Source organism: Castor canadensis, chromosome 10 (assembly GCF_047511655.1).
Source record: "Castor canadensis chromosome 10, mCasCan1.hap1v2, whole genome shotgun sequence".
Classification (NCBI taxonomy): Eukaryota; Metazoa; Chordata; class Mammalia; order Rodentia; family Castoridae; genus Castor; species Castor canadensis.
In genome coordinates, this window is record NC_133395.1 from 60,282,760 (window position 1) to 60,571,117 (window position 288,358).

Sequence of the window (288,358 nt, forward strand, 5' to 3'; positions counted from 1 at the left end):
AGATAGACGACAAATGACTTGAAGCAATTAGACTCTTCAAGGTTTATTTCTAGTTGTTAAAACAAACTATTAAATACATTTGAAAAATACTTAGTTTAGGAGCGGTGGCAAGGGACCTTGTTGCTTTAGTAAACACTTGTTGAATACTCGCAGCATTCAAGAATGTTTTCTTGGTGATCCAAAGAAAAGGGATTTACTTGCTGATGGAGTCAGGCCTGGAGAGCTCTAGGAAGAGGAGACAGCACACGCAGAAGACCAGAAATGAGGGTGAGAGCTACTTCTGGCTTGTCCGGAGGTTAGAGTGCAGGGAGTGAGAACAAGGCAGGTCTGAGTAACAAGAAGGAAAGCTAAAGACAATGTGGCAGAGACAGAACTTGAGAACCCCTGTGCGTGTATGTTTACCATGCTAAGGGTTTAAATTTGATCCCAAATGCAATGGAGATGATTGATGGGTTTTCAACTGGAGAATGTCATAATAAGGATTTGCGATTTAGAAGGAAGCAGTGCATAAAATATTTGAGAGGTGGTTGAATTGGTACACAGGAGATCTAAGCAAGAGCTGAGGAAGATAATGACAATGGACATGTTTGTGAACTAGTAAATATTAGAGTATATATAATATAAGTAAATGTAGATCTATACAAATTGATATATATTTGACCCAAACATAATATCATGTCATAGTGTATCCTAACCATATATCTAAGGAATTGGATTTGACAAATGGACTGTGCCTCATTCACTGAGTTAAGAAATATAGCAAGAAGAACAAATTGTTCTTCCAATGAGTATAGGGATTCCCACAGGTATATGCCTCTTTGGGGTGAATGTTCTCTGATATGGGATTTGAATGTTACTGTCCAAGACCATTCATCACTGCTAAAAATCAGCTGATGCTTTTGTGCATCAGTTTTGTGACTTTAGTAAGCGCTTTCCTGTGGCTGCTGTAACTAAATTGTTAAAAACTTGGTGGCTTAAAGCAACAAAACTTATTCTTTGATAGTTCTAGGGGCCACACGTCCAAAATTAGTTTCATTGAGCTGAGCCAAAGTGACTTCTCCAAAAGCAACATTGGAGAATCTGTTTCTTGCCTCTTTTAACTTCTGGTGGTTGCATCATTCTTTGGCTTGTAGCTGCTTCATGCCAGTCTCTGCCTCCATGGTCACAATATCTTTTCTACATGCAGGTGTGCGGGCATGTGTGTGGTGGGAGATGTGAGAGAGATTTTTCATCCTTTAGCTTTCAGGGACCCTTGTGATAACATTTAGAGGCCACCAGGGTAATCTCCCCAATATAACACTTTCAGTTAAACATGTCCGCAATACCCTTTTTTGTTTTTTTCCCAAATGAAAACCTGTAACTTCACAGGTTCCAGGAATTAGGATTCAATATCTTTGGGGCCACTAGTTAGCCCACCATACTAAGTTTGTATTTGACTCACAGAATGGAACCTACTTGCGGTGGCCTGACAAAGTCAGGCTCTGTGTGGGAGATGCCTTGTAGTATATTTTCTAAGCGCTGAATGGGTTTCTGTCCCCTTGGGCCGAGGGGGAACAACCTGATGCCTTTTCTCCTGTGTAAGCTCGTAGACTTCTCTGCATCATGCATTTCACTGGCAATGCACCATGTTTCCTTCTTTGTGAATTTCTGTAGGAAATATCTCCCTTGCAAAACAAATGCTAGAGCATAACAAGTAACTGAATGGAAATAGAACAGCAGCAAGTGACCAAGCACAGGATAAAAATGTACCAAAGGGCCTGGTCACAGAAGGTAGGAGACCTTAGATCAAATACATTTTAGAACCCAAAATAAAATTATGAGTCTGACCTTACTCAAGATGGTGTTGGTTGGTCTGCCTTGTCAAGAAGTCTAATAATAGCTCACATTTACTGAGCATCACTACCAGGCATTCTCCTAAGCATCTGCAAGCTTTTATTTATTTCATCATCATAAAAATCCTATGAAGGATTCACAAGGGAAACTGAGGCAAGGATAAACTAAGTCACTTCCCCAAGGTCACTCAGTGTGTAAGTGGTGGGTTTGTGAGAGAAACTAAAGAAATTTGGTCTCTAAACGATGCCTTTGGCTTCAGTGCCACCCTAAATGACTTAGTGTTTGCTCCAGTATATAGTTATTCTTGCTTTTCTACTGGTTCCACTTGCTCACAGTCAAGAGTCATCCTCTAACTTACAGGGACTACTGTGATTATATTTAGGATATACCAGAAAACTGGATAAACCAGGAAAATCTCCCCAAGATAAGGTGCCAACAACCCGGGAAACACCTCATGTGCAGTGGTGTACACTGTGTGCTCTTTGTATGGCTCACTGATACTCTTGTGGTATTACTTGTCACAGGCTGCTATGAGGGAGTGACCTGAGTTTTACTAAAGAGGAATCTGGGACTAATAAAGAAAAGGCTTTGCAAACAATTGAGCATCTTCCTGCAGTCAGTAATAGCCTTTCTGATGTGTTGAGTCAGCTCTTGGTTTGTGGTTTCAGGCTTGGTAAGCGGCATTTTGATGGAAGGCATGCCTCCGTAGGCCATATTTCATACCTGACTTTTTTTTAAATGTGTAAATCAAGTTTTATTGGTAATATTTTTTTGTTTTTGCTGGGACTGGGGTTTGAACTCAGGGCTTTGTGCTTGAAGAGCAAGTGCTTTACCTCTTGAGCCACACCTTCAGTCCTCATACCTGACTTTGAGCACATGAGTGAATGCTGATATATAGCTAGAAGTGAAGGGAAGATTTAATCCTTTCATTTGAATTTCATCTACATTAAGATAAAAGTCAAAATATATAAAAGCAAATTTCTTCTAAGGTCTTGTGGGTAGAGGGATTTAGAGAAAGCTAGCAAGAAAGAAAGATGTTAAAAATTGGGATGAGTAGGCAATTTAAGAAAGTAGAGTGATATTTCATTTTTCTGAAAGATATGATAGAGCAGCAGCCCCAACAAAATAGTCCATAAGGATACAGAAGCAATCGAATGGGCATAAATAAGCAGGGCACCCATATTTGTTCCATAGTTTAAGCTACAGGAAAATTTAAGAGGGAATTTGGCAAATTTCTCTCTCGTAAGAACCTCAAATGCTCCACTCATGAAAACCTTATTCATCATCAAAGCTACAGGAATTGTCTATCCTCACAGCAATATCAAACATAATTTTAAAGCCAATGGGAAGAATAATAACACTATTTTAACCAAAGAAAAAATAAGATCCTAGTGTGAATACACACTGTGTTCTGTCACACCAGGCTGAACAAAGACAATAGCAAGAACAGTCAGACTCCTGCCAGCCTTGAGGCTCTGCATGTGTGGAGGGGCCATCAGATGGTGGCTATGCATTCCAGAAGGGTCTGTCCCTAAGAGCTGTGGCATCTTGGAATCTAATGTACAGAGGTTAGGCCTGTAGAACAGTAGTTCGTGTGACTGATTTTATCATCCTCCAGATATCACTATGAGCGAAGTCTCTCCCTCCTCATGTAGAGACCAGAGAAGCAAAATTTCCCATACACATGGATGCACACACACATACTGTATGGTCCTCACCATAACACAATGTAGTCTTGGACTCTTTCCCACTCACCCAGCTTCTGTAATCGTAACAACACAAATGAGTGGGATTCAAGATCAAGGAAGTCTGTGTCTTTTAGAACTCTTATCTTAGCATTTCATGATCTATAAATGGATGATTGAGTTGTAACATTCCAGACCTAGCCAGTTATCCTAGACGGCCAAGTGTCTGCTAGTCTATTTTAATTGCATTTGTGTTCCTTCATCTTGTCCCAAATGTTAAGAATCCTAGGTTACTTGTTATATGTTAGAGGTTAAACTTTGACAGATAACTACACTGGGGTTAGCATCACCAAGTCCAAGTACTGAACGTACACATCATCCCTCAAAATTCCTCAACCCCTTTGTTATCCCTCCCTCTTGACTTCCCCCTCCCCTCAAAGAAAACCAAGATATGGACTGATCTTTCTTCCAATTACGGATTATCTCACATTTTCCAGAATGTGGACCCATAGAACTATGCACTATACATTCTTTTTCTAGGAGTAGAGGTCTGGCTTCTTTTGCTCAAATATTTTATCAAATAAGGTGTTGTCTTATTATGGCTCTCAATGACTTTCCCTAATGGGTAAAGACAGTGAGCATGTGCTTTTTGTCATTGATATGTTATCTTGGGAGAATTGTTTGTGCAAATCATTAATTTTGTAATTAGGTTCTTTACTTTTTTTCAATGCTGGCTCCACAAAGGGTTGTTTTCTTATTATTTTGTTTTGAAAACTTTTGTTTACTCAGGGTGCAAGTCCTTTTACAGATATGTGATTTTTAATATCCTAATCCAATATATGACTTATCTTTTCATTCTCTGAATGGTCTTGAAACAGCAGAAGTTTGAAATCTTGGCAAAGTTCAGTTTCTCAATAATTTCATTCATGTAATGTGCTTTTGGTGTTGTATCTAAAACATCTTTGCCTAAGCCGAAGCTAAAACCTTTTCTCTGTGTTTTCTTCTAATAGTTATATAATTTGCTATTTGGAGTCTCTGGGTCACTTTGGTGCCAGTTTTAGTATGTGGTACCAGAAATGGTTTGAATTTCTATTTCTCCTTTTTTTCGCTTTAACATCATGCCCAAAGGTAGTTATTAGGCTCAAGTCACAAGAAAGAAACAACGTAACTCTTCTGAACCTACCTCGCAAACATAGGAAGGAAGAGGTGGGTAATTCCTTCTAGCAAAAGTGGCAGATCTCTGGTTGTCAGAGAGATGGTGGTGCTGTAGAAATTTTAATGCTTTTTGTCTTCTAGGTTAGTTTATCTTTTGCTTATTCTAAGCCTTCTGATAATTCAAATTTTGTTCCAATATTTGGGCCTTAGAATTCTCAAATACTAGTAAAGGACATAAGGGTTAGGAGGACAGAGGGCTAGGATAGATCTTCAAAATTACTCTGTATTCTGGCTGACTTTAAATTTTAAATTGCTTTTTACAGAAGAGGAGCTAAGTCATTCTTAAAGCTATAATGTTACTATTATTCAAGACAATGCATTTCAAAATTCGTAGACCTGTGATAATTGTACTAGAAACAAGCAATGAGAAAATAATAACAAAACTTCACATATGTACCTGGCTTAGGGAGAGAAGTATGATCAAGTATATATTGAAAAATAGAAATATAGTCATATTACATGGAGTGTGTGTGTAAGATGGGGCACCAAGTTTCCAAAAGGTGGCAAAAATTTTGAATCAAAGATGTGTTTTTTTTTTAAATCAAAGTTTTGAAGTTTTCACATGGATAATTTCCTTGGGCCAATTATGGTAACTCAGAGTTCTCTTGTGGGAAACTCAAGTTTTCTCCCAAGGATTTTTTTCTCGTTTTGGAATTTTTGGGTTTTGGTGGTGCTGTAGTTTGAACTCAGGGTCTTGCACTTGCTAGGCAGGTACTCTCCCACTTCAGCCACACCTCCAGTCCTTTTTTGCTTTGATTATTTTTGAGAGAGGGTCTTGCATTTATGCCCAGGCTGGCTGGGACTCTGACTCCTATTTATGTTTCCCAAGAAGCTGGGATGACCAGGTATAACAACTCCGCTGAGATTGGATTTTACAAACTTTTTTGCCTGTGCTAGCCTTGAACTGTGATTCTCCAAATCTATGCTTCCCAAACAGGTAGTATTATAGGCATGAAGTACTATACCTCGTCCTGTATTGGAAATTTCAAATAGAATTTAATTTAAAATGAAAAGAGTAGGATACTTAAAAAATCATAAAATAATTTCTTAAATGATATTAAAAAATCACGTAGTGAATCAAGGCATATTTTGATGCTTACTTGGAATGAAATGATTAGTAAGTCTTCTGATTACACTTCCCTAGTTTGTGTTGGAGTCACTTAAATGCAGTTCAGCTGAAGGAGTAAAGGATCTTAACCTCTGTGACTAAATGACCCACACAGTTAACTGCTTCTTTATGTGAACCCCCATACATACAGTAGGTGAAGGTAGAGTCATTCTGGTAGAAGTTAAGACAGTGGGGTCCTTGCCTCTTCCTCCTTCAAAGAGGTTTCTGATACAAACCTGAAGAGCCTTCACTGTGAATAAAAATGCAAACCCATCAACCACCAGGGTACTTCTTGTTGCTTTGCTCCGGCCACCTAACATCACCACAGGCAAATTTCCTTTCTTTCACCTTTCTTTCCCACTTCTGCCCTATCTGAAATTTGTTCCACTATTTCCCTGATTAAACTGTTCAGGCTTCCCTCACCCCTTTCTTATGGCATTTTCCTTTTGTAGGAATGTAGTTTAAAGCACAGTTCTATGCAGACAACTTTCAAGTCTACAACCTTTCTGAAGTCAGCCAAGGAATTGATTTTTAACATCATCAAGATGTTTTTGACCTGATTCTTACCTTGGGGACTTAAAACTCAATCAAACTTCTTTGCCATTAATCCTTAAGACTTCTGAGGTTGATCTAAGCCTTTATAAGCAGGTTGCTGCTTATAACCTTGTCTTAAACTATGTTCCTACAAAAGAAAAAGAGTCCTGAGAAAAAGGAGATGCCTGACCGGAGCTTAATCAGGGGAAAATATGGAGCAGATTTCAGTAGAGAGAGGTGGTAAAGGATGGATGGGAGAAGTGAAATGCAGACTGAGATGATCCTGAATGCACAATTGAGACACTAAGAATTCATATAACCATACTGCCTGTCTTGACTCTTCCTGACACTTCTGTTCATCATAACAGTATTAATTGAATAGTTGTTTGACTAATGCTGGATGTGTACTCCTTGAAATTAGGATGTATGGTAAAGACTATAAAAGCCAGGTCTTTAAAGCCAAAGCCTGTAAAACAATATAATGACACTTTGGTGAAGGATGACTGGCATATACAACATTGGTCCCTTAAAGTTAAAACACAGGTGAAAAATTCCTATTGCTTAGGATATTGGAGCCATGCATAAGGCATTTCTCGTGTTTGTGGTGATGCTGATATAAACAAACCTACTGGGTTGCCAGTTGTAAGAAAGCCATATGCCATTTGTTGGAAAATGAGTTGAAGTGTAGATGATCATGTGAAGTGAAATAAGCCAATCCCACAAAGACAAGTATTGCATGTTTTCTCTCATTCGTGGAAGATAGGGGAGTGGAGGAACTAAGGTCATAAAAACAAAAGGGGGACTACCAGGGAGGTGGAATGAGAAGGGAAAGGGAGAGAAGGGATAGGAAAGAACAATAAGAGGAGTGAGTATAATCAAAGTACATTATATATGTATACAGAAGTATAATGAAACCCTATACTAATAAAAGAAAGAATAGTACATATAATTATACACTGTACATAATATTTGGTCATGATAATAAATGGCTATGTTACTATTTTGGGTATTATTAATACACTATACTTTCTATTGGTACCTTAAAATATACTCCTATTATTGACAAAAAGTTTACTGTTAAGTAGAGGCTGTGTTACACTGGCAGGAGATCCAAACATCTTGTTTATTGCTTCTCTTGTTTGCATCAAGAGACCATGTGTGCAATCAGCCTAGGTACCCAAAAACTGATGATTGCATGAAGACAATATGGCACACATATACAATGGAGTATTATTCATCAATAAAGAATGAAATTATGTCATTTGCAGGAAAATGGATATAACTGGAGATCATCATGTTAATCAAGATAAGATAAGCTCAAAAAGACAAATAATACATGGTTTTGCTCATGAGTGGAATCTAGACCTAATATAATAATAATATATTGCAAAGGAGGTACTTTTTTGGAGAGGGGATAACTAGTGGGAGGAGGGAGGGGGAAAGGAGAGAGTGATGGCAGGTGAATGTACTGCTATTGAAATGGTTATGTAGGTATGGAAATAGCATACTGAAACCCACTAAAACTGTTAAAATTGAGAGGAGAGGAGAAAGGGAGGTTATGAAAAAGTAATATATATAGGGTAAATTTGATCAAAGTACTGTATATGCATGAGTGTAAATATCACAATGAAACTCATTTGTACAATTAATTTTTAAAAGAAGGAAGGTGAGGAAATAAAGAGACCAGTCAAGTGACTGACCTACACACCATCTATTCTTGTGTAAGTACACCTCTCAGTAAGCACTCTCACATTCACATGATAAAAGCACCAAATGGCATGTTTCTCAGAATGTATCCCCGTTGTTTAGCAATGCATGGCTGTATTTTAAAAGACATTACCTCCTATGAATGAATTAGCCTGTAGATATTTACTAACTTGGATTAACATTAAAAACAAGCCCACAGTAGCAGCAACGATGTGTCAGATCTGGTTCAGATCACTAAAAGGTACCCCACTGGGTATATCATACCACTGTCTATACTGCTTCCAAATTCTGGCCAAACTTCATGTACTTTCCTGCCCCTTCCCAGGTCCTAATCCTAATAGCCAGGTGGTTACTCTTACTTCCATAACCTCTAGCATCTCAAGTCAGACGGTAGGATGGTCACGTGTGCTAGCAGGTCCATTGGTGTGCATTGCTGTACTTGGCAAGCTCTATACCTCTGTGCACACCCAATGGGCATCTCAGCTGCTATTAATGCAGCTCAGATCTGCTGTTCTAAGAAAACTTATATTTAATTCAAGAATCACTGGAAATTGGCATAGAAGAGGTTAGAAGAATTAGTGTGTAGGTGGCTAAAAACTATCTTTTAAGACTTCAAAATGACACAAGAAGCAGTCCAAACCAAGGGGGTGTTTGTGTGTGTGTGTGAATATACAATGTTAGGATTCAGGCCAATGGTAAGACATTAGCATATCCATAAAACACTTAAAACTTGAATTTCTGACAGCTTTATTATCTTGAGAATACATAGCCCTTTGGGGACTTTTCTTACTTGTGCATGTGCTGCCCCTGCCCCTTCTTTCTTTGTACACGTTCCCTGGGCTGACACTGCACATCTGTTCTTTATCCCGATTATGAATTTATGAATTGCACTCACACAGCTTCCTAATAGGGAGGACGGATAGCCTCAATATTATTGCTGGCCCTTGGGAAGCAGCTGGAAGTTTCTGAGCCTGTTTAACAGATGGCTAGAGCCAGCTTCCAGTTTAAATTCCAATAAGGGCACCAAGCACCACCTCTTGGGGAAGTGTTAAAACCAACTTCAGTATTTTATGTTTTCAAATTGGCAGCCATCAAAGCTTTATGACTTACCCCACGGGAACCAGCTAGAGCTGGCCTGCTCTGTATATGTGCTGTGCAGTTGGCCGCCTTTTGCAAATTATTACTGCTGCATAAGCAGTTGCCGGAAATTAGGAAAGAGATTGTTTGTGGAGGTAAGGAAAACACCAACCACATGTGCATGTATATGTGCTGATAACAGAGGAACAAGGAAAAAGGAAAACCACCATCCAGCTTCCCAGCATCCTGAAAATACTTGAAGATGCTTTCTTTTGTGTTCATGCTTCTCTGTAAAAATACAAATGACCTTGTAGCACAATACATTCAGTATAAAATCATTTATATATGTCCTTTCCTCAGGGACAAAAGTGATGGAGAGATGCATCCTTATTTTATAGTCAAGTTATAAAAATGGGGTTGGGGGTCTGGCTCAATTGGTAGAGCACCTGCTTAGCAAGCACAAGGCCCAGTACAGCCAAAAAAATAAAGTTTTAAGAATGATTTACATTTTAAGCTCACATTACCAACTATAAAACTTTTTACATACATTATTCTATTTGCTTCTCAGCACAATTATTTATGACAAGTGGAGCAGCATTCCTTATCGTTTTATAGATGAAGAGGCAACATTTGCAGATGTTAAGTGATTTAAATGTTAGTGAATAAAGAGCACAAACAAGATGCAAATGTGTGTTTTCTAACTCAGAGCCTTTATTTTCTCTACTTGGCTTGATTGGAAATTGTGTAGGGTGAAAAAAGGAGTCCAGAGTAAAGATAAGTGTGTAAGGAGCTCCTGGAGGCCAGGGCAGGGTGATGGGCAGGAGCCGGTGAGGCCAGAAGCACTTTTTCACCAAAGTGGGAAGACAGACCACAAATCACTGAAGTAACTTTTATGCTTAGCAATGATGAGCCGAATGTCTAAAGAAATACCTTGAAAAGCACATGAAAGTGCTCTACATGGGAGTGGGTGGGGTGGGGAGTGAGAGGGGGTATAGGTAGGAAAAGAAGGCCAGAAGTGAACAGAAAGCACTAATTCAGTGAAGCAAGTAGGACTCCCAATTCAGGAGGTTGGCAAGAAGCAAATGAGATCATTCAATTATTACTGTTTATTAACATATCTAAAAGTTCCTAATACATTTGCTATATTTATCAATTTAAAATATGCCTCCCCCAAACAGTCCCACCTTTGGTGAAAGGCTGGAAGTGGAAGTGAACAGTAACTGAAATTGGAGCTAACTGGGCACTGAACAAAGGTTTCAGTTCATTTCTTGCTTACATTGTGCTAGATCCATTATTCATATAATTTGTAACCCTGCAAATAAATGTTCCTAAAAGGAAGTGTTGGTTATCAAAGGAAATTAATACTTAGTCGATATTACTCATTGTGTTAGTCTGCTTTTCCATTGTCATGACAAAATATTGAAAGCAAACCAGAAGAAGGAAAGATTTATTTTGGCTCATAGTTTCAGAGGTTTCAGTCCATGGTCACTTGGCTGTGTTCCTTTGGGGCTAGTGCATCTGTCTTGAGCATGCCTCCAGTGACCTACTTCCTTCAACTGGGCCCCACCTCCCAGTCATGCCATCAGATTGTGAATCCATCAAGGAATTAATCTGTTGATTAAGTCAGAACCCTCATGATCCAATCACCTTTCAATGATTGTATCCATCAGTTGGGGACCAAGCTTTCAACACATGGGCTTGAAGGATGCTTCATATTCAAACCATAGCACTCATCTAAAAGCACATCGTGTGAGGAGACTGATTCAAACTAGGTTTTATCTGGTTCCATACTCAGTTCACTATTTCCCAGGTGTGACTGCATTCCACACCACTTTGTCTTTCTCAGATATCCTGAGATCCACTTACTCAGCTCTATTTTCTTTAGTATTTTGCTCAGCTCAGTGTAGAAGTCATGAATGATGGAAATAATGGGAGAGAAACATAGACTGTTCTATGTACAATCCCAACAGCCACTCCTGTAACCTGCAATGTTTTCCTCTATGGTGAAAGCCTAGTCAGAAAGAAGCAAAACTTTCTGTCACTTAAACAGGAGTGCTGGGGTTTCCCATTAGGCTCCATAAAAATTAGAGAATCAGGCATATATATATATATATATACATACATATATATATGTATGTATATATATATATATATACATACATATATATACATACATATATATATGTATGTATATATATATCCTGATATATGCACACACATATACATATACATCAATATGTATGTAAAGATTTAACTATTTAACTTTTCATTAAATCAAAATTAGTCTGGAAAAAAGTATTATTTTCTTAACATTATTAAACTTAATTGTGAAAATAAAAACACCTGTACAAAATCCAAAGATTGTTTTTTGGAGTATCAAGAAAATCTTCAAGAAACTCATAATTTAGATCCAGTATCAATACCCCACTGACTGATTTTCCTCACACCATTGACTTGAAGCATATCCAGTTTCTTTCATCTCTACTAAGGTAGATAATATTTTTTCACTGCTATAAAAATAACTGAAATTTTTGTTTGCAAAAGATCTTTGAGTTCTTTGGAGAAAATTTTTAAAAGTTGTAACTTGTTATTGGTATTTGTGGTTTATTACAAAAGAAATAAAGCAAAGTGTAATTGTTATGATTAAAAAGAAAAATCAGAAGATCAATCACTGTAGTATAGGGCATTGCTATCAAAGAATAACTATTTTCTCCTCCAAAAAATAAATGCTTTAAGTTTTCCTTCATAGTTTCAGTGTATATGTGTGTCTGGGCAGGGTGAGGCAAAGGGGAAAAGGCCAAAGGGAATGAGAAAGACATTTATAAAAAACTGAATGAGAGAGGAGATCAATTCAAGTGGTGAAATTGATTCATTATTTTATCATATGACAATTTTAACCCCTGTTTTCTGCTTTTTGTCTTAAGTGATTAATAAGGTAAATTTGGCAATTACAACAATATAAACTTATAGGTGTAATGACTGACCTGGAAGTAATATTGATGATCATTCACCCAACCACCCCATTTTATAGAGACAAAACCGAGACTCAGGACCTTATCAGCGCAACACAGATGCTGGGCGTGGGCCAAATGGCAGGAAAGGGAGTGAAGAGTGGGAACCAGAACACCAGACTCTATGACACTGCCCACTGTCTCCTCGGGAATTTGCTTCTATCTAGTGAGAAAAAAACCTGCATTGCTTTGAACCTCAGTCCTGACTGTTTTCTGGAAAGGAGGGCATAAGTCCTCATTCGTCAGACACAATCCACCGTGTTCTGCTCATTTGGCCTCTGAGGGGCAGAAATAGCCCTAGGCGAGAACTTGTGCTGGATTTCTCCCATTGCCTTTGAGAGAGGGTAAACTTGACCTGTGTAATGAACCATTTTCTATGTGACATAGAACCAAGCTGAATTAAGCCTCTCTACAGTGTGGTTCAACAATGTACCAGGGGAACCAGTGGTAGCCAGGCTCAGATTCTTGGCACTGTCAGCTTTTTGGCCATATATCACTGACAAGCAAGGTCTGGGGTATTTTTTTTTTATTTTGGCTGACATATACAAGGTGACCGTTCTCTCAACACAGTTCTGATATGAGTTGCTTAAAACTGCAGAATCTAATACAGAGTGACAGAGACTCCCAGGATAGTGATTTTCTAATTTGGTTTGTAGCTACTGCTTTGTTTGCAATATTGCAACACACCATAAAGATAAGAATACGCTGTTTACTCAAATTTTCATTAAAAGTCCTTCTCTTTAGAAAGAATACATACCAAATATAAAATACCTCCTCATCCTACCTCCTCTGTCTCTCTCTGAAAAAAAAAAATCTAAGAACTAACCTAACTTATTGTCTCTAAACTGGACATTGAAGATAAAACTAAAATTTTTGTGTCATAGATAAAGCATATGTAAAGCAGCAGGAAAGTATTGGAGCCCCAAATCCTGGTAAGAAGCAGGGCATTTGTTTATTTTCTTAAAAGTATCTCCACTCCTTTATAGTGATGGACACGTCAAAACAATCATTCTTGGGTTTCTCAATCCCTGAGATGGGTAGCAGAAGGGTGCTTAGGCTTTACATATTCAAAGCATTGGGAAGGTGCCTTGGGGTCTCCCTGGGACCATCTTGTCTGCAGGTGGCATGGTCTGTATAAGGCATGGGCTTCAGGAATTTCAGGCAAGGCTGGGACCTGGAGGTGGGCCATAGAACCATGGCTTCTTTGGGTTTGCCAGTAAATAAGAAGCTCTTACTTTTGAGGGACTCTCAGAGCTATTTCTTTCCCATGCCCAACTAATATCCCCTTCTTGTCTTGCTTCTTTTCAAAGACACATTAACTCTGTTCACTGCATAGGGCCACAATTCCTGAGGCAGGAATGTGAAATGAGTGGGGAGGGAAATTTACAGGCAGGAAAAGCACAATTTAATAGTGCAATAAATCGTCTTGCCATAGTGATACATGTTTGTAAGTTAGAATTTTCACTCTTAGAGAATTTTTGCAAGTTCCACAGAAGAAAATCTACTGCAAAACTGTTCTACATAACAAATACGTGTGTGTATATGTGTGTACATATACAAGAATATGTACAAGACATATAATGTATACATACAGATGTATTATATATATAACTATATGTGTGTTTCTATCTATCTATCTATCTATCTATCTATCTATCTATCTATAGCTACACATATGTATTTGTCAATTATAGGACCATGAAGGAAGGAAGGAAGGAAGGAAGGAAGGAAGGAAGGAAGGAAGGAAAAAAGGAGGGTAGGAAGGAAGGAAGGAAATTGTCAGAATTATTTTTTTCTTTTTCCTCTTTCAAAATCTTAATCTTTTAATTTTTTTCCTTATTTATTTTTTAATTGACAAAGATTATATTCATGTACTACATAGTTTGAAATATGCTTACAGTGTGGGATGACTAAACTAGACTGTTGACTTAATGCATTATCTCATACACCGTTTTGTTGTGAGAACACTTAAAACCTACTTTCTTAGCAATTTTCAAGTATACAATACCTTGTTAGTAACTATAGGAACCATATTATACAACAGATCTCTTGTACTTATTCTTCCCTCCAATTGAAACCCTGTACCTTTTGACAAACACATTCCTTCCCACCCACCCTCCTAACAACCATTCTACTCTCTGCTTTTGCGATTTCAATATTTTTAGATTCTACATATAAATAAGATCATATGGTATCTGTCTTTTTATAACTGGTTTGTTTCATGTCACATACTGTCCTTCACATTCCTCCATGTTATCACCTGTGTTTTGAATATAGTTATTCATTTGTAAAATGAAGGATTAATAATATTTGTGAACATCATTCATTATTTCTGCCACCTAAGATATGAAACTCTGGGGTTGGTCTGGAAGTCTTGGACAGTCTAAACATGGAGAACCTTTTATTAAAACCAGCCTTTCTCAGAGAAACCGAAGCAGGTGGTCTCAACCACCGGAGTCTGGTAATCAAAACATGACCAGTTTCCCCTTACAATGGGCAAGAAACACTTGGGTCTGAAAGGAGCTGTCAATGTCCTAAGCCAGTGTTTTAGAGGAAAGAGATCAAAAGAGTTAAGGGAACAATAGAAACAATGGCTAAGGAGCCCTTACAATCACAGCTGGAAAAAAAACCAAAAAACCCTTACTTTGTCTGGCCCAGTCTCCTGACTTTACAGATGAGTAAACTGGGTATCCAACAGACGAAGTGATGCGTTCTAAGCCCCATGGGTCATCAACACCGAGCAGTGGTTAGAACTCAGGTGAAAAGTACCTCTTTTGATCCAAGTTGTTTTCAATAGTTTCCATGGAGTTTCTCTGAAGCAGATTGGTGCCTGAGGAGCTTACTATTTATTCAAGAAATAGCACTCAGGACTCAAGTTTTCTGGAATTTCACCAGGCTGGGCAAGTAATAGCAAATAATAACAATCAATCATTAGATAAATTATCTAGGTAACTCCAAGGACCCAAAGTTAAAAGAGCAAGCAGGAGTGTGCTTAATTCATGCCATGCTCTCAAAACATGTCTAGTGTTTTCTGGAATCTGTTAACATTGTTTCATACATTTCTCTTGATTTGGAGAAAAGTTAAGGCTTTTCTGTAACGTTTGATCTGCTGTGACATCATTAAACCCATATGTTGAATTGCATTCCTGAATCCTCTAAGGACTACTTTAAGTAGATTCCCATTGTAAAATTCAGTACTACTTTTTTGCTTTTAAAAAACATACCTCCTGAACCTGACATTGACATTTAGGGCATAGAGTTGATTCTAAACGACCAGACTCTGGTAAAAGCTTTTCCCCCAAGCATGTGAACATAGCAATTCACTTGTTAGAGAATTCATGACAAAAAAGGCAAATAATTAGAGGTGATGAAATAGCAGAATTTCAACATGAATATATGCAGCCTATGATATGATATGTATTAAATTTCCCGATGATCATCTGTCAACTCTTTAATTTTACTGCTCAAAAAATTGTATTTTAGAAGTCGATAGAAGCCAGTGGCCTTTCCCCTTGGATAGCAGTTGCAGTTTTCTGCATCTTAAGAGATCGTTCTGGCTCTACAGAAACAAGAAAGAATTAATCCTGAATCCAATGGAACCAAAGTGGTACTAATGAATCTAGAGTTACTCAGTTATAATTTCCAAAACTTAGCAATCCTGAGAACTTATTTTGGATTCCCCATATTAACATACAGTTCTTGAGGTACTTTAGCCTATTCCACCAGCCAGATCACAGAAGGTGATTTTGAAGCAATAAAGGTTCTGGGAAGAATGAAATTGAGAAGAGTTTAAATGATCGCAATTTACATGTAAGATTATTGCTCATCAAAATTCAAGGTGCTTGAAGAAAGCTCCGTGTTTTCCCTACCAGCTGTGTAATGAACAAGTTGCTGCTTATTCTTTCTGGACTTTAGTTCCTTCACTTGTGAGATAGGACTAAAGAACTCCTTTCATGAGGTTGTTGGAGTCTGATGAACGAGGATGGGTGAGATATCTGGAATATACAGGAAATAAATCCATGCTGGCTCTGTGCTTGGATGAACCAATCCATCATGGGTGATATTTGGTAAGTCCTTCCTTTCTTAAGGACTCAGTTTCACTCTCTATAAACTAACTGGCTGAGAATACAACGGATTTCTCCACTGTCTGGTGGTGGTAACATTAATTTAGTAGTTGTGGCCAGCACTTTTTGTTTAAATGAATTGAAGCAAAAGAGAATAGAAAGTATCAGAGCATCCCTAGTATGCTTTGTGATACTTTTGTTTACATATTAATTGGGTGATACTAGACTGAAATGAAAAGTGATTTTTTTATTACTCATGCTCAGAATTTGGAAGTCACTGGGTTTTATAATGCCCCAGATTTCCTTTACTCTCTAGTGGTTCAATATTCTATTAAGAAGTAAAAGCAGTGTGCAGCTAGAAGACTTCAGGGCCTGGTCCTTCCTAGCTGAAATAATTTCCCTTGGCCCCAAATTTCTCTTGTGCAAAATGTGGATAAGAGTACTCCCCTTGAGGCTCATCACAAGGAATAGAGAAAATAATTTAAACTATGTATTATTATAAAATCTACATTTCATCATGATTGTGATTATTCTGTGATTCTGTAACTATGAGTCTCATTCTACATAGTCTCTACCACCTTTACTCTTTGCCTTCTTTTGCATCCATCATTTGCCTGAAGCTCCTTTTTCTCTTTTAAGAATTAGGCATCTTCTCACTCATGTCATCCCAAAAGTATATTTATATTTATTTTTACCTCTTACCACATTTTAAAATACAAGTCTGTTAATGTGGCTGACCTCTCCACTAGGCTACGACACAATGTCCTGTTCTACTACTTGATTTCCAAAACATTGCTGAGCATCTGTATGTGCTAGGCAGTCTAAAATTTTCACTGAGCTGAACAACATCTCTGCTTTTGTTTCTATTTCTTCCTCCACTTTTATGATTGCTCTCTCACACCCCTTTTCAATGTATTCACTCATTTTTCCTACTTCCTATCCTATTTGTAGCATACACATGGCATAAATAATGGCTAATTGAGCAGCAACAATTACCTCTTGGTCTTCTTTATTGCAGCGTCTCTCAGAGAGGCTATTATAAAAGTGGATTCAGAAAGGGAGAGCAGTAATTGTAGAAGAGACATAATGACCATACGAGAAAGTTGAAAATGTCAAGTTACTCACACATTGTGACATTTAACTGGGAGACCATACATGGATATACAAGAGGAAAGCTAAGGGAGAAGCTTGAGTCACAGAGGTAAGTAGCAGAAGGCCTTTTCTCACCAGCTCATCAGCCCCTAGAATGGGACAAAAGTCCTGAGATCACCATGGTACCCCAATTATGCTTCTCTCTGCACTACAGAAAGGGAGGCCCTGGTAGTGTGACCCTCAATCATTTCCCAACCATCCTGACCCAAAAACTTCTGATTCCTAGTTCAGCATATAAATTATTCACAAAGCAATTTCCAGGAGGCCATGATAGTGTGACATAGAAATCAATGATGCCTGGGTACAAGGACAGACACTTCTTCAGCTCTGAGTCCCATCAGATGGTTACATCATTCTTCCGGCTGTTGGATGTTTTCCCTGCTGTCATTGCCAAGTTGCTCGGTTGATTTATCAGGAAACACAGGTAACAGTCACCTTCTCACCACTGTTAGCAGATTTCTGGGAGAGAACTGGCTACCAAAACATCTGGTTTGTTTCCCTTGCATTTATCTGTTTATTCATGCATGGAGTTTTGTTCTGAGGATAACTCAAGCATGTAATACCTAGAGTTCTAATACATTGAAAATTGTTCCTGCTGAGATTTCGGCAAGTTATTTTCCGACTGGTGTTCAGTCAAGACTTTTCTGTCTTTCACAGAATATTTCAAGTGGCTTCCCCTGTGTCAGATACACTGTCTCAGAGCCACAGCTTCAAGGTAGGCACAGTATGTTTTTAAAAGCTCCAAGCCACCCAGTTTGCTATTTCGTTTATGTTATCAATAACAGTGATTTGTCTGCCAACTTTCATGAAAGTTGCAATAATAATAATAATGATCATGGTACCATGTAGCACCTTTCTTCATGAATGAACCTTCACTTGTCTTATGGATGGCATAAGCTGAGAGCAGATGTCCTGGTGTCATTCAATAGAAGTCACATCTGCCCAGGTACAAATCGTTTTCATGTGCATTAACTTCTCTAACATGACACACCCTGTGTATTGTATTAGTTCATCTTCTGCTGATAAGAAGACATTATTTTAATGTACTAGGTAAGTTATAAAGAAGTTTCTTTTGACTCATGGTCCTGATTCAGGGTTGAGGGTTCACATCTGTTGATGGCCTTTTTGATGGCAGAGTCCCCAGGTGGCACGGAGTATCCCATAACAGAGACAGCAAGTGTGCATGTGTGTGTGTTTCTTCTGGTCTGTCTCCGTCTTCTTATATAGTCACCAGGATTCAATCATGGGCTCCACCCTGATGATCCATCTAATCCTAATCAACTTCCAAAGGCTCCTCCTCTAAACTCCATATTCAGGTTGAGTTTTCACAGTTTTGACACTTGGCAGTGGGTATTAAACTCCAATGTGAATTTTCTTTTCTTTTTTTCCCCTTTATTGTTGTGTTGGGTGTGTGTGGGGATACACTGTGGCATTTATATTTGCAAAGGTTCTTATAATATATCAAATGTATCTTATTTGAATTCACCCTCTCCACTGCTCTCCTTCATTCCCCCTCCTCTGATTCCTGGAACGGTTTCAGCAGGTATTTTAGAGGAGACAAACCATATCCAAACCACAGCAGGAATGTGGTTTTCTCTCCACTGTCAGAAGAATGAACTTTGTCTTAAAGACAAGCAACAGGCCCAAGCAGTGGGTTTAGAAAGAGGAAGGGCCAATACTCAGACAATTTTTGTACTCTCTTGTGACTGACCTGTGTCATACGTCTGGTGGTTTCTCCAATACCCCAAATCTGCTACTTTCATGTTAAGAAAATTACAGTTTTGTTTTTCCTTCCATGTACCTGACTCCATGGGAGGAATCATGACTAGTCTCAGAGCAGACAGAAGTCTTGCCTGGTAATCATTCTCAGAGTGGATATTGGACTACACAGTTCAAGCCATGGAAACTTTATGGGAGGTCTTTTGGGTCTTTCTTAGAATGTTCTCTCTAATAAGAGAGAAGAAAATGATGAGAAACCCTTTTTTACTTACCACAATTCTTGGTTACTGCTTGAAATGGTCATGTGATATTTGGAGCTGCAGCTAGCCATTTTATAACGGTACGGACAGATGACATCTGATATACAGAGAGTGGATTTCTGGAAGGATGTAAACAGTTAGGTCTGTGATAGCATTAGTGCCTTTCCAAACCTACTGCATCTACTTCTGGACTTCTTGATAAGTAAATAAACATATGTTTATGTTTTAAGTCATCTTAATCAGCTTTTCTTATACAACACCTGATTATACCCTAATTGATACACAGGAATTCTTTACCTGGTCTATTCTTGAAACACTGATGAATTAAGGTATCTAGCATTCTTCAGGCTTATCCTGTCTCTCCCAACTCTGGCAGGTACTTGGAATTACCTTCAAGACCCAGAGTAGCTCTGATGCAATAAGAGCTGCCTTCAAAGAAAATGAAATCTACGTTAAGGGATATCTAACTCACCAGCAGCTTTTCCTGTTAGTTCTGTGTGGCCCTGCTCTTTTCTATGATTTCAGTTTGTCCACATTAGTGTTTTCTGGCCCTTAGATTTTCTACCTGTCCCAATTACTCACTTCAGCATTTTCCTCTTTACTTATCTGTGGTATGTGTTTATACCTCAGCCTTCTCCTTGCTTTGTTCTCTGACATTAGTGCCCATTTGGATATGGCATGAGACTTATGATAACTTAGCTATTAATTTGTGACCTATTGTCTTGCTTTGTATCCTCAAAAAAGAGAATTAACACTTATTAACTATATAGTATTTTCTAAGTTCTGATTTAAGAGTTCATTGCATTTACTCCTTAAAATAAACCTATGAAATGAGTACTTTCTCCATTTTCCTTTAGCAAAATCTCAGAATGTAGAACTACCCAAGATTGAACCTCCAGAAGTAAGTATCCAAGGAGACCAACCTGTTAAGTTGGAGCCTAAAGTCCATGTCTTCTAACTATATTAGGACACAGTACAAATCCTTAGTTTTTATTATGTCTTTCCTAATCTTTCTATGTCTAATTTTTCCCAGACTGCTTATTTCTATCAAACATCCTTCTGAATTAATGCAGTCATGACAGCAATACATTCTGACAAAAGTATCCTTAGGCAATTTCATCATTGTGCAAACATCTCAGAGTGTACTTACACAAACCTAGATGGTCTAGCCTACTATCACCCTAGTCTTTATCACCCTAGTCCAAAAACCTGTACAATATGTTACTGTAATGCATACAATTGTAGCACAACAGAAGTATTTATGTGTCTAAACAAAGAAAAGGTACAGTTAAAATATAGATAAAAATGGTTTACTAGTATAGGGTACTTACCATGAATGGAGCTTATCAGACCAAGAACTGCCCCAGGTGAGTCAGTGAGGTGGAGGTGATTGTAAAGGCCTAAAATAATACCATGCACTACTCTAGCCTTCATAAATAGCTGTACACTTAACTACACTGAATTTATAAAAATATTTTTCTTCAATAGTAAATTAACTTTATTATTTTAACTTTTTTACTTGCAAACTTTGTAATATTTTTAACTTTTAAATTCTTTTTAAAATAACACTTAGCTTCAAACACAAACACATCATACAATTATACAAAATAGTTTTCTTTATTTCATAGGATTTTTCTGTTTATAATTAAAAATGTTTTTTGGTGGTATTAGGATTTGAACTTAGGGCTAATGCTTGCTAGGCAGGCATAATTTAAGAATTTTTAAAAATTCTTTTGGTTTTGTAAATGATTTTTGTTAAAAACTAAAACGTGAACACATTAACCTAGACCCATGTAAGGTCAGGGTCATCAATATCATGGTCTTCTACCTCCACTGCTCATCCCTCTAAAGATCTAAAGAATAGAAACACATGTGGAACCATCATCTCCTAAGGTAGCAATGACTTCTGAAATAACTGTTCATTTTTTATAAGTAGAAAAAGCACACTCTAGAATAACAATAAGTAGTATAGTAAATACATGAACAAGTAGCATAGTTGTTCATTGCCATTATCAAATAGTAGGTACTACACATAATTATGTGTGCTATACTTTCATGTCACAAACATGAATACAGTGTTGCTATATGAGTTTCCCTGGTTGTGACATTGCTGGACGATAGGAACTTTTCAGCTCCACTATAATTCTGTTATTGACAAAAGCATTGCTATGCAGTGCATGATTGTACTAAGAAAGCATGGAAGTATGATGAATGACCATCATCTGATTGCCCTAAAATGTTGGGTCTTATATGTTGCACATTTAGATGAGTAGTCTGATTTTGTTAAATTAATATGGTGTGGTGAAGAGAAGTAGTGAGCCATTTGGCTAAATGACGTGGTGGGGAGTCACCACTTGATTTTTTTGCTATTAGCTGTCTATTAAGTAGGAATCTAGAGTTCCCTTAATATAAGTGTCAAATTTGTGTTTCTTGGCTATACATGTTCATTGGTGAAACACTTGGTCTAAAATTAGCATAATTGGGTGTATACATGTGTATGATGATATTCCTTACACTTTTATTTAAAGTAATCAAAGCTCATCATATCTAGGTGTTCAATAATTAAGGCTTAGCTAAACAAATTATGGTATACTTAGGAAGGAATATCTTATGGCTATTAGATTTTATTATAGGTAATATTTTATGACAGAAAAATATAATGTTAAGTTAAAAAGTAAGATTCTATGGGAGGTTGAGGTAGGAAGATTTTGTACTTAAGCCCAGCCTATGTTATAAAATAACAAGATCCCATCTCAAAACAATAACAACAAAAAATAAGATTCTAAATTACACACAGTATAGAGTTTCATTTTTGTAATAAATACATATGTTTGAAAGCAGAAGGGAGATTATTTGGTGAGGGAGGAGCCAGGGGAACAAGACAGAGTAATGGGGGATGAGTATGACCAAAGAACATGGTGTGCAAGTATGAAAATGTCATAATGAAACCCATTATTTTGTCTAATAATAAAAATAATTATGAAGTAGAAGGGGGATTATTAAGAAAGAAGAAAGGGAACAGTAGGAGGGAGAAGGGAGATGAAAGAAGGGGTGCTGAATATGATCTAAGTATATTATATATATGTATGAAATGTCATAATGAATACATTTATATATAAATATATGTCAAAATGAATGTATTTTGTTCAATGAATTTATAATATTTTTAAAGAATATATATTATATGCATAGAATAAAAGAAGTAGAAATATTATCAAGATATTGTCTGTGAAAAAATGGTGGGTTTTTTTCTTTCTTTACATTCTTTATTTTTTTAAATAGTTTTTTATAAATAGTTTTTATATAGTTTATAATGAATAGATTTTGCTAACCATAAGAGAAAATCACCATTAAAGAGAAAAGTGATTTATAAGTGGATTTGCATTAATGTTTTTAAATAGTGAGACATTTTTACTAATGCAGCTTAAAAATAATGTGATTTCTAAAAATCAAAAGCCTTTGCTTACAGCTTTTCATCAGTGTATCTACTGCCTATAGCAAATGTAATTATTTCTTTAAAAATTAAGAACTATCTACATTACAAAGAATGAAGGAACTCTCCTCCCATTGTCAAGCCACTAAGATCTTTGCGGGGCAGCACCCTAATTGCTGGCTTCTTTTGGGTCATTGCATGTCTGCAATGGAACTAGGACTCATTTTTCATGCCATATGGGATCCAAGAATGTTGGTATGCATCAAAAATCAGCAAGCAAATGAGTGAGTGGTAGTGTTTAGATGGTGGTGATCCAGGAAGGGAAAATGCAAGTCATAGACTGTGATTTGCTAGAAATTTGCTTGGCAAATGTGACCTGCTAGTTGGCCACATTTGACTGCATTGTTGAAGAAGCCTCATTTGTGAGGTAACATAGTCACCTGGGTTATTGAGAAGTGAAGTCCAAGAAGGTTTCAGCCAGGTCATGATCTGGAGGCAAAGAGCTAGAGGAGAGGATAGCAAACAAAAGGCTATCAGGCAGGAAAAGCTGGGAGACAGTCAAACACAAGTAGGCATTGGGCATTTGGATGGAGCTTAAAGAGAGAGGGGGAGAGTTAGGACGGGGTGATAGCAGTTCCCACATCATATGAAGACCAGGGGCAATTTTATTTTATGTACAATGTGTTCACACTGAAATAAAACCCGACATACACACACACACACACACACACACACACACACACACACACAGCTTCAGCATTCAAATTAACAGGGACTTCCAGACTCAAAGTTTCCAAAGAAACTGATCTGTGCCAAAAAGAAATTAAGAGTCCACAGAAATGACAGTTTTAATAAAAGGAGAGTATATAAATGTGAGACAATGACTCATCCTATGATGAGTGAGTAAGGCAGGGGTAAAAAGAGCAAGGTAAAAGTTCATGAACCTTTTACAGGCTGAAAATGTCATTTTGAATTGGTTTTCTAGGAAAAATCCAACTGATATGGCCTGGTAACCATGGTTACAATGATGATGATAATTCAGACAAATGTATTACTTCCTGACTTATCGGTAGAAACAAGGAATCTCTTGTTTACATTATACCAGATATATTTGACCAACAAATACCTTATATTTAAAAGTGGCCTAAGTGCTACTGAGGTCACAAATTAAATTTTATGTTCAGAATTTGGAGTTCTCTGATTTTCAAAAGTAGCTTTCAATATTACAAAAGTTCTCAGTTACATTGTCTATGACAAACGTAAGTACCATTTAGGAGAGGTACACATTTGTTATCCTTTGCCTGAAGAAAGTTCCTTAATCTAAAAACATTAAGTATATGCTTCTGCTCCTGATTTAAATCAAACAAGCCTCACAAGAAGGCTGGAAGTCTGAGATGCAAATATCTTTAAGATCTCCAAAGTTGCTAGCATTAGGCTGAGATTCATCCTACGAATAATTTCTAGGGACAGGATTAGGTTGGATCAATACAGGTCAGTTGTTTAGAGAACACAGGTTTGAAAAAAATGTATTTAATCTCCAGAGCCAATGCAATTCAAATCTTAAAGCAAAACACAAGCTTTTTGACAAAATCATATCGGTAAATGCACGCAAAAATGTAATGAATAAGAAAAGATGAACAGGTTGGGTATATGTCACCCTGTGGGACTTGGTTATGTGAGCAACTGACTCTTCCTTGGTGACCTCGTTTTATCTTGTGTCTTTTGAAATTCCATCATAATGTTTTTGACATCAGTGTCAATTACTGGCACAGATAAAATCTCTTCCAATCTTTTGAACTTATGACTACTTGATCAGAGCTTCAGAAGGAGGAATACAAAATATTATTGAAACTCCAATCAGTATTCAGTGGAGTTGTTCCTACTGAATATGTGTGGGACGTTAGAATTTGGTCAGTAGTTTAATACCTTGTAAGAATGACCTTCCTATCCTGTTGAAATATGTAAATCCCATTACATTTTGGCTGTTCATGTAGTAAACTGAATTCTTCTTCCATGATTTTTCAAAAGAACAGCTTAAAAAAGCCTTTAGCCAGTTAGGTTTTATGTTATCAAGAGGGATCATTGGATAGCCTCAAGCATTGTGAGTTTCCTTATTTCTTTGCTTAGGATTTTTACACCTTAGTTTTTCACTGAAAACTATTTTATGGTTTTAAACACTGTAACTAGAAGTCCAAAAGTTATCTTAGTGAATTGGCTCAAACATATATACCTTTCCTATCAGGAAATGCTCCTATACCTGTATCTCATTATGGGGTATGTTAGTGGGGAAAGAGTTCATGTAGGTTTTTTTATTTATTTTGTTTTTAGTATTTCATGTGTTTGAATTGTTTCCTAACTACCTTGTCTGAAGACAACACTGGGTTTGGGTGAGTAGTTACATTCTGTAAGTTCTACAAAGAATTTAAAGCAAGTTGGTGTCCACTGTAGTTATATTATCAAAGCCCTTATCAACTCAGGCTTTCTCTGAGAATGTCCTCACAATGTCTGTATAGGGTACAAGGTCTTTAAGATGTTCCAGACTTTCTGGGACAAAACCATTTGGACACTTGATCTTCTTATACACAGGCAAAGAACTGGTGTACTGCCAGCACTGATCCTGTGTTCTGGGGCTTATTTAATATCCAGAAATGTATCATTCTATGTTATGCACCAACATGAAACAAATTCAGGAATTTCAGATTTGGAAGGAATTTTTAAGGCCTTTTAAAAACTTTCTTATTTTGAAAATATTATAGCTTTATAAGAAATTGTAAAAGCAGTACAGAAAGGTCCAAGGTTATTTATGTAACTACCTGCCTTGCCCTGAAAATCTGAGCCTCTAAAACTGAAGAAATTGTTCTGAAGACTCACCTATTCACTATCTAAAGAATGCACACATCCAAATCAGAGAACCAAGTTACCAGCATGTAAAAATATGGTAAAGGTTAGAACAATGACCCAAGAAATAACATCCTTATCCAAGATGACTCCTAATAGAGAAACATGTAATGATGAAATGGGTACTTAAAAATGTGCAGGCTTCTTAATTCTGCAGTTAGGATGGATGAGGTATTTACACAGGCTTTTACATCAGAGCCTGTTACAAATTCTGGCTCTGTCACTTAGTTAATTAATCCTAAGAAGATAATTGACCTGTCTGTCTTTGTTTCCTCCTCTTCAGCAATAATAATAATAATAATAATAATGATAATACCTTCTTCATATGTTTGTCACAAAAGTTAAAATAGTGCATATATATAAGGAAAATACTTAGTAAGGTGTTTAAGCAAGTACTCAATATATTAACAGTAGTATCATTGTCATTTCACTTTTAAAATTAGAAGGCACCCACTTCTTATTTGTGGCAGTTCTGTTCTATAAGGTCACTATGAACCAACACTGAATTAGTAAATATTAACCCTTTGTCCCCAGGAGAAATACAGGGTTAGGGTCCTGCAAACCTCTAGCCATAACATTTTTGTCACCCTATCAGTTTATCACCTTATTTTATATGTGCTTCTGTTCAGAGACACCACATTCATTCATTAACCCTGAACTCATAGCTAACAGCACTATAACTCATGTCTGAACAAAGCTTGTCTAACACATGTATTTTCTCCATGAAGAAAAGTAGTCTTCTTGCTCTGAGGAACACTAGAGCACTCTGCAACACTATGCTTGGAAATAACTTAAAACAGCGGAATTGCTAAGAAAAAGCACGAAACTGAAAAATATGTACAACTAAGTAGACTACAATAAGCACACTTATTTACAGTAGGAGAGCTGAAACAACAGGGCAGAGGATGGTGTTATTGGATTCATCTGGGAGTTGTGCATAAAGTATTCTCTGCACATACGCATGTCCACAAATGACTGAGAGTGTTGTATTAATTTGGGGGTTAAAAATAAATTTCAGTAAGTAGTTGAGTTCACAAATACATAATTTGCAAATGATGATGAAGATTGACCATGATAGTTCTTATTGTTTATGTGAATAGATTCTAATACTGACCTCTGCAAATATAAGTGTACTGTCTCAGAGTATAAAGTTTTGAGACCAGTTTTTACGTATCTTGTAGAACCAAAGACAGATCCATGCTTCTGGTTCTACTCCTCTTTCCTACATATGTTCTGTTCTGGACCTCCATGCCTGTTTGAGATCCTTGAACATGGCAGTTCTCTCATCTGAATGCAGTTCCCTGTCTGTGATGGAGAGTGCAGATCAGCGTACCCTACCTGTTGTGAAGTCCCATAGATTGGGTATGACATTCAGCTCAGCCACTTACAGTGTGTATGATCTGGAGCAAGTTGTGGACCCTTTATGACTGCAATTTCCTCATGTATAAAATTTAGGTAATAAGATTATTTACTTCAGAGGATATTAATGAGCATATATACAAAACACTCCACACAGTGCCTGGCACATTGGATCATCTCGTGTTTCTCTGCCTGGCAGGGTTTTTCCTGAACCTAACATAAACCTCACTTCCTCTGTAAACACTTTTCCATTCCCCAGCCACAATTAACCATTTTCACCCTCTGCTCCCAAGTCATTTTTACTGACAGCAATTAGTACTTGATGAAATGCATTGCTGGCAGGCTCCTCCCTGCTCAGCTGTGAGCTTCCTGTTTCTCTGACACCTATCAAGGAGCCAGACACAGAGAAAGTACTCAGCCTTACTTTCTGAGTATATGAATTAATCAACACATGTAACTACTACTCATAAAAAGTACTAGCTTGAACAATCAGCAAGAAGTTTTGGGGTAAATATAAAATATCTGCTGCCTTTAAAATTCAAACATAGACATTTGTTAGCTTTTGTCCTAAGCTTAAACATATACAACAAATTATGTATTCTATACCCAACTCTGCAACAGATGGGCTTTGTAATCACCTGGGAAATTTGTTATTTTCATAGATTCCTAAAATTCACTTCAGTACTGCTGAACATGCATGATGTGTCACAGCTTCCCATGTGACCTTTGGCTATCACTGTCATGGTCACTGCCAAATTCTTCAGGTTAGTCTCCTATATCCCTGTGATGCATTAGGATGTACATGCCCCAGGAGGTCAAGGAACGCATATGTTTTGCTTAATATGGTACCTCCTTATCTAGAATAAGATATGATGCATGAAAAAAGCCTGATCACTAGTTTCTGGTAAATGAATAAATTGTGCTGACAAAAAGTTTAAAGTCCTCAAGATATACTCTAGCTCATATTATTGAAGTGGGAGTCCCAAAATTCACTGCTTCTCAAAACGTCAGTGAAGTTAATAATCAACTGTTTAAAAGAAGTCTCCCAGAGTCACTTTCTGGAGATTCGGATTTGTAGATCTAGGGGATAGGGCAGGAAATCTCCACTTTTAACAGGATCAGAGGTGGTTCAGTTAACTTCATCACTGTTATACTTTGAAAGATACACTATATCATCCAAGCAATGGCCAACAACTTAATCAAGGCTAAACACATCTGTGTTGTATAGCTTTGCTGTGAAATGCAAAAGGAGGTTATGTGTAATAGTTAATGTTCAGTTTAATAAAGCTATAAAACCTAGGATATTATGAACTCTTCAGTGTTGTTCTAATAAATACACAGCTACTTGTATGTCTTCAGATTATGTTTAGAATAAAGAGTGCCACTTAAATTCTCTCCTATTGTAGATCTTAATTATCTTCCTGATAGAGGAGGAACATGGCTGGGTAAATGTGAATCCTGCCTACCATCTCCTGTATGTGCACTGTTTAATGAGTGAAAACAAGAATGACAGTGAAACCAGGTCTTCTCATAAGGCTGTTGTGATAGTTGCAGTACTTTAACTTTCTTAAAAAGAACCCTGGTCTTTCTTATTTGGGAAACTTACGGTAGGCCCATCTATAAGACTTCTGGCTATGAAATACCTGTTCTGTTTTTATTATCGAAAGCTTTTCTCAATTCAGTTGGACAACTTGGTGTCTATTGTCATATCTTCCAATAATTTGGGAGGGGTAGTTTTCACATTTTCTGTTCACCATTTCTCACCAGAAATGGGGGCTCCATTGCTCTTTCATCCTTCAGAGAGAAGGTCTATAGTTTTCTATAGCCCATCCAGGCACAAACTCACTTCAGCTCTCAAACTCATCAGCTCAGGCTTTCATCAGTTCACAGGTGGGTCACCTGCAGAAGGCTATGCCCACTCTGCTAGGATAGATCAGTTCCTGGCTGGAATTCTGCTCAGTTTGGATGTTCATTGTCATGTCCCCTTGTCCACCCCCACTAGTCTCGAGGCTCATGCATCATAACTTTTGGGCAGAAGTATAGATTAAAAAGCTCCCTACACCCACCTACTGCTCTGCTGCTTTCTAGGCATTTGAAGCAGAAATGGTCGTAGGACACATGTGGGTGGTGTGCAGGACTTGGGAAGCTCCTGTACTGGCAGCAATGACTTGAGGAAAGCAGAAAAGATAGACTGAAGTTTCTGCCTTTGGGCTGTACTTAACACAGGACATTTCCTACACATTTGCAGTTATATGCAGTTTGAATGTGGGCACACTAAAAAAAATCTTCTAAGAGTTCTTGAGCTTGATGGATTAAAAAATGTGTGATTACATTGATAGCATTTACATGTGGTAGATAGGGTAAGCCATTCCATTTCACTTACTGATTAGTGGCATGATAAATTATTCCATTTAGAATGGTGCTATAAATAATAACAGTGTTATTTTATGGAAAGATGTTCTTTCCTCTCTTTGTGGTATCAGGATCAATATAGCATCTGAGAGTCAAATGACTTAGTGACACAGTAAAAAGGGCCTGGAGCTGACCTCAGAAGATGTAGATTCCTGCTCTGTCTTCATCATTAATCAATGGGATTAACATGACCAGAACTGACAATTTCAGTGACACATTTTTTTTAAGCAGCATGTATAAAAACAGCAACTTTGCCTACCATAGCACTGCTGAGGACCAAATGAGATGTATATAAAAGCTCACTTTAAAGCAAAAAGTCCTTAAGAAATGTAAGCTACAGAAATACTTTGGAACTAACAGGTATAGGCAAGGACTTTCTCTTTTTTTATTGTTTTATTATTCATATGTGCATACGGGGCTTGGGTCATTTCTCCCCCCTGCCCCCACCCCCTCCCTTACCAGCCATTCCACCCCTTCCCTCTCCCCCCAACCCCCTCAATACCCAGCAGAAACTATTTTGCCCTTATCTCTAATTTTGTTGAAGAGAGAGTATAGGCAATAATAGGAAGGAACAAGTGTTCCTGGTTGAGATAAGGATAGCTATACAGGGAGTTGACTCACATTAATTTCCTGTACGTGTGTGTTGCTTTCTAGGTTAATTCTTTTTGATCTAACTTTTCTCTAGATCCTGGTCCCCTTTTCCTATTGGCCTCCGTTGCTTTTAAGGTATCTGCTTTAGTTTCTCTGCGTTCAGGGCAACAAATGCTAGCTAATTTTTTAGGTGTCTTACCTATCCTCACCCCTCCCTTGTGTGCTCTCGTTTTTATCATGTGCTCAAAGTCCAATCCCCTTGTTGTGTTTGCCCTTGATCTAATGTCCACATATGAGGGAAAACATACGATTTTTGGTCTTTTGGGCCAGGCTAACCTCACTCAGAATGATGTTCTCCAATTCCATCCATTTACCAGCGAATGATAACATTTCATTCTTCTTCATGGCTGCATAAAATTCCATCGTGTATAGATACCACATTTTCTTAATCCATTCGTCAGTAGTGGGGCATCTTGGCTGTTTCCATATCTTAGCTATTGTGAATAGTGCCGCAATAAACATGGGTGTGCAAGTTGCCTCTGGAGTAACCTGTGTCACATTCTTTTGGGTATATCCCCAAGAGTGGTATTGCTGGATCGTATGGTAGATCTATGGAATTTTATGCAGCCATGAAGAAGAATGAAATCTTATCATTCACAAGTAAATGGATGGAACTGGAGAACATCATTCTGAGCGAGGTTAGCCTGGCCCAAAAGACCGAAAATCATATGTTCTCCTTCATATGCGGACATTAGATCAAGGGTAAACACAACAAGGGGATTGGACTTTAATCACATGATAAAGCAAGAGCACACAGGAAGGTATGAGGATGGGTTAGACACCCAAAAACTACATAGCATTTGTTGCCCTCAATGCAGAGAAACTAATGCAGATATTTTAAAGCGACAGAGGCCAATAGGAGAAAATGACCAGGAACTAGACAAAAGGTTAGTTCGAGAAGAATTAATTTAGAAGGTAACACACATGTACAGGAAAGCAATGCGAGTCAACTCTCTGTATAGCTGTCCTTATCTCAACTAGCAAAAACCCTTGGTCCTTCCTATTATTGCTTATACTCTCTTCAACAAAATTAGAGATAAGGGCAAAATAGTTTCTGCCTGGTAGCAAGGGGGCAGGGGGATAAGGGAGGGGATGGGGGGAAGGAGGAGAAATGACCCAAACATTGTATGCACATATGAATAAAAGAAAAGAAAAAGAAATGTAAGATACAATTATAGCAAATACTATTATTTCTATATTTTTTGTCACTCATCAGTTGAAGAAACTGAGTCCAGAAATAATTGGCAACAAAAGTAACCAGGCTGTTGTTAGCAAAGCCTGAATTAACTCCTGGTCCATATTTCTTCAATTGTATATTTTCTGGAAACATTTACACAAATTTTAAAGCCTACATGCCCATCAATAAGTATCTGTAATTTTGATTCAAGGTGAAATACCACATTTTCCATTACCAATGACAGATAATCTTAAAAAATATGTCTAGGAGACCAAAGGAAGAATTAATCACATTTTAAAAATATAAGAGTTTTGTTGACAAATGAAAACTACAGGCTCTTTCTCTTAGACATTTCCTATAAAAGGAAAACAAGAACTAATTAAGCTTTTCTTATACCCAGGCCAATGTGCTCTCCTCTAGCTCATTAGTGAGAACATGAAACTGAGGTGCCTGTTGTCAGTGAACTTGAATTGTAAACAGTTCCCTACACTGATATAAATGTTCCCTGAATGATAACAGTACTTTACTATGCTTAAGTAATTTGTGCAAACATTATGGTTTATGCTGAACACCTGTTATCCTTTTGGAATTTTGATACATGCTAGGCAGAAGGTTCCCAATTAAAAAAAGGAAAAACCTGGGCATTTCATCTCTAATGAGTGTCTCTGGTTGATAAAACATTTTACACTTGATATGTTAGTTCCTCAGTGGAAGAGAAGAACTTCTGGAAAAAAACTCTTGGAACTCCCACAGGACTGTCCTTTTGCTCATCATGCTTTGTGTCCTTTTGCTGTTATACACCATAGCTGAGAATACCACTAGATGCTGAGTCTGTGAGTTCTCCTTGCAAATCAGCAAACCTAGGGATGGTCTTGGAGACTCCTGATGTAGTTGGAAGTTCTTTCCTTTCCATCTGTTTGGCATTTTCCCTGCCTTTCAGTTTTATGTAGAGAAGTCATAAGTCCAACTTACCGCTAGCTTTTGTACATAATATTCTTTCTCCCTCTTGCTTTCCCAAATCTTTTATGATCTTGACTTTGTTCTTAGTGTTCTGCAATGGTGGAGTGTCCTGACAATGGGCCTTGGTGAATGTCCATTTTCATCTACTCTGCTGATCTCTAAGTAAGTCCTTTTAACTAGGAAGTTTTATCATTTATTCATTGTACATTTTCATAATTTAGTATATTATGATTTCATACCTTCTATTTGCTCTGTTTTCTATCTGGTTTCTTTTGTTTTGGATATTGGGCCTTTTAATCTACTCTTCCAGTATTCTTGCATTTTCTCTCTACTATTTTCTTTGTTTTTGTCTAGTTACATACAAGTTCCTTTGATTTCACCTTCAAACTCTTCTCTGGCATTTTTCACATCTTCTGTAATCTTTAATGTATAAAAGCTCATTTTTGTTCTTTGAATGCTCTTTTTTTATGCCATCTTATTTTTTATCTTTTTTTTCCTATGAGGATATTACTAATGGTTATTCTGAAATTATTTTCCCCAAGAAGAATCTCTTTCTGCAAATTGCATTATAACTACATGATTCCTTTGGTTCCTTTCATGTTAGAGACTCTGTTCAGGTGTCTGCTAATCTTGGCTATCTATATTTAGGACTTCAACAGTACAAATCTTTTTGAAAACTCTGAGCTAGTGGTTTCATTTTAGATTCTTTAATTGGTTTTGCTGTAGAGTTTCTGCCAGCCAGTCTCCTGGGAATGTCTCCTGGTGAGTTGCTTTAGACTTTTAGTCTGCTCAGAGTCCTTGGAGAAGGAGCTGAGTGGCAAGCGAGGTGTTGGTCTCCTATTCTGGATGTAGTATTCACTCAACCTCTGTGTGATCAGATATTTCCATCCTCAACTTTGTGGATGCTCCTCCTCCAACCCAAGCCTACTTGTTTTAACCTTCCCAAAAGTAATAGGTAGCATTGAGAAGATGGAGGATTTGGGGGTCCGATTGATTTTTAAAAATTTTTTATTCATTTATTAACATGTGCATACATTGTTTGGGCCATTTCTCCCCCCTGTCCCCCACCCTCTTCCTTTCCCCCCATCCCCACTCACTTCCAGGCAGAACCTGTTCTGCTCTTTTCTCCAATTTTGTTGAAGAGAAAAAATAAGCAATAATAAGAAAGACAAAGTGTTTCTGCTGTTGAGCTAGGGATAGGTATACAGAGAGATTCCTAGCATTGCTTCCATGCACAAGTGTGTTACGACCCAAATTGATTCATCTCTACCTGACCTTTTCACTTGTTCCTGATTCCCTTCCCATATTTATCTCTGTTGCTTTAAGGTTTCTGTTTTAGCTCAATGCACTGGGGACATGAAACACTTTCATTATTTTGGGTTTCCTACCCATCCCCATACCTCCCATATGTGCCCTCCCCTTAGCATGTGGCCCAAGTCCAACCACATTGCTGTATTTGCCCTAGATCTAAAGTCCACATATGAGGGAGAACATATGATTTTTGGTCTTCTGAGCCTGGCTGACCTCGCTCAGAATGATGTTCCCCAGTTCCATCCATTTACTTGAGAATAATAAGATTTCATTCTTCTTCATGGCTGAGTAAATCTCCATTGTGTATAGATACCACATTTTCTTAATCCATTCGTCAGTAGTGGGACATCTTGGCTATTTCCATAACATGGCTATTGTGAATAGCACTGCAATAAACATGGGTGTGCAGGTGCCTCTGGAGTAAACTGTGTCACATTCCTTTGGGTATATCCCCAGGAGTGGGATTGCTGGATCATATGGCAGATCTATATTTAGATTTTTAAGAAGCCTCCATATTTTTTTTCACAGTGGTTGCACAGGCTTGCATTCTCACCAGCAGTGTATGAGGGTTCCTTTTTCCCTACATCCTCTCCAATACCTGTTGTTGGTGGTGTTTCTGATGGTGGCTATTCTAACAGGGATGAGGTGGAATCTTAGTGTGGTTTAGATTTGCATTTCCTTTATGGCTAGAGATGGTGAGCATTTTTTCATGTGATTTTTGGCTATTTGAATTTCTTCTTTTGAGAAAGTTCTATTCAATTCAGTTGCCATTTTATTTATTGGCTCATTGATTTTGGGGTGGTTTAGTTTTTTTTTTCAGCTGCCTGTATATTCTGGTTTTCAGTCCTTTGTCTGATGTATAGCTGACAAATATTTTCTCCCACTCTGTGGGTGGTCTATTCAGTTTAGAGACCATATCTTTTCTTGTGCAGAAGTTTTTAGTTTTATGAAGTCCCATTTGTCCATTCATTCTCTTAGTTGCTGAGCTACTGGGGTTCTATTGAGGAAGTCCTTGCCTATACCTATTATTTCCAGAGTGTTTCCTGCCATTTCCTGTACTAACTTCAGAGTTTCAGGTCTGATATTAAGATACTTGATCCATTTTGAGTTGAACTAGTATAGGGTGATAAACATGGATCTAGTTTCAGTTTATTGTAGACGGATAACCACTTTTCCTAGCAACATTTGTTGAAGAGGCTGTCTTTTCTCCATCGTATGTTTTTTGGCAACTTTGTCAAAAATAGGGTGGGCATAGCCGTTGTGGATTCATATCCGAGTCCTCTATTCTGTTCCACTGGTCTTCATGTCTGTTTTGGTGCCAGTACCATGCTGTTTTTATTGCTATGGCTGTGTAATACAGTTTGAAGTTGGGTTTTGTGATACCTCCAACATAGCTCTTTTTGCTGAGTATTGCCTTGGCTATTTGTGGTCTCTTGTGTTTCCAAATGAACTTTAGGGTAGATTCATCCCAATGATGAATGTCATTGGGAATTTGATGGGAATTGCATTAAACATGTAGATTGCTTTTGGAAGTATAGCCTTTTTTACTATGTTGAGTCTACCAATCCATGAGCAATGGGAGATCTTTCCACCTTCTCTAGTATTCCTCAATCTCTTTCTTCAGGGGTTTGTAGTTCTCCTTGTAGAGGTCATTTACATCCTTTGTTAAGTTTACTCCTAAGTATTTGCTTTTTTTGAGGCTATTGTAAATGGAATTGTTTCCATATATTCTTTCTCAGTTTGCTGGTTATTGGTGTATAGAAAAGCTAATGATTTTTGAAAGTAAATTTTGTATCCTGCCACCTTGCTGTAGCTGTTTATGGTGTCTAGGAGTTTTTGGGTAAAGTTTTTTGGGTCTTTAAGATATAGGATCATGTCATCTGCAAATAGGGATATTTTGACAGTTTCTTTACCTATTTGTATTCCTTTTATTTCTTCTTCTTGCCTAATTGCTCTGGCTAGAAATTCCAGTACTATGTTGAATAGGAGTGGAGATAGTGGGCACCCTTGTCTTGTTCCTGATTTTAGGGGAAACGGTTTCACTTTTTTCACCATTAATTACGATGTTGGCTGTAGGTTTGTCATATATTGCCTTAACGATGTGGAGGTACTTTCCTTCTATTCCTTGTTTTCTTAGAGCTTCTATCATGAACTGGTATTGGATCTTCTTGAAGGCTTTTTCTGCATCTATTGAGATTATCAAGTGGTTTTTGTCTTTGCTTCTGTTAATATGCTGTATTACATTTATAGATTTGTGGATGTTGAACCACCCCTACATCCATGGGATGAATCTGACTTGGTTGTGGTGAATGATCTTTCTGATATGTTGTTGGATTCGGTTTGCCATTGTTTTATTGAGGGTTTCTGCGTTGATGTTCATTAAGGAAATTGGCCTGTAGTTCTCCTTTTTGGAGGTGTCTTTATTGGTTTGGGCATAAGTGTAATATGGGCTTCATAAAGTGAGTTAGGCAGTATTACTTCCCTTTCTATTTCATGGATCAGTTTAAGGAGGATTAGTATTAGTTCTTTAAAGGTCTGATAGAATTCAGCAGAGAATCCATCAGGTCCTGGACTTTTCTTTTTTTGGGAGACTTTTTATTGCTGCTTCAATTTCATTTTGTGTTATAGATCTATTCAGGTGATTAATGTCTTCTTGGTTCAATTTTGGGGTCATAATTATCTAGAAATCTGTCCATTTCTTCAAGGTTTTCAAATTTATTAGTAGTCTCTGATGATTCCTTGGATTTCTGTGGTGTTTGTTGTTATTTCCCCTTTTGCATTTCTGATTTTACTGATTTAGTTTTTGTCTCTGTTCATTTTAATCAGGTTTGCCAGGGGTCTGGCAATCTTATTTATTTTTTCAAAGAACCAGCTTTTCGTTTCATTGATTCTTTGTATTTTTTTTGTTTGTTTGTTTCTTTTTTTTATTTTTCTTTTATTATTCATATGTGCATACAAGGATTGGTTCATTTCTCCGCACTGCTCCCACCCCCTCCTTTACCACCCACTCCGCCCCCTCCCGCTCCCCCCCCTCAATACCCAGCAGAAACTATTTTGCCCTTATCTCTAATTTTGTTGTAGAGAGAGTATAAGCAATAATAGGAAGGAACAAGGGTTTTTGCTGGTTGAGATAAGGATAGCTATACAGGGCATTGACTCACATTGATTTCCTGTGCGTGGGTGTTACCTTCTAGGTTAATTCTTTTTGATCTAACCTTTTCTCTAGTACCTGTTCCCCTTTTCCTATTGGCCTCCGTTGCTTTAAGGTATCTGCTTTAGTTATTCTGCGTTAAGGGCAACAAATGCTAGCTAGTTTTTTAGGTGTCTTACCTATCCTCATCCCTCCCTTGTGTGCTCTCGCTTTTATCATGTGCTCATAGTCCAATCCCCTTGTTGTGTTTGCCCTTGATCTAATGTCCACATATGAGGGAGAACATACGATTTTTGGTCTTTTGGGCCAGACTAACCTCACTCAGAATGATGTTCTCCAGTTCCATCCATTTACCAGCGAATGATAACATTTCGTTCTTCTTCATGGCTGCATAGAATTCCATTGTGTATAGATACCACATTTTCTTAATCCATTCGTCAGTGCTGGGGCATCTTGGCTGTTTCCATAACTTGGCTATTGTGAATAGTGCTGCAATAAACATGGGTGTGCAGGTGCCTCTGGAGTAACAGTCTTTTGGGTATATCCCCAAGAGTGGTATTGCTGGATCAAATGGTAGATCGATGTCCAGCTTTTTAAGTAGCCTCCAGATTTTTTTCCAGAGTGGTTGTACTAGTCTACATTCCCACCAACAGTGTAAGAGGGTTCCTTTTTCCCCGCATCCTCGCCAACACCTGTTGTTGGTGGTGTTGCTGATGATGGCTATTCTAACAGGGGTGAGGTGGAATCTTAGAGTGGTTTTAATTTGCATTTCCTTTATTGCTAGAGATGGTGAGCATTTTTTCATGTGTTTTCTGGCCATTTGAATTTCTTCTTTTGAGAAAGTTCTGTTTAGTTCACATGCCCATTTCTTTATTGGTTCATTAGTTTTGGGAGAATTTAGTTTTTTAAGTTCCCTGTATATTCTGGTTATCAGTCCTTTGTCTGATGTATACTTGGCAAATATTTTCTCCCACTCTGTGGGTGTATAGAGACCATTTCTTTTGATGAACAGAAGCTTTTTAGTTTTATGAGGTCCCATTTATCTATGCTATCTCTTAGTTGCTGTGCTGCTGGGGTTTCATTGAGAAAGTTCTTACCTATACCTACTAACTCCAGAGTATTTCCTATTCTTTCTTGTATCAACTTAAGAGTTTGGGGTCTGATATTAAGACCCTTGATCCATTTTGAGTTAATCTTGGTATAGGGTGATATACATGGATCTAGTTTCAGTTTTTTGCAGACTGCTAACCAGTTTTCCCAGCAGTTTTTGTTGAAGAGGCTGCTATTTCTCCATCGTATTTTTTTAGTTCCTTTGTCAAAGATAAGTTGCTTATAGTTGTGTGGCTTCATATCTGGATCTTCTATTCTTTTCCACTGGTCTTCATGTCTGTTTTTGTGCCAGTACCATGCTGTTTTTATTGTTATTGCTTTGTAATATAGTTTGAAGTCAGGTATTGTGATACCTCCTGCATTGTTCTTTTGACTGAGTATTGCCTTGGCTATTCGTGGCCTCTTGTGTTTCCATATAAATTTCACAGTAGATTTTTCAATCTGTTTAATGAATGTCATTGGGATTTTGATGGGAATTGCATTAAACATGTAGATTACTTTGGGGAGTATTGACATTTTTACTATGTTGATTCTACCAATCCATGAGCATGGGAAATCTCTCCACTTTCTATAGTCTTCCTCAATCTCTCTCTTCAGAAGTGTATAGTTTTCCTTGTAGAGGTCTTTCACATCTTTTGTTAGGTTTACACCTAGGTATTTGATTTTGTTTGAGGCTATTGTAAATGGAATTGTTTTCATACATTCTTTTTCCGTTTGCTCATTGTTAGTGTATAGAAATGCTAATGATTTTTCTATGTTGATTTTATATCCTGCTACCTTGCTATAGCTATTGATGATGTCTAGAAGCTTCTGAGTAGAGTTTTTTGGGTCTTTAAGGTATAGGATCATGTCATCTGCAAATAGGGATATTTTGACAGTTCTTTACCTATTTGTATTCCTTTTATTCCTTCTTCTTGCCTAATTGCTCTGGCTAGGAATTCCAGTACTATGTTGAATAGGAGTGGAGATAGTGGGCATCCTTGTCTGGTTCCTGATTTTAGAGGGAATGGTTTTAATTTTTCTCCGTTAAGTATAATGCTGGCTGTAGGTTTGTCATATATAGCTTTTATAATGTTGAGGAACTTTCCTTCTATTCCTAGTTTTCTTAGAGCTTTTATCATGAAATGATGTTGGATCTTATCAAAAGCTTTTTCTGCATCTATTGAGATGATCAAGTGGTTTTTGTCTTTGCTTCTGTTAATGTGGTTTATTACGTTTATTGATTTTTGTATGTTGAACCACCCCTGCATCCCTGGGATGAAGCCTACCTGGTCGTGGTGAATAATCTTTTTGATGTGTTGCTGAATTCGGTTTGCCATTATTTTGTTGAGGATTTTTGCATCAATGTTCATTAAGGAGATTGGCCTATAGTTCTCCTTTTTGGAGGTGTCTTTGCCTGGTTTTGGGATAAGTGTAATACGGGCTTCATAAAATGTGTTTGGCAGTTTTCCTTCCCTTTCTATTTCATGGAACAGTTTAAGGAGGGTTGGTATCAGTTCTTCTTTAAAGGTCTGATAGAATTCATCAGAGAATCCATCAGGTCCTGGACTTTTCTTTTTGGGGAGACTCTTGATTGCTGCTTCAATTTCATTTTGTGTTATAAGTCTATTCAGGTCATTAATTTCCTCTTGGTTCAGTTTTGGATGATCACATGTATCTAGAAATCTGTCCATTTCTTTTAGATTTTCAAATTTATTTGAATATAGGTTCTCAAAGTAGTCTCTGATGATTTCCTGGACTTCCATGGTGTTTGTTGTTATCTCCCCTTTTGCATTCCTGATTCTACTAATTTGGGTTTTTTCTCTCCTCATTTTAGTCAGGTTTGCCAGGGGTCTATCAATCTTGTTTATTTTTTCAAAGAACCAACTTTTTGTTTCATTAATTCTTTGTATGGTTTTTTTGGTTTCTATTTCATTGATTTCAGCTCTTATTTTTATTATTTCTCTCCTTCTATTTGTTTTGGGATTTGCTTGTTCTTGTTTTTCTAGGAGTTTGAGATGTATCATTAAGTCATTGATTTGGGATCTTTCAATCTTTTTAATATATGCACTCATGGCTATAAACTTTCCTCTCAAGACTGCCTTAGCTGTGTCCCATAGGTTCCGGTAGGTTGTGTTTTCATTTTCATTGACTTCCAGGAACATTTTAATTTCCTCTTTTATTGCATCGATGATCCACTCTTCATTAAGTAATGAGTTATTTAGTTTCCAGCTGTTTGCATGTTTTTTGTCTTTACTTTTGTTGTTGAGTTCTACTTTTACTGCATTGTGGTCAGATAGTATGCACAGTATTATTTCTATTTTCTTATATTTGCTGAGGCTTGCTTTGTGCCCTAGGATATGATCTATTTTGGAGAAGGTTCCATGGGCTGCTGAGAAGAATGTATATTGTGTAGAGGTTGGATGAAATGTTCTGTAGACATCTACTAGGTCCACTTGATCTATAGCATATTTTAGATCTTGGATTTCTTTATTGAGTTTTTGTTTGGATCACCTGTCTATTGATGATAATGGAGTGTTAAAGTCTCCCACAACCACTGTGTTGGCGTTTATATATGCTTTTAGGTCTTTCATGGTATGTTTGATGAAATTGGGTGCGTTGACATTGGGTGCGTACAGATTGATGATTATTATTTCCTTTTGGTCTATTTCCCCTTTTATTAGTATGGAATGTCCTTCTTTATCTCGTTTGATCAATGTAGGCTTGAAGTCTACTTTGTCAGAGATAAGTATTGCTACTCCTGCTTGTTTTCGGGGGCCATTGGCTTGGTAAATCTTCTTCCAGCCTTTCATCCTAAGCATATGCTTATTTCTGTCAGTGAGATGAGTCTCCTGTAAGCAACAAATTGTTGGATCTTCTTTTTTAATCCATTTTTCAAATGGTGTCTTTTGATGGGTGAATTAAGTCCATTAACATTAAGTGTTAGTACTGATAGGTATGTGGTGATTCCTGCCATTTAGTTGTCTTAGTTATTTGAAGGTTTGATTGTGTGTACCTAACTTGATGTTACTCTCTACTGTCTTGCTTTTTCTTCCTGTGGTTTGGTGCTGCCTGCCTTTTCATGGTTAAGTTGGGTGTCACTTTCTGTGTGCAGGATCCCTTGCAGAATCTTTCGTAATGGTGGCTTTGTGGTCACATATTGTTTTAGTTTCCGCTTATCATGGAAGACTTTTATTGCTCCATGTATTTTGAATGATAGCTTTGCTGGGTAGAGTATCCTGGGGTTGAAGTTATTTTCATTCAGTGCCCGGAAGATCTCACCCCACGCTCTTCTTGCTTTTAATGTTTCTGTTGAGAAGTCTGCTGTGATTTCGATGGGTTTACCTTTGTATGTTACTTGTTTTTTCTCTCTTACAGCCTTCAATATTCTTTCCTTAGTTTCTGAACTTGTTCTTTTAATGATGATATGTCGTGGAGTAGTTCTATTTTGATCTGGTCTGTTTGGTGTCCTGGAGGCCTCTTGCATTTGTATGGGAATATCTTTCTCTAGATTTGGGAAATTTTCCGTTATTATTTTGTTAAATATATTTCGCATTCCTTTCGCTTGCACCTCTTCTCCTTCTTCGATGCCCATGACTCTGAAGTTTGGTCTTTTGATGGAGTCAGTGCGTTCTTGCATTTTCTTTTCACAGGTCTTGAGTTGTTTAATTAATAGTTCTTCAGTTTTTCCTTTAATTACCATTTCATCTTCAAGTTCTGAGATTCTGTCTTCTGTTTGTTCTATTCTGCTGGATTGGCCTTCCATTTTGTTTTGCAGTTCTGTTTCGTTCTTTTTTCTGAGGTTTTCCATATCCTGGCTGTTTTCTTCTTTATTGTTGTCTATTTTTGTCCTGAGTTCATTTATCCATTTATTCATTGTGTTCTCTCTTTCACTTTGGTGTTTATACAGTGCTTCTATGGTTTCCTTTATTTCTTCTTTTGCTTTTTCAAATTCTCTATTTTTATTGTCTTGGAATTTCTTGAGTGTCTCCTGTACATTTTGGTTGACCCTATCCAGTATCATCTCTATAAAATTCTCATTGAGTACTTGTAGTATGTCTTCTTTTAAATTATTCTTGTGGGCTTCATTGGGTCCTTTGGCATAGTTTATCTTCATTTTGTTGGAGTCTGGATCTGAGTTTCTGTTCTCTTCATTCCCCTCTGGTTCCTGTACTAATTTTTTGCTGTGGGGAAACTGGTTTCCCTGTTTTTTCTGTCTTCCCGTCATTGTCCTTGGTGTTGTTACTGTCCCTGTATTGTGTGTAATTAAGTATTTTCTAGCTTGTAATAATAACAATGGTAATATTGAGAATGGAAGAGTGAGCTGAGATGGAAAGCAAGAAGTTAAAGGAAAGGGGAAAACAAATATACAGACAAGAGGGAGAAAGCAGAACAAGGTATCAGACAAGAGAGTTTCAAAGGTATAAACAGGGAGTGTTAGTGTACTAATCGACAGTAAGCTGAACAGACAATAGAGAGACAGAGAGAGGATTGAAAATCAAAGATAAAAAAATAAAAAATAAGTATATGAAAGTAATATCTATATATAAAAATGAATTAAAATAAAATGGAAAATAGAAAATTAAAAAAAAAACCCAAAAAACTTCCAAGTTTATATGCAATGCAATTTCAGTCTTAATAATTTGGATGTCCGTCTCAATCTCCAGTCCTGGAGTTGGTGCCTCAGATGTTGTTCTGTAGTTGTCTCATCAAAGGGGATGCATAAAGTAGAACAAAACTACACACTCACACACACACACACACACACACACACACACACAAAAGCCCCACCAAGTGTCCCCAGTTCAAATGCAATACAGTTTCAGTAAGTTTTTCGGCTTGCAGGTGTAATTCGGTTGTTCTCTCATCAAAGGTAGGGAGAAAGAGAAAAAAAAGCATCTGGAGGCAGTTCTGAGAGTGGTATCTGCAACTGTGGCTTGCCTGCCTGCTGCTCTCAGCCTGTAGCCGGCAGCGTTATTTATGCAGATCTCTGGGGTGAGCTAGCACTCACCTGGTCCCACAGGCTTTGTTTGCTCAGAGTTCTCCTGTGCGGGAGCCTCTGCTACAGGCTTTCCCCTTTCCCAGCACTGGGAAAGGTGACACTGCTCTGCGTTGTCAGGCCTGCGTGTTTATTTACAGTTCATGTGGGAGGTGGGTCTTCCCCCCTCTCCTCTGAAGTTTTCCTCCCACTGCCACTTTCAGCAGCTTTCCTGCTCCTGCTTACTGGGTGGTGCTGCTGCTCCTGCCGGCCGCCATGTTTGTTTACAGTTCATGTGGGAAGTGGTTCTTCCCTCCTCTCACCAGCTTCCCCGCTCCTGGTTGCTGGGCACGCACCCCGCTCCCGCCAGAGGCTCTCCAGCCCGCCCGGCTTGTTTATTTACAGTCCCGGGAAGGATTCCCTTCCCCCAATCTTCAGCGCTCAGGGCGCCCCACCCTCTTTCCAGCGTGTCTTAACTGTTCTTATTGCTTATTACTCAGTTTCTCTTTTTTTCCCGGGTGGAGGTCAGTCTGTCCAGGGGGCTATGCTGCTCTGGCCCAGGCTTGTCTGTGGGGCTACCGCGGTACCGGAAAGCTCACCTGGTCCGCGTCTTCCCATGCTGTATGTGCGCCGGCCACTGGCGGCCCCGGGGGCCCTCCTCGTTTCTCCGTTTAACGTGAAGTGGAGATTCTCTGCACCGGCTGGAGATGTGGAGTGGTCAAAGTTATGCCTTTTCTCAGTGATTATGCCTGCAAAGTGTGTCTCCAGCGTCTCTCCAAGATTTCACTATAGGAGGGTCGCTTTCTGCTTCCTGCCTCTAGCCGCCATCTTGGAGTCTCTCTGTTTGTTTCTATTTCATTGATTTTTGACCTTATTTTTATTATTTCTCTCCTTTTGTTTGTTTTGGGATTTGCTTGTTCTTGTTTTTCTAGGATGTAGCATAAGGACATTGATTTTAGATCTTTCTGTCCTTTTAATATATGATTCATGGCAGTCCTCTTAGGACTGCCTTAGCTGTGTCTCATAGGTTCTGGTAGGTCGTTTTTTTCATTATCATCAACTTCCAGGAACCTTTTAATTTCCTCTTTTATTTCATCAATGACCCATTGTTCATTGAGCAATGGGTTGTTCAGCTTCCAACTATTTGCAAGTTTTTTACTATTGTTTTTGTTGTTGAATTCTAGTTTTAATGCACTGTGGTCAGATAGAATGCATGGGATTATTTCTATTTTCTTATATTTCCTGAGGCTTGCTCTGTGCTCTAAGATATGAACAATTTGGAGAAAGTTCTATGGGCTGCTGAGAAGAATGTATATTGTGCAGAAGTTGGATGAAATATTCTGTAGACATCAGCTAAGTCCATTTGATCTATGCTATGATATAGTTCCAGAATGTCTTTATTCATTTTTTGTTTGGATGACCTATCTATTGGTGATGGGGGAGGTATTAAAGTCTCCCACTACCACTGTGTTGGAGTCTATATATGTTTTTAGATCCTTCAGATTGTTTTTGATGAAATTGGGTGCATTGACATTGGGTTCATATAGGTTGATAATTGTTATTTCCTTTTGGTGTATTTCACCTTTTATTAGTATGGAGTGTCCTTCTTTATCTCCTTTGATCAATGTATGTTTGAAGTCTACTTTGTCCAAGATAAGTATTGCTACTCTTGCCTGTTTTGCGGGGCCATTGGCTTGGTAAATCTTCTTCCAGCCTTTTACATTAAGCCATGAGATGGGTCTCCTGTAAGCAACAGATTCTTCAATCTTCCTTTTTAATCCAGTTTGCCAAACATTGTCTTTAGATGGGAGAGTTAAGTCCATTAACATTCAGTGTTGGTATTGATACATATGTGGTGATTCCTGTCATTTAGTTGTTTTTGTTGTTTAAGGGTTTGATTGTGTGCAGCTGAATCAATATTAGTCTCTACTTTCTTACCTTTTCTTCTTCTGTGCTTTGGCCCTGCCTGTCCTTTCATGGTTTTGTTTGCTTTCATTTTCTGTGTGCAGGATTCCTTGAAGAATCTTTCATAGTAGTGACTTGGTGGTCCTATATTGTTTTAGTTTCTGCTTATCATGGAAGTCTTTTATTGCTCCATCTATTTTGAATGATAGTTTTGCTGGGTAGAGTATCCTAGGGTTGAAGTTATTTTCATTCAATGCCCAGAATACTCCATGCTCTTCTTGCTTTAAATGTTTCCATTGAGAAATCTGCAGTGATTTTGATGGGTTTACCTTTGTACGTTATTTGTTTTTTCTCTCTTTCAGCATTCATTATTCTTTATTCTCTGTGGTTGTTGTTTTAATGATAACATATCATGGGATAATTGTATTGGTCAGGTCTGTTTGGTGTCCTGGAGGCTTCCTGTACCTGAATGGGCATAGTTTTCTCTAGATTTGTGAAATTTTCTGCTATTATTTTGTTGACTATATTATGAATTCCTTTTTTTCTTGTACTTCTCCTTCTTCAACGCCCTTGATTCTCAGGTTTGCTCTTTTGATGGAGTTGGTGAGTTCTTGCATATCCCTTTCACAAGTCTTGAGTTGTTTGACTAATAGCTCTTCAGTTTTTCCTTTAATTTCCATTTCATCTTCAAGTTCTGAGATTCTGTCTTCTGCTTGTTCTAGTCTGCTGGAGTGGCCTTCCATTGTGTTTTGTATTTTTGTTTGATTCTTTTTTCTGAGGTTTTCCATATCATGGAGCACTTCTTCTTTAAATATGTCAATTTTCATCCTTCTTCATTAATCTATCTATTTATTGTGTTCTTTGTTTCACTTTGGTGTTTATTTAGGGCTCCTATGAGTTCATTTGTTTTTGTGTCTTCTAATATTCTTTATTTTTGTTGTTTTGGAGTTTCTTGAGTGCCTCTTGTACCATTTGGTTGACCATGTCTAGTAACATCTCCATGACATTCTCAATGATTACTTGCAGGATTTCTTCTTTCAGAGGCTTTGTTGGTTTCCTTAGCATAGTTTATCTTTCTTTTGTTGGAGTCTGGAACTGGGTATCCATTTTCTTCATTTCCCTCTGAAACCTGTATTAGTTTATTTTTAGGGAGAGAATGGTTTCCATCCCTTTTTCATCTTCCCATCACTTCACTTGATACTGTGTAACTTTGTTTTTGATAGGCTATTCGTGGTTTCAGTCACCTGTTTACTTTCCCTTGGTTTAATTTTATTCTGTGGGTGTGTTAGGTTTTAGGTTAGTGGATGTTTGCTGTTTCTGTCCCTGGTCTGTGTGTGATTTAGTATTAGCTAACTTCCAATAGTAAAATTAACAAAACAAAGAAAGAAAACCAAATAAATCAACAGGGAAATCTGGTGGACAAACAAATTGGAAACAAAACAAACAAACACATAAAAAAATTCCAGGTTCAGGAACAACAGAATTTCAGTCTTAGTAGTTCTGGTGTTACTCCTTCAGCATCCATTCCTGGTGTTGGTATTTAAGCAGAAGCTCTGTCTTAGTCTCACCTGGTGGTTGGGGAGACTTGCCAGTTTTTTTACCTATCTTTCAGAGGCAGCTGCTTAGTCAGTTCCCCCCTCAGTGAGGTGTGGTTGGTCCTCAGGTTCCAGAGAATAGCTCTGTGGCCCACTAGCCATCCTGCTTTGGAGTTGGGTTTTCTCTGTGTTGGTTTATTGGAGGTTTTTTCTTTGCCTTGTCCCCTTTCTCTGGGACAAGGTCAGAGATCCATCAGCCAGCTCCCTGTTGTCAGTGTGTTATGCTGGTTTGCTGATTGTTTTTCAATTTTGCAACATCATTTGACTTTGGATGTTGCTCACCAGTTCAGGAGATGAGCTTTGTGGACTGCTACCTGCCCTATTTCAGGCAGCAGCTTATCACCTGCCTGCTGTTGGCTCTTCTGCCTTTCCAGTCTTTGTTTACTGAAAGTTCACATGGAGATCAGCTCCTTGCCTCTTCTCAGGTGTGCTTTCCACACCCTTCCCCCTTTGCTGTATGTTCCTTTTCAGTTCCTTGTTTATTATTCAGGTTTTTTTTGCAGGGCGGGGGGTTGCTTTGTCCAGGGGGCTATGCTGATTTATCCCAGGGGTGGCTGGGGGAATACCATGTGCCACTTATCTGCTCACCTGTTGGTCTGCTGAATGTCTCCCAAGCAGGTTTGTAGCAGTGTCTGGTGGCATGGGAGCCCTCCTGTTTTGTCAGTGTAATGGTGTAGAGAAGCTTTGTATGGGCTGGGGGATCAGGGTGTCGAAGTTTTGATTCTTCTTGGTGCTTTTTTTCTGCCAAGTGTGGCTCCAGCATCTCAGCAAAAGTTTTGATTTACAGAGCTCATGCTGTCAGCTAATGCACTCTTGTTGCCATCTTAGATCCTCCTTGATTTTAAACAGACTGTGACCACTCCTTTTTTTTCCCCTAAGCCCCATTTTTTTCATTCATAGAGATAATTGTGCTATCATCTTCTGGAGATTTTGTGTTTCAAATTGTGGGCATAAATCACAGTGTCTAAACTTTTCTCATTATTGTTCACTATTGAGTCACTTTGCTTTTCCTAGTAGTATTGTCAGCTGATGGTAATTAGATCCCTACCATCTACCAAAATTCATTGCTATATTTTTTCTCATTCACTTTTTCCTTATACATTTATGTCTTTAAAAAAAAAGGACAAATAAACCCTTTATTGTTGTCTTAAAGGAAATTTCAGAAGAGAGAAAGTAAGTGTACTGGTTTAAAAGTGCTATCTCAATCCAGAAATTTGGATCCTCATTCAGTAAATGTTATTTATTTACTTATTTATTGGTAGTACTGGTGCTTGAACTCAGGACCTTGTGCTTGAACAAACATTTCCTATTGCTGGGTTAGGCACTATTATATAAATACCATGTGAAAGTTTATACTTCAATGCAGTATTTGATGTCCAAATAACTTTCTCAGCATTACATTCAAGGTCCTTCTTCATGTGGCTTCACCTCAAGGAATTATGCTATCACCTTATCCCAAATGTCCATGGAAGTTGGGTCAGTAGTCACACCAACCCCTCCTACAACATCTTAACTTCTGGCTCTGAGCCTGTTTCTCTTCCCAGAATTTCCTCTCCACAAAACCATCTCTAGTTATTTCTGTTAAGCTTCAGCCCAAGGCCAGTTTGCTCTTGGCACATCTTAGATGTAATTTACAAATGTCTATAGCCATTCAAGCCAACACTAGATTATATTCTATCTAAAAATTATACCTGGCATTTATTTTCATTTGGGCATCTCATGAGCCAAACTTGCACAGATCCAGTCATTTTAGTCTCTCATAAAATTTAACTTCACTTTTAAGTAAATATGTTGACTTAATTTAGTTTGACCTTTAGGAGTTAGTCTCTCAAGAAGGCTCAGGTCCAATGCCAGAACTCAGTAACAGTTAAAATTTTAATTTCATTTTCTAGAGTTATCCATTCACAAATAATATATACATATTTATTTGCCATTTAACCTACTTGAAATTCAAACCACCAGCAAAATACTAAGTGGCCTTTGTACAGCGGTTTTCCTGGCAGCATTATTTGTAACAGCAATTGAAATGTCCACTAATTCAGAACTGGTTAAGAAAAAAATCTGTGGTTAATTTACCCATGAAGTGTTACACAGCCAAAATAACTAAATAGGATAATAATATGTGAATACAGCTTGACCACCAAAATGTATTTTTAAGCTAAAAAAGAAGAAAATAAAGAACTATGTTCCTAGAACACTGCTTTATGTAAGAATTTGGATTTGCATGGATATGTGTACATGCATACTTATTTTTACAGAAACAGTGGAAAGATAATGTCAAAACTAATAAAAATGCCTGAGGATAAGGTGACCTGATGAATGAAAGGAAGGTGCTTATGAGACTTCAGTGAATGTAGTTTTCTTTTTGGAACCCAGTAGAAGTTTTCAAATTTTTTTTTAAAGTCCAAAAGAAGGAAAAAAGCAATCTCTAAAAATCTTGAAAGAAAAAAACAAACAAATAAACAAAGAAAACCAAATCCAAGTTTATGTCAAGTTGAATTAACACACAGAAAAGAATTATTTAGAGGGAATTTAAGTAAATTATCCCAGTTGTACACCCAAAGTGAGATTTATTTCATGGACAAAGAATCACATTACATCATAAACTGTATTCAGTTTATTCTGGTAATAATAATACTCATATTATAATTTTCAAATTCATAAAAAATGGTATGATACAAAGCAAGTGAGTAATTTATTTAAGACCTTTATGAACCAAAATTTTCAATAGAAAAGAAAAACATGGCTGGGCATGGATGGTAGCTCACACCTGTAATCCTAGCTCACACCTGTAATCCTAGCTACTTGGGAGGCAGATATCAGGAAGATAGTGGTTTAAGGCCAGCCAGGCAAAAAGTTAGTGAGACCTCATTTCAACAAAAGAAGGCAGCCATAGTGGTTCATGTCTGTAATCCCAGCTATATAGGTGGTATATGTAGGAAGATTGAGGTCCAGACTGACTTGGGCAAAAACACTGTGATCTTATCTGAAAAACAGTGAAAGGAAAAAGGTCTAGGGGTATGAATCAAGCAGTTTCAAACCCCAGTACCATCACCAAAAAAAAAAAAAAAAAGACACAAAAAAGTCAAAGAAAGTAAGTAAAAAATTTGAAATAGAAATAGCAATGTGGCTGGAATTCCAAGAGGCGGCTAGAGGTAGGAAGCAGAAAGCGACCCTCCTATAGTGAAATCTTGGAGAGACGCTGGAGACACACTTTGCAGGCATAATCACCGAGAAAAGGCATAACTTTGACTCCTCCACATCTCCAGCCGGCGCAGAGAATCTCCACGTTAAATGGAGAAATGAGGAGGGCCTTCGGGGCCGCCACTGGCCGGCGCACATAGGGCTTGGGAAGACGCGGACCAGGTGAGCTTCGCGGTACCATGGTAGCCCCACAGACAAGCCTGGGCCAGAGCAGCATAGCCCCCTGGACAGACTGACCTCCACCCGGGAAAAAAAGAGAAACTGAGTACTAAGCAATAAGAACAGTTAAGACACGCTGGAAAGAGGGTGGGGCACCCTGAGCGCTGAAGATTGGGGGAAGGGACTCCTTCCTGGGACTGTAAATAAACGAGCCGGGTGGGCCGGAGAGGCTCTGGCGGGAGCGGGGCGCGCCCAGCAACCAGGAGTGGGGAAGCTTGTGAGAGGAGGGAAGACCCACTTCTCACGTGAACTGTAAATAAACACGCAGGCCTGACAACGCCGGGCAGTGGCACCTTTCCCAGTGCTTGGAAAGGGAAAAGCCTGTAGCAGAGGCCCCCCGCACAGGAGAACTCTGAGCAAACAAAGCCTGTGGGACCAGGTGAGTGCTAGCTCACCCCAGAGATCTGCATAAATAACACCGCCAGCTACAGGCTGAGAGCAGCAGGCAGGCAAGCCACAGTTGCAGATACCACTCTCAGAACTGCCTCCAGACGCTTTTTTTTCTTTTTCTCCCTACCTTTGATGAGAGAACAACCGGATTACACCTGCAAGCTGAAAAACTTACTGAAACTGTATTGCATTTGAACTGGGGACACTTGGTGGGGCTTATTTTTTTTATCTTCTGTGTGTGTGTGAGTGTAGTTTTGTTCTACTTTATGCATCCCCTTTGATGAGACAACTACAGAACAACATCTGAGGCACCAACTCCAGGACTGGAGATTGAGACGGACATCCAAATTATTAAGACTGAAATTGCATTGCATATAAACTTGGAAGTTTTTTGGTTTTTTTTTTTTTTAATATTCTATTTTCCATTTTATTTTAATTCATTTTTATATATAGATATTACTTTCATATACTTATTTTTTATTTTTTTATCTTTGATTTTCAATCCTCTCTCTGTCTCTCTATTGTCTGTTCAGCTTACTGTCGATTAGTACACTAACACTCCCTGTTTATACCTTTGAAACTCTCTTGTCTGATACCTTGTTCTGCTTTCTCCCTCTTGTCTGTATATTTGTTTTCCCCTTTCCTTTAACTTCTTGCTTTCCATCTCAGCTCACTCTTCCATTCTCAATATTACCATTGTTATTATTACAAGCTAGAAAATACTTAATTACACACAGTACAGGGACAGTAACAACACCAAGGACAATGACGGGAAGACAGAAAAAACAGGGAAACCAGTTTCCCCACAGCAAAAAATTAGTACAGGAACCAGAGGGGAATGAAGAGAACAGAAACTCAGATCCAGACTCCAACAAAATGAAGATAAACTATGCCAAAGGACCCAATGAAGCCCACAAGAATAATTTAAAAGAAGACATACTACAAGTACTCAATGAGAATTTTATAGAGATGATACTGGATAGGGTCAACCAAAATGTACAGGAGACACTCAAGAAATTCCAAGACAATAAAAATAGAGAATTTGAAAAAGCAAAAGAAGAAATAAAGGAAACCATAGAAGCACTGTATAAACACCAAAGTGAAAGAGAGAACACAATGAATAAATGGATAAATGAACTCAGGACAAAAATAGACAACAATAAAGAAGAAAACAGCCAGGATATGGAAAACCTCAGAAAAAAGAACGAAACAGAACTGCAAAACAAAATGGAAGGCCAATCCAGCAGAATAGAACAAACAGAAGACAGAATCTCAGAACTTGAAGATGAAATGGTAATTAAAGGAAAAACTGAAGAACTATTAATTAAACAACTCAAGACCTGTGAAAAGAAAATGCAAGAACTCACTGACTCCATCAAAAGACCAAACTTCAGAGTCATGGGCATCGAAGAAGGAGAAGAGGTGCAAGCAAAGGGAATGCATAATATATTCAACAAAATAATAACGGAAAATTTCCCAAATCTAGAGAAAGATATTCCCATACAAATGCAAGAGGCCTCCAGGACACCAAACAGACCAGATCAAAATAGAACTACTCCACGACATATCATCATTAAAAGAACAAGTTCAGAAACTAAGGAAAGAATATTGAAGGCTGTAAGAGAGAAAAAACAAGTAACATACAAAGGTAAACCCATCGAAATCACAGCAGACTTCTCAACAGAAACATTAAAAGCAAGAAGAGCGTGGGGTGAGATCTTCCGGGCACTGAATGAAAATAACTTCAACCCCAGGATACTCTACCCAGCAAAGCTATCATTCAAAATACATGGAGCAATAAAAGTCTTCCATGATAAGCAGAAACTAAAACAATATGTGACCACAAAGCCACCATTACGAAAGATTCTGCAAGGGATCCTGCACACAGAAAGTGACACCCAACTTAACCATGAAAAGGCACGCAGCACCAAACCACAGGATAAGAAAAAGCAAGACAGTAGAGAGTAACATCAAGTTAGGTACACACAATCAAACCTTCAAACAACTAAGATAACTAAATGCCAGGAATCACCACATACCTATCAGTACTAACACTTAATGTTAATGGACTTAATTCACCCATCAAAAGACACCGTTTGACAAAATGGATTAAAAAAGAAGATCCAACAATTTGTTGCTTACAGGAGACTCATCTCACTGACAGAAATAAGCATATGCTTAGGATGAAAGGCTGGAAGAAGATTTACCAAGCCAATGGCCCCCGAAAACAAGCAGGAGTAGCAATACTTATCTCTGACAAAGTAGACTTCAAGCCTACATTGATCAAACGAGATAAAGAAGGACATTCCATACTAATAAAAGGGGAAATAGACCAAAAGGAAATAATAATCATCAATCTGTACGCACCCAATGTCAACGCACCCAATTTCATCAAACATACCATGAAAGACCTAAAAGCATATATAAACGCCAACACAGTGGTTGTGGGAGACTTTAACACTCCATTATCATCAATAGATAGGTCATCCAAACAAAAACTCAATAAAGAAATCCAAGATCTAAAATATGCTATAGATCAAGTGGACCTAGTAGATGTCTACAGAACATTTCATCCAACCTCTCCACAATATACATTCTTCTCAGCAGCCCATGGAACCTTCTCCAAAATAGATCATATCCTAGGGCACAAAGCAAGCCTCAGCAAATATAAGAAAATAGAAATAATACCGTGCATACTATCTGACCACAATGCAGTAAAAGTAGAACTCAACAACAAAAGTAAAGACAAAAAACATGCAAACAGCTGGAAACTAAATAACTCATTACTTAATGAAGAGTGGATCATCGATGCAATAAAAGAGGAAATTAAAATGTTCCTGGAAGTCAATGAAAATGAAAACACAACCTACCGGAACCTATGGGACACAGCTAAGGCAGTCTTGAGAGGAATGTTTATAGCCATGAGTGCATATATTAAAAAGATTGAAAGATCCCAAATCAATGACATAATGATACATCTCAAACTCCTAGAAAAACAAGAACAAGCAAATCCCAAAACAAATAGAAGGAGAGAAATAATAAAAACAAGAGCTGAAATCAACGAAATAGAAACCAAAAAAACCATACAAAGAATTAATGAAACAAAAAGTTGGTTCTTTGAAAAAATAAACAAGATTGATAGACCCCTGGCAAACCTGACTAAAATGAGGAGAGAAAAAACCCAAATTAGTAGAATCAGGAATGCAAAAGGGGAGATAACAACAAATACCATGGAAGTCCAGGAAATCATCAGAGACTACTTTGAGAACCTATATTCAAATAAATTTGAAAATCTAAAAGAAATGGACAGATTTCTAGATACATATGACCATCCAAAACTGAACCAAGAGGAAATTAATGACCTGAATAGACTTATAACACAAAATGAAATTGAAGCAGCAATCAAGAGTCTCCCCAAAAAGAAAAGTCCAGGACCTGATGGATTCTCTGATGAATTCTATCAGACCTTTAAAGAAGAACTGATACCAACCCTCCTTAAACTGTTCCATGAAATAGAAAGGGAAGGAAAACTGCCAAACACATTTTATGAAGCCCGTATTACACTTATCCCAAAACCAGGCAAAGACACCTCCAAAAAGGAGAACTATAGGCCAATCTCCTTAATGAACATTGATGCAAAAATCCTCAACAAAATAATGGCAAACCGAATTCAGCAACACATCAAAAAGATTATTCACCACGACCAGGTAGGCTTCATCCCAGGGATGCAGGGGTGGTTCAACATACAAAAATCAATAAACGTAATAAACCACATTAACAGAAGCAAAGACAAAAACCACTTGATCATCTCAATAGATGCAGAAAAAGCTTTTGATAAGATCCAACATCATTTCATGATAAAAGCTCTAAGAAAACTAGGAATAGAAGGAAAGTTCCTCAACATTATAAAAGCTATATATGACAAACCTACAGCCAGCATTATACTTAACGGAGAAAAATTAAAACCATTCCCTCTAAAATCAGGAACCAGACAAGGATGCCCACTATCTCCACTCCTATTCAACATAGTACTGGAATTCCTAGCCAGAGCAATTAGGCAAGAAGAAGGAATAAAAGGAATACAAATAGGTAAAGAAACTGTCAAAATATCCCTATTTGCAGACGACATGATCCTATACCTTAAAGACCCAAAAAACTCTACTCAGAAGCTTCTAGACATCATCAATAGCTATAGCAAGGTAGCTGGATATAAAATCAACATAGAAAAATCATTAGCATTTCTATACACTAACAATGAGCAAACGGAAAAAGAATGTATGAAAACAATTCCATTTACAATAGCCTCGAACAAAATCAAATACATAGGTGTAAACATAACAAAAGATGTGAAAGACCTCTACAAGGAAAACTATACACTTCTGAAGAGAGAGATTGAGGAAGACTATAGAAAGTGGAGAGATCTCCCATGCTCATGGATTGGTAGAATCAACATAGTAAAAATGTCAATACTCCCCAAAGTAATCTACATGTTTAATGCAATTCCCATCAAAATTCCAATGACATTCATTAAAGAGATTGAAAAATCTACTGTGAAATTTATATGGAAACACAAGAGGCCACGAATAGCCAAGGCAATACTCAGTCAAAAGAACAATGCAGGAGGTATCACAATACCTGACTTCAAATTATATTACAAAGCAATAACAATAAAAACAGCATGGTACTGGCACAAAAACAGATATGAAGACCAGTGGAACAGAATAGAGGATCCAGATATGAAGCCACACAACTATGAGCAACTTATCTTTGACAAAGGAACTAAAAATATACGATGGAGAAATAGCAGCCTCTTCAACAAAAACTGCTGGGAAAACTGGTTAGCAGTCTGCAAAAAACTGAAACTAGATCCATGTATATCACCCTATACCAAGATTAACTCAAAATGGATCAAGGATCTTAATATCAGACCCCAAACTCTTAAGTTGATACAAGAAAGAATAGGAAATACTCTGGAGTTAGTAGGTATAGGTAAGAACTTTCTCAATGAAACCCCAGCAGCACAGCAACTAAGAGATAGCATAGATAAATGGGACCTCATAAAACTAAAAAGCTTCTGTTCATCAAAAGAAATGGTCTCTAACCTGAAGAGAACACCCACAGAGTGGGAGAAAATATTTACCACCTACACATCAGACAAAGGACTGATAACCAGAATATACAGGGAACTTAAAAAACTAAATTCTCCCAAAACTAATGAACCAATAAAGAAATGGGCATGTGAACTAAACAGAACTTTCTCAAAAGAAGAAATTCAAATGGCCAGAAAACACATGAAAAAATGCTCACCATCTCTAGCAATAAAGGAAATGCAAATTAAAACCACGCTAAGATTCCACCTCACCCCTGTTAGAATAGCCATCATCAGCAACACCACCAACAACAGGTGTTGGCGAGGATGCGGGGAAAAAGGAACCCTCTTACACTGTTGGTGGGAATGTAGACTAGTACAACCACTCTGGAAAAAAATCTGGAGGCTACTTAAAAAGCTGGACATCGATCTACCATTTGATCCAGCAATACCACTCTTGGGGATATACCCAAAAGACTGTTACTCCAGAGGCACCTGCACACCCATGTTTATTGCAGCACTATTCACAATAGCCAAGTTATGGAAACAGCCAAGATGCCCCAGCACTGACGAATGGATTAAGAAAATGTGGTGTCTATACACAATGGAATTCTATGCAGCCATGAAGAAGAACGAAATGTTATCATTCGCTGGTAAATGGATGGAACTGGAGAACATCATTCTGAGTGAGGTTAGTCTGGCCCAAAAGACCAAAAATCGTATGTTCTCCCTCATATGTGGACATTAGATCAAGGGCAAACACAACAAGGGGATTGGACTATGAGCACATGATAAAAGCGAGAGCACACAAGGGAGGGGTGAGGATAGGTAAGACACCTAAAAAACTAGCTAGCATTTGTTGCCCTTAACGCAGAGAAACTAAAGCAGATACCTTAAAGCAACTGAGGCCAATAGGGAAAGGGGAACAGGTACTAGAGAAAAGGTGAGATCAAAAAGAATTAACCTAGAAGGTAACACCCACGCACAGGAAATCAATGTGAGTCAATGCCCTGTATAGCTATCCTTATCTCAACCAGCAAAACTCCTTGTTCCTTCCTATTATTGCTGATACTCTCTCTACAACAAAATTAGAGATAAGGGCAAAATAGTTTCTGCTGGGTATTGGGGGGGGGCGGGAGGGGGTGGAGTGGGTGGTAAGGGAGGGGGTGGGGGCAGGGGGGAGAAATGAACCAAGCCTTGTATGCACATATGAATAATAAAAGAAAAATGAAAAATAAAATAAAATAAAATATCAAAAAAAAAAAGAAATAGCAATGTGAACTTATAATTTAATTTTTCTTATATGCATATTTCCTGACTTTCTCCACTAAAAAAAAATCAGAGAAGCAGTGGCAACCCTGTAGGAATGGTTTCTAATGTCATTTTCATTAAACGGAGACAGGACTCCTTGAAACAACTAGCTCAGTTCCAGGCCTGAGGTAGGAACTGTGCAAAATCACCCTGAGATATCTTATGGCAGAAAGGAAAAAAGTTTACAAAGATTAATGGTAACATTCCAAGAGAACACTGAAACAACTAAAAGGGACTCTTCCTGTCTTGGGATGAAACAATCTGAGGGTTAAAAATGTAGTCACTGCAACTGGTTAAATATAAGAAGATCCACCAATTCTTATTCACACCAAAATATCAAACACTGCTCACAGGACAACATGGGAAGTTACTGGGCACAAATCATTACTCTGAAAAGTGATCATTAAAGAGAAAGAATTAAAATTTCATCTTATCTTTTCTGTACCAGATATAGTCCCTTTGGTATAATGTTAACTTGTAATGTATGAATTTGTTTGAGCATAGTATATAAAATTAAATTTTTGGTGTGCTCTGAGTGTGAGTGCCCCCTACCAAATTCACAAGTTGGAATCCTAACCTTCAAGGTGATGACATTAAGAGGTAAGGCCTTGGGACAGTGATTAGATTGTGAGGGCAGAGCCATCATGACTGGGGTTAGAGCTGCCTTGTTCCTTACACCATGCAGGGACAGAGTAAGAAGGTGCATCCTGTGAACCAGAAGTAGGCCCTCCTCAGACTCTGAATCCAGGAACACCTTAGTTTGGACTTCCTAGCCTCCAGAACTTGAGAAAGTTCTCCAGAACTGTGAGAAATAAAATTCTGTTGTTTACAAGCACCTTAGTTTATGACAGTTTTCTTATATGGTTAAATCAACTAGGACAATCATCAAAATGAAAAATGAGCAAAACAAACATTTTCATGAGGTAAATATGTTACACCTACCAAATAACCTACTGGGTGGAATGTCATAACTGCATCCTGGAGGACTGTGGTCCTTGTGGGGGAAGACACAGAATACTCTCACATCATTTTCTCTAAATTCAGTTCCTCATTCATGCTGCTTTCCAAGTATATGTCATGGTTCTCCTGAGCTTGGAAACTATACATGCTATACTAAATATATATAAATATATGCATATATATATATGAATTCATCTAAAATATAAACAAGTATCATGACTAAAAGAATTCAGCAGCAAATATAAAAGGAAAAACTGTTGAGAAGCAAGAAATAATAGTGTTTTGAAATAAACAAAAGAATGTGTTACTGAAAGACTATAGACCTGAAGAAATTCATGCTGTGCATCCTAAGAGACAAGGCTGTGAATATAAAAGAAACAATAGATCTTAATACTTCACAGCTACCTTCTTCTTTTATTGGGACTGAAGCACTTGCCATGGACTGTGAGACAAGGACAACATTGCTGAGGACAGCAGGATGTCACTTAGATGTATCTGGTCTCTTTGCCATGTACAAGCTGCTTCTTTGTGAAAGGGAAAAACTGATAAAACATCAAAATCCAGATTTTTATGTTAAGCAAATGCAGAAAAATGACAGTCCAGTGATTTATAGGTGCTGGTTTCATTACATTTTATCCTAAGAATGATAATTTTTTTCCAACCTCTTCATAAGTTAAAGGCCAAAGCACCCTAACACCTACACTTCTACCATGTTGTGTGTACTATCAAGGTGAAGTTCATTGTTCAAAATTTTTTATTATGAATCTAATATTTCAAACTATAATATATTTAATGAGCAAAAACAATTGGAAAATGCTGCTTCAAAAAAAACCTGTATAAATATAGGAACAAATCTATAGCTTTCTAACTGAAAACTATAAAAATTTGTTGAAAGAAATTATGTATATATACATATAAATATGTAAATATGTATATATACATATGGGTAAATATGTATATATAAAAATATGTGTATATACATATATTAAAATATATATACATATTTATGTATATATGAAATGGGAAACACTGCTGAGTAGAAAGATTAAACATTTTAATCTACAGATTCAATGAAATTTCAGTCACAAATGCAGAAAGTTTTCACAAAAATTGTAAAGTTGATTATGTAATCTGCATGCAAAAGGAAATGCCCTCCAATCACAAAGGAATGATACAATTGGAAAAACTTTCCCTGGCTTTTAGATTTACTCTAAAATTATCAAGAGAATAAGTAAAACCTTGAGTATAGATAGAAAGGGGAATGTTAACAGAATAGAATCCAAATGTAGTCATAGATTTGATAAAGGAATCAGTGTAACTCAGTGAAGAAAGGACAATCATAAAACCAACTGGATATCTGTATAGAGAAAATTTAGTCAATTCATGTCACATATAACGTGTAAAAATTGTCATAAAATGAATTATAATCCTACATGTACAACCAAAAATACAAAGCTTTCAAAGATCTTAACATAAGGCATGAAACTTTGAAACTACTACAGGAAAAAATAGAGAAAGGTCTGGGAGATAAAGGTCTAGGTAATTATTTTCTGAATAGGACACCAGGAAATAAGAGCAAGAATTGACAAATGAGACTGCATCAAATTAAAAAGTTTCAGCACATCAAAAGAAGCAATTACTAGAATGAAGAGACCACCCACAGAATGGGAGAAAATCTTCACCAGCTATTCAACAGATAAAGAATTAATATCAAGAATATGAAAATAGCTCAAAAAACAGCAAAAGAACAAATAATCCAGTCGATACATGGGCAAATTTATTGAAAAGATAGTTCTCAGAAAAAAATTCAAATGACTAATAAATACAGGAAAAAGTGTTTAACATCCTTTGTCATAAAGAAAATGCAAATCAAAACTATACTAAGATTGCATCTCACCCCAGTCAGATTGGTAATCCTCAAGAAAACAAATAACAAATGCTGACAAGGATGCCAGAAAAAGGAATCCTCATATACTGTTGGTGAGAATGTAAACTAGTGCACCCACTGTGGAAATCAGTATGGAGAGTTCCCAAAACACTAAAGATAGACCTACCTATAAACCTGCCATACCACTCTTGGCCATTTAACTGGAAGAGTGTAAAGTCACATACAAGACATGTACCTGCACACCCATGTTTATTGCAGCTCTGACCACAAATAGCTAAACTGTGGAATCAGCTAAGGTGCCCAACAACCAATGAATGGATAAAGAAAATGTGCATATGTGTGTGTAAAATGGAATATTACTTGGCCATAAAGAAAAATGCAACGATGTCATTCACAGGAAAATGGATGGAACCAAGCTCATCATCATTGAGTGAGATAAGCCAAGATCGTAAAGCCAAACATCACATCCTCGGTGGAGCCTAGACTTAAAATCATGATAATGATGATGACTATAATGGGACATTAATGTGAAAGGGGGAACAGTCTGAAAGAAGATCAAGGGAAGAGTCGGGGGAAAGAAAAGGATAGTGAGGGGAAGAGATTTGAAATATGCTACAGGTATATGATTGAAGACAGCATGGTGAACCCCTCCAAACAATGTTTAAAAATGGGTGGAGGAGGAAGTGGGAATGGCAAAGGGAGGTGGTGAACTTTTTCAAAGTACACTGTATACATGTATAGAATTACCACAATGAAACCCATTCATCAATGTATACTAATTCAAATGATAAACTGTTAAAAATAAAGTCTGGGAATATGCAGTTAAAAACCAACTTTCAGAAGGAAATACAGATGTCTTTGACTTACAGTAAGGTTATATTCTAATATGCCTTTTGTAAACTGAAAATATAGTAAGTCAAAATGCACTAATATGGGGGAGAGGAAGGAGAGATGGCCCAAACAATGTATGCACATATGAATAAATGAATAAACAAAAGAGAAATTTAAAAATTGCACTAATACACCTACCTAACATGGAAATTACTCAGTATCGGCTGTGTTGCCTTGTGATTGCATGGCCGGCTGGGAGCTGTGGCTGGTTGACACTGCCTGGCCTTGTGAGAGCTTATTTTTACTGCATATTACTAGTCTAACAAAAGACCAAAATCAAAAATTTGAAGAACAGCTTTTCCTGAGTTCACATTGCTTTTGCACTACTGCAAGGATGAAAAACTGTAACTTATACATTATGTTGGGAAGTATCTATACAGAAAAAAAAATCTTAGCAAACTGGGGATAGACAAATGTTTCTTATAAAGATCTCTACAAGCTTTAACCATGAAAGAAAAAAGCTAAATTGGAATTAATCAAAATTTATACCTTCTATTCTTTGAAAGACACTGCTAATTTAAAAGGAAGCTACAAACTTCCAGTTTGTAGCTCAGTAAGTAAAGAGCTTGGAGGTTGTCACTACCATCCTCACAATAAGAATCAGCTGAACAAACTGAAAATCAGCAACTCTTCTTTTTTTTTTTTCATTGTTTTATTATTCATATGTGCATACAAGGCTTGGGTCATTTCTCCCCCCTGCCCCCACCCCCTCCCTTACCACCCACTCCGCCCCCTCCCTCTCCCCCCTACCACCTCAATACCCAGCATAAACTATTTTGCCCTTATCTCTAATTTTGTTGAAGAGAGAGTATAGGCAATAATAGGAAGGAACAAGTGTTCCTGGTTGAGATAAGGATAGCTATACAGGGAGTTGACTCACATTAATTTCCTGTACATGTGTGTTGCCTTCTAGGTTAATTCTTTTTGATCTAACCTTTTCTCTAATTCCTGGTCCCCTTTTCCTATTGGCCTCAGTTGCTTTAAGGTATCTGCTTTAGTTTCTCTGCGTTCAGGGCAACAAATGCTAGCTAATTTTTTAGGTGTCTTACCTATCCTCACCCCTCCCTTGTGTGCTCTCGTTTTTATCATGTGCTCAAAGTCCAAGCCCCTTGTTGTGTTTGCATTCTGAGTGAGGTTAGCCTAGCCCAAAAGACCAAAAATCGTATGTTCTCCCTCATATGTGGACATTAGATCAAGGGCAACTCTTCTTATGTCATTAGGTAATTGAAATCACAGAGCAAACTGTTGCTCTGAGAAACCGAGAACCAGACAGGCACAGAGAGAATCAGTTTAGTGGCAGCAGAAACTTCACCGGAGCCAGCAAGTAACAGGAATACCTAAAGGGCCGCAATGGACTAGTTGTTGGAGACAGAGCCTAGATCAGTTTAAGATTAAAACAGGTAAAGTTTCCTAAGGGCACAGCATTAGGTGCCAGCCCCCAAAACGTTTTTGAGTACTTTAATCCAGGAACCTCACTAGGCTGTCACTATTATTGGAGATGTCCCTTCCTGCTTGGAGCAGGAGTAAAGGAAAAGTAACAATTTTGAAATACAGCCTAAGCATTCTATTCTCTTTAAAAAGGCTTGTCCTTGAGTGAGACTATTTTACCACACACAAACCAATGTGTTTTTTACCACAGCCTAACTCCAGGTTCTTCTAGACTCCTACCCCACCTAAGAGGTGGGGAAAGCTGAGTAGGACTTGGGAAGTTGCAGTCCAGAGGCTCAGACTCAGAATGGGAATTTGGAAGTAACTAAAATGTCCCTTTTTAGGTGAATGTTTGCCATGATTGAGGTACATGGATTCAACGAACTATTATTCAGGAATTAAAAGAAGCTATTAATATATGAAAATATGTGGAGGAAACTTGAATGCTTATTGCATATTGAAGAAAGCAGACCAAGTGGTAAGTAAGCCAGGTTCAGAAAGGCAAAGCCTGCATGTTTTTTCTCATATGTGGAAGATAGATCCAAAAGATAAGTGTATATACAAAAAGAAACATATACACATTTATATATAGAAAAGATAATAGTGGAACTATTCTATGGAACTTGGGAGAGCACGAAAAGGAAAAAAGAATGATAGAGTCAACAACATCAAATACATTGCATCTGTGCAAGTTCAGGACATAATGACAGGTACTGAAAGCTGCCAAATAATAGGGGATAGAAGGGAAAAGGGAACGGAGAGTATTAGAGAATGTTGGAGTGACCAAAGTAAAATATATTCAGAGCTGGGATACATCAATAAACCCTTTGAACACTGTCTTTGGAAGTAAAAATGAAAGCCAGGATTGAAATGTGTACGGGGCACAGGGGGACTTAAAGGAGGGGAGAAGGTAAATGGAGATGAAGGTGAGGGAATATGGTTGATGGGTTCAGTATAAATAGATGAAATAGAATGATGAAATGACCTAGAACTGTTTTAAGTGGGGGAAAATGGTGGGGGAAATCTGACTAATATAGAATGTAAGGCTATTTACAATTGTCACAATGAATCCTCCCTGTACAATGAATATATGCTCATTCAAAATGGGGGAAAAAAGCAGTCCAAAATGACAACACACTGTATGATTCCAACTGTACAGGATTCTAGAAGAGACCAGTGGTTTCCAGGCCTGGGGAGAGGAGGCACAGTAGAATAAATGGAGCACAGACCATTTTTAGGTTCAAGAAACTATTCCATAGGATTCTATAATGATGGACATTGACATAATGTTTTGTATAAAAGCCAAATAATGATGGATACATGACATAATTTTTCAAAACTCATAGAATTATACTCCACAAGCATAAACCCTATTTAAACTATGGCCTTTAGTTAATAAGGATGTGTCAATATTGGAAAATTGCAAAAAATTGCAAAAAATGTACCATAGTAATACAAGATTTCACTAATAGGGAAGTGTGTGGAGTGAAGACATTGGGGGTGGAAGAAGATGATTGGGAACTGGGAACGCTCTTTCTGTGCATTATTTCTATGAACCTAAAATTGTTCTAAAGAGTAAAATCTATTGTATTAAAAGGAGCTTTAGACTTGAGAAAATAATATTTCTGATTCATATGCCTGACGAAACTCAAATTTATAGATCTAAAATTTATAATCAAGTCAATAATTAAAAGACAAATAATCTAATAAAAATGGGCAGAATTCTTAGACACTTCACCAGTCATGTATCAGCTGATCAATATTTGACCAAAAAAGAGTATATGTACTAGTCATCATGGACATGCTAATTAAAATTACAATGAAATATTACTAAAGCACTGGAAATCATATAATTTAAAAGACTGATAATACCACAATTTTGCAAAGATATGGAGGAGCCAGATCTTTTATACATTCCTGGAGGAAGTATAAAATGATATGGCCACTGTAGTTAATAGTCACTTTCAACTAATCATGTACCCCCAACCATCAATTCAACTCCCAGAAAATTAAATCTTAAATGTTGAGTGCAGTTTTGTTCATAATAGTAAAATCCTTGAAAACAACCCAAATGTCTGTAAACAGAAAAATGAATAAGCAATATAGAAAAATGGAATACTACTCAACAATAAAAGGAACGAACTACCGATAGACAGAATAATCTTGAATTTATGCTCAGTAAAAAAAAGTCAAAGAGTATAATGTTACAGCAATCAAGAACAGGCAAAATTTACCCATGAAGATAGAAATCAGAGAAGTGATTGCCTGTGGGCATCAAGGATAGGTTGTTTTTGTAAATAAAACTTTATTGGAACACAGCCACACTAATTTGTTTATATATTGCCTCTGGCTTGGTTCACACTTTAACAACCAAATTAAATACGTTGTGACAAGGACCATATGGTCTGAAAAGTTGAAAATATTTACTGTTTGACCCTCTTCCGAAAATGTTTGCTGGCTCCTAGTATAATTCACCATGATTAACAAAATGTTGATAATTATAGAGGGCAGGCAAACAAATGAGGGTTTCTTTTACTATTTGATCTATTTTTTTATTATTGAAACTTTCCATAATTAAAAAAAATCAGAAATATCATCTTGACTGAGAATTGTAGAATATTTGCTAGTTAAGTTGGTACTTCTGCTCAGAAAAATTTAAGGAAAGAATACAGATTCAATGCTGGGAAAATAAAAGTGCCAACTAGAACATCCCAAGCCTTGTGGAAAACAGACATAAGATCCAAATGGGACCTTAGTTCAACCACCTCCAGACAGTAGTAAAGACTGTACATTTATCAGGAATGTATCCCTTACTTAACTTGCCTCTGAAGTTGTAGAGGGAATAGCCAGCTGTTTGAGGATTCAGGTACTTGGGGTCCTGTTCACCTCTTCCTCTCTCTCTCCTTCGGAGAGCCAACCCATCCTTGATAGCCTATATACAGTGTCAACTCTGAATGAAGACATGGAGTTAGTGCAGGGAAGGTGACGGGCACTCAGGCAGTCTTGACTTTATCACTTCACCAAGGACCAGATTTTATAAGGGCTTGTTGGTATGTTTTTCAAACCAACTTCATGGTCTGTAAGTTAAGTTAGCATGACTTGGGACCCATTTGTAAATTGTAACTTTTACTGTGGACCTAGGTTATTCATTTTTTTCCCAAAACTGACAGACAGACATTTTGTTGTATTTGTACAACCTTATCTCCCTATGCGTATTTTGAAATTATTAGACTCCCAGGAAAATTGGGAATCTCAGACTATATTTAAAGCATCATTTTTAAAGCAAATCAATGTTTTTTTTCCCTTTTCTCCTTTCAGTATTTGTTTTTTGCTATTCAAGTATAAAATAACATTAGTTTACTAAAGCCTCACTTTGCTGAGTCAATGAGTGATTCAGGGGTACAGTAGTGAGCTATAGTTTGGGTAAAGATGGACTCCCAAAAAAGGTTTGAAATCCAAAGCTTCTTAGTAATAAGAACTAAGTTTACACATAAGAATAGTTTAAATGCCAGTTTATAGACTTACAAATGGGGGAATGATTGGCCTAGGACTTAAGAAGTTGCAGAAATCATTTCTTTTTTTTTTTTGCTGGTAATGAGGTTTGAACTCATGGATTTCTGCTTGCTAGGCAGACACTCAACCACATGAGCCATGCCTCCCAGCTCATCACTTCTAGTTTTAAATACCTCATGCTAGTTGCTAAAATACTGTTTGAAAACCTTTTAAGGTTCATTTCTTGGGTGAGTTACATTATCAAACATCCTGCTTTATAATGTGAATATGAGTGAAGGGACATTAATGATTCTGCAAGATAGTTACTATTAGCATCATTGTGGTATAGATGGAAACCTTCAGTTAAGCACTGTTAGCCAGTCTTTCATAGCTGTGACAAAACATCTGATAGAAGCAGCATAAGTGCAGAGGGATTTATTTGGTTCACAGTTTCAATCAGTGGTTGGCGCCTCTGTGGTGGGACTGAGGAGAGGCAGAAACATCACAGCAGTGATGAACAAAGTGCTTACCTCATGGCAAACAGAAAGTAGAGGGAGAAGAGCAAGTTTGCCGTAGCAGACATTTTTTAGTACAATGTAATTTAAATTATGAGATACAATAAGAATGAAAATGTTTTGGGCTGGGGATATAGCTCAGTGGTAGGGCACATGCCATGCCTGAGGCATTGGGTTCAGTTCCTGCAGTGTAAGAAACACTTATCAAGAGTAGTTTGAATGGTGCTTGTCGCTTGTCATATAGCTACGATATGGAACTGGTATCTTCTCTTTGTCTTGGTGAATTCTCATATCCTTTCTTGGTTTGGATCGGCATCCTCATTCTATCTTTTGCACTGTCAATATTGGAAAATAGCTCTGATTGCTCAGATAATATGAGGATTATTATCAGTGTCACTTTCCCTGGGATATCTTCATCTTTTTAGTACCAACCACTTGTTTTATTTATGTCACTAAGTTTTGTTTTAGTAAGTTCCGCCTCCACCCCCCACAACATACCTAGAGTTTCTGAATGGCAGCAGTGTCAATATTCCCATTTTGAACCATTTCTTTTTAAACTCTGTTTATGCTGGATTCAAATTTCCCTTCAGAGTGATCATTTTTTATTTTTTTGTCATACTTTTATTTGATTGGCCAATTCCTTTGTGCTGGTAAAATGTCATATGGTTTTAATCACTGGGAGAAAAGGAGGGAACACAACTATACATTTACTGCTTGTGTGTGAACTGAATAGCAGATGCACAGTGAACAAAGTTGAAAAGAACTTGAGAGAAGCAATATTGTTGGTCACTGGTCATCAAGTATACCTTTGTGGACTGAGGAGCTAGTAGCAAGATATGTACCTTATGAGAGTACTCTAATGGAGAAAATTTGAATCCCATTTTTAAGGGCTGGTGTTATTTAATTATACAATGGAATCAGAAATGTGTGCTTTTCAGAACAGTGCAAGGCAACGTTTGCTCATAGTCAAGTCTATGACACTTTAGCCACCACTAACCGAAATTCTGGTACTGAGAAGTTTTGTTGTATGGAGCAGCAGACAGATGGAGATTAGACAGTGGATGACTTGAGTGGATAAAAATGTATGACACGCAGTCCCAGAAAGAAAAGCAAAGTGAAAGATTATTAAAGACTGATTTCTCTAAAATTTTGCTGTATGCAAAATGCCAGTTAGTAGGAAATCTTTTCTGACTAGAGAAGACAATTTTTTTTTGGTGGTACTGAGGTTTGAACTCAAGGCTTCATGCTTATAAGGCAGACACTCTACCTCTTGAGCCATGCTTCTAGCCATTTTAGCTCTGGTTATTTTTAAGATAGTGTTTCGCTTTTTGCACAAATCAGCCTGGACTGCCCTAGTTGAAAAGATAGGCATGCACCATTGATTGAGATAGAGTCTTGAAAATTTTTTTTGCCCTGGCAGGCCCTGAACAGCAATCCTCCTGATCTCAGACTACATGTAGGCACCTGGCTGAGAAAACATTTGAAAAGCGTGCTCTTGAATATAGATACATTAATCAGGGCAGGCCCATATCATTTATAGATCTTTTTGTTTGTGTGACAAAAACAGTAGATGCTTGTTGTAAAAGATTTGAATATAGTAGAAGGGGGAAACGCAAAATAATTGAAAATTTAAAGATAGGGCTTTCTTATTTTCTGTCTTCCTTATTAGTTTAATACCAGCTGTGATATTATGTGATACTTGCTTAGATATATGTGGAAGGATTCTATTAACAGAAACTTAAAATGCATTTAAAAAAAATGCCTTTTCTGTGATCAGAAAAGATTGTACTTAGCAAAAGCAAAGGCAGTTGCTATTGCTACCTTGAGTATCAATAGGATACTTGAGAAATCTGTTAGAAAATGCAACAAATAACAAAAGACCTTTTCCAAGAAGTAAGTTTCCTGGACCACCTGTGAAAGGACATGCTTCAAGGACATCCTTTCACATACAATGAGCTGTCAGAACTCAGTCTCACCTTGAAATATTCAAAACCAGGAATATATTTTAACCCAGAAATAGTTCAAACCTTAAGTTTTCCAGAAACATAAGGATGCCATCTTACAGGTAAAGTTTTTTCCCTACTTTTAAAAATTACAAACTATTGATACACACCAAAAAACAGTAACTGTATGATTATTTTGGTATTGCTAATACTGGGATGTTATCTATGTTACTTATCATATAACATGAACACACATGCATCCAATATTGAGCTTAAGAAATAAACTAATAAGTTGGAAGCCCCTGAGCCTCTTCTTGATTGTTATTTCATGCCTCAAAACATTGTCCTGAAATGGAACCTTGGCCTTGAACTTTTGGGTTCATTCCCTTCCTTTCCTTTGCAGTTTTATGACAAGTGTTTGAAACCTAACTCATTTATCATTTGCCCATCTTTGTAATCTATAGCTGCATTATTGCTCCAGGCAATATTTTCTGACTTGTCTTTTCTATCTTTTCATGTTTGATTAGCACATTTGTTTAACCACTGGATTTCACCACATGGATATGTTTGGCTTTATTTTGTTCATCCTCTTCATTTACAGCGTTCTATGGCACATCATTGTAGAATAACCCAACCATTTACTTATCATTTCTTCTGGCAGTAGATATTTGGATTTTTCCCCAATTTTACATAGCTGCAGAGATTTTTGCATGTGTTTTCTGACATACATATGGCAGAGTGTCCCTAAAATTTACTGTAAGAAAGAAGGCACACGTTCAACTTACTTTTTGCAAAGCAATTATATGAACTTAGTCACCCAATAGCTGGGAATTAGAGTTCCCATCTCTCTACAACTTTCCAAGGCTTTAAAAATAGCATGAATTGGGTGGGTATGAAGGTGTACGTCATTGTGGAATTAATTTACATTTGACACTTGGCACAGTTGACCTTGATTTTCTTTAAAGTTCTGAGGGATCTATTCTATTTTATAGTTACGAGTTTATTGATGACTTTGGCAAGAATGGTTTCACAGTAGTGGTGGGGATAAATGATAGCAGTTGTCTGAAAGAGGACACACATTAGGGTCCCAGTTTTCTCTATGTTGACAAGTCATCTTGTATGCTAAAAATGAAAAAAACAGAATGAGGAAGTCTTAGGAGGATGGTGAAGGTTTTGAAGAACTGAAAGAGTCTGGAAACCCAAGGACTTTGGCAAACTGTGCCTCGTCAAGCTGTCTTTATTCATTAAACATTGATTTTTTTTAAATTGAAAGCACATAAAATTAGACATTGGGAAAGGCACATGTAAATAAGACTCAAAGAAGCCCAGGGAGAAAAATCAAATGTGTAAATATATAATTATGCAATGAGTTGCTTGTTTTGCTGGAGGCTCTACTTGGCACAGCAAGAATGGGGGAAGGAGAAACTGGCTCCAAGTGAATGCATAAGGATGGCTCCTGAGTGACAGAGGAGCAGAGCATCTGCAGAGGACATGGTGGCATGAGAGGACACAGTGCTCAGAATGGTCTGGGCATCAGCACTTCTGAGGACACAAGTGGTGGTGGAGAGAGGGAAGTCTAAAGAAAGGCTTTAGCATTAGAGCTGAGTTTATTTTGTGGACAATTCAGTGGCATCAGACAGTTTTGTTGTTTTTTATAGTGATTTTTTAAGATGGACTTTATTTTTTAGAGCAGTTTTATTTTCACAGAAAAATTAAGCCAAAAATACAGTTGTTCTCTGACTCTGCACACTTAATTAGAAGTTTTTTCAGTAAAGTGTTATGATGGAAGTATTTTTGGAAAACTACCTCTAGCAACAATGCTGGAATTAATAAGTTAGGAGGCTCAGTCAGGGAGACAGCATTAATGAGATGTGGTGACCAAGTGAAGGAGGTGAGGGAGAAGTTAAAAATCAAGGATGACTTCAGAATTTTCACTTCCTGAGGTGATGGAACATAATTTACCCAGGTTGAGAGTTCAAGAGCGTGGACAGGTTAGGTGGGTTCCATATAAAGAACAATTAGTGCTAACTTTGGGGTAGAGTTACTTTCATTCTCTCAAATGTTCAAAGATGTCCAAGAAGCTATAATATGTGGTAAACATTGAAATATCAGTCTTACCTCCTCATAACCTAGAGAATAAAGGTTTTCTTTAGGCAATTATAAAGATGGTTTTGTCTACCATATGGTAGCAAAATCAAAACAATTTTGCTTTTATAAAATTAAAAATAAATATTATAGTCATCATTGTATAAGCTCTGAGAAATTGATATTCAGTAGAAGTAAACAGTACATTGAAAGTACTCTGATCCCAAGCATAATATTCTTGGGGCTTATGAGATTTCATAGATTCATGAGCATTCCTTTTTAGATCAAATTCACTTTATCTCAAATTCTAAAAAAGCCATTAAAGATTTCAAGTGAAGTTTTTTGGGCACAATACCATGCTATATCAGGATATGGTGGTATTACTTATTAAATATAAAACTGGAAAGATATTTTTGATAACATAATTTCTAATCAATTAAAGCACAGATAAGAAACTCTTCTGTGATGAAAACAAGAAACCACAATTCCATGCCTAACTTGAAATAAAAGTAAAGATAATTCAAATAGTAATTATGTATTGTGAACTGAGCATCTTTTTAGTAAGCCACTTTGTGGCAAACTGTGCCTAATCTCTGTATTGACACTATCTTTTTTTTAAAAATTTTTATTTTTTTATTATTCATATGTGCATACAAGGCTTGGGTCATTTCTCCCCCCTGCTCCCACCCCCTCCCTTACCACCCACTCTGCCCCCTCCTCTCCCCACCTCCTCAATAACCGGCAGAAACTATTTTGCACTTATCTCTAATTTTGTTGAAGAGAGAGTATAAGCAATAACAGGAAGGATCAAGGGTTTTTGCTAGTTGAGATAAGGATAGCTATACAGGGAGTTGACTTGCATTGATTTCCTGTGCATGTGTGTTACCTTCTAGGTTAATTCTTCTTGATCTAAACTTTTCTCTAGTTCCTGGTCCCCTTCTCCCATTGGCCTCAGTTGCTTTTAACGTATCTGCTTTAGTTTCTCTGCATTGAGGGCAACAAATGCTATCTAATTTTTTAGGTGTCTTACCTATCCTCACCCCTCCCTTGTGTGCATTCGCTTTTATCTTGTGATCAAAGTTCAATCCCCTTGTTGTGTTTGCCCTTGATCTAATGTCCGCATATGAGGGAGAACATACGATTTTTGGTCTTTTGGGCCAGGCTAACCTCACTCAGAATGATGTTCTCCAATTCCATCCATTTACCAGCAAATGATGACATTTCGTTCTTCTTCATGGCTGCATAAAATTCCATTGTGTATAGATACCACATTTTCTTGATCATTCGTCAGTAGTGGGGCATCTTGGCTGTTTCCGTAACTTGACTATTGTGAATAGTGCTGCAATAAACATGGGTGTGCAGGTGCCTCTGGAGTAACCTGTTGACACTATCTAAGCAAGGTCTTGAAGACCTTTTAAATTCTCAAAAAGAGATTGAACTCTGTTGAGCAGGCCTTTATTTTCAAGTGAACACTGCAGTTGTAACCCACACATTAGCTGAGATCTCTGTAAGACTGCCTGTAGTCCCTTTTCAAGTTCTGTAAGATATTTGGTGCCACTCCCATGACTTCTGCAGATTGTGGTGCCTTACGTTCTCCCATTACTGCTGTCTCCAATATTACTTCCTGTCTATTCCCCAATTATTTGCTTTTCTGTGTCATATCAACCAGAAAATAATGCCTAGTTCATTGTTCACTGGGTTATTTCTCTTTGCCAAATCCCACCTATGCAAGGCATTTTAAGATATTTCAGTCTCTGTTGAAGTTTAGAGTATGTAACAACCTTAAATTGAACATAAGACTTTTTTTTTAAGTAGCTTTAGTTCACCAGCCATGAGAAATTTCTTGCTGGCTACCCTTTTCTGAGGGCTTCAACTTCCTGCCTTGTTGCCTGATTCTCTCTCCCTCAAGGTTTTGTTCAGATCTGTCTGTTTTCCTTTTCTAAGAGGGGTGGTGAGTCAGCGTTTCCTCAGGAATTTCAATTCCTCTCATTTTTAAATCAGGTAGAACAATCTTGCTTTCATCCCTTTCTTAATTCTGAGATACTTTGACATGTCCAAAGATCCACAAACAAAGGATCCACAAAAAAATTTCCTTTTACATTGTCCTATTACTATAGGTTTGAAGTAGGTTTTGAAATTGGGAAAATGACTATCCTAACTTTCTCCTACTTCTTCATTGGTTATTTTGGATCCCTGGATTTCCATATGCTTTTTAGGGTCTGCTTGCAAAGAAGCCCAGTGAATTTTTAGAAGGATTATATAGAATGTGTAGATCAATTCATAGACTATTGTCATATTAGCAAGAAGTTTGGACCAGGGGGTGTCTTTCTGTTTATTGAGGTCTTTTATTTCTTTCAACAATATTTTGTGTTTTTCAGAATGTAGGACAGTGTAGGTTTTTAGCCTTTTAACTAAACTTATGTCTATTGTTTTGATGATACTATAAGAGGAATATTTTGAAATTTCATTTTCAGATCATTTATTGCAATCATATGGAAATATCATTGATTTTATATATTGGTCTTATAACCTGCAACCTTGCTGAATACACTTATTCTCATAATTTTTTAATGGATTCTTTTCCTAGGGCTTTTCATAGATCCTTTTTTTTTCTGAGCACAGATAGTTTTATTGTTTCATTTCCCATCTGGATGGTTTTTATTTCATTTTCTTACCTAGACCCTTCCGTACAGTGTTAACAATGGCAAGGGTCAGCATCCTTTTCTTGTTTCTGGTCCTAGAGAAAAAGCATTCAATGCTTCACTTAGTGATGGTAAGTGTGAATTTCTCATAGATCCCCCACCCAACCAGGTCAAGGAAAGTTCCTTCTAATTCAGTTCACTGGGTGTTTCTTTGTGATTAAGGGGTATACAATTTTGTCAATTGCTTTTTCTGCAACCAATTGAGATGGCCATGTGATTTTCTCTTTTATTCAATTGATATGACATTTTGCATTAATTGGTTTTTGGACTCCTATTTGATTATTTTGGACTCCTGTTTGAATACTGGTAAAATGACCCTTTTCATTTTACCAGTATTGAGTATTTTGAGGTTTTATTCATAAAAGATGTTGGTCTACTTTTTGACTCTGGTTTTGTCAGTACTTTTTAAGCTGTTGGGCATCTGCTGAGATGTTAGGTCCTTCCTCTATGCCTAGTTTACTCACACAGAAAGTAAAGATTGTGAATTTACCCTCTAGACCTCTGCTTTATTTACATTCAGGTTCAGAAGGAGAAATAGCATGAGTTTCATGCATGCTGAATCTAGACCTAAAAAAAATCATATTATTTTAAAAAGAGTGACTGTGTGGGGGGACCAGAACGAGGTAGGAGAGGGAAATAAAAGGGTGGGGGGGGTAAGTATGATAGAAGTAAAATGTATTTATATATAACATAATTAAACCCAGTGAAGCTGTTAAAAAGGACAGGAGACGTAGAAGAGAATTTGATCAAAGTACATTATATTAATTTATGTAAGTATCACAATGAAACCCTTTTGCATAATCAGTTTGGGCTTTGGGAATATAGTGGTGAATAATACAAGGTTTCTGTTCTAAAGGATCTTAACAAACAAGACAATACATATAAAAGAAATAATGCATGTTATGTCAAGGCTAATAAGTGATCAGGAACAAAGAACCTGGTAAAGAAAAGGAAATGGAGGAACAGGGAAGTCTTAGGACCATCAAGAGGACTTTCACATAGTAAGCTAAGAAGGTAAATGTGGTTGATATGCTTCCTATTCAGAAATGAATATACAATTTTTCAATCTGTTGAAATCAACATAAGAATGAGACTAAAGTAGAAAGGAGAAAAAGAGAGGGGATGAATCAATTTGGGTTATAATACATATATACATGGAAATGTCACAAGGAAATTCCCCATGTACTGTGTAGCTACTAAACAAAGATGTCTTATTTTATTTTACAAAAATGGAGAACAAGAGGGCAGAACAGGTCCTGTCTGGGGGTTGGTACCAGTGGGAGGGAGGAGGATGAGGAGAGGGTGTACGAGGATGCATATGGTTTAAATATTGTGTACACACCTGTTGAAACTATTCCAGGAATGGGGGTTGTGGGCTAAAGGAGAATGATGGAGGCAGTGAATCCAGCTATTATATGCTGTAAGAACTTGTGCAAATGTCACAGTGTACCCCAGCACAACAATAAAGAAAATGAAAACAATGTACTAAAAAGCTTAAAAAAAAAAAAAAAGAAAAGAAAACCTTCATGAGTGGTGTTTGAGCAGAGAACTGTACAAAGTGAAGATGTGAGTCATGTGGGAAGTTTGGGGAAAGTTCTCCAGAGGAAATACAAAGTGCAAAATGTGAGGTCAAAGCATCCTTAGGGTGTTTCAAGATTAAGAAGTAGGCCAGGAGAGAAGGAGTAGGGTAAAACGTCATTAATTAAAATTATGCCCAGCTGTGCACAATAGCAAACACATTTACAGTGGCTTCATAATTAGGAATCTTAAGTGTCACCATGAAAAAGAGGCTGGTATGGAAGCTTCATGATACTGTCAGGAACCCAGTTTCTCTCTACCAACCTTGGCCTAAAGCTTCAATGCACATGTCTTATGCTCAAGATACTGTTCTACTCACTTTAATCTTTCAGGCATGAAGAAGACGGAAGGTGCTCGAAAGATCACATGGCAGCTGAATTGATTCTTATGAAGGTGTTTTTCCCTCTGGGAAGCTGTCTCCCAACTTTTACTGGACACGACTGTGGCATATGAACACACCTAAACACAAAGCATGCTATTTGTGACAGGTGAATGATGGAGGCTTTTAGCTGGGCAAATGGTGTATTCCATTAACACTGGCATTCTTTCAGTAGGAAAAAAGTGAAGGATAAACAGGTAACTAGTAGTCTCTGCCCCTTGTGTGCTATTGGTGGTAATATAAATTAGCACAGTCATTATTAAAAGCAAGGTAGATATTCCACAAATACTAAAAATGGAACTACACACATATTTGTATGTGTGTATATTATATATATTTGTATATACACACACAAAGGAAATTAAATGAGTATACTTAGTAGATCTGCACTCCCATGTTCATTGCACCATTAATTATAATAGCCAGGATGGGGAACCAAGCTGAGTATCCATCAGTGGATGAATGACTAAAGAAAAGGTGGTATACAACTACAGTGGAATACTATTCTGCCTTAAAAAGAAGGAAATCCTACAATATCCATGCAGCAACATAGGTAAACCTGAAAGAACCATGTTAAGTGAGATCATATGGTCTTTATCTTTCTGTGCCTGGAAGAGTTCATGTGGAATCTAAAAATGTTGAACTCACAGAGGCAGAATGCAATGAAGGTAACCAGGAACTAGAGGGTAGGAATTAGGACAATGTATATGAAAGGATACAAAATTTCAGTTAGCCAAGTGGAATAAGTTCAGGAGATCTATCATACAGCATGGCCACTTTAGTTGGTAAGATACTGTATACTTGACAGTGGCTCAGAATAAATTTAAAGCATTTTCACCACAGATAAGCATGTAGGTGAATGCATATATGTCAAATAACTTGATTTAGTCATTTAATAAATGTACTTATTCACAAGTGTATACTTATTTTAAACATTGTGTTCACCATAAATATATATATAATTTTGTCAATTAAAAATTTTTAAGATGGTGAATAGCAAGTAGAAATATAGGCCAAGAGTATAAAATAGTAATGAATAAAATAAAACCTAAATGACCAATTAAAAAGAAAAAAAAGAGAACTGTCACGGGGTCTAGATAATGCTGGGGTTTTAAATTAGGTGTAGGTCTTCAGGTTTCACTCAGTGAGATGGAGAGCTTTGGAGGTTTTTGTGCAGAGGTAATACATGGTATGATTTATGTATTGAACACTATGTTTTAGCCTGGGGTTACCTAGAAGCAGAGCCTTAAGCGAAGGTTTGCATGCAAAAAGTTTATTTGGGAATTGAGCAGAAGTGTGGGTCCAAAAAGTGAAAAAAGGAAGAGAAGGAAATCCTCATAGTCAGTGCTGGAACCAGAGATGATACCAGGAGGATATGAGGCATTGCACCAGAGGGTCCAGTATCATCTCCCTGCCTCCATTCACGTCACACCCCCAACTAAGTGCAATTCATCACAGAGCTTTCAGTATGGTGCCAGCCCATAGCTACAAAAAGGATGCAGTGTAAAATGATAATGAAGGCAGCTATGGGATCTTTATTTCCAGCTGTTTCCAAGATTGCAATTGGTATTTATCATCTCCCTGTTAAAGCATCTATTCTTGATTTCCCTTACCCTCGCAAAACACTTCAGCTGGGCTAGGTTGTTTATCTGGTAAAATAATCTGGATCTTCTCAAAGAACTGAATTTCCTTTCTCTATTTGAACTTTGAATTCTTACAATTGCCTTTTGCCATTATTTTTTAATCATCAAAGCAGCAAGAGAGATCCAGTTGAATATTCTGAATTGTAGGCAAGGTTTTCCTGACCTAATTGTGTAGCAGGAATGCCATCTTCTTATGATAACTAAAGTTTATTAATTTAAGTAACTCCTTTCTTATTCTCTTCTTTGCCTTCTGACTCACTGGCATGAGCACCCACAGTGACAGGTGGTGATCATAGCTTTCAGTTTAGTGGACTCAGAGCTCTGCCCCTGGGGAAAGTACTCCTCCACTAGGAACTTGGTCCTCCAATCAAGCACAGCCTGATTTTTGAGACAAAACCACACTTCTTCTAGCAGGTTACTTGCATGTTGTTAAGAGGGGGGCGAATTCTCTTTATGACTTTTTTGTTTCTGGTCCTATTCATCCTAAATACTGGGAATACCTCTCCAGCTTGTTCAATGCATATGCTGCAAGACAGCATTCCAAACCCACAGGGTATTGTCCCCAGGATGACATTTTATCCAAGCTTTAAATAGGTCATTGTTTTTCATTCTATTATGCCAGCAGCTTTTGGGTAGCTACTGTTGAGAGGTACCCATTATTAATAGCACTTTTGGTATAAAATAGGCCCTTTCAGATGATGCAATGTTCTATAAGGTCCATGCTGTCAAATGGTTCTGACTGAGACATTGCTGGTGGGGAAGTCAGACTAGTCTAAGTATCAAATTTGATAAGGCCAAATCACCATCTCTTTAGGGTTGAATCGATCTCACGTAATCAACTTAGCCTATCTACTCAGCCTGCTCAAGGGATGGTATTACATTATGGGGGTGGTGGCAGCATCTATGCTAGGTAGTAGAGGAAGTAACCAGGTCGGCCTTATTGAGTGGAAGTCCATGCATATTATTCAACGCATAGCTTCCATTTCTGCTATCATGGCACTCATTAATGCCATGATGTTCAAGGGCTTATTAATAAGCCCTGGGGTGACTGAGGACAGGTTGGAAGAAATCCACAGGATGAATCATCCTATGTAAATGGTTATAGAGACCCTTGTCCACAGTGGATGCTGGTAAGCAAAAACTTTAAATATAAAGATCTATATTTTTATATATCTCCATGGGTCCATGCTATGCATATCATTTCTTCAGACTAATGTTTCCATGAAAGTCTTGCAACCAACCCATCACTACCAACTAAATTATCACAGCTGAAGAGTTCGTGAATAGTGGTGTTTCATGACACTGCTTCCACTGCATAAAACAGAAAAATCAATGTACTTCTCTCTCATCTCTCTACTGGGAGGATTTCCTTTATCACCTTCCTCTTAGGCAGTCTCTGAGTTGGGGTGTGGTGTGAGGACATTCTGGTTTTTTGCAGTGTGTATTGCCATTTGGGTCTACCCTTCTATGAATTTGAGTCAAGACTTTTCTCTTCCTTCAACTCATCATAGGGAATGCCTCAGGAGAAATTAGTGTAAGGGAAGAGATAGGTAGTATAGGAGTTTGCGTATCTGTTTATATGACTCTGTCCTTTAGACCTGAGTAAGCCTGTTCTTGAATGTATCAATTCTATCATACAATGGATTTCTGTCATGTTCCCTAACGTTATGAGTGTTGGGTTTGATAATACTGAGTTGCGTAGTCACCTGACATTTCCCATTCAAATGCTGTCTTTATTACAGTGCAATAAGACATCAAGAATTGCTTCTTGTCTGGGGATATAGTGCAGTGTTAGAACACTTGCCTAGCACATGCAAGGCCCTGGGTTTAATCCCTAGCACTGTAAAAGATAATTGCTTCCCAAAGGGAAGTCCTTTCCTACCACAGAAGACACAATTTTTTTTCTAGAAGCTTGGGATCTATACTGTGAATTGGAGTAAGTCTTGCCAGAGACCGAATTCAGCATCAACACAGATAACTTTTGTACATTTAACCTCTGGGTCACATGACCTACATGCCAGGGTCACTTGTAGCACAGGGTCACAGGTGCACTTGTAGTTGCAGGTCAAGTGTCAGTCAATACTGATGGCTTTCTAAGTAACCTGTTAAATGAGTCAGGGAAGGATGACCCAGTGTGAAATATATTGTCTTTAAAATCCTCAAAGTCTTGCTGATCTTACTAACATATGGGGTGACCACTCTGTGGAATGTTAAAAACAGCAGTATTCATATAGAGTCAATTGTTACAGAAAGCAGAAGAATTAACATAGCCCTGGGATGGAGAACGAATGTGGACTGGTGTTTGTTTCCTTCCCTTCATATAAAAGTCTGTTCTTTTTGTTTTCCTTGTTGACAGAGATTTAAAAGAATGCACTTTCTAGATCCTTACTCTTGTCCCAAGCCTGAAAGGTAACATTAACCTGTAGCTATATTGAGGCTTCTACTTGGTTAAGTTTATTGTAGTCCATTATTTTTGCAATTGTCTGAACATTATGGGAACAGAATCTTTAAATTAAACTGAGATCCATCACTTTTAAGAGTTCAATGATGACTCTAATTTCTGTGATTCCTCTTCACACATGGTTTTACTTCTCATTTGTTATCTTGGTTGGTGTTCGGCAGACAGGTTTGGGACCTCCCAACTGGATTACCTAAATTGTTGGATCTTATGTCATGAGTCAGGAAACCAATATGATAGATATGTCAGCTATTAAATACATACATCCCAAATATACACACAAATATGTGCAAGGTCCCATTGAACCTACTATGTGGTAAACTGAGACATAAATTTTGTCATGTGTGCTTTATTGAAGCACATGACATCTAACTGGAGGGTTGTGATGGTGTTATGGTCTCCCATTTATAATGTCATCTCAAATCTTAAATCCTCTTGTCCTTGAAAGGTCTTGGTAATTTCCTTTCCAAATTGCATGGTTATTCTAATAAATCACATCATGACTTCTTTGGTGAAGGAGTACAAAAACCGACTAAGTTTCTTCAATGGGACCCACCCTATGTTTAATTAGTGGGCTTTGGATCTGTGAACTGGTTTAGATTCTGAACTAAGGGAACATGAGAGATGTTCCATTATAGTGGTTGATTTTAACTTTCTGATTGTCAGCTCTTGTTTTTTTATTATAAGAAATTAAAGTTACAAATGCTATTTCTGTGTCCATCAGGATCACCACTAGAAACACCATGCTATATTAGTAATCATCAGAGCTTACTGTGGTCCTAGGCCTCCTGGTTGCCACTTTGGATGGTTACCCAAGAAGGTCATTAAATATGCATTGCCTTTCATGTTTAAATGCTACCACATGACCTCTATCATTCCAGATTCCTGCCATTCTCATTAAAATTAGGGAATCCAGATCTAATGTAAAATCTCTTATCAATCCCAGTCTATAGAGGACTGCTATTTCTGAGCTTCCCAGAGATTCCAGTGCTTCTCTTAATATGTGATTCTCTAATGCTGTAGTGAAGTGAATATCCTCTGGGGCATGTGAATCCTTCGGTTTCACATAATCAGTCCTCTTTAGCATTCTCATCCAAATGATCCTTATCACCTCTATTTCACTATTCTATCATGGTAGCTTCAGAATTTCAACTTCACTCATTGTAAGCATCTATGCTTCTGGTCTCTTTTCTGGAATACTAAATCCTTAGTCATGGGTGAGTCCTTCCAAATCAATGACCACCCTCTCTGTTCAGCTTATATCCCACCCATCTGTTCAAAACCCTCAAGATTTATGTATGCAACCTTGAATTTTCTCAATGTATATTATAGGGAAAGTACTGTTAAGTCCTGATATGTAAACCTCTTTGCCCTGGAAGAGAGACAGGCAGTTCCTTCTCTGGCTACACTGAGACTTGATCTAATAATTGGTCTGGAGGTAGTGGGGAAAGAGAGAAAAACAAAAAGAATCTAAAAGTGAACACATATCATCATGCAAGGTGCTTGCTTGACTGAGGTGTTAGCATGTTCTTCAGACAAGAGAAAAACAGCTGTTTCTGTTATTCAGCAGTTTTCAAAGAAATATGTGAGTTAAGACTCAGTTTCATCCACCTAATGACTCCCCCCTAGTTCTTGGTGGGACACAGGAGACATGTTGAAGCTACGAATTTTTGTCCCCTATGCATTTACGATTACTCTTAGCAATAAAATTCAGGTTTTGTTTTCAGCACAATGAACTAGGCCACTGCAAGAGATGGAAGTCTTTTTAGTTCTTCCTATGGAAAATTTTTGGCTTTCATAGAGTGACCTCACTGGATGGTTGCTGACCTAAGCTTGTCATTTTCCTTTTCCAAAGCTTCAAAAGCATTTTTAAAATGTCATCAAAGTCCATAATCCTTAAAGCTACCATTGACCTCACACTACATGAGTGTCATAGCTAGCACAAAACCAACACTTTCCTTTCCTTTCCTTTTCTCCTCTTCCAAGTCTTCCTTGGGTCACTATCACACTATGTATGATACTATTGCATATCAGAAATCATCACTAACTCGCCACCAGCAGGGGGATTATTCTTTCTGTCTGGCAGGCATATGATGTCACCCATAGGATCTGTTTTCTAGGACTACTTTTGATAGCAATTCTCTTAGCCTGAGTTTTTTGAGCTAAGGGTTGCTGAGTATAGTTTATAGAGTGAACAGGATCAATGGCTGGGGAGAAAGAAATGCATAGAAAGCCAAATACAAAAATATATGGTACAGTTGACTATTTAGGAGGAGAACTGGTATTCAGTCACTATAGATCAGGGAAATAAAAATGAGCTTGACAGTTTTCTACATTCTGAGTCCTCCTGGTGACAGAAGTAAGATATGTGGTACACATTTGAGATGATGTACTTTCAACGTGAAGAAAGTTGAAATTTGCAAGGGGGGGAAGGACCAATCTACCAACATAACTTGGAACTGAATGTGGGAATACTTTATGTTGTCTTTAGTTCCTTGTTTTGGTAAAATTAAAGGAAAATAAGTAATTTCCTTAGCAGCCTTCAGCAGATAGTTGTTTCCTTGCCAGCTAGGGGTCTAGGTTCAGTTTTTCTATCATACATACAATCAGGGATAGATTCCTGACAGCAGGGTAACCTGGTCCATCTAGCCCCAGCACAGTATTTCTAATGATATGTTTATATGTGAGAACTGAGAGAGCTGAGGTAGGGGAGATCTGAACTCAAAATTTTGAGTCCATCATAAGCCCTTTTTCATGGGCCATATTACTAGCAAGCAAGGGCTCACTCAACAGCAAATGTGTTGAGATTCAAGGTTGCTGGCAATCTGAGGGACAGAGGGTTCTCAGATGAGTAATAGGTTTCTGCGGTATCTCATAAAATAAGCCTTTCTTTTCTTTTGGTACTAGGGATAAAAATAGTTTATTGTAGAGGACCTGCTTACTCACCAGGTGAAAAGGCAAGTGTGTTTATATGATGATAAGAAGGCAAAGCTGAATTCCAGTTTTGCTCATCATAGTGTTTATTTTTATTCTGCTGTTAATGCTAATATCCTGTTCTTAAACCCTGGCTTTAGGAAGGATTGACCCCCTCCCTATGGCATCCACATCCTAATGCCTGGAATCTGTGACTATGCAGCAAAAGGGAATTTGCAGATGTAATTAAGTTAAGGATCTTGATAATCTTAAGATGGGTGGACAGTTAGTTATGTAGGTGGGCACAGCATAATCACAAAGGTTCTTCTGAGAAAGAGACAGAAGGCGAAAGTCAGAGATGGAAATGAGATGATGGAGGCAGGGGTCAAGGTGAGAGAGACTTGAAGATGAAGAGTCACTGGCTTTGAAGATGGAGGGAGGGGCTGCCTGCCAAAGAATGAAGGTAGGTGGTCTCTAGAAGCTGGAGAAGATAAAGAAAAGGATTTCCTCCTTAGAATCAGAAAGGATGCAACTTTGCTGACACCTTGATTTCAGCTCAATGAAATTGATTTAGGATGTTTGACTTACAAGACTAGAACACAATAAATATTTGTGGTATTTTAAGAGAACAGATTTGTGGTAAATTGTTACAACTGCAATAGGAAATGATTACATTGGCCAATAACTGTGTACAGCTGCTGGAGTTTCTTATGTTCTTTCTCAGCCATCCACAAGTCAGAGAACTAGCCAAATATTTATTCCTGGATATCATTTCTTATTAGGAACTCTCTCTTTATCCACTCCAATAAACTGGACTGAACAATGCGAAATATGAAGATTCCCTGTATTCTTTTTGCTTATGCTAAAACTATTTCTGTGGAGTAAGCAATTAGCTTTCTCTCATTGAGCCTGACCCAATCTCCTCTTCTCAAAAGTCAAAGACACCATCTTCTGTGGTCTGAATGTGTCCTCCAAAATTCATGTGTTGAAAACTTAATCCCCAATGCACATTTTGGAGGTGGGGCCTAATGAGTTATTTGGAATCTCAGGAATGGATTAACAACAGTATAAAAAAGGGCTTACAGAGGTGGGTTCCCTCTCTTCTTGCTTTCACAATGGAGGACTCTACACCTCTTCTCTCCAGAGGATGTGGAAATGAGGCATCATCTTGTAACCAAAGACCGGACCTGGGGTATACCATGATCTTGGACTCTCTAACCTCCACAACTGAACAAATAAGTTTCGGTTCTTTTTTAAATTACCTATTTTGTAGTAAGACACCATCAGTGTTGATTGTCTCTGCACAAATAAGAAAGAGAGAAACAAAATTTCTGTAGAGTCAAATGTCTCCAAGAGACTCAGCTTTCACGATCATAAGGTCAGAACAGGGTTGGGAATGCCATTCAATTGTCTTGCCCCAAAACTATAACCAAGGTGTCTCCTGGAGAGAAGTCTTTTCCCTTTCTTCCGCTCCCCTTCCCTCCTCCTAGGAGGATGATCCTTTGATTTCTTCTGCCAAAAATGCGTCTCTTGCCTTTGTGCTGCCCTGTTGCTATCCTTTGAGAAATGGGAAGGAGGTATCAGGATACCAGTTCCTCTATCCGAACTTCATTGAGGACAAGTGCTATGTTATTCTTCTTTGTGTTTTCAGTACTGGCAAAGAAGACACACTCAATAAATACGTGGTGAACAGTGCCAAATTTCCACTTTTATAAATGTATCCTTGGTACCCTGAAGTCTTGTAAATCCTCAGAGCCTCATGCCAGAATGTAAATATTCTTTGGAGAGATGAGTTTGTAGCTCTTACCTGCTAACCTCTTAAAGGGAAGTGGTTGCTCGCTAAACTCAAGGCGCATTGGAAACACTGCATCTCCTATATGTTTATGTTATCTTCCTTAAACCTCACAACAACAACAAGTCCCTCCATTTTTCAGATAAAGAAAATGAAGCTCACAATCTACACAGTTTGAGTCTGAAATGTCCCCTGCAGGCTTGGTTGCCAACCGATGGGCTTTTAGGAAACGATTAAGCCTTAAGGGCTTTGATTTCATGAATTCACTAATCCATGGTGGATTTGTAATGTTATGACATTATTAGGAGGTGATGGAAACATTAGGAGGAAGGGTCTGGTTGGAGGTAGTTGGTCACTGGAGATGTGCCTTTGAGAGACATATCTCTACCCTGTCCTATCCTCTGTCACTTCTCCCTGCTTCCTGGCCCCATGATGTGAGCAACTTTGTTTTGCCACACACTCTTGCCACCATGATGTTCTGCCTCACCACAGGCCCATAGCAATGGAGCAAGCCAACCGTGGATGGAACCTCTGAAACCATGAGCCAAAATAAATTCCTTCCTCCTTTTAAACTGTTTCTTTCAGGTATTTGTCACAGCAGTGCAAACACATGACTAACATATAGTCACACTGCTAACAGAGAAACTAGCTCTCTTTCTGTTCTACTACACTGAAGAGAAGGAGTACATTTTAAGGAGGAATAAGATGTGAGATAAATTCATCCTTCCTCTTGTCAGTTAAAAGTAGGTCAACTACAAAAAACTTGGGCAAACAATTCTCTATGAAAGTTTCCTTGGGATTTAGGGTTATCACAAGAGTGGCTATATGAAAGATCTAAACTGAGTTTGAAGAAGGCGATACTTCTAGGACATAAATCCAGGCCTGAGCTTTTAACTCCAGTACCTTCCTAGGTAAGGTCCTAAAAGTATCTGTTTCAAATGCTGTGTTTTCTGTCACTGATTTCTAAGACAATTAGAGAAGAAACTATTCAATGTATTCTTAGCTCATGGTATTCTTCTTGTAAGAGTTACAGAATTTATGGTTTCATGGGCTATTATAGTACATTTAGTAGCACTGAGTCATCATCTTCTTTTCTTGTTTTACCTCCCTTTATTTTATTTTACTACCTTAGTGTTACCTAGTGATCATAAGAGTACCAAACACCACTATGCTGTGATGCTCAGTCAGGACACTCAGTCAGGACATTCAGTAAGTTACATGGTGTGATGGTTAATCTCAGTCAGCTTGTCTGGTTTGAGAAATGCTTAGAGTATTAGTAAAGCACACTACTGGGTGTATCTGAGAGGGCATTTCTAGAGAGGAGACCCATCCAGAATGTGAGTGACGCCATCCAATAGGCTGAAGGCCTGGATAGAATAAAGGGGAAACTACAAACTTTTTCATCAAGAGCATGATTAGCAGTTTATCTGGTATTTCTGATATTCTTGTTGCTGTTTTGCATTTTATGAGTTCTGTGATTTTTAAATCTAGAAGGTTTTGAACAACCCTGTTTGACTTTGGGACAATGATCTTTGTAAGTTAAATTGGTCTGGAAAAATAATGAATCATTATTACTTAATTATTATTACTTAAATTATTAATCATTATTACTTAAATTGCTCTCTTTCTTTCCTTTTTCTCTTTTTCTTGAGGAGGTTGGTAGTAGAGATTGAACTTGGGGCCTCATGCTTACTAGGCAGATGCTCTACCACTTGAACCATGTCCCTTTTTTGCTTTAGTTATTTTTAAGAAAGGGTCTTATGTTTTTGCCTAGGGCTGCCCTCAGACTGCAATCCTTTATTATTTTAATAAATATTTAAATAACACTGAAGAAAATCATGTAGATATAATTCATGGGTTACTACTTAATAAACCATATATCAGTTTGCTCTTAATACTAGTTTATTGGGGGAACTTAAGGTGAGAGTTCCTCTCTTTGCTGTCCTAACTAATTTAAAATGCCTAAAGAAAGAAAAAAGCAGTCTTTATTTAGAGTCACAGAAAAATTAATTGCCTGACTTATAAATATAGATCATAATATATTACCAGCCTTAGGTTTTCAATACTATTAATTTTGGAAATTTGTGCTCAGTGCTTTTCAATCTATGTATTGAATAGAGTGGTACTACTATAAGAACCATAGGAAAATAAAATCTGTCAGTTGTGAATAAAATGGATTAGAGGAAGCGATAGAAGGAGTGGGGAGATCATTTAGGAAGCTTTGGAGTTGTCAAGGGAAGAAGTTATGAGAACATGGTTGTACCCAGCATATACAAAAGATGAATAGGAGTAATGTTCTTGCGTTAGGACCATTGTGATTTGCAATTGATGGTTAAGTTGCAGGCTATCAAATAGAAAGTGCTATAGATAAATTCCATTCTTCTCAGGGAATTGGAAAATTACCGTGTCTAAGAACCTAACCTTTGCAATCAGACTAGTGTATGCTGGTTAACCTCTTGAGGTTTCAGCTCTTCAACTATAAAGTGGCAGTAGTAATATTTCTTAAGGGATTGAAGAGAGTTATGGCCATAAAGTACTTAGTGCAATGCCTGGAAACTTACCGCTATTTGTTGTCTCCGCAGGACCTTGTCAGTATTAGTCACCACATGATAAGAGATACATGATGCTTATTTACCAGATTTATTTCATGAGCTCACTGATTTTCAATGAAATAAAATGTAAGAGACCTTCTGCCCTCTAAATTAGAGTTACACTTTAATATTTTAATTCATAGTGCTGTTTATATTACTAGACTAATTGGAATCTCTTCATAAACTTCATCTCCACAAAGCTAATTTATGAAGGTAGCATGTACAGGCTGTAGTTTCTGAGGCACCAAACAGACTTCCTTTTTAGGCAATTTAACATATTAAACAGACCACAGCAGAGACTAGGATATCACACCTCTGCCAACTTATACAGACCTTAGTTGTCATTCCTATCAGAGCTCTGCCATCATCAGAGTCATCAGGGATTTATGGGACCCTGTTCTAAGAGCAAGCCCATAGCCAGGCTCCAGGGCTGCACTAACATCTTTACCAAAACAAAATGTTTTGGCTCCAAGTGTTCTGTGGAAGTAAGACTCCTTCAATGTTTTTGGTTCATTTACCGCAAAGAAAGCATGTTATTATGTTATTGAGCGGTACACCATTGTTTACCAAATAGAAACAGACAGTAACTTTCAAAAGTCAGGTCAGATTCTTATCTGATTTGAAACTCAGTCAATAATTATCAGTAATAAAAGTGAACTTCGGGGAAGCTGCAGTCCCTTCCACAGATCAGGAAAACAGGGTTTAGTAATCACACAGATAGTTTATGTAGTGATACTCAGTCCATGGCCCTAGATCATGAATAAGGTTACTGAGTATCCAGGGTAACACTTGGGAGAAGTGTAAAAGAAGTATAAATCCACAAAAAATACTTGTTATGTATATTTAGATGAGGTAGTAGGTTAAAAAAAAGTGTTTTAACAATAGGTCCTAGGCATGTGATTGGGATTGCATTGTTATCTGACACTGAATTCTCCTCTAAAAGTGTAATCTGTGGGAGTATGTGGTGGAGATATATGTATCTCCAATATATATATATATTGTTCTTAGACATTGTATAATCAGAAAAAAGCTCCTCAAGGTTGTTGTTGTTCGTGTTTGTGTGTACAAGTGAAAACAAATGATGCTTTTATTTCATTGTAAACTTTTGTAACTAGGAAAGAAATGTATAGAGAGCAAAGTGCTTTCAGCAAAATTTCTGTTGCTGAAAATGTGTGATTATTCTTTCTGTGGGAGGATAAAGCAACACATGGAGAGATGATTTGGCTAGATAAATTTACCTTATATCTCAAATTACTTTGCTTGAAGGCAAGGAATAGAAGGATCTATAGTCTAAAGGGAACTATTGATAAGCTGAAAAATGAAGATAGTAGAAAAGAAAGTTAAAGTTTTGTATCATCCTAAAAAGAGTAAGGCTGACATTTTTACTTTTTGAAACATTGCTTCAGAGATTATTAGAAAGATTAATCTTTGTCATATATGGATGTCTTCAAATGTAATATAAAGAGGAATAGATTCAGCAAATAGATCATATTAGGGTTAAAGATTATTGTTACTTAAGTTACAATTCTACTAAACGAATTAATGAGAAATTAGCCATGCATTAAAGTATCACACCCAAATTACTTGTTTTGTAATTACTAATTTCCTGTGTCAGAATTAGTCTTTTGAGTTGAAAATACCATTGTATGTATTAGGATCCAGGCATATGAGAAGGAGAGTCACTGACTTCATACAGAAAAAAGGTTAGGATGATTTCACTGTTCCACTCCAGATCATCTAACTTCTGTTCCTTGGTGTCTATTCAGCACCAAGTACTATGACAGTATGTTAATGAAATTTGTATATGTGAAATCATTTGGAGAGGTTGAAGAATGGTCTAAATGTGAGGAATCACTATAACAAATTATTGAAGAAAAAGGTGAAAATGAATAATTATTACTCAAATATTTGAGCTTACAATGTCATAAGAATTTAGAATATTTAGTAATTTACTAAATACATACAATATGAGGCCTTTGGAGAGTGTGTTTTAATCCTTATTACATCAAATCACTTTTCAGATATCAGGTGTGGAATTTTCATCTGGTAAAGCTTTTTATTATCTGTAAGTCCCTTTCTCCCAGGCATTTGTCATCCATGCAGCAGGTGTCTAAGAAAACAATAAAGCAAAAGTAATTCTTTCCTAAAATGAAATGATGACATCCCAGTGGGATCTTGGAAGAAGGGAACTATGATTTGATTGATAGCTTTTGTCTGGTCTTCAGTAGCTGTATAACTGAGCACCACATTAAGATTTTTGTGAGTTTGTATTCTAATACTCTAGTTTCCTACCTAACGATATTATAAAGTCAGTCAATCAATTATTCTCTAATTGATGCTTATAAATTAATCACACAATCAAGTATTTTTTGAATTGCTATAAAAGACACCTGGAAATATATAGTTATATTAGAAAAAAATCCTTTAGAGAAGTAAGACTTAATTTTATAGTCTTACTAAAGAGAAACAATAGGTAATGTTACAAGAAAGTTATAAACTTTGTGGGACAAACCATTAGCAAATGACGAGTGTGGAGATGGGAAATATTTGATGGAATCAAGTTGGGACTGGAAAAGTGAATAGGTATTGAATGTGTGGCGTGGGTTTGCAGGCTGTATGGAGCAATCAAATGTTAAGGTGGTGATTAAGATAGTGAGTCACACTGAAAATAACAAACTTTTGTACACTCACTGCAAAAGTCAGCTCTTTAGTGTTTCCTTCCTTCCTGTGAAACAGCCCCGAGAAAGGGTCAAATGGATGCAGTGGAAATGGGATGAATCACGTCACTGCTACAGATTCCCAAACAGAAGTCCTCTCCCTCATTATGGATCTATGGGCTCAGGAAGAAACAGTGGTGAGTGATAGGTAGCAGTCAGACTTGAGCAATGGAGGGAAGCTATGCAAATGGAGGTTCCTTGGTTCAGTGCATACATATTGAGGTCCTCATTCTCCTTCTCCCTATATGCTTACATGCTGTGAGTTAAATTTTTCTTTACCTAAACTTTTGACCCCACACCCTTGTAAAATACTTGTAAAACAAAGGAAATCCTGATGTGCCTGATAGGGAGGAGGCTGGATAAGCCAGACTCTCCTGAAGATTAACTTTGCTCATCGTTATGTCCCCTTGCACCTGGTTCCAAATGAAAAGCAAGTTCTGACCTAAACAAGTTAAGGTGAGCTGCTGTGGCTGAGCCTTTTTCCCATTACCAAGTCATTCTAATCCCACTATATTTCAAAATTTTCTCCTCTCATGGGTTTTTCTTAGGTGATCATGGGTAATTGTATGCACAGAGTGATTCTTCAGACATGTATAATTATTTCACAACTTTCATGTCAAGGGGAGAGACCTGATGTTCCAAGCACCTTGAAGTTCATTCAATAAAACCTGTGGATGTGAGCATCATTCTCAATCTCTCCTGAGATGACCTGCTGCCACCTCTGAAAGTACCTTTCTATTCTAATAAACTTCACTATTCTCAATAAACTTTGCTATCACTTTCAGTATGCTTTTGGACTTGCCTGAATTCTCTTGCTGGATGCGAGAATTGAGACAGCTACAATAACATCCAGTAACAGGGATGATTAGTTGTAGGTAAGTCCTGAGTCAGCAGAACAAAGTGACTCAACACAGATCCTGCAGTAAAGAGGTGTCTGAATGAAGACACCAAGGATAGGAAAGTAGATATGACTATGAGCATGGCTGGTTCAGGAGGGTTGAGGTGGGAGGGCAGGTTGGAAATTGAATCTTTACATTTCCCTCCAGGAAATTGCAGTGCATGCCTTATGTACCAGGGTTGTTACGGGAAGGGAAGCCTCCCCTGATGAGGCCTTCCAGACAAAGCCTTGCAATTGCTCTTGGCTAGTTGTGAAAGAACACATTGGATTTTAGCCTGGAGCCAGACTCCTTAGTGAAGGGGATGGCACCACAAGCAAAAGTATGGTTGTTGGTTCCTCCAGCCAAAGTGGAAATCAGTTCCAAAGATGGCACATTCAAAGTTTCATTCTTTGTTAGATACATTGTGAGTTTTTGGCTGATAAAGAAGAGAAGACCTGAGTTCCAGTGCTGGCTTGTCCCTTACTGGTAGACTTAATCACATCACTTCCCTCTCTGAGGAAGAGAGAGCTGTTTCTTCATCTATTGATTGAGATAATACTCGCCTATGGGTTTGGGTTAAATAAAGATTTTGAGAAAAGTCAGTACTGGCATGCTCTCAGACTAAAGTTATAGCCATTAGTTGAGATTAGGACTTTGGCATAAAACTTACAATAAAGGAAGACCCACCATTTTAGAACTAATCCAGGGAGAAAGCTGTGATAGTCTGAATAATGGCACTTGAAAGATGTCTACCTCCTAATTCCTGAGACCCATAAATGCAGAATGAAATGGAAGGTTAGCCTGGTTATCCAGATGGGCCCTAAATATAATCACAAGAGTCCTTACAAACAGTAAGCCAAGGGAGATTTGACTTTGGATGAGGAAAAGGCATTGTGCTGACAGAAGATACTGAAGCAATACCATCACCAGCCAAAGAATGATAATAGCCTAAGGACATGAAAGGGACAAGCAACAAATTCTCCCCTACAGCCTCCCGAGGAACCACCCCTGCTGCACTTTGATTTTAGCTCAGTAAAACCCAGTTCATACTTGTGACCTCCATTGGAAACTATCTTGAACTAGCATTGTTTTAGCCTACTAAGTTAATGGTAAGTTTTTTAGGATGGCCACAGGAAACTAATACAAGGCTTCAGTTGTCAATTGGGTATATACGTCTGAGAACAACTCAGGTTTTGACAATCAGCTTTGTTTATTAGCTTTTTACTCCCTGGACCCATGTCTGATTGTCAGCCTACCTTTCTTACTGAAGCAAGGAGGGACATAAAGGGACTTTCTTTGCTGGAAAATCTAAGAAGGCAATGAATGGACCACTGTGAAGCAACAGAAGTAGAAGCTCATCAGTTTTAAGAACATCGGAGACATCCCTTGGAGTCCTAGGGTTAGTGTAAGGTAAGGTACTGGGCTAACAACATTTGAATGCTTACTTGTGAAGTGTTGAAGTGGCTTGGTATTCTCTTATTGATGGAGCTAAGGAATTCATTGTATCGTGTGTTCTTGCAGACTGTTAAGTAAAATTAGTGGTCTTCAATACAGACTTTTTATCTTCTCTCCTAACTTTCCTTTATGAGATAGTACCTGAAGCATTGCCTCTGACAAGCAAGCATTTTCAGCATAATCTTCTCATGGATATGCACCTACTCTTAGGTTCCAAGGCAAACAAGTTTTCATCAACTGCCTGGGCTTGCATAAGTGAAAGGCCATGGAGTTGACTTTACATTCATGCTATCTCAATGTCACAGTGAGAATGGCAAGCATGTGGAGAGCCACACACCTTGACAAATGATAGAAATGTCTGGGGCCCACAAGAATATGGAAGTGACCACACTCACAGACCCAGCAAGCCACAAGCTCTTCTGTCATTAGTTTGACCTTTTTTCCCTTCCATCTTTCACCTCTAGATATCTTCCTTCTGCCCATTTCCTAGTTCATTATCACTTCCACTACAGGAAGAGTGCAGAGAGGAGGGAAAAACATGTATGAATTGTAAGTTGATTTCAAAAGCTATTAGGAGCTTTTGCAGAAGGTTTATGAGAAACGAAGGTGAAAATTATTGATAGAGGATTTGGAATAGCTGTAGAGATCATTGACCCAAGGAAACAGTATACATTGAGAACTGAAGGCCAGTGTCTTGTTCATTTACAACTAGCATTTTCACTCTGAGTGGAGAATTTTGTGATTTCTAAGCCTTTTCTATAAGTGAAGGCAAGAAAAGGAGAAGGAACATAATGGCAGAGACAGAACTAGATATTTGTGTGACTGTATCTGAAGGACTTACTGGCACTTTTACAAAGACATATTTCTGGAGAACAAAATAAGACCAATGAGAAGCAACTACAGGGCTAAATACAGACTTGATGAAGGAACAGAATGCTCACATCTAGAGTGGTTCAATGGAGCAAGGAGAGGAGAGACGTAAATGTATTCAAGCAAAGGTTGGTGTCCATTTGCGAAGGATGTGGAGTTAGGATTGAGCCCAAAGAAAACGCATATCTCTCTGAATTTTGAGTTTATCATTAGTCTGAATTTTGACTTAATATTAAACTACCTCTCTATTTTATTTTCCTTGACTAGTTTTCATTTGCTTATATTCAACTTAATCTGTAATGCCCTCATTCCTCTACCCATCTATTCAAATCATAGCCATCCTTAAAGGATCAGTGAAAGCATCATGTTTTTAGCCTTTGCTCCGCTCAGTGGTCTCCTTCTTTCTGACTGTTGCAACATTCAGTGACTGCATCACTTATATCTGCATTTCATTACATACCTTCCTTGTAGTATCATCTGTGTATCCCCTATCTCCTCTACAAAACTGACATCTGCTAAAAGGAGTGAACAGTACAGGGCTAACTATATAGTAAATTTTTTCTTATTCCTTTTCTAGTAATTAAAAATTAACTAGCCTATGTTGTAGAGAAATGAAGAACTTGAGTTTTTCAGTAAAGTGTCTCTTTTGCCATTGAAGTAACCTATGAAATACATCACCATGTCAATCTAAAAAGTCTTTATAGGGTGATTTTTTTTCTCTGAAAATGTATTATGTGAAAATCTTTCTAGAACCAGGCTGCAGAAATATTTAACTATTTCTTTAGTATCATAAGCTCTGAATATCTCTATTCCTGATCTTTTGTAAATGTCACTTCATGACAAAATAGAATAATGACACAGGCAGCTTCACAAAGGATAGCGTATGAGAGTAGAGAAGTGAATTTCATAAAACTATAATAATAGAATAGTATTATTTGACTACCCAGTATTTTAGTTTCATCAGAGTTACAAAAAATGAAAAAAATTTCTCTAACCCTTTCTTGTAATACTATTTTGACTCCATTCATTTTTCTCAGGCTGGTTTTTCATTAAATAAATTGAAGGTAAATTGTAGCTGTGCATCATGAAAGTGTATATAGGAATAGATAACATAGGGTAAAAGTAAATACCTAAAATTTATTGTAGGGTCACCAAAATCCTTTGCCCAAAAATTGCTTTGGGATAAAAGAAATCTATCATGAATTCCTCTAACAAACACTTACCAACAGTTTTTTATGTGCCAAGAGTTATTATTTTACTTCCTTCATTGACATTATATTTTAAATGAGTATGAAAATATTTGCTTTACCTAGGTCAATGTAGTATGTTGAATAAAAGAAAACTATGGTTGGAAGGACTTGAAGAATTCCTGTGTTGCCAGACTCCATCTTCTTGGGGACAGAAAGTCAGCTGTGACACAGAATTAGTACCACTATTAAAGTGTCCCTCAACCAACCATTCAGAGTCACCTAAACTTCCCCATTCTTGCTCTGCAGGTAAGAGAAATTCCACTGTCTTCTCAGAGGCAGAGGCAGAAGAGTTGAATGAGCCTCTAGAAGTAAGTTTTTAATGTTATTTTCTTCAAACTAAAAATTATACATAAATTCATATGATGTACACATGTATATATATATAATATAGCTCATAATGAACACACTTTACACATTGGTGACCATAGGAAGTACAGAGGGATGTGCTAGGTGGAGTGTATTCTTACCTCCTCACAGAGAAGCAGTCAGAAGGGAAGGGAAGAGTGCCATTCCAGTTTTACAGCTTTCAGGGTAGGCAAAAGGACAGTATTCCCCCAGCACACCCCTTTTTCACAGCTGCTATTGTTTCAATAATCAAATATTAAGTGTCTCATGAACTGAATTCTAGATAGTTATTTTTTTTCGATCCAATGTCCATTCTATCTTAAAATTATTGCCATGACCTCTTAAATTTTATTGCTTTTATGGTGAATTTGAATAATGTTAAGAGTTCCCATCTTTATTCTGTATAGAGACTGTTTAGTAAGAAATTGAAATGTAGTTTAGGAGAGATTATTGAGATACCTTCTTGTCCCAGAAATTCTTGATAAATCAGTCTTAGTACTATTTCTAGTAAACTAAAGCAGAAGGTGGAGTTTCCTCTGATCCTTTGGGTTTCATGAAAGTATTTTGTATCATCTGTATGAGAACATTCAATTATTTCAATAAGCATTTAAGATCCAATCAATCCTATATATTATTTGCACCACTGAAGAAACAAAACATGCAAAACAGCAAATTGTAACAAATAGATTATAGTAAATAACTTTGACTGGGACATCAAAACCACCCAATATGAAATACTGTTGAGTAGGTGATATTTGAGTTGAGACTTGATGAATAAACTTTAATAAATACATAAGATGAGAACTATTGTAAGTGGAAATACTTACATAAGCATTACATAGTATAACCAATTTTACGTTTTGTGTTTTAAATAGAGAATAATTTCAAGGATATGCTTGTAAGTCACATTGACCACCTCTCTATTCCTCAAACACACTAAATTCCTTCCAACATAAGAGACTTTGTGCTTTCTGTGCCCTCTACCTGCAATGTCTACTTCCATTTCTTCACTCCACATAATTTGGCTATACTTTTACCTCCTCAAACTGACTTCCTCTGTCTGCAATATTTAAATTTGCCTTCTCTGTGCAGCCTACCCCACCATAAACTTCCATCACAAGATTTTTTTATTTTGTAAATATTTTGTAAATAAACTTCCATCACAAGATTTTTTAATTTTGTAAATATATTTTCAATATAAACGTTAAGACATTTTGTCTTTATTCTGAAGGTAATACAGTGGCAATGGAGTCTTTGTAAGATGGGCAGTGATTTGTTTTTAGGAATTTGTTTGTAAATTAGAAGTAGGTGGTTATTTCATGGGTTTAGATGGGGATTTCTAAACTGCTATGCAGCTATGGGGATGAGAAAAGATGGGAGTTAGATTATTAAACTAGAAGTGGTCATGATTTACAATTTTCTATATAGGAGTTCTTAATGAGTACCTTTTGCTGATGTACTTATGCAATGATAAGAATTTTGACAGGTCATACTGCACAAGTTGTGAGAACCGTATGTGATTCTTTGTAATTTCTCTTTCACATTTTTATTTACTGTTCTACTTAAAGAATACCATGATTATATTAATATATTAGTAATAGACTATTAGTTACCAGTTGTCCTGTTACATTGTTTAATAGGAAGGTAAAAGTCAACAAAACTGAAAAATATTTTTCAGCGTACTTCTCTGAGTGCTTCTTTCTCATCTGATACAGACTCTGTGTCATTCTGCTTTGGAATATGTTTCTGTGCAAATATCTTCCTCCCTCCTTCACCTGGCAATTGCCACCTAGATCATGCAAAGAAACTATGTAGGCTAAAACCAGAGATGTACTGCATAACTTCTTCTTCCCCCTCTTTTAAATTTGCTCCTGTCTCAAAGATCAGTTGACTAAATTTGTGTGGGTCTTTTTAGGGCTCTCTATTTTGTTTTATTGATCTATTTATCAATTCTTTCATGAATGCTACACTGTCCTGATCTTTGAAAATTTATTCATGTCATGTATGATTAGTCTTGGTTTATTCTTCAGTATTGTGTTGATTTCTGGGCCTATTTCCCTTCTGTATAAAATTTAGAATTAGTTTCTCAATGTCCATAAAAAACTTGGTGGATTTAAATTGAGATTGCATTACATCTCTATACTAAGTTGGGAAGAACTGAAATTTTAACATTGAATCTTACTATCCATGAACATAGAATATCTCTCCTTTCACTTAGATCTTTTTTCTCATTCATTAGTGATATGTGGTTTTTCTCATTTAGATATCATTTTTGTTAGAATTATATAAAAATTATTATTAATGGAAATTGTATTTTTAGTTTTAAGTTTCAATTGTTCATTGCTGGTTTATAGGAAACCAATAACATTTTTTATTTTAACCTTGTATCCTAGAAATTTGCTATGATTTATGTTAGTGCTAGGATATTTGTTTGCTCTTTGGGATACTCTGCTTTTGTCTTCAAAAGCAATTTTTTAAATTTTCTGATCTGTAAAACTTTTATCTCCTTGTTTGGTGGCAGTAGTTAGAGTTTCTAGTATAATATTGAATATAGCAGTCAGAAAGGCCATCCTTGTCTTATTCTTCACCTTAGGAGGAAAGCATCTAGTTTCTCACCATTAAGTATGATGTTAGATGTGTTTTTGGTGGACATTCTTTATCAAATTGAGGAAGTCCACTTTTATTACTACTTTTCTAAATGATTGTTAGGTTTTTAAAATGTGTTTTTACTTTTCTATTAATCACCTGATTGTCTTCAGTCTGTTAATGTGGTATATTATATTATTGATTTTCAAATCTTGAACCAGCCTTGAATACAATTTGGTGTATAATTCTTATATGCTGTTGAATTTTATTATTATTTTATTGAGGATTTTTACATCCATGTCCACCAGAGATACTGGTCTGTAGTTTTCCTTTCTTGCCATCTTTGTCTGGTTTGAGTGCTTAGGTACTGCTGATCTCATCAGATGACTTAGAAAGTTCTTCCTTCAATTTTCTGTAAGCAATTGTAGAGAATTGGTACCTTTTCTTATTTAAATGTTATTACAATTTGGGGCTGAGGGCTTGGTTCAAGTGCAGAGCACCTGCCTAGCAAGTGTGAACCCTAGTTCAAACCCCAGTACCACCATAAATATTGTTACAATTTACCAGTAAAAGTATCTGGTTTTGATGCTTTGTGTTTTGGCAGGTTATTAATTATTGACTTGGTATCTCTAATAAATATGGCCCTATACAGGTAATTTTGCTGGAACATGGTTTTTAATGAATCAATCCATTTTATCTAAGATATCAAATTTGTGGGCATAGAGTTTTTATAACATACTTTATTTATCCTTTTAGTGTTATCAAAAGGGATCAGTAGTGATAGCTATAAGTTTATGTGGTTTAATATTTAATAACAAACATGTTGAATAACTGGTGCAAATTCTGGAAACTTTAACAGTCAGCCAAAGCCAATGCCCACTGGCTCCAGCACACCATTGAAAGGTATCATTGAGTATCATCTACAGAAACCTGAATACCATTGTAGTTGCCAGAAGAATGTGTTTTAAACAGTTGTTATTTTTCATCAATTCTTTTAGGTTCAAAGTTTCATAAAAGAGCATCTTAAATAAATAGCCAGGGATCTTACTGACAGGTCTCTGTGGTCAGAAGGCTCTTTTTAGCTGCCAAAGCTCATACAATTATATATTTTCCAAAGTAAGAAAGGAGTTCATTTGGTGGACAACATAAACAAGAAAAGAAGAAATGACAAAAGTCTACTATAAATGACTAGCTATTTAATAGGTGGACCTTTAGGACAGGGAAATTAAATAATATGTTCCTGAACACCCAATGAGTTAAAGAAGAAAATAAAAAGGAAATTTAAAAATATCTTGAGATAAATAAAAATGGAAATAAAACATATAAAACTTATGAGATATAGCAAGAACAGTATCAGATTTTTTTCTTGAAAGGCAGTTTAAATCATGTATTAGCATGCCACATCTACTTCCCTAAAGTAGTGATGCAAGGCTCAGCATCCTTAGTCAATATAGTCAATATGGCAGCAGGGGTGTCCTGACCAGCCTGTTTTTCTGTCCATGGTTGCCACCATCTGAGTTCCTTTGTTTCTACCAAGTTTCTGAGCCTGACCCTCTAGTTTTCTAAGAGTCTATGATCTATTTCTTATTTATACAATATATTCCTTTTCTACTCAATTTAACCAATGTCTTTTTTTCAATAAGAACCACAATAGACTTGTTATATTTTCAAAGTCTATGAAGCAGAGCCAAACCTGACACTGCTCACAATGTGCATAGACTTTCTTTTTACTGAATGTATCTCTTATGCTTCAATATTTTCCTCAAGCATTGCAATTTATTTGTTTATGCTTCTGTGTGTTTTTGAAGCTAGGGACGTTGTTTTATTTACCTTTATTTCCCAAGCTTCTGTCACCAGGTCTGGACAGAGAATGAAATAAATATTGGGTTGTTCTTCATTGATTTCATTCATAAGGAAGCTGATGGGATGTGGTGGCAATTCTAGACATATTCCTCAAGTCATGAAATCAACACTTCTGAAATGACCCACTATATCACTGTGACTCATAAAAGGTAGGTAGATACATAGAATTTGAATGCTCCCTTGTTTACTGTAACTGAGCCTCTATGACTCAGACTACATGGAGCAGGGGACAGGACAGGATACAGTGATATCATCATTCAGGACCTGAAAAATAATGTCATCTGAGTCTTATACTCAAAATAAAAACCTATGCTGAGAAACAATGAAAAGTGAGGGAAGATTAAAAAATTAAAGGCCATGAACACAAAATTAAAAGCATAAAAAAATAGATGAATAGCTGACCCAAAGAAAATTATTGAAGGAAAAAACTAAAGAAGGAAAATACACAAAAAAGTAAAGAATGTAGACAAGGAGATTGCCAAAATGTGGGTAATTCTGAGAAGAGTTTTTATTATTTATGAAGGATTTTGAGGCTGTACTTAAATTTCATCCACTATTCCTAATAGTAAAGCAAAAGATGGAGTGCTATTAACATATTTGTAGTCCAAATTAGAGACCTTCTTACCACCCCCCTTCAGTCTAACCAAGTCTGATATGGCTTTAATTGACACAGTAAGTTCACAGTGGGTGCAATGATTTATGCAAACATAAATCCAAAATTATTCTCTGATATGATCAGTCTACAATTACTTTTGAAGTCAACATGTGAATTGCATTGTCAAAGGAATAAATCTAATGAAAAATCTACAGGGAAAATTGCATACCATGTTTATAAAGGAGAAAGCAATCAATGTGAGTTCTGTTTGTTACATGGTTTTATACAACTTTTAATAACTGAGCAGAGTTTAAAAGATTTTCTAATAATTTTATCTGAATTAACAGATAAGAATGTTATAGCAAACTAGATGAGATGATAAAGGCAAAAACCCTAAATACCCTAAATTAAAAGAGAGTCCAAGAGCAACAGGACTTCAAAAGTGGTAAAAATATATGCCAATCCATTCTTTCATGAAATCAACAAGAACATTGGTCAAAAACTCAAAATAAACAAATTTCACCTATTTAGCTTTATTAACCAATGATTTTTAGTAAATTCATGTCGGGAAATCAATACTACAACCTCACACTCACTAAGCAAATTCCCTACCATTTAGTTACACCCACCCCAGCCCTCTTCTAAAATATTTTGGACAGGGTCTTGCTATTTAGCCCAGGATGGCCTGAAACTCACTATATAGTCCAGGTTGGACTCAAACACAAGATCTTCCTGCTCCAGAGTCCTGTGTGCCACCATACCAGGTATTTGTAAGGACATTTTTCTTGAATTTTTTTCTTGCTTCATGTGAGACATTAGACTCCTGTGTATTCATAATTAAATTTTGGTAACTTTTAATCCAATGGTTAAGAAACTATTTATTAAATGTCCAAGTGACTGAGGTTTTTCTCAGTTGTTTAAATATTTTATTTTTATATATGGTGGGGAGGATGCAAGATGGCGACTAGGGTATGGAAGCAGAAAGCCTAACCTCCATGACTCCAAAACCTCCCTGAGAAGTTGGAGCCACACCTGGGTTACTCTGATTGCCTCTAGCCAAAATAATAACTGCCATTACACTAGGTGCAAGAAAAAATTCAGACTGACACACAAATCAGCCTTTAATTGCACCTTACAGCTGCAACCCGCTGCACAGCCAGCAAGGTGGGTCCAGCCCTGGGGAAACCTTCCTTCCCCATGATGATTTTTTTTTCTTTCCTTCTCTTTTCCTCCTCCATCAAGCAGAAATAATGCACCAACCAGAATCAAACCTTCAACACCTGAACCACTAGACTGGGGAAAGCTTCCCCACAACACATTACACTGAGAAAATTTGGAGGCTGCCACCACTGCCACAGCTGCCACTGCCAGTTCCAAACCCTCCTGTGAGACATTCCATAGAATAAACAGATGAGTGCCAAGCATCATGTAGAATTCCCCCACACCCCCAGGATAAACCAGCACAGCCTCTGGGCAGACTGAGCCTGAATAACAAACAGTGAAGTGTAATCTAGCACAACAGCAGAGGGGGTGGGAACACCGAAAGTGCAGCTGAGAAAGGGGGAGGAGCAAAGAGCTAATCTCAGTGTGAACTATCACTAAACAAAAACTGGAAAGGCAGGAAGGCCAAGAGCAGGTGGGTGATAAGCCTCTCCCCAAAGCAGAGCAGGTAGCGGATCACAGATCTCATCTCATTCTCCTCCACCTGTCACCAGACTACCCCTCCCTCCTACACACTCATCACCTGCTGACCAACCTACTATACTAACTTTACACAACTCCAAACCCCTGCAATTCCTGACAAGGCACCCTTCACTACAACAACAGAAATATACCAAAACACACATAGGAACCACAAAAACCAGCAGCCCCCAGTCACTGCTTCCCTCATCCCACTTCCTGCCTCTGCCTTTAGTGCCATCCTATCCAACTCCCAAAATTTCTATAGCTAGCCTTACAAATGTTAACTGCCCCCCAACTGCCGCTGCTTATAGATATTACCACCAAGGGGTCTTCTATTTAACATATAAACTACTGGTTGGGTATTAAACCTGTGAATTAGTTATTACTAAACCACACCCAGACCAGGGACAGAAATAGCACACTAACCTAGCTAAAAACCCAAGACAGCTACAAAACAAAAATTAAATCAAGGGGAAGAAATCAAGTGAATAAAACCACAACTACCCTATCAAGAACATAGTTGCACAGTACCAAGTGGAGCGATGGGAAGAAGAAAAAGGAATGGAAACCACTCTCCCCCCAAAAATAATTTCATACAGGATTCAGAGGGAAATGAAGAAAACAAATACCCAGTTTTTCACTCCAACAAAACAAAGATAAATGACACCAGGGAACCTAGTGATGCCTACGAAAACACCCTCACTCAAAGAAGAAATCCTGTAAGTAATCATTGAGAATTTCATGGAGATGATACTAGATGTGGTTAACCAAAATGTACAAAATTCACTCAAGAAATTTCAAGACATCAAAAATAAAGAATACAAGAAGACACAGAAACAAATAAATGAACTCATAGGAGCCCTAAATAAACACCAAAGTGAAACAAAGAACATTATAAATAGAGAGATAAATGAATTAAAGATGAAAATAGAAAATGTTAAAGAGGAAGTGGCCCATGATATGGAAAACCTCAGAAAAAAGAATCAAAAAGAAACACAAAACACAGTGGAAGGCCACTACAGCAGACTAGAATAAGTGGAAGACAGAATCTCACAATTCGAAGATAAAATAGAAATTAAAGGATAAACTGAAGAATTGTTAGTCAAACAACTCAAGACCTGCGAAAGACATATACAAGAACTCACCGACTCCATCAAAAGAAGAAACCTGAGAATCATGGATGTTGAAGAAGGAGAAGAGGTCCAAGAAAAAGGGATCCATAAAATGTTCAATAAAATAAGAACAGAAAATTTCCCAAATCTAGAGAAAACTATGCCCATTCAGGTATAGGAAGCTTCCAGAACACAAAACAGACTTGACCAAATAGAACTATCCCACGACATATTATCAATAAAACAACAAGCACAGAGAATAGAGAAAGAATATTGAAGGCTGTAAGAGAGAAAAACAAGTAACATATAAGGCAAACCCATCAAAATCACAGCAGATTTCTCAATGGAAGCCTTAAAAACAAGAAGGGCATGGAGTGAGGTATTTCGGGTACTGAATGAAAATAACTTCAACCTTAGGATACTCTACCCAGCAAAACTATTATTCAAAATAGATGGAGCAATAAAAATCTTGTACAATAAACAGAAACTATATATATGACTACCAAGCCACCACTACAAAAGATTCTCCAAGGAATTCTGCACATAGAAAATGAAAGCAAGCAAAACCATGAGAAGACAGGTAGTACCAAATCAGAGGAGAAGAAAAGACAAGGAATCAGAGAGTAACATTGATTCAACTGCATACAATCAAACCCTTAAATAACTAAATGGCAGGAATCACCACATACCTATCAATATTAACACTGAATGTTAATGGACCTAACTGCCCCATCAAGACACCATCTGGCAAATTGAATTAAAAAGGAAGATCCAACAATCTGTTGTTTACAGGAGACCCATCTCATTGACAGAAACAAGCACTGGCTTAGGGTGAAAGGCTGAAAGACGATTTACCAAGCCAGTTGCCCCCAAAAACAGGCAGGAGTACCAATACTTATCTCGGACAAAGTAGACTTCAAATTTCATTGATCAATCAAGATAAAGAAGGACACTCCATACTAATAAAAGGTGAAATACACCAAAAGGAAATAAGAATTGTCAACCTATATGCATCCAATCTCAGTGAACCCAATTTCATCAAACTTACTTTAAAGAACTTAAAAGCACATACAGACTCCAATACAGTGGTAGTGGGGGACTTTAATATCTCCCTATAACCAATAAATAGGTCATCCAAGCAAAAAAACCTGTAAGAAATTCTAGAACTATATCATTCCATAGATCAAATGGACCTAACTGATGTCTACAGAATATTTCATCCAACATCTGTGCAATATACATTCTTCTCAGCAGCCCATGGAACTTTCTCCAAAATTGATCATATCTAAGAGCATGAAGCATGCCTCAGCAAATAAAAGAAAATAGAAATAATCCCATGCATTCTATCTGATCACAATGCATTAAAACTAGAACTCAACAACAAAAACAATAGCAGAAAACACACAAACAATTGGAAGCTGAACAAAACATTGCTCAATGATCAGTGGGTCATTCATGAAATAAAAGAGGAAATTAAAAGGTTCCTGGAAGTTAATGAAAATGAAAACAAGACCTACCAGAACCTATGGGACAGCAAAGGCAGTCCTAAGAGGAAAGTTTATAGCCATGAGTGCATATATTAAAAGGACAGAAAGATCTCAAAAAAACAACCTAATGCCACATCTCAAACTCCTAGAAAAACAAGAACAAGCAAAGCCCAAAACAAGCAGAAGGAGAGAAAAAATAAAAATAAGGGCCAAAATTAATGAAATAGAGGCCAAAAATACCATACAAAGTATCCATGGAAGATAAAGCTGGTTCTTTGAAAAATAAACAAGATTGACAGACTCCTGGCAAATCTGACTTAAATGAGGAGGGAAAAAAACCCAAATCAGTAAAATCAGAAATGCAAAAGGGAGATAACAACAAACACCATGGAAGTTCAGGAAATCATCAGAGACTACTTTGAGAATCTTTATTCCAATAAATTTGAAAATCTTGAAGAAATGGAAAATTTCTAGATACTTATGATCCCATTCAAAACTGAACCAAGAGCACATTAATCACCTGAATAGATCTATAACACAAAATGAAATTGAAGCAGCATTAAAGAGTCTCCCAAAAAGGAAAAGTCAAGGACCTGATGGGATTCTCTGGTGAATTCTATCAGACCTTTAAAGAACTAATACCAACCCTCCTTAAACTGTTTCACAAAATATAAAGGGAAGGAACACTGCCTAACTCATCCTATGAAGTCAGTATTACATTCATTCTAAAAGCAGACAAAGACACATCCAAAAAGGAGAACTATAGGCCAATCTCCTTAATGAACATCGATGCAAAAATCCTCAATAAAATGTTGGCAAACTGAATCCAACAACATATCAGAAAGATCATTCACCACAACCAAGTTGGCTTCATCCCAGGAATGCAGGGATGGTTCAACATGTACAAATCTAAAAATGTAATACAGCACATCAATAGAAGCAAAGACAAAACCACATGATCATCTCAATAGATGCCAAAAAAGCCTTCGATAAGATCTAACACCACTTCATGATAAAAGCTATAAGAAAACTAGGAATAGAAGGAATGTACCTCAACATTGTAAAGGCTATATATGACAAGCCTATAGCCAAATCATACTTAATGGTGAAAAACTGAAACCATTTCCCTTAAAATCAGGAATGAGACAAGGATGCCCACTATCCCCACTCTTACTCAACATAGTCCTGAAATTTCTAGCCAGAGTAATAAAGCAAGAAGAAAAAAAAAGGAATATAAATAGGTAAAGAAACTATCAAAATATCCCTATTTGCAAATGACATGATCCTATACCTCAAAGACCAAAAAAACTCTACCCAAAAACTCCTAGACACCATAAACAGCTTCAGCAATGTGGCAGGACACAAAATCAACTTACAAAAATCATTAGTTTTTCTATACACCAACAATGAACAAACTGAGAAAGAATATAGGAAAACAATTCCATTTACAATAGCCTCAAAGAAAATCAAATACCTAGGAGTAAACATAAAAAAGGATGTGAATGGCTGCTATAAGGAGAACTACAAACCTCTGAAGAAAGAGATTGAGGAAGACTATAGAAGGTAGACAGATCTTCCATGCTCATGGATTGATAGAATCAACATAGTAAAAATGGCTATACTACCAAAAGAAATCTACATGTTCAATGCAATTTCCATCAAAATCCCAATGACATTCATCACAGAGATTGAAATATCTATCCTAAAGTTCATTTGGAAACTCAAGAGACTGTGGATAGCCAAGGCAATACTCAGCAAAAAGAGCAATGCTGGAGGTATCACAATATCTGACTTAAAACTATAAAGACCAAAAATCGTATGTTCTCCCTCATATGTGGACATTAGATCAAGGGCAAACACAACAATGGGATTGGACTTTGAGCACATGATAAAAGCAAGAGCACACAAGGGAGGTGTAAGGATAGGTAAGACACCTAAAAAATTAGCTAGCATTTGTTGCCCTCAACGCAGAGAATCTAAAGCAGATACCTTAAAAGCAATTGAGGCCAATAGGAAAAGGTGACCAGGAACTAGAGAAAATGTTAGATCAAAAAGAATTAACCTAGAAGGTAACACACATGCACAGGAAATTAATGTGAGTCAACTCCCTGTATAGCCATCCTTATCTCAACTAGCAAAAACCCTTGTTCCTTCCTATTATTGCTTATACTCTCTCTTCAACAAAATTAGAGATAAGGGCAAAATAGTTTCTGCTGGGTATTGAGGGGGTGAGGGGGAGTGGGTGGTTAGGGAGGGGGTGGGGGCGAGGGGGAAAAATGACCCAAGCATTGTATGCACATATGAATAATAAAACAATTAAAAAAAACTATATTACAAAGCCATAGCAAGAAAAACAGCATGGTACTGGCACAGAAACAGATATGAAGACCAGTGGAACAGAATAGAGGATGTGCATATGAAGCCACACAGCTATGCCTACCTATTTTTTACAAAGGTGTCAAAAACATATGAAAGAAAATAGATGGCCTCTTCAACAAATGTTGCTGGGAAAAGTGATTACCCATCTGCAAGAAACTGAAACTAGGTCCATGTATATCACCTATTCTAGTATCAACTCAAAATGGATCAAGGACCTTAATATCAGACCCAAAACTTAGAAGCTAGTACAGAAAAGAGCAGGGAATACTCTGGAAGCAATAGGTATAAGCAAGGACTTCCTCAATAGAACTTCTGCAGCCCAGCAAGTAAAAGAAAGGATGGACAAATGAGACTATGTGAAATTTAAAAGCTTCTGCACAACAAAAGAAATGGTCTCTAAACTGGAGACCACCCACAGAGTGGGAGAAAATATTTGCTAGATATACATCAGACAAAGGACCGATAATCAGAATATACAGGGAGTTAAAAAAACTAAACTCCCCCCAAATCAATGAACCAATAAAGAAATGGGCAACTGAAATAAACTGAACTAATCTTTTTCAAAGAAAGATATCCAAATGGCCAAAACACATGAAAAAAATGTTCACCATCTCTGGCCATAAAGGAAATGCAAATCAAAACCACACTAAGATCCCACCTCACCCCTGTTAGAATAGTATCATCAAAAACACCACCAACAACAAATGTTGGTGAGGATATGGGGAAAAAGGAACACTTATACACTGCTGGTGGGATGTAAGCTAATGCAACCACTCTGGAAAAAAAATATGGAGGTTTCTTAAAAAAACAAACATAGCTCTGCTATATGATCCAGCAATCCCACTCCTAGGGATATACCCAAAGGAATGCAACTCAGGTTACTCCAGAGGCACTTGCACACCCATGTTTATTGCAGCACTATTCACAATAGCCAAGTTATGGAAATAGCCAAGATGCTCCACTTCTGACAAATGGATTAAGAAAATGTCGTATATATGCAGAATGGAATTTTACTCAGCTATGAAGAAGAATGAAATTTTGTCATTTGCACGTAAATGGATGGAAATGGAGAACATCATCTTAAGCAAAGTTAGCCAGGCTCAGAAGGCCAAAACTTGTATGTTTTCTCTCATATGCAGAGTTTAGACCTAAAACAAATGCAGTAATATTATTAGACATGGGTCACACACTAAGAGGAGAACACATACAGGAGGAGGAGGGAAAGATAGGAAACCCAAAACTTGAAAGTGTTTGATGTGCCTACTGTAGAGGAGCTAATATGTCACTATGGGAAGGTGACTGGGAAGTAGTGAAGAGGTCTGATAGAGATGAACCAATTTGGGTTGTAATACACTTGTGCATGGAAGCAATGGTAGGAATCTCTCTGTATAGCTATCCTTATCTCAACTAGCAAAAATGCTATGTCTTCCTTATTATTGTTTATGTCTTCTCTTCAACAAAATTGGAGAAGAGGGCAGAGCAGGTTCTGCCTGGACAGAAGGGGGTTGGGGGGGAGAGAGAGGTGGTGGAGGACAGGGATGTGAAATGGCCCAAACAATGTATGCACATATGAATAAATGAATAAATAACCAAAAAAAATACAGAACTTTAAATTTAATGAATAAACGTGAAGCCTCTTGTAATAATTATTTAAGAATTCTTAATCGATAAGATTATGCTAACTTCAAAATGCAAGACATTTAGCTGTATTATTAAAATCATCTGAATCTTTGTATTTTTGTATTTGATCTGTCAATGACAAAGAAAGCTGTATGCTGTATTATAATTATGTTTCAGTCCATTTCTACATAAAAGTCTAGTGTTTACCTTTGCTTTGGTGTTATGTCTTCAGGAGTACAAAGACTCATGACTACCTTGAACTACTTTTATTATGCTTTTTAAAGTTTATTTTTTATTATCATATTATTGTTGTACCTGGGGTACATTGTGGCATTTGCAAAAGTTCTTACAATATATCATAGTTGAATTCACCCCTTTCTCCTCACTCCTGGAATAGTTTCAACATGCCTCATTTTTCAATTTTCATACATGAGTACGTAATATTTCTACCACATTCATCCTCCTACAATCTTTCCTTATATTCTCCCTTCTCCTATTGGTACCAACCCCAGATGGGACCTGTTCTCCATTTTTTTGTTGTTATTGTTTTCCACTTTTTGCTGTACTGGGGTTTGAACTTAGGACCTACATCTTGAGACACTCTACCAGCTTTATTTTTGTGATGGGTTTTTTCAAGATAGTGTTTTGAGAACTATTTGCCCAGTCTTGCTTGGAACTGTGATCCTACTGATCTCTGCCTCCTGAGAAACTAAGATTACAGAAGGGTGAGCCTCTGGTGCTTGGCTTTGTTATGTTTTTGAAAAAAGGCATTTATGTTTAAGATAGCTACACAGGGAGTTAGATTGTGATATTTCCATGTATATATGTATTATAACCCAAATTAGTTCAATCTCTCTATTTTTCTCTTTTCTACCTTAGTCCCCTTCTTATAGTGGTTTCAATGTGTTTTAAAATTCTGTATTCATTATTGTATAGAAAGTACATCAAACATATTCATCTTCTTAACTTTCTTCTTTTACCCTCCCTTTTCCCTTAGTGACCTCCCCTTAGCGTAACCTGTTTTTCATAATTTTTCTTGTATTTGTATTGTGTTTATCTCTCACAAATGAGAGAAAACATGTAGTCTTTGTCTTTCTGAGCTTGGCTTACTTCATTTAACATGATGTCCTCCAAATGCATCCACTTACCTTCAGACCACGTGATTTCATTCTTCCTTATAGCTGAATAAAACTTCAGTGTGTGTGTATGTGTTTGTGTGTGTGTGTGTGTATGTGTGTGTAAAATTACATCTTCTTAATCCACTCATCATTTGTAGGGCATCTGGGTTTTTCCCATAGCTTGGCTATTGTGAACAGTTCTTCAGTAAACATCACTGTGCAAGTGTGTCTTTTGAATCCTGATTTAGATTCCTTTGGGTATATCCCTAAGAGTGGTATTTCTGGATCATATGGCAGTTCTATTTTTAGTTTTCTGAGGAGCCTCCATATTCTGGTTCATAGTGATTATAATAATTCACATTCTCACCAGCAGTGTATGAGGATTCTTTTTTCCCCACATCCTCTCCAACATATGTTGTTTGTGTTCTCGAAGGTAGCCATTCTAACAAGAGTGAGGTAGAATCTTAGTGTAGTTTTGATTTGCATTTCCTTTATAACCAGGGGTAGTGAGCATTTCTTCTTTTTGGCCATTTGGATTTCTTCCTTTGAAACATTTCTGCTCAGTTCATTTGTCCATTTCTTCATTGGTTCATTGATTTTTTTGAGAGTTCAATTTTTTTTGAGCTCCCGGTATATTCTGGTTTTTAGTCCTTTGTCAGATGTATAGGTAGCAAAGATTTTCTCCCATTCAGTGAGATGCCTCTTCAATCTAATGACCATTTCCTTCATTGTACAGAATTATTGATTTTGAATAAAATTTTAGTAAATATAAAATTACATACCTAATGGTTTTTCTACCAAAACTATTGCTCAATTACATTTTCTTTGTATTTGAATGTTATACATTTACTATTTTAAACTTTCCAGTTTTAACTTTTGTTGTATTTCTTATAAGTAGCATATAATTTTAATTCAGGAATAAACCTAGGTAGCTTTTTCTGGAAGTGCATGAAGATCAACCTCATGCTCCACAACTGTTGGGCTGGACTCCATTCATTACCTGCATTCCACAACTCATTTAATCACTTCTTATGAGTAAGCTTTTGGATTATTTCTATTTTATATTTTGGCTAATTATAAATGTGTGATGAACACCTCCATATATGTAACTTCTAAGCAATGGTGTTTATGGATTAAAAGGTAGGTGCATTTTAATTGATTGACATTCCCAAAATATCCATTGAAAAGTTTCTTTGGATATAGCAATGGCTATAGTTATGTAATACTGATTTCTCCTTCCATTTAGCTATTCACAATGAGACACTGTCTGGATAAAGAAAGAGAACAATCTAATTTATTTTTCTTCCAAATGAATAGCCAGTAGTCCCAACATCATTTATGAAACAATCCATATTTTTTGAAATGTCATTTTTATCATAGGTTGAATCACCTTATAAACTCTAGTCTGTATATATATTCTAGTTTCATGGTGATGTATTACTATTATTTATATTGTCATGTTTGTTTTCCAGTTTGATCTCAAAGTTTCTTCCTTGAGAATGGCCATAAGCCAAGATACACAGTCTGTAGGAGAGCCCAGAGTAAAATTAGGTTCAGGTGAGACACAATGAGGACATGAAACAAAACTGCAGAAATCAGAATAAATTTATTACTCATAGGTCTCACAAACTTAGGAGTGCTGACAGGAAAGGAAGTCAACAAGAACTCTGAAGGTAGAAAGGTCAATCAGTGCATGGAAAGAGGGAGGGAGGAAGGGGAACACATATCTGGGGCCATATCTTTATTAAGGCCCGTGAGCATTGTCCCACAGGCCTTTTCTGCAACAGTTATGGATTGGCTAGTTTAGAGAAAACACACATGAAGGAGGGAAATTTATTTACAAGGACTTGCTGTTGACTATTAGATTTATCACGGTAAATACCAGTGAGGTATGTTCAGCTTTTGATCATTGAGATAAAGAACAGTTTACTATGTGGAAATTGAAGTTTTAATTAGGTTGGAGGTAACACAGTATCACTGGGTTTCAAACATCAGCTGGGCTTACGATGGGTCTGACAACCAGACCCAATGCAGCAGCTACACTAAATACATTTATGATACCTACTGTTATAAAACATTATTTTTGCTTTATCATATATTTAAAGGTATATCACTTCAAAGTTTGCATCTCAATCCCACCTTGGCTATAAACACAGAGCAATCACACAGATAAACATAAAAATGGAAAATAAAAGCATATGGCTATATAAAAATATGATACATATGTTTTGGCTAACCGGTATTGGAACAGAAAGGCAAATAGTAGCAGTGACTAAAGCTGTTGGGCTCTTGTTCTCTGAGTCATGAAGTGAGCTGTACTGGTTGGGGTCATAGCTGTATAGAGCAGAGAGGGAAAACAGACCTGGTTCACATAAAATGAGGGACTTGAGGAGGGCTGGCTACTACTGGAAGGGAAAACTTGGACTACAACAATCTTAAGTTCAGCTTGAGAGCAGGCAAAGCCAAACAGAGCCATAATCAGCACGGATTTCACATCCAAATTCAGTAAAGACATCACACAAAAACTAGAGAAAAATAGCCTTTGTGAATATAGGATGCAAGAAACCTCAATAAGAAACCCCACTAAAAAACTGGATCCAGCAGTGTAGTAAGAGGATTTAAAACTGTGGTTAAGAGGAATTACCCTAGGAATACAATAAATGAAAATAAACTAATAAAATACAGCATTTTAATAGAATGAATAATCACTTCAATTGATGTAGGAAAAGCATTTTTGAGTATCTAGCAATCAATCATGGAAAAAAATGAAACTAAGAATAAGGGAACTTCCTCAATATTGAAAGGCATTTATAAAAATCCACAGCTAACATCATACTTATTTGTAAAAGGCTAATATCTCTCTCCCCACATTCAGAAACCAGGTGAGGATTCTTCTATTTAACATTGTACTGGAAGTTCTAGCCAGTGCAATTAATCAAGAAAAAGAAACAAAAACTATCCAATTTTAAAAGAAAAAAGCAAAACTATCTGTGTAATTGTAGAAGAAATGATCTTCGTATAAAAACCACTTAAGAAACCATAAAAAATCTATTCAGTAGTGATAAGCAAATTCTACAAAATTGTGGGGTGCAACAGCTACATACCAAAATCAGTTGCATTGTTATACAATTAACAGTGAGCAATTAAATAAGGAAATTAAACAATTCCATTAATAATAACATCAAAAAGAATGCAAAACTTAGGAGTAAATTTAACCAAAAAGTGCAAGACCGTACACTGAAAACTAGAAAACATTGCTGAAGTTGAAGAAGGCCTACATAAATGGAACAACATCCAGCATTCACAGATTAGGCTTATTATTAAGTAAAGTACTCCTCAAGTAATCTGCACATTTGTTGTCATTAATAGAAAAGCCAGTCCTAAAATTCACATAAAATTCCAAGAAATTCTGGTCACAACAAACATGATGAAGTTTTAAAATCTCACATTTCTTGTTTTCAAAATTTACAAAGCTACAGAAATCAAAATATAGACTTGATAGGGGTAGACATATACCTCAATGGAACAACATTCGAAACATAGAAATAAACCTATACTTCTATGGTCAGTTGATATTTAACAAGGTGCCAAGATCATTCAATGGGTAAAAAATAGTCTCCTCCGAAAGTGGGACTATTATGATTGGACATCCACATGCAAAAAATATATATACCCTTATTTCACACCATCTACAAAATTTAGCTACAAGCCTAAACCATAAGAGCTAAAACTATAAAAGTCTTAGAAGAAAACATAGGGGTAAATAAATCTTCATACTCTTGTATTTCTTGTCTGAAATCACGATATATATCACCAAAATGTTCATGGGGAATTTTTTTCTTCATCATTAGTCAGGGAAATGAAAATGAAAGCTATAATCAGATACAATTTCAAAAAATATTTTTTTAAATCTAGAAAATAGCAAGTGTTGATGAAGACATGGAAAAATTAGAGTTTTCATATGTTGCTGGTGAGAACATATAGGGCACAGCAATTTTGGAGAACAGGTTACAGTTCTACATACGTTAAGCATGGAATTATGGTCTAGCAATTACATTGCTAGGTATATACTGAGATAAGCTGAAAACAAGTGTTCAAATAAAAACTTGTACATAACGGATCATAATGACACTATTATGAGTAGCTAACAGTTGGAAACAACCCAAATAAGCATCAACCATTTATCCGTTTATCAATGGATAAATTAAATGTAGTGTATACATATGATGAAATGCTGCTATATAAATGAATACTGAGAGATACACAGGAGATACAGAGTAGACCATGAATGGGCCTTGCAAATGTTAGTGATGACTCTAGACACGAAAGGTCACTTGCCATGTCTTGTGATTCCATCTACTTGAAATATCTAGAAGAGGCCAAACCATAGAGATAGAAAGCAGATAAGTGGTCACCAGGAACTGGGGAGTGAGAGGCAATAAAGAATGACTGCTTAGAGGGCATTGTGTTTCCTTTCTTTGTGATGCAAATATTATGGAACTAGTGTTGATAGTTGAACAATACCATGAATGACCTAAAAGACACTGAATTATATAATTTAAAACGGTTCATATTAGAAATTTCATGTTTTGTAAATTTTACGTTAATAATGAAAAATGATAAAATATTAGGAAAAACGTTAAAAGCGGGGACAAATTAAATTGTAAGCTACATGGGTAGAAACATGGTCACATATTTTGTAAATTATAAAATAGTAAGTTGGCTAAATGTCCATTTGGACTGGATTGAAAAAGCAATCCACATGTGTGTTCTGAAAGGGAGATGTAGCTAAATCATAAGGACACATCAAATTTTTAGTTAAAAATGAAATGTGGAAAAAATGAAGCAAAAAGAAATCAACTCAGTTTATTAGAAAATAAATTTTCAAAATCTTCCCTTGTGATCCTCTGGATTTCATTGGATTTTGTTATGATAACCCCATTTGCATTTCTAGTTTTATTAATTTGGGTCAATTTGGCTAAGGGTTTATCCATCTTATTTATCTCTTCAAAGAACCAACTTTTTGTTGCAATGATTCTTTGTATACTTTTTACTCTTTTTGCCCTTATCGTTATTTTTGTCCACCTACTGATTTTGGGTTTGGGTTTGGCTTGTTCTTTTTTTTTAGGAGTTTGAGATGCATCATTAGGCTATTTTTTGGGATCTATGTTTTTTATGTAGGCATTCATGGCTATAAATTTTTCTCTTAGCACTACCTTTGTGGCACCCCAAAGGTTCTGGTAGGTTACATTTTTTTCATTAGATTCTAGAGACTCTTTAATTTCCCCCCTAACTTCTTCAATGACCCACTGGTCATTCAGCAGTATATTCTTCAGTCTCCAGGTATATGAGTATTTTCTATAGTTTCTTTTGCAGGAAGAAATGCTCAACATACTTAGTCATAAAGAAAATACAAATTAATACTACTCTGCATGGTATACCACTATGTTATTTTAGGTAGTGTCTCACTAATTCTTTTTTTTTTTTTTTTGCTCTAGCTGGATTCAAACTACAGTCTTCCTATCTGCCTCCAAGTAGCTGGGATTATAAGCACAAGACACCCAGGTCCAACCATTTTTAATAATAAAAAATTGAATTCACCAAAAAGAGAAAAACAAGTGTGCAGTAAATAAATATACTCAAAATACATATTGCAAAATTTGATAGCAAAATGAGGAAAAACTGACAAATTCATTTTAGTGGGGCATCGTAACATCCCTTTATTAATTCAATATGAAAAACAGCCTTAAAATTAAGAAAATATTAAAAATCAACCATTCTGCACTAAATTAATCATTGCAAGTATATTCTTCACTAGCGTACATAGTTACAACAAAATATCTTGTCTGATTGCTGACTAATGAGCCTAACAGATTTCAAAAGTAGTTATAGACCAAATTCTCTCTCTCATGCTATCTCCCTTGAAATTACTTCTCAGTGCCATTCTTAGGCCCTGGTATCCAGTTATCACAAAATCATGCTTATAAATCAGAATCTTCATCTTATCAACTTGGTTCAGATATATGATGGGTTTAATCACAAAGATTTAGCAAGATAAGAACTCCTCAGCCATCGCTCAACATGTCTATTCTAAATACCGTAATAGGATTGTCTGCATAGAACAGAAAAGACCACAGTGTTACTAATCACCAAACTCCTGTTTATGGTTGACCTTAGCATTTCCCTGTAAAGACCTGGTAAGTCAGAGTAAGTGAAAGTTCCATAGTATGTTCAGTATTACCATAGAGTATCTTATCTTAAATATAAGGCAAACATAATCATCATCATTATTATGGATAGTATTATGCTAAAATAATAATAATAGCAGTTACTAATTACTAGATGGTCTAAGCACTTGCTAGGTTCCTGATTTTTTGCAAATGATATTTTTCTAGTTCATATTAAGTCTATGCCAATATTCTTCATATGTGTTATTTAATTTAATCCTGCAAAGCCTTATAAAGGAGGTATTGTGCTTTTTCCCACTTTTATAGAAGAGGATAGCTCAGAAAATGTAAGAAACATGCCCAAGGCTAAAAGGCACTATAGAGATTTATTTACATTAACTTCTGTGACTCCAGCATCCAAGATGTTGTCACCTATCAAGCATCCCTCCACATCTCACTTTGTTTCTTCCTCATTGTCTTCTTATTGACTTCATGTTACAGAAAAGGCAAGTGAGGCCAAAGGAAGGCCATAACTTTCCAAGATCAAGAGCTAGTCAGTGGCAGAAGAGTCCATGGAAATCCAGCTTTCCTGATTCTCTGTCTCTGTACATTTGTTTAGAACATAGCCTCATGACAAAATCTTTGGCCAGCAACTCATGCTTTACTGATAAAAGACAATCCGTTTTCCATCAGTTATCATTTCAACTAACAGTAGGTTCATTCTAAGGGCCTTTCAAACAGATAATAATAAGTAGTGAGGCCAGGTCCCTTAAAGGTTTCATTTTTAACTTATAGTATATAAAATTGCATTTCTTCGACAGTCTTTTGATACAGACCTAAGGTCTTTTCTCTGAATATGGACATGCTAATTAGAACTTTTTTTTCTGTTGAATTGGTATGAATTTTTAAAATTTCTTTTATTCATATGTGCATACAATGTTTGGGTCATTTCTCCCCCCTTCCCCAACCCTCTCTCTTCTCCCCACCCCCTCCCTCTCCCCCCATCCCCTCGCTACCAGGTAGAAACTATTTTGCCCTTATCTCTAATTTTGTTGAAGAGAGAATATAAGCAATAATAGGAAGGAACAAGGGTTTTTGCTAGTTGAAATAAGGATAGCTATACAGGGAGTTGACTCACATTGCTTTCCTGTACATACGTGTTACATTCTAAATTAATTCTTCTTGAATTAATCTTTTCTCTAGTTCCTGGTCCCTTCTCCTATTGGCCTCTGTTGCTTTAAAGTTTGTGTATTAGTTCTTTTGCATTGAGGACATCAGATGCTATCTTGTTTTTTTTTGGGGGGGGGGGTTCTTGCCTATCCTCATACCTCCCTTGTGTGCTCTCACCTCATCATGTGATCAAAGTCCAATCCCCTTGTTGCATTTGCCCTAGATCTAAAGCCTGCATATGAGGGAGAATACACGATTTTTGGTCTTCTGGGCCTGGCTCACTTAGCTCAGAATGATGTTCTCCAGTTCCATCCATTTACCTGCAAATGATAAGATTTCATTCTTCTTCGTGGCTGAGTAGTATTCCATTGTATATAAATACCACATTTTCTTATTCCATTCGTCAGTAGTGGGGCATATTGGCTGTTTCCATAACTTGGCTATTGTGAATGGTGCTGCAATAAACATGGGTGTGCAAGTGCCTTTGGAGTAACATTCCTTTGGGTATATCCCCAAGAGTGGTATTGCTGGATCATATGGCAAATCTATGTTTAGATTTTTAAGAAGCCTCCAAATTTTTTTCCAGAGTGGTTGTACTAGTTTGCATTCCCACCAGCAGTGTATAAGGGTTCCTTTTCCCCCACATCCTCACCAACACCTGTTGTTAGTGGTGTTGCTAATGATGGCTATTCTAACGGGTGAGGTGGAATCTTAGCGTGGTTTTAATTTGCATTTCCTTAATGACTAGAGATGGTGAGCATTTTTTCATGTTGTTATGTCATTTGAATTTCTTCTTTTGAGAAAGTTCTGTTTAGTTCACTTGCCCATTTCTTTATTGGTTCATTAATTTTGGGAGAGTTTAGTTTTTTGAGCTCCCTGTATATTCTGGTTATCAGTCCTTTGTCTGATGTGTAGCTGGAAAATATTTTCTCCCACTCTGTGGGTGGTCTCTTCAGTTTAGAGACCATTTCTTTTGTTGAGCAGAAGCTTTTTTGTTTTATGAAGTCCCATTTGTCTATGCTATCCCTTAGTTGCTGTGCTACTGGGGTTACACTGAGAAAATCCTTGCCTATACCTATTAGTTCCAAAGTATTTTCTACTCTTTCCTGAACCAACTTTAGAGTTTGGGGTCTGATATTAAGGTCCTTGATCCATTTTGAGTTAATACTGTTATAGGGTGATAAACATGGATCTAGTTTCAGTTTTTTGCAGACTGCTAACCAGTTTTCCCAGAAGTTTTTGTTGAAGAGGCTGTCTTTTCTCCATCGTATATTTTTAGTGCCTTTGTCAAAGATAAGTTGGTTATAGTTGTGTGGCTTCATATCTGGGTCCTCTATTCTGTTCCACTGGTCTTCATGTCTGTTTTTGTGCCAGTACCATGCTATTTTTATTGCTATTGCTTTGTAATATAGTTTTAAGTCAGGTATTGTGATACCTCCAGCGTTGTTCTTTTTGCTGAGTATTGCCTTGGCTATTCATGGCCTCTTGTGTTTCCATATAAATTTCACAGTAGATTTTTCAATCTCTTTAATGAATGTCATTGGAATTTTGATGGGAATTGCATTAAACATGTAGATTACTTTTGGGAGTATCAACATTTTTACTATGTTGATTCTACCAATCCATGAGCATGGGAGATCTCTCCACTTTCTATAGTCTTCCTCAATCTCTTTCTTCAGAAGTGTATAGTTTTCCTTGTAGAGGTCTTTCACATCTTTTGTTAGGTTTACACTGAGGTATTTGATTTTTGAGGGGCTACTGTAAATGGAATTTTTTTCATATATTCTTTCTCAGTTTGTTCATTATTAGTGTATAGAAATGCTAATGATTTTTCTATGTTGATTTTATATCCTGCTACCTTGTTATAGCTCTTGATGGTGTCTAGAAGCTTTTCAGTAGAGTTTTTTGGGTTTTTAAGGTACAGGATCATGTCGTCTGCAAATAGGGATATTTTGACAGTTTCGTTACCTATTTGTATTCCTTTTATTCCTTCTTCTTGCCTAATTGATCTGGCTAGGAATTCCAGTATTATGTTGAATAGGAGTGGAGATAGTGGGCATCCTTGTCTCAATCCTGATTTTAGCGGGAATGGTTTCAGTTTTTCATCATTAAGTATAATGTTGGCTATAGGTTTGTCATATATAGCTTTTATAATGTTAAGGTACTTTCCTTCTATTCCTGTTTTCTTAGAGCTTTTATCATGAAATGGTGTTGGATCTTATCAAAGGCTTTTTCTGCATCTATTGAGATGACCAAGTGGTTTTTGTCTTTGCTTCTGTTAATGTGGTTTATTACGTTTATTGATTTTCGTATGTTGAACCACCCCTGCATCCCTGGGATGAAGCCTACTTGGTCATGGTGAATGATCTTTCTGATGTGTTGTAGAATTCAGTTTGCCATTATTTTACTGAGGATTTTTGCATCAATTTTCATTAAGGAGATTGGCCTATTGCTCTCCTTTTTGTAGGTGTCTTTGCCTGTTTTGGGGATAAGTGTAATACTGGCTTCATAATATGAGTTAGGCAGTTTTCCTTCCCTTTCTATTTCATGGAACAGTTTAAAGAGGTTTGGTATCAGTTCTTCTTTAAAGGTCTGATAGAATTCAGCAGAGAATCCATCAGGTCCTGGACTTTTCTTTTTAGGGAGACTCTTGATTGCTGCTTCAATTTCATTTTGTGTTATAGGTCTATTCAGGTGATTAATTTCCTCTTGGTTCAGTTTTGGATGATCATAAGTATCTAGAAATCTGTCCATTTCGTCAAGATTTTCAAATTTATTTGAATATAGGTTCTCAAAGTGGTCTCTGATGATTTCCTAGATTCCATGGTGTTTGTTGTTATCTCCCCTTTTGGATTCCTGATTTTACTAATTTGGGTTTTTTCTCTCCTCATTTTAGTCAGGTTTGCCAGGGGTCTATCGATCTTGTTTATTTTTTCAAAGAACTAACTTTTTGTTTCATTAATTCTTTGTATGGTTTTTTTGGTTTCTATTTTGTTGATTTCAGCTCTTATTTTTATTATTTCTCTCCTTCTATTTGTTTTGGGATTTGCCTGTTCTTGTTTTTCTAGGAGTTTGAGATGTATCATTAGGTCATTGATTTGGGATCTTTCAGTCTTATTAACTATAAACTATAAACTATAAACTGTCCTCTCAGGACTGCCTTTGCTGTGTCTCATAGGTTCTGGTAGGTTGTGTTTTCATTTTCATTGACTTCCAGGAACCTTTTAATTTCCTCTTTTATTTCATCAATGACCCATTGTTCATTAAGCAATGAGTTGTTCAGTTTCCAGCTGTTTGCATGTTTTTTGTCTTAACTTTTGTTGTTGAGTTCTACTTTTATTGCATTGTGATCAGATAGAATGCATGGTATAAGTTCTGTTTTCTTACATTTTCTGAGGTTTGCTTTGTGCCCTAGGATATGATCTATCTTGAAGAAGTTTCCGTGAGCTGCTGAGAAGAATGTATATTGTGTAGAAGTTGGATGAAATGTTCTGTAGACATCAACTAGGTTCATTTGATCTATGGTATGTTTTAGATCTAGGATTTCTTTATTGATCTTTTGTTTGGATGACCTATCTATTGATGATAATGGGGTGTTAAAGTCTCCCACAACCACTGTGTTAGAGTTAATAAATGCTTTTAGGTCCTTCAGGGTGTGTTTGATGAAATTGGGTGTGTTGTCATTAGGTGCATATAGGTTGATAATTGTTATTTCCTTTTGGTCCATTTCCTCTTTTATTAGTATGGAATGTCCTTCTTTATCTCATTTGATCTATGTAGGTTTGAAGTCTACTTCTTTATCTCATTTGATCTATGTAGGTTTGAAATCTACTACTGTCTGAGATCAGTATTGCTACTCCTGCCTGTTTTCAGGGGGCATTGGCTTGGTAAATCATCTTTAAACAACCATCCCCTATTACGTTTGCTAGGACTTTGAGATTAAAACAAAATTGGAAGCTAAAGACATTTAAGAAGCAATCTAGGTGCCACATATACATTTTCAAAACACTTATAGCTGTTTGGACTGTATATACATATATATATATATGCATATATATATATATATACACTCATTTGTGAATGATGGGGATACATCCTAAGAAATGTATTGTTAGTGGTTTTTGTCATTGGGTGGATATCATAGCCTGTACTTAGAAAAACTAAGATGGCTAAGATGTCACTAGAGGATATAATCTTACAAAATTGGTGTATATGCAGTTCTTTCATTGACTAAAAGGTCATTAGGGGGGTCATAACTAAATTACATGCATATAAAATCCAATATGTAATATGTATAATATCTAATCACAACTGTGTTACTATATAATACTAATACATATTATATAACACAAATATGTAAACATATATACATTTAAACACATGGTGATCTATATTGCTACATATATGTATAACATACGACATGTAGTAAACAATATCTAATTTTTAGTTATTTGTTCTTATCAGGATTTGTTAAGTATTTTGCCTCACTTTCACAGAAAAAAGAAACCAGCTCTATTTCCATTTGCACACAGACTTATTGATTTTGGTTAATGAAATACAAAATTATGTTACCTAATTAGGATAACAGACACTCCAGGCATTAATAGGAAGGAATGCTGGCGTGCTCACACCTCAGCTGATGGCAGATGTCCAGCCTAGAGGGGAACCCACAAGCTATAGTTGCACTGCATTCTTTGGGCATTTGAAAGAATGTTCCAGAAAGAGATTGGGTTAGTCCTGTGTGAGAATTTAGTACAGGCTCGTTCTGAGGGTGTAGACTGCAGTTTTAACAAGGGACCTTGTCATATTTCTTCTGATGTGATCCTTGCTATACTTTACCCAGGTTAACCCCCTCACAATGTATCTAATGTGCTGTGTTTGAGGACAACCTTAAGAGATTTCAGAAGTCTCAAAATTTGAAAATGATGTTCTAAGAAGCAATGGTGGGTCCCCTGCCAGTTTTTCACACTCAGAATGTAGTGCTTATGCAACCTTTCTCAGCTGATACTAGTCCATCCACTGTGGTTCTGAACCTCAGTTGTACGTGGAATAACCTAAGTCATTTTAAAAAGTATTGAAGCCTGAACCCCACCCACAAAGAGTTTGATCTTATTAATATGTGTTGCACTCTAGGAATTGAAAGTTTAAAAATCCCTCCAGGTGATCCTTTCTTTATTTCTTTGGCAGTACTGGGGATTTAACTCAGGGTCTCATGCTTGCTAGGCATGTACTCTATCAATTGAGCCATGCCCTTAGTCCTTTTTGCTTTTATTTGTTTTTTAGATAGGTTCTTATGCTTTTGTTTGGGCTGGTCTTGGACTGTAGTCCTCCAACCTCTGACTCCCAACTAGCTGGGATTATAGGTGTGAACTACTGTGTTCCCCTGCCCAGGTGATCTTAATGTGCAGCAGAAGTCAGAAGGACAATGTAGAAACTCTTAAGGCTCTGAGGTTACCAGAAACCAAGCCAAGGAACATGGAGACACACTCTCTTCTACCTCACCGAACCTGGATTTATTCCATTTTTAAGGATGCTTGGGTGATACTGTCCATTCAGGAAGTATCTGTTCTGACTTGGATGTGAATGCTTACGTGGAACTGGACCTCTTGCCAGACGCTGGAGGAAGTTCAGAATCATGCCACTCATTTGTAGAAGACTGATCTTAAGACGAATCTACATTTGGAACAAAGTGTCTGAAGTTGGTTCTATAGCCTTTTCTCACTCAGGATCAGCTCATGTAGTGCACATAGACCTTCCAAACCCTGTAACCTGAGCTAACCCCAGCATGCTAACCATCTCCAAAGGAGACTCACCTACTGCCTCTTGGGGACCAGCCCAACCTGCTTCCACGGCAGAAGGCACAGCCTGAAAATGCTACTGCTTTGAGAATGCTTTGGGCTTTCTTTGTCTCTGAGGAGCTATTCATCCTGAGGAAATCTCTTCCCTTTTCTGGAATAGGATGAAATTATGACTAAAAATTTTCTAACCCTAAATCCCATATTTCCCTGCGTTTTAATTTTACTAGTTAATGTTTTCAATGGGGTGAAGACTACATCACCTCTTTTTGGAGATTGTCTTCTCTGCTGTCTGGGAGTGTCTGGTCTGCCCATGTGAACAGTAAATATAAGAGTACGATGGAGACTGATACATCAATGCATTATGACGTCTTCTAGGGTGAGTTTAAAAGTTGCTGTTTCTTTCCTCTCCAATTATTTTTTATTCTAATCAGGAGGACTCTAAGTGAATCATTTTTTCAATACTTAGAGAATCATGAGTATAAAGAACCTGTTCCAGCCATTCCACTCAGCTCTTCTACCCTCTTCTTTTTTGGTAGTGTCTTTCTTAAGCTGGCATAGTAATATCTCAGACTCAATTTTAAGTGTTGTTGAGTAGGCCTTCTTTGCTTCAGGGAGGTATATCCTTTGACCCCTCTGTCCTGATCCATCAACAGAAGACAAAAATCCTCTATGCGGTACAACAAGTGTCACCATGACTCTGCACTGAGGTCATGACTCCATCTTATGCAAACAGAGAATTTCTGTACTTGATTGGCTAGTTTGTATTCTCTTCTCCAACACTGTGTAAGAAGGGTGATTGATTCAGAGATGACATCTAATATTTCTGAGTTCCTTAGCTAAAATAACCTGTTAATCCACTCTTAGTCATGACATTATGAAGAAAATATGCTTATAGGCTTGATGGTCACAAAATGGACATTGGTTCCTTGAGGGCTACCATACCTGTCTTTCTCACTACTACTGTATCTACACTACCTTATACAGAGTAAGAGCTTGGTAAGTATTTGTTAACTGGATTAATGAATATGTAACTGACCAGTAAAGTTTCTAATTACTCTGTTGCTATACTGGTGATGATGAAATGATGATGAGACAACAGCCTTGTATCTTCCAGATAAAATTGTTTTTGTGGTAGTAGAGTTTGAACTTAGGGCCTTGTGCTTGCTAGGCAAGTGTTCTGGCACTTGAGCCCTGCCCCAGCCCTTTCTAAATAAGTTCTTTATCCATTTTCTCACATATCCACAGCTACCTGCACAGACCCATTTTCTAGCTGGTAGATAAGGTGGTAACAATTTGAAGAATTAGATCTTATAGTACAAACAATCAGCAAGACAGGCATTTACTTTAATCCTAAATATTTTTCAAGTATTCCCAGAATCTTTATTCTGTAGCTACTTATAAATCTGGGAGAAGCAATATTTTAAATCATTTCTGCACTTATGAATATTTAACATAGGAAACTCAAAATAGCTATTTGTATTCTACCTACAAATGGTCATTTTTATAAACCAAAGCCATCTCAGCATATCTTAGTTGTATATTAAAATAATTGAGTGGGAGAGTCTTAAATTAATGTATTTTGGTTTATTTTTGACTTTTACATTTAAAATTGAGGCAAAGCCAAAATGCGTGTCAGCATATGCTTGCTATACACTCCTCCTTCTGACACTGTCTTTTTCCCCCACTTCTAAATCCTTCTTTCCAGGAGTTTCTTCTCTTCTCCGGACAATGGCCTTCAGGCCACCCTCTGCCTCTTCACATTATAACTCTTAGTCAGCAAAATAATAAACACTGTCTAATTGAAATGCAAAAAAAGATTTTTTTAAACATTTAATGTTATACTCTCAGTGGAATTTTCATTTCAACATGTAGTTTGCAGCTTTTAATTAAGGAAAAAGATGATATGAAATTTCCTGAGTCAATGGACTGTTGGACATAGAATTAAAGGGAAAGCCTGGTAACTTTGAGAGGCATGTTCACTTTTCTGAAATCAAACTTATATCTAGGTTAGGACAAGTGTCTGTTTCTCAGCTAACCTGGCATGGAGCCTGAGCACCATAGCTAAGGAGTTACCTTCATGAGCAGTTTCCTAGAAGAATTAAAGGGCCGACTACAAAAATAACAGCCTTTTGGGTGTGAATATGAGCTCATACTTTCTAGCTCTTTACGCAGGTTATAAAATCTTTCTTAGTGTTTGGTACTTTGCCTGTAAAATGCAATTAAGTGTATGTTATAATTAAATGAGATAATGCAGAAAATGTGCTTGGCTGTACATTGGAAACTAGTAAATGTCCAGTGAATATCAGTATGTGTGAACTCACAGGCACATGTGTGTGAACCCATGAGTCCACTCCCTTCAAAGTCAGTGGTTTAGGGAGCCTGCGGAATGAAGCCAGGGAGGCCCTTGGGCTGGTGCAGTCAGAGATGAGAAGAGATGTGAGGCAGTGAGAGATGGAAAGCGTTATCATGGGATGAATAAGTGGGAGAACTACTGGAAGGATTAAAGTGAACTGGGCTCAAGTCAGAATTGATTGGGGCAGACAGTGGACATAAAGAAGGAAAGGACAAATGGTACTCTTATTGTGTCTGGCAATAACTCAAACTTCTGACTCATCAGTTTGTCATTTTTGGAGTTTGGATTATAAAAGCAGCACAAACCCTGCCATCAAAAACAGGAAGTTATATTGTAAATTAAATATCTCCACCAAGTAGGTAACATTTCTAAGCTATTTGCAGTTGGCAGACACTAAAATAAGTCATCCACTCCTGAGTGTATTCTGTTTTTTCCCAGTGACTTTAATTGGACAGCAAGGGCACACATCATCTTGAATTTTATTTACTAACCCTAAATCAAGAAAGAGAGTTTCCGGAAGCACAAAGACACATTGAACAAGCAAGCCTGCCCCAGAATTGCACTGTATTGATTTGGTTCTAAAACAGAACCGAAGAGTCTTACTAAAACATGTCTGTTTAATCAGCTCTGAAGAGGATTGAAAAAAGAGATGGAAGGTCTGCACAGTGGTACTCCTTAAATCAAAGAGCTCTCTGTGCAGTTTAGAGAAGTCAGGTTGCATAGTAAAATCTTGATTAGTTGGAATTCCTTATGCACATCTCTTGTATCACAGGAGAGATTTAGCATAAATAAGTATTCCCAGAAAACCCACGAGTAATATAGATGACATATGGCCTTCTCCATATCTCTGGGATTTATCACAGAGAACTGTACCAACTGAAGGATAGAACAGTCCTCCTGGGATCAGCTGGAGCTGCAGTAACCAAAGAGCATTCAATTTCTCTTTTTATACTCTATATACTAAGACAGGAATATAGATCAATGAATTAGAGGATGTTTTTCCAAAACAAGAGTTGAAATTAAAAACAAAATAAAATGTGTTTTCTTTTTCTTTTTTTTTCACATTAAAAAGCAGTTTTATTAGAAAATTTAAAATGACAGTATGTTAATTTGAACAGCTAGGTTATGTAAGTTCTGAAAATTCCCTTTTTGATATTATCCAATCTTCAAAACATAATTGAGGGCATTCAGTTAATAGACCCACCCCTTTCCCCTGAGAAATCTGTTTGATTACATCTTCTTAGAAGACATAAAGGAAGAACATGAGCAATATACATGTTTGTACCCAGAAAGTCCTCTGAAAGAGAACCTCAATTTACAGTTACCCAGTGTTCTTTCTTACTATGGGTATTTGCATGGGAGTTATCACAAACTGAAGAATTTCTAGGGGGCTCCAGAAATTCTGTAGAGAACAGTTGTATAGCAAGCACAGGATAGAAATGGGGAGGAAGGAAACAAGGGTACCTCTTCAGGAGCAGGAAGTGGAGAAATGAAGTGGGGGTTGCAGTACTCTTTCAAGAAAGTATATGCAGAATTATCCCTCCTTTCTTGCACTCATTTAGGAAGATGGAACAGAGATGCTTTAGCTCTGTAAATCCTCTCTTCCATGAATGGGTAATTAAGAAAAGTACAGAAGGCAGAGCCAAGAACTAGCAACTTGAACTTGGTGTAAGTGATAAGGATAAAAGGGTCTTGAGGTTGGCACAAGAATTGTAATTGAAATTCTAGACCAGGAGCCCATCTCTGGGGAATCCAATATGTCAGGTCCAACCAGTTGCCCCAATATGCAAAATAAAGAGGTGAGTAGTGGTGAAGGACAGAAGAAAATGGTTTATCAAATTGTACAGACATGCCATGGAAAGAGGCAATGTAAGCACTTCAGCCCATCTTTGGGATTCAGACTTGAGCTTTAGGTTTAAATAGAAGAAGAATTGGGGTAGGGGATAAGAGGTATGTCTAGTTAAATACTCTTGGTCAAAGGTTGCCATCACTTAAGGGGAGCAGTCTGGTTCCCATGAAATGATTACACCTGCTCCAGGGTGCAGCCTCATCATCATAAGTAATTGTCCTCATTTGGGGTGGTCTATCCTATGAGCCTCTGTTGATCTTTCCCTGGGGGTTAGTTTCAGTCCTATGTCATAAAGATTTTATTGATTAGTCCTGTCTTTGGAACACAAAGTGACTGGAAGAGAAAAACTCAGAGCAAGTGGAGGCAGTGATGTCAGGTTTTATCCTGTGAATTTTTGGTCCCAAGTCAGGAGTCAGTGCTTTTTAGCAAAAGCAGTTTCTAAGTACCTGTTATAGAACCAGCCCAGTTGTTTAGTTATGAGAACATGGAGCTAAACAAACATTCAGAGATTACGATAGTCTACAGTGTCCTTGGTTTGACTGTTGTTCTGGTGACAAAGTTCAATTTCTCCATACCACTCTTAGGCTCCTAAGTGCCAAACTCTCCCTTCTACAGATACGTTGCACCTTAAACACATACACACACACACACACACACACACACACACACACACGCACACACACACATCCCCCCTTATGATCTGCCCAAGGAAATGAATCCTACATGTAATATTAACTTCTGATTTCTAAACATCTGGCTTTTAGGTCAAACCATTTTTTTTCCTTTTTCTTTTATTATTCATATGTGCATACAAGGCTTGGCTCATTTCTCCCCCCTGCCCCCACCCCCTCCCTTACCACCCACTCCGCCCCCTCCCTCTCTCCCCCTCAATACCCAGCAGAAACTATTTTGCCCTTATTTCTAATTTTGTTGTAGAGAGAGTATAAGCAATAACAGGAAGGGACAAGGGATTTTGCTGGTTGAGATAAGGATAGCTATACAGGGCAAGGTCAAACCATTTGTAAGTTGGTGTTGTAATGAACTGGCTGTATTGCCTGAACAAATGGATGCTTTTTTTCCCTGTTTGGATAAAACCTTTTAGGATCCTTCTATTCAATATTGATGCATATCATCTCTGAGAAATAGGTTTCCAAAAGATTAGATCTGCTTGATTTCATTCTCCACCTGATTACTGCCTGCCTGAGTCAAACCTATCTTTGGAGACACATGACAGCATCACCTGTCATCAGGCCAGAGAATTGTGTCTTTATATTCTAGTAACTGGTTATTGTTTTTGCTCAGTGGATGCTTCCTTTTCAACTCAGTCTTACATAATTTATCTATAAAGGCAGGAACTAAAAAAGCACATTGTATACAGTATACTTGTGCATAAAGAACCAAGAAAGACCCAGACAAATTAATTGGCTTGGCCAAGGTTACCTTGAAAGCCACATCTGTATTTTTGAACCATAGCACTTTTGACTTGAAAGTGACTTAGGAGATGTTCTCTAAAACTTCTTCTGTTCACAGATAAGGAAGTTGAGGTGAAGGTTAAGTGACATGTCAAGGTCACAAAGCTAATTGGTGGGAGGGTTATGACTAAAGGTGGGATCTCCAGACATTAAGTCAATGGTTCTCTTCACAGTACTACATGCAAACTCAACTCACACATTTCAGAATCTCTGGGTAATTGTTTTACTTAATAAGCAGGGAATGATGAACCTTAGTGTACGTTAGGAAGGATCTAACTGCTAATTCAGATACTTAATTTTTAGGCACATGACTACCCTTTGGAAAAACAGATCTTTCCAGTTTGCAATTATGATTGGAGTGTTATTACTCCCAAAAAGTTGTAGAGAATTTCAAGAATCTTGATAGCTTAGAAAATCAGCAAATTCTGGCAGAAAGGAGAAACTATTCATTCCTCCCCCAGGGGAAGGGGAGAGCAAAATGGTCAAGTGAAAGAAATAAATCAGAGACTGGCAGGAGGAACTATTCTTTCTGTCTTTGGATGCTGTTGTATGATAGTAGGCTACCTGGGAAAAGGCAGCCATCATGCAGTCATGAAGAGTCAAGCCTGAGATGCATAGCCAGTATGCTGAGGACAGAGGAAGAGAAACACAGAATTACTTGGGTCTTTGATGATATTGTTCAACCACCGAGTTAACTCCCAAATTGTTGATTTCTTGTCTTGTGATGTGTTGGAGTCAGCTCTTATGGTGAGATCTGATTGTATGCATATCTTTCAAATTCTGCATTCAGTAACTGAGTTGGTAGCATATAATTATCCATGGCAGGTATACAAATACCATGGAAATAGTAAATAGTACAAATCAGAGCTTTGTAATTCTCTGGAGAGTCAATTGTTAAATATGGACCAGTACAAAACTGGATGCAATGTATCCTTAAGATTAAGCCACATTAAGTTGTAAAGTCTGGTCCTTGCATTTGAGAACAAGTTGATACAGTAGTCTGGCCTTGGAATGCTTATCTGTAGTGTATTTATCCATAGCTCAAATAGTTGAATAGAGTTAATCACCCTATATGGCTGCTGCATCTCAATTAGTGTCAACTATGCTCAGAAAGCCTTGTCACAACTGTCTCTTTCAAAGTGAGACTTCCCACTCTTTATTGACCCGGTAGCTTCAGGATTTGGGAATGGATCTTTTGTGACAGTCCTATTGTGGCTTTGGTGGTTATGTGGTAAGATAATAAGAGAAGGTAATTATGTGAGAAAGAGAACTCTCCAGGGTTGCTATCATCCAGAAGACAGGGGTTTAAGAAGGGAGGCAGCAGAAAGGAGCTTCAAGAATCCTGAGCAAAATCAGAAGCATCCAAAGTCCTTCATAGCTGGTCAGATGTGCAAGGAATAATGACCATCAAGTAACTCACCAGCTCACAGAGCAAGGACTACACGACGAGTCTCATCGCTTTCCATGGGCTAATGATACTCAGTCAAGTACAAGGATGAGCCCTGGCGAAGGCAACATATGTAGGAATGAGAAAAAGATAATGAGTTTCAGCAAACCAGAATTCTGTTCTTGCTTGTTTTGCCTTATGTGAATCATTTTAATTCATGGTTTGTCTCCTGTGTTTTAAGAGAAAAGTAGTGAACTAATGTTTAAAATAACCCTTTCATTTGTGAAGCTGTATCCAAGAGATGACACTTTCATGATCTCTAAAGAAAGTTGTCACTCACTTGTTTATTCAATGAATGTAAGTGAGTATGTTATTTGCATAGTATACAAGTTATATGCATAGTATATCAAAGCCATATGACCATGAAAAATGTGTTAACCTAGCTGAGCACTTGTTACCACATTTGTGAAATGGACACAATGACATGCATGCAGCCCATAAGGTTGTAGAAGTGACTAGTAGGATTGTTTCTGTTATTTTATAAAGTCATAAAATCTTATATAAAGGAAATCACTATTAGTATCAATAACTCTACTCATAGGAAATATTTGTCACATGGGAGACACTCAGTTTCTTCCTTTATCCTGCCCTCCTTCACTTACAGCATGCTAATTTCCTTCTGAAGAAAACACTCCAATGTATGTAGTTTTAGAGAAGGGTATTGGTGCTGGCCTCTTACTGACACTTCTTCCTATTGCCTCACTTATGGCTTTGGTTGGAGCTTGACTGACCAATCAGACATTTCCTTCAGGCATTGTGAATCTTTGACTATTTAGCAACTGAGTCAAGGTACCAGTGTATGTTTGGAAGCTAGTTGCCTTGGAGCAGCTCACAAGATCATATGACTTCAGCTCTGTGCCCAGGGTTACTAATGCTTAGCATGTAGGAGTCCCTTAGTTTTTTTTTAATTTTTCCTGTATTATATTTGATTTTATTTGTGTAAAAAGATCTTTCTAAGACTTCCACTATCAACAAAGATGTGTTAGTGCTTTTATTATTGTTGAAAGATGTGTTATATTGAATTTTTTGTATCTACCTAACTTGGAAAATTGGCACCCCCCAATTCAACTATGTCACAATGTACCCCCATCTCAACAATAATAAAATAAATAAATATGATTTTAAATCACAAAACTATTGGGAACAAATGGTGTGATTAATGCATATTTAAAGCAATCTAGTGAACATAGTTTTAAGTTCAATGTAAAATAGAAAATAATTGTTGTTGGTTTCTATTCACAGAAACCTGTAGGCTCAGGCACTCTTAAGCAGGACATGAAAGCATTCATCCATGGGCATTCTAAGATAACATGAGAATAGTTCTATATGCCACAAGCACATGATTCTTCTATTTGTAAAGAAATGAGTGGGTATACATGGAATACACTGTCTCTGCCAGGTTTCCTGGTAAATATTGCCAAGTATTTCCAAATCTCTTGTAAAACCTAAGTTCAGAGTTTGAAATCTCTATTTGTGGCTTTTGGAAAATAATTTTTTTTGTCTCTAACACAAAGTGTCCTGTTCTTTAGCTGCTAAGGTGAATTAGCTGTCTTCCCTAAACATATTTTATTGATCGGCTGCTTACCATCATTTACAAAGAAACAAACAGTGTGCTAGAATGACATTCTGTATTGAATTTTCAGTATAAAAGACATAATGCTATTTATTCATGGGCAATGTGGTCAAATTTTATTTAATTTCACATTATTTTTAATGTTTTCTCAGAATTTTTAAAAAAATTTGGCAAGAACCACACATTGCATGAGGTAGTGGGATAGAGTGGTTGATGTCAAGCTATTCTTTTGAACATCTTCTAATTCAGAATAGTAACAATATCAGCAAAACAAGAAGAAAAAGAATAGTAAAGCAACACATGTAGTCATCATTTTGAACTTTGCACTTATCAGCTAATCCTAATAACTGTGAGTTTGACATCTTTTTAATCTATAATTTACAGATGAATGATTAAAGCTCAGAAAGGTTAAGAAATACCTTTATATTCACAGAGTCTCTAAACGACAGAAATTGGGTTACATCTCTCTGGAAATTTTAACATTATAAGGCCAGGACCTAAAATTAACATCCCACCACTGCTAAAATCCCCTTGTTATTTCACATTTGATGGAGTAAACAGTAGTTTTCTTTGGTTGTAGGAAAGCTATATTGTAAGCTTGATGGCTAAGTTCTAAGGAACAGAGTTTTCTAATGACTACTTTTACCTTAGCGCTCTGTGATTATAGAGAATGAAGAAAACAGGGATAATTTAAAATCCACCCCCTTCTCCAGAGTATCATTGCCCAGAGTGGTCAGTTTAGGGCTAAGCAGCATGTATAGCCACCACTGGAAATTCACAAGGCAAGTTATCATAAAGGGCTTGAAAAACACTGCAGACAAATCTTGATTTTCCTTAAGTTACCTTTTCCCAAACACCTGAATGTGTGACTTATTAATTTATTGTGTTTATCAAATACTAATGTCCTATAGCACTGCTATTACCCAAACACAAGGTAAGAAATGTGGATCTAGAAAATATATGGAAATAACTTGCATCTGATTTCTCCAGAACTGCCTTTATTTTATGCTCATTTGAAAAGCAGTGTAATCCTCATGTAAGCTATCATATTCAAAATACATAGCAGGCTCACATATGCCACTACTGCATTTTGGAGTAATGACCATGTGGTAATATATGCCATAAAATTCTCACTTAAAGGTGTATAATTCAGTTGTTTCCAGTATATTAACAGGTATGAAGCGATCACTGTTACTTTATTTTAGAACACTTCATCACCCCAAAAGGAAAGTCCATACTAATGAGCTGTTATACTCTATTCTCCCTTCACCCGAGCTCTTGGGAAACACTAGCCTTCTTCCATTCTCTATGGATTTGTCTATACTAGACATTTCATCTAAATGGAATCATAAAATATGTGGTCTTTTATGACTGGTTTATTTCACTTAAAGTTTTTAAGATTTATCCACATTTTACCATTTAAACATTGGCCATTTCTTTAATTTCTTTGGCAAATATATATTCAAATTACTTGCTGAGTTTAAAAACTGGGTTGTCTCTATTGTTAAGTTGTATGATATACATGTATATATCTGAAATAAGTTCCTTATCAGATATATATTTTTAAAATATATCTCTCAAGCTCTATTTATTCAAATTATTGAAAGTGTTTTTGAAGAAAGATTTTAATTTGACATGTTGATGAAGTTGATTTGTGGCTTATGCTTTTGATGTCACATATAAGAAACAACTCTCTAATCCAAGGTCATGGGAATTTATACATGTTCCCATCTATGAGATTTATAGTTTTGGCTCTTATATTTAGGTCTATGTTCAATTTTGAATTGTTGTATGTGAATATCCAGCTGTCTCAATTCATTTGAAAAAATATACTTTCCAACCTAAATTGCATTAGCTTTCTTATGTCTGCTCTAACAAAATGCTATAAACTGGGTGGCTTAAAACCACATCCATTTATTATTATAATGTTCCAGAAGTGGGAAGTATGAAATCGAGGTGTTGCAGCTCTCTTGGAAATTTTTAGAGATTCCCTCCTTGCTTTTTATGGCTTCTGGTCTTTGCAGACAATCCTTAGTATTCCTTGTAGATCCATTACACCAGTCTCTCATCTCTGCTGTCATATATCTGTCTTGTCTCTGTGTGTAGCTCTTCCTTTCCTATCAGGATCCCAATCATATTTAACTAAGAGCTCACCCAACACCAGTATGACTTTATCTTAACTAATTATATCTGTAATGACCCAAGTTCCACTTAGGGTTAGGACTTACACGTGTCCTTTTAAGGATACACAGTTCAACCAATAATAGTCTGTGGTGTGGCTTCCCAAAATCATATAGTTTTCATGAGAAAAACAGATTCACTAAACCCAGTATCCCCAAGAGTATTAACTATTCCAGCATCAACTCTAAGTCCAAAATTACATCTAAATGTCACCAACTCAAAGTCCCAAGTTCTAACTTTTATCATCTAAATCACTTGTGTATTAGATTCAATGCATGAACCATCCTGGGATAAAATTCTTCTCTGCCTATGAACCTGAAAACCAGACAAAAAGTTACCTGCTTTTAAAATGGAATGGTAGGACCAATATATGCTAGGCATTCCCATTGGAAAAGAGGGAAACTGAAAGGGGAAAAAAGGGTCTCCTGTCTGAAGCCTATCAGAATAAATTACATTAGATTTCAAGGGCTGAGAATAGTCCTCTTTGCCTTAATGTTCTGTCTTCTGGAAATGTGGAAATGCCAGCCTTTCTTTCTCAATCCTCTGGAGAGCGGCCGCACTCTCTCAGTCCAAGGAGACTTTTGTGAACAGGCCTCTGCATCAGTGGCTTTTTCATGGGGGTCATTCTTCCTTCATTTTCTCCTGTCACTGTCACTTTTATTTCAGACCAGCAATATTTCTGCTAGTGTGAAACTAAAAAATTGGGCTAGGCTCAGTGGCATACATCTGTAATCCCAATGAAGTGAGAGGCAGACATAGGAAGATTTCTAACCTAGTCTGACCAGGGCAAAAGCATGAGATCCTACCTAAAAAGAAAACTAAAATCAAAAGGACTAGGGGTGTGTTTGAAATGGTACAGTGCTTGCTTAGTAAGTGCCACAAAAGGCAATCATCACCACAGTCATCATCATCTAAAAACCTTGTTCTGCTCATGCAATTCATAGCCTTTCCTGCTTAGTTTCTTTTTTTTTCTGTCTTCTGCGAGATCCATGTCACACACCATATTTCTTTAGCAAATTGTTGTTCAGCCACTCCCTATTTCTAGAGTACACTATTTGAATAAGTTTAAAATTTTCCAAATCATCAAATCCTCTTTCCTATTTGCACAACAATTTGTTCTCCAACTTATCTCTCTCCTCACACATTTCACTCTTGAGAACTAAATTTGTACTTTCCACAGTCTGATTGGTAATCTCAAGTAGATGTCAAAGTTCATCATTTGCAAGTTCCACTTTCCCCTCAGAAAAACATAATTCTGCCAAATCATCTGTCACCTTGTAACAGAGATCACCTTTCTTCCAGTGCCCAATAATATGCCCATAATTTCTGAGACAAAACCAGAAGCTCTTTTAATGTGTATGTTTCCTATATCATCCAATTGGAAAATATGTTTGTAGTCTCTAAGATGCTAAATGCTTCTGAATTTTTTCTGTGTGCTTGGATTTCACCAATTTGACTGATGTTTCTAGGTGTGGATCTATTTGACTGTATTCTACAGGGTTCATTGAACTCATGTATTACTGAGTTTTTCAAAATTAATTTTAGGAAGATTTCTTCAAGTTATTTCCTTAAATATTCTTTGTTTCTCTGTTTGAAATCCTCACTGTGTACGTGTTGGAATGCTTGATGTTGTCCCAGTTATCTGAGGCTTATAAATTTTCATATTGCTTTCAGTTTGTTAAGTTGAATACTCTCAGTGGACGGGTTTTCTAGTTTATTGATTCTCTTTTTGTTTTCATTTTCGCCTGCTCAAATCTATTTAACCAGGCTAGCAATTTTTAAAATTTCAGATATTTTCTTTCATCTGTAGAATTTCTATTTGGTTATTTAAAAAATAATTCCTATTTCTTCTACTGATAGTGTTTATATATTAAGACATGTTGTCACACCTTCCTGTAATTCTTTATCTATTTTTTTTCTTAAGTTCATTGGATGTATAACAGTTGATTTAAACACTTTAATAAGCCCACATACAACCTTCCTTGGAGAAACTTTCTTTTTGCTATTTCCTGTGCATTAGCCATATTTTCCCATTTCTTCTCGGATCTAATTTGCTTTTGTTAAAAACTGGGAAGTTAAATTATATCATGTGACAACCTTGAAAATCAAATTCTCCTTTCCCCCTTTTAGGGTCTGTTGCTTTCACTTTCTTTCTTACTATTTCTGTCATTTATTTTGTGACTGTTAGAATATTTCTATAAAATCTCTATTTCCTGTTATGGATGGCCAAAAATATCTCAGCTCAGCTAATGATTGAACAGTTTTCCTCAAAAGCCTCAAAGCAATGAGCCTGGTGATTGCTGAGGAGCTCAATGTTGGGCATGCCTCATGACTCTAGCAGTTTGCAACTCTACCTTGCCTTCACTTCCTGCCAATGTCAGACCTCAGGGGGGCCCAAAGGTAAGTGGTTATAGGTGAGGGTTTCCTTAGGTACATGTAGGGTCCTGAGTGTGTATATGACTTTTTAGATCTTTAAGGTGTGTGAACTTTACATGGGTACTTATGTACATCTCATTTCCAGATTTTGCTTTTAATGATCATGTTTTATTGATGTTATTACATTTATGAATTATCCTGGTTTCTCTTTTTCTATTTTTATTGTTGTGCTAGGTGGAGGTACACTGTAACATTTACAAAAGTTCTGACAATATTTGATTCTTGAATTCACCCCCCTCGACCATTCTCATTTATCTCCACCCACTGAATCTGGGAATAGTTTCAGGAGGTAACATTTTTCCATTTACATACATGTGTACATAGTATTTGCACTATATTCACCCTCCTACACACTTTCCCCACCCATTCTCCTTTTCCACTGTACCAGCCTCCCCAGGCAGGATCTGTTCTGCTCTCTTGTTCTCTGATTTTGTAAAAGAAAAAAAATGACATTTTTGCTTAAGATAGCTCTACAGGGAGTTTCCTTGTGACAGTTCCATGTATATGTATTATAACCTGAATTGGTTCATCTTCTCTATTTTTCTCTTTCTACCCTAGTCTCCTTCTTATGGTGCTTTCAATAGGTTTATAAATTCTGTATTCATTTTTGTATAGAGAGTACATCAGCCAAATTCACCTTCTGAACTTCCTTCTTTTACCCTCCCCCTCTCATATGTGACCTCCCCTTAGCGTGACTTATTTTAATACTATTACTCTATTTATTGGGTCTATATTTCACATATGAGAGAAAACATGTGACTTTTGGCTTTCTGAACCTGGCTAACTTCACTTAATATGATGTTCTCCCATTCCATTCATTTACCTTCAAATTAAAAAATTTCTTCTTTGTGGCTGAATAAAGTTCCATTGTATATAAATTCTACTTTTTCTTAATCCATTCCTCAGTAGTGGGGCACTATCACTATGGTGAATAGTGCTGCAATAAGTGTGGGTGTGCAGGTGCCTTTATTATTACCTGACTGAACTTCCCTTACTATTCCTAAGAGTGGTATTGCAGTTCTAGTTTTAGTTTTTTAAGGAGCCTCCATACTGTTTTCCATAGTGGTTGTACTAATTTACATTCCTACCAGCAGTGTGTAAGAGTTCATTTTTCCTCACATCCTCGCCAACATTTGTGGTTGGTTGTGTTCTTGATGGTAGCCATTCTAATAAGTGTAAGATGGAATCTAGGAATAAAATTAATAAGGAAAACTATAAACTATTGAAGAAAGAAATCAAAGGAGACTAGAAGATGGAGAGATCTCCCATGTTCAATGATTGGTAGAATCAGTATTGTGAAAATGGCTATATTACCAAAAGCAATCTACATGTTCAATGCAATTCCCATCAAAAATTCAATGACATTCATCACAGAGATTGAAAAAACAACCCTAAAGTTCATTTGGAGGCACAAAAAAGACCACGCACAGCCAAGGCCATACTGAGCAAAAACAGCAACACTGGAGCTATCACAATACCTGACTTTAAACTATGCTACAGAGTCATAGCAATGAAAACAGCATGGTATTGGCACAAAAACAGATATGAAGACCAGTGGAACAGAAGACCTAGACATGAATCCACGCAGCTATGCCTATTTGATTTTTGACGAAGGTGCCAAAAACATACTATGGAGAAAAGACAAACTCATTAACAAATGTTGCTGGGAAAACTGGATATCTATGTGCAGAAAACTGAAACTAGTCCATGTCTTTCACCCTGACATCAACTCAAAGTGGATTAAGGACCTTAATATATAAGAACTAAAACTTTGAAGCTAGTGCAGGAAAGAACAGAGAATACATTGTGATTAATAGGCACAGATAATGACTTCCTAAATAGAATTCAAATTGCTCAGCAACCAAGAGAAAGGATTGACAAGTCAGACTACATGAAATTAAAATTTTTCTGCACAACAAAAGAAATGGTTTCTAAATTGAAGAGGCTGCCCACAGAATGGGAGAGTATCTTTGCCAGCTGACAAGGGATTAATTACCAGAACATAAAGGGAACTCAAAAAACTCAACTCCCCAAAAATCAATGACCCAGTGAAGAAATGGGCAAAAGATCTGAACAGCACTTTTTCAAAGGAAGAAGTCTAATTGGCTAAAAAATACACGGAGAAATGTTCAACATCCCTGGCCATAAAGGAAATGCAACTCAAAACCACATTATTCTGATTTCTCTTTACTTCATGATTCACAAAGGATTTAATTATTGTTTACCTTACAAATATTTTTTTGAAATGTGAAAACAAATTTTAATAGTTTTGAACTAAACATCAGCAATATAAGTGTATATTTCCTAAACCTTAAATTAATAATTGCTAACAATTTTCCAATTTATTCAATATATTTTTGAGAAAAATCACTCTATGGGTTTTGAAGAGTCATAAGTAATCATTGTGACGAGTTCACATAGTGCAGCAAAGTACAAAGATGCAAGTGAAAAAAAATTTCTATTTCCTGTCAACCTATTTCATCTTTAAATTCATCAGTGCACATGACAAATTCTTGTTAGCATAGACCTTTAATTCCTAAATTTTTTAGTTATGATCCAGTCCTCGAGAGCCTATATTCCACTGTTGAGTAATTCTTTCAAGAAAAATTCAGGTTCTGTCATTTTTAGTAATATCAGCTCATTGTTTCTATTTGATGGACACTTTGCTGTGTGTAATATTCTCTCAAATGTGGGGTATTTTCTTCTGGCATTAAATGTAGGTTTAGAAAAACACAAGATTGGTCTACCATTGTTCCTTTGATTTGTCCTCTTCTGTCTGGATTCCAGAAAAATGAATAATTTTTCCTCAAGTTGCAATAGTTTATTGAAGTTATATTTGCAGTTGAGTGTCCTCTTATTGTATTTCTCCTACAACACAATGTGTTCTTTTTAATGTACAGAAATCAAGGTTTGTTTTATATTCATTTTTGAAAATTTTTCATGCATAATTTAAATACATCTTATGTTGCTTTTTTAAAATCTGTACTTTAGGAACATCTGTTGTCCTTATCGTAGATCATTGTATCTCAATACTCATTGTATTGACCTCTAGGTTTGTTTCTTATCCACATTCAATTTTTATCTTACTACTGTAAGATTTTTCTCTATGCCAGTAATTCCAGATTCTGTTTCTGTTTTAGCTTCATTTAGTTTATAAATTTTATAAGCTACTTTAAAATTTTATTTTCTTGTTTCAAATCTCACCTTTAAACTTTTACTCTGTTGATTTCAATCTCAGCATTAAGCTCTTGCTTTATTGAATGTTCTAAGAGATTCTACTGTAGCTCCAATTATGAAAAATTGATTTCCCATTTTGAGTGATTAATCAAGGTTTTGTACTTTGGCTTTTGCCTGAGTTCATATTGCTCTTGCTTTGGATCTAGCATGTTTGTGTAGTTCTATGTTATTTCTATTCATCATGGTCATCCTTGGGCAATTCTGCTCAACTATCCTATTTTCACTCATTCTATATGGATGACTTTTTATTTCTATGGTCAGTTTATTTTTTTATCTGTGAGCTAGAATTGGGGTCGTTATAAAAGCCTGTTCCATATAACGTACTCAGAGACCTTGCCCTCTGTGTTACCACCATTTCATCCCGTGGCTTCCAGTATTGCTGTGATCAGTGAAGTGAGAGACCATAGATGATTCACATCAGCTTTAGCATATAAATAAGTTGCTTCATATATGTTAAAACACCATTGATCCAAAATGACTTGTAACTTCAACATAACTACATTCTGGTTTGTGGAATACTTACTGATCCATACTGTCTCTTCAATAATGCTCAATATGCAGTCATCAATAATGTATTTTTATGTATTTCAATGCTTTTCTTTCTTCCATGTTGACTTCATTGTCATGTGCATCCCTCCTGGAAGAGGGACATTTCCCCAGTTTAGCTATCATAGTACTAAAGACAGCTCCTTTTTGCCAATAGTTCTAATAAATTCCCAGACATAGATATTATTAGTCTGGTTCTCAAATACTTACTGTGGTCAGGGGAATACAGTGGTTTGATTGGGAAAGCCCATGTAATGGGTCCTCTCTTGGTAATATCAATCATAAGTGAATTGCATGAATGCAGGTGTTAGAAAAGAAAACTGGGACATTGTCTTCAAAGGACATGAAAGAGATACCAGTCTTTAATTAAAACAACAGGTGTCCACTACATGTTGCAAAGTTTATGAGCCATTTAATGTATCATTTGGATGAGTAATTCTCTGTTAGCAACATGTAGATACATAGTTGATAAATTTCCTAATATTCCTCAAGCCATAGACTTCTCTGCATTCATTAAAATTTAGCCTTTTACTTAATACTTGATATGTGTATTTTGTTAATAATTAATTTAAAATAAATTTTATTGCATGGTGAACATGGTCAATGTGCATTATGTACGTGTATGAAGATAGGACATTGAAACCTGACAAAATCATTTTAAGTAGTTTGGAGGGGGTTGAGGGAAAATGATGGTGAGGATGAAACTAACCAAGTTCCATTATAAGCTTGTATAGAAATGTCACAATATATCTATCTATACAAGTATTATGTGCTAATAAAAGAATTTAGAAAAGGAACTAAATTTTATTAAATATTTAATATGTTTAATTTATATCTTTATGACATGATAACATAAGAACATCTAAAATTTATTGACTTCTTACAATGTGTAATTTGTCTATTTTCTGATGATAATTAATGTCTTCAATAGGATTAAAACTTGGTTTTGACTCTAAATCTGTGTTCTCTCCAATCATTGCCACTTGACTCTGATCTGATTTCACCTATACTTTATTCCTACCAAAATGTCCTCTTAGTAATCTACTTTTGATGAAAGGAAAATTTTCCTTACTAGGCAACTTATTTTTTCCTTCTTGTTTTATTATTTCTTACCACTCCTATCACCGTACTGGTAAGTTTTAGGGTTTCTTCATTATTTATTCCATATTGGTGATGTTTGAATTAAAAATGGGGAGTTCTTATCAGAGAACTAAACTCCATTTGAAACTTTGCATTGTACTTTTTTAGCTAGGGAGATGCCCAGTGAGCATTCTGTGAAATGATTTATCCACATTTGATGATTATGTCATTTGTAATGTGAACTGTAAATAAGAGGCTTTCCTTGTCTGAAAAATGATGCTGGAAGTGCCTAGATATTGACATTCCTATATTCCCTGGAATAATATATAAATATTTAATTAGGGTAGATTATTGTTAGATCATCATTAGATTTGAACCTGACAGTTTAATTGTCTATTGTTTCTGAAAGTGGAGCAGTTCTGTGTGGGATGCAGCTTTTATAAAGTTGATATTTTTGTCAAAAATTGTTCAGAATATCTTGGAATCTAGAGGAGCACTAAATGTTCATGTCACTATTGAATCCTGTTACTCTAGTGTGCATGAAAGAAAACAAGAGGTTTGTAAATAATGCTCATTCCAAGTTAGTGTATATACCTATGACACAAGAAAATGTCTGTGTGTCTTTATATGCTCTAAAGATATCAGAATTCCAGACGATTGTCAAGGAAAGATCTTTAAGGAATTACCAGCTATCATGAGTTGAATTATGTCCCCTCCAGAAAGACAAGTTGAAGTCCTAACTCCCAGAGTGCAGAATGTGCCCTTATTTGGAAACAGGGACATTGCAGATAAAATGAAGTTAAAATGAAGTTGAACCAGAGTAGGGAGGATCACTGATTCAGTATGACTGGTGTCCTTGCAGAAAGACTGGCATCTGAAGACAGAGAGAGAGATAATGCTGTGACAACAAAGGCAGAAAATGGAGTTATGCAGCTTCAAGCCAAGGAATTCTTGAGATTAATAAGGAGTCAGACACTGAGAAATGGCAAGGATTCTTCTGCAGATTGCAGAGAAAGAGACTGGCTCTGCCAACACCTTGATTGTGACCTCCAACCTCCAGAAGTGTGAGACAGTAATATGCAATTGTTTTAAGCCACGTAGGTTGTCATATGTGTTTTAGCAGATGTAGGAAACAACTACACCATTTTTTATTACTCCTTATTCAAGGAATCATTACTGTGCCTTAACAGTATCAGGGAATTAATGCCTATTATTTGCACACATCACAGTTCCTATTAAATGACCACTATGTTACCTTCATCTCAAACAAGCAAAATGTCATGTTTTTCTTTTTCTCATTTTTCTTCTACAAAATTGGAGAACAGGAGGGTGGAACAAGTCCTGCCCTGGAGAGGGGGAGGGTTGGTACCAGTGGGAGAGGGGAGGTGGTGGAAAAAGCAGTAGGAGTTGAATACGGTGCAAATACTGTATGCACATGTATGTAAATGCAAAAATGATACCTGTTGAAACTGTTCCAGGAATCAGGGGAGGGGGTGATAAAGAGAACATTAGAGGGGGAGAATCCAAGTATGATATATTTGACACATTGTAAGAACCTTTGTAAATGCTACAATGTACCCATACCCAGCACAACAATAAAGGGAAAAAAACAAAGATAAAAAGAAAAACATGACCACTATGCTTATCAAGTTGCTTCTATGTATTCTCTAAAACCCACAATATGTTATTTTCATTACATAGTTAATCTTTCATAGAGAGTTCAATGAGAAAAATATTTCACACACATCCAGAAAGTTAATATTCTTAGTGCTTATCATGCCTTTCTCAAACCAGACTTCTCTCTGATATTGTAGTGTTGTGCCTGAAGTTGATTTTAAGCACATTCTGTAGCATGGGTCCTGTAGTATGCTTTTGTGAGAAAAAGTCTATTTCACCTTCATTTTTCAAAGACGTTTCCACTAGTTATTAGATTCTAGGTCAACATTTTTGTTGTTTTTGTTTCTTTGCTTTTTGTTTGTTTCTGTATGTTACCTTTTAATCTTGTATTTTTAAATTGTTCTTGGCAGTACTGGGGTTTGAACTCAGGGTCTTGTGCTTGTTAGTTAGGTGCTCTACGACTTGAACCATGCACTGTTTGCTTTAGTTATGTTCTGGATAGGGATTCATGTTTTTGCATGGGGTAGCCTGAGACCATGATCTCCTACCTGCAGCCTCCTGCATAGCTGGGATTACAGAAGCACATCACCATACCTGCTTATTAGTTTAGATGGAGGGATCTCAGCAACTTTTTCCTAGGCTGGCCTCAAAATGTGATCCTCCTGATCTGCCTCCTGAGCAGCTGGAATTTACAGACAAGCACCACCATACCTGGCCAATATTTTAATCTTTTATATTATATACAACATATATTAATTGAGTTCACTGTGATAGTTCCATACTTGTACATAGCTTTAGTTATGTTCTGGATAGCATGCAGTGCTTAAATCCAACCTTCTTTTATCCATTCCTCTACTCACCTACCTCAACCCCTATTAATTGCTACTCTACATTCAGTCAACTCTTTCCACCTTTTACTTGTGAAACAGAAGATGTGGTACCTGTCTTTCTAGGTTTAGATTATTTCACTCACCATAGTGTCCTCAAGCTCCATCATTTTGCCCTAAATGACTGGATTTAATTCTTCATTATAGCTGAACAATATCCTACTGCATATATTGCACCATATTTTCTTTGTCTGTTCATTCACCACTGGACACTAAGGCTGATTCCATATCTTGCCTATTGTGAATAGTTCTAGGAACGTGGGTGTGCAGGTATCTCTAAAGTAAACTGACTTCATTTGATTGATGTATACCAGAAGTATATATCCAGCAGTAGGATAGCAGGATGATAGGGTAGATAGTTTATTGAAGAATCTCTGTAATGTTCTCAACAATGGCTGTGCCAGTTTACATTCCCATCAGTCATATACAAATTTTCCCACCATATTGTTATCACCAGCATTATTATTATTTTTTTATAATACTCATTCTAACTGGGGTGAGAAGGTGTCTCGTTGTATGATTTGCATTTTTGCTGGCTAGTGATAATTGAGAATATTTTCATATATTTGTTTTCCATTTGTATTCTCCTTTTGAGAAGAGAATGTTCAGCTGATTTACTCATTTTTAATTAGATTATTTGGGATGTTTTGTTCTGACATTTTGAATTGTTTATATAAATCTAAATATTAAATTGATCTAAACCTGCAGATCAATAGTTGGCAAATATTTACTTCCATTTTATCACTGTTGATATTTTGCGTTCCCATGCAGAAGCTTTGCAGTTTGATATAATCCCATTTTTCAGTGTTTTCTTTGTTTGCTGTGCTTTTGTGGTTCTATCTATAAAATCACTGCCTGTACCAATGTCTTAAAGTGTTCCCCCTATGTTTTCTTTTCTTAATGCTTTAAATATATCTTTATATGTTTTATTAGCATATATTAATTTTACAAAAGGGTTTCCATGCATAAGTACAATGTACTATGATCAAATTAACCCCTTCTATTACCCTTTCTTATCCCCAGCTTGCCTTTGCTTTCAGTTTTTGGTAGGTTTCATTAATACTGTTTTTACATACAGATATAATGTATCTAGATCATATTCACCTCACCATCCTCTCCGTTCCCCCTCTCCCTTCTGCTGGTCCCCACCCAACAGTCATACCTGTATCATTTATATAATTTGTGTGTGTGTGTCTAAGACCCACATATGAGAGAAAATATGGAATATTTGTCTTTCAGGTTCAAAGTCTGGCTTGTTTGCTTAACATGAAGATGTCCAGTTCTATGCATTTTCCTGCAAATGATATTTCATTCTTCTTTATGACAGAATAATACTCCATTGTATACATATGCCACATTTTATGTATCCACTCTTTTGTTGATTGGTACCTGGGTTGATTCACAGCTTGGCTATTCTGAATAGTACCATGATAAACATGGGTGTGCAGGTGTCTCTATTATAACTTAAATTCTTTTGGATATACATATAACCATGTTAGAGCAGAATCCTGTGGTAATTCTATCTTCAGTTTTTTGAGGAGCCTCCATACTAATTTCATTCTCACACCATTTATTGTGATTTGTTTTCTTGATCATGGCCATTTTGACTAGGGTGACATGGAATCTCAGTGTCATTTTGATTTGCATTTCCTTTTATGGCTGAGGATATTGAGCATTTCTTCATATATTTATTGGTCATATGTACTTTTTCTAATTGGATTGTTAGTTCTTTTGGTGTTTGGGGTTGTTGAGCTTTTCATAGATTCTAGTTATTAATCTCTTGTGAGATGAATAGCTCATAAAGATTTTCTGTCTCTTCATTATAGTAATTGTTTCCTTTAATATGCAGAAGCTTTTAGTAGTCCAGTGTTTTCCTGTAGTAGTTTCAGATTTTACATTATGGTCTTTTATCCATTCTGATTTGTTTGTTGATGGGACTGGGATTTGAACTCAGGGCTTCACACTTGCACTCTTCTTTTATCCATTTTGAATAGACTTATTTTTTACAGGATGAGATAGATTTACTTTCATTCTTCTACATGAGTATATCCAGTTTTCTTAGCACCATTTGTTAATAGGCTGTCATTTCTTAATGTATGTTTTTGGTACCTCTGCCAAAATTCACATGGCTATCGTTGTGTGGGCTTAGTGTTGGGTCCTCAGTTCTATTCCATTGGTCTACCTGTCTATTTCTGTGCCAGTACCATAGTGTTTCAGGTATACAGCTCTGTAGTATAATTTGAAGCCAGGTACCTGTAACATTGTTAGTTTTGCTCAGTATCTCTTTGACTATTTGGTATCCTTTGTGCTTCCATAATAATTTTTGAATTGATTTTTATAGTTCTGTGAAAATGTCACTGGAATTTTGATGAGGATTGCATTGACTACGTAGATAATTTTCAGTAGTGTAGTCATTTTCACAATACTGATTCTACTGATCCATGAGCATGGGAGGACTTTCCATCTTCTAGTGTTTCCTTTAACTTCTTTCTTCGGTGTTATATAGTTTTCATAGTAGTGTCTTTCACTTCCTTAGTTAAGCTTATTCCTAGGTATTTTATTTTTTGAGGCTATTATAAATGGGCTTGTTTTCCTGATTTCTTTCTTAGCATGTTCATTTATTGGTGTATAGGAAAGCTAGTGATTTTTATGTATTGATTTTTTAAAATCTTGCTGCTTTGCTAAAAGTGTGTATTAAATCTAAATATCTTCTAGTGAAGCCTTTGGTCCTTTTAAGTATAGGATCACATCATCTGCAGAGACAGTTTGAGTAATTCCTTTAATATTTGTATGCCTTTTAGGTCTTTCATCTGCCTTATAAATCTGGCTATGAATTTATGCACTATATTGAATAAAAGTAAAGAGGGTAGACACTCTAGTTTTGTTCCTTACTTTAACTATTTTAATTTCTTTTTGAAATATTGGGGTTTGAACTTAGGGCCTTATACTTGTAATTGCACTCTACCACTTGAATCACAACTGACCCTTTCTTCCTGACTTTATAAGCTCTCAGTTTATTTCAATGCTAGCTATATTTTTGTCATGTATATCCTTTATTAGGGTGAAATACATTTCTCTATTCCTACTTTCTTTAGGACTTTTATCATGCAGAACTGTTGAATTTTGACAAAGGCTTTTTCTGCATCTTTAGAGATGATCATGTGATTTTTGTCCTTTATTCTGTTTATGTGCCATATTACATTTACTTATTTCATATGGTGAATCATTCTTATATCCCTGGAATGAAAACAACTCTATCACAGTGAAAGTTTCCTTTAACGTGTTGTTGAATTCAGTTTGCAAGTATTTTACTGAGAATTTGTGCATCTTTGTTCATTAAGGGAATTTCCTATTCCTTGCCTTTCTTCTTGTGGCTTCATCCAGTTTTGGTATCAGGTTAATAGTGGATCCATGGCATGTTGCTTTCCTGTGTATTTTGTGGAATAGTTTGAGGAACATTGGTGTTAGTTCTTCATTAAATATCTGATAGAATTCATTAGCAAATCCATCCAGTCCTGGGCTTCCCTTTTTTGGGAGTTTTGTTTATTACTGTTAAGTCTCATATCTAGTTCAATTTTGGTAGGTCATATGTGTGTATAAATTTATGCATTTCTTCTAGATTTGCCAATTTATTGGAGTATAAGTTTTCAAAAATACTCTGTAATGATCCTTTGGATTTCATCAGTATCTATTGGAACATCACCTTTTCATCTCTAATTTTATTAATTTAGGTCTTTCTTTTGCCTGGTTTGGGAAAGGGTTTGTCAATCTTGCTTATTCTTTCAAGGAACCAATTCTTTGTTTCATTGATCCTTTGTACTGTTCTTTGGTTTCCATTTTGTTAATTTCAGCTTTGATCTTTATTCTTTCTTTCCTTTAAATTATTCTGATACTGGCTTGTTCATATTTTTCTAAGAGCTTGATGTGTATCATTAAGTTATTTAATTGAGTTTTTTTTAACACAGGAATGCATGGCAATTACGTTTCCTATTAATACTGTTTTTGCTGTGTCCCAAAGGTTCTGATAGACCATGTTTTCATTTTCAGTTGGTTCTAAAAATTATTTGATTTCCCTTTATTTCTTCAATGACCCCACTGATCATTCAAAAATGTATTTTTGGGTCTCCATGTGTTAGAAATGTTCTATTGATGCTAATTTCTAGTTTTATTCCATCTGATAAGATATAAGATATTTTAACTTTATTATACTTGCTAAAGCTTGTTTTATGACCTAAAATATGATGTATAGTTCCACAGGCTGCCAAGAAGAACATATATTCCGCAGCAGTTGGGTGTGATATTCTGTAGAAGTTTTTTAAGTCCATTTGATCTATAGTGTTATAAAATTTTGATGTTTCATTGCGTTTTTTGTTTGTTTGTTTGACTGACTTAGCTACTAAAGTCACCCACTTTTATTGTGCTGGGCCTAGCTGTGCTTTTCTATCCATAATGATTGTTTATGAAATTGGGTACACCAATATTTAGCATGCCTATGTTTAAAATTTTAATATCCTCTTGATGAATTATTCCTTTTATCAATACAAAGTGACCTTCCTTGTCTGTTCTGAGTAATTTTTTTGAAGTTGTCTTTGTCAGACACAAGCAAAGCTTGTGTCTTTTAGACTCCATTTGCTTGGAATATCTTTCTCATTCTTTTGCTTTTATCTATGTTTGCAATTTGAGAGTGAAGTGTGATTCTTGTATGCTACAGAGAATTGGATCTTTTAATTGGAGAATTGAGATAATTGACATTTAGTTATTACTGAAAGGTATGTAGTAATTCCTGTCATTTTGTTGTTTTTGAAATATCTTTTCTTTTTTTTTGATTTTTAATTTTTTTTTTTCATTTTTCTTTTATTATTCATATGTGCATACAAGGCTTGGTTTATTTCTCCCCCCTGCCCCCACCCCCTCCCTTACCACCCACTCCACCCCCTCCCTTACCACCCACTCCACCCTCTCCCGCTCCCCCCCTCAATACCCAGCAGAAACTATTTTGCCCTTATCTCTAATTTTGTTGTAGAGAGAGTATAAGCAATAATAGGAAGGAGCAAGGGGTTTTGCTGGTTGAGATAAGGATAGCTATACAGGGCATTGACTCACATTGATTTCCTGTGCGTGGGTGTTACCTTCTAGGTTAATTCTTTTTAATCTAACCTTTTCTCTAGTTCCTGGTCCCCTTTTCCTATTGGCCTCAGTTGCTTTAAGGTATCTGCTTTAGTTTCTCTGCATTAAGGGCAACAAATGCTAGCTAGTTTTTTAGGTGTCTTACCTATCCTCACCCCTCCCTTGTGTGCTAAAGCTTTTATCATGTGCTCATAGTCCAATCCCCTTGTTGTGTTTGCCCTTGATCTAATGAAATATCTTTTCTATTCCTCATTTGGTTATCTACTCATCTAATGAGATCTGTCCTTTCTTATACTCTCATATTTGTGTTTATTTTCCTCATTTATGTGTAGAATTCCATTAAATATCTTCCACAGTTCTGGCTTAATGGCCATGAATTCCTTTAGCTTTGGTTTATCATGGAAGGCTTTTATTTCTCAATTAAAGACAGCTTTGCTGGATACAGTAATCTAGGTTTACAGTTATTTTCTTTCAGGACTTGAAATACCTTATTCCATGCCCTCCTAGCTTTCAGGGCTTCTGTTGAGAAATCTGCTGTTATTCTGGTTGGTTTACTTTTATATGTAACTTTATATGTGATCTCTTTTGTAGCTTTCAATATTTTTCCTTGATATGGATGCTTAATGTGTTAATTGTAATATGACATGGGGAAGTTCTTTATTGGTCTTATCTTTTGGTATTCTAAAATCCTGTTGTATCTAGATGACTATCTCTTTCCCAAGCATTTGGGAAATTTTTGGCTATTGTTTTGTTGAGTATGTTTTCTATGTCTTTAACTTATACCTTTTCTTCTTCTATACCCATGATTCATAGTTGTTTTTCTTTTAGTCATATCCTAGAGTTCTTGTATGTTCTACTTACACTTTCTTAATTTTTTTCTATCATTGTGTGAATGTTTTGATTCATATACCTTGTCTTCTGTCTCCCATTTGCTCTGGTATACTGGAAAGACTTTCACTGAGATTTTTATTTGACTTATTGAGCTTTTAATATGAATGTTTTCAATTTGACTTTTGTGGGATATCTGTATCTCTGTTGAATTTCATTTACTTCCTTATTTCATTTAACTGTTTATTTGTTATCTCTTTAAATTCAATTCATTCAGGTGTTCACTTTAATTTTGTAGATCATTCCTTTGAATGACTCTTTGATTCTTTGTCTAAGATTTTTATCCACTTGATTATGATTAGAGTTGGTTATTGCAGAATTGTTGATTTTTGGAGGAGTCAAGTTGCCTTGCTTTTTCATACTTATTGTGTTTCTGCACTGGGACTTGCACATCTGTGGCCAAGTCATTGGGTGGAGGCTTTAGTCACCTATATTCTTTCAGTGGAAATACTCTCAGTGTTCAGGGAGGACTGGGTAGTGGACAGTGTTGAGGTGCAGTTTCTCACTACTGGATTGGATGGTGGCTCATTAACCAAACATTTGTTTACATGCTCAAGACATCAGGCCAAATACCCAGCACCACTCCAAAAGAAAAGTAGCTGAAATCTCTTGTAGTTCTCACTGTTGAGGGTGGTAGCTATTGGTGGGTTGGGTAAGTTCCCACTTGCTCCACAAACCCCTCAGTTTGTGCTGAGGCACTGGGTGCCCAAGAATCTCCTGAATGCATCAGAGAGTAGGAGAAGCAAATAGAGCACTGAGTTCTGCACTGCAAGGTGAGAACTGATGTAACTTAGCACTCTGCCTTCTGGTCTCAGTACTTTCAGCCCCAGTTAGAGCGCTCAGTCTCACCCAGCAGCAAACCATACTACTGCTGTGAAGCAGTTCTTGAGGCCAAGTGAACCACTTTTCTCTTTATAGGCTTTCAATTTCTTCATGCTTTTCAGCCATTTTGTCAGCTCTTTTGTGATTCCCAATCCTCTTCCTTTCTTTGGAATATAGCCTCTCCTTTGCTACTCTCTTTATCATTCATTGGGTCACACAGAAGCAGCTTCTAATCTGCCATCTTGTCTCACTATCTCCTGTAATTGTTTATCTGTATTCTCTTGGCTTTCCTGGACTTCTTTATAATCATTATTTAAAATTATTTATCAAACATTTCTTCTATATCAATTTATTTAGGATTTCTCATATGTATTCTGCTTAATTTGAGATTGGTACATCCAGTGAATCATGTATCTCTATTTATACAAGGAGGACATCTTAGTAAGCAACTTTCTACTGAAAATGTGTGTTGGGGTATCAGTTTGTTATGGTTTCTAGCTGGGCATTATAGTGCAATCTCCCTATTAGTTCTCCATGTGATTAATGAGTTATGGCACAGTGCATACTATGGAGAGACCCACTGCCTATGCAGTGAGGATGCTGTAGTGGCTCACACTGTTGTTGTGTAGACAGAAGTGGTTGTGGGCTGCTCGCTCCTATAATAGGAGTAGTGGACCCAGATGCTTCATAAGGCACTGTTGATGCTTGCTGTGCTACTACTAAGGGACCCGGGCAACCTCAGAAGTGGAGAAGGGTCTGAAGCACTTGTTTTCCAGCCAGTCAGTGGTATGGGCCCAGACACTACAAAAGGAGAGGTTGTCACAGGAACCATAGTGTTCCTCTCTGTTGCTTCAGTGGCAGTGCACATCTAGGATAGGATAGTGGTTATGGTTGCTGGTGTTTCCTTAGGTCTTTTTGTAGTATCACAAACTTTAGGGCAAGCTAGAGCTAGGCTTCTCTCCACCCCCTCAGTTAGAGTGTGCATCCCAGAGTGGGCCTGCAGTTGGAGCCATGGCAAAGTTTCTCTTGGCCTCCTTTGGCTTTGTGTGCCTGGGTGGAGTAATGGCTGGAGCCACAGAGTTGCTCAAAGTTCACTATGCAGGCCCCTGTGGGTGAGGTAGCATCAGAGACCTAGCCTTACTCTCCCTACCCAATGATCAATAAGTGCCTAAGCACGGGTAGTGGGGTCACATTCATGTCAGAACATCCATCCTATGCAGTGCAGGGTACCCAGTGGGCTTGGATCATAGGCATCCTTCTGGGTTAAGTTGAGTTTGGAAAGCAGCTAAGCTTGCCCTCCAGTCAGTATGCTGGAATGTCTTTGAAATCCCAGAAATGGAAATGTGCAGTGATTTCTGCCCTCTAAATCAGCCCAAACTCAGACAATAGCTCCCTTCTCAAGAGGACTCCAGATTCTTTTTCCAAAGCAGACTATTGTGCAGATTTCAGATTACTTATTCTACTATGTAGTATTGCCAGAATCTACACTGATAGTTTGTTGGGTTTTACCTTTACCCCTGCACAGGGGACACTTTCATGGCCATGGAGTTGTGGTGATGAGTGCCTTGTTTCTCTCCCTATGAAAAGTCTCTGAATCTTACAATGTTCCAGTTTCTCTCACTGATTTCTGTGTTCTTGAATAATCATTCATCTCAAAATGCAGCTACACATCTGTTAATTTTGTGTGTGTGTGTGTGTGTGTGTGTGTGTGTGTGTGTGTGTGTAGATGACTTCTGGGAACCTCTATTCAGACATCCATCTTGAATCCACTCTCCTCTTTGAATATTTTTAAAATGCTGCTTCACAGTTTTGTAGCTTGCATTTTTTCCCAGCAAGAAATATTGTCTCTTTTCTCTACCACTTGTAACCAATTGATAATGATGTATTGTACGACTTTCTTCATGTTTCTTGTGCTTAGATTATGTTCAGTTTCTAAGTTCTGTTGGTTTGTAGTCTCACTAAATTTAGAAAAATTTGGCAATTCTTTTCTCTTTTTCTGAGACAGGATCTCCTTATGTAACCCAGGCCAGATTAGAACTCTTGGTTCTCCTGCCTCAGCCCCCCTGCATGCAGGAATTGCAAGCATGCACCACCACACTCTATTGGGAATTGTTTCATCAAATTTTTTCTTACCTTTCTCTTTTACTCATCCTTCAGAGATTGCAATTACATTCACATATTTGGCTACTTAAAACTGACCCACAACTCACTGATACTCTATTCCTTTTTTCTCTTTTTGGATTATTTCTATTGCTATGCTCTTAGATTCACTAATCTGTTCTCTAATGTGTAAGATGCCATTAATCTTACATCTTCAACCTAGGCCTTTTTAATACCTTCCATGTTACCAGTTAACATTTTCAATCATTCCTCTAGTTTGACATATTGAAGTAAGTTGTAATTATTTAATTGCTTCCCCACACACCTACTGTGTCATTTCTGAGTTAGTTTCTACTGACTTTTTTCTCCTCGTTGTGGGTTATAATTTCCTACTTCTTTGCATACCTAGCAATTTTTAATTTAATGCCAGATAGATAAAAATGAATTTTATCCTGTTAGGTACTGGACATTTTTTTATCATTGTCATAGGTGTAATTTACTTACTTGTGAAAGTTCACTCTTTTGGGGTTTTGCTTTTAGACTCAGACAGTATGAGAGCAATGCTTCATCAAGGTTAACTTTTCCTCACTGAGGCATTCTCCCTTCTGAGTGCCCTATTCAATGCTCCCTCAATGATGAGGCTTTCTTTTCCAACTGGCTAGAACAAGAAGTATTTCTTTCCCTAAATGAGCACAAATCATTTTAAGAGTTTTTTTATTTGTTTTTTTTTTAAATTTCAGTTATAGGTAGTATCTAATGAAACATGCTGAAAGTTCTTGAATATGGCATAAGGGACAAAAAAGTACAAAATAGTCACAGGTAAAATACCATGGAAAAACCTCTTTGTGCAATGAATATACACTTGAAGTACAGTAATGTAAAACAGGTCCTGTTAGGGGTGTGTACTGGGTGGGGGGGAATATGGTTAAGTATACTTTGTTAACTTGTATGCAAATAGAACAATGAAACCTGTTGAAATCACTTTAAGTGTGTGTGGGGGGAGCTAACCAAGATATGTTGTAAGCATATACGAAAAAATCACAATGAACCCCCTCCATACAATTTATATATCCTAATAAAAATTTAAACTAAAAACTATAGCATCATCACACTGTGTAGTACCAAATAATTTTTAGGGAATAGGTTGATTTTTAAAAAACAATTAGTTCCTTTTAAGTTTTGAAGGACCATCTTATACATCCCATTCCTTTCTGTATTCAAAGCTTGAACCATATTTCAGGGCATGTAGAGCAGAATGCTTTTAGGAATTTTAAACCTGCTATAATTCACCAAGAAGATATGAAAGAATGAAGAATTCTTATGCACAAATACAGCAGCTAAGTATGTAACAGACTCATTGTTTGCTGGGTGACACTGTGTTACTGACAATGCTTCCTGGAGTGCAGCTGAGTCACTGCTGAAGTGCTCACGGGTGACCCAGGCAGGTGCACAGGCTGGAACCTCTGCTGAGGACAGAATGCTCTCTATTCCAGAGGCAAGATTGGCTCTCTGGAGGTTTGCTGTGGAAAAGTGGTACATAACTGCCAGAAAACATAATAATTGCTGTGATTATGAGTGCCTTTTAATTGCTGCTACATCATGCCAAATATCTTGGGAAGTAAAAAGTAGGGCCTTATGAATAAATGATCACTTAAATATTTAAATGGATGATTATAATATACAACTTTAGAATACTTGGCTTTATATTACCCTTGAAGCTAAGTACTTCCTGCAAAGTATGGAAAATTCATGCTTAATGGCCAAGCAGTTCAGATGTCTGTTAGCATGAAACACAAGCATTCTAACTCTGTTTTACAAAACATGTATAAGTCTGAGTAATGGATAAATTAGCAAGTATTTAATTATGTAGCATGGATATTTAGGGAGCTTATTTTTAAAATGTGTGGGAAAGCATATTGTATTGAAAAATTATTTGCTTTTAATATTCTATTTCCAATAGAAAATTGAACTTCACAGAGAATTATAGTTGCTGGAAAGGAAGGACATCTTCCAAATTCTAAAATCTTACCTCTATATAGTGAAATACAAGTCTGTGGAAGAGTTCTGCTATAAAACATAGTTTAGAATATTAGAAGACATGATCCATCCATCAGAATTAGCTTTTTGCTGAAAAGGGAAGAAACGTGAAAACAATGTTGTTAGGACAGAAGGTTGCTTCCTGGGTCCCTAAAAGCAGATTCAGTACCTCCAGGGTCTCAGGCAATTCCAGTACAAACTGAGCTAGGTTGAGAGGGAATATGTGAGCTGCTGTTTTTTTCTGGAATCAGCAAGACCCACAACCATTAAAGCATCATGGGCAGAAGGTGAGATGAACCTGAAGAGTCAGCAATTTACACACAGTCTGTGGAACATGCAAGGAACCCAAGACTTTTATAATCCATACAAACAATCTGGCAGAGTAACAAGATCAGAAGGAAAGGGCTGTAGAATGGGGTTGGAAAATTGCTGTCTGCAAGTCTGCTTTTTAATGGCCCTGAGAGAAAATTGTTCTTTACAATAAAAAAAGAACTTGGGGAAGGAGAATAACAAGAAAAATATGGCAAAACTATGTGGGTAGGTTCTGAAAACTTAAAATATTTGTTCTTTGGTCCTTTACATAGTTTACCACTCCCTTCCTCCAGAGCATAATGACCTCATAGCTGAGGATAATCACAAATGACCACAGACTTGAGCAACAGGAGTCAGTACAGTCTCTAAATGTGAGTAGGAGCATTCTGGGGATTATCAGCCCAGAGACCAGGAATAAAAAGTGTTCATCAGAGGCTTCTCTTCATATATCTATAAGGATAAATAAGGTTCATTCTGAAACCAGATACAATCTCAGGAAGGAGTAGAGAAGACCCTGCTGAGAAAAGAGCAATGATTAGGAGTTTGAACTGAGTTAACCTGAAAAAGATACTTTAAGCTTAACAATGATTAATTTAGGCATTGCCTTCTTTTGGGGAATATTAGAATGGACTCCAGGGGAAAATAAAAATAGATGAGAAAAAATTACTTTATAAAAGAGTTCTTTGTGTAATCAACATAGGATTTGTTATGCTGTAATACCTAATTAGCCTGGAAATCTTAGTGACTTAACACAATAAAGGTTTATTTTGTACTCATGTTACTTGCCTCAGGTGGATGGGCAGGGGACAGAGGTCCTGACTGATGAAGACCTCACTATATTGTAGTTGTGCTAAAAGGAACATGTAAATATTGAGGTCACTGCAGAACAGAAAGAAATGGATGAAAGGGAAACAGCTCAAATTGCTTCAGCCTGGATGAAATGTGTCATTTCTTTGCATAGTCTATTCAATAGTACAAGTTACATGGTCCTGATCTAACTGCAAGACTTAGAAATATTCTACTCACACTTTTCAAAATTTCTTACAATTTAAAAATTGCACATGCTTTATGAGAGATATCACAATAGACCAAACAAAGCATTTGCAAAAGTTCAACATTCTTTGTTGATAGAATTGACTAAGTATAGAAGGAGTCTACCTCAACACAATAAAGGCCATATATATATATATATGGTAAGCCTACAGCTACAGGGAAATGCTGATTGTTTTCCCTATAAGATCAGGAATAAAAGAAGAGTGTCCAGAATTACCACTTCTATCCAGTGAAGAATTAGAAGCCTTCCAATAAGAAAAAAAATAGGCATTCAAATAGGAAGGGAAAAAGTAAAATTGTTCACTGATGACATGATTTTATATTAGGAACCCATCAGGTTTACACACACACACACACACACACACACACACACACACACACACAAAAGATTATTAGAAATAATAAGCAGGAAAACAATCAGGTAATACAGGAGAAATTATATTCTGAAAAGAAGAAGAATATCAGGAATCACAAAAGAGGGAACAGGACAGCAGAAAGCTAGAAAAAACTGAGGCAATAGAAAATCAGCAAACAGTTACAAGGTGGGGAGGCTGAAGAGGCCATCATAAGTCTGGGACAGAGTAGCAATTCTAGTTGCAAGATAAGCCACACCTCTCTTAAGCTTTTGGATTTGTAAGACGGTGACTGCTCTGGTGTGGAAGGCTAGCCTTGGTGAAGAAAGACATTCTGTTATTCCCCTTATCTTGAAGGCACTCACAAAGCACTATCTTGAGGGAAGGCCTATTGTTTGAAACTGAGATACTCTAAGGGCCTGAAAATAAGGAACACTCACAGTTTGGGGTACCAAGCCACAGAGTCTGGGTGGGAAATGGAGAGCAGCTGATAGGGTCCCACAGAGAAGTTCAAGTAACAGGAATCTTCAATGATGAAGGGTGCCATGATAGAGACCCTGCCTACCCTGGCCAGGAGCAAGTTGCTTTACCTGAGTCTCAGATGAACTTAAAGCAATGAACCTTTGGCTGGTTTAGTATTTAATCACCTGTCCCTGTATCCCAGCTATGTGTATTGATTGCTATATGAATCGGAGCCTTATACCCAGACACTCTGACACATGGTAACCACAGTGTTCTCCTCCCCTACAAGGAGGTAAATTATCAACAGAGCTGAAAGCACTGAGATCTGCATTCTGGCAGATGTTTGCCAACAGAACTTAGGGCTCAGAGTCCAGATGCTCTGAATACAAAGTTTCTATAGCCACCTCCTTTCCACAGGAAGGTGAATGGCTGGACAGATTCTCTAAGTATTGAGATCAACAGACAGAGCAACTAGGTCCCTCAGTTATTCCCCAGAAAAAGCAGAGATCAGTGCTCCCTCCACTCTCTAATGTATTAAGGGGCCACCTGAGGCTTGCATGCTTGTTTCCATGGGGAAACAGACTGGGAGACATATGGAGCAAGTTGGAAGCTGACCAACCAACATGCTATAAAGCTGTCTGCAGCCAACAGTAGTTCCTAGTACACAAAGAAGGAAAACATACACAGTGAAAGCAACCCAGAGGCAGACAACTGACCCTTTTACAAGAGACTCCAGCTCGTCTACCTCAATATGAGCAATGTTTGAGATCAGGTCCAGTGATGTAAACACAACACGTTGGGTGAATGCTTACTTACTGAGCTATACCCCCTTGCATAGTGATGAGAAATAACACCTCAAACCAGCCACTCCACTGTCCTTTCTAGCATTGTGACTATTGCAACTGAAAGAACACAGGTGATTAAAACCTCCAACCGGTAACTTGGCTTCAGGTGTGCAAATCTCAACATAGAAACACAAGTAATATGAAAAATAAGACAACATGCCTTCCCCTCCACAAGTAAAAGTCATCAATTCCACAATAAAGGACTGAACTAAAGTGAAAGGGATGAAATTTTAAACAAGAAACTCAAACACCAATGGTAAGACTAGTCATAAAATTAAAGAGGATACAAATAAACAGCTGAATGTAGGATATGAAAGAGAAATTCAATAAAGATGTAGAAATCTTGGGAAAAAATGAAAAGCCCAATAACCCAAATGAAAAACTTAGTTGAAGGTATTGCTAATAGAATGGAACAAGTTCAAAATACAGTATCAGGAATCCAAGATATAGTAGAGGAATTAGATCAACTAGATGAAGAAAAGGATACTATGAAAATACAAATGGAATATGCAATAACTCTGGGGTAACATAAAAAGATGTCATACTTATGATTCTTGGGTACTGAAGAAGAGGTACAATGTAAAAGCCAAGAAAGCATATTCAATAGAATAATAGCATAAATTTCCCCAATCTTGAGAAAGAAGGTGTCATCCACATATAGAAGGCTTTCAGAACATCAAACAGGCAAGACCAGAAAAAGAAATATCCCTAAAACATCAACTATACAGAACAAAGAAAGAGTATTGAAAGGCATAAGAGAGAAACAGTAACTTATATATTGCCTCATATATAAAGGCAAACCAGCAGATTTTTTCAACAGAAACTCTAAAAGCAAGAAGGCATGGCATGATATTATATATTCCAAGCACTGAAAGAAAATAACTGTCAACCTAGATTAATGTATCCAGCAAAGCTATCATTCATAATTGAAGGAAAAATAGCAACCTTCTATTATAAACTAAAGCTAAAGAAATTAATGACTAAACCAGACTGCAGAAGACATTTACTGGAACTTGACCCACAGAACAGTAAATGCAACCAGAAAATACAAGAAAGAACAAATCCCGCTAGATGAGTAGATAGTAAAGGATGAATAGGAAAGAAGAAAAACTAACAGAAATAACAAAATGACTGGAAATAGTATATACCTTTCAATATTTCAGTACTGAACTTATTCTTCTCAGCAGCACATGGTACTTTCTCCAAAATAGATATTTAGGACACAAAGTGAGTCTTAGCAAATACAAGATTGAGATAACTCCCAGGATTTTGTCTGATAACAATGGATACAATTAGAAATCAACAAAAGAAACCACAGAAGGTATCTAAACACATGCAGATTGAATAATATATTCTTGAATAACCAGTGGGTTATTAAAGAAATAATGGGGGAAATTAAAAAATTCCTAAAATCTAACAAAAATGATAATCCACTAGATAATCCACTGTCCTCTGGGATACAGAAAACTCAATGCAAAGAGGAGAATGCATAGCTAAGAGCACCTACATAAATAAATAAAAACACAACCAGAGAGATTTCAAATAAATAACCTAATTATCTACCTAAAGCTCCTAAAAAAGAATAAACCAAGCCCTAAATTAGTAGATATAAATAAAAAATAAAAATTGGGGCAGAAATTAATGCAATGGAGATGAGAAAAGTAAATAATCAATGAAACAAAAAGTTGATACTTTGAAAAAATATGATTGATAAACCATTAGCCAAACTAACCAAAAGAAGGAGAGAAAACAAAAGTTAATAAAATTAGGGATGAAAAAGGAGATATCACATCAAATACCAGTGAAATCCAGAGTATCACTAGGGAATACTTTTGACAACTTATATCCTAATAAACTTGAAAATCTAGAAGAAATGAATAAAAATCTAAATGCATTTGATCTACCACAATTGAACCAAGAGGATATTAACTACTTAAACTAATCTATAACAAGCAGTGAGATTGAAGTAGTATCAAAGAATCTCCCAACAAATAGCATCCTAGGACTAGAAATATTTCTCTTATAAATTCTACCAGACCATTAAAGATGAATTAATACTACTGTGCCTCAAAATTTTTCACAAAAAAGAAAGTGAAGGAGTTGTACCTCATTATATGAAGCCAGTATTAACTCTGATACTAAAACCTGGTAAGACACAACACAGCAAAACAGAAAATTTTAGATCAATTTCCTTGATGAACATAGACAAAATATTAGCATAAATACTTGCAAATAATAAATAAATTTAACACATTAAAAATGTCATACACAATGATCAAGCTGGTTCCATTCCAGGGATGCAAGGATGAGTCAACATATGGAAATCAGCCAGTATAATAATACAGTACAAAAACAGAATCAAGAACAAAAAAGTCACATGATCATTTCAACAGGTACAGAAAAGACCCATGACAAAATTCAACATCCTTTCTTGATAAAAGCTTTGAAGAAACTAAGAATAGAAGGAAAGTACCTCAACCTAATAAAGGTAATATATAATGAACATATAGCAAACATCATACTAAATGGGAAAAAACTAAAATCTTTTCCTTTAAAGTAACAAAACAAGGGTGTCCATTCTCCTCACCATTATTCAATATAGTACTACAATCCTAACTAGAGCAATAAGAAAAGCAAAAGAAATAAAAAGGATTCAATTAGGAAAGGAAAAAGTCAAATTATCTTTATTTTCAGATGGTGTGATCCTGCGATTCTATACTTAAAGGAGTCTACCAAAATAAAAACTCACCTAGATCTGATAGACACTTTTGGCAATGTAGCAGAATATATAATTAACATACAAAATGAGTACCATTTCTATATACCAATAATGAACAGTCTGAGGAAGAAATGAGGAAAACATTTCCACTCAAAATAAATAAAATACATAGGGCTAACCTTAACTATGCAAGTGAAAAACCTCTACAAAGAAAGCCATAAAACTATGAAGAAAGAAATTAAAGAAAACACCTCAAGATGGAAAAGACCTCTCATGTTCATAGATAGGCGAGTTAATTTTGTGAAAATGGCTATATTACTGAAAGCAATCTATAGATTCAATGTAATTTTCATCAAAATACTGAACTCATTCTTCACAGAAATAGAAAAATCAGTCCTAAAAATTTATATGGAAACATAAAAGACCCCGAATAGCAAAAGTAATCCAAGAGCAATGCTACAGGTATCACAATACAAGACTTCAAATTATACTACAGAGCCATAGTAACAAAATCAGCATGGAATTGATACAAAAACCAGTGGAACAAGATTTAAGACCCAGAAATAAAAGCACACAGCTACAGCCATCTGATTTTTGACAAAGGAACCAAAAATATGTATTCTCCATTCTCTTGATTATCATCAAGAAACGGTTCTGGGAAAACTTATTAGCTATGTGTGGAAGATTGAAACTAAACTCCTCTCTCTTACCCTGCACAAAAATCAAACTTGAGCAAAGATCAAGATCTGAAAGTTTGAAACTATTATAGAAAAACATAGGAAAAAGACTCAAAGATATAGGAATAGACAATTATTTTCTGAAAAGGACTCTAATTGCTCAGGAAATAAGAGCAAGAATGACAAATGGATTGCAACAATTAAAATGCTTCTGCACACCAAAGGAAACAATTACCTGAATCAAGAGAAAAGACACACAGTATGGGACAAAATCTTTACCAGCTATTAAATAGATAAAGGGTTAATAACCAGAATATGCAAAAAAGTTAAACACTAAAGAACAAATAGTACAATTAATAAGTGGCAAATGCATCGAGCATACAGTTCTCAGAAGAAGAAATTCAAATGGGTAATAAATACATGAAGAAATGTTCAACATCCTTAGCTATAAAGGAAATGCTAGTGAAATGTATACTAAGATTCCATGTCATCTCAGTGAAAGTGGCAATCAACAAGAAATGCCAATGAGGATGCTGTGAAATATGAACCTGTTGGTAGAAATATAAACTAGTACAACCACTATGGAAGTTCCTCAAAAAAAACAAATAAAACAGACCTACCTGTGACCCTGCCCACTCTTGGACATAGATCTGAAGGAATGTAAATCAACAGACAAGACATATACCTGCAGACCTAGGTTAATTGCAGCACTATTCACAATAGCCATATAATATATGGTACACAATACCTCATATAAAATGAGGTATTACTTAGCCATGTCATTTGTGGAAAATGGATAGAACTGCCAATCATCATTTTATGTAAGAAAAGTCAGACTCAGAAATACAAATATGTCTTCACTCATATGTAGACCTAAAATAATAGTAATTGTACATGAGTGTAAAAGGGGGACTTTCTATGTGGGGATCAGAGGAGGTACCGGGGATGAAGTGGATTAAAGTATGTTTTATATAAATATGTTATATGTGTGTGTGTGTATGGTATACACATATATATGAAGGTAGCATAATGAAACCCACCAAATGCTATTTGAAAAATGGGGATGAGGCACCAGGGTTAAGGAAACATACAGAGAAGTGAACTTGTTCAAAGTACACAATGCATTATGGAATTATCACAATGAAAACCCTTGTACTATTAATATTTGCTAATAAAAGTAGTCAATAAAAACAACCTTAGGGAAGTGACAGGATGTAAATCAGTAACATATTTGTACACTAAGAATGAACTATCCAAAAAAGAAATTAAGAATAACAGCATAAATACTTAGGAAGAAATTTAACCAAGAAGGTAATAGGATCTGTACAGTGAAATGTATAAAATATTGCTGAACAAATCAAGAGTGACAAGTAAATGGAAATGTATCCCATGTTCACAGATTAAAAGAAGTAATATTAAAATGTACATACCATAGATATATACGTATATGTGTGTATATATGTATGTATATATGTATGCATGTACATATATGTATATATACATATATGTGTATATAAAATTCTAATCATATTTTAGTAGAAATAGGGGAGAATCCCTAGCGTATATGGAATTACAAAAGATTCTGAATTGCCAAAAGAATAACATAGCTGGGGGCATCACATACCTGGTTTTTAAAATATACTACAAAACTGCAGTAACCAAGACAACATGACACAAATATGAAAACAGATATATATACAGAGAAGATAGAGTGCCCAGAAATAAACCTCAACATTTACATTCAGTTGATCTCTGAAAATAATAACAAAATACATGATGGAGAAAGGACAGTATCTTCAATAGGTGGTGTTGGGAAAACTGTATAGCTGATATAGAATAATGAAATTAGACACTGACCTCACATTATAAAATTCAAGTCAACATAGGTTAAAGTCTTAACCATAAGACTTGAAACTGTGACATTAAAACTAGAGGAAAATCTTCACATTGGTTTGGTCAATGATTTTTTTTAGATATGATTCCAAAAGCAAAGGTTTAAAAAGACAAAGATGATTATATCAACCTAAAAAGCTAATAAATAGAGTGAAGGGATTATGTAAGGAATGGAAAAGTATATTTGCAAACCATAGGCCTGATAAGGGGTTAATATCCAAAATATACAAGGAGCTCAATGCAATAGCAAGAAAACAGCCTAGTTAAAAAATGAGCAAAGAACATGAATAGATATTTCATATACCAACAGGTATATGAAAAGATACTCAACATCATTACTTATCAGAGAAATGGCAATTGAAACTACAATGAGATATCAGCTAACACCTGTTTAGAATGGCTATTATCAAAACAATAAAAGGTAACGTGTCGGAAAGGATGTAGATATAAGAGAAACACTATATAATGTTTATGGGAATGTAAGTTAAAACATTTATTATGGACAACATTATAGAGGCCCCTCAAAAAGTTAAAAATAGAGCTACCATATAATCCAAAGGAACTGAACTCAGTATGTTCACATTCATTGTAGCATCATACAATACAGCCTAGATGTGGCATCAACCCAAATGTCCACCAACCGATGAGCAGATAAAGCATATGTAGAGCATACTACACAGCCTGAAGAATAATATACTGCCATTTGCAACAAAATGAATGAACCTTGAGGATATTAAGCTAAGCAAAATAAACTAGACACAGAAATACATGTACTGTATCCTGCCTGGTCTCACTAACGTGCAGAATCTGAAAAAGTCAAACCCACAAAAGCAGAGAGTAGCAAGGTATCTGAGAGAGATGTGAAAAGCACAAAGTTTCAGTCAGGATGCATACATTCTGGAGATCTGTTGTTCAGCATGGTTACTATAGTTAACAATAATGTATTCTGAATTTCAAAACTGCAAAGAGATTAGATCTGGAATATTCTTCCCACAATAACTAGGATGTGCTTTATGTACTTATTTTGATCTTAATATTGAATGATGTATACAGACATGAAAATATCCCGTTATATACTATATTTACTTTTTAACCAGTTATTCCTTAATAAAATGGAGGGGGGAGGAACGTTTTCTACCTTAGAAAATGTGCTCTTTAGGCATTTGCAAGATTACAACATAGTAGAGACATCGAGCGTATTAAAACAAAGTTGAAAGTTTTGGAGTTAAGGCAAAATAATAAGACAAATCAAAATAATGAAAATGTTTTTCTAAAAAATAAACTTACATAAAAAGAATTTGATTTCCCAAGATTTATCTTAACATTAGAAATAAGTGCTAAAACTTGGGAGTCTAGGAAAGTGACATTTACCTCTGATATTCATGAAATTTTATTCAAAACCATCTCAGGTTTTAAAAGTCACATGGATTGATTAATAGACTAGATCTGGCCAAATCTCCTAATTTTTTTTCATGTGTACATTTTTGATGTTCTGGAATGTCACTAAAATTGAAATATACATTGTATATCCTGGGTTTTTTTAATGTTATCTTCTCACAGCACACAGTGGTTTGGTAGTTTACACTTGGATCTTTAATTGAGTTTCACACAGTTTAGTTCATCCTGTAAACTCAGCTGAATGACTTATGGTCCCAGGAACTGTATATTCCAAAAGATTTTGAGGTGCTTCTCTTACTTAAAGCAACCTGTAACTTATTTCTAGGATTCACCAAATGGATATCTTTAAGATAAATTGCTTGGTAGATCTTGCCCAGTGATTAAAGTTTGATGCCATATCACAGAAGATAAAATACTGGCACTGCATCTTAGGTTCTGCATGTTTTTTTTTTAATTAATACTTATTTTCTAGAAGAATTTTAGATTTACATAAAAATTAAGCACATAATTCAGGCAGTTCCCCCATGCCTCTCACAGTTTTCCATATTATTTTTAATATTGTGATACATTTGTTCAAGGAATGAGCCAGATTGAACATTATTATTAACTAAATCTCCCTTTCTTAAGCTTTTTGCCTAATGTCTTTTTTTCCTGATCCACAATACCATATTACCTTTAGTCCTCATGGTTGTGAGAGTTTCTTAGATTTGTCTTATTTGATCATTGTCATGGATTAAATATTGGTCAGATATATTATAGGATGACCCTCTATTGGAATTTATTTTCCTCAAGATGACATTGAAGTTGTTAGTTTTACAGAGAAAGATTAAAGAGATAAAATGCCTTCATTGGGATGTATATGTGTATGCATATATATATATATATATATATATATATATACACATACATGTATATAATTTTATGGTGGTTTTAGGTGCACAGAAAAACTTAGAGGAAAATTCAGAGACACTTTTTATAATTCCTACCCCAATTATGTACAGCCTCCCCATTATAAATATCCCTCACCAGAGTGGTTATAACATTTGTTATAATTGTTGAACCTACCTGACCCAACTTCACCCAAAGGATGACGTTAGGGCTTATTCTTGTACATTATATTTTTGGGGCAAATGTATAATGTCATGTGTCCACCATTACAACATCATAGTGTTTTCCCTGCCCTAAAAGTTCTTTGTGCTCCATTTTTTTATCTCTTCCTTACACTCAACTTCTGGAAAACAATGGCCTTTTTACTGTCTTCACTGTTTTGCCCATGGTCTGGATATTCCACAGATAATCCATTCCCAACTGAAAGGCATTCAGGTGGCTTCCGAGTTTTTACAATTAAGAATGAAGTAGATATAAACGTGTGTAGGTTTTTGTGTCAACATAGATTTTTATCTCTTTGGGGTAAACATCAAGGAACATGATTGCTATCTTCCATAGTGGCTGTACCATTTTGCATTCCCACCAGCAACAAATGAGTATTCCTATTGTTTCACATCCTTGCTGCCATCAGTATTGACAGTATTTTAAATTTTGTCCATTTTAACAGGTGTCTAGTGTTATCTCTAAAATGCCTTTTTCATGCACTGACACCAATAGGGAAAGACTTATTCTCTCCCTTTTTAGGGTGAAGTATCTACATGCTAAACTTATTTTTTATAGGGGAGAACTGTCTTTTTCTCCATTTATTCATTTTTGCAATAATTTACATCAGCTTGGACTCACAGATATTCATCTTATACTTTGAGTTATAATACAGCACTACTTCATTTATTATGCTGCTCAAATTGTTCCAGCTTTGGCCATTTAGAGCGCTTTTATTTGGCTCCTATATCCCTTTGACATAGCTGCAACAATGATACATATTTTTAAATGAGTAATTCCTTCCTGGCACTATAAGATATTCTAGCCTCATCTTGTATATTTTGTGCCCAGTCCCAGAATGAACACTTTCTCCAAGTTTCCTTTTATTTCTGGATCATTTTGAAAACCAAGATATGGTGTTAGAGGTGTTCATTGTTACTGTGGTGTCATTTCCCTTGGACCCTCTCAGGTGACAACAAAGAAGAGTGTGTGTATGTGTGTTTGTGTTGGATGAACCTTCATGAACACATATCTATATCTATATCTATATCTATATCTATATCCATATCCATATCTATATCTATATCTATATCATCTATATCTATCTCTTTCTATATATGACTCTAGTCCATTACCACATGGATCATTGTGCCCTTTTACTTTTGCTTACCTGTAAACTTCTCCTACAGTAAGAGATGTATCTCCTACCACTTGTCATTCATTTATGTATTTGTTTAAATCCACTACAAAAGTATAATACTATCAGAATTGCTCATTTAGAGTCCCATAAGAAACAACTTTCTCAACTGGAGTACCATGATTCCATTCATATCCAAAGTTATTTAAGTTAACACCTCTTTTCCTCATCTTCTTTGGGTTATTTCACAAATTTATGATATAATTACATTCTCTATACCTTTTTGGGACCTGTAGCCCTTTTAACCTATTAAATGATTTTTTTTAAATTTGTATACATTAAGGTTGGTTTGGGGTTGAACAATTCTGTGGGTTAGGATGAATGCAGTGTCATGCATCCACCACCTCAGCCTCATACAGGATAGCTTCACCATATTAATGTTCCCTGTTCTTACATTTATTTATTCCTTCAGACCCCTAAAAACCTCTAGAAACAACTGATCCCTTTTATTGTCTCTGAGGTTTGGCTTTTTATAAAAAGAGGAGACATGTGACTATTGTGATTTTTGTTATATAATTGGTATCATAAGGTATGTACTTTTTCAAATTGGTTTCTTTCACTTAGAAATATGGGAAGGGGAGGTGTTGGAGAAAGGAAATAAAAGGGTGAATATAGTACAATAAAATGTATACACATGTAAGTAAATGCAAAAATGATACCTGTTGAAAGTACTCCAGGAGTCAGGGGAGGGTGGGATGAAGGAAAATGGTGAGGAGGTGAAGTCATGCATGATATATTTGATATATTGTAATAACCTATGTAAGTGCCATAATGAACCCCCATCCATCACAGTAACAAAGGAGAAAAGAAAGAAATATGCATTTAGGATTCCTTCACATCTTTTTATGGCTTGATATCTCATTTCTTTTTATATCTGAATACGCCATTAAATAGATGTATACTATCCATTCACTTCATGAAAATATATTGGTTATAGCCAATGTTTGGTGATATGAACAAAGCTACTATAAATTTGTGGGGATTTCATGGGCATACATTTTCAACAAAATTTTATAAATATCATACAATCCAGTAACTGTACTCTTAGGCAAGACTATGCTTAGATTTATAAGAAAGCATCCAATTGCCATCTAACATTTCTGTACCATTTTGAATTCACATAAGCGAGGAGGGTAATTCGTGTTGCTCTACATCCTTGCTGAAACTATTACCATTTTTACAGTTTGGGATGTGAGAACAGGCTAATTCTAATAGCAGTATCTCATTTTTGCTATAATTTACAGCTCCCCAGTGACAAATGATAGTGAGCAACTTTTCATATGCTCATTTGCCATCTGCTTATCTTCTTTCATGAGATGTCTGTTCAGATCTCTTGTCCAAGTTTTAATTGAGTATTGTTTTCTTGTTTAATTTTAAGAATTCTCTGTATATTTTGGGTATGAATTATTTGTCAGATGTGCGTTTTGCAAATATTTTCTCCCGGTCCGTGGGTTGTCTTAATAGTATCTTTGATGTGGCAGAATTTTTCAATTTTAATAAGGTATGATTTCTTTTTCTTTTATGGATTCTTCTTCTGGTATGATATATGAAAATGTCATCATCAAGACCAAGGTTGACTAGATTTTCTCTTGTGCTACCTTCTGGAAGTTGCACTTTTATTTTATTTTTTATAACTTGAAGTCAGGTATTATACCTCTAACATTGCTCTTTCTGCTCAAGATTGCTTTGGCAGCTTTCACTATTGTAGCTTTATACTGTTTTGAAGTTGTATTAACGTCAGTCTTCTATTTTTGTTTTTTCCAGTCATCTGTTCTGTTTTTGTTTTGTTTCCGTGCAGTGTTGGAGATCTAACCCAGGGCCTGTGCATGCCAGGCAAGCACTCTACCACTGAGCTACAACCCCATCCTAGAGTCAGCCTTTTTATTTTATTGTTCTTCCATATTGCATTGGTTTCTCCAGATGTTTTTTCCCTCTATATAAACATTAGATTAGTTTGTCAATATTCCTACACTAATTTTCTAAGATTTTGATTAGCATATTAAATCTATGGATCATGTTGGAAAGAACTGGTGTCAACAATGTCGAGTCTTTAGATCCACAAATATGGAAGTTGTCTTTAGTTATTAGAATTTTTAAAAGTATTTCCTCAGAGTTTAGTCATTTCTGCATACTGCTCCAGTACCTATTTTGATAGATTTATAAAACTATATGAAACTTCACTCATAATTATCCCAAACTGGAAACAATCCAAGTGTCCCTAAACTTGTAGGTTTTAAAAAGCTATTGTATATTCATAAAGTGTATATTACACAGAAATAAAAAGGAATGAACTACTGGCACATGAATAATATGGTTGATTTTCATTTTTTTTGTTTTGCCTAGTCCAAGAAGCCAGACCCAAAGGAAAAATATATCATAAGATTCAATGTGTATGACTTTCTTGAACAGGCAAACCTCTAGGGAACAAGAAAGGTTAGTAATCTTCAGAGGCTTTGATAAGATGAAAGGATTTTGTGGCGGATAAAAGCATTTATTTTATATTATGAGTTTTTGCAATTGAATTAATAAGTATAGAATTATATACCACAAAATGGAATTTTACTGCATATAAATTTAAAATGCTAAAACATAAAGATATTATGGAAATATTTTCTATGAAGTAGGAAAAATAGCACTTTCTTTCCTGGAAAGCTAACTAATTATTTGTAAAAATTTAAGGAGAAATTAAAAGCTCATGAAATTAATTGTCCCAGTCTTAAAAATATTAATCTTTTTCCAGCTGAAGGATAATGAGCACAGATAAAAGTACAAAACCGGAAACAAGAACTAATGTATATCACAAGGGTATATCAGTGGATAAGTTATGGAGTAGTCACACCATGGGAACACACAGCAATAAAAACAATACTTTGATCGATAGACCCCTGGCAAACCTGACTAAAATGAGGAGAGAAAAAACCCAAATTAGTAGAATTAGGAATGCAAAAGGGGAGATAACAACAAACACCATGGAAGTCCAGGAAATCATCAGAGACTACTTTGAGAACCTATATTCAAATACATTTGAAAATCTTAAAGAAATGGACAGATTTCTACATACATATGATCATCCAAAACTGAACCAAGAGGAAATTAATCACCTGAATAGACCTATAACACAAAATGAAATTGAAGCAGCAATCAAGAGTCTCCCCAAAAAGAAAAGTCCAGGACCTGATGGATTCTCTGATGAATTCTATCAGACCTTTAAAGAAGAACTGATACCAACCCTCCTTAAACTGTTCCACAAAATAGAAAGGGAAGGAAAACTGCCAAACACATTTTATGAAGCCAGTATTACACTTATCCCAAAACCAGGCAAAGACACCTCCAAAAAGGAGAACTGTAGGCCAATCTCCTTAATGAACATTGATGCAAAAATCCTCAACAAAATAATGGCAAACCGAATTCAGCAACACATCAAAAAGATTATTCACCACGACCAAGTAGGCTTCATCCCAGGGATGCAGGGGTGGTTCAACATACGAAAATCAATAAACGTAATAAACCACATTAACAGAAGCAAAGACAAAAACCACTTGATCATCTCAATAGATGCAGAAAAAGCCTTTGATAAGATCCAACATCATTTCATGATAAAAGCTCTAAGAAAACTAGGAATAGAAGGAAAGTTCCTCAACATTATAAAAGCTATATATGACAAACCTACAGCCAGCATTATACTTAATGGAGAAAAATTAAAACCATTCCCTCTAAAATCAGGAACCAGACAAGGATGCCCACTATCTTCACTCCTATTCAACATAGTACTGGAATTCCTAGCCAGAGCAATTAGGCAAGAAGAAGGAATAAAAGGAATACAAATAGGTAAAGAAACTGTCAAAATATCCCTATTTGCAGACGACATGATCCTATACCTTAAAGACCCAAAAAACTCTACTCAGAAGCTTCTAGACATCATCAATAGCTATAGCAAGGTAGCAGGATATAAAATCAACATAGAAAAATCATTAGCATTTCTATACACTAACAATGAGCAAACGGAAAAGGAATGTATGAAAACAATTCCATTTACAATAGCCTCAAACAAAATCAAATACCTAGGTGTAAACCTAACAAAAGATGTGAAAGACCTCTACAAGGAAAACTATACACTTCTGAAGAAAGAGATTGAGGAAGACTATAGAAAGTGGAGAGATCTCCCATGCTCATGGATTGGTAGAATCAACATAGTAAAAATGTCGATACTCCCCAAAGTAATCTACATGTTTAATGCAATTCCCATCAAAATTCCAATGACATTCATTAAAGAGATTGAAAAATCTACTGTTAAATTTATATGGAAACACAAGAGGCCTCGAATAGCCAAGGTAATACTCAGTCAAAAGAACAATGCAGGAGGTATCACAATACCTGACTTCAAACTATATTACAAAGCAATAACAATAAAAACAGCATGGTACTGGCACAAAAACAGACATGAAGACCAGTGGAACAGAATAGAGGATCCAGATATGAAGCCACACAACTATGAGCAACTTATCTTTGACAAAGGAGCTAAAAATATACGATGGAGAAATAGCAGCCTCTTCAACAAAAACTGCTGGGAAAACTGGTTAGCAGTCTGCAAAAAACTGAAACTAGATCCATGTATATCACCCTATACCAAGATTAACTCAAAATGGATCAAGGATCTTAATATCAGACCCCAAACTCTTAAGTTGATACAAGGAAGAGTAGGAAATACTCTGGAGTTAGTAGGTATAGGTAAGAACTTTCTCAATGAAACCCCAGCAGCACAGCAACTAAGAGATAGCATAGATAAATGGGACCTCATAAAACTAAAAAGCTTCTGTTCATCAAAAGAAATGGTCTCTAAACACCCACAGAGTGGGAGAAAATATTTGCCAACTATACATCAGACAAAGGACTGATAACCAGAATATACAGGGAACTTAAAAAACTAAATTCTCCCAAAACTAATGAACCAATAAAGAAATGGGCATGTGAACTAAACAGAACTTTTTCAAAAGAAGAAATTCAAATGGCCAGAAAACACATGAAAAAATGCTCACCATCTCTAGCAATAAAGGAAATGCAAATTAAAACCACGCTAAGATTCCACCTCACCCCTGTTAGAATAGCCATCATCAGCAACACCACCAACAACAGGTGTTGGCGAGGATGCGGGGAAAAAGGAACCTTCTTACACTGTTGGTGGGAATGTAGACTAATACAACCACTCTGGAAAAAAATTTGGAGGCTACTTAAAAAGCTGGACATCGATCTACCATTTGATCCAGCAATACCACTTTGGGGATATACCCAAAAGACTGTTACTCCAGAGGCACCTGCACACCCATGTTTATTGCGGCACTATTCACAATAGCCAAGTTATGGAAACAGCCAAGATGCCCCAGCACAGACGAATGGATTAAGAAAATGTGGTATCTATACACAATGGAATTTTATGCAGCCATGAAGAAGAACGAAATGTTATCATTCGCTGGTAAATGGATGGAATTGGAGAACATCATTCTGAGTGAGGTTAGCCTGGCTCAAAAACCAAAAATCGTATGTTCTCCCTCATATGTGGACATTAGATCAAGGGCAAACACAACAAGGGGAATGGACTATGAGCATATGATAAAAGCGAGAGCACACAAGAGAGGGGTGAGGTTAGGTAAGACACCTAAAAAATAGCTAGCATTTGTTGCCCTTAACGCAGAGAAACTAAAGCAGATACCTTAAAGCAACTGAGGCCAATAGGAAAAGGGGAACAGGTACTAGAGAAAAGGTTAGATCAAAAAGAATTAACCTAGAAGGTAACACCCACACACAGGAAATCAATGTGAGTCAATGCCCTGTATAGCTATCCTTATCTCAACCAGCAAAACCCCTTGTTCCTTCCTATTATTGCTTATACTCTCTCTACAACAAAATTAGAAATAAGGGCAAAATAGTTTCTGCTGGGTATTGAGGAGGGGGGAGAGGAAGGGGGCGGAGTAGGTGGTAAGGGAGGGGGTGGGGGCAGGGGGGAGAAATGAACCAAGCCTTGTATGCACATATGAATAATAAAAGAAAAATGAAAAAAAACAAACAATACTTTGCTACAAGTCAACAGCCTTGATAACTCTCTAGACATTATACTGAGCAAGAGAAGTCATACACAGAAGAGCACATACTGTACAATTTCATTTGTATGTGTTCAGCCAAACCACTTTCAGTACTGAAGGGTCCACATCCCGGGAAACTCCTTAGATCAAGGCAAACCTTGTGGCCTTCCATAACACAGCCAATCATATCACACTGACATGGAATTTGAGCTTATAAAGCATGTAGAGAGAAAAGAGGCTGCTTTGATGGCACGTTTTGAGTTTAAAAAAATAGAAGGTCAAGGAGGAACTTCCTGAAGCATGGAAAGAGTCTCCTGAGGTAAATGGTGGTTATATGGGTATATAAACACACAATAAATCACTAGCTATACATTCACAGTTAATACACTTTATCCATTCTACTATATGAATGTACCTTAAATAAAAATTTTAAAATAAAAAAAGCATTTGTACTATTTGTCAGCTATGTGACCTTAGCAATTTCTTAAAACAAGTCTGAGCTTAGCTTCCTCACATGTGTAGTAAAGGTAATAGCAACTATCTCCCAGATCTGAATAGAGTCTCATCTATAGTAGGCATCCAACTACTTTTGGATTCCATTTCAACAAATCTCAGAGAAATGCCTTTCCCAAGGGAAGGCTTTCTGCTTCTGAAATTTTATTTCTGAGAACTTCACCCATGCATTAGCTTGTCACAAGTTACTTTCTCTCAGGTTTCCTCCTGGCAGTTACCACCCGTGATGAAAACAAAGCAGGCAGCTGTATCGCAGTAGCAAAGAATAATAGCCAAAAGTCTTTTGAACTCATTGCCTTGAGGATCTGTGCAGACCCACTTCATGCACTTGTTTTTATGCCTTTATGGATTGAAATGTTCAGGTTTCTCTTAAGTTGAATTCCTGAGCATCCAGAAAATCTATAAACTTGACTAGGAATTCTTGTGACTTTTGGAAGCAACCCGGCAGCAAGCTAGGAAAGCTACACATGCCTGCTGCCCAGTACCACACAATGTTTTCCTGGATTCATCAAGGGGCTTCCTTTTACATCATGTCTGGGAAAACTTTGCATTATAATCAAGTATATAGAAACATATTCTTTAACTACAGAGTAATTCTGAGTTGGATTTTGTGGGAATTAAAAGTATTCAGGAAATATTTTTTAAAACCTTCAGTGATTTTTTTCTTTCTTATTATAAATTTAAATTTATTTAAGAAATGCATAAAATATTAAAATTACACATATTTATATAGGACCATGTGGTATTTTGATAAATGTACATATTGTGTAGTGCTCAAATCAGAGTAAGAAATTCTATCTATGCAAATATTTAACATTTCTTTATTGTGAAAACTTTCAAAATCATTCCTTCTAGTTTTTTGAAATATATTGTATATTATCATATAGCATCATTATAGTCACCCTACTGTGCAATATCATACCAGAACTTCTTGCTCCTGTCTAAGTGTACTTAGTACATTTAACAACCTTTCTCCATCATCTCCCACATACTGTCCCCAGCCTCTGGTAGCCACCATTCTAACAACTTCTGTGAAATTGACTTCTTTATATTCCACATGACTAAGTTCATGGGATATTTATGTTTCTATGCCTGATTTATTTCACTTAAGATCACCATTATCATCCATGTCACAAGTAACAGGATGTCATTCTGTTTTGAAATTTGTTTTTAGTATATATGTTAATATATTATGGGTATACAATGGGAACCATCAAAGTTCCCATGACACATGTGAACTTAGAATTTAGAAACTGGATTTGTCTCTAGCTCCACTCCAAAAAGTTGTGTAACCTTGGATAAGTTATCTAACTGCTCTGCATCTAAACATTAGGAATAAGTAAGACCTAGCCCTCCAGAGGATTGTAAAGAATTCATAAAAACGTGCATAGCAAAGTAGCTAATTCAACACTACTTCTATAGTAAATGCTTCGCATGTGGAATGTTTGTGCCTTCCATCCTCATTCAAACGGCTTCTCAGAGCCTCGTGAGGTTCACCTTGAGTTCAGATACTAAAGACAGAGGTAGAATGATAATACTCTCACCTCATCCACCCAAACCAGTCCAGACACAAACAAATGTCTCAGTCCATGCTAGTCTTCACCTCCTTTCTGTGTTCTGGCCTTAATGCACTGCTGTGCCATTGGGAAGCATTCTATGCTTTCAGTACAGGAGCCCTTGGGAAATTCTAAATAACAAAGCATTAATTGCCTCAAGGAATTAACTGATTCTTGCTTGTTTCTGGGAAAATCAATAGTTTCTTGCCAGTTTTCTGAACTAAAGGAACTAAGTCTTACAGAGCATTGAAGATTTTTAAGGCCTGATTTTTTCCCTGCTGCTTTTGTATCTATAGGTCTCAACAAGAAATTCTGTACAGATCAGAGATATTGGCTCAGAGCAAAAATGTCTTGTACATTATGTTAAAAAGAACTTCTAATTTATTTTACACAAAGACTTAGCCACATGTTCTGTAGGCTCTTTAAAGTTTGAATTCCTTTTGTGGCATTTAATCTACTGATTTGATGCTGGAAATGATACGAAAAGTTAGCTTTATTGAAATATGTTGCTTGAATTTGAAGCTTTCTGGGCTTTTATGGCCTCTGTCAACCTTCTTCTTTAGAACACCCACTCATAGAATGATTTCAGCAGTCAGCATAATTGCTCAGCTCTTTTCCCTTCTGGGGATTGAGAAGGCAGTGGATAGTTTAGAGCTTAAAAGTTTACTTTGTGATACAATTTCAGGAAGTTAAAATCAGGTTTCCCCATACCCTGTTCATACCCTCCATGATGCTTGGAACATCATTTCTTCCCATAAGGCCTTGTTTCTTATAGTCAGCAAATCCCACCCTCTCCTCTCACTGATGCTAAGAGTCAGGTCAGGACAACAATCTGAGATGAAGGTACCATACCACTCTGAAACCCAGTCAGCACCTCCTGGAGAAAAGTGAGCAATTTGCTGGATTCTCCCAGTCCAGGCTCTTGAGTATCTTGGTTATATTTCTAAGCAGGAATTCCAAAGATTAATCAGTAGCTCTCTCCTCTCTAGCTCTGGGAGTAGTTAATCTTTAAGAATTAGTCAAATTTCCTTTCATATGTTGGTTAGGAACAAGCCCAGTCAAAATTGTTCCCCATATCTTTGCCCAATGAATGTCTACATCTTCAATTGATGGTTATGTTTTTCTCCTTCTGATAACCCAACTGTAAATCAGGGGTTGTCTTGCCACTCCACAATTAGTGGAGTATGCACAAGCCAAGCATAAACAAAACTTTTACCTCGGTTGAGTCAGATCCCCATTATTTTCTTGGGGTTACAGGGATGTAAACATTGCATGGTCCTGCCTGTTTTATATTCTTGATTGAACTTTTTCCTTTCTTAGGGTTTTAGTATCTGTGTAATGTCACTGTAAATAATTAACATCCTTCTGTTTACTCCAATCTTGGTGTCTTGCTCTTTCTTCTCTACAGCAGACTCCTTCTGATTAGTACTTCTTACTCACTGTTCTCTAACAACCCGTGGCTCTAAGATCATCACTAGTCTTCATGTAAATGTAAAAGAGATTCATTTGCTTACATGTGAATATACACATATGAATGGAGTTCTAAGAGAAGATCTGGCATAATCAAATGTGTGTTATAACTAAAGTACTGGCCACATGCAGTTTTATAGCTTCAGAGGCTAGAGCTGAATTGGGAACTGTGATCTGAGACAGAGACTGAAGAATGGACACATTGAAGATTCAATTAGGATTTGAGACATAGGATCCTCAAAGTCTAGAGAAGTTCTGTCCAGTAGAAGTTTCCCGATGATAAAATGTTCTTTAATATTCTCTTTTGTTCAATACAGTAGTCACTAGCCGCCTTTGGCTATTGAACATTCAAAATGTGACTAGTGCAACGTAAGAACTGAATTTTAATTTTATTTGCTTTTAGGTTATTTAAATATACACAAGTGAGTAGTGACTATTATATGGGATAGTGAAGAGGGAAATACACTCATTTCAAGGACAGGATAGAGGAATTGCCAATGCCAAAATACAGATCCCAGAGTGAGAAACCAAGAGATTATACTCCAAGGCAAGTCAGGCAGAACTTAACAGAGAACAGGGATGAGGTTGCCACAAGTATTTTTCTAGAAAAGTAGCCTCTTGTATTTACTTTTATGAATAGTCTAAGTTATGCTCAGAACTTTATAGAGGTGCACTGGACCAAAGGTATCTGGGTGATCCTTTAGGGCAACAACAATTCTCCTTAAGAGATTAGTAAACTTGCTCTGAACGGTGGTCTCAAGCACAAGTACCATAAAGTTCTTTAGTTTTAATGTTCACAAATATAGTAGATAGCTTTGATTACTTATTTTTAGTACAAGGGGGTTTAGTTAAATATTTAATGTTTTCAAAGAACCTACATGGATTTATTATTGAAAAGTGTTCCTCACTCTTATTTAGAGATCTCAGGTCATTAGAGCTAGAAATAGCTCTAATAGCTTATCCAGGGATAAGATCCTATAGGATCTCAATCAAGAGATTGAGATCAGCTTATATATATTTTCAAGCTATCAAAGTTTCCAGGAGACTGGCAGTCTTTATTTCCCTCAATGGTCACATAAAAAAGAACCCATTCAAACCCCAAAGACTCCGCTATTAGAACTAATAATTCAGCAAAGTTGTAGGATACAAAATAAATATACAATAATCAGTACCATTGCTATATGCCAATAGAAAAATATCTAAAATAGAAATCAAGAAAGCAGTCCCATTAACAATATCCACAAAAATAAGTCAGTAAAATACCAAGAATAATTTTAACCAAAAAGTGGAAGTGGTGGGGTACAGTGGCTCACACCTGCAATCCTAATAAGGAGGTAGAAATCTGGAGGACCATAGCTCAAGGCTGGTCTGGCAAATAGTTAGTGAGATACCATCTCAACCAATAAGCTGGATGCAGCTGTGTATGGCTGTCATCCCAGTTATATAGGCAGAATAAGGAAGAGGCTCGGGATCCAGGCTGGCTCCAGCAGAACATGAGACACTATTCAAAAAAATAACAAGCATGGTTAGAGTACCTGCTTAGCAAGGATGAGGTCCTGAGTTCAAACCTCAGTACCCCTAAACAAACAATAGCAACAAAAGAAGTAAAACATCTCTATAATGTAACTTATAGAATGTTGATAAAAAGAAATTGAAAAGTACACAAAAACATGGAAGGACATCCATCCTGTGTTCATGTATTAAAAGAACCAGTATTTAAAAAATTTCCATACTGCACAAAGTGATCTTTAGCTTCAGTGCAATCCCCATCAAAATACCAATGAAATTCTTCACAGATGTAAAAGAAACAAACCTAACATTTATGTGGAACCACAGAAAAAGAACAAAACAAAACAGAATAGCCAAAGTCACATTTAACAAAAAGAACAAAGCAGGAGACTTTATACTACAGAACTTCAAAAGACACTACAAAACTTTCATAATCCAAACAGCCTGGTATTGTCATAAATACTGATACCTAGACCTAGACACAGAGAAAGGACAGTTTTTTTAAAAATGTTGCTGGAAAAATTGATGTCCACTAGTCTAGTAGAAACTAGACTACTCTCTCATGCCAGTTACCAAAATCAAGTCCAAATGAATTAAAGACTTAAATGTAAGACATGAAGCTACCAGAAGAAAAAATAAGGGAAATGCCAAAAAATTGACAAAGATATTTCTGCATAAGATCCCAAAACCCCAGGAAGCAAAAGCAGACAATTGGCATTTCATCAAACTAAAAAGCTTCTGCACAACAAAGGAAACAACAGAGTGAAGAGACAGCCTACAGAATGGGAGAAAATGTTTGCAAATTACAGATCTTCCAAGAAGTGATATCCAGAATATATAAAGAACTAAAAAAACTTAATAGCAAAAAAATAATAAAAACGGGCAACAAACTTAAGTAGACATTTCTTTAAAAAAGATATACAAATAGTCAATGAGTATTTGACAAAATGTTCGCCATGACTAATCATCAGGACATGTGGTTCAAAACCACAATGAGCATGGCTCAAGTGGTAGAGAATCTGTCTAACAAGCTTGAGGCCCTGAGCTCAACTTCCAATAATGCCCCCTGCCCCGCCAAAAAACCCCAAAATGACCTTTCACCTCACTCTAGTTAAGAATGGCTATTATCACAAAGGCTACACATAACAAGAGGATGTGGAGAAAAGTGAACCCTTTGCACACTGTCAGTAAGAATACAATTAGCACAGCCATTATGGAAAACAGTGTGGAGTTCCTGAAAAAGTTAAAAATATAGCTACCTATTGATACAGCAGTCCCACTAAGGCTGTATGATCAAAGGAAATGAAAGCAGTGTGAGACAACTGTACTTCTATCTTCATTGCAACACTATTCACAATGGTCAAGAAATGGAATGAATGGAAGTATCCATCAACTGATACAAAATTTGGGACACATATACAATGGAATACTATTTAATAATGAAAAAGAATGAAATCTTCTCATTTAGACAACATGGATGGAACTGGAGATCATTATGTTAAGTGAAATAATCCAGGCTCAGACATGTACTACATGATCTTACTTATGTGGAATCTTAAAAAAAAAATCATTGCTTAAAAGTTGAGAGTAGAATGGTGTGGTTATCAGAGGGGACATGACGGCATGGGGGAGGGATAAATGGGGAAAGTCTGATCAATGTGTACTAAGTTATGGTTAGATAGGACCAAGAAGTTCTGGTCTCTTATTGTACAATAGGCTTGATATAGATAACAATAATGTCCTGTATTTTTCAGAAATATAGAAGTTTTTAAAAGCTATCACCATAAAAAATGATAAGTGTTTGGGAAGATGATATATTTAATCTTATTTAAACACTTTGCTACATATGTATCAAAATATCTCTTTACTCCAATAATACATACAATATTTAAGTCTTTATGTCTCAATTTAAAATAAATTTAAGAAGAACATGTTCAAGATCACTAAAGCAGAAAAGAGATTATGATGGGTTCATTTACTTAACAAATAAATTCTTTATACATGTCCAGTATAGTTCTAAAGTTGGGGACAGAGATGCTACTGAACAACTATTCCATGCCTTTAGGTAGTACTTGACTATACTTATTAACAAATAAGTTAATGAATAAATATAAATATCAGATAGTGATTAATGAAATAGAGCAGACCAAGCAGGATAAAAAGATACTGAGTGCTGGAATACAGGGGAAAGAACTACTATTTTACTTTGGGTATTGAAGGAAAGCACATTTGTTCACAGACTGGAAGGGGGTAAGGAGGGTATCTGCTATGAGAACATTGGAGCAATACTCTTAAGACTGAAGAAAGACCAAGTGCAAAGACCCTAAGGTGAAAGTGGAAATCATGGTCCAGGAATAGAGTAGAATGTTCTAGCAGAAAACTAGAGCATAAGATCTGGGGGAGGGTGGTAAGTCTATTGGGTGTCAGACTATTTTGGGTGTTAAAGGCTATTACAAAACCTTTTGATCTTGGAGCTATGAGAATGTAAGCAGTCCACTGGGAGAAATAGAGATGGATTAAAAACAGTAGCCCAAAGACAGCGTAAGTGTCCACACACATTTACATGTCAGGAAGATAAGGAAGAACCCACAAAAGAGACTGAGAAAGGGAATCCAATCAGGTAGGAGAAGAAAAGGAATTGATGTCATTGAGGGCAAGTGAGAAGTAGGTTTCAACAGGAAGAAGCTATCAACATAACAAGTGCTGCTAAGAGTTAAGTCACAGGGGGAATATGACTCACTGGTTGGATTTTGCAAGATGAATGTCTTGGTGATGGACAGAGTAAGATGGAGAGTAGTGAGAATAAAAGTATGCTCACCGTGGGAGAATGGGGCAAGAAGACCATGAGTTAGAAAACCCTTATTATGAGTTTTGCTTAAAAGGAAAAATAATGGTCATGCAAGGCCATGTAGCTGCACCAGGTGATGTGCTAATCAAGGTGGTACAGCAGAGAAGAAAAGATAATCTAGGAAGAGCAAGGCTAATTGCTGAAGAAGATACTGCTGGCCAAATGAGAGGAGGTAGGGCCTGGTGCACAGCTGGAAGAGTTGGCCTTAGACAGGGTAAGAGACTGATATCAATTCTATCAGAAGAAAAGGCAAGTGCATGGACAGAGATGCAGACAGCCAGGAGTCTAATGTGTGAACACTCTTTTTTATACTTCAGTTTTCTTACTGGAATAAGACCACCACTAACTGAAAGTCACAATGGAGACATTTTAAGAGAGAAAAGGTATGAGCTAGAGGGCTAGAAGGGTGAGCAGGTGAAAGTACTGAGGAAAAGAGGAGGACAGCCCTGAGGACCACTGAAATGAGTGGTCTTATATTCTCACTAATTAGATGGTCCTTTATCCTTCCCCAACCATGCTCAGCTGCCAAGGTAACTTTGTCATTTAACTGGATTCTTCCAGGCTATACAATGAAGAGAAAAAGAAAGGGAACAATACTGAGGATCTGTACAAAGAAGTAATTACCAAGAAAACAACAGAATACAGTCTGGGAAAGTACAGGAAATGAGGGTGTCACGGAGTGAGGGCAGTAAACGAGCTGGTAAGATCAAGAGATTCAAAGTTCAGATAGGGTAAAAAAATTGTGTGTGTGTCTCACAATCTTTGGAAAAGTAAGTCACAAAGAATAAGATGTGGTTGTTGGAGAGCAGAATGCTTCAAAGGGGAGGTACTGTTGTTGCTAAACAAAACGTCTAACATATAGCAATGGAGCAGGTAGCTGAGATCCAGTGTAAGATGAGATCGCTGGAAAAGGATGAGAAACTCAGATGTCAGGGCAATAGGCGAACTGTCTACATGTGTATTAAAACAATCAGGAATTATGACAGGGATTATTTAGAAGAGAATGATGGACTAGGACAGTAAGGTAGGAAGAGGGGCAGACTGAAATGAATCTGTTGTTAGGTTTGAATTTAGAGGAGAAAGAAGACCCAAGGCTTTGTACTCATGATTACCATGTAGCAGAACTGGTTCTAGTAGTAGGCAACCCAGAGCATTTAGGAAATGCACACTTTAGAGAAGATCAAGTAGATAATAAGTCAGTTCTTCAGCTACCTGGAAGGCAGAGGTAGGAGGATCATAGTCCAAGGCCAGCTTTGGCAAAAGTGGGTGACTATATCTGAAAAATAGCTAAAAAAACAAAAACAGCAAAAGTATTAGGGGTATGGCTCCACTTGTCTAGCAAATATGAGGCCAAGTTCAATCCCAGGACTGCAAAAATAATGGTGAGTTATTTAATTACTTGAGTTTGTGGCACTGGGAGAATATTTAGATAGAGCTAGTCAATATGTAGGGAAAACTATGCCTGGAGTCTTGGAGAGAAATGATGCTAAAAACATAGATGTTGGGGTATGGGTAGCTGATACCACAGAGAGAAATTGGTAACCTTAGGAAAACACACAGAGGGAGAGGGAGAGACAGCATGGACAGTACTGTAGAGCACACAGCATTTTGAGAAGGTCAGACAGAGAAGAGCCAGGCTCTGTGTCTGAGTTGGCACAGTCAGTGACATTGGAGGACACCCAGTTAGAGTAGAACCTATCATTTTTTCACAATTATTTATTCCCTCCCCACCCTGGTCACGCCTCCTTTCTCCCAAACCTGTGGAGGAAGCAATCTCCCTTCCTTAAGCCAATGTATTGGTAGCAGACATGACATATGCCCCATCTGAGCAAGGGCTTTAATTAACATGCACAAAATGGCTCTGTTCCTTTCCCCCTTTTGTTCCTGTTATCCATTATGAGAACAGAATGGGCCAGACAATGTCTAGTCCTTCGTCATGGGTTCCACAGCAAGAAAACACATGGAAGCCTGCCAAAACTGTAGCTAAACCTGCAACAACAGATAAATATTGGTTTGGTGAGCTACTTATTTGGTGGGGAGGGGGTCTGTTTTTGCTGCAACAAAAGCTAACCATTACTGTGATATTAAGGAAATTGTAGGGGGAAAATAGAGTAAAGAAAGTAAGGGTATCAAATACTACAGAAATGTCACATAACATGGGAATTGAAAAGGAGCTATAGAATTTGGAAAAATCCAAGTATGTAAGAATCATCAAATGCCTGGTATGTGTCTGGGTTCAGGGCTTACCTTGGGCTACATAATGAACTTTGTTTTAAATACTTGCCTTCTTTTAGTTACACATTTCTTTCACTTATTTTTCCATTCTGCTGCTTTGTGGGAAAAGGAAATAGAACCCTCTTTCTTAGTCTCTTTTGGAGACTCAAGAGCCTTTGAGGTTAAAAGATGTTCAGACCCAGAAGAGACAGTGAGTGAATGCTGGCACCTATACACAAAGTAGTCTGCCCAGAAGGGAATTCAGTCATTGGAAGAATTCTTTATGAACTTGGCTTCTTGCAGTATTTTTCTCATATCTGTTTAGAATAGTATAAGATCTGAAGAGTAAACCAAGTTCTACATATGCTGCCTGCTTACATGTAATGAAATGAGTGCTGGGCTTACTCAATCCCTGTGACTGTTTGCAGATGACCGTAACTATAAGCTTCAGTTTTGGGGTTCATATCCAGGCTTAGCAAATTCCTAGATGTATGAACTTAGATGTATGAACATTACTGAGTTCCCTCTACCTTACTTTCTTTTTTATTAACAGAGAAAAAGAATATCTTCTGCAGAATTTGAGTGTTCAAATTAGAAGTGCTTGTATAATAATTATCACATAGCCTCAATAAATGTTAATCATTATTATAATATTAGTTTTACTACCTTGTTTCTTAAATTCCATTGTACATGTAATAGAACTTTCAGTGCTTAATTATGATTTTGTTGTGTTTAGACATGAACTAGCAGGACTTACTGCTAGGAGCAAGTTTGAATAAGGGTTTGTAGTGAAGGGAGTTGAGAGAGTACATTTCTGGGCTGATACATGGATTAAAGAAGACAGGTTGGCATCTCTCCCAGAGAAAGGGTTAGCTGTCCATCAGGGCCCAGCCAAGTCAAGTCCATCTGACTCAGTTCTGTGGAGAGAGAAGCTATGCTGTATATCTGTGCAGCTCATCACAAAGCACTATTTTCACAGGGATTCTCCTGGAGATGAGGATAATACAGTATTCATGTGAAAACCTGAAATATGAAGTGGGGTTCTCCAATATGTAACACCAGCTCCAACCAAGAGAACATGCTGATTGCTTGCTCCACAATGACACCTGAGCACAAGGCTCTTACATCATGCATAGATAGCATTCTTGCCATGAATAGTCACCTCCTCAGTGTGACTAAGACTGTAGCCATGAGGCATGCTTTTGGTGGGTTTTTGACCAATAGACACCAGTGATTAAAACAGAAGAGTATACACTTGAGAATTCCCATAGGGCTCCTCACAGAGTTCCAGGACTAATTTTCAGGGATTTGAGAGTAGTGTTAGCAGTAGTGACTGAGAGTAAAATGTGCATAAGTGTTACTGACTGGCCACATTTTAAATCCTAGTCTGATGTACCCTGACACTGTAGAAGACAAAGATTTGGAAACATATATTTGAAGAAAGGGTTGCTTTTTCAAAACAGCTATATAAACTCCTGGTAAATTGATTGGGTCTCAAATATTCCCACATTTTCTCCACCTCCCCAAGCATATATGTGAAATCCCACATTACAGGTTTATATCCCTTCATTTTTGAGATGCAAAATGCATTTTTCCTTGAAAAAAGAACCACTATATCTTTTATTAAAATAGTGCTGATAATACAGAAGGTAATAAAGGAAGGTTTTTAAAAGGCAGCAAGTGTAAGGAGCATGAAGATTTAAATTTGATATATGAAGTAAGTTGCAGAAGGGCTCTCAGTGGGAAGGTGGGAAAGTAACAAAACACGTAACCATGTGTTAGCATCTTCATAACTCAGTTTAAGCTATGGACTAACTCTCAATTCAACAAAGTAAAAGTACCTGTATCTATAGTAGATAGGTGCTATAGAAGTTATCTTACTCAGGTGTTGAGCATGTCTAAAGATTGGGGGTGGGGTAAGTAACACTGACTGCTACTACAGATGACGTGAAAATGTTAATGGTTCATTGTAATAGAACCATTATAGGTAGGGGTTCTCTGCTGGACTTGGCCATGTGTAACTTTTGACTTTCGAGGTTTCTCTGTGTACAGATATGGAGATACACTGTGATTCCTCTTCAAAAGACTTGGTGACGCAGTGGTAGGGCATGCCTTCAGAGGGTATAGAACTCGCTTATCTATGGTCCCTTTCTAGAGCAGTCCACACCCAATGACTAAAGTGGGCACAGTAGCCATTTTGGCTCAACCTGAGTGGGGTCTAATGGGCTACTTTAGCTCTAGAGCTCAGTCAAGTTTGTCATCAGGTCTGCTTCACATCTTAACTTGATCTGCTGTTTAATCCTGATTTTTCCCTCTCTTCCATGGGTATTTATCTCAAAGACTCCCTAATAAACATTCAAATGAGGTGTCTATTTACAACAGAACTCAACCAAAGAAACTCTGAGAATCGTCTTATAGCTGACAATGAGAGAATGGATGCCTGAGGAGGTCATTCATAGTATTATGTGAAAGGGACTCATGTCACTGTCACTACATCATTAGCTAGAACCCAGTCATCTATTCAAGTCTTCCAGCTCCTCATCTTAGGAAGAACCAGAAACATCAGATGGCTTACACAAGGTCTGTAGCCCATTCTACAATTCAGATTGTTGGAATCCTTGTCCTTCTGAGGAAAGCATATGATTTTATTTTTCACTTTGGATGAGAAAGCCATGTAACTGTCCACCTCTTCCTTTTGCCTTTGTTTCAGGAAAAATCGAAAACACATTTAGAAATTATAGCAACTATGTAATCCCTTATACACTAGATTGTTTTTTATTTTGACCTACTCCGTTATGACCTACTCTTCTAATTGATCTTCACCTGGGGACTCTTTCTTTTTTCTTTTGTATCTTATCAGGTTATTTCACTGTGAATCACTTCAAATTCTTTTTTTTTTTTTTACAGTGAGTCAGAATATATTTAAATAAGTAAATTAATAAATGCATGATTCAGGATACTTTATGCCATAGCATCCTATTGCAAACCCTTCCATTATAGTTGGGAATTATTGTAAGAACATTTTCATCTCATTATAAAATGAATTGAGTAAACAGGCAGAACTACTTATTAGAACTTCTGATTTCTAGACAGGAAATGGCAATGTGATTTATGATTAAGACTTTTAAAAAGATAGTTGCCAGATAAAATTTAATTATTCTCTAAGTTATTGTCTTTTGCCCTTAGTGGCAACTCATACTTACAACATAATCCTCTCTTGTATGCAACAAAACCTGGATTGCTTAGAGCTACACAACTAAGGAGTGGAAACATTGTCCTTTTATATTCATTAAATCAGCTGTCTGCTTTAGAAAAACATCCCTAATACAGGATTTCATGGTTTTGTAGTAAAATGCAAAGATATTTTTTCAGTTTGTCTTTTAAATTTTTTTCTTAGTTTTTGCCATGTTCCTAACTTTTAAATTTTTATGTAGTCGGCTTTGCAATCCTTATAATTTTAGGATATTGTATCTTAATTAGAAAGGTTTTCCACACTGTCTGGTTATTCCCCCATGATTTTAGGAATTAAATATTACACACATACACGTATATACAAATCATTGGTACACTGGAATTTATTCTTATATAAAGTGCTAGTTAAAATCCAATTTATTTTCACTATGTAGCTATCCAGTTATCCCAATCCCCCTTATTTAATTATTTATATTTCCCCCATTGATTTAAGATACCATTTTGCTAGTTATTAAATTATCTTTTGCATTTATTTATATTACTAGATTCTATTTTGTTACATCAATGTCTGTGCTTGAGCATGTGTTACAATGCTGTCACTACTTAGGTTTTACAGTGTGTTTTTATATCTGATCAAGATGCTTCTTCCTTACTGTTCTTGTTTTTCAGAGTGTTTCTGACTATCCTTGGGTTGTGTGAATCTTCGTATGAGTTTATAATAACCTTGTCTGGTTGCAAGAACAAATCCTGTTGGTATTTATATTGAAACCATGTTAGAGGTACAGGCTGACTTTGGGGAATTTACTCTTTTGATAGTGCATCTTCATTTTTCACACATTCTGCCTTTCCATTTGTTCGTGACTGTTTTTGTCCTTCTGAAGTACTTTAAAGTTTTTTCCCCATAGAGTTTACAAATTTTTTGTTTTGCAGTTAATTCTCTTGAGTATCTTGGAGTATTTCATGTTGTCTCTAATTAGTGGTAAATTTACATCCTGTTTAAATTATCCAGTCCAAAATTTCAGGCTGAAAAATATGCCTGCACTGAACAATACTACCTTCCACACCAACAGATTCATGTTCTTCAAATATGGTGAACTTCTCCCATCTTAGGACCTATGTCTTCACTACCTCCTTTCTTGAGAATGCTCTTTTCTCCAGGTTTTACCATGCGGTCTCCTTCTTGTCAATCCAGTGTCAGTTTAAGCACAGTCTTTTTAGACAGGACTTTCTGTAACAAATGTTAAGGATATTCTGAATAGAACTTAACCATGTCTGATACTTTAAGAATCAATCTGACTGTAGCAAATTTTCTGTTGTTATACACTATTAAATCTCAGGGTTTGCTTAAGTAAACTAAAAATAGCAGTTCTTTCATGTTCTGCAAGTTTGTCTTCATCTCTCCCTTCCCTGATATCACATGTGGCTATTAGCTGTTTGGTTTAGGAAAATCTTATCTTCCTCACAAATCAAAAGCATCTAGCTCCCAGGAGAGGAAGAGATGGGGCCTGATGCCCAAAGTCCTCCTGGAGTTCCTCTACTCTTTTTGCCTGGAGTCTGTTATCTGCAACTAGAAAGGGGGCCTGTTATTTCCTTTGTCCCAGAGTGGACAGGTTATTCCCCCTCCTAGGACATATCACCTTGAGAAAAAGACAAAATGTATTGGCATAAGTATCTGGACATGTTCTGTAGTCATTCACAGGATCAAAGGAATTGCTGTGGGGTCTAGACCTTGGCTTCCTACTACCAGGCTTTTCCTTACTTCTTCATGCAGCCTCCTGTCTACCTGTCCTTGCTTGACTTCATTCTTCAGAACAGCTTCTCCAGCCTTCTGCAAAGATATGCTCTTTTAGTTAGATAAGAGCAACTTAAAGGGAGCTTCCTTTTTCAAAATGTTTATAGAAAGGAAAATACTTTTTATTGGCCCTTTGTAGGTCACATGTCTATCCTTGGACCAATCAACACACACAGAGGAATGAGTGGGGACTCTGTTCACTTTCTGCTCAGGTTCCCATGGTTCCCACTTCCATTTCCTATGATGCTTGGGGTTGGGTGGAGAAATGCATGAATAAGAAAAGTACACACCACAGTCCATCACCAGCAGTTATTGAATGTGTCCTATAATTGGAAACTTTTCTACAATCTGCATATTATTTAAAAGATCACATATATAAGACCTGAATTATATAAGACAACACTCAAATAACAGTTGTGTTTTATGTTTTGATATGCTTATCTTTATTTTAGCACTTTTTTATTTTTATGTACATGGTGTTTTGAGTATTTGGCCTAGATTTTAACATTATTTTTATGCAAATCTTGTCACTGTTATTATAGTTTAAAAATTGTAACTGTTTAACTCATTAATTACTTTTCCAGAGGGATTAGTTCCATCTGGGTCAAGTCCTGTGACCCTTCCATCATAAGGACCTGTGAAACTTTCACAAGGAAGGATGGCGACTTGTGCTAGCATATTGTACATTATGAAACAGAATGTTTCATTACCTAAATCCCAACCTCAATACAAAACTTCACAGGAAGATTCACATAAAAATTTCTAAAATGTGAATGAGAAAAACACCTGGATGCACCCTCTCCAGAGGTGCTGAGTTCCACCTAAGAATCCACTGAAATTTTCTTTGAAACTTTGGGAAAACATGTCAGCTTTTCAGTCCCTCAGTTTAACTTTGTCAAATGAGGATTTTCCACGACAATCTCACAGAATTATGTAGGTAGGTGCATTCCACAAATAATAAAGCACCAAATAAGTGTATTTTTAATAATGATAATAATCAACCTGCTTTAAATATTTCAAGTGACAAAACAGGTTGTGATCAATACTGCAATCATGAGCTAATGTTGTAACAAAATACATGCACTATTCATTTTCTGACAGAGATAACTTTGCACATTCACCATTTTATATATGCAGAATTTGTCTTCTCAAAAAGTGTTTTTGTGAGGAAAAAGCAACTTGACATACACACTTTTGAATGCCATCATTATGTCTACTATAGAGCAAGACACCTACAGGAAACTGCAAAAATGCATGCAGAATTGAGTCATGGTGATGAATCCCAGGTTGAGTTAAACTGGATTGAGACAGTTGTGGAAGGGGAGCCAGGAGCACCAGCGGAATTAGGGCCTTTTGTTCTTGAGGTCTATGAAGGTTAAGTGTGAAACCAAATTTAAACATAATTGTGAAGATCCAGAATAGGATTCACTATTTAAGTTCCAACATATACCTCTTGTCTTCTGAATTCTGGCAGATTGTGAGTAAACACAGAGAATTGTGTGAAAGTGGGGAAAGCCATTCTAGGGCCTTCTAGAATGGCCAGTGTACAGAATGCAGTGTGACTTCTTTATCACCAAACCATTAGAAGACTCACATCATTGATTGGCCACTACTTTCACATAATAAAGTTGAAGCTGGAATGACTCCACCAATTAAAAAAATCAGGAGATTCTGGGCTACCCAAGACTGGATTTGTTTCCCATTGCTTCTGAAAAATTACTATGACTTAGTTTCTACAAACATGTATTTTTTTATTTTACAGTTCTGAAAGTGTAAAATCAGTCTCTGGACTTAAAATCAAGGTGTTGGCTAGGCTGGCTGCTCCTGGAGTTTCCTTGGCTCCACAAGTTCTTCTGCTACTGTCATCATATCATCTTCTCTCTGACTCTAATCCTCTTGTAAAGACAGCTGTGATTACATTGGACATACCCGAATAATCCAAAGTAATCTCCCTATGTCAAGATCTTCAATTTAACCTCATCTGCAAAATCTCTGTTACCTGTGAAGTAACAAGTCACAGTTTCGTAGGGCTGGGACTTAGATCACTTCGTAGGAGGCCAGAGGTGTGTGTGTGTGTGTGTGTGTGTGTGTGTGTGTGTGTGTGTGTGAGAGAGAGAGAGAGAGAGAGAGAGAGAGAGAGAGACAGAGAGAGAGAGAGAGAGAGAGAGAAGGAGGAATGAATGAGCAAGTCAATGGGTGACAGAAATGGTGACAGGAGTCTTCATGCCGTGCCTACCTCTTATTTACTGTGTTAAAGTAATTCTCAGACTTCTATGTGAGTCTCACCAATTACTCACCAAGAGGGAAGTCTAGGTGGTGGTAGAGAGACTCTGAAAAGCTAGTTTTTATAGTTACCTTGTAAGAAAAGAGGTGTATGTGCTTTTAGGGAAGGAAGGCAGTTATATAGTAAGGGATATCTCCCTATGAGAGTGAGGGGAAGAATTGCCTCTTTTTAGTCCTGTTTGAAGATGGACATATAGCATAGACAATGTGCCACCACTACTTCCTGCTTTACTGCTCTTCCTTCTCCCTTTTCCTCCCTCTCCTCCTTTCTCTTTGTTCCAAAACTCAGGGAAAGAAATGGAAAGAACAAAGACAGGAAATCAACATCATAAAGATCAAAATGAGTAATAGGTCAGAGAGAAGGAATGTGGTGGGAGAGTGATGAGTTTTCAGGAGAGAAGTACAGAGAGAAGTGAATGGCCTACCTGGGTGGAATGTTCTTTAAACTCCAGAGCACCTATGTCCCAAGTAAATATATTGTAAGCTACAAATGTTAACTGGCTCTGTGATTTTAAATCTTCCAGTCAGTATGTTTACAAAGTAAAAAAGAAACCCATTATATTCAAGATATTGCTATTGTAATATGCAATCAATACTTTCTAATAAGATATTTTACATTTTTCTGTGCTAAATGGATTTGGGTATCTATTCTATATTTAGGGCACATTGCATCTGAATTTAGGCCCATCGAACTGCTTCAAGGCCACACATGGTAAGTGACTACTGTATTGGACACATAGCTCTAGAAGCTTCCCCTTTTTAAAAAAACTCAATTTATTTCACATATCTACCACACATGAGAACATTTAAATTCTATTCTCTCAGCAATTTTCAGATAGATAATATATTATTATTATTAACTATTGTCACCATGCTATGCAATTGCCGTCCAGTACTACCTCCTGTCTGACTGAAACTTTGCATTTCTTTTTATTAGCAAATATTAATTGTACAGAGTAAGGTTATTCATTATGACATTTCCATACATTCACATAATACAACACAATTTTATTAACATCTTCCCAGAACCCCATTCCACCCCATTCTACTGTCCAATTCTATGAGTTTGATGTCTTAAATTTTTCACATATAAATGCAATTATGTGATACGCATCTTTCTGTGCCTTGCTTACTTCACTTACATAATGATTTCCAGTTCCCTTCCATGGTATTGCAAATGACAAGATTTCATCCTTTTTATCTTTAAACAGTATTCCACTGCTCCTATGTACCACATTTTTAATATATTCATCAGATGATGAACACCTAAGATACTTCCATCTCCTAAGAGTCCATACTATTATATGCTACATTTTCTTTATTCATTTGGTTGATTCCATATCTCCAATGCATATGCAAGTGCAGATATCTCTTTGACATATTGATTTCATTTCTTTTGGATATATTCCCAAAAGTAGGATTGGTGGATCACATGACTGTTTTATTTTCATTTTTTTGAGGAAGTTTCATACTGTTTTCCATGGCTGTAGTATTTTATGTTGCAATCAAGAGTCTTATAAGAGATCTGTTTTCTCCACATAGGCACCAAAACTTGTTTGTTTGTTTTTGTCTTTTTTTATAATAACCATCTTAATAGGTGTAATGTGATAATCTATTGTGATTTTTAACTTGCATTTCTCTGATGTATAATATTAGTAGATCTAAAGCATGGGCTAGACTACACAATTGTAGGAGGGAACTTCACCACCTTACTTTCAACAATGTACATATCCTTGCAGACAGAAAATCTGCAAGGAAACAGTGCACTTGGACTACACTTTAGGCTCAATGGACCTAATAAACTTGTACAGAACATTGCATTCAACAGCAGCAGAATTTCCAAGTGCACATGAAACATTCTCTAGAAGAGATCATATGTTAGGTCACAAAACAAATCTTAACAATTTTAAGATAACTAAAATCATATCAAGTGTCTTTTCCAAACACAATGCTATGCAATTAGAAATCAGTAACAGGAGAAATTTTGGAAGATTGCCAAATATGTGGAATGTCCTTATCTCTTTGATTTTGGTTGTGAAGGGGAAATAAATTTAATCCCCCTTAAAAGGCAAACAGGCCTATAAAGGAAAATTGACAAAAGAGTTAGAAAAAAAGTGCCCAGCTTTCTTACTCAGATTGCCTCTGCAGCCTAGTGGGCAGATGGTCTCTCTGTTCATTATAAAAGAAGCTGATACTTGAGTTTCACAATTATTACAGTGAGATCAACAGAAATGAGAACAGATTCTACAAGACATTGAGCAATTTCTAGAAACAGATGCTGCACTAGGTATATTTACTAGGTGGATCGGTTTATTGTGTTGTCTTGTTAAATGCAATGCTATTGTTAATACTTCCTGTGAGTTTCGATATTTGATACTGGTTATGCCACTTTATGTTGACTAAAGATTCAATGAAGAAGACTTAATGTGTTGCCTCGGCAATGGATTCTCATGGAGGTTAGCAGCAGAATAAATGGCAAGTCGGTGTTTTGTTCTTCCACTGCTACATTCTGTGTATGCCTTGTTTTGCCTTATCTTATTCACCCTATTTATTTACTGGTTATGATCTGGTTCTTTAATTGTAGTGTAGTTGACTGTCTCCATATCAAAGAGACATAAAAGAAGACCTCAGAGCAATCAGTCAGAAACTACTCTCCAAGGTGATGCCCACTAAAGCAAAGTGAAGGTGCTAAGCAATTATCTGGTGAGTAAGATCAATATAGATAGCTAAACCAGGTAATGCATTATGTGTTCCCTTTTGAGAGAATTACCAGTAAAAGCTGAAAAATGTGGGCTTAATAAAGCTACTCTTATAGGTTCTATGGTGGCCAGGCTCACTCATGGGTCCAGACACCTGCCTTTGTTCTCTGTACTCTGGTACCTCTCAACATCACAGCTAAAGGGACATTTTTCATGCCAGTCAAGGACAGTGCTATATATTAATTGTAAATTACTTAGGATTTATAAAAATTATCTAGGTGTTTTTGAGGTCCAAATTATGTTTGTATGTGTAATAGGATGTTCAACAGGACACCTATTGTTGCAGCAAAGATCCCAAACTGAATAAAAATGACAACATGACTCTTTAATGAGATTGGCTAGTGAGCCAGCAAACATGGAGCCACCTTTAGTCACATCAAGATGATAAGGAGCCGAGAGGAGGAGAGACAGTGTGTGATGGGAAATGTGGTGCTAACAGAAAAGCTACAAATACATTTGTGTACACATACATTGTAGGGGGAATGCTGTGAACGGACATTGAAGAAATGATTCATGAAGTCATGAGCTGACCAAAGGGAAGAGAGCCTGGCATCTAGTTTTTGACTGTATTCTTTTTAATTACTCAAAGTGTTGTCTGCCCTTACACTGCTATCTGAGTGGAACCTGGTAAAAGCTCTGAGGAGAGTGTCCTGGTCCCTAGGAGCAGGGCTACAATGTGGCAAAGAAGCACATCTTGAGGTACTCCGTTCAGTCTGGCCACTGTGGTGTAAGAAGAGCACACACTTGAGTCAACTTTGAAGCAGAACTTTAAAATAAATAGAACCGAGCCTCAAAATGAGACTGAGGCTGTTTAACACCCAAATGTGACCAGGAAGAACAATGGAAATCAGACAAGATACATTGACAGTATTTATTCAGCAAGTAAATGAAAGAGGATAATATATGTGTGAGAATATATGTAATTCTTGCTTAAGCCTTTTGCTTCAAATATAAGCAAACATACAATTCATGTACACCTACAAACCATCAGAAAAATTTTTGTTTAGAGAGGCAGCACTTTACATCACTGCCATTCATATCAGTGATAGAGATTCATATCACCTCTAAAAAATTCACAGAAGCAACTACACTAATGGGAGACCAAATAACTAGGCAATATAGTATAGCCAAGTTCAAACATGAAATCAAGTATCACAAGTAGTATATTGGAAAATAGAAAGATATTCATAGGTCAACATGTGAAGATTCCTTGATGAAGTAATTCTTCCTCTTTGGTGAGAAGCAGGAAGAATAAAAGAATGGCAGAGATGCAAAGTGTTGCCTCTCTAAACAAAAACTCTTCTGGTGTTTTTTAGGTGTACGTGGGTTGTATGTTTGCTTATATTTGAAACAAAAGGCTTAAGCAAGAATTACATGTTTTTCTTCCCTCTGACTGTTTCCTTTAGAGAATTGATAAAGCTATGGAAATCCTCAAAAGATCTTCTGTATTCTAGGTTCTATAAGAGCACCATTGATTTAGATTTGGATGTAGGGGACAGCTTCATGAGTATATACTACAATCACTGTCACCTTAGCAAAGTGATGATGATGATGAAGAAAAAGGAGGCAATGATAATTGGGAAAGAACAGAGTCCATGTATAAACTCAAATCATGTTTGGTCTCTATTCTGAACGTAAAGCAAGGACACATTTGCATGACACGAATGTATTTGTAAGGAAGGCAGTGTAATGAGAGGGTGTGTGCATGCTCATGAGCACCTGAGTGAAAAAAGAACTACACTTTGTATGTTACTAGGTGGCATCCTCATGTTCGGTGCCTACCTCCCCTTATGACACTTTCATGGCTACTTTTGCTTATGCGCATTTCAGTGATTTCCTGCTATGTATTGCCCATCTCTTCTACTTTTGTTGTCACTAATGTCCAAGTGAGGCCTTCTATTTTGTGTGAACTTAATGTCTCCTTTGTTCATAGGCTTCAACAGTACTTGAGAAAGACGGCTCATAAAGCACCCCCTCGCTCTGTAAATCCTGGAGGCCGAATTCAGAGAACTAGGTTAAACACAATTCCTAAAGTTATTTGCCACATGAAAGACTACCCACGTTATTCCTCTAAACCAAAGACCATCTAGCAAGTAGTCTATAGTGTGATCACCTTTTCTTGATGTATTTATGCCAAAGTAGTCTCATCCTTTAATTCAAAAAGTTATTCTGTTCTTTCTATTGTAAAGTCAGAACAAGCCTTTAAGCAAACAGCAACAATAATGTATAAAGCTATAATAAAAAAGACTATTAAGAGTTAATTCAGTTAAAAAATTAACATATTAATAAATACATTTCATATGTAAAAAACCCTATATCACCAAGAATATTGTTTGATTCCCTTTTATTTTTATTTTATTGAATAATAGAAAAAATGCCAGGTTTTGTTTTTCTAAAGGAAGGCCAGATTTGGAATTAATTGTATCTACTAAGTACTGATTAACTTCCTACTTCTATGATTTACCCTGAGAAAATGTGTTGGGGGTAAGGAGATGGCATAAAAGAAGACAGAAAATGAAAAAAGAATTCAAAAACTTGTTTGAAGTGCATGTCTCACTATGACAACACATTTATAATAACATGATGAATAAGGAGCTGTGGACCATAAGAACTGTAGGAGTTCAGAGGGAGAGTTCAAGTGATAACATAAGTAGGAAAGAATTTATGAAATAGCTAAAGTTTGAACTGGACTGTGAGGGATAAAGCAAAAGAATAAGGATCTTCTTAGGCTCAGAGGACAGGGGCAAGGATTTCAATCAAGAGCCACAGGCTACATGCACAATGGTGAAAATGGGACAAAATCACGGGTCATAAACCCATCATGGTCAGAGAAAAGGCTGCCTTATCTAAAGTTGAGGCTTTCTGATGGATAAGAGCTGTAAATAGGTTTGCTAAATCATGTGAAATTCAAAATGTACTATACATTTTTTAATTCCTACCATTGCAACAGAGAAAGAGTTCATTAATTAGGTGCATTTTAAGATAAGAGAAAAAAAACTTGGGAGATCATAAGACACGAGAATCATCGAGAAATGGTACAAGTGGGTCTCATTTCAGAATTGCTGTTAGAAGGAATACAAAAGGGTGAGGGGGCATTTAACTGTCCCTAATTCCAGGGAGTACAAGGTTCTGGGGAAATTCATTATTGTCAACAGGACAATATTATGCAGTCCAGAAGGCAGACTGAGAATGCCAGAGCTGAGAAGGAAGCTAACAGAGAAGCATAAAGGCTACATGAAGAACATAATGTAAAGAAAATAAGATAAATGCATCTTATTCTGCTTTCGTTATGATATGCAGAATAGGATAGGTTGGGCAACTGAGTAGGGGGCAAGTAGAGCACACAGAAGGTTGTTAGAAAAGAAAAGAAAATCTGCTAGACAGGATGATGTATTACATATATAGAATAAAGGATAGAAGTGGATAAACTCAATACCTAGCAGAAAGTAGTGAAGGGGGTAATTTGGTAAGCAGGGCGTTTGAGAAAGGAGAAAAGATGGAACACTTGATCCTCTGCCCTCCTTATTTCAATCCACAGATTCAACCAACCATGGATTGAAAGCATTTTATTTTAAATTATGTCTGTACTGAACATGTAAATCTTTTATGCTTGTCATCATTTCTTACACAATACAGTATAACTATTTACATAACCACTACATTGAATAAGGTATTATAAATAACCTAGGGATGACTCAAAGTATATAGGAGGATGGGCTCAGGTTACATGTAAACATTATGCCACCATATCTAAGGGACTTGAGCATTCGTGGATTTTGGTATATATGTAGGCTCTCAGAACCAATCCTCATGGACACCCAGGGATGTAATTTGTATTTGAATGTAACAAAAGTCTATAAAAGAAGCAATTAGGCAAAAATACACTTCAACAGAATTGTCTTGAAGTACGTTGAGATTCAGCTTCTATGTAGTGTTTAATAGCAAAATGATTGGCAGTAATGGTGCTTACACAACCAAAAATGGAAACTGCTTGGTTCATGTAGTTGCAGGAGACTAATGCAAAGCACTTTGGCAGTGTGAGTCATTGTGCAGATGTGTGATCTGGTAAAATGCTCACCAGACTTGGTCTCCTTGGACATAGACATACATCTTGCTTCCAAGTTATGTGTTCTTGGGAAAACCATTAGTCTCTTGAGTGAGTCTCTGTGACTGGAAAGCAGAATAATGTATTTCCTGTTAATAGGAAGAAATAATGTGTTGAAGCAATTTGTACAATACAAGTACTATACAAATGTAAGGACTTCATTTTGCTTTACTTATTCACTTTGCACTTAATCATGAGAAAGAATTTGAGGCAACTTGCAGGTATTTAAAGAATAAACAGATAAGATATATACATAATACCATATTTTCTTACTCTGCACCAGTCACAGTGCTACAAGCTTTATATTCTTTACTGCATAAGAATCCTAAGGAGTAAGTACTATTTCTACCATAATTTTCCAAATAAGAAAAAGGAGGATTAGAGAATAAAAAGGTCACAAAGCAATGGTTAAAGCTGAATATGAACCCATGTGTGTCCTACTTAAATCTCAATGCTAAAGAAAGCAGAGGTAGGTATAAGATGATGTAAAATTTCACTAGAATTCTGGATACTTGCCATCAGCAAGATAAAAATCAGACTCTGAACTTTATATAAAAAAGAAAATATGATCAGCTACACAACTTAGACTATCAAGATAAAATCAAACTTAGTGCTATAGAAAAATAGAGTTGTTCTAATAATAACAGTAGAAAGAGATGTCTCCCACAGTTCTCACCACTTTCAATATCATATTCACCTTTCTCAGCAATACCCTGAACATAGACACAATGAGGAATATCGGATTATGTAGCTTTATTATCATTGCATATGTAACAAGTTATTATAATTAGTTTTAAGCAAGATATAGAAATACAATGGCCTAGAATTTCCAAAGCTCAATCTCATGTGCACACATATTTCACCATCTTCAAATTTCAGTTAGATAAATTATGTAAACCCTTGTCACAGTGAAGAAAAGGAGGATTCATGGAGGTGTGTCTTTGGAAGGTCTGTTATAAAGCTGCTAGTCCCACCTTCACTGCAGACAGTAGGTTGGTTACTGGGATGGTGGATAGGATGAGTCACTTCTTCACCTAAGGCCTGCTAAGAAGTGCTTAGTTTAAACAGATACATCCTTGTCTGATTGTGCCTCACCCTGGCCTTTTCCTAACAATCTGGTCTGGAGCCTAAGGAAGAATTGCATTTGCTTTGCTTCAGCAAGATAACAGTTGGGACAGAGAAACAATGGTGACAGATATGACAGTGAAAGAGATCAAAATAAAACCATCCAGCCCAAGGGCTCCCAAATTCACTTCAGGAACTAAAAAGTAGAACTGTGCTGGCCATGCAGTCATAGTAATGTTAGTGCCTTCTGGCTGGCTGGCTGGCTGTTGCCAAGGGTCCAAGAAGAAAATGATGTCCCAGGTGACAGAAGAATCTGTCTGGAAGAATGTATGAGGCCTGATCAGGGCACTTCCTAAAGCAGGCAGAGTGATGTGATTATGGCTTACCTGGGAGATGTTACTCAAAAATTGTGGACCTGGGAGACACATATTCACTGACATTGCAAAGCTTGCTGATGAGACATTGATTGTACCTTTCCAACTAAAAGGTTCTTTTCCATGTGTCCCTCTCAAGGAAGGACTGTAATCAATGAACAAAAACTTAACACTAAATAATTGGCTAGATTTCCAGAGACATATGTAAGAACAAGACAGCCCAAGTTTCAGTTCTAAGTGGGGGAAGAGAGGAGCTATGTTGTTATGGGAAACTCGAACAGAGACACAGGACTCTGAGACAAGGAAACAATGCTTTATTGTGCTGGCACAGACTCGGTAGACTCGTGTCCAAAGGCTGAGCCCTGAGAACAGAGGGGTCTCACCTTATATACCCTTGCAAACAGGTTACAGAGGCAAAAACAAACAAACAAACAAAAAAACCACAAGGTTTAACTCATATATGGTTACATGCAGTTCTACAGGCTACTTCAGCCTAGTGCTAGTGCCCTTCTTCCCCTAGTACTATGTGACCTTCTTCATGTTTGGATTCTTAGGGTTTTATCTCTCTGCTATACCATGCCTTAACCCCTGCTACTTTATCAGAACACAGGCCTGTCTGTTTCTCTTCTGGTCCTCCTCAAATGTGACTTATCAAATTCATCAAGGGGCCAGGACTAAAGTTCTACAACCTGCTTTTCAGGTCTGTGTGATGGTTTCTGCCAGAGAGGACCTCCTGACCTAAAAAAAAAAAATGTCTTCTGTGTGTTAAATGGTAAGAAGCTGAGAAATGCTAAAATTTTTAAGAGCTTATTTGAGCAAACAACAATTCATCAATCAGGTATCTTGAACCCAGAAGTGGTTCAGGACCTCCAGTGAAGAACATAAGGAGCAGACTTTAATAGAGCGGGTATGGAAGCAGCATAGAGAAAATATCTGATGGATTATAATTATAAAGTTATCTCATTTGGTCAGTCCTGCTGGAAAGTCCCTAGTTATATAAGCTTGTTGGCTGCCTTTCATAGGTTGTGCTTAAGCTATTTTTTCTTTAATATTAGTATTTGCAAGGAATAGTCCAAATTAAGCTTGCTTATATTTGCAAATCAAGCAAAGTTAAGGTCATTTATGAGGCCTAATGGGCTTCGTTTACTTACTGATTTTTCAAGTCTAGTCTCCAATTTTCTTTTTAATACCTGGTTCATTAGTAGAGATGCTTTTTAACTGATCAGAGAAGTCCTTTTTTCCTACAAAGACTAAAATACTTCTAGGGAAAGTTATAAATCTGAGTTCTTATGGAGAACCCCAAACAGTACCATCCATACACGCTACATTGCGGGTCCTCTCCTTGGATTGTCTCTTAGAATTGGGTGTCTGCTTCTTCCTTTGTAGTTTGCAGAATTATATTCTCGATTGTTTATTCACTTACTCAAAACAGCCGTCATTATTCTTACCTTTCTAATGTTCAGTAGTTGAATTTTTTGATTGGTGTATCTCCATTAATGACTGCCTTGGAGCACAGCCTTCACATAGAGCCAAATGAGAACTAAGAATTCTTTTAAAAAGGCTTTGATACTCATTTATTTGCCTTTTAATTTTAGGTTTAAAATGCTCTTTTTGCTGAGTTAGAATAGCTTGTCATTTATGGAAGGAATTTGGCTCTTTGTTATCCGGGGCCATGGCCAGGAGCCGTGTCAGCTTATAAATCCTCCTCTTTGGCTTATGTGAGCTTCTGTGCTTGCATCAGGTGCCTGGTATTCAGGGGAAATTCCCATCCCATTCTCCCCTAACCTAAAGACTTAGCTGGACATTAACCATTCTGTCTACCCACTTATTTCTCTCCTCCCTTGATTTTCATGGCTAGGAACAACAGCCATCACAAATCAAATGAACTTCTTTATTTCTGGTCTACAACTTACAACAAAGCAAGGTTATAAAGGTAGTTTTTCAACATTGCCCAGCAATCGTACTTGCTTCCTATACCATTTCCTGTCATCCCCCGTACCTCAATGACCTCACCTTCTGTTTTTTCAGAGTTAAGCCATCAAAAAAGAATTTAGATCAGGCTCAGCAAAACCTCATTGTGAGGCAGGGCATCTGTGGACAGACCTCTGTTGGGTAGACACACTTATCATTCAGCTCAGGACAGGAATTTCAACTTTCCTAGTTTCTCAGTTTCTTTTTTTAATCATACAAAGGCTGTGTTAGACGTGCCATTTGTATAATGCTTTTAATTTTTCAAAATGGTTAATTATTGCATGATCATATATTACCTTAGAATTCCTGTGAGAGAAAGGAAGAACTATGGAGACTTAGAGGCAGACAACAAATGGTGATCTGTTTAAGTTCACACACTTTGTAAAGGGAACTCTGGAATGAGAATTCATTCTTTAGCCCCAGGATCTGAGTTAATAACTGTATCCCTGTCTTCTGCACACTTTGTGTTCAGTCACACAAAGTGAAGTAAATATTTAATAAAAAAAAATAGGTTCTCTTTTTAATTCAGAAGTACGGGAAACATCAAAATGGTTGGTGACTTGTCTTAGAATTTTCTTAACAAATGGGATGACTTTTAGCAGAAAAAAATGTGTATATTTTCTAAGATTTATAAGTCTGATCTTACAAGTGAAAACAGCCCAGGAATTCAAATTCAATTTACCCTTTTCAAGCACAAATTAAGGTAGAATGTAGATAACTAGAGGAAATAAACCAATTGTGAGTATAACACATATATGCATGGAAATATCACAAGGAAACTCCCATGTAGCTATCTTTATCTCAAACTAGCAAAAATGTCATGTTTTTCATTTTACCTTTTTCCTTTTCTCTTCTGCAAAATCAGAGAACAGAAGGAAGAACAGGTCTTGCCCAAGAGGGAGGGTTGGCATCAGTGGAAGGAAAGGAGGGAGGTGGCAGGGAAAGAGGGTAGGAGAGTGAATATGGTACAAAAAATGTGTACACATGCATATAAATACAAAAATGATACCGGTTGAAAGTGTTCCATGAACGGGGGTTGATAAAGGGGAGCCCTGGAAGGAGTAAATTCAAGTATGATATAGTTGATACATTGTAAGAACTTTTGTAGATGCCACAATGTACCCCCACCCAACACAACAGTAAAGGGAAAAGAAAGTTTTTGCTTCTCTCCTTCTCTCTCTCTCTGCATTTGTGATTACTTTTTGATTTTAGAATTTATACATAGCTAATGCTTAGATATATAGCACCTCACTATTCCCGGTTGTTTCTCTTATTTTAAAATATGGTCCTCTATCAAGATCTCTGAACAAAAACACTGTCATTCAATGGTAGCTAGTCAATTTGCCATGAGAAGCCTGAATTTTGAGGCTTGAATGACTTAATTTTGGGGTTTTCAATCAATCTCCTGTTTTAGCTATTTATGGTTTGTCACCAGAAGACCTACAACTACACAGATGGGTCTAACTCATCTATTTTTGAAAGTGTTATGGTAGGAAACATTTCATTGTTTCTATGATTTGATCCTAACTCTTCTTTGGGGATTAACATCAAAAACAGCATTTTCTTTGTTCCATGACCTCATGATGTGTGAACTAATTAATTCGACCCTCTTCTCTGTAATTATTTGTTTTATATATCATTGACACTTTTCTAATGAAAAGTCTCTGCAAAAAGAGACTCTTATCCTTTTTCTAAACTGTGTTTGGAGAGTATTAGTTAAAAAGACAATACACCCGCAAAAGAGATATTGTATCCTACATTAAGGGATACATACAGAAGTTATAAAATACAGAGGTATAGTCCGGTAACTTGATTAATTTTCCACTGTCCTTACTAATTACTGCCAAATTTAACTTTAGTCTTCTCTATGCGGATTTAAAGAGAACATGTATATTTCTCAAGTGATTAAAAATAAACATTCATTGGCGGTCCCATTTGCTTGCTGATGCCTGCTTAGCTCAGGCTTACTTTCTCAAAAAGCTACGCCCACATCTTCAGCTAACTGCTTTAAAATTATCAAAAAGAAAACAGTAAGTTCATCTTTGTTTCAATTAATTTCTTAAGACACCTACTTCCTACTTGCCTACTCTGCATTACCCTCAACTTACCAAAAATTATTAAAAAAAAAAATCCCTTCTCACCCTTGCTAGCTCACTACCATAGGAAAAAAACCAAACACCTACAGAACCAAGTAGACCCCAACTGTGGTTACATCCAGAATGAGACCTAGTTAGGAGGACATTTTCTCAATTTGGCTTCTGTTCTCAGAACAAAAAGTGCACATGTATTATTGAACCTGAATTAAGTGATTGATTAGCATGGACAAGAATCACCAAGGACTGTCGAGGGCAAAAAATTCATAAACTGATTTCCAAAAATAGTGAGTCAGGAGCTCCAGAGAAGCAGAAGGTAGCAATGAAAGTAGCAGTCATCTAATTCTAATGCAGGTGTTGTGGCTTATTCTTTTGCAAATAGTGCTTTATGTTTCCCAATTTTATACTTTAAATTTTATGCACTACTAAATGTTCTTAAACAGATTTTAAAAATTGAAATACAACTACTAAGAAATATTAAATGCTGTTTGAAAAGGTAATCTGGGTGTTATTTCAGGTTTAAACATGTTTTTCCTTTAACTATGCAGTTATCTGAAAACTTATAAGGTGGCTTCTAATTACTTCTCAGTCATAAGGCTTTTAAAGGTTATTTTTTCATCTTCTCTCTCCCTGATTCCATCCAATGGACCTTTCATCCATCCTTCCTTCCTTCCTCCCTCCCTTCCCTTTCCTTCCAATACCTGTCAGGAGATCATACAGTCTAGGATTTTTGTTAGATAACTCCATGCAGACTTGATTAGTATTCTTTAAATCAATACAACAAAAAACTTTAAATGAGCTAAAATTGCAATATCTTTTAGTGACACTTTTTCCCTTAATTCTATTGACAGAGTTAATTGAAAGCACTCACATACATTTATTATAAATGCAAATTTGTCATTATTAAACAGAAAAGAGAAACTTGGAGAACTGGGAGTCATTGGAAGCAGAGAATGTTGAGTAAAAGAATCCAACTGTCACAAGAATCCTCACAGGGAATACTATCCTAAGTCCTTATGTATCACTATCCTTGGAAAGGACACAGTATATTTAGCATTTGGTGATCCCATCCCTAGGACAGAGTTGCAAACAAATCTAGGCTTCAGAGCAGGGTTGTTATCCAAGTTATTGTCAAGATATTTTCAGCTTCCCAGGAAATTTTTTCTAGAATCTTTTCAAATCTCACTGAGAATCCCACTTTACACTGATGACTATAACACATTGGCATTTTGAGCTATGAGTTCTGACTCCAGTTTTATTGTATATAAAACTAATTCTGATAAAAAATACCTATTAGAAATAAGGAACTAATTTGAAATTTTTTTCATTGTTTAATTAATTAGAACAAATTCAAGATTTTCTTTTTAATGCATCTCCCAACACTCATCAATTACACTGTCACATGCTTGCTAAAGCAAACGTGCAAATGTTGAGCTTGAAGACACCACAGAGAAGTTATTATAATCAGTGCTGTGGCCCAAAGTGAATGAATGACCTCACAGTAAATCCTTTTATTATATAGAAATTAATATAACATTTATACTTTTGTAACTTAAATGTTCTATCTAAGGAAAACCTTGCTCTACCACTGTGTTTTTCCAATAAAGACCTATAAACTACCTATGTCAGAATTATCTGGAGTATTTGTGAAAATGCTTATTTCTGGAGATTGTCCCAGAGCTAGAGTTCATGAATCATGATCTTTGGAGGTGGTGTCCAGGAATCTACATGTTCATTAAACTTCTTATAAAGAGTAATGATAGATTAGGATTTTCCTACAGTAATCAAGAAGTGTCTCAATGAAATGATTACATTTAAGCTGAACCTTAAATAAATACTTGCAAGATCTGGTGGAGGAGCAGGGCAGAAAATGAAATTTTTCTGGGGGAAATGGCTAAATATGTTCTTTGAGGTAAATAAGCCAAGTTGTGAGAGATGAAGTCAAAGATATTGGCAAGACTGAGCAAGTAATGTCTTTAAGGTTTTGTAAAGAATTTAGACTTAATTTTGTGTACTATGGGATAACATGGGTAGGTTTTAGGTAAAAGGGTAATGGATTTTTGTTTGTACTTTTAAAAGATCTTGCTGGCTGTTGTGAATTGAATAGAAATTGGCAAGAAAGAAAAGTGAGAAGGAGTCAGAGTAGACTTGGATGAGAACAAGGAAGTTGGTAAAGAGTACACAGATTCAGAATATGTTTTGAAGGTAAAGCCTGGGGCTAACCAGTGGAGTGGATGTGTACTATGATGAGCACAAAGGAGAAATTTGCAATTTTTGATTTCAGCAATAAACTGAATTGTGATACCCTTTAATGAGATGGAAAAAAGTAAGGAAGAGCAGGTAGACTATTATTTAAAAGTTTTAAAATATACTAAGTTTGAACTGCCTATTAAGCATCCACATACCAAGGAAGTAATTGGGCAAATGAGCATAGAATTTAGGGAAGAGGTCAGCAGTACAGTTATTAAATTGATACTCAAATTTAATAGCTAAATAATAAATTAAATTGATTACTCAAATATAAATGATATCCATAGTCAGTAAACTGGATAAAGATTATCAGGAGAATGAGTATAGATGGGAAGGAAATAAAATTATAAGCATATTTTAATTTCATTGAAATAAAAAACAGTTTACATCATAGTGGTTCTCTGAGAATAAACCTTAGAAGGAAAGAATTTTGATGAAATAAGTATTATAAATTCTCAAAATATTATACTGATTATTATTCTTCTCAAAAAATAGGGAAAATAAGTCAGAGAACAGTAACATCCTGGGACCTCAGGTGAGCAATGAACAAACAGCATGACAGACGATGGAATTGTGGAAAGTGCTCCTTCAAATTTCATGCTCATATTTTGCCTATTTTTTATTTCTTCAAATAGAGCAAGAAGCTTACAAAAATATCCATTTCCAAGGAGTCGATCTTCTACTTTTTACTGGGATACTCATGGACAATATAAGGTCAGCAATTTAGTCTACATAGTACATTTGTTATAGGATACTTTTCTTACAAGGAAGTGATAGGCAATTCACAGAGAGAAGCATAATGGTTAATAAACATTTGAAAGATACTCAGCTTAATTTGTATTCAAGAAACTCCAAGTTAAAACAAACCATAACACTACTCATTTAACTGAAGTGAAAAAATACAATGTTATTTGCTAGCAACTATGGAGAAAACACTAGTGTACAATGTTGGTGGGAGTAAAGTAGATGTAAACCATTACTAAGAATAAGTTAGCAGTATCTAGTAAAACTAAAAATTTATGCACCCTACCCTCCTAAATGAAACTTTTCTGAATGTACAAATAAACACAGCATTACTCATAATATTGAAAAATGGGAAACAAATTACTGCGCTTAGAATAATACATACATGAAATATGGTATATTCAAACTATAGAAGATGATGAATCAGTCAAGCAATAATGTAGTGCTAACATTCATAGATTTGGAAAATATCTCTTTCAATGAAGGAAAGCAGGCTGCAGAGAGGTATGCACAACTTTGCATTTCTGAAAAACTTTATTTAACACACTGCCACCAACATATTTGTGTGTATCTGTACAAATGTAAAAATATAAAACGATGAATTTAGCAATATTTACACCAAATTAATCATAGCAGATATCTCTTTGAAGGCAGATATGAGAGATAAAGGACACTTATGTCCAATTTATTCATTTATAAAATTAAAGGACATATACAGTTATTAAAATTATACATGTAGGATGTACCTTTGACCTTCTCCTTGGTAATTTTCTATACTTTCTATGTCTTAAAAATCAAAGGAAAAAGAGTCAAAGATGGATGAAGAAACTTCTGAGAATACATCCAAACATCTCTACTAGTAAAATCACAACAGTTGAAGAAAACAGAAAAGAGACAACTAAAATTGAGCTATTTGGGGCTCTTAGTTTAAGGAGTAGAATTTTTAAAGTCAAACCTGCTTTGCCAAATTTCCTATTCCTATTTGTTCTATAATTCAAGGCACCTCTTAAACCAGAATGTTCTTATCTACTGAAAAATCTATTTTTAATTCATTAAATGAAAAGAAACATTTTATATTACAGTGGTTCTTTGGGGATCAATTTTAGAAGGAAAGAATTTTTGATGACATAAGTACTTGATTATAATAAAATTCCCTTTTATCTTAAAATATGTAATGTTTATCTTTCCTTGGTTTGAGAACTTTGATGTGTATAGTTTTTGAATTCATTAGATATATTAATTCCAAGTAAGGATAATGACCCAAGTGGTATTTTTGATATAAAGAAGGCATGAAATCCCAGAAACTTCAACCTCTTAAGGCTATATTTAACAAGATGCCAAAAGTCCCTGGGAAGAAGATACTATGACTAGATGTCTCTAAAATTATGAGCCAGGCTCACATGTGTTTCAAAGTATCTTCCATTCTACATCTCAATAGAAATATATGAAAACTGCTAAATTAAAACAGCCACTTAAAGATTTTCTTATACGTGTGGTGTTTCATCTTTAAGCAGAACAGAACAGAAAATTCAAATGACATCTGCCTAGTTTGTCAGAGATCCTGCTTCAGCTTGTCAGCCTGCCCGCTTCAACTGCCCTAGCAGACGGTAAGAGTACGAGTATCACCCTTCGCTGGTCAGTTGGCATCTGTGGAACTTACCCTGACTTTATCTGAAAGTGTGTGTGCGTGTATGTGCGCACGTGTGTATGTGTATGAGAGAGAGAGAGATGGGGGAGAGAGGATGGAGAGGGAGAAGGAGGGAGAAAAGAGAGGAGGGAGAGGAAGAGACAGTATTAAATGTTTTACAGTATTAAATGTTGCCATTGATAAGATAAAAAGCAGTTTAGTAAAAAAAAACAGACATTGCTAATCACCATATCTGGCTCCACAAATACTTTGCTTATTTGCACAAAGAAAGAACTGGTGGTCCCTCGTTCAGACTCCTAATGACATTGATCAGGGAGGGAATGACTCATCTGAGAGGTACAGTTTCCTTTCTGTCTCCCAAACACACTGCAGGGGCCCCCTCGGTGCCTCCCAAATAATGAAAAACCACAGCTTTCCAGAGTGCACTCTCAGTACAAAGTATTCACAACACAAAAGGCTCTGAATTTCTTTTGTTTCCAAACCCACTGAAAAAAGGAAGGGCAAACATGTCAAGAGATTAAGTCCCCAAATTTACCACTGCAGAGTTACTATTACACTTGCTTCTAGCTTTAATATCTTCAGTTTGTAATAGGGAGAAAATTACCCAAGCAAACTATCCTTGCTCTCATCTCTTCTCTTTAAATTAACAGGAAATCGGAACTCTGACTCACTCTTTCCTACCCAACAACCCAGCAGCACTGTGTGATATGTGTATATTTGTGAACAAATATGTGCACATGTGTATGTGTACATAACATTTATATGTATATGTATGTGTGAATATCTATGCATATATTTGTTTTATATATGTGTCTGTGTATACATGTTTGTATATCTGCATATGTGTGGGTATGTGTGTGTTCAAAGAAAAAGAGTTGGTGCTGTGGTAGTATAAAGCTGCAAAAATCTTTTCTACTTTTCTTACATCATGAGACTCAAGCCCACGCCAGGGGCCTTCTTGATAGATACTAGTTATGGCTGTCCTTCCTATCACTGCAAAGCCTTGCTGGCAGGACATCTTTTACTTCACTCTGCTCACTGAAGTATTCTTAGCTAAGGGAAATGCGTTTATGTACTGGCAAAAGTAAAGGAGCCATACCTAACAAAGCTAAATGCCACAGAAATGAGAGTGACACTTGTATAATACTGCACAGTTTCCCGAGGTCCTTCCACATATATTAATTCATTTGCTTCTTAGAACAACTCTATTCCTATGTTGCAGAAACAATAACATCACTCTTTTAAAGAGAACACTGAAGCCTAGGGATAAGTGGCTTGCTCAATGACCTACAGCTAGTTAGGGACAGAGTACAAGCCAAATGACATTTCATCCCAGCATGACATTCAAACAACATTGAGACTCCCATTATGCCACAGGGACTACTGCAGTGAAGTGACTCAGCACCAAAAACCAGTGTCTCTCAAGTAGATGTGCTGTATGAATTTATTGAATGGACGGAGGCCTCATCAGTTAGTTTATTTAGATTTGGATTTTAAAGTAAAAATGGATACCATTGAAAACCCTATACTCTCTCAAATTGTAGAAGTAAGATGTGGTTCTAGCAGAGTTTGAGAAGTCTTCTGGCCATACAAGTTGACACACTGGCATAGCACAGTATGAGTCTGACTTGGGGACTTTAGGGAAATCAGTCACAATAGGATAGGGGAAAAAGTCCATCCTATATTGGCAAACAACCTCAGCATTCCAGTGCCTGTGGAAAGCAAAGGCTTATTTCTCATTTATACTGCATCGTCACCATTTGTTTGCCATGGTGCTGCTCTGTGTTATCATCCACGTTATCCAGGCTGGTAGGCAGTCATAATCAGGACTTTATGGGTCTGATGGAAGAGGATTAAAGATGAGATTAAACCATCAGCTGCTCCTAAAGTTTCTTCTTGGGAATGACATAGGGCATTTCCTTCACAGTTTTATTGCTCAGAGTAAGGCACATGCTATTCCAGCCACCAATACCTTGTGGGTGGTATAAACCTCACTCAGGAAGGAGCAGATAATATTTATGAAAATAAATAAATGTGGTCCATGGAATCATGGTTTTCCTTGCTTTCCCTCCTTTTGTCTTATTACTTGAATTTTCCTACATGCAACATTCTTAAGAACAGATGGAAAAAAGAAGAGACAACCATTTGTAATAGGTAGGGCTTTTTTTAGGCTCCATACTGATAACTTCCAAGTTGTGTTTGACTCTGAGACTGGAAGGAGGCCTCTCAGCACATGTTTTCCTGAGGGCTTGGACTGGAGGTTAACGCCCCTGCCTTGGGTACCAACCACAACTTTGCAGTCAGACAGAAACGAGCTGCCTGTGTCCACTATGCTTCCCTTGTTCTAGATTTCTTTAATTTGCTTCTGATTCCAGCTTAAAAAAGGGTAATATAGATGAGTCAAGGATTTTATGCAATTTATTCAAGGTTACAGAGGCAGCAAGTGTTAAGAGTTAACACTTGAACTTCAAGTGACCAAAGACAAAGGCCATGCTTTCTATCTTACACAACATTTTAATTTAAAAGGACAACAGAAAAGCTTTTCCTGATGAATAATGGTGACAGAAGGGAAAATCTGCATCTTCTTTGATCAGCATTTCTACCCATAGGCTGAAAAAAATTCTTGTCTCCAATCTAAAATATTACTCTTTCCTAATCCTCTAACAGTAGCAGAAATGAGAACACTTCCTTAGTACAATCAATGCATTCCTCTGGAGATGGATTTTAAATTATCTAAATAAGTAAGAAAAGAACATATTTCAGGGTACAGTACTTGAAACTAAAGGAAGCATAAATGGTAACTTATGACACACATATGGTCAGTCCCTAGAGCTTGCTGTAAGAGAAAAAATGTTGTCTAAAATCTACCCCACACTTCATGCCTCCCTCAGTTCTTTTTTTCTTCAACCCTCTAAGAAGACTACTTCATAACATGGGGTATTTACTAGCCTTAGTCTTTACCAGGGACTCAAATACAGTAAATGGATCAATAGCAATATGCTATCAGATATCTCCTATGTGGAAAAGGAAGAGTAGAAAGTTTCCTTGGCAATCAAACCTCAATATTAGATGTCCTCCAAGAAGTCCTCCTGAGCAGAGTGCTTGTGCCCATTGCTGATCCACAAAACACCAAACAAGGATGGGTGGAACAGCTCAGCAAGCAAAACTCATTTCTGAATCATCTATACTGCACCACCTTCAAAAGGAAACAAAGCTTAGAATTTTTCCAAATGGAAGTTTTAATCAGCTTGAGCAAGTCTTGACACATCCTTAGGTATGACCAACTGGTAAACTGCGCTCTTTGGCCAGTGCTGGACTCAAAGTGGATACCCACTTGAATAGAATAGCAGTAGTGGTAATAATAAGAGTAATAGGTAATAGTCATAATTTATAATGCTATGCATACATTAACAATTCTCAAAGCAACCCTATTATCTCTACTTTGAAGAAATAAATGGAGACACATGGATGTTAAATAGCATGTCAGGGCCATATAGCAGGCAAAAATACCAGTGTCATAGGTTGGAGATCTAAAGCCTGCTTTTATCAATACTCTACTACACTGTCTCTGAAAAGGATGTGGGATTGCCCTTCCTGAGAGAATGGAGTTAGGCCAATAGTTTGGAGTCAGTTTCTTACAAATTTGGAGTAGAAGTAAAAGGTGTGGAACACTGGTTAACACCAGGATCTGCCAATGGTATATGTAAATAATATATTTTAAACTGATTAATCTGACATACCTATGCACCTGTATTTTAAAGTAAATATAGATGCTGTTGTGATTACTTAAATGCAAATTCACAGCATTAAAATCATACTTAAGTCTGCAAACCTCTTGAGAGAAAAGATTATGTTTGCTAAGTGTCATGTCGGTCATATAACATGTACTTGGTACATATGTGTTAAATATAAATCTTTTGGTATAAATGTCATTCTTTAAAAAGGGATAATTGAAAATAAAATAATTTTCAGGATTATATTTAGTGTATTCGTTAGTAATTACTTTAGGGTAACTTATTTTAGGTTCCAAAGGAATTGCTAAAACTCAAAAGTTTAGAAACCACTAGCTAAGACACTGAATTGTTTGGGGAAAGTTGACTTTCTTAATCATTTACAGCTAGGTCAAATGACATCAAGCATATCTACTGGTTACATGGTCCCAGTACTGCATGTGAAATATATCTTTCAAGACAAAAATAGTTTTCTCTCTTTGTATAAAAATGATAGAGGTCATGATAAAATGTTAGCTACCCAGGAGCATTTAAGAAAATGCTAATTGGCTGCTGACCTTGGCTTTGTGGCCACTGTACATCTGTTTCTGTGCTAGAGCTTCCTTACGTGAAAAATGGACTTGCTAATCCAGATCTGGGTAGAAAATAAGTCATTTAGAATTACATAATGAGCCATGAATGGTGTGTGTGCCTTTGGAAGGAAACATGACTTTCTAGATATAGTTAACCAAATAAGCTCAGACAGTCCACAATATGTCAGCTTGGAGCAGATCCTAATGCAAACTCCTCAGCCTAACACTAACAAAGATTTTTCCTCTGCCTATTTCTATTTTCTTCCTAAGTGCAGTTACGTCAGATAAGAATGACTTCACTATGAACTTGACACTCTCTTAGTAAGTCAGAAAAGAACTCAGGGGGAAAAAAATCACATAATAACATCAGTAAATAGTCGGAAGAGGTCACATTTCAAGAATCTCCTCATCAAACCATAAGTCATTACCTGAGTCAGAATTAGTTAAAATACAGCAGTGTCTCCTTCTAATATATATCTGATCACCTTCAGCTCCTAGTCCCAGTGCTCTAGAAAAGAAGCAAATAGACTATTGGGTTTTTGGGAATTAAGGTTGAACTGGGGCTGCCTGTCATTGGCAAGGGTCTCCAGAAATAAGGAACTTGAACACTAAACTTGCCTTAGCGTTGTTGCAAATAATTTTCAGGTAAATTAGAGGAAATTAAATAGAAGCCACCTGCTTTGTTCCTTAGTTATTTGTTTTTTCTCATTCTTGAGTTAAGAAAGTGGATGCTAAGTGTTCTTACCACAAAAGTGAGAACCATATGAGGAAATGAATGTCAAATAATTAGACCTAGTTATTCCACAATCTATACATATTTTAAAATATTTTCTACATAATATATACATAAAAATTTATCTGCTGATTTAAAAATAGTAAAATAAAAAATTATGATTGACTATATAATCAAATAAATGTTAAGATATATATATTTACTTCTAATAATTATTTAGCAAATTTTTGTTGAAGATTTACCTTTTCTAAAAGAAACTGCTCATAAACATAAACTATGGGTAACACTGAGTCTACAGGGCTCAATTTTTTTCTTTAATTTTAAATGTTATACTTATGTCAAAGGAGCCCAGATGAATTCACAATAAGAATTCACAGTTACCACCTGTAATTTTCAGCAGTTGTTACTCTACTCTTTTTTTTCTAAGAGAAGAGTTTTTAATTTCAACTTTTCACTTTTAAATATGAGAAAGTCATATAATACACATATAAGAAATAAACCTACTTAGTATCAAATAAGTTATTTTTGAATTATGAAAGTGAAACAAATGTCAAAGGGATTTTAACTCCTTAACTTCCTCTAGAGATCACTGTAACACCCTCCTAAGGCAGAGAGAGACTCCTGCCAATAGGTCATATTGCTTATTCTAAAGACATAAGTAATAACTCTGTTCTTTGAGAGTCCCTGCTGGTTCCTTCTAAGATATTCTCCATTCATAGAACCAAGTACCTTCTTCCAGATGAACAAACTATCTCAAAATGCCAGCTATTTACTTGGTGGATACCTAACTCTACAGGGTACGTGAAGCATATTAATGTATAACATTAGGGCACAATTTGATAAACAGAATACAGTTCATGTACTTTTAAATATCATCTTTTTAAGAGATAGTTATTTTGTCTTGAAACATTTAATTTAAGATACAAGATATCAAGAGTTGTTGGACAAGTTCAGTCATCTCTTGGTCCCTTTCTTGGTGACTCTAAAACTGTAGAAGAAAGAAAAGAAGAGGGAGTCTACAGCAGCAGAACTGGAAGAAGTGAGAGACTCTACAAACATAGCGTCTTTATAAATGCAGCAATAACCAGAGTAGACATCCAACTTACTTGAGTATCACTCGATTCTCCTTGGTATTGTAAAGAAAAATGATTATTATTTTCTTCTTAGTTGAGATAATCTTTGTTAATCTAATTTTTTTGTTGCAAAGCATTTTGAAAATTTACTCAAAGACCTACAGCTTTGTTTACCATTAAATAAAACATTTGAAATCTGCTATTACTTCAGTATAGATGGGTGTCTCAAAGATGCAATATGGTGTTTGGATCTGAGTATCAGAATGACAGACACAAAAGCAAATTTCTTGAAAGTAATCATCAAACCAGGAGAATACAAATATAAAACTAGGCTAGCAACTCCTCCATTTCCTAATTTGTCTTCCTTACTTACCATGTTTCCCTCATTTTTCATATCCTTTATCAAAAACTTGCCCTCCTCTTTGGGTAGATTATCTACTTCCACCTATCATCTAACTTTTGCAGGAAGTATATAGAAGAATGAGTGAAGAAGAGGATCACCTGCATGACTAGTCAAATAATGCATTATGGGTAGAGTGGCATATATACCAGCCCCATCACCCTTACTTCCAACACTTTGCCATGCTCATGATAGCATACAGGGGGCACTTAAGATAATGAAGAATAAAGATTTGACAGGGTTGTGGCTCAGAAATATCTTTAGTATGACTGAGATGGAGGTTTTTGAAATCACAATGGATATATAGTAACCAAAAAACAAAGGGGGAATCAGTGGAAAGATCATGACTATGAAAGTTGTACATGGTATCTCACACCCTACATGATTCCTTGCTGAATATCCAGCCATACAAAGAGAAAAGAAAACCAAGCTCATTGACTTGTGTCACTTTGGTGCAATAACAAGTGGGTAAAAAAAGTAGACTTCCCCTTTCTCCTTTCCTATTGCCTGACCTCTTGTTTAAGTCTTTTGGGAAAGTTAAGGTCTTGTCTATAGCCCATAGATTTTTTTTTTTGCCTTGCTGTTAGAACTACAACCACATCATAAGTTCCAAAATGTTGTTCCATATTTGTCTGTATTCAGTTATTAATTCCTTAGAAAAATGGTAATCTATACCAAAGGTAAAATTATATCTACCAGTAACCTTGCTAGTCTCTATCAATGACTCCTCATTCTGGAATAATCTGAATTAATGTTCAAATATATGACTTACATTGAAGAGTTATCTAACAGTTGACATTTGGGTGTTACAGACCATTTCCACAGGTATGTCTCAAGCATGATAGCATTTCTTGATGTTGTCAGACTTAATTAAACTCATGTTAAATATTCATAAATCATTGCGCTGTCTCCTGGTCTCTTGATTAAATTTTTCCTTAACTGGTCTAAACAGTAGGATGTCTGTCAAGATCTTTTTAATCTACCCTTTATATGACACAGTGTTTCTCATAGTAAGATATTGCATATGGAATGTTTCTTTTGATCCTCCAGTCTCTTTCCTATAAATTACAAACATCCTCCTAATGTTGGCTGAAAAAAAACTTTTATTGGAAATAGAAGAAGCATTCTTAAACTAAAAATAATGTAAGATTTCTACATTGTTTATTCATCTGTAAAAGGATATTTTATTAAAATGATATCAGTTGGAAATTAAATTTAACCTCAGAACTGAGTAAGAATCTCAGATTTCAAGACTTGTGTATAAAACAGTGATCACCAGTTGATTAAAATCAATTATTTAATGGTTATTTTTTGTTCTCTAAAGGTTCCAGGCCAGACAATAGGATACCAACCATTATTCTTGTACAAAAAAAGCTAATAATCTATTGGGAAAAACAGATATTGGCAATTATGATACATAGTAAACAAAGACATGTGTGCAAGCACACCATGCTTTTGGATTTCAAAGGGAACAGAAGAAAATTTTGCCTGGAAGACCCAAGGGTAACAGAAGTTTGTAGATTATGTGAAATTTAACTAAGTCCTGAAGGCTACATAGGATTACTAGATAGGTAGAGAATAGTGGTGCAGAGAATATTCTAGATTGAAGCAAGGACTGGAGCAAAGGCCCTGATAACTGAAAGGATATGGAATATATAGAAAATGGCAGAGTTTGAGAATAATAAAAAAAAGTACTGTTGAGGACAAAGTTAAAAATAGAGTATGGATGCAGATTGTAGAAGACCTTAACAACCAGTCTGAGTTGGATAGCATTTCAACAGAGAGCTGTTCAAACTCTTTCAGTGGACAAGCTCTGTGATCAGATGTGGCTGGGGGCAGTGAGGAGAACACACTGGAAGGGGAGAAGACTTTTAAGATCTTTGCCAAAATAAGGAAAGCTTTGTGATATTGTGTTTCATTTTATGTTTTTTAAAAAATGGTTCTGAAATTAAAAAGATGTGTATGCAAATAAAAAAATTCAGACTGAGACTATGAGTATGTATTTTTCAATGTTCCTGATAATTAAAAGCTACATTATGGTCTGGTGGATAATCACAATCCTGGAAATTGGGTGTTTTGGCATTCCCATTGGGTCACAGGCCTATTTTATGAGGCTGATGCAAGAGAAGGGGATAGTTTGACACTGTGTTCAGGAGGAAAGTGACTTTTACCAGAATTACCTGTTAATCTTAAGTGGATACCAAGCTGGTAGATGACACCATGTTACTTTGGTAGCCCTTAATTTAGCCTTTATTTACCCATTAGATCTAAATTCTATCTCTTAATAGTGTAGAAGGGAGTCCTGGTTGGAATATGTTATTTTCATTGAAATCTTAAGCTACAATAATAAAAATTTATCATACTCATCAATCTGAAAAACAATATATGATGACAATAGTCATCTGTTAAGAGAACAGAGGCTGGTGGTGAAAAGTGTGAGCTCTAGAGTCTGCTGGATCCATCTATACACCTGCTTTTATTGTTTACTGGACTCAGCTTCCTTAACTGCAGAATGTGAATAATAATTCCTACTCATGAGATTGTATGAGTGTTACATAGGACAATGCTTATAAAATCCTTGGTACCTCAACACATTTAACGGATACTGCTGTTGTTATTCATCACATCGTTGCTTGCCACACAATACTCACACGTTCTTCTTACAGATAAACTTTTGCTTCTCGAGTTGCAAATATTTATACTAAAATTTTTACAGTTTTGCCCTCTAGTTCATTCATTTTATTCATGGACTCACTATATATTTAACACTAGACATTTCCATTTTATGTATGTATATACATATATGTATACATATACATAATACATACACACACACATACGATGTTTCTCTTTCCTTCCTAGGAACCCATGCTCAGCTCATGGGCTGTCTTAAGCTCCTTTGTAGGAAGATGTGGAAAGGTCACCATGCTTCGCAAAGAGACTCTATTTCATCATTTAGTTTATCTTTTGTTTTAGCTGAATTAAAGTGATGCCCATTTTTAATTTAGTCTTGGTTTTATGAATGGCCAAATTTATTTTCACTTACAGTGAAGGTCTACTTAATATCCTGTACACTGTCAGCTTCTTAGAAAAGGAAACCATGCTTTGTAATTGCATTGTTCACAGCACTGAGTATAGCCTTTGATAAATAGAAGCTGCTAAATGAATATTTTTGGTACATTGATTAAATTTCATATCTAAAGTCATTGTTCCCATTTTATATTACATCACTTCTTCACAAATAATTGGAGTTATGTAAGTAAAGACCTATAAAAGTACTTTTAATAAAAAGCTAAAGAATTCTAACTGTGCCTACTGGAAAAAATGATGGGAAAAATGTGTAGTTTTCTACCATAGATTGGCTAGAAGTTTTGCACTGAGACCAAAAGTCTGAATAAGCCTGTAAAGGAAAATGTAATGTGGGAGGTTGGTAACTATATGTGCTGCATTTGTGCTTTTTAATATAAAAGAAAAAAATCGTGTATCTCTTCCATTTACATCTTTGGCATTAAATAAAAATGTTTCCTTGTGTAGGGATGTGTTAGCAAGGATGTTTTCCATCATCTCCAGATGTGTGCCTGTGTTGCTACTCTTAATATTCAAGTTCATGTGTGTCCCACTAGAATATCTAGGAGAATTACATCATAGAGAGGAAAACTAGTGATACACACGGTTTAGGAAGACAAGGAGGTAGAAACTGGTGTTCTCTTATAAGACCAGTCCACATGAGTGATACTGTGGACTGTCAATTTTCCCATCTCTTCTTTTTAGGGATGTGACCCAAAGAAAAAAGAAAACCAAATATAATTAGAAAGGAGTAATTGGTTCTGGTGTTCTCTAACAAAGTATGATAGCAGTCTATAACAATTTATGACATATTTCAAAGTAATTATAAGAGTACCATGGTTCCCAACACATAGAAATGATTATGTTTGAGGTGATGGACATGCTAATTATCCTATTTTATTATAATATACTATATATACATGTAGTGAATTATTGTGCTTGCCCTGCCATTATGTACAAATGCTGTGTCAACTTTAAGCAAGTTAAAATTTTAAAAATAGGAAAAGGAAAACCATAATTGCCACATACTAGCAAAATTATGAATATCAGTGCAATTCTATTATGTGTCATTTAATTTTCACTTTAAGTTTAGAAGGTATTCATTGTTATTCTCACTTTACAGATGAGAAAAGCAAACCCAGGCAGAAAGTGATATGTCCAAGGTTACCTAGGTAGCAGGTGGAAGAGTTAGGTTTCAAATCCCTGCAATTTAGCTCCACAGTCCACAGATAAATCTATATACTGTAACTGCTTTTTTGCTTATCATAAATAATAATATTCATGATATTATTAATTGAAGAAATGTAATTTATGAAACATACCATGACAGAATAAATTCAATTTCAATCCTTAAAAACATACCTGTCACATCACTGTGACTTAAGAGACTAGCTACAGTTTTCAGGAAATCCAAACAAGCTATTGAATGCAACAAAGCACTTATTAAAGCCACAGAGTCTGAGAGGAGCACAGTATTACCCTCAGTGCCACAACCCATCCCACTTGCATAGGATGTAGTATCGTGTCATGACATGCAATTGGTTGAAATTCAAATGAGCTGTAACCTGATAGAGCACTTACTTCTTCATTGTTTCCTCGTATAGAAGTGTAGATGATGTATAGGTTCCTCAGTTCTGGCTTTGGCCTCACATATAGCTGATATTAACTCAGTCTTTACTTACTAACTAGCCAAACATTTCTTTTCATGACTACATTCCCTCCCAAAAAATTAACTCATCTCTAGAACAATGACTTTGTTGAAATTATTCTAGGAAGGTGTGTGTGGGGAGAATGATGGAAGGGGTGGATCTAATTAAGATACACCATAAGCACATATGTAAATGTCAGAATGAAACCCCCTGCTAATAAAATGCAAAAAAGACACCATCTGTTTCACTGTGTTTTCATTATATTAACTTTTTACAGTATTATTCTCTAGTCTCTCATTTTTTATGCCTATTCATTCTCAAACTTACCATCTCCTCATTGTTACCTTTATTTCTAACATTGTATATCTAACATTTATTCTTAATTGTTGTGAGCATAAACAATAGAAAATTACAGAAACACAGAGGATATAAGAATACTTTTGATAGCATTTTGATATATATTGGTGCATCTTCTATGAGTATGTACTTCTACATAATTGAGATTAAACTGAATATAAATGTTTCTATCCTGGTACTTACTCATTTAATTGAAATAGCATATCATAATTATTTACTAAATTGTTAAAAACTCAATGTAACAGGTTTTTGTGGGATTGGGGTTTGAACTCAGTGCTTCACACTTGCAAAATATGCACTCTAGCAATTGAGCCATGCTTCCAGCCCTATTAACATAATAGTTGAGTAATACTTAATTATGGTGCTTCTCCATAATTTACTTACTCATTCTTCTTTTGTTGAAGATGGGGTATTTTCAATTTTTCCTTATTATAAATATTACTGTGATGGCCATTTTGGACAGAAATAATTGCCCATAATTATGATTAGTTCCCTGGTAGAAATAATCTACATTTAGATGTACAAAAAAAATCAGTCAAAAGGTATGAAATTTTAAAAGGTTTTGATGTATATTAATCAGTTCATCAGAAGCCAGATTTTAGCCACTATAAATAACCCTAAGAATCAATGACAGTGGATCTCTACTGTTGTTTTACCACAATTTAACCTAATTGTGCAAATGCAAAAGATGAAAACTATCTTTGTTCTTATAACAATAGGAGAAAAGGTAATAACATACTTTTTATTGAGTTATCAAAGAGTCATGGACTCAAGAAAGTGTTGGAGAAATGAAATCTAGAGAAGAAAGAACCCTTCATGGTCTAGGAGAGGAGGTCTATATTAATTTCCATACATGAGGTCAACTATCTGATCTCAGTTTGAGAAGGCTGGAAAGCAAAAAGGGTTAGGACAAGAAATATTAAAAACAATGAATTTTTAAACCTAAAGTGATATGGCACAATAGAATAAAATCTTAGAAAATCCATAAATGCAAAAATAAATCATCCAACTTTATAATTTTCTTCTATCTAAAAAGTTTTGCAGAGAAGGCAACAGTGGAGGTACTAGAAGAGAGAAATGGTGGTTTTCATGGGGCTTAACTTTTAGAATCCTGGTCAGGCTGAATACAAAGGTTAATTAAACTTTTCCAAAATTGCAGCATAAGCTTCTCCTACTCAAATATTGCTGAGAATAAAGAGGTCAGTATCTTGACAATGGTGGTATAAGAGGTTGAACCTGTGTCAACCAGAGCTGAATTAAATCTATTAAAAGTATAGGTCAGTACCAGTGAAATAAGATCCTTTGTGGAATCTGAAAAGACATCCCTTACCCTAGCAGTCAGAGAGAAAAAAGAAATATATTCTCTAGGAAAATAAAATAAGGTCATTCTTCAGTTTCCACTGTTATTTAAAACATAATATCCACAATACAACTTTAAAAACTTGATAAATTTTAAGAAAAAGAAAATTTAACCTATTATCAAGAGAAAAAAACAAAAACAGACACAGAGATGATCCAGAGATTGTAATTATCAGATGAGAATTGTACACAATCATTATAGGTATGTTTACCAATTTAAGGGATAAAGGATATAATTTTTCAAGGGAGAAATAAACGTTTAAAAAGTGAGGATTCTAGAATAAAAAATGCAACATCGAAAATCAATATACTACGGCTGAGGATATAACTTTGTGGCAGAGTTCTTGCCTAGCCTGCACGAGGACTTTGTTTCAATTTATTAATTGAAAATATTAATTAAGTCTACTAGACATCTGCACTGAAAACTGTAAAACATTATGGAGAGAAATTCAATAAGATCTAAAGAAATGAAGATACAAACCATGTTTATGAATTGGAATATTAAATATTTTGTCTATTTCTCTCAAATTGCTGCATAATAAAAGTTTTTAAATGGGATTGGATTTATAGTTCTAGAAAAGATATAGTGGATAAACTTCTCTCTGTTCCTCCCACTAAGTACCACTAAAAACCTTGGATATTACATATAAGAAAAACAAATACTCTGAAAATCAGCAACAAGTCACCCTGGCCAGAAACTTCAAACTCTGAGTAAGCACATGGCAGTGAGTTCCCTGAGTTTTCTTTTTGCTTCAAATAGCTCTAACTGGAAGCATCAATGGATTCAATCAAAAAGGACCCAGGAAAAGCCTGCTCTTTCTAGGCAAAGGATCAAGAGACATGTAGATAGCAAGACATTAAACTTTTAGACAATAACTATCCTACTTTAGGCAAACACTACAAAGAAAACTGTGGCCCCAATTGTTCTCTCACTCAGCAAAAGTTGGGTAGGAGCCATCCTCACCTAGCTGTATGTAATTCGGTTCCAGGTGGGATCAGAAGTTAGAGTGGGGAGCCAGGACTTTCATTTCCATTAGGTAGTAACAAGACTGCCCCTACATGGCAGCATCAAGAAGGCAATGTGGAAGAAGTGATAAGGTATCATCCACCAACCCCCAGTACAAACAGAAGAAAAGTGTGGAGGTTTTGATCTTCCACCAAGGATAACAGTAATGAGACAGCAAGGGGGAAAAGTATAGTTAGAAAGAAAAATAATATACCACATATAGAAGCAAATGATCTGAATGATGATGGAGTTTTCATGAGAAATTATTAGACCAGAAGACATTTGAACAGGACTTCTTAAAGAATAAAAGGAAAGAACTTGTTAATCCAGAATTCTGTATCCAGTGAAAATATTCTTCAGGAATGTAGGGGATATCAAGATCTTCTCAAATGAAATAAAATTAACAGAATTTTTTAAGGAGAAAGCAAAGACTTATTAGGACACCATTAAAAGGAACGAGAATGGAGGGCTAACAAAATTAAGAGAATTTATAACTTGCAGACTTATGCTAATGTAATTGTTAAAGGAAATTATTGAATTAGAAAATAATAAAAGAAGGTATTTTTAGACAACATAAAAAAGAGTAATGAAAAGAGGAAAAAAAGGAGCAAATATAATAGTCTTTCATTATCCTCTTGAGTTTCTAAATTAGGCTTGGTGATTGAGACAATAATGGTAATATTGCTTGATAAGATTTTCAATGCACACAGAGATAATATTTAAGATCTCTGTATAATAAATGAGGCAAGTTAAAAACACTTAAAGACTTACCATTTAAACTAGTAAAATGTCAATACCAGTAGACTTTAATGTTATGTGTATGTAATGTAATACCTATCATATATATACACACACAAAGAGATAAAAATTACAGAAAAAATACCATAGGGAAATAAAACTGCAATTTAGAAAAAAATCAAGAAACTCACAGGAAGGCAGGAAAAAAGGAAGACTGAGTGGAACAAACAGAAAATCAAGACATATAACATAAGACTTATCAATAATTACTTTAAAGGTAAATGATTTAAATACTCCAAATAAAAGACAAAAATTAGTTCTAGAGTAAGGAAGTAAGGGTGAAATCCTACTACATGATTCATCTGAGAGACTCACCTTAAATATAATTATATAGTTAGGTTGAAAATAACTGACAGAAAAAGGCACATTAGCAAAAGGAAGCTGGGGCCTCTCTACTAATATCTTCTGATAGGATAGAATTCATAGCAAAGGAGAGTACCAAAAAGACACAGGGGTATTAAATAATATTAAGAGGGTAAAAACAGCTACAAAATGTTTGAAGCAAAAAAACATAAAACTGAAAGGAGAAATGGACAAATTCACAATTATAATTTGAGACTTCAACAAAATTGAAAGAACAATTAAACAGAAAATCACCTAGGACATAAAAAAATCATCATGAACCACTACCAGGCAATTGACTGATATTATGGAACATGCTATTTAACATTAGGATATGTACACATTCTCTCTGGTTACATATAGAACATTTACCTAGACAGAAAATACACCATATTATCAAACAAACCTTGACAAGTAAATGTATGATAGTAAACCATGCAAACTATGTTCCCCGACCACAACAGAATCAAAACAGAAACCAGTTACAGGAAAATTTCTAAACACAAGGAAACTAAACTGAATACTTCTAAATAATTCATTTGTCAAAGAAGAATTCTCAAGGAAAATTAAAAAATTGAAGCACACTAAAATCAAAGCACAGCATGTTAAAACTTGAGTAAGGCAGTTATTGCAGTGCTGTGAGAAACACTTATAGTAACACAGTCCTACATTAGAAAAGAGTACGTCTTATCATAATCTAAACTTTTACTTCAGGATGCTAGAAAAAAGAAGACCAAAATTAATCCAGAGCAAACAGAAGGAAATTATAAAGCTAACTGCAGTAATCAATCAAATAAAATAGAGAAACAGCAACAAACCAGAGGCTTAGTCCTTTGAAAAGACTGATAAAACTGACAAACCCATATGAAGACTAAAAGATCAATAAAAGGCACAGATTACTGATATCAAGAATATTACTCCAGACATTTTATACATCACAAGATAATCAAGGAATACTAATGGCCAACTCTACAAACAAATTCAATAGCCTAAATCTTCCTGTGAATCTACATTTATTTCAAAATAAATAATAAATAGGAATAACTTTTAAACACGTCATAAAAATCCATATTTAAATGGTCATTTGTACAAATGGATGCTCAATATCTAAGCATAAGGAAAATGTACATTAAAATCACTGGTTATCCAGATGATCCCAAGTAAGTTTGCTCCATCAACACTGAAATGAATTGAAATGTAAATATTTTTCTTTTTAATTGCTGCACTGGGTGGGGGTACCCTGTGGCATTTACAAAAGTTCTTATAATGTATCAAATAAATCATACTTGAATTCACCCCCTCCACTGCTCTCCCTTACCCCCTCCCCCCATTCCTGGAATAGTTTCAACAGGTACCATTTTCGTATTGACATACATATGTGCACATTTTTTGTGCAGTATTCACCCTCCTACCCGCTTTCCCTGCCACCTCTCCTCTCCCACTCCTACCATGCCTCCACCCTGCACCCCAGGAAGAACCGCTTCCCACCCTCCTGCTCTCTGATTTTGTACAAGATAAAAAAAAGAGAAAAAACGACACTTTTGCTTGTTTGAGATAAAGGTAGTGCTACACAGGGAGTTTTCTTGTGATATTTCCATGTATATGTTTATAACTCCAACTGACTCATTTCCTCTATTTTTCTTCATTCTGCCTTAGTTCATTTCTTATGGTGGTTTCAGTCAGTTTAAGAATTCTATATTCATTCTTGTATAGAGAATATATCAACCATATTAATCTTCTTAATTTCCTTCTTTTACCCTATTCTATCATATGTGACCTCCCCTTAGTGTGACCAGTTTTTCATAATATTGCGATAGCAAAGTAAATATTCTTCTAAACTTTTGTGGATCACTCATTTTGGAAGCATTGCTTTTGAGGAATTCGCTACCTCTCTGTTCAACTCCTCCTTGGTCTTTGATTTCCTAATTCCCCTTGGCTCTCATTTTTACATACAGTCTCTTGGATTGATGAATCACTGTGGATTTCTTCTTTACCTAGGCTTATAGCTTAATACTCTCCAAGAGATCTTAAAAATTATAAGCTTAGGCTCTGAGGAAGGAGTCCCTGCCCCAAGTCCTGCCTCAAGTTCCTGGAAATTACACAGAGAAGATACCCACCCTCTACTCCTCACGTCCCTCCCATTCTCCCTCAGGGCCAACACATTCAGTGCAATCAGGATCCATACTCAGCTGGTACCTACATGTGGAACACAAGGGACCTGCTGGCAGTTGGTCCTCAAATCAGAAGGAGGAAACAAAAGAATAAAGAAAATGAAAGTGGAAAGTATTGTGTGTTAGATCACAAATGCTAGACTAAGGTATTTGGGAATTTTCAAGGGTATGAGAGGCAATGAAATGGAGGACAGTACAAGCTTTTTGCTTGTGTATTTTTCAAAGAAGTGATGTGAATTGCCTTGTCTATTAGGAAAATAAATCCATGGACCATTTTCCTGAACTACCAGTAGCCAAATAACATTATTACTTTGTAATCATGTAAAAGCATAACCAAATATTTTCTGAATTTGATTCAAATTGTTTCCCTAGAGAGATAATCATTCCAATCCAGAAGTCCTATGTCATAAGAACTTTCAGTCTGAACACTTATATTTCTGGAAATGCTAAATAGCTTGTAGATCCTTTATGATTATCAATTTGAGAGAGTTGTAAATGATAATAAAAAGAGTGGCGAGACTGTAACAGGGAAGGCCAAGTTGGTTCATGGTGGCTGAATTAAAACCAGGAGCACTGACTCTCCCTACACTTTCCAATGTTTATGTAAAGCTGAATTAAGTAGTCTCAGCTTAGGTGGCAAATTTTTGCTTCTAACATCTTTTGTGAAGCAGAATTTAAAATATCCTCACTGTATCATATCATTTTAAAGCAAATTATGGTAAAAGTAATATGAAGGTAGAAAGATCAATTTTTATGTATTTTCTCTTGCATTTGCCATATTACAGAAGAAGTATATTAACAGTTGAGATATATACATGGAAAGCATTTCTCAGGTTCAGATAAATAAATTCTTTTCTCTATTTGAACATGGCTTTGAATATTTCTAGCATTACTATGTTACTAATGTCACTACAATTCCCTAAGCATAATTTATACAACTTGCAATGTGCAAAGGTTGACTGGTTTCTGGTAATAGAGGAATTTATGGTTCTGCTAGACCAGAGTTTTCAACCTCAGCACTACTGAAATCTTCAGCCAAATAATTCTTTGTTCTGACATTCTGCCCTGTTCGTTGTAGGATACTTGGAAGCATCTTGGGCCTCTAGACTTAACATGGCACTATCACACCTCCATCCCAATTATAACAACCAAACTCTCCAGGCATTCCCAAATGTCCCCCATGGGACAAAATTTTATCTGGTTGAGAACCTGTGTGCTTCACCAATATACCTGAAAGGAAGTTAAGGTCTCAACAGTAACTGAGGAGGAGAGAATTGTGTCAGCAGGAAAATTGACCTGAACAACTGACCTCTTTTTTTTTTTAATTTTATTCATATGTGCATACAATGTTTGGGTCATTTCTCTCCCCTTCCCCCTGCTACCTCCCTTACCTCCACCTTACCCCAGGCAACCCGGCAGAAACTATTCTGCCCTTATCTCTAATTTTGTTGAAGAGAGAGTATAAACAATAATAGGAAGGATCAAGGGTTTTTGCTGGTTGAGATAAGGAAAGCTATACAGGGAGTTGACTTGAACTGCTTTCCAGTGCATGTGTGTTACCTTCTAAGTTAATTCTTCTCGAACTAACCTTTTCTCTAATTCCTGGTCTCCTTCTCCTATTGGCATCAGTTGCTTTAAAGTATCTGCTTTAGTTTATCTGTGTTCAGGGCAACAAATGCTATCTAGTTTTTTGGGTGTCTTACCTATCCTCATACCTTCCTTGTGTGCTCTTGCTTTATCATGTAATCAAAGTCCAATCCCCTTGTGTTTGCCCTTGATCTAACGTCCACATATGAGGGAGAACATATGATTTTTGGTCTTTTGCCCAGGCTAACCTCACTCAGAATGACGTTCTCCAATTCCATTATTTACTTGCGAATGATAACATTTTGTTCTTCATGGCTGCATAAAATTCCACTGTGTATAAATACCACATTTTCTTTTTTTTATTGTTTTATTATTCATATGTGCATACAAGGCTTGCGTCATTTCTTCCCCCTGACCCCACCCCCTCTCTTACCACCCAATCTGCCCCCTCCCTCTCCACCCCACCCCCTCAATACCCGGCAGAAACTATTTAGCCCTTATCTCTAATTTTGTTGTAGAGAGAGTATAAGCAATAATAGAAAGGAACAAGGGTTTTTGCTGGTTGAGATAAGGATAGCTATACAGGGAGTTGACTCACATTAATTTCCTGTGCGTGTGAGTTACCTTCTAGGTTAATTCTTTTTGATCTAACCTTTTCTCTACTTCCTGGTCCCCTTTCCCTGTTGGCCTCAGTTGCTTTTAAAGTATCTGCTTTAGTTTCTCTGAGTTAAGGGCAACAAATGCTAGTTAATTTTTTAGGTGTCTTACCTATCCTCACGCCACCTTGGGTGCTCTCCCTTTTATCATGTGCTCAAAGTCCAATCCCCTTGTTGTGTTTGCCCTTGATCTAATGTCCACATATGAGGGAGAACATACGATTTTTGGTCTTTTGGGCCAGGCTAACCTCACTCAGAATGTTGTTCTCCAATTCCATCCATTTACCAGCGAATGATAACATTTCGTTCTTCTTCATGGCTGCATAAAATTCCATTGTGTATAGATACCACATTTTCTTAATCCATTCATCAGTGCTGGGGCATCTTGGCTGTTTCCATAACTTGGCTATTGTGAATAGTGCCGCAATAAACATGGGTGTGCAGGTGCCTCTGGAGTAACCTGTGTCTTTTGGGTATATCCCCAGGAGTGGTATTGCTGGATCAAATGGTAGATCAATGTTTAGCTTTTAAAGTAGTCTCCAAATTTTTTTCCAGAGTGGTGGTACTAGTTTACATTTCCACCAACAGTGTAAGAGAGTTCCTTTTCCCCCGCATCCTCGCCAACACCTGTTGTTGGTGGTGTTGCTAATGATGGCTATTTTAACAGGGGTGAGGTGGAATCTTTGTGTGGTTTTAATTTGCATTTCCTTTATTGCTAGGGATGGTGAGCATTTTTTTCATGTGTTTTTTGCCCATTTGAATTTCTTCTTTTGAGAAAGCTCTGTTCAGTTCACTTGCCCATTTCTTTCTTGATTCATTAATTTTGGGATAATTTAGTTTTTTGAGTTCCCTATATATTCTGCTTATTAGTCCTTTGTCTGATGTGTAGCTGGTTAATATTTTCTCCCACTCTGTGTGTGGTCTCTTCAGTTTGGAGACCATTTCTTTTGTTGAGCATAAGCTTTTTAGTTTTATGAGGTCCCATTTATCTATGCTATCTCTTAGTTGCAGAGCTGCTGGGGTTCCATTGAGAAAGTTCTTGCCTATACCTATTAATTCCAGAGTATTTCCTACACTTTTCTGTACCAACTTTAGAGTTTGGGGTCTGATATTAAGGTTCTTGATCCATTTTGAGTTAATATTGGTATAGGGTGATAAACATGAATCTAGTTTCAGTTTTTTGCAGACTGCTAACCAGTTTTCCCAGCAGTTTTTGTTGAAGAGGCTGCTATTTCTCCATCATATATTTTTAGCACCCTTGTCAAAGACAAGTTGGTTATAGTTGTGTGGCTTCATATCTGGGTCCTCTATTCTGTTCCACTGGTTTTCATGTCTGTTTTTGTGCCAGTACCATACTGTTTTTATTGCTATTGCTTTCTAATATAGTTTGAAGTCTGGTATCCTGATACCTCAAGTGTAGTTCTTTTTACTGAGTATTGCCTTGGCTATTCGTGGCCTCTTGTGTTTCCATACAAATTTAACGGTAGATTATTCAATCTCTTTGATGAATGTCATTGGGATTTTGATGGGAATTGCATTAAACATGTAGATTACTTTTGGGAGTATAGATATTTTTACAGTTTTTTTTACCTATTTGTATTCCTTTTATTCCTTCTTCTTACCTAATTGCTCTGGCTAGGAATTCCAGTACTATGTTGAATAGGAGTGGAGATAGTGGGCATCCTTGTCTGGCTCCTGATATTAGAGGGAATGGTTTCAGTTTTTCACCATTAATTATAATGCTGGCTGTAGGTTGTCATATATAGGATTTATGATGTTGAGGTACTTTCCTTCTAATCCTAGTTTTATTACAGCTGTTATCATGAAATGTTGTTGGATCTTATCAAAGGCTTTTTCTGCATCTATTGAGATGATCAAGTGGTTTTTGTCTTTGCTTCTGTTAATGTGGTTTATTACATTTATTGATATTCGTATGTTGAACCACCCCTGCATTCCTGGGATGAAGCCTACTTGGTTGTAGTGAATGATCTTTTTGATGTGTTGTTGAATTCAATTTGCCATTATTTTTTTGAGGATTTTTGCACCAATGTTCATTAAGGAGATTGGCCTATAGTTCTCCTTTTTGGAGGTGTCTTTGCCTGGTTTTGCAATAAGTGTAATACTGGCCTCATAAAATGTGTAAGGCAGTTTTCCTTCCCTTTCTATTTTGTGGAACAGTTTAAGGAGGGTTGGTATCAGTTCTTCTTTAAAAGTCTGAGAGAATTCAGCAGAGAAACCATCAGGTCCTGGACTTTTCTTTTTAGGGAGACTCTTGATTGCTGCTTCAATTACATTTTGGTTATAGATCAATTCAGGTGATTAATATCCTCTTGGTTCAGTTTTGGATGATCATATGTATCTAGAACTCTGTCCATTTCTTTAAGATTTTTGAATTTATTTGAATACAGGTTCTTGAAGGAGTCTTTGATGATTTCCTAGACTTCCATGATGTTTGTTATCATCTCCCCTATTGCATTCCTGATTCTACTAATTTGGGTTTTTTCTCTGCTCATTCTAGTCAGGTTTGCCAGGGGTGTGTTGATGTCATTTATTTTTTCAAAGAACCAACTTTTTGTTTCTTTAATTCTTTGTATTTTTTTTGTTTCTATTTCATTGATTTCAGCTCTTATTTTTATTATTTCTCTCCTTCTATTTGTTTTGGGATTTGCTTGTTCTTGGTTTTCTAGGAGTTTGAGATATATCATTAGGTCACTATTTGGGATCTTTCAGTCTTTTTAATATATGCACTCATGGCTATAAAGTTTCCTCTCGGGACTGCCTTTGCTGCGTCCCATAGGTTCTGGTAGGTTGTGTTTTCATTTTCATTGACTTCCAGGAACTTTTTATTTCCTCTTTTATTTCATGAGTGACCCATTGTTCATTAAGCAATGAATTATTCAGGTTCCAGCTATTTGCATGTTTTTTGTCTTTACATTTATTGTTGAGTTCTAGTTTTATTGCATTGTGATCAGATAGAATGCATGGTATAATTTCTATTTTCTTATATTTGCTGAGGCTTGTTTTGTCCCCTAGGATATGATTTATTTTGGAAAAGGTTCCATGGGCTGCTGAGAAGAATGTATATTGTGTAGAAGTTGGATGAAATGTTCTGTAGACATCAACTAGGTCCATTTGATCTATGGTATATTTTAGATCTAGGATTTCTTAATTGATTTCTCATTTGGATGACCTATCTATTGATGATAATGGGGTGTTAAAGTCTCCCAGAATCACTATGTTGGAGTAAATATATGCTTTTAGGTCCTTCATATGTTTAATGAAATTGGGTGCATTGACATTGGGTGCATATAGGTTGATTATTGTTATTTCCTTTTGGTCTATTTCCCCTTTTATTAGAATGGAATGTCCTTTTTTATCTCATTTGATCAATGTAGGTTTGAAGTCTACTTTGTCAGAGATAAGTATTGCTACTCCTGCCTGTTTTGGGGGGCCATTGGTTTGGTAAATCTTCTTCCAGCTTTTCATCATAAGCCTATGCTTATTTCTGTCAGTGAGATGGGTCTCCTGTAAGCAACAAATTGTTGGATCTTCCTTTTTAATCCAGTTCATCAAATTTTGCCTTTTGATAGGGAAATTAAGTCCATTAACCTTAAATGTTAGTACTGATAGGTATGTGGTGATTCCTGTCATTTAGTTGTGTTAGTTATTTGAAGATTTGATTGTGTGTATTTAATTGAGGTTATTCTCTACTTTCTTGTTTTTTCTTTTCCTGTAGTTTGGTACTGCCTGCCCTTTCATGGTTATGTTGGGTTTCACTTTCTGTGTGCAGAATCCCTTGAAGAATCTTTTGTAGTGGTGGCTTTGTGGTCACATATTCTTTTAGTTTCTGCTTATCATGGAAGACTTTTATTGCTCCATCTATTTTGAATGATAGTTTTGCTGGGTAGAGTATCCTAGGGTTGAAGTTATTTTCATTCAGTGCCCAGAAGATCTCACCCAAAGCTCTTCTTGCTTTTAATGTTTCTGTTGAGAAGTCTGCTGTGATTTTGATGGGTTTACCTTTGTATGTTATTTTTTTTCCCTCTTATAGACTTCAATATTCTTTCTCGAGTCTCTGTACTTGTTGTTTTAATGATAATATGCCTTGAGTAGTTCTATTTTGGTCTGGTCTGTTTGGTGTTCTGGATGCCTCTTCCATGTGTATGGGAATAGATTTCTCTAGATTTTGGAAATGTTCTGTTATTATTTTGTTGAATATATTACACATTCCCTTTGCTTGCACCTCTTTTCCTTCTTCAATGCCCATGATTCTCAGGTTTGGTCTTTTGATGGAGTCGGTGAGTTCTTGCATTTTCTTTTCACAGGTCTTGAGTTGTTTAACTAATAGTTCTTCGGTTTTTCCTTTAATTACCATTTTATCTTTGAGTTCTGAGATTCTGTCTTCTATTTGTTCTATTCTGCTGGCTGGCCTTCCATTTTGTATTCCATTTCTGTTTCATTCTTTTTTCTGAGGTTTTCCATATCCTGAGTCGCTTCCTTTTTAATGTTGTCTATTTTCGTCCTCAGTTCATTTATCTGTTTGTTAATTGTGTTCTCTGTTTCACTTTGGTGTTTATACAGTGATTCTATGGTTTCTTTTATTTCTTCTTGTGCTTTCTCAAATTCTCTATTTTTGTTGTCTTAGAATTTCTTGAGTATCTCCTGTACATTTTGGTTGACTATATCCATTATCATCTCTATAAAATTCTCATTGATTATGGAGGATTTCATCTTTCAGATTATTCTTTGGGCTTCATTAGGTTCTTTGGCATAGTTTATCTTCATTTTGTTGGAGTCTGGATCTGAGTATCTGTTTTCTTCATTTCCCTCTGGTTCCTGTAGTAATTTTTTGCTGTGGGGAAACTGGTTTCCCTGTTTTTTCTATCTTCCTGTCATTGCCCTTGGTATTGTTATTGTCCCTGTACTGTGTGCAATTAAGTATTTTCTATCTTGTAATAATAACAATGGTGATATTTAGAATGTAGGGGTGAGAGGAGAGGGAGAGCAAAGAAGGTAAAGAAAAAGGAAACAACAAATAAACAAACAAGTAAAAACAAACAAACAAACAAAAAGTGTCAAAGATATAAACAGGGAGAGATAGTGTACTAATCAACAGTAAGCTAAACAGGCATTAGAGAGACAGAGAGAGGATTAAAAAATAACAATAATAATAAAAAATCTCCAAGTTCAAATGCAATGAAGTTTCAGTCTTAACAATTTTGGTGTTAGTCTGTCAGCCTCCAGTACTGGAGATGGTGTCTTAGAAGTAGTTCTGTCATTGTCTCATCAAGGGCGAAAAAAACCAAAGAAACCCAAAACACCACAAAGTGTCCCAAGTTTGAATACAATACAGTTTCAGTAAGTTTTTCAGCATGCAGGTGTAGTTTGGTTGTTGTCTCATCAAAGGAAGAGAGAAAAAAAAAAAAGAATCTGGAGACAGCTTTGAATGTCTATCTGAGGCTGTGGCTCACCTGCCTGCTGCTGTCAGCCAGCTGTTGCTGCAGGCTCTATTTATGCGAATCTCAGGAGTAGTTTAACACTCACCTAGCCCTGCAAGCTTTGTTTATTTAGAGTTCTCCTATGCAGGACTGCCACTGTTACAAGCTTTCCCCTTTCCAAGCACACTGGGGGAGGTGACACTACTCCTGCTTTCTCACACTGATGTGTTTATTTACAGTTCACATGGGAAGTGGCCCTTTCCCCTTCTCCTGTGGAGTTTTCCTCCCACCGCCACTTTTACAAGCTTTCCCATTCCTCGTTGCTGGGCGTGTGCCACTGCTCCTGCCTTCTCTGGCTGGCTTGTTAATTTATAGTTCTGTGAGGGATTTCCCCTCCCCCACTTTTCCACACTCAGGGTGCCCTGACCTCTTTGCTACATGTCTTTTTTATTGTTGTTTACTATTCAGGGTTTTTTTTCCCTTTTTTCCCTGGGTGGGGGTCAGTCTGTCCAGGGGGCTATGCTGATGTGGCCCAGGGTTATCTGTGGGAGTACCACGTGCCGCTTAGATCACCTAGTTGTCTATGTCTTCCCAAGCAGTCTGGGAGCTGGCATCTGGTGGCATGGGAGCCCTCCTGGTTTCTCCATTTAATGTGGAGTGGGGATGCTATGTGTGGGCTGGTTGTGTGGAGGAGTCAAAGTTTTGCCTCTTCTTGGTGGTTTTTCCTGTAAGGTGTATCTCTAGCATCTCTCCAAGATTTTATTTTAGGAAGCACACTTTCTGCTTCCTCCCTCCAGTCACCATCTTGGAATCTCAAGAACTGGCTTCTTGAAAACAGGGATCTTTCTGACTTCTACATTCTTTGGCAAGTACCTTATACCACCTGTATGTAAATGGAAAAATGAGACCCATTGAAACTATTCCAGAAATCTGGGGAGAGGGGATAAAGAAGAATGATGGAGGGGGGTGAATTCAACAATGATACGCTGTAAGAACTTTTGTAAATGTCACAATGTATCCCCAGTACAACAATAATAAAAAATAACTAAAAAGAACTGCCTTATACCAGTGCTTGGTAGCATATAATTGTTTAGTAAATAACTATTGAATAAGCTGGAGGCGTGGCTCAAGTGATAGAATGCCTGCTTAGCAAGCAAGAAGCCCCCAGTTCAAACCCCATACCACAAAAAAACAGAGTTTAAGAAAATCTGTTGAATGAATGAATATCCCTCTGAGAGAAGAAGTTGGAGAAGAGACTCACACAGAAATACAAAGCTGTCACTGCTCAAGAATTGATGTCAAATTTCCTGGCATATAGTTAGAAGAAAACTAAGAACAGAGACAATCTAATTAGAGTTTAGATTGATGAAGACATCATCAGGTGAAGTTTCCAGGTAGAGTTTAAGTAACCTAACTATTTAAAGTTGGATATATGTTCATCAGGCTGCAGACATCTAAAGATTACTGTGAACACAGTATGTGGCTAGTTATTCATACTTGAAAGGCTCTGGTACTGTAGTCAGACATTGACTGCAGAATAAGGTTGGGGGTAACAGGGACAATCTAATGAGGTTCATTTGCTAGAAAGACTCTGCTATGGATTGTCCTCATAGCCATTAATATTTAATAATAAACTAGGGGAGATGACATGTCTGAAACATAAGGAGAGTGTTTTTTTAAAACAACTACCTTTTGAAAAAGTTGAATTCTGCCTTGAGACACATCTGTGAATTCACATTTATTTCTAGACACGGGAACCTCCTATAATACTTTCCTTTAAGAAGAAAAATAATTTGTTACTTTTTAAATATGAATTACTTGTAGCTTGGAAATTATTTGCAATCACAAAGTCCTCAGTTAATCACATACATTTTCTTTAGGAGAAGGCCCTTCTAATGACTTATAATCAATGTTATTAGTTCAGAAATGATCTAATACAAGATTCAATTATTAAAAATCATAATATTATACTCTTGTAAGTCACTACACTGAATCAGCTTAACTATGTGAAATATTCAGACTCAAATCTAGCATAAGGGACACAGTTAATCAAAGTTCATTAGTTTATCCAGCTAATATTTACTGGTGGCCCAGTCTGCACTAGGCACTTTTATAGATGCTGGCAATGCATTAGTGAAGTGAATGAAGAGGACAATGAATCTTGTCCTGCTTATATTGTAATGGGGGAAGCAAACCAACACCAATGATCAAAATAAGTAATTTATATCTAGGCTAGGGAATGAGGAGTGTAGGGGAAAGGAAAAGCCAAGCAGGAGAAAAGATGAAAAGCTCACTCTGTGTGGGATGGGAGGAAAGACCTAAAGGAGAAGTGTGTATTTGAGTAAAGGTGCAGCAACAAAGCGATTCTTCATTTGATTCTTTAGGCATCAAGCATTCCAGGACGTAGGAAACATCAGTGACATTTGCTAGGATTAGTGTGCAACCTGGAATGCTTGAAGTACAGCAAGGAGGCCAGAGCGGCTAGAGCAGAGTCAGGAAGGTGAAAGAAGTTGGTGATGAAGTCATATAGGTATGGAGCAGGTGGAGGTAAATCATTTAGGGCCTTCGTGGACATCGAAATTCCTTTGAATTTTTCTCAGCCAAAATGTGGGTATCATTGATTAGTTTTGGGCAGAGTATAATGCAATTTAAATTGAGAAAAAATTACTTGAATTCTACTGGGGAAAGGCAGGATTTAGGGGATGAATACCGAAGCAAAAAAGGCTTTTCAGTGATCTAGTTGAGAGATGATGGCTGAGTGTGAAAGAGAGAGAGAGTGAGTGTGTGTGTGTGTGTGTGTGTGTGTGTATGTGTGTAAAATGGAATTTATGTTTTTCTTTTGGGGGAATAGAGAAAATGAAGTCCATGCTTGGAAGTAGTGGTTCCCTAGAGAAGGGATTCTTGGTTCTGAATGCTATTTGAGTGTGGTGAATAGGTCTTTTTCAGGGAGTGGGAAGTCCTGAGACTGGCTTGGGCCATGAATCACACATCATATTTATTATGCATTGATGCTTCTGTTTCAAGTTAGGAAGAGTAAAACATAAATAAAACGAATGAACAAATGATGTATCATGTTTCCTATGTTGTAGATTCTATTTTAAACTTCCTGTTTATTTTCCATAGTCCTGTGAGGGGAGTACTATGAATACACCCATTTTACAGATGAGGAAAGAAAATGGAGGCACAAATGGGTTGAGTGTCTTATTCATAATTACACAGTTAGTAAAGGGTGTGCTGGTATCTCAGGATGAACTCAAACTTGTGATTTTCATGCCTCTGCCTCTTAAGTACTGGGAATCTAGTCATGTGCCACCATGACCAGCTGACATTATTTAAGTGCAAACAATCAATAATTGTTTAGCTTTCAAAAGCCTCCTTTATTTGGCAAAGAACAGAACAAAACCACATCATAAAGTCCTATGTAATAATTCAACTAAATAAATGAAGAAAGTAAGATGGATTTCTCTAGGAGGGGAGAAGTTCCCACAACCTTGTATGTGAGACTGAGCAGAGAAGTCCTTGAATCTACAAGGCAGAGGAGACGTCTGGACATTGTCTGAAGCAGAAGTGAGGAGGCATTGCAGTCAGGTGAGAGCAGAATTTGCTCTTAGGATGGGACTCGTCATCAAGTGGCAATTCACAGGCTATGCCTGATAGCACCACATTATCACAGAAGCCGCTGTTGCCAAAGTATGAAATCACTTTATGTAGAATTTTTACTTTCATTTAGTTAGCTCCTACTCTCTTCCAGGCACTTTGCTAGGTGTTAGGGATTTTTTTTAATGGCCATATTTGAAACCCTATCTCCAGAGGCCTCAGAGAATATTTTCTTATATTCCTGTATACACTGAAATTTGAAAATGAACATTTTTGAAAGGTGTGGGTTTCATTGAGCTTACTTTTCCTTCTCTATCACCCAATATAGCATGAAAGAGCAGTAGGGTTTTGACTGATAACGTAAGCTGTAATATTCTTTGATAGATAATATGGCTATGTGGGGTCCATGTTTTGGGACAACATTCCCAAACATCCTTGAGGCTCTGACAAGACACAATAGTAGCCAAAATGCTTAGCTCACTACAGGATATGACCCTCATTGCTCAGTTCCTGTCTGACCCATTTCCACTAAGATTCTCCCAGCTGACCTTCTGGTGCCCACAATAATTAACAAAGATTGAGAGGAATGGTTTCTGTCGGAAGAGCTTATGGAAATCTCTTAATATATGCAGAGCAGAGTTAGTGAAAATGTACCAGAACTTTGAATGCATACAGATTTATGTTAAGGGCTTGGTTTCATTTAATAAGTGGTTTTCTTCTGATTTTCTTTACTATACTTGAAGTTTGCCAAATTCTGAGTGGTCTAGGTCTTAATTGATTATTTGGTTCAGGTTCAAATTCAGCTCACACTTAAAATTCATCTATTGTAATCTAAGCACTTTTGCATGCATTCGCAATAGTTCAGCCTACCCATACTTTATTTGCAATGACAACTAAATTTTATATGTTTAACTCCACTTTTTTAATGCACATACTATTAGAGATAAAATCAAGACACCATCTCATCCCAGTACCTCTAGCCAGATGAACTTTGCCTATCCTTATCTCACTAGCAAGTGCATTTCCAAAGTCTACACTTCTCTGAAGTTCAAGGTGACATTGGATAAAGCACTGCTGAGGTTACTACTATATTGCAGGCCGCTTAACCAGATGACTAATAATTAAAAGTACGCCAGTAACAGTAGCAAGTGATAGAGAAGACCTATGTATTTTCTCTCAGCTTCTCTCTATATAGGAGAGGCACACAAGCACAATATTTCTTAAGTCTGTTTGATAACTATTCTTAATGTTGATAACTTAAGAATTTCAAGAATTTATTAGACAACCAATAACTTGACTGGAATTGCCTACGAAATGCTACAGGCAAAGTCTTTGGAAGAAATGTTTCTTTCTCCTTTGCAAGTTTGACACTCTTCATCCACTTAGTACTTCAGTGCAGAGTATTTATCATTAATGCTTTACTTTCATAATGAAAAAATTAAGGCCTCTGGGGGTTTGTTGAAGATTATAGTTCTCTGTAGGGTCAGATGACGGATTGTAAGTTTGAGCTCTTAACTCTCAGTTCTGGGCAAAGGTTGCAGAGGTTATATTTGCCTTTAAAATCAGGGAAACTTCTGCCACGACCTCTCAAATAACCAGTTTCAGCTACCAAAGACACTGCTGGGAATTTCTCCCCTCATCCAAATTTATTCTCCCAGAGTGTTAAAGAAATAATTTCCCATGAACTTGAAGAATATCTTCTCAGCTAAAAGGAAAACTATGTTTTTTCTGCACTTTATGTTAATTCAATATACTTGTAGAATCAAGGTCAGAATTAATGAAATGTTAAATATGCTCGTCCCATTTTGAGAAATTGTGTGCTCACTGTCAAATAAATTCCTAATTAGTGAACTTCTAGTTATTGTTGCAAGTGTAATGAGATGTCAAGAATGGATGAATGAACCTCCTTAAAATATCACCAACACTTCTAGAGCTGGAAGGAAACTTGGTGAAAATCCAGACACAAAAGCATCCAATGGACTACACATGGCTGAGAAAACACTCACTGAATTGAAGTTATGTCAACTGAAATCATCCAAATGAAAAGCGAAAGAGTGAAAGGGAAAACAAGTAAACAACTGGAGCACATAAGAACTGTGGGAATGTGAAATAGTTTAATATATAGATATTTAGAGTCCCACAGATACAAGAACAATGGGGGGGGTCAAATAATTCTTGAAGAAATATTAGCTGAGAATGTTTTTTAAAAATGAAGGAAATCAAATGACATAGCTAAAAAAGTGCAGAGAATCCTAAGCATGATAAATATGAAAAGCAAAAATAAATTTAAAATAGAAAGCAAAAACATAAAAGGAACACATTTAGATAAATCATAGCCAATTTGTTGAAAACTAAAACTAAAGAGAAAATACTTTAAAAAGAAGAAAAAGAAGTATTGAGTGTAGAGAAATAAAGATGAGAATAATACAAGAGGTAATATAACCCAGGATCCTCCAGACACATGAAAGTGTACTATAAGAACACTATACATAATTTTATAGCAATAAGTACAGAAACTTAGAAGAAATGAACAAATTCCCTAGAACACAAGATTTGCAACCTTTTCTAGGAATCTGAATGTGAGGAACCCTTTCCAACATATATTATTAGTCCAGAATTACATTGCTACCAAACCTAGACAAAGGCATTTTTAAAAGAGAAAACTACAGACCTGTATCCTTCTTAAATATTGACACAAAAATCATTAACAAAATATTATCAAATTAAATATGAAAAAAATGATATTTCATCATGATCAAGTGGAGTTTATCCCAGAGATGCAAATTAACTTAATGTTAAAAATTAATTTGCATGTTTCATATATTAATAAGACTAAAAATAAACATTCTCAACAGATAAAGTAAAACATACATAAAATTCATGACTAATAAAAACAAAAATGCTCAGTAAACTAGAAATAGAAGGAAAGGTCTCCACATCATAAAAGGCATTTTGAGAAACCTACAGTTAATCATAAAAAACTGAATAGATTCCTTGATATAATAAAAGCAAAGATGTTCCCTTTTGTCAGTTCCAATGCACTGGGTATTCTATCTAATACAATAAGGAAAGAAACTGAATAAAAGCATACAGTCCAGAAACAGATATATAAACGGTCTCTGTAGAGAATATGATAGTTTACCTAGAAAACTCCCCCAGTATACATACAAATAAAAAGGCACAACAGTAAATGATTTGAAGATTTCAGGACTTAAATTCAATTCACAAACCTCATGGTATTTCTAAGGACTAGCAAACAGGAAGAAATTGAAATCTTAAAAATTATCTCTTTTTCATAGCATGTAAAACCATAAAATACTTAGGAATAAATCTAACAAAAGATACCTGAGATTCCTATGTTGACAAGGAGTAAAAGAAATGGTATACAAATGGAGAGGTTTTTTTATGGTGAAAGGAGTAAAAGAAATGGTATAAAAATGGAGAGGTTTTTTTATGAATCAGAAGAGTTAATACTGTCAATGTATCAGCTTTCCTTAAATTGATCCCCAGCATCAACACAATCGCAATCAAAATCCCTGTAGGAATTTCTTACAGAGGTCTGATTAAGAGATTTATTGCAAAGCTATAATAAATAAACAGTGTGGGAATGGTACAAAAACAGACAAACAGAACTGAATAGAGTCCAGAAATAAGCCAACTCTCACATGGTCAAATGATTTTTGACAAATGTTCCAAGACAATTCAATGGGGAAAGGGATAATTTTCCCAAACGAACTGTACTGATACAAAAAGATATCCATAAAATACAAACATCAGCTCTTACCTCAAACAAACACAAAATTAACCCAAATTATAAATCTGAATATAGGGTGAAAAACCATAAAAATTCCCAAAGAAAACAGGAAAAATTGTGATTTTGAGCTTAGCTATCATTTCTTTAACATTATGTAAAAAATACAAATTTTAAAACAATATGTTGTTAAATTAGATATTGCCAATTTTCTTTAAAATACACTTGTTTTTTGGAAGACAATGTTAAGAGGACAAAAAGGCAAGACATACACTGGGAAAAGTATTTGCAAAACAAAAATGGTTCCAATTAAAAAATAACATTGAATATTAGAAATGCACAACTTAGAGCTCTTATATGGTATTAATAAACGTTGACAGTATCCACTAAAGTGGAAAGTATGCCGGCTCTATTTCCCAGTGATTCCATTCCCATAAAGGTGTGCATATGTCACTAAAATATGTACATATGTTAATTAAATACTATAAAGTGGTGCTTACAGCAGCACTCTTAACAACAGTAATATTAGAAGAACCTGAGTATAAGTGCAAATGCACAATAGAATAGCCTGCAATAGACTGTATAGCAGTGGAAATGAATGAATTATTTGTATATGGATAGACAATTCCACTAATGTACATTGAGCAAGGGAAGACAGACATAACTGCACATGCTACATGATTCCATTTATATCAAGTACAAGGCAGGGCAAAATAACCCATTGTGATAGAAGACATGATGGTGTTTGCTTTTCTGGGGGGAGAATCATGACCGAGCAAGGGCACACCAGGGTTGCCTGAGTGCAGCCAGTATTCCATTTTTTATGTTAGTGGGTGGCCGTTACAGGGATGGGTTCACTTTTTAAACATTCATCAAGCTGGACATTTCCTTTGTGTGCACTTTTTAATGTACAGAGCCTGTCTGGCAAAGCCTGACCTTCTCCTAGAGGATGGCAGGAGAGCCAGAGGAAAGGAGGTGGCATAGACATCTACCTGCTGTTTCTAGCTCATTATGAGAGACTCTGTACCATCAATTTAGTTCTACCATAGCTCATCCTTTGAATAGTTTTCAGAATTTCTTTTCCCAGTAGTCTAAGTGTGTGCTAGTCTGAAGTTTTATTTTTGCTAATACACATTTCTTTACTTCCAAAACATAATGAGTAAGGAGGATGGGGAAAAAAACAGGAGCTGTTTCTGAGTTTGATCCTCAATGATGTTAGCGGTTCCCAGTTCCATTCTTACACTCATCATCCTATGTGGAGAATCTCTTCTGAGAGCTATCAAGTTCTGTCTACCATGGAGAGCTCTTGACAGGGTACTCCAAAAATCCAACTTTACTTTCCTCCTCCCTTCCCCTCCCACTCAAAGTTTCTTCAAGAAACTCTCTTATTCTTCTCTGCTATCTGCTTTATTCTCCTAAAGGTATTTCATTTCTTCTTTGTGCTGAATCATCCTCATCAGGAATCAAAAATTAATAGTGATTCTTTTTTTAAAACCAGTTTGTGGAGATGTGATTGACATACACGAAGCTATACATATTTAATATATACCTGTGAAAGTACATAGTACACCATGAACATATCCATTCCTTCCAGAAGTTTCTCCACATCATCTTTATTCATTATTATTTTTTGTAAAAAAATACAACATAAGAGCTACCCTCCCAGCAAAGTTTTAACTAGACACATGGTACTGCATGGTAGGTCTCTAGGACTTAGTATAGCTGAAACTTCACTCCCACTCACCATTACCTGTTTCCCTCTTTCCCATGGACCACGCGATCACCATTCTATTCTCTGCTTCTCAGAATTTGATTTAGATCCTATATAAGTGGCACCAAGGTACTACTTAATTCTTCTTAAATATAGATAATTTATTAAAGTTCCTAAATAATTACATTTTTTTCCTGAGGGGGAAAATGGATTTTGTCTTGTTTCCTTTTTCAGAAAACAGGATGGGAAGACAGCAAACGTGTGGTTTTGTGTTGTTGAAATATATGATGTGAGGCATTTTACTACCTTCTGTTTACATGGCTGTAAACCAGTTCAATAATAATATTTCTTTCAGCCTTAGAAGGGCAAAGCTCATTAATAAATAAATATTCCTATATCCTACAACTTACTATATACTGCTTGGATAAGCCTGAGGTATAAGATGCTTTCTTTTCTCTTTCCTTTTCCCCTCCCCTTCTTTCCTTTTCTTCCTACTTCCTCATTTCCATTTTTCTTTCTTCCTCTTACTTTCTTTCCTTCTTCTCTACTATCCAAGTAAACCAATGTCTAACTTAGACTCACATGCATTTCTTAGGAAGCCAAGAATTAAACGGACAAAAAATGAATTTGAGCAACAGCCACATTTACATGCAATTTATTTCATATTGAGTTGAGATCGAAGGTCCTGGAATAAAAATGTGAAGAATTTGCTCTTTTCACATTTGGATTGAAGAAGGGGAAATTCAATTACGTTAAAGAATCCATTAGCTTATGAGTGGTTTTATCAGTGTTCCAGAAAAAGTTTGGCTCCAATGTTTTGGTGGGCAACTTCTCAGTTTAGAAGAGACCAAAGGTAGGACAGATGTGACGTGCAGAATTTTCATTGTAAGTTAGAAGGGATCGCCATTGGAGAGCTCACATCTGAGAGCTGGATAGAAGAACATTTGGCTATAAATTCTCTGAGCTGAGCAATAAGCTTTTATAATTCTTTGCTTAGAGGTGGGTGAGTGAATGAATTCCTTAAGAACTCGTGCAAGTTACATGCTTTGCCAATAAGGAGTTGATTGACAAGTGTGGCCTATTTATTGAATCTATAAATGCCTGGCTCTAATTTATAGCTTAAAATTCAGTATTTGCATCATAAACCTAAAAGAGAAAATTCTTAAGTGACATATTACTGAAGGTTCAAATAATATTCTTTTTTTTAAATGCTGTCCTTAATCCTCTGGGGAAATGCAGCCTCATTCTAGTTTTACTTCTACCTTGTTACCCTATTTCATTTTCAGTTTGTTATCTTTCTCCACAGAATAAGTCCATCCTGCTTTGGGAGCAGGAGCTCAACTTATCTTACATGTCTACAACTTCCAACAGGATCTAGAACACACAAGTTGTTCAATATTCAACTCAATATCTAACATGCTGACTAATTACCAAACCTATTCATAGATGGTACCCATAATGGTGTATTTTTAAATCCTCTATCTGTAAAGAAAGAGGTGGTCACATGCTAACCTTGTTAAATTTGTGAGTGGATAAGTGGTTAAATGAATGAGTACAAATTCATAATCAATCTGAAAATCCAGCTGTGGGATGAGAATAAGATAATGAGTCAGAGGTTTGAGTTTCCATTAAATGACAGTGACACATTTCAGGAGTACTTTCATTTTTTTTACCTGAAATGTATACTTTGGATACCTAAGGTTCTAAACCAAAGAAGGAAAATACATCAAAGTTCCTGGTTCCCTTCTAATTATCCATACCAACTGGAGGCTCCTTAGTTCAACTGTATCTTCTCTGACTAAATGTATACCAAATAACCCTGTTCCCACACGTTTTTAGGTTGCTTACTGCTATACAATCCATCTCTTCTCAAATGGTCTGAACACTTGATGCTCATTTATTTTAATCAACATCTTAGTCACCACAAACCATTATTGTCCACCTCGATGAGGCATATGGGCACTTTGATGGGCCCATGATTCACACTATGGTAGCCAAAAGATATCAAAGAGTCAGGGACAGAATCTATGAACATGCTGCTTACACAGCATAAGGGACTTTGCAGATGTGAATAAGTTAAGCATTTTAAGATTGGAAGGTTATCCTGGTTATCCTATATGAAAGAGGCAAGAGAGTCAGGCAGGTTTGAAGTGATGTATGATTGAGGGTCAAGCTGCAAAAGGCAAGGAAGCAGTTCTACTTCACAGCCTTTCGAAAGAGCTAGTCCTACCGGCATCTTTCTGTCAGACTGGTAAAACCCATTTCAGACTCCGACCTTCTGTGCTATGTGATGCTGAATCTGTGTATCTAACACATTTGTGACAAGGTGTCTCAGTAGCAATGGGAAACTAATTCAAGAACATAATGTGAAGTCCAACCTCAAAGAGCTTACACAACACTTGATCTTTTTTTTAGATATGAATTTTCACATACAGTTATCCAGTCCTGAATGTCCCTGCACACTCCCTTTGCATTTTCTTTGACATTCATCACAACCTTTACATCCCACCAGACTTTACCCTCCATTCCCAACTAATTTCTGTTTCTTACAAATAACTAGCTAGTGTAATGACCTCCTGATGGTTTTCTCTACTCCTGATTCTTACATCCTCCACAGACCAACTATGTTAATTTTCTTAACGAGTCACTTGATCACAGAGTTAGAATCTCAGAATGTTGTGGGCAAAGTAGTCAATCTATCCTAACAATTATCCAATGAACCAATAACTCTGCTTAGGAACTGTCATTTTCTCTACATTTCTGCCAAACACAGCTTATCCTCCCTAGGCTGACAAATAATACACCTTTTTTTAATGCTATGTTTTAGCATACTGCTGATCTCCAGAAAAATGAACTAAATTGTCTGGCATACTCCATGTCTTCCCCTTTCTTCACCTTTTCTATTCCACTTCTGTTCCTAAAATGTGTTTCTTACAATGTTATCAGAATTTTGTCTTCCCACAAAGCACAGTTCAAAAACTATATCCTACAGAGTGAGCCTGTAGTGCACTAACTAGAATCTCTCTCTCTCTCTCTCCCTTCCTCCCTCCCTACTTCCTTTGACCTCTTTGAACTCTTATTTATCCATTCTTTCAATCCATGTATATTTACAAAACACATCTATGTGCCACTTACCTTGCTGGTGATAGAAGGATAAGTCAAAAGGGATAACGTCTCTTTTGTGTGACTTACAATTCAGTGAGGGAAGCAGATATTAGAAACACATAATTAGTCATGAAAATAAAACTGCTCAAGGGAAACAGAACACAGCATTTCTAATTAACCATCTCAGGGAGGCGAGGGAAGAACTTCCTGTCTTATCTGAGAACTTGGTGTTGATGAAGGGTTAGGTAGAGGATGAGAACAGAGTAGCAAGATAGAATAGGTTACTCTATGCAAGAGGTAACATCTTTACAGCCTATACAAAGGTTCAGTAGCACAATCATTGGAGCACTTGGAAGAATGGAAGAAAGCTGGTGTGGCTTACAACAGAGTAAAGAACAGCCTGAAAGTAGAGAAACAGCAAAAATAAAATTTTCAGGGTGCCTCAGGCCATGTTATAGGTTTTTAAATTTATCATAAGAACAACAATTGAGATATTTTAAGCAGAAAGATAGAATAATAAATTTTTAATTCACAGACATCATTGAGTGCAGAGTAGAAAATAATTATAGCTAACAATGACAAAAGAAGATGCAACCCATCCATGGAAGTAGTATTGGCACAAGTTGGTGGTAACTGGGACTCATGTGCTGATTGTGATGGTGGAAATGTAGAGAAATAAAATTGGGAGCTCATTGAGAGTTAACGGCAGGTGGACACAATGGACTGGATATGGGGACTAAGGCATAGAGAGAAGAAAGGTACCCACTAGATTATGGCCTTGAACAATGGAAAGCAGGTGGTAAAATCATTCACTCTAGGAGAACCAGGTCCTAAGATACTAATCAATGCAGCTGTTTATTCATTTGGTGTCCCTCCTAGTCAAACCTTTTGTTATCATTTGGTTTACGTGCCATCTCTACCTTCTAGTGTACACTGCATAGCACTTAACTGCCTATCTCACCCATGATAGATACCCATAAAATACTGACTGAAAAACACTGTCACTGCCTTGCCACACTTGCAAACATAGTCACCTATGCTCACCTGCTAGGTTTGGGCTATAAACAATAGAATAGAAGTTGGTAGGACCATTCACTGAGAGAATCAGGGTTACAGAAACTCACAAATAGTATAAGTGCAAGAAACATATTCACTGGAATCTTCAATTCTTGTGCAAGATTAAAATATAAAATTGTAAGCATCTATCTCAAATAATTATAGCAGAGACTCTGTTTATAACACCTTTGGGTTATAATCATTGATAGTTTTTATTTAAAGAGGGCATCTTGGACTGTCAGGCTTTGCTATAAAACCCTAGAGCTGAGGGCTGGTAATGAATAGAGTATGTGGCTTCTAGTACTTTTGTGCTAGGCCAAACATTTTCTGGAAGTGTACCTCCTAACTGATTTTTTCCACCATTGCTATGAAAGCATGTCATGGTATTTTGGTGATGCCTTGTCAGTCTCCCTGGGTTTACTCTTCATGCACTAAAATGAATGAGGCAACTTGAATAAGGAAAGTGATCCTTGGATAAATAGTTGGCTTTGCCACTACTGAGTTATATAAATTGTACCAATCTACTTAACCTTTCTTTGTGTATGATTGGAGATTATTCCCAACTTCAAAACAAATCCTATAAGTGGGGACTCAAGTATCTTTAGCTCACTTAATTCCATGCTGCTTCACATAGCTTCTTCCTTGGGCCGCTGATACCAGGTTTCTCAAATGGCATTCTTTTATTGTACATGCAGAGTACAGCCTTCTGCAAGGGAGGCAGAGGGTAGACCCTTCCTTCTGGCCGAGCTCAGGACAGTGGCAGTTTGGGGTGTCTTTGTTGACTATTGGACAAGAAGAAGTCCCAAGTGTGAGTTTCTCAGAGCCAGAAGCAGAAGACTGTCCCATTCTTTGCTGCTTGATAGGTCTTACCAAACAAATTTTTCAAATTTTCATCTGAGATAACACAGAGTTGAAATAAGAATCTGGCCTTGGAGTCAGACTGCTGCCTTTTAGTTCTGACTGTCATATTTTAACCGTGTGATGATAGATATGCTGCTTTATCATTTTTGTGCGTTAGCTATTTCATGTATAAATTGAAGATGGTATCAATAGCACCTAATCCAGAGCTATTGCAAGGATTAAAGTGAATAAGTACTATGAATCTTCTGTCAGTAGTGGTTGTAGGAGTAAGAGGAGGAGCAAAAAAGAAAAGAATGAGCAGAAGGAGAACTGAAGGCTCAATAGTTTTACTTGTCTGCAGTACAAGCACATGGCATTCAAAATCCAAGCTGACTGAACCAGGAGGAGCTCATTCTCTGTGCCTTCCAACCAACTATCCTGATTCCTCTTCTATAATCAGAATCTGACATGCACTTCCTCTTTTCTTTGCTCTTGTTTTCCTCAGTCAGAATGCCCTGTTTTTCCTTCTCTATATCTTTCAAGTTTAAGCTAAATGGCACCTTGTGAAGCCTTTTCCAGTCACCCAGTCAGATTTAAATTCTGCTTCCCTCCTATTATTTTTCTCACACAGCACTTCTTTTCATTCTGTTTCATGTTAGAGTTAGTAACTTGCACTTCACGCTCCTCAGCTAAAGGAAAAGAACTTTGAAGGCATAAATCACCACCTCTGTCCTCCTGGGGCTTGTAATTCCCCCCCACCCCCGCCGCCCACATCTGCTGTGTTAATCGGACCCATCAGCACAAGGTAAGCACCTGCCAGGGAAGCAAACACCCATTGTCCTCCCTGCTCTTCAGCCACAGCTGGTTTCTTCAGAACATTCCTGCTTACATCATATACCTGAAGGTCACCTGGAAATGCACAGAGGGCAATGACTATAGCCAACTATATTGCTTTGAATAAAATTAATAAAAAGGAGGCAATTGCTGCTGCTACATTGTAGATCATTGATTGGGACAGGAATACTCTTTTCAAAAGTCCATAATATGTCAGCCTTAATATTAAGCAAAACCAAACATAAAAACGACAAGCACAACTGCCCAGTGACTCCAGGTTTGAAAACTAGTGATGGCAGAAAGAAGGGAAGAGGAAGTGTAGGAAATGGAACAGTAACTGAAGCCTGAAAGTGAATCCAGGAATCATGAAGTCAATCATTGAAACTTGGGCTTTGCAACATTTTCTCCATGCACACTCTAAACAAATATAGATCTCATTTCTATCAGTTAAGTTTTTTTTATATTACATGATCAACTGGAAAACTGAAATCCAACCAAACCTTAATTTGTATACTTTTCTCTAAGGAGGACTTACTGGCATTTTAGAAGATTTTAAGATTCTAACTTTTTCTTTTTTTCATCTGATTTGAACTTCTTTGATTATTTAATACTCAACATTTCTCATTTCTCACTCATAAATTACTTGTGTTTAGTTTCTTGGCCATCCCTCAATAGTCTTTGCAGTCATATTAACTTCTAAATTACTGAAATAAAATAGGATTTCTTATATTGAATAAAGGGAGGTTTTCCTTTTACCCATTTATGTAATTGATTTGCTTATTTTTTTAAATAGTTGAGGTTAAGCAAGTAATTGAGAAATAGATGTATATACTATGCTTGAAAGCAATGTGTTAGAGTTCTTTAAATGAAATTGAGAGATCAGAATAATTTTCAAAGGGCATTATTTCCATATGAGTTAGTCATATGCTCAAACTGTTTTGTTCCAATTAATGTCAATTATATAATTTCCATGCTCACAAGGAAGAAGTTCTGAATTGAGAGCTATGTCCAGTCTATAGCCCATGAAGGAAGAGTTGGTTTATAAAGGGAAGGAGAGAACTGAGACTTCTCATCTCTTGCTCTGTCATTAGTAGAGGGAAAATGATCTGATTTTACCTATGGATGTGATGAACAGGGGTAGGGAGGAGTCAGCTGTCTTTTCCTTACCTCTGTGCTCTGTCAGAAGGAAGTCCTCCTGAGTAAGGCAGTAGGGACTTCTGCATCTGGGAAAAGAATACCTTTTGCTTTGCCCTTTTTAGGTCAATTTTGCTTCATATAATTCTATTTAACATAGATGTCTTTACAGGTGTGGTGGTGCAAACCTGTAATACCAGCACTTGTGAGACATAGGATTATAGGTTTGAGGCTGACCTGAGTTACACTGTGAGACACTGTCTCATAAAAGGAGACAGATGTCTAGTTATTTAAGCTTTTTATTCTCAAAAACTGGTAATCCTTGGGCCAGGAGTGATGGGTCACCCTGTAATCCCAGTTCCTCAAGAGGTAGAGATCAGGAGAATCACACTTTGAAACCAGTCAGAGCAAAAAGTCAGCTAGGCCACATCTCAACACACAAGCTGGACATGGTGACACATGCCTCTGATCCCAACTCTGAGGGAGGCTGCACATAGTAGGATCACTACCTGAAAAATAACTAAAGCAAAAAAGGGCTGGGATGTAGCTCAAGTGATAGAGTATTGCCTAGAAAGCATGAAGCCCTAAATTCAAATTCTAATATTACCAAAAGAAAAAGGTAATCCTGGTATAAAATTATCTTCCTCAAATTTACAGGGCAATGCTTTTCAATGTGTGCTCTCTGAGCACTCTAGCAAACAAGATAATCATCCTTAAGGTGACTTTTGCTTTAGTTTGAAAATGCTTTCTTCAAGTCTATCAGAGGTCAAGGACCTACAAAGTACCAATTTCAACTTTAGTAGGGTAATTTTCAAGACCTACTTCACCCACGTTTGCTCATGGGCTGCTATAGATGCTTGCAATATTAACTGAAATTAGTGTTTCTGTTTTCTGTATCCCTGCCACACATACTTATGTACATGCTTGTGTTACTATAAGTTAAATGGTTTCTGACCCAGGTCCAAATTATTAATTCCAACTGCTTCAAAGACTTTTCAATATTTCAACTAAAATATTTTAAAAACTCCTTCTATGGACCTTATAATATGTTAGGTGCTACTAAAATGTTCCAAAATCTTATAATCTAGTTGAGGGGAATATACATATATATTTAGGTTTTAAATGCTAAATGAATATATTGCCATACACTAATACCTTCGTGTTTTTAAAGAACTTTCTTATATGTTACCTACATTTACTCTCAAGCAAAGGCTGCTGGGAAGTTGAAGTTATCAATATCCCCATTTTAGGAATGAGGAGGTGGTATAGGGAGGTAATAATTATCTTGTGACTAAATGATTCTTATGTGACATGGTCAGAAACAGAAGAGATGTCGTGAATCTGATCCACTGTTCTAGAATTGCCTCAGGTATCCTCTGAAGGACTAGGTAGAGGCAAATGCTCACATTATAATAAAGACATTCTGGGTCACAGGACTTGGAACCCCACCATTCTCTTGGGAGAGGAAGGTAGAGTGGAGAATCTTAAAGTGAATGGGGCATGAGGCCAAGTAGAGAGAATAGCTGAGTGGGAATGGGGCCATCTCAAGAACAAACAATGCTGAGTACACATGGGAAAGGTACCAGCTGGAAAAGTGAAAGGCAAAAATGGATAGCCACTGCCAAGTTGGGATGTGATTGAAGTAGGGTGAATCTGGAATTGAAAAGTGAAACTTTCTTCCAGGAAGATTTCACCTCTTTGTCCTACCAATAATAAGACGCAAGGGGAACCGGGGTGTTAATTAGATGACAAAGTGCATGTATATCCATCCAAACCTTGGGAAGACAGATTTAAGGATAGAGAAAACAATTCTTCCTAAATTAAGTCAACTGAAAGCCTACCAAAATTCCAGCAGATAGTGAGAAGTCTAATATTATAAATTATACAAAAAGGAACCAGAACAGAAAGAAAAAAATTGAAAAGAATAAAGTTAGAGGACTTTGCTTTCAATTTCACAATTCACTAAAAAGCTACAGTAATTAAAACAGTATTGTGCTGGCATAAAGACATATATAAATCAACAGAACAAAATTCAGAATCTGGAAATAAATGCTTATATTTCGAGTCAATTGGTTTTTGGCAAAAGTGCTAAAACAAATTGTTGGGAGAATGAGTTATCTCTTCAACAAATGTGCTGAAAGAATTAAATATCCACATGCCAAAAGATTAATGCAGACCCTTACTTCCCACCATGCAAAACTTATCCAAAGGAAATCATAAACCTACATAGAGTAAATAAATCTACAAAAATTTTTGAGAGGAGGAGAAAAGTTTACAATCTTGAAATACCAAATGCTTGAACCTTCAAAGGAAAATAAAATGGTAAACTCATGTTTTGGGTTATATCTGAGCCATTCAGTAAGATCCAACAAAGGGTATGCACTCGGTGAACTGAAACCTCCTTTTGTCGGTAAATTTAAAGCTCATCTTCTACTCTGCTCTGAGCCAGTAAGCGGTAATAGTAACGTTGCTGTCATGCAGTCATTTCTGGGTACCATGACAGATGTCTGCAAAACAGTGGCTTAAATAACATAAATTTATGTATTTTTGATATTTTTTATTATTGTGCTGGGTGGGGGTGTATTGTGGCATTTACAAAAGTTCTATTATCTCACAGTTCTAAAAGTCAGAAATCCAAAGATTAGTCCCATTGAACTAACATCACAGTGTTGCTAGAGCAGGTTCTTTCTAGGGAGTCTAAGGGAGAATATATTTCCATGCATTTTCCAGCTTCTGGAAACCACTTATATTGTTTGGTCCATGCAAGTATCCAGTATATCAGTTCTTCTAGATGATTTAACAAATCTAAGTGTGATAACATTTTGATACTTACAATTCAATCCTAACAAGATTACCCATTTTAAAGGAAGAGTGTGTGTGTGTGTGTGTGTGTGTGTGTGTGTGTGCGCACACACTCATGGGTAAACTGCCACAGTTGAAAGCTGATTCTGCACTTTTACTTTGATACTAAGAGACTAAAAATACCACAAAATGAAAATTACAGATACAGGGATCATGATGTGAACAGACTATTACATTCCCAGTTTTGAGAAAGGGGTGTATTTTTGGGTAATTGTAGGACACCAGCTGGTAGAATGTTTACAGTGACGTTATATATTTTTTGTTGTTGTTTTTCTTAAACATCTGGTCTTTTCTAGTAGATTTTAGTGTCAGAGAATTTAAATTTTCTCCTGTGTTCTCAAAATAATCACTCATGTCATTCTCTCACATTTTTCCTTGCTAAATTTAAGATTATTTTAAATTCCAGGGCTAGATTTTCAGACTCTCCCTAACCTAATAGTGTAAGAAAGTTTTCATTACATTTCTCCCAGGTAAACAGTCTCACAGCATCTTAACAAATGAACAGAATCCACTTTGGAAAAGTCATAAATCTGGTACTTTAAGAAGTTTGATATCTTAAACATCTGTCTCCTTTCTCTATACTTAGGGGTCATTATTATTCCTCAAGGAAAAATAAATTCATCTATTCATTTTTATTTATACCCTGCTTTGTTCTAAAATAGCGTTAAGAAAGCTGTTTTGTTTGTTTATTTGAAAATATGTGTCTGGAGCAACTTAATTTGATATAAAAATTTCAGTGACATCTTTAAAGGTCTCCCTGAAATCCTCTGACTTAACGGTGAGAAAAGCTTCCAGGATTCGTTAGAGCCACATTTGCACTCAGGTGTCTAAGATCCATTCCAGATGCTGGATTGGAGTTGGCAAGCCAGCAACAGCTAATACTGTAGAGTGCTGGTCTGGACACCTGCCTGGGACAGTGTGGACTCCCTCCACTGTCCCTGACATCTGGTAAATGTCCAGATGAGTCCCAGCTTGCTCCGTGTCAAGGGAGGGCCTCTGGGTGAGGTGGGCAGTTGTACCCACTGGGATCAAACCTCAGTTCAAGGTGAACTACTTTTCCAGTATGGTTTGGGCTAGTCTGATGAAGCCTTATGCTGTAGGAACCATGGTTATCCCCTCTTTACACATGAGGACTCAGACAAAAAAAGAAAATAATTTCTCTATTCTTTCAATTCCTTGACACCTTTTCTGTCTCTACTTTATGGTATTGTTTTAAAGTATGGATTTGGGGGTTCTGTATGTTGGGTTTGAATGCTAGGTTGAGTATTTACTAGCTGAGTAAACTTGAGAAAATTACTTAATTTCCCTGTGCCTCAGTTTCCCCATCTGTAAAATAAAGATATTGGCACTGACTTGATTAGAGGACTGTCACAAGATGACTTGAAAAAGAGTACGTGGATTACTTGGAAGGATGCCTGGTACATAGTAAAGATGAACTAAATCTCAGTTCTTTTTATGATTTTTACCTTTCTTTGTGTGGTAGTACTGTATGTGTAAACTTTTCCAGGTAGAATGTAACTCCCTGAAGAAGTCAACACAGAGCAGTCCCTCAAAATTTACTTGCTTATGATTTACTATTTCATACACATCTGAAACACAGTTTTATATCCACATTAGTTAAATACTGTGGTACCATCTAGACTAAGTAGGAAGACTGTGCCGTGTACCAACAACTGATGAGAACATCTTTTGTGAGAAGAAGGCACCATTTCTCTGCTGATATGCTCTTACTGGCTCCTGCCATTGCTTGTGATACTTCACTGCATAATGAGCTCTCACTAATTACACCCAAAGAACATTTTTTTTCTTAGTTGCTTTTTCATTAATTTATGCAGAACTCCTTTTTCAAAATCTGTCCTAAGCAAAAGAAAATAAGCTTTGGCAAAAACTGCAAAGTAATTAAGCCCTTGTTGAAATAGCCTGGTGCTTGAGGTAGAATACTAGGAAAATATGAAGATGCACAGATTGCCACATTTGTATAATACATATCCAAAGAAGCCATGCAAATTAACTCATCGGTTCATTAAGTAATTGGAAATTGTTTTCTAGGGTCAACAAAAAATATAAAAAGTGTTTTGCACGTTCAAAAGAAATTAAAGCCAGGAAAAAAGTCACTCAGATGATTAGTTCAGTATATGAGACCTTTTGGACCATCTCATGGCCTTTGCAAACTGGAATGGGATCAAGTGAGGTAATCCATTTGTTGGTACTTTGCAAATGTTGCAGCCTTCATGGCAAAGCATTATTATTATTACTAAAAGGAATCAGCCCTTAAATCCTAATAGTGGATAAAAGAAACTTAGAGGCATGTCATTTAAATTAGTCATCAAGATTTACTAAATAACTTATAATAAATTTTTGTCACCTCTGAGTCTGACCAACTGTGCCTATTATAATTGCAATACTTATTATTTGTTGAATCTTTGCTTAGTATCTTTTACATTTTTATATCTGATTAAATCTTCACAACATTTCTGAGAATTATGATTTCCATTTTACAGATGAACAGCTGGAGGAGAAGAGAGGTTACATGGCTTGGTAAAGGTCACCCAGCTCAGAAGAAGCCTGTGTCTCCTAGAGATTCAAATCCTGATCCTCTCAGAGAGTATACTTCTCTTCACTTTAAGCCACATGGGATCACTCCCGCTCTGGATGCACAATGTGGACTCCTAGTCCCCTGTATTTTTTTACAGTCTCCTTACTTCCAGTACTGGATAGTGTAATTGTTTAAGGCTATCAAAGTCATACAAAGCACTTACCTTTTTTAAATGTATTATAAGGTACTATGATAGGTGCTCTCCAAATTCAATAACATCAGTGTCAGGACACTCAGATGTGATGTGGAGACTGAAAGTTCTCTGCTCTTGCAGAAACTCAGTGTTGACAGAAAAGTAACATTTAGCACATTCAGTCTGACCCCTACTTGCCACCTACTTATTCTATAAAAATGCATATCCCATCCTCCTCACCTAAAATAAATCAGTCAGTATGACCATCTTTCTTATTTTTCATAAAACATGGATATCTAGCATTAATACTTAACCAGATCTTACAGACCATGAATGACCTTGTTAACTTTAAAGGTGAAGCCCAGAAGAGTTCTAACATGTTCAAGGTCATACAGACATGGGAAGCAGGGAAGTTAGAGTGCTTGAGGACTTTGCTGGAGGAACATTTCACACACTGGAGAAGGTGATGTCAAAGCCAGAACTGGAAAACAAGCAGAAGGTAGCCAGGAAGTGACAACAGCAAATCCATGTGTCTCAATACCCAGTGATGGAAACTTCAGCTCAGAGGACTTAAGAATCATTTCATTCTTCTGACCTTGAGAGATAGGTGGAAAGATTCCATGTCTGTATAGAATGTGGACTTTGGTAAAGAGCAATCTTTTGAAAGGATGACCAGGAGTTACATCATTTATTTTAAGATGAGAGACAGAAACCCAGGTTTCTCTGAAAAGCTTGATGGATTTAGGCCCATGTTTTCAGCAGAAAGTGTTCATTTACAGACAAGGTGCTGCTTCCTTGGATTGGTAGACAGAGTTAGTCCCATCAGTGAGTCTAACACTTTCCTGGGCAAAAGTTAGCAAGAATCTAGATCAAAAAACAAGCCTGGCATGGTGGTACATGGCTGTCATCCCAGGTAGGCAGTAGGAAAAGGTAGGAAGATTGCAGTCCAAGGCTGGCTCCCAGGCAAAAAAGGACAAGGCCCTACCTGAAAGAAATAACAAAGCAAAAAAGGTTGGGGGCATGGCTCAAGTGATAGAGAACTTTCCTAAAAAAGCATAAGACCACAAGTTTAATCCCAAGCAACACCAGAAAAAAAAAAGTCTTCAAACTAGAAAATCAATAGCAGAAACAAAACTGGAAGATTCACAAGTATGTGGAAATTAAATACATGCTTGAGTGATGTTACCTAGAAGAAATCAATGGAGAGATTAGTGAATATCTTGAGCAAAACAAAATACAAATACAATATACCAAAACTTACGGGATGCAGCAAAAACTGTCCCAAATGGGAAGTCTATAGCAGTAAATACCTACATTCTATAAAATAAAGATCTCAAATAACCTATATTTTTACCTTAAGGAACTAGTAAAAGAACAAATCATGCCCCAAATCAGCAGAAGGACAGAAATAAGGCTAGAAAAACAATAGAAAAGATAAAATGGATCTGTTTTTTGTCAAGAAAAACAAATCAACAAATCTTTACCTAGACAAGGAAAAAGGACAGAAGACCAAACAAATGAAAGTACAAATGAAAGAGAAGACGCTGCAGCTAATACCACAGAGATTAGACAATCATAAGAGGACTAAGAAAAAATATGTATAAACAAATTGGATAACATAGAAAAAATGAATTAATTCCTAGAAACATACAACCTACTCAAACTGAATCATAAAGAAATAGAAAATGCCAACAGACCAGTAACAAGTAAAGAGATTGAATAAGCATCAAAAACATCTCAAGAAAGAAAAGGCCAAGACCAGATGGTTTCACTGGTGAGTTGTAGCCAGTATTTAATGAAAGATATCAATCATTTCAAATGCTTTCAGGAAGGGCTGGTTGTATGGCCCAAGCAGTGGAGTACCTGCTTAGCAAGCTTGAGGCCCTGAGTTCAAACCCCAGTGCCACAAAAAAAAAAAGTTGCTCAAATACTTTCAGAAAATAAAAGAGGAGGGAACATTTCTAATCCCATCTTAGTAAGTCAGCACTACTCTGATAACAAAGCCAATCAAGAACTCTGCAAGAAAATCAGGGCCAGCATCCTTGATGAACATGAATGCAAAAATCCTCAAATAAAACACTAGCAAACCACTGAGAAACCCCTTTGAACATTGACTTTGGAACTTAAAATGAAAGCCAGGACTATAAAATAGGTACAATTGGCAGCATGTACTTGTGGAACTGGAGAAAGTGAACAAAGAAGATGAAGGTGAGGGAATGTGGTCAATGGGCTTTGTGTACACACAAGAAATAGAACAACGAAACCTCTTGCAAATGCTTTAAGTGGGAGCAGGGAGATGATTATGGGGAGAGTGATCTAACCAATGTACAACATAAGGCTATTGGGAATTGGCACAATGAATCCCCCATACAATGAATATACACTAATAAAAATTTTAAAAAGGAATAAAAAATGCCATCAAACCAAATTCAACAGCACATCAAAATATAATAAAGTCAGATGTGGTGAATCACACCTGTAGTCCCAGCTACATGGGAAGCAGAGGTAGGAGGATCACAGCTCAAGGAGGGCCCTGAGAGAATCTGATAAAGTAAAGTAAAAAAGGCAGGGGACATGGCTCAAGTGGTAGAGTTCTTGCTTAGCAAGTGTGAAACCTTGAGTTTAAACCTCAAACTGTGAAAAGAAAAAGTATAATGTACCATGATCATGTGAGATTTATCCCTGGTATTCATAGGAGAATTTAGCATACACAAATCATAAATGAGATATAACACATTGAAAGAATAAAGGATAAAATTATATGATGTTTACATAGATGCAGAAAAATATTTAAGAATCTACAACATTCTTTCATTCATTTTAAATAATTTTATTCCAGTTCTGCCATGTGAAATACTTTTAGATAAAAGCATTCTTTCATGATAACAACTGTCAGCCAATTAGGTATGGAAGAAATGCACCTTAACATGATAAGGACATATATGTACAACAAACAAAGCAAACAACATAGTCTAAAGTACAGCACTTGCCTAGCATATGCAAGGTACTGGTTTCAATCCTCAGCACTGTAAAAAGTATTTTTATGTAAACAAACGTGGTAAAGCTGAAAGCTTTTGCTCCAAGATCAAAACAAGGCTAGGGTCCTCAACTCACCACATTTATTCAGCCTAACACTGGAAGTCCCAACCAGGACAAAGGGTCCAAATTGGAAAAGAATAAATAAAATTATCTCTATTTACAGATAGTATGGTCTTGTATATAGAAACACTAAGGAACCTGGTAAAAAGAAAACTGTAGAACTATTAAACCAATTCAGTAATATCACAGAGTACAAAATCAACATGCAACAAATAAATTCTACTTCTGTACACTAACAATGAACTGTCAAAAAAAAAAAAGAAAAAAAACCTGTTTCACTCAGCATAGCAAAAAAAGAATAAAATACTTAGGAATAAGAATAACCATAAAGACAAAAGACTTGTGCACTGAAAATACGCAAAACTGATGGAAGAAGTAAAAGGAAACAGATAAATGGAAAAGTATCTCACATTCATGGGTTAGAAGAATTAGTATTGTTAAAATGTCCCCACTACCCAAAGGAATCTACAGATTTAATGCAATCCCTAACAAAATTCCAATAACATTTCCCACAAAAGAAAAAAACCTAAGATGCTAAGTGCAAATGGAATCATTAAAAATCCTGAATGGCCAAAGCAATCCTGAGCAAAAAGAATGATATCAAAGACTTTACACTGACTGACTTCAAAATATACTACAAGACTGTAGTAATTAAAATGGTACTGCCATAAAAACAATGCAGACACCATTATTACAAAGGTGAAAGATAAAAAATGTTGAATGAAATAGAAAAAAACAAACCCTTGCACATTGCTGGTAGGAATGTTTACTAGTAAAGCCATTATGGAAAACAGGATAGAAGTTTCTCAAAAACCTATAAGTAGAACTACCATATGATTCAGATATCCCATTTCTAGGAATATATCTAAAGGAAACAAAATCAGGATGTCAAAGAGATAATGTGGATTCCCATATTCACTGAAGCATTATTCACAATAGCCAAGATGAAGAATTAGCCTAGTGCATATCACAGATGAATAGAGTAAGAAAATGTGATACACACACACACATGTTTAAATTTAAGGAAAATCCCATCATTTGGTACAATGTAGATGAGCGTATTAGATGAAAAAGTCCAAGCACAGAATGACAACTACCACATGATTTCATTCATTTATGGAATCTAAAAACCTTGAACTCGTAGAAGAGAGTGAACTGGACATTATCAGAGGCTGGGTTAGGGGTGGAAGAACTTTGAAGATGTTGGTCAAACAAAATTTCAGTTAAACAGGAGGGATAAGTTCAAGACTTCTGTTGTACTACATGATTGCTAGAGTTAATAATATATGGTGTATTTTAAAATTTCTAAGAGAGTAGAAGAATATGTACACTTTCTCAACACAACAAATTATATTTGTGAGGTAATACATATGTTAAATAGATTGATCTGACCATTCATAATGTTTAAAAATATCAAAACATCACATTGTTCATTATAAATACATAATTTTTACTTGCCAAGAAAAAAAGAAATCTTTTACAATACAAACAAGTACCTTAATGTAGAGATACACCATATACAGAGATTGAGAGAATCAACACTATTCAAATTTCAATATCCTCAATCCAAGTTGAAACACTCATTTTAAAGTTAATACTTAATGCAAATGACTTAGAATAGACAATTTTAGAAAGAACAAAATTGGAAGACTTATACTACCTGACTTGAAGAATTAATAAAAAGCTGCAATAATCAATTAAATATGATATTAGAAAAATTATTATGAGATTAATGGAACCAAATAGAAATTCCTGAGATAGACACATAACACTTAGCTTATATACACAATGGAGTACTATTTAGCCATGAAAGTGAAATCATGTCATTTCCAGGAAGTGGATGGAACTGGAGATCACTAGGTTGAGAAAGATAAGTCAGGCTCAAAATGCCAAATATCTCATGTGCTTTCTCTTATGTGGAATGTAGACTAAAATGATGATGATTTCAACAACAGTAATGATGACTGTGATGATGACAGTGATGATGATGGAACATGAGTGCAATACAGCACAGTCTGGCAGGATTGTGGGAAAGGGGTGAGGAAGACAAGGGTACAGGGAGAAGAAGAAGATTGAAGTATGTTACATACGTATGAAAACAGCATAATAAAACCCACTAAATGAGGGGAGAGTGGTTAAAGAAATATAAGGGGAACTTTTAAACCTGCACTGTGCATCCATATAGTCATCATAATGAAACTCCCTTGCACAACCAATGGAAGCTAACTTTAAAAAATTCATATTTATTAAAAAATCGGCATATAGCTAGATAGACATAAGGAAATATATTTTTGTTTAAAAGGGAGTAATGGTCATGTAATTAGTGGTTTGTCACTTATATAAGTCTCAAGATTACCTACAGTAATTATGGATGACATTTAAAGAGGAAATCAAGCATGATAAGGTATCCATTCTTTAATAGTACTGTAAGCCTGTCCTGTGCTATGAAGCAAAAAGTAGTATATAACTGGTATTCAAACAAAAAATAGCATTTCATTTGAGAGAGCCCCAGGATGTTTCAATAGTGAAAGGATAGTCTTTACGGCAAGTGGCATAGGAAGAACCAGATACCCATACTGACAAAATAATCTTTGACCCTTTCCATATATTTATACATGACAGATCATAGACTATCAATATAAAAGCCCAAAGAGCATTAAGCATGCATCTTAATTTGCAGGGGGAGGGGGGAAGGAGGTTGGATTGGGGTTTGAGAACTCAATGCATCATACTGCAAAGCAGGTACTCTATTGCTTGAGCCACACCTCTAGTTCAAAAGGCATGAACCATGAAAGAGGCAAATGATACACTGGACTTTCTAATGTTTGAATAAATTTCTATGCATTAGGTTGGTTAAAATTTTAAAAGTTTTACCCAGGATGTAAAACATTAGAGCTTTCACATTTGGCTAGTTGGGATGTAAATGGTACAATTTTAAAAGAAAACTTTGTTATTTCTTTACGACATTAAACACATAAATACACTATAATCTAGTGTTTCTTCCCATAAGATTTTACTAAAGAGAAATGGACATACTTCCATAAGAAGATTTCTATAAGAATGTTCTTACATAAATAGCTCCATTCCAAATAGTTAAAACTCTGTAACTATTAACTATCTGTTCACAGGAGTATGTTTAACCAAGCTGTGGTATATTCCCAAAATGAAATACTTCGTAGCAACAAAAAGGAACAGAAGAAAGAAACCAGATACACAAAAGTAACTATGATTCAATTCATGTCAATTTCAAGAAATTTATCTGATGAACATTAAAAAACTGGCTAACTATGGTGGATGGACTGGCAGAGGAATAGGGAAAGTCTCAGAAGTTCTGAAAGCAGTTTCTGTTTTAACTGGTTTTGAATATTTTATTCGTCAAACTGTTTGCCTAGGATCCATGCCAAAAAGCACCAAAACTGACAACAGAGTTTGCATTCAACAGAGATTGTATGTAAAGTAACTGAAATTTTAAAAATGTGACCAGACTGAGTTATCACATGACATTATCTAGTGCAGCTATATGAAAACTCAGAACTGGTCCCATACCAGTCAATGACATACTGGTGTTTTGAGCTAATGTATTTTGCATTACAAATTGTATGCTACGGTTTGAATTTTTTGTGCATTCCTCTCAAAATTCGTGTGTTCAAATCCTAGTCCACAAGGTGATGGTGTCAGGAGCCCCTGTGAATGGGATTAACACCCTCCACCAAATGAGGACAGAGAGGAAAAGAACCAGAAGGTGGCCCCTCACCAGACACCAGATCTGCTGGTATCATGATTTTAGACTTCAAGCCTTCATAAATATGAGAAATAAATTCCTGTTATTTATAAACTACCCAGTTTATGGTATTTTGTAGGGGATTAAGATATTTTACTCATCAGTTTTAAATATATATTAGCTGCCAATAATAGTAGTAGCAAAAAAAATGAAAAACATTGTTTCTCATTCCAAAAATATTTGACTTATAACTATGTACCTTACATTTCTGCTGTAATATTGATCTTATGTATTTTAATGTATTCAACAGCTTTCAAAATTATCAAATGATGCATAGTTAAAAAGTATATTTGATGTTTATTTGCAGAGTGCTGGTTATGTATGAAGTCTGATGACCTCAAGTTATTTATAACATAATTAAATTATTATAATAGTATGAACATAAACACATAACATTATTAAATATACCACATATAGTATACTATATGTATATGTGTGTGTGGTATGTATATACATATAAGTATAAACTGAGGCTTAATGAAATCAAAATATAAAAATAATAAATATTAATTATTTATAAACTTTATTGTTTAATGAAGTATTTAGCTGCATTTCAATGTTTTACATCATATTAGACCGGCGTCTTTAATTTTGTTGGTATTGAAACTTTATTTGTATATGTACACTTATTTCTATTTTATAGTTACATGAGAGCTAAAGGAAAAAATTGATTTATATTTTGCAAATCTAAGAGATATTTCAATAAAAATAGTCCTTTTGTTCCATTGGTGGCCCTATGTCACTCAAATGAGAAAAATTCTGTATACAAACATTTATACTTACATAAAGATAAACAGTCATAAATAAAGTGTAGAAAACTTTTGTGGGGGAGTGGTACTGGGATTGAATTCAGGGCCTTGCACCTCCCAGGCAGGCACTCTGCCACTTCAGTCACATTTTGCTTTTAATTTTTTTCACATGGTGTCTTGTGCTAACTTTGCTAGGCCAGCCGTGGCCTGTGATCTTCCTACCTCCAGTAGTTGAGACCACAGACATGCACTGCCACACATGGCTTGTTTTTTCAGCTCTCCTTCCTAAGAAATAGAGGTGGACTGGCTGAGCTTATGTCACATGGCAGAAGCAGATAGGGTAAAGAGGTCATTAATTATAAGTCCTATCAAGATTGAATACAATGAGAAAATAGGCTATTTCTCCAAAGGAGTAACAGAGTGCTATCACCAAAACACAGTAGATTGAGCAAGCAAACCAAAGACACATATGTAATGGTTCCATGATTTGGGGCCTATTTTCTTCAGTGGAAAGGGAATCAGAATCATTCCTAGCCTCTGTAGTGACTGTAGTCAAGCTAATGGTATGGGATTCTGTGCCTGAATAGGTTCCCAAAACACACTTTTAGCATATAATCCTTTGTGAAGGACATGAAAGTAAAACACATCAGTTTCACATTTTGGGTTGACTGTGGCTGTATAATTTTACAAGTTAATGAACAGTTTTCTGCATTTGTCCATCATAATCCACGAGCAATTTTCATACATGAATGAACTTTCATGCTCTGTCAACAGCAGAGTGAAATGAATAACTCAAAGGGCTCAAATCATGATTTAATATAGTCTGACTTTTAGAAATATAAATTAGCCAAAGCGAAGTGATCCTTGCCTTATTCTCTCATTTTCTAAAATTACTTATGTAAACCCACAGTGTATATATATATATATATATATATATATCTCCTTACTCAGGAAGGCCTCAGAACGCTTATAGAAATTTTATTAATCTGCTTACTTTCTCTCAGAAAGAGAGTTGTCAGCAACATTAAACTTTTTAAAGACAATTTCTATAAGAAAATTCCTGTGCATAGAAAGATGCAACAATTTTTCACATTTTAATGATGCTATAGAAAAAATTTGAACATTTTGCCAGTATAGAAATAATAGCTATTGTATTAGCTAACTTGTTTGATTCCTCATTTTCATCTATAAAATAGAAAGCTCATCATTATCTAATCAAAACCATGTGTGGATTATCTTCCCATTTATGGTTCTACTTGGAACTTGTTAGGCATAATCTTTCCCTATCATCAAATATTATTCAGAAAGAAATCTCCTTTGGACTTTGAATAACTAATCACTACATTTGAGGCCTGTGTATGTAAATAACCTATGCTTTATTTTTATCAAGACAAACCTAGGTTTGGGGCAGAGTTTCTGAAGATATTAAGTTTTGAAGACTTATTCATGTAGTTGCCATCTCACAGATTTGATTTTTAAACTCAAGTTTTAGCACTATTTCTCAAAACATGGAAAAATCTGGAATCACAGCCAACCCTGCTTTTGTTCATAATTTTATTGCTCAGAGAAATAGTCTCTTCTTGTCAGTTTTATGAAGAATAGAAAATAATTTCCATAGGCCTATTTAGAGGACCAATCAATTGGTATTCTTGAGATGAATTTTTCCCATAGGCATAATATCAAAATAGAATTTGGCTTTATATATAGTCCTATTAATATTAATGTGCCCCTAGAGCACTTCATCATTTCATACTAATAACTTGGTTTCCATACTGGGTAAACACAGACTCCACTCCAGGATGCCTTTTCAAAGTGGGAGTTGTGTCGTGTAGCTCCTACTGTTTCAAACAGGGTACCTATATTTAAAACCCAGGCACCACTTCTCTAGATTGAAGGGATCTCTAACTAGTAGGCTGTCACTGGAGTTGGACCACTGATATCAAGCCTTGCTTGCAATGAGATAAAACATGATACCTATTAGTTGGTGATTCAATGGCAGAGTTCACATCTGTGGAAGAATTCTCTACACTGGGCATTGTTATCTGTAGTGGAAGGAAAGTTGAGTATTTTGTCAACAACAAAGAAACCTCTCTAACTAAAGGGGTGGAGACAGGCTTTTACAGGTAATTGGCTACTTCAGAGGGAGGTCACCATCCCTGGCTGCAATGTCTAAATGGTAATGACCATTAAATATGTGTTGCCAAATTAGTAAATGGAGCCCTGGTTACTCAGTTTTATACTTTAGGGAAATTTACATAAACAGAATAATCTAATCCTATAGTAATTATGCCTTCTTCTTTTGTCATAAGCATAGACAACTGACAGCTCTGTTGTAGGATTTCAAATTCTGCTTTAGTAGAATGCTCCAGCTAGCTTCCCTTCCCCTCCACATTCTCCTTAGAGTTTCGTCATTGTTTGTTGTCTTCTTGTCATGCCTTCTCTTCACATAAATAAGCTTACTAATGTGGTCTATGAATAGCTTAGTCTCAGTCATGTGGTTGTTGACTTTGAAAAGGACTCTAAGAAGTTATTTCTCCAACACTTGGAGTAGAGCTTAATATAAGGGTTGGCACATGGGAAGTGCTCAATTTCAGAAGGAATTGAAGTCATTTCAGAGGAAACATTAAGCAGGACCTCTTTATTGACTCTCTCTTTCCAATGCTTCTACGTTCTGATGAAGTAAAGAAAGAGGAAATGTAGTTGTCTTTTAACAGAAAGAGATTTTAAGAGGCTTGAAAATTGTAACAAATATTTACATGTAATGATTGATTATATCATTCTGTACTTTTTATAATAGAATAAATTGATAAAAATATAGACCTAGGATCGGTTAAAAAAAAAAGCCAATTATAATGTTTCTTGTGGGGAAAGGTTAGTCAATAGGTACTAAGTTACAATCTGATCAGAGAAGTAAGTCCTGGTATGCTCCTGTACTATAAGCTGACTATAGATAAAGGTGATATACTATACAGTAAAAAAAAAAAAAACTAGGTAGAAAGGATCCTGAATGTCTGTCAAGAAGAAATGGTAAATGAAGACAGAGATTGCTTATCCTGATTTGAACATTACACAAGGTATACATGCATTGAAAGAATCACATGATACCCTATAGACAGGTATGATTTTTATGTGCCAATGAAAAAATCATGTTTCTTGGGAATATTTTAGGACATGATAAAATGCAAAGCAAAATAAAGCTGACTATAGGAGTGGTCACACTAAACAATCATAAAAATAAAAACATGCATTAAAACCTGGAAAAGCACAGATTGCTAGCAGTGGTTATATCTAGGACTGGTGTGCTCTTATATGCTGTTTACATTTTTCAGTGTTTAAAGCCAGCTGAAGCAAAAATTATTTATCCTTCCCTTAAGTTCTCTTCACTATTCTATTTCCTCTGCATAAAGTCTGGTTCTGTTTTGATTGAATAGAACCTGTTTCAGTTGCTTACAGCCAAAGAACCTAAACACATAAATCTGTAGACCTGTATTGTTGGCAGGACCTTTATGTGGAAAAAATGGAGCAAGTCCAAGGAAACCTTGGAAACACAGAAGAGAAGGTGTGGAAGAAATGCACACGTCACTTTGTTAGGTAGGTTCATAAAATAGCATAAAGATGGACTGGTGGCATGAACACAGAACAGAAGTGAAGACCTGAGTTTAATTTACTTGTTTTACAAATAAGAACAGTAAGGACCGGAGAGGTTATCCACTGAAAGAATTAGAGCTACCCCTCGTATTATGGTGTCCTGAATATCAGTTCCAATTTGCTTATGTATATGTCATATTCCATCTTCTCATAAATCTTTTTCTCACTCTTTGGGCCTTTAACATGTACTAAATTTATAGCTACTTCTAGAATTGGGCTCTTTATTTCAAGTAATCAAACATATTTTCCAAAGGCTGAACTCAAGACCAATGATGTTGTAACACTTCTGGCTTTCACCTTCCAGCCCTCTATAATCCTTCGTAGCACCACTCCATCTGTTCATTATCACTTTTATATTTCAATTTGCCCTTACTTCTTCAGATTTTATAAACTTTGTATCTGTCCCAATGAAAGTGACTGATCTTGGCAAAATGAGCCCGGCTTCCAGATACCAGTCAAGCCCATTCCTACAAAGACAAATTTAATGGAGGTAGGACTAAGAAAAGTTACAGAATCAGCCTAGGTGCCCAATAATTGATGAATGGATAAAGAAAATGTGGTACATGGTGGAATATTATTCAGCCATAAAGATGAATAAAATTATGTCATTTGCAGGAAAATAGATGGAATCCTAATGTTGAGCAGATAAGCCAAGTTCCAAAAGAAAAATATGTTTTTGCTTATTTGCAGAATCTAGAAATAATCATACATGATTAGAAAAAGGGACTGTTGGGAGAGAGCCAGTGGGAGGGGAGAGGGGGAAAGGAGAAGATGAGATGGGGATTAATATGATCAAAGTACATTATATGTATATGTGTGTTTTGTGTGCAGGTGCATGTGTGTGTGAATGTGTGTGTGTGAGTGTGTGTGTGTGTGTGTGCACATGTGTGTGTATATGAAAATAGCATAATGAAACCCCAGTAAAAACTGTTAACAGGGTTGTTAATTTGATCAAAGTACACTATATGCATGTATGAAAATATCACAATGAAACACCTCTATAAAATTAATTTATGCTAATTTTTAAAAGAGATGGGAAATAAAAAGACAGATTAGACAAAGATGCTGAACATTTATTCTAGTTTGATAACTGAATTAAAAATCAAATCTAATCAAATTAAATGGGTACATATGTAATATCTCCAATGTTTCCAGCATTATTCAAGTTTTCTTAGAAGAAAAACAATTGTTCAATGAAATGGAGAAAAATTATAAGAAAATACATCTATATGCTAACTATAAAGGATACCACATAAGCAAATGCTAAATTGTATATGACATGACACAGTGCTCTGTACTCTTTGACAAAGACCTTCTGATCCCTTAACCTAAAAATTCCAGTTGCAAAATGAAAACTATTAAAAATCAAAGTTGAATATACTCCAGTGCATATAAATCCCCATTATCAAAATTTGAAATCCTAGAGCCAAAAACTGCTTGTGGAAACTGCAGGAACAATTTCTTTCTAAGAAGCTCAAATCCATTTAGAGATAATCTCTTGGTTTTCTAATCCATTTCTCTGAGACAGAATTGCCTCTTTCGATTTAACTAAACATGTACTTCCTTTTTCTCAGAATGTACATAGAAGGAAAGGCCAATTGTGGCTTTAGAAGTGTTGAGCAAAATATAATTAAACATCATTATGTCAAGAGTCAAGAAGAATTTTGGAGGAAGAGTTGAGACATCAGTACTTTCTTCCAGCATGGCAGGGTACTGATTGCTGTCTAGGGAAAACAGTGACGCTAAAGAAAGACCTCTTCTCTAGCAAATTCAACCACTTTGTCCAACTGAAGACATATGATTTTAGAAGGTATAAAGGCAATACAGCAGTAGCCAACAGGTCTTAGTGAAGAACTAATGTATCCAATATCTATAATTCTGTTGTTGGCTAGATGTGTGAGCTTAGACAAATTATTTAATTTCTACACTTATAAAATATTAATATCTTTTTCAGGTGGTATGGTGGACTAAATATAATGACTATTCCAACTAAAATGCTGGATACATATTTAAAGCAGGATTAAATATGCATCTGAAATCTTTTGAAAAAAATGCATTGTGCTGTTGACTAAATAACAAATCCTTTGAGGCAGGAAAAAATGTAAAAGAGAGCTTTATCCAAGGAATTCATCAAACTGATGAAATTTGAATTTCAATTTTTGATGCTACAAAGACTTGAGCACAAAGGGAAAAAACTCTAGGGCTTATTGCTATGAGACTGGTTTGTTACCATACTGTTTTCAAGGTTCATTAATGTCTAAATAACATTTAGCCATTAAATGTTATAAATTAAATAACATTTAATTTATATTAATTTGTATATATATATATATACAAATCTGCCCATCAATTGATGGACATTTGGAATGTTTCCACTTTTTGGCTATTATTAGTATTTTCCCATTCACTGCATTATCTAGTTACCATCATGATAGTATCTTAGAATCTTAGAACTCTGTGCAAATGTGTGTGTGGTAAAATATATCTATTTTTGGTCAACTATCCTTTCAGTACAACAATTAAGAATCAATTTCCTATTCCAAGATCATGAAGATTTACACTTGCATTTTCTCCAAGAGTTTATAGGAATTTTTTCTGTCAATAATTTTATTTCTTTATATTTATTTTATAATTTTTGCATTTAGCAATTTTTTAATTATTCATTTATTCACATGTGCATACATTGTGCTATTTCTCCCCCCTCCCCCCCACCCTTTCCCCCTCTCCCCACCTCGGTTCCAGGCAGAACCTCTTCTGCCCTTATCTCTAATTTTGTTGAAGAGAAGACATAAGCGTAATAAGGAAGACAAACCATTTTTGCTAGTTGAGTTAAGAATAGTTATACAGAGAGACTCCTAGCACTGCTTTCATGTACAAATGTGTTACAACCCAAGTTGATTGATCTCTAACTGATCTTTACACTGGTTCCTGATCCCCTTCTCATGTTGACTTCTGTCACTTTAAGGTTTCTGTATTAGTTCCTCTGGAGTGGGGACATCAAATGCTTTCATGTTTTGGGTTTTCTACCTATCCCCATACCTCCCGTATGTGCTCTTCCCTTGTCAAGTGATTCAACTCCAACCACAATGCTGTATTTACCCTAGATCTAAAGTCTGCATATGAGGGAGAACATACAATTTTTGGTCTTCTGAGCTTGACTGACCTCACTCAGGATGATGTTTTCCAGTTCCACCCATTTACCTGCAAATGATAACATTCCATTCTTCTTCATGGCTGACTAGTAATCCATTGTTTATAAATACCACACTTTCTTGATCCATTTGTCAGTAGTGAGGTATTTTGGCTGTTTCCATAACTTGGCTATTGTGAATAGTGCTGAAATAAACACGGGTATGCAGATGCCTTTGGAGTAACCATGTTGCATTCCTTTGGGTATATCCCTAGGAGTGGGATTGCTGGATCATATGGCAGATTTATGTTTAGATTTTTAAGAAGCCTCCAAATTTTTTTCCAGAGTTGTTGCACCAGCTTGCCTTGCTACGAGCAGTGTACGAGGGTTCCTTTTTCCCCACATCTTCACCAACACTTATTGTTGGTGGTGTTTTTGATGATGGCTATTAACAGGGGTAAGGTGGAATCTTAGTGTGGTTTTGATTTGCATTTCCTTTATGGCTAGAAATGGTGAGCATTTTTTCATGTGTTTTTTGTCCATTTGAATTTCTTCTCTTGAGAAAGTTCTGTCTAGTTCAGTTGCCCATCTCTTAATTGGTTCATTGATTTTAGGACCCCAGCAGCTCAGCAACAAAGAGAAAGGATGAACAAATGGGACTTCATAAAATTAAAAAATTTCTGCACAACAAAGAAATGGTCTCTAAACTGAAGAGACCACCCACAGAATGTGAGAAAATATTTGCCAGTTATACATCAGACAAAGGACTGATAACCAGATTATACAGGGATCTTAAGAAACTAAACTCTCCTAAAATCAATGAACCAATTAGCAATTATTTTGAATTAAGTTTAGTACCCAATGTGAGATCGGAGTTCAGAATCATTGTTTTGCAAGTGTACATCTAATTGTTTCAGCAGTTTCTGTCAAAAAGACTACTCTTTTCCACTGAATGTCTTGGCAATCTTCTTGAAATCAATTGACTATTAATAAAAGTATTTATTTCTGAATTCTTGTTTATACTTTATTGATCAGTACCCAACTGTCTTGATTATTATAGTTCTATAGAAAGTTTCAAAATTGAGGAATATCAGTCCTTAGCTTATTTTCCTCAAGATTGTTTTCTCTACTTGAATTTTAGCATAAGCAAATTTAAGCAAATGAGCTGTTGGAATTTTGATGGGGATTGTATTGGTTCTATTGATCAATCTAGGGGAGTATTGCTATTTTAATAGTATTAATTCTGCCAGTTTTCTAGGTCCAGTTGGTTTATAGGATTATTCTAGCCTTTTGTTCCCTTGCTGATTTTCTATTTAGTCTACTCATTATGGAAGGTGGGTACCAAGGTCTGAAATCTCTATTGTAGTGTAGTGTGTTTAGTTTTGTCATCAGGAAAATTCTGGTCTCACAGAATCAGTTGGGAGGTATTCCATACTGTTGCGTTTGGGCAGAGACTGTAAAGGTATCTCTCTTCGATTTTGTTACTCTTTAATTCATATATTTGGAAACCCTTCAGTTAATTGCATACATAATTATGAATTTTTCTTTTTTTATCATCTAAGGTTACTGTATGTAAACTTTTTCCTGTTTATTTATATATTTGAATTTGAATTTCTTCTCTTATACATAGTATATAGTTGGGATATTTTTATCCATTCTGGCAATGGATATGATTCATATGATTATCTACTTACTTTTATATGTAAGTATGATACATGATTAATCTACTTACATTTAATATAATTATTAAAATAGGACTTATGCTAACATTTTACTATTGCTTTCTGTATTTCTTATTATTTGTTACTCTTCTCCTTCACTGCCACCTTCTTTTGTAAATAGATACTTTTGTAAATATTTCTGGCATATTATTGTAATTTTCTTGTTACTTTTATTATCTTTATAATTAATTTAGTTGTTGAATGAGGATCATAATTAACATTTTAATTTATTAAGTAATTAGTTCAGATTGAAATGAACTTGGCTTTGATTATTGAAGTGCATCATTGAATACTGTCATTATATTATATTTGTCTCCCTGTGCTGTTATGTTCATAAGTTACAGCTATGTATATTGTATGTTGAACACTAAACATGATGCATTTATGCAGTTACCTTTTAAATCAGAAAAAAGTTTCAAACAAAAATACATTTATTCTGTCTTTTTTATTTACTGTCTTACAGAACATGTCTGGTAGTGATAAATTTTTTGATTGTGTTTATCTGAGAGAGTCTTAATATTCCTTTATTTTAGAAAGATTTTTTGCTGGTAGCATTGCTGGTTACAATATTTTTCTTTCAATACTTTGAATATGCCCTGCCACTGCCTTCTTTCAAAATTATGTTTTGCTCTTTGACTTATGACAGTTTGATTATGATGCTGATAATTGTGAATATTTGTGTTTATTCTACTTGGAACCACTGAGTTCTATGGATACGTAAGTTAATGTTTTTCAACAAATGTGTGAAGTTGTTGGCCATTATTTCTTCTACTGTTTACTCTTTACTCTCTTTCTGTGACTGTATATGGTGACACTGATAACATCTCACAGATCTCTGAAGAGCCACTCATTTTCTTCAATCATTTTTCTTTACCTTCCTTAAATTGAAAAATCTCAATTAACCTGTCTTCACATTCAATTATTTTTCTTCTGCCTGCCAATTCTGCTTTCAAGACTCTCAAGCGATTTTTATATCAGTTATTGAACTTTTCAACTCAAGAATTTATATTTAGTCCATTTTTAATAATTTCTAGCTCTCTATTAAGATTCTTAATTTGTGTGACTCATCTTTCCATATTTCCTTTTGTTATTTAGACATCATTTCCTTTAGTTATTTGAATGCATTTGAAATAATTAATTTAAAGTCTTAGTATAGTAAGCTAGTAGCTAGTCTTCCTCAGGACAGTTTCTACTGGTCAAGTTTTTGTCTTATGTATGAGCCACATTTTTACTTTCTTCATGTGTCTCATAGTTTCATGGAAACTTGACATCCTAAATAATATAATAATATTATATCACTTGAAATCAGATTATCCTGACCTGAAGGCTTTTGTTATTTATTTTTATTATTTTGGCTTCTGCTGTGTGGCTCATTGACATACAAGAATCTAATTCTATAAATATTGTCTTCTCTGTTGTCTTGAGGTGTACCTTTGATTACTAGTCATCTCATGACAAGACAGAGGTTTTGTTAAACACTGAGAATCAAATCTTGTAGTCTTTGCTGAGGTGTTGTTTGTGTGTGAATGGGGCCAGCATTTAACACTTATCCAAATAGCTTACAACTCTGCCTTAGTCCTCACTTCCTCCTTATATAGAATCTTAAGGTTATATAGACGTTCAAGCATAGGATACAGGCAAATCTTTCCTGAACATGTACATCATTTGGGGAATACACACAGCTCTACACATGTTCCTAGAAGTATGATGAACTATTTCAAAGCCCCTGTGGACATCTCTTTCTTTAGCTTCTCCTTTTAAGTTTTTTTTCTTTTTTTTTTTGGTTATCTTGTTATTTTGCCAAACTATGAAGTGTTGACTTCAGCTATGTTGTTAATTAATCACCAATTGCTTTTTTTATTATCGTCCATTTATTCACATGTACATACATTGTTTGGGTCATTTCTCCCTCCTGCCCCTGCCCCGACCCTCTGTTTCCCTCCCCTCTCCCTTCCAGGCAGAACCTGTTCTGTGCTTTTCTCCAGTTCCATTGAAGAGTAGAAATAAGCAATAATAAGAAAGACATAGCATTTTTGGTAGTTGACATAAGGACAGCTATACAGAGAGATTCCTAGTATTGCTTTCATGTGCAAATGTGTTACAACTCAGGTTGATTCATCTCTAACGGATCTTTACACTGGTTCCTGATCCCCTTCTTGTGTTGACCTCTGTCACTTTAAGGTTTCTGTATTAACTCCTCTGGAATGGGGACATCAAATACTTTCATGTTTTGGGTTTTCTATCTAACCCCTTACCTCCCATACATGTTCTCCCATTGTCATGTAACCCAAGTCCAACAACATTGCTGTATTTGCCCTAGATCTAAAGACCACATATGAGGAAGAACATCACTTTTGGTCTTCTGAGTCTGGTTAACCTTGCTCAGAATGATATTCTCCAGTTCCATCCAATTACTTGCAAATGATAAGATTTCATTTTTCTTCATGGCTGAGTAAAATTCCATTGTGTATAAATACCACATTTTCTTGATCCATTCATCAGTAGTGGGGCATCTTGTATCGATTACCACCTTAGGTATGTGTGATACTAAACCATCACACTGATTTTTATTGACAAATGCCTCTAGTGAAAAAGATGATTGCAATAATCAAGTTCAGGCTTAGTCAAAGAAAAAAAGCTTTATGATTGTTATTTTCTAGGAAACTGTTAGTTCAAATTATGACAGTTGTCTGGGAACAGGACTTGAGAGGAAATTCAATCCCTCTGTTTTCTTCCAGCCACTGTTAAGCTATTGATTTTTGATGTAATTTTGGGCTATTGTTTTCAAGGCTACCATGGAGATAGATAGAGTGCAATGCAATTAAGCCAAATTATAAAACCTCAGAGGTCTTTGTTCTTACCAACACTTTGCCATCTTTTTGGAATAAATTATTGTCATATTATTGCATGCATTTGGCTAATTTCTAGAGGTCTAAAAATTTTATTTTGACCATTTTTCCATAGTTCTTGATTTTTATGGTAGAGAGTACTAACTCCAGGATGTCCTCATGCCATCATTTGTGCTGGATGTTGATTCAGTCTATTGTTGAGTCTTATGTGTTCTTTGTGCATTTTTGTACAAGTCATTTATCATATATTTGTTTTGAAATTGTTTTCTGCTAGTCTGTAGCTTAATGCATTTTACAGAACAGATGTTTATGATTTTAATACAGTCTACTTTTTTTCTGTTATGAATTGTGCTTTTCTGTGTTTTATCTAAATGCTCATCTACAAATCAAATGTTACCTGGATTTTCTCTTGTGCTATCTTCTAGAAATTTTATAATTTTGCATTTTACATTTCTGTGCGAAAATGTAAGGCTCGTCTTTTTGTGTATAGATATTTTTCTAGCACCCTCTGCCAAAAAGAATTTTTTCCACTGAATTTCACTTACACTGTTGTCAAAACTTAGTTGAATACATTTGTATGGATTTATTTCTAAGCTCTTTATCCTATTCTATTAACCTCCTTGCCCATTACTTTGCCAAACCCAGGCTTTATTGAATATTTGTGTCGTGTTGTGTCTTGCAATTAGGTAGTGTGAATGCTCCTGGTATCTGTGTTGGCTATTCTGGGTCTTTTGCCTTTCTATGTATACATTAGAATCAGTCTTCTGACATCTCCAACATAGTGTGCTATCATCTAACATTATGATAGTTATATAATTATATTCCATCTAGAATCACCCAAGATAATTTTGTAGAAAATCACTGTTTTGTTCATTTCTGCTCTTGCTTGTTTGCCATCCCCGCTGATGGAGCAGCCTGTTTTGTAAACTGTGGTACTCTCATCACTGTTTTTATAATAGATTCAAAGTTATAGTTATTTACATAACTAAACTCCTTTACTCTAGTCAAATTCTGCCAAAATGAATATTTCTAGTTCATTTTGTGCAAAGCTAAGAACATAATTCCTTCTGAGACTTAAGCCCTTTCTACTTGTTCCAGTTCATGGCACATGGAATTTATAATTAGGAACTAATTTTTTGTGATTAAATATATAGCAAAGTAATTAACACAAGGAAAGGAACCACAATGTCCTGAATCTTAGGAATATAAAACCCCAGATACCAGGGATTTCATTACCAGGAGGGACAGTGGTCATGAAAACTCACTCTCATGTACCAATCACAGAATAAGAAATTGTTTGACAATCTAATGAAAGTGAGAGACAACTATCTGCAGAAAATATGTACTCAAATGCTCATAAAATTTTTATATTACCTCAAGGAAGGTCATAGACTCCAGAGGTCAAATCCTTGCCATGGTACCTAATAGGTTTTCATTTAATAGGAACCATCATTAGTTGCTTACAAAAAATTACATGACATGTCTGTGAACAGGCATATTGCTTTTTAATTGAGATCCAGTAAAGCAGTTAATTTTCCTTCTAGGAGGGACATTTAATACTCTTACTATAAGGGTCACTTTTCTAGCCAGAGAACAAAAGATCAAGAAGCATACAAATGAAGAAAGATTAGGATAGCTAAGAACCAGAAGAAGTTAGTAGCCCCAAAACATGAGGAAACAGTAAGTTATCATTAGTGGAAGTTTATACAGCATTGAAGATAAGCAAAATCCTGATGATAATACATATGTAGCAACTAAAGACATTTTCCCAAGGGTGATGGGTTACTAATGAAAGGCACCACCCCAATGCAAGCTTTTATCCTGAGAAGAACCACACAAGGTTCAAATTAGAAGAGTAAGACTCTAAAATACATAAACTGAGAACTACAGACTGTACCATCACAGAAACACATTGTAAAAAATGATTTCCACATATTCCCTGGGAATAAAGAATTAGAAATTTATATAACAGCATATACTTATACTAGATTATTTTACATAATATGCTATAATTAACTATATTATTCTCATTCCACTGATTGGATTTTGTCAGTGTCATCTATATAGAAGCTGACATTTCTTAAATATCTACTTTATTTCAGGTAGTGAAATTTTCTCACAACTCAAAATCTTATTATATGACTGTATAGCCATAAAGCAAAAGAAGCATAATTTGAATCGGGTATGATCTACATCAAATATCAGATTCTGTTCATTATTCTTTGTTTCTGACATTAAGTTATTCTTTTCAGCCTCTAAAAAGTGTTGTATTACATAGTCTTGGAATTCCTTACCTAAGACAGAAAGAAGAAATAAAAGGAATTCAAACAGTAAAGGAAGAAGTCCTGCAATCCCTATTTGCAGATGAGATGATCTTATACCTAAAAGACCTAGAAAACTCCACCAAAAAACTCTGAGACATCATCAACAGCTTCAGCAAAGTAGCAGGATACAAAATCAATCTATAAAAATCAGTAGCCTTTCCATACAACAACAATGAACAGACTGAGAAAGAATATAGGAAAACAATTTCATTTATAATAGTCTCAAAAAATAAAATACCTAGGAATAAACTTGACAAAGGAAGTGAAAGATCTCTACAATGAAAACCATAAACCACTAAAGAAAGAAACTGAAGAAGACTATAGAAGATGGAAAGATCTCCCATGCCCATGAATTAGCAGAAGCAATATTGTGAAAATGGCTATACTACCAAAAGCAATCTACATGCTCAAAGCAACCCCCATCAAAATCCCAATGACATTCATCACAAAGATTGAAAAATAAACCCTAAAGTTCATTTGGAAGCACAGAAGACCACAAATAGCCAAGGCAATACTGAGCAAAAAGAGCAACAACTGGAGGTATCATAATATCCAACTTCAAACTACACTATAGAGCCATAGCAATAAAAGCAGGTATGAAGACCCACAGAAAGATAGAAGATCCAGATATGAATCCACACAATTATGCCTACCTGATTATTGACAAAACATATGATGGAAAAAAGACAGCCTCTTCAACAAATGTTCAAGGAAAATTAGATGTTTGCCTGCAGAAAACTAAAACTAGATCCATGTCTTTCACCCTGTATGAGTATCAACTCAAAGTGGATCAAGGATATGAATATAAGACTTGAAACTTTGAAGCTAGTACAGGACAGAGCAGGGGATACACTGAAACAAAAAGGCATAAGCAATAAGTTCCTAAACAAAACTCAAATGGCTCAATAACTAAGAGAAAGGATTGAAAAATGAGACTGCATGCACAACAAAAGAAATGGTCACCAGATTGAAGAGGCAGCCCACTGAAAGGCAGAAAATCTTTTCCAGCTATACATCTGACAAGGGATTAATTACCAGAATATACAGGGAGCCCAAAAAACTAAACTTCCATAAAATCAATGGCTCAATGAGGAAACAGGCAAATGAACTGGACAGTGTTTTTCAAAGGAAAAAGTCCAAATGGCTAAAAAACACATGAAGAAATGTTCAACATCCCTGGCCATGAAGGAAATACAAATCAAAGTCATGTTAAGATTCTGCCTCACTCCTGTTAGAATGGCTACCATCAAGAACACAAAGAAAACAAATGTTGGGGAGGATGTGGGGGAAAGGAATCCTCATACACTCCTGATGGGAATGTAAATTAGTACCACTATGGAAAACAGTATGGAGGCTTTTCCAAAAACTAAAAATATAACTGCCATATGATCCAGCAATTTCATTTCTAGTATACCCAAAGGAATGTAAGTCAAGTTGTCATTATCCCTTTGATGATCAACCTCTGACCTTCTTATTGAAGTTCTGTTGGAGGCCAGCCAGATTCCAAGAAGATACTTGAAACAAGCATCAGAAGACTACCCTTGAGGGTCAAATAATCTGATTGGAGAGCCAGGGCATGTATATGGGATTTATTCTTTCTGCGACATGAGAGAATGTGGAAACACAGTGCCAATGGGTACATGATCACTGGGTCTGAGAGTAGCAAAGGAATGCTTTGCAAAGGATGAGCAAAAAGGGTACAGGAGAACAAACATTGTGGATGAAGGGGAAGACAGCAAAATTGTAGAGGTTACAAAACCTTTCCTAAACAGTTTTTATTTAGATAGCCTCACTGTAGTGAAATTTTTTTATAGGGCAGGTGGGAGATAAACTTAGAGAAGTGGGTTGGAATTAATCTTCTATTAGAGACATTCTATATCTGCATTGCCTATTCTGGACACTAGAATTTTGTCTCCATAGCTAATGGGAGTGCTGCTACCTTATATATTTATAACAATACCTAGAAAATTCTTAATAAAACACTTAAATTTTTTTGTTATTGTACTGGAGGTGCATTGTGACATTTACAAAAGTTCTTACAATGTATCATAGTTGAATTCACCTTTATTCTCCCCTAACACCTATTCCTAGAGTAGATTCAACATGTCTCATTTTCCCATTTTAATACATGAGTACATAATATTTCCATTCACCCTCCTATACCCCTTCCTTATATCTCCCCCACTCCCACTGGTACCAACACCCAGACAGGACCTGTTTTACTTACCTGTTATCCATTTTTGGAAAAAAAGGCATTTTTTTCCAAAATGATGTTTTGGAACCATGATGTTTATGGTCTTAAAAGCTGGTCTTAAAATGAATTTTTTAAAAATAAGACTAACATTTATTGAATACTTGTTGCATGCTAGGCTCTGTTCTGATTTGAGTTTCCTAAAAAACATATGTGTGTAAAGATTCTTCTGACTTCATGTGTGTAAAGAAGTTGAGGAACATGTCCACAGTCACACAAGACAAGTGGCAAAGTAAGCACTAGGGTCACTCTGGCTCTGAATCCCTGCTTTTCATCACTCTCCTGAAATTCATGACAGCTGAAGAACTTCAATTAGAAAACCAGCTGCCAGACTGTACACCTGAATTTCCAGCTATTTGGGAGCCCAGAGGAAGGATGATCTTCTGTTCAAGACAAGTCCAGAAAAAGATAGATGTGAGACCTTATCTCAAGAAAAATAAAAACAAAAAGGCTGGGGATATGGACCAAATAGTAGAGTGCTTGCTAGCAAGTGCAAGGCAGCCCTGGGTTAGGAAAAGAAAAAGAAGGATAAAATGAAGGTAAAAAGGAAAGAAAACCAGCTGGTGGCATCAGGACCCAGTGTAGGTGTGATGAATCACTGCCACCTGATGATAAAGACAGCTTAGAGTCTCTATGGTCATTAACATTCAGATAAATATGGTGCAAGCACTGTAACTTTCCACAAAATCTTTAGTTAACACCTGCTTGCTTATGCCAATTTAGCTGTGGAAGTGTACTCAGGCACAACTTAATTTCACAAAATATCATGCCTCTGATAAATATAGTCCTTTATGATAAAGTCACATCCAAAGGGTAGGAAAGGGTATGAAATTCTGAAATATCAGCATTCTTATGGAGGCTTTTACAAAAGAAAGACTTTACAATCAACAGTATAAAGCATTTTAAAAATATTCTTCTGATTTCAAATTCTTTCCTTTCAAAATGATGGGAAAGTGTTTCCCTTTCTTCATCACTGAAAGTCTCTGGCTTAGGAAAAATGTCCAGCCTGTGCTGTAAAAGATCCCAGGCACTTTGGCTTTCTCATATGTGCTTTTTCCTATTTTTTCCCCTCAATTTTGATGAAAATGAGCTGAACACATTGCTGTAGAGATAAATGCTGAGCATTTTGTATTTCACTATTTTCATCATGATATGTAATCATCACCATTAATGGGTGCTCTGAACATCTGGAAGCTTCATTTTCTTCAATGAAAAAAATAAAAGGAACTACTGAGTTCAGTGATCTTTTCAGCATCTAGAAATCATGCCCTCCCTTAGAATAGAAACAATTAACTTAAAAAGAGAAATAGTATCTTTTTTACATAGAAGAAACATGCAAAATTGCTCAAAAACTAAAAACGTTTGGTCCAATGAATAATGCTAAATCTGTATTTTATTTGATTTTTCACTGTTATTAAATAAAACAAAAAATACCTAATTTAAACCTTATTTTTCTCTACGTATGTAGTTACTATAGCACATTAAGGTCCAGAATCAGCCAGAAGTTTCAAAGCAAAAATCTAAAATTGTCTTTCCAAAAATCCATTCATCTCAAAAAACACTCTGAAGAATCTGTCCTTGCTAAGGTCATCAGTACCTGTTAATAGTCCATCCTCCCTCTTTGACTTCCTTCCTTCTTTGACAATACTGGGGATTGAACTTGGGGCCTCACCTCTGCTAGACAGGTGCTCTACCACTTGAGCCACTCCATCAGCCCTTTTTGCATTGGTTGTTTTTGAGAAATGGTCTCTTTTTATTCCCTGGGCAGACCTGGACCAGGATCCACTTGTTTGTGCTTTCCCATGGAGCTGGGATGACAGTACGTGCCACTGTGCCCAGCTATTGGTTGAGATGGGGGTCTCACAAATGTTTTGCCAAGGCTGGTCTCAAACCATGATCTTCCCAATCTCTGCCTCCCAATTAGGTTGTATTACAGGTGTGAGCCATCACTACTGGCCTATTAATAGTCCATCTTGATGAACCTCTGTGACATATTTGATAGATTTTCATCTTCTTAAAATTATCTCTCCCTTGGACACCTCTGGTTCATCTTGGACCTCTCTATTTTTTTCCTGTCTTCTTTATGGATTTATTTTTCCCATCCTTAATTTTTGTCATTTCCCCCAAATAATCCTTGACTTCACAACTTTTTGATACTACTCTTCCTACATCCTATGTATCCAATATCACTTTTATGGTTTGAATTATTCTTTATATTTAGATGGCCCCAATAGCTACATTTTCAATTCAGAATCCTATAACCCAAACTCAGGTCTTTAGTCTCATACATCCAAATCCATCTTGACTATCGCATAAGAATCTTTTTTTTAATTATTATTGGTAGTGTAGGGGTTTTGAACTTAGGGTCTTGTGCTTGCTAGGCAAGTGCTCTACCATTTGAACAGTGATTCCAGCCCTTTTAGCTGGAGTTATTTTTCAGATAGAGTATCATGCTTTCTTGTTAAAGCTCTCTTGGTTCCATTATTCTCCTTCTTATGCCTCCTGCCTAGCTGGTGTTATAGGTATGTGCCACAACACCCACTTTGTTCTTTGAGATAAAGTCTTGCTAACTTTTATTTGCCGGGAATGTTCTCAAACTATGATCCTCTTTTGTCTGCCTCCCAAGTAGCTGGGAGTATAGATGTTAGCCTGGTTAAGAATCTTGAAGTAAACATGTCTAAAAGTAAATTTGCCTTACTCCATCTCAGTCTGTTCTTGTATTTTCTCTGTTTCAGTGCCACTATCATTTGTCTAATCCTTCAAGTTAGACACTTGAAGTCATCTCTTTTACACTCCAGATCCAATTATTGTTTGCCGAATGTGGCCTCATCTGTAAGTCTCAAATACATCCCCACACCTTCAACTTTACCCTGATTACTACGCCATGTTTCAGGCCCTCATCTCTTGTCTATACTATTACAACAACCTCCTAATTCATCTCCCTACTTCCAGTTTTGTCATTTCTCCTAAGCTACCAGAACAACCTAAGACAAAGATCTTTCTTTCACATTCCCTCTTAGATAAGCAAAAGGCTGCATAGTTAAAGCACCAGATCTTTCAAGATCTGACTTCTCTCCTCCCCAGCTTCCCCTATGGTGCCTCTCTCTTCTTTACTCTTTGTACAAACTGCAGTACATCCTCAAGCCCTCCACACTGACTCTATCCCTGAGAGTAGCTAATATAGAAGTTCTTCACTTCAATGGGTTAACATTCTGCCATCCTTTTAGATTTTGTTAAGTTAGCTCCTCTTTTAAAAAGTCATTCTACTCTAACCCAGCTCACACTGGTTTCCCATCCTCTGTGTTCATAGGAATGCCCTTGAACTACTCTGTTACTACATACAGTGTATTGGTATTATGGATATAGGTGCATTTCTCTTCCTTTACTTTTAACCTCGAGGACAATGGCTGTGCAATACTCATTTTTGCATCCTCACCCTCAAGTACAATGCCCATAATATAGTAAAGCTTCAATAAATGTTTGCTGAATTAATAAATAAATGCAAGTTTTACATTTCTGCTATTTTAAATCAGAATACTTGAACAAGTTGTTCTTACCTCCTTTTTCACTCTGTTTGAAAAGTTTTCTCTACTAAAGCTTGCAAGAAGAAATTATCTAACCCTCATTATCAAAATAAGATAATAATAGTATCAACTACTAAAATTGTATTGGGTGTCAGGCACTGTGCTAAGTGCTTTGTGTACATGTCCTCTCTAATCCTAAAAACCCCACAAAATATGTCCTGTTATTGTCTTCATTTTACTTTGAAGGGGCCAGAATCTTACAGAAATTAAGTTTACCAAAGAAATACAATGAGGAAGAGGTGGGTTGTAATTTGAAGCTATCTCATCTGACCCTATTGTTTTTCCTGATATTTCAAAAAACAAAAACAACTCAGTGAGTAGCTACATTGAGTTTATGGGAAATGAAAAAAGTCCTCACAGAAAAGATGACCTTTGTATTGAACCTTGAAGATTGAATAGAAACTCACTAGGGAAACACAAACACAACACACACACATACACATACACACACACACACACACACACACACACACACACAGCCATTCCAGGTTGAAAAAACTCTGTGTGAGCTAGAATTCAGAGTGGGCTGAACATGGAACGATCAGTGAGATCTGAAGAACCCCTGGACCACTGATGTGGAAGGGTATTGATGGGGAAGAACCAGGAGAGGTGAGTTGTGAAACTCTGAAGCACTTTGCATACTGGACAAAGAAGTTTAGAATTTCTCTTTAATAGAGAACCATTTTAGATTTTTAATTGAATGTGTATGTCAAATATATTTTGTTCAGCAAAGTGATGGATTGACTGAAATAAGAAGAGGTTATGTGAAAAGAGACCAGAACTTACTTACTTCAGTCTCTATTTCTTTATATTTCTATATTTAAAACTATTCCTTGATAAGTGCTTCAGGATGTATGTATGTGTGTATATGTATATATGTGTGTGTGTATATGTGTGTATTATATAAGCTTTTCTGAGAATTTCTATATGTATTTTATATTATATATTAAATTTCTATTAGCTATAAAATGAATACCATATGTAATATGTAATATATAAAATATATAATACACAAAATGTATATTTTGCATTTATTAAATATATTTTATACTTACTTAGTATACAACAGCAGTATCTCCAACTACATATGGAATATTCAGAACTATGGAAAACTTGTTCTTTACTGGTTTTATTTATATCATAACACCTCTTATGCTTTTCTGAACAATGTAAGTGCATAACAAATGCTCATTTAATAACTAGTCATACACTTCTAAATTGAACTTTCTGTAAGTCATGGGCTTCCAATTCTTAATCTTTCTTTAGAAGGGGACTATGGAGATAAAGAAAAATCTTTTGGACTAAACATAACATTTATTTTTAATCAAGCCTTGGTTTTCCAGGAAAAAACTGCCATAATTTGGAGGTGTTAAAACAAAAGGGTGGGGGAGGGAGGAAGGGCTGGGGGGCAGGGAGGAGAGATGGCCCAAACAATGTATACACCTATGAATAAATGAATTATATATATATATACAAAGGTTAGGTAAAGCTGTTATTGGAGTGATCAGGAAGATGATCTTTTCTCTGCTTGGCTTTGATTTCTAATTTCTCTGTGTTGTGGTCTTTTAAAAGTGTTCTGCTCATTTCATTTTCCTTATGAGACAATATGCAACTGTGTGCATGTGTGGTGGGCTGGTGTGTGTGTCAGGACACACGAATAAACGATAGTCATGAAGAGTAATGATGAACACTGGCTCAATTTCATCATCTATGAGCTACTTCTCTTTTTTGAAAGAAATTGGTTATTAAGCATTGATGGCTTTTCATGCTCAATTCTGTAATTCATGTGATATACCTTTTAACAGCTGCATTTTCAATATGTGTATTTTTAACAGGAGTGAATCTGAAGCAGAACTATATATCCTCTCTACCTGTGTCCATCAATTTCCCTTTCTTCTTTATGCAGTACATAGTCATCCCACTTGCATCCAGTGAAATGCTTATTTTAAGGGATCTTATTCTAAATTTCTGGGTATATTCACTGTCTTTTCTTAATAAAACCACTTCATGGAAAAATGTTACATAGATATTTGAACTTCAATGTATATTCAGTGCATTGTGTTTCTTCTTTGGATCTCTAATAATGCCAGTTATTATAACAGGCCTTCGCCTCATCTCTGCCAACATCATCCCACTTATTCATTCATCAAGCCTTCCTAGTACATAGATTATGTATAAGAAAATATTAAAGTCATGAGCCATTTCCTTCCTATGTTTATAGTGTAATGGGGAGGTCAACAAGCAAACTGAAATTATGAGATCACAATGGCGAATGCCACAATGGTGTTAAGGAAGCCAAAGGAAGAGCACCTAGCACCAGTTGGAGGGACAGGGGAAGCTACCTAGAAGAGCAATCAAGTGAGCAAAATGCTTAGAAAATCTCTTGGTACCTAATCTCTTCAACCAAACCATCCTTCCCAAAGTTACTTGTATCTCCATAATCCATCTCAAGTGATTCCTTAATTTTAAATCTTTCATCTTAAGTGCTCAACTATGTCATAGTTTATTTTAAGACAAAAATTAATAGCTATCAAATAAAGAATTCAGTGAGTACCTATTATGTGCCAGACATTATGCTAATGCCTGTTATATCAGAATGAGTAAGACAATTCCCACCAAAGAATACAAAACAAAACCAAACCCTTTAATTAGTCATCAATGTGTTGTTACAGAGCAAGTACACATGAACCAGAAGCACTCAGGTGGGGAGCAAGAGATGTGAGAAGTCCAAGAAATGCTCTCTGCATGAGGTGAGAGTTGACCTGAGTAGGAGGAAACCAGACAGAAGGGCTGTTCTAGGAAGAAGAGATAGAATAAGCAAAGCATGGGGCTGAGAAACATCACAGGATTAAGTGGAAGCATCATAAGGTATAGTGAGAAGTACAGGAGGTGTCACATTTGGGAGAATTTAAGTCAAAAGGCAAAAAAAAAAAAATCAGAAGTGAGGCTGGCTGCAGGGTAAAGAGAGACTAGGTTACATAGGGCATTATGATTCATGAGGTTTTTCTAAAGTAGCATACAAACTTCAAATCTCACTGGCTTTAAATAAAAGACATATTGCCCACTTATACATTGGTCCTAGGTCTACTGCAGCTGTGTTCCATGAAGTTTCTTTATTTCAAGATGTGTGATCCAACTGGAATGGGCCTTCCTATTTGAAACATTATTATTTTTGTGACGGAAAAAAAAGAGGTACAGTAGTAGAACTAGAGTAACATATAAAATTACTGTCCAATATGGCATGTGGTATTTCCACTCGTAGTCAAAATAAGTCACCCTCAAACTGATAATGATTTTTTTTCAAAAGGGTAAATAAAATTGACAAATCTTACTTAGACTAACCAAGAAAAATGTGAGAGAAGAAGCAAATAAGATCATAGGAGTAAAAGGAGACATTAAAACTGATGCTACAGAAATACAAAAGATTTAAGAAACTACTATTAACAATTACATAGAAAAAATGAAAAATCTAGAATGGAAAATTTTCTGAATGCATACAACCTACCAAAATTGAATCAAGAAGAAATATGAAATCTAAACATACCAAAGAAGTAGTGAAAAGTCTTCCACTGGGGAAAAATAGTCCAGGACCTGATGGCTTTGTATCCAAATTCCACAAAACACTTAAGGAAAGATTAATCATCATTGTTCTTAATGTGTTCTAAAAAATTGAGATTGAAGGAACTTTGCCAAATTCTTATAGGGCCAGCATTACCCTTATATGAAAACCAAAGATGCAACAAAACTATTGACCTATGTCTCTGATGAAAATAGATGAAAAAAATTCTCAACATGATAACAAATTCAATTGCATATTGAATTCAACATCATATCAAAAAGATCATGTACCATGATCGGGTAGGATTAATCCCAAGGTTGCAAAGATTGATCAACACATGCAAATCAATAAATATGATATAACACATCAACAGAATGAAGGACAAAAACCATAAGACTAGTAAGGCATCAGTGGCTCTTGCCTACTATCCTAGCTACTTGGGAGACTGAAATCAGGAGAATTGTAATTCAAAGCCAGACTGGGCAAAAGTTAGCAAAAACCAATAGATGGGTATTGTGGCACACACCTGTCTTACCAAGCTATGCAAGAGGCTGTGGCAGGAAGCATAAAATAGGAAGAACACCATCTAGCCAGCTTGGGCTAAAAACAAGTCCCTATCTCCAAAATAACCAGAACAAAAGGGCTGGAGGTATAGTTCAAATACTAGAGTGCCTGTCTAAAAGCATAAAGTCCCGAGTTCAAACTCCAGGACTATACAGAACAACAACAACAAAAAATAGGATTATTTCACTAGATGCATAAACATTTGATAACATGGCTTTATGATAAAAACTCTCAGCAAATGAAATACAGAAAGGACATAACTCATGGTAATAAAGACTATATATGAAAGCCCAAATCAAATATCATATTGAATGGGGGGGGAATGAAAGCATTTCTCTAAAATCAGGAATAAGACAGAGGTGTCCACTTTCATCACTCTATTTCACAGTAGTAGAAGTATAAGCAAGAACAATTAGGCAAGAGAAAAAGATTTTGGATTATCCATGTTTGAATTATCTATGTTGAATTATCCATGATTCTGTATAATGACATACCTAAGTATTCCATCCAAATCGTTAGAACTTATGAATTCAGTAAAGCAGAAGAACATAAAATCGGCACACATGAAATAAGTAGCACTGCAAACACAAATAATGAACATGCTGGAAAATTAAGAAAGCATTCCATTCAAAATAGCCACAAAAATATGGAATATTTAGTAAAAAAGATCAATATAAAGAAACTATATAACACTGGTGAAAAAAATTATAGAGGACACCAAAAGATGGGAAGATATTCTATGTTCATGGATTAGAAAACTCAATATGGTTAAAATGACCACACTATCCAATACAACCTATAGATTCAATGCAATTCTCATAAAAATTCCAATAACTTTCTTCACACATATAGAAAAAAATAATCCTAAAATTCAAAAGGAACTTCAAATAACTCAGAAAAATAGCCGAAGCAATCCTGAGGGGAAAGAATTTTACAAAGGCTGGAGGCATCACATTATCTAACTTCAAAACAAACTACAAGCCTGTAGTTATTAAAACAGCACAGTGCTGACATAAAATCAGGCACGTAAACCAATGGAACAGAACAGAGAAGACATAAATTAATCCATGCTCATCAGCCAATTGATTTTTGACATAAGCACTAAGAATACAATATGGAGAAAAGATGGCCTCTTAGTAAATATCATTGGCAAAGTTGGATAGACATATGCAGAAAAATGAAACTAGATTCCTTTCTCTGATAATATATAAAAATTAACTCAAAAATGCATCAAAGACCTAAGCCCGAAACCTAAAACTATGAAACTACTACAAGACAATATAGGGAAAACCCTTTAAGGTGTTAGTGTAGGCAATGGTATTTTTAGATAGAACCCAAAAGTGCAGGCAACAAAAGCAAAAGGATTATTTCCTGCATGACAAAGGAAATAATCAAGAGGATTGGCAGACAACCTACAGAATGAGAGAAAATATTGGTGAATGGTACATCAGACCAGGGATTGAAAAATATGTTTGAGAACTAAGAAGACACCCAAATGGCCAACAAACACACACAAAAATGCCCAAATTCACTGGTCATAAGGAAAATGTGAATCAAACACGAGATTTCATCTCACCCCCGTTAGAATGGCTATCATCACAAAGACAGAAATACCAAATGCCAGCAAAGATACAAAGAAATGACAATCCTTATATATGGAAGGAATGTAAATTTGTACAGTCATTAGGAAAAATATGGAAATTACAAGCTAAAACTTGAAGTATCATATGATTCAGCAACTCCATGACTGGCTATATGTCGAAAGGAGATGAAAGATTTTTTACCAGAAAGGTACTTGTGCTTCCATGTTTATTACAGCACTATTCATAATAGCCAAAATAAGGAACCAACCCAAATGCCCTTCAGCAGATGAATGGATTAAGAAAATATCGTATATTGACACAGTAGAATACCACTCAGCTGCAGAAAATAAAATGCTATCAATTGCAGTGACATGAATGGAACTGGAGAACATTCTGTTGAAACAAGCCAGAAAAAGAAAGAGAATGTTCACACTCTTGTGTGGAAAACAGTAAGTCAATCTTGTAGAAGTATTGAGTGGAATAGTGGACACTGGAGAAAAGGAAGGATAAGGTGGAGGAGAACAGAAAGAAATTAGGAGGAACTTTTAGGTACAGAGAGTAATTCTCAGGGAAGGGTTGGATAGACATGATCAGTATAGATAGATAGATAGATAGATAGATAGATAGATCCATGCATGGAAATATCTCAATGAGCCCATTAACTTGTATAATAAATATACACTATAAATATAAATGAAATTTAAAAATTAATAAAGAAACTCAGTGGGTGCTCAATACTTGATAATTTATTTCTCCTATCTTCCATAATACAAGCCTTGTTGGCATTCACCCCAGCACTTGTGTTGGGCTCACATATTCGTAGACCCTCCTGTCACTTGACATTTAGCCAAAGGGAGGAAGGAAATAACAGACGCTTTACAGTGGAGACCATCTGAGGTTCACTTTTATCAACAGCTTCTTTCTTTGAAAACTAACACCTATCTTGCTGTGACACCCTTAGATCTCCTGACTTGAAGTACAGCACTTCTTCCCCACCAAGTTGTTGGAAACTGAATACCAAAGTCACTGGATAGTGCTGACAGAGTAACGTTGACCCACACAGAATGGTGCTTTCTGACCTTTGTGTGGTCATATGTAAGAAGACAATTCCTAATTGTATTCTGAAATAAAATTGTATTATTTTTTATTTTCCAAATAAATTTTTATCAAGTTCAAACTTAGGGGACTTTTCACTAATTCTAACTGATTTCAACAGAAGGAGAAGCAATGTGCCAATTCACAAATTACCTTCTTATATATCAGGCCAAGGTTCAAACAGCTACTTTGGCCAGCATTGGTTGCAATCCATTCTTTTGCATGAATGTTCAAATTTCAAGTTAGGATGACATAACGCCTTTGTTCCTCTCAATAAAGAAGGACAACTGAGCCAATACTTTGAGTTAACAATATTTGTTGTCAGCAAAGAAAAGTTTTGTAATGCATTTGCTTTTGGAAATTTAAAATACATGTGAATCTAATCTGTAATAATCATTTTTATTTTGGGAACTTAAATCAGATCTAATCTATCAACCAGCATTAGCTACTAGAAAATATAATTCTACTTTGAGTGTGTCTTTTAAAAATTTTATTCTATGCTTAGTGTTTCTGAGTGTTATAAAATGATGAAAAGATATTGAAATTTATAAAATGGCTTTTCTATAACTTCTGACAAGAGAGTACATCATTCATTTTTCATCTACTAATGTAATTGATTTTTTGATAGATTTTTTCCACTATAGAGCCATCCTTGGATTCACAGAATGACTCATTCTTGACTATGATTTAATTCTTGAAATTGACAATAAATTCACTTATATAATGTTATACCTTACATTGAAATCTATGTTCTAGGCCTACATTTGTGTGTGTCTTTGTGTGTACATGTGCATAAGCTCAGTACTCAATGGTTATTAGAATCAAGTTTATGATAATTTCAAAAACTGACATAAGTAGCTCCTCCTCCATGTTTCAGGCTTTTTTTTCCAGCAGCATTTATTATTTTATGTATTTTCACAATTGATACATTTTTTAAATTATGTTATTTCAGCAGTTCTCAACCCAGCTTGTACATGAAAATTATCTGGTTGATACACACATACACACACACATACACACACACACACACACACACACACACACACCCCAATACTGAGGCCCTGCCCCATATCATGGTTAAGTTAGAATCTCTGGAATAGAGATCAAACATGTATTTTTAAAATAATAATTATTTTTAAATTTTTCTTTTTTCCCTAAAATATGAAAATAATTTAAAAGTTTTTATATATATTATGAGGACAACTCAGTGCTACTTATTAAGAAAATCCAAAATTAATGGGTTTTACAAATCAGGAATATTATTATATTTTAAGCATATAGTTTCAACCAAAGTTGTACCACAATTTTGCCATGCTATTAACATTTTCTAAGTTGTATACCATGGCAAAATGTGCCAGAATCATCAGAACATTTATTTTAATTTCCCTTAAAGTAAAAGGAGTTGTGTTATTCACATTACTGTAATTGCCATAAGGAGAAATTCAGCATATTCCATTCAATCACTATATTTTAACAATTATCATTACTTTTATTACAATAGGTTATCATTGGAAAAATATTTTAGAAAGTATATGTTCACAACATTTTGGAAGATATGTTATTTTTTTTCCTTTATTGTTGTGCTGCCTGTGGTGGTGGTGGGGGGACTACATTATGGCTTTTACAAAGGTTCTTACAATGTATCAAATATATCATACATGACTTCACCCCCTCCTCCCTGCTCTACCTTATCCCCTCTACCATTCCTGGAATAGTCTTAATTATTTTTGCATTTACATACATGTGTACACATTTTTGTACCATATTCCCCCTCCTACCCTTTCCCCACCATCCCTTTTCCCATTGGTACCACCTCCCTCATGTAGGAACTGTTCTGCTCTCCTGCTCTCCGATTTTGTAGAAGAAAAAATTTAAAAATGACTTTTTTGCTTGCTTGAGATAAAGGTAGGTCATAGTAATGTATAGCCAAGAAAGTTCTGAGTTAGTTTTTTCTTTTTTTCAAATACATAGCTTTGGGGTGAATTCTAATAGTTTTCTGGGTTTTGCAATTTTTTTCTTTTGTCTTCATTAATTGTATTCTTTTCTTCTTGGTTCTTTTTTTTTTTCTAATTTTTTGAGTCAATGTTTAATAATTTATATATAATGATAAATTATCCATGTATGGATCATTTACATTTATTACATTTACATAATATACAAAAATACATTAATTTTCTTCTCAATGCTGCTTTAATTGCATCTCATAGATTCTGATATATAATGTTCTTATCAAAAATATCCCATGCTTTCCAACTACTTGGGAGGTAGATATTAAGAGTGGTGGTTTGAGACAGCTCAAGAAAAAAGCAAGACACCCATCTCAACAAATAAACTGTACTTGATGGCATGTACCTGTGATTCCAGCTAGAGGAAGCCATAGTGGACAGATCAAGATCTGAGGACTGTCCAGGCAAAAATTTGAGACCCTACCTGAAAAATAACAAAGCAAAAAAAAAGGGCTGGGGGCCTGGCTCAAGAGAAAGAGTACCTGCCTAGTAAGCATTCTTATATTTTCAGTTCCTTCCTAGTGTTTTTGATAGAATTTTAAATTTTTCAGATAGAAATTTATTATAATTATTATTACTATTCTTATTGTTTACATTGAGATTGGAGAATGTCGTCTATATACTCTCTGTTTTTTAGAATTTATTGGTCTTGCTTTGTCATCTACTACTAATACCTAGCTTTTTGAATACTCCATGTACATTTGAAAACATGGTATGTTTGTTATTTTCAGTGATTCTAGACTACTAGTTAGACTAGATCTTCTCTTGCAAATTCTCCTTCATAAAAGTCACTTCCAGGCTACAACTCATCAATCTATATTTATTTCATGGCTTTTAAACTGGAGTTCTACTTTGCCAAATGGTGTTTTCAATTTGTTCAACTAGTTTTGTTTTGC